Here is a 288,358-nt window from a genome sequence, read left to right as displayed (position 1 = left end):
TCTGAAACATCTATAATGACACTAAGAAAACTTAATCCATGTCTGAACTCTCTCACGACAAGCATTTGAACTATGTAATCAGTATAGAAGCAATTTCACCCCTGTGAAACCATGTTAAGTCTATGTGATGAGGTCTGATTTACCTCAGAGAATGTGATCTCTAAGGTCCAAACTATCCAAGGCATATAAAACTCTCTCTATGGTAATATTGTTCAATACATCTGAAATTTACGAGTAGACAGGTTTGAGTAGACATGCTTATGATCTGGAGATCAAAAATAGGCTAAAAAATGAAAGTGTTTGAAATTGCCCAAAACTAATTCCAAATCTTAGTGTTTGTTGTCCTAATTCCAACATTACTTGAATCGCCTCAATCTGACGTCGTTTTCTCAAGTTATCGAGTTTTGAAGTTTTGGCCAAACAACTAAAAAGTCAAACAATAAGGTTGACTGGGTTGCTGACTGGGAAAACCATATAGTTGATGTCAGTGTGTTGATTGGGCATATGAAAGACAAGAGGACTAATATTTGCTCAACATGTGGCAACTTTGTACTGAGGTAGGTCCCGCGATTTTATTGGTTGGTTTGCTTTGATGTGGGCCAATGATGAAGCACCACATGGCCCAATGGGAGGGCACCATGTGGCCCTCGAATTTCATGCAAAAATAAATTAAGTGTTGAATGACCCTTCATGGGGTTCGACCCCATAACCTCCATGCTACAAATCACCCACTCCACCGTTGAGTTGGTCTTGTTAACTATGGTCAATGGCTTGCATTTAAAGTTTAGCCATCAGCGCTATAGGGGGAAGGGGTTGGTTATTTATCCTTAGCCTCTGGTTATATTAAATGCCACACGACCAATTCGTAGTCAGAGGGAGTGGGTGCATAGCCCCAAACCTCAGTTCTTCGTTGGCAACGTGACCACAAGGTATGGTAGAGGGGGCGGGCAGATAGGCCCTAGCCCCTAATCCTCTTAGCAATGGATATGACCAACATGACGGGAGTGAGAGCTTAGCTAGCGGGGGCGGGTGGTTAACCCCAGCCCCCGGCCATCTCAAATTCCAAGTGAACATGACTGAGTGGAGTGAGATCTTAGCCAGTGGGGGTGGGTGGTTAGCCTGGCCCCCTACCATATTTGTCAATACGACCTTCCTTGGGGCTATAAATTTGATGTTAAGGCCTTATGGCACATTTTAAAGAGGAAAAAAATTGCATCAGTTCCAGTGGAATCAATGCTGCTCCAAGGCGAAATTGTTGCCTGGCAATCTGTCAAAAGGGTGAATTCATCGAAAATTAGCAGGTTTCGTAGATTTGTAGGACAAATATTAGAGTTTGGTTCCAAGAAGTATATCTCACTCATTTTTTAGCCTTTTTGAGCTCAAGAAGAGCCTAGATATGGGTTTTTCAGTGTCCTTAATTCAATGGAAATATTAGATTTCTAATGTGAGCATTGTATGATGGACTTTTTTTTGAGTAAAATCCTTTAGTGCTAGAGACATAGAGAGTTTTGAGGTCAGATGGAGGCATATTTGGGCATGGAAAAAGCCTATATAGAGGCTTTCCATCCTTCTAGTTACATCTGTAGCAGTTGTTACTTCAGTAGAGCATCTATTTTCAGTATTTTCTCAATGTGCTTATGGGAAAAGCTCTTTTCAACACTTCATTTTGAAGTCGTTGTATTTGTATGCTTTTTATCTCAGTTGAGTACAAGGACGTATTGTGAGAGAGTTATTTTCTTTGGCATCATCATGACTTGTTATAGGGAATCATCTTTTTGAGTGAGAGTTCTTTGTAGGAGAACATTTTTTTTTAGGGAAATAGTGCCACTCTAGAGTCAAATATGTGTATTGTATTCTTTTTCTACTGAGATCAATAAAGCGGCCTAGCATTGGAGGAGGGCCAAAAGACATATCCTACGAGGGGTGAACTCTAGTATCACTTAATTGTTTCATCTCTGCATGGTTATCATCTTGAATTTCATATGAATTTGTTTCATTTTTAAGTTCATGTGAAAACTTAACCACTCATCTTTGAATGGGTTACAAAACTAGTTTTATATTTAAAGACTCAAGTTTATCAGACTTGCAAAGTGTCAAAGAATGATTAAAGTCTCATTTTTAGAGCACATCGTATCATAACAGGTTCTGACCAAATTGCAAGTATGGGCAAGAAATTGAAGCGTGAAAGACTCCAAGAGTTGGAGAAGATTAATCTATCTCTTTGAATGGACAATGTAGAGCTAAGAAGATTTCTCGAAGCTGTAGAGGAGGAGAAAAGGTAAATGCACTTACAGTTGCAACATATAATTTTGGAGGAACAAACTGGTGAGTGTCTAATCTGGAAGCAGAAAATAGTCCCTCAAATATGAAACCAGTTTGTGGGCATGATCAGTACATAGGATATGGATCCTATAATAAGAATGATGCTTGTGATTTTTGCCATCATATAAAAGATTATGCCCATGTGATAGTTGGTAAAAATGGCTAGCTAGAGATATCATTGACTTCTTCATCAACATCTGAAATAAAAAAGATGGGTTGCTTGCCAAAGGAGGTAATTAGTATTTCCAATTCTACTCCTTCAGTTAATGTTGATAACACATCTTTTGCAGCTTTTGAAAATCATACCAAGGGTATTGGTATGAATCTTTTAACTCAAATGGGTTATGATGGAAGGTGCTTCGATGTAAATGGCAAAGGCATCATTAATCCTATCGAAGTGAGGGAACGGCCATGGTATGAAGGATTGGGTTATGGACATGAAGAAATTGGAGGGTGCTCCAAAATTGCTAAGGCAAAGAAATCGTCAGGTATGGATTTGATGCCAAAGGGACTCCTACGAAATGATGGCACAACACACCATGATGGTAGTGATAGTGACAAATTGTCTCCATAGAGAAATTAACGTTCCAAAGGACATGCCAAGCCTAGTTCTCCTTGTCAAAGTCACAGCCCAAAAGACGAGTATAAGCATCATGGGGATTCCATAAATGTTTTTGCTTATGATCATTTATGGGAAATGTTTCCTTGTACATTTTGTGATGCATCTAACCATTGTGTGGTTGAGTGTGAGAAACTTAAGACAATGATCAAAAAAATGGATCAAATCATTGGGACAAGAGATGAGGAACCTCTCCCACATATGAAGACCTCATTTTTGGTGGGCAAGAGCAAGAATTTTTGTACCCATTGTAGCATGAATGGGTACCGAATTGAGAAGTGTTGGAAACTCCATCCGAAACTTCATCCCAAGAAGAACAAAGAGGCCATGTGATCCCTTATAAGGGAAGAAAAAGGTGACAAAGTGGAAACTTATGTAGTTCCCAAAGTAGCATTTGAAGTAGAGTGGGTGCAGAAATAGAACCCATAAGCATGGTTAGGCAAAGAATGGGTAGACTATTTTGTACAGCTAGCTTTCTTTGTAAAATTATAATTACTTGTTGTATATTCCGTTTGGGTAATTTGTAAAGTGATTTCATATATAAATCACTTATCTGAAACAATGTATTTATTTGGCATGTTATGTTATTTTGGCTTGATGATGAGTCAATTTGTATGGGACTTTTGGGATGATCATTTGCATTTCATCCAGCATGTCTACAATTGTGTCATGCACTCATTTATACAAATATTTCTATGTGAAGCTTTTTTGGGTTATTTTCCAAAGGTTTTTTGGATTTTATATTTGGTAAATATTTTTCAGAAAATGGACATAGTGATGTGCATCAAAGAGTACAAGTGCATGTTGAGAAAATCAAGGCCATCTACAAAGCAAGGCATGTCAAGCATCAGTTTGATCATGATTTCCAAGTGGAAGATCAAGTTTTCTTGTGTATCAACAAGGAGAAACTTCAAGATGAAGATCGTATGAGCTGCCAAGGAAATATTGTCATGAAGAGAATTTTCATATTCCATCCATTGCATACTTTGTTCCTGAATGTTTAGAAGAATTACAGCAAGCAACAATTCTTGACACGAGGATAAGGATTTCACACAAAGGTAATGTGGAGTACTTTGAATGAGGCTCAAAGGCACTAATTCAAATAGAACAAGCAAGATTGAGATTGGGAAAGTAAAGGAGTTGTTTCCTCGGTTATTTTCTGAGTGAAGACAAACTTTTGGAGGACCAAAAGTTTCTAGTGGGAAGGTATGATCTAGAGATCCAAAATAGGCTTAAAAATGAAAGTGCTTGGAATCTTCCGAAATTAGCTCCATATCATATTGTTCGTCATCTTGATTCCAACTTTGCTAGAATCGCCTCAATCTAACATCATATGCTCAAGTTATCATGTTCTAAAGTTTTTACCAAGCAGCTAAAAAGTCAAACAGCAGGATTGATTGGGCTACTAACTGGGAAAGCTATACAATTGGCATCATGTTGACATCAACATGCTGATTATGCATAGAGAAAATAGGAGGAACAATACCGGCTCAACACGTGGAAACTTTGTACTGAGGTAGGTGACGCAATTTTATTGGTTGGTTTGGTTTGATGTGGGCCAATGATGAGGCGCCACATGGCCCTCGAATTTCATGAAAAAAAATGTTTATGTGCCAAATGAGCCTTCGCGGGGTTCCACCCCATAACTTCCATGCTACTAATTGTCCACTCCACTGTTGAGCCACGAGCTGGTCTTGTTAACTATAATCAATGACTTGCATTTAAATTTTAACCACCGACGCTATTTGTTATGAAACCGAGCCTAACACTATTAGGGGAAGGGGTCGGGTGGTTAGCCCTAGCCACTAGTTATACTAAATTCCACACAACCGGCATATAGTTAGATGGGGTTGGCACATAGCCCTGCCCCCCAGTTCCTCGTTGGCCATGTGACCATAGCGTATGGCGAAGGGGGCAGGCGGATAGACCCCAACCCTCAATCCTCTTGAAAATGGATATGACCAATAAAACAGGAGCGAAAGCTTAGTTGATGGGGGCAGGCGGTTAGCCCCAACCCCCAGCCATATTAAATTCCAAGTGACCATGACCGAGTGGAGTGAGAGCTTATCTAGCAGGGGTGTGCGGTTAGCCTGGCCCCTGTCCATATGTGTCCATATGACTACCCATTGGGGCTAGCAATTTGGTGTTAATGCCTTCTGGCGCATTTTAAAGAGGCCAAAAATTGCACCGGTTACAGCAGAATAAGCGTCAATTCTAGGTGAAATTGTCGCCTGGCAGTCTGCCAAAAGGGAGAATTCGTCACACAGTTACCAGGTTTTGTATATTTGCAAGACATATAGCAGAGATTGGTTCCAAGAAGTACATATTTCTCAATTTTTAACTTTTTTTATCTCAAGAAGAGCCTAAATAGGGGTTTTTGAGTGTCCTGAACTAAACGGAAGCATCATATTTCTGATTTGAGCAATGAATGATGGACATTTTACAGAGTAATTCATTTACTTCTAGAGACAAAGATTCTTTTGAGGCTAGATGGAGGCATATTTGAGCATGGAAAAAGCCTAGATATAGGTTTTCCAGCCTTCCAAATACATATGCAGCAGTTGTTACTTTAGTAGAGTAGTTATTTATAGTCTTCTCTCAATGTGCTTATGGGAAAATCGCTTTTCAACACTTCATTGTGAAGTGGTTGTATTTTTATGATTTTTTTATCTTATTTGATTACAAGGACCTATTGTGAGAGAGCCTTTTTCTTTGACATCATCATGACTTATTATAGGGAATCATATTTTTGAGTGAGATTTCTTTATAGGAGAACATTTCTTTATAGGTTAGTTCCACTCTAGAGTCAAAGATGTTTATTGTATTATTTTTCTATTGAGATCAATAAAGCAGCCTAGCATTGGAGCAGGTCCAGGAGACATAGCCTAGGAGGGGTGAACTTTGTTATCACTTGCTTGTTTATTCTCTGCATGATTTTCATCTTCAGTTGCATATGAATTTGTTTCACTTTTTAGTTCATGTGAAAACTTAACCACCCATTTTTGCAGAGGTTGAAAAACTAATTTTATATTTAAAGACCCAAGTTTATCATACTTGCAAAGTGTTAGAGAATGATTGAAGTTTTATTTTCAAATCACCTGGTATCAAAGCAAGTTCTAAACAGATTGCAAGTATGGGAAAGAAACTAAAGAATGAAATACTCCAAGAGTTGGAGGATATTAATATATCTCTTTTAATGGAGAATGTTGAGCTAAGAAGATTGCACGAAGCTGGAGAGGAGGAGAAAAGGAAAATGTGCTTGTAGTTGTAGCATATTGTGAAGGAACAAACTGGTGAGTGTTCCGTCCTGGAAGCAACAAAGAGTCCCTAGAAAATGAAACCAGTTTGTGGGCATCATCAATACACAGGATATGGATCCTATAATAAGAATGATGCTTGCATTTTTTTCCAGCATCTGAAAGATTATCCCATGTGTCAGTTGGTAAAACTGGCTAGCTAGAGATATCATCCATTTCTTCATCAACATCTGAAACGAAAAACATGGGTTGTTAGCCAAAGGAGGTAATTAGTATTTCTAGTTCTACTCCTTCAGTTAATGTTGATAACACATCTTTTGCAACTTTTGAAAAGCATACCAAGGGTATTGGTATGAAGCTTTTAACTCAGATGGGTTATGATGGAAGGGGCCTCAGAGTCAATGACCACGACATCAATAATCCTATTGAAGTGAGGGAACGAAAACGGTATGAAGTATTAGTTTATGCCCATGAAGAAATTGGAAGGTTATCCAAAATTGTTGAGCTAGAGAAATCGTCAGGTTTGGAATTCATGCCAAAGGGGTTGTTGGGATAGGGTCCCCAGGGTCAATTTTGGGTTAGTTTAACCAATTTTTTAGAAGAATTTTGTAAAGAATGTAAAGTCTCCGTGAAATGTGGAAGTGGAGCGCGTAGCTAAGTTGAAGTCAAAGGGGATTTAACCCCTTGTTTGGGTAATTGATAGGTCAGGTTTTAATACTCAACCATAGGTCGTAGGCCATGGTATTATAATGGAAATGTTATATATATCTGAGTCATAGCGAGTCTAGAAAGTATCTAAGAGAGAGAAATATTGTTTTGGGCAAGCGCTAAGGTAGGAAATTTTTGTTTCCTATCCTTAGGCGAGAGGGGAAGGCTCCCGCATCTAAGTTCACAGAGACCTTGGCAAGTCCGTAGCTGAGTGCGCAGGCCCCTGTAGCTGGGTGGGCAATGTGGAAGAGTTTGTAAATTGAACGTTGAATCTAATAAATATTGATTTTGGAACAAATATCTTGCTCTGTGTCTTATTCTTATTTATGTTCAAATTATGAATTATGTCTTAATGATCTATTTTCTATGGAATGAAGTATACGTTTTGTGTGAATCTATCGAATCTTTAATATCTATGCATGAACTAAGTAATGATCTGTTTTCGCGAAGGTGATGGTTAAATCTATTATGATTTCTATTGAATTTGGTAGATATGCGTGAAGGCAAATATAGGGTTACTATTTAGTGCGCAAAAGTGGACAGTATGCTTCCTTTAGGTCTATAAAGTCTGATCGCAAACCCTCGCGAAGGTCTAAGATTCGTTTTCATAGAGTTGCAGTAGAGGACCCTAGAAAGACATAGATCTATGCAAAGGAAGATCTGAGTGACAAGGGCTTCAAGTTACTTATCACACAGTCTCTAGATGTAGAAACTTGGTTCTAGCATCCCCCAATATTGCTTTGGGTGAGACTGCAACCTATGCTATGCAGGTTGTTGCCGATAGGGCCAACAGTTAGGATTTTGTTGGTTGGCGTGAAAAACTCTAAACCTGGGTCAGGCCCCCTTAAGCCAACAAATGGTTCTATTGCCGGGATCAGGATCTATCTAAGAGATGTTTGATAAATGTTTTCCTATGAAGAAAGAGATTGAAAAGTGGATTGACCAAAACATGCACACATTCATGGCTCAAGAGAATAAGAGCCCTAAATTATCCAAGGAGTAGTGGTTGCAGATATTTTTGTACAAAGACAAAACTGAAGCATTCTTTTGTTTCTTCCCTGTCGAACTACATGAGTGGTTGTCTAAATTGGCGATAGTCAAGGAACATGGAGGCTTGACAGCCCTATAGTGTGGAATCCTAAACTGGTCTGATATCTGGAGGCATCAGGAAGTAATATCACTTAGGTTGTGGATCATTGGATTGATCACACACTCGGACGTGTTGTGACTTATTTCACAATTGATAGATATATCAGCTATAGGGAAGCAAAGCAAAGGCTCTTTAAGGCACCACGAGGTAAGTATTTGAAGTCATTAAAAACCTAGATTAAAATCTTGTTATGTGAAAATAGGGTTATGAAGTTACCTTGATGTTTGGGGCTACATGAGTGGGAGATTCTTTATAAGAAACGAAGGATCTAGCTCAGAGTACAGTCCACTCATTGAACCCCCTTCAAGTGACGACGAAGGGACAGTGTTGACTACGTCGTGAAGTGCAGTTTAGTTAATTACATAGGGTATCTCGAGGATACCTCATCCATCCACTCTGCCTCCACCTCCACCTCTACCTCATACACCTACACCTTCACCCCTTCCACCTCCACTTCCACCATTCAACATGGCAAACGCGATGAAGATGTCAATATTTAGAGGAGTAGGGAGAAAATATCTCGAACCATTATGATTTGTCACAGGATATGTATGGAAAGTCCAGCAAATTACGAATGATAACATCAAGAAAGTGCAGTTGTTCATAGCCTTAAAGGATAAAGCATTGACATGGTACATTAAGTATTACACTGATAACCCCACAGCGATGTTGGTAGAGACCCAGCAAGCTCTGAACAAGGAGTTCAGAAAGCCTAAGTCATAGGTGCATTCAGTGAATGAGTTTAAAGAAATTCAACAAAATTTAGATGAGACACCTTGGGATTTTTATTAGAGGTTGAAATACCTAATTAGGCAAGCCAATATGGTAATTACAGATTCCCAGCATCACGACTGGTATATAGCATCACTCTTTCCGCACTTGAGAGTGCCTCTGTCACAACAAAATATAGCAACGCAAGTTGAAGCCTTAGATATTGTGATGAGGCTAGATGCCTTGCCCATATAGGATACGAACCTTGGAGTGCAAAAGTTCACTCACAGCTAGAAAGCCTGCACTTGGAGTTGCAGAGCCTAAATAAAGGAAAGGAAGCCTAGCTAGAGGTGTTCATTTAAGTCTGGTTTTTGAAGTGCAAAATCCATGGACATGATAAGGACCATTTCCCAGTTTATAAGAACTATATTATGAGGGGAGGGTGTGATCCCCTGAAAATAGAGAATAATGTTGGGTCAAGAGCGGGAGATGCAGTGTGGTGTGCTATTTGTCAGGTTACAGGATAGCACGCAACTAATAATTTCCATTTACTATAGAAGTTTGTACAGACCCCTCAGCAGTTGTTTTGTAATTTTTGTAAATTTGTGGGTCATGATGAACGCCATTGTAGGAGTTATGATCTGATGATGAATAGAACCCCTACCTACCAAATGCAAGAAGTGAACCAGCCTCAAGATCAAGGTGCAGGAGCAACGTGCGAAGGATTCCAAGGCCGAGGCCGAGGAAGAGGGGGTGGACCTGGTCGAGGACATAGGCAGGTAATCTGCTATAACTGTGGCGAAGCAGGGTACTTCACGCAAGATTGTAAAAACCTCATGCATCTATCATGTTAGTATTGTGGACAATTTGACCATGTGATAGAGGAATGTTCGGTCCTTATGGAAATGATGCAAGAAAATAAGGCGCAGCCTAGGCAGAACATTCAAATGAAGAGGGAAGATCCCAGCGAATAAGATTAGAGCATAAATATAGTCACAAGAAGTGGTATGGCGACTGGTACACATAAAGGAAAGTAGCTTGAGGATGATGGGTGGGTGTGCAAGGCTACTAAGAAGGAAATAGGATTTGATCCTAATCGTGTTAAAGAAACCTTCATGGAGGCAAAGAAGAACTTCGCTGAGGCTTCCACCTTAGGAAGCTAGGAGAAAATGCCAGAAACTAGAACGATACAAGAGATGGATCCTTTAGTACTAGCTAATTTTTTGAAGACCTATATGAAGTTATTGCACGATAATAAAGTAGTGGAAGGGTTGCAGAGTTAATCTACAAGTGCGCAAATAAAGAACAAACTGTTGTTGAACAGTGCACTGTGAGGAAAATTGGTAAGCATAAGAAGTACACAGGGCATGAGATGAGGTTGACTGCACAGATAGGTGAATATGAAGTGGACCAGGTAATCTTGGATCTAGGGTCTGATGCAAATGTCCTACCTAAGCAGACATGGGAAAGGATGGGGAGACCTGTGCTGCAGTGGTCTCCAATTTAGCTATGCATGGAAAATCAATGGAAGATTATTCCAATGGGGCGCTTATATGGTGTAATGGTCGATATTAAGGGTGTGAACATGTTGGCTGACTTTGAGGTCATTGAAATAGTGGATGGTAGTAACCCATACCCTGTGCTACTAGGAATTGACTAGGATTTTGATATGGATGCGGTAATCAACTTGAAGAAGTAGAATATGACATTTGAAAGGAATCTGCTCAGGGTTGTATTTCCAAAAAACCCTACAAAAGGAGTGTGTTATACTGAACCTATTCACGACTTTGTGGAAAGTGATGATGATCTGGATCAGATATAAAAGATTATACTGTGGAATGAAGATTGGATCAATCCTATGGCTGATGGATGAATTGCGTTGGATAAGGATAGTTCTTTCACCTCAAATTTGGATGAAGAGCTTGAACACTGGTAGAATCAGTTGCATGAAGTATCTATGCTCTGTTGCAATATGATGACCAAATCATTGTGGTGTGTCTCAACTAAGGTAAGAAATCTTTTGCATTATGATGGTTTGACTGATGTGGATTTTTTTCTAGCTGAATTTGAAAATGAAGTATCGGAATAACATCTCTTCCAGGCACTGGTTGGTGTTGAGCGCTACGCCTTCCCATTGGTGGGGTACACACAAGGAGAGCTTTTCTGGATTGAAGGAATACAGAAGGATAATGAAATTAAAATTTGGATATGCTAATACCCGGATGACATAAAAATACAGTGGGAAGGATGAACCACATGATCATTTGGCACGATGGACTAAGGCTTGGGGAACAGAATGACAACCAGAATGGGTGCACATTTTCTGTCATACCTTAGATATAATTCCAATGAACTGGTATTTTGAGATGGAGCTTCTACATGGGACAGTTGAATGGGACATATTAAGGTAGAGTTTTCTATAAACTTTCATCTTTGAGGATGGTTTTGAGTGAATTGATGAAGTGCTCCAAGAGATAAAAGCATCCATATTCAGAACACCTAAGGAACCTGTAGAATGGGCTCAGCTAGTACATAGCTACAACATGTGCTGGAATGTTATAATGTGACTGTTGAAGAGGAAGAATAAGATCCATGGAATATTAACATTCCAGAGACAGACGGATAGCGTGAAGTCGAAGGACCAAAAGATGAAAACCTGGATATATTAAAACCTTTGAAAACTAGACAAATAAACATTGGATCTGGAGCAGAGCCTAAGTTCATGAAGATAGGAGACTATTGGGACGAAGATACAGTTGGTAAGGTGGCTGAAATGTTGCACGAGTACCAGGATCTATTCCCGACAAAGTTTTCAGATTTGAAGGGGATCATCGAAGATTTAGGTGCTATGAATATTACGTTGAAGTCAGATGCGAAGCTTGTTAAGAAGAGACCATATCAGCTAAATCCAAAGTATAAATAAAAGGTGCACCAAGAAATAGATAAGATGTTGGATGTCAGTATTATTGAACCAGTAGAGGAATCCGATTGGGTAAGCCCAATGGTGGTCCAAGAGAAGAAACAGAAAGGCGAAATCTGAATATGCGTAGATCTAAGAAAGTTGAATGATGCATGCGTGCATGATCCATTTCCAACACCATTTACAGATGAATTATTAGAGAATGTTGGCATACAGGTGGCTTATTCATTTACCAATGGATTTTCAGGATATCATTAAATAAATATCGCGCCAGAAGATCGAAAAAAGACAACCTTCGCTACAGAGTGGAGTTGCTTTCAATATACAGTAATACCATTCGGATTGAAGAACGTGCCTGCAATTTTTTCCTGAGTAGTAATCGTGACATTCAAGGAATTTATTCATAAAATTTAGCGGTGTATTTTGACAACTGGACTGTGTTTGGGTTAGTGAAGCACCATGTTGTGAGTCTGCGCTTTATGCTGGACACATGTCAAAGGTTTCAAATCATGTTGAATTTGAAGAAGTGCATATTTTGTGTGCCCTTTGGAACTTTGATGAGCTGTGTTGCATGTAAGAAGGGATTGATGGTGGACCCTACAAAGATTGTTGTGCTTGTAAATTTGGAAGCTCCTAGAAGTGTAAATTAGTTGCATGTGACATTGGGGCACACTAGCTATTATAGAAAGTTTATCAAGGCATATGCTCAAATAACCACGCCGATGGAAAAATTATTGAAGAAAGATGTGATGCTTTTCTGGGATGAAGACTGTCAGTGAAATTTGGACGTCTTAAAGGAAAAGATGGTAATTGTGCCTATTTTGGTGTTTCCAGACTTGAAGAAGTAGTTCCATGTGCATGTAGATGCTTCTTTTATTGTGCTTGGTGCAGTATTAACACAAGCTGAAGAAGGAGAAATTGATCATCCGATAGCCTTCGCGAGCAAAAATTTATCCAAGGCTGAGAAGAATTATTCCACTATAGAATGTGAAGGACTGGTGATTGTCTATGCACTACAAAAGTTTCGGCATTATTTGTTGGGTGGAAACTTTAAAATGTACACAAATCACTCAGCGCTGAAGTAACTAGTCAATAAGCCTGTGTTGGGGGGGGAGATCTGTCGATGGTTACTATTGTTCCAAGAATATGACTTTGAAGTGATTTTGAAGCCTGGAAGGCTGAATGCAGGACCAGACCATCTGTTAAGGATTGAAACAGATGAAGAACCAAATAGTTTGGAGGAAGGACTGTCGGACGCATAGCTCTTTGCAGTGCGCATTGTGGATGACCATTTTGCGAATATCATTTAGTTTTTAACCACGGGTAAAACTCTAGAAGGATATTCTACTTAGCAAAAGAAGGAATTAGTAGTTTGCTTTGCAGATTGTTCAGTGATTGTGGGTCACTTGTATAAGATGGGAACAAATGAAATACTTCGAAGGTACTTTTATGAGTTTGAACATGCTATTATCCTCGTTGAAGCACATGGAAGAGTGGTAGGAGGACACTATGCAAGAAAAGCAACTGCACAAAAGATTTTGCGTGCTAGATTATGGTGGCCAACATTACATAAGGATTATAAGGCATACTTCAAGGTGTGCGATGTTTTCCAAAGGATGGGAAAGCCTTCGCAAAGAGATGAATTTCCTTCAAATCCTCAAGTTTCATTAAAGGTATTTGATAAGCAGGCCATTGATTTCATAGGACCAATACAACCAGCAGGAAAGAAGATGGGTGCGCAGTATATCATTACTGCAATAGAGTATTTAACCAGATGGGTGAAAGCGCAACTAGTGAAGGATTGTACATCTGCCACCATTGCGAAGTTTTTGTTTGAAAATGTCTTAAAACAATTTGGATGCCCTAAGATATTGATAAGTGATAGGGGTACACATTTCTTAAATGAAACAATCAGCGTGATGCTTGAGGAATTCCAGGAGTATCATCAAAAGAGCACGTCCTGTCACCCACAAGTGAATGGAATGGTGGAAGCATTTAACAAAATCTTGGAGAATGTGTTGACAAAGGTCTGCAACGGGTAAAGGAATGAATGGGATATGTGTGTACCAGCAATGTTATGGGGATATAGGACAACCTATAAGAAGTTGACAGGCCAAACACCATTTAGGTTGGTCTATGGGATTGAAGCAATGATGCCTATGGAGTATATTGTGCCAATTTTATGTATTTCATCTTTGACAAATATGGTGGATCGCGAGAACTTGGAGGAATGACTCGCACAGCTAATGGAGTTAGAAGAGGATCGCTTTCTTGCAGGCTTTCACCAGCAAGTGCAAAAGGAATGCGAGAAAGCATGGCATGATAGGCATATTAAGTTATGCACTTTTAAGATAGATGATTTAGTGTTGCTATATGACAGTAAGTTCACAAAATTTCCAGGAAAATTTCAAATGCACTGGTTGGGGCCATATGTTTTTAAGGAGATCACAGATGGTGGCACAGTTCAGCTCACGAAGCTGAATGGGGAACCATTCCCTAGGAAAGTGAATGGAAGTAGGTTGAAGTTGTATACAGGGGATCCTGCCCTTGCGCAATGACTACATGGTAGTAGGACAGTCTTAGTAAGCCAGGAAGCTGCAAGAGATTTCGGGACTATAAACTACGCTTCCCAAAAAGGAGAAACACATAGTAGAGAGGTTATGCGATGGAAACAAGGAGTGCGACAAGTGAAGCTACACTGGATGAGTTGCGCTATGGAGGATGGTACCACGTAGACGGGTCCAAAATTCGTCGTTGGAGTTAATGTTCATGATTTGACGAAAAAATTTCCATTAAGAGGAGAAATTAGGAAACATTTATGGTGAAAATCTTTGGAGATCTTTCGCCAAAGATGCATTTATGATCAGAAATTGGAGGGAATGGTCAGATTTGAATTCAAAACCTCCTATAAATTGGACATGTTGGTCCATCGAAGAACACTTTTCATTCTGAGAATTTCCTATGAGCCTTTTTTTGTAAGTTTATGAAGCGCAGATATTGGGAAGAACTCTTGCCACGACCATCATTTGCAAACTTATCTGTAGAAGTTTGTGAATTTTTCTTTGAACGAATGTATGCACCAGTCAGTTCTAAAGTCGTTGTTTCTTAAACGGAAGGCCCTAAAGTTGTATCTATGGAAGTTGTGGCTATTGTGCCTATGACACCAAGGTCGCCTAGGCTAAAGAAATTAGTTGCGAAGGAGAAGCAGAAGAGACATGTACTAGTGAGACAATCACTGAGGAAGAACCCGGAGGTTTGACAAAAGGAAGAGAAGGATAAGAAGCCAGAGAAAATCGTGGACCTAGAAGAAGAAGAATTATGTTATGGAGTGGAGGAATTAGACGGTGAGGAGGGCAAGCCTATCACACGACTCTTGAAGTATATCCCTCCATGGAAATGGAAGACAAAAGTAACCAAAGACCCTGATTCCCAAAAATTTATGGTCTCGATGCCAATATTACCAGAACAGGTCGAATTTGAAGGCACGATCTTAGCACAAATTCTGATGCTGAGATGGAGGATTAGTATCTCATTGACTATGAGAGGTTCCCTCATTTGGCTACTCACAAATACATGAAGAAGATCTATTACGAAGAAACTAGGGTTACCTTGTTGGAACCCATGAAATAGGTCAGAGGTGTTGAGCAGGCCAGGTTGTTGCACATGCTTTGAGTACCACAATTTCATAGGTCTCTTATCAACATCGTGTGTGTGCACCAGCTGCTCACATTGGTGCATGATGGGTGCTTATGGCTCAGTGAACCCATCCCTATCATGGATATGCTTACCTAGGATTACGAAGGTGCCATATAAAGGGGCAGACACTGCCAAGGAGTTTGGAGGGAAAAATGGAGAAAAGGAGTTGGTAGAAAAGATGAAGGATGAATTTGGTTAGTTAGGAAGTCGCGTGGATATTCTATTCACTCCATTTAAGACCAAGCGATGCAGTTTGCCACCAAAATCTTAGCAGGGAAGATTATGAGGAAATGTCACGCGAACGAAATTCCAGCATCAGTCGTGTCATTCGCTGCCCAGTGCTCGAAGGGAGTACAATACAATTGGGCGCAGTATTTGTGTAAGGAGTTCCTCATGAATTGTCGTGAAGCACAGGAGGATAGTAAGCCCTTCCATTATGCGTGGCTTTTGTTGCTAATTGTCTTAGTAGCATGGAAATCGTTGGAGGATAGTTAGTTTCCTCTACAGGCATAAGATTTACTAGAGGCAGCAAAGTTCGCTTCGCTATGGGCAATAAGGATCTGGAGAGGATCAAGAAATCGAAGATTTTCTGGATATTAGTGGAAATGGATCTTTGCATAGTAATCAGTCAGCAGCCAAGGTTGTCTCCAACCTTGTTCGAGTAGTTGAGGGCCTTCGCAGAGTTCAAGGCCAATTTACACAATGTATCAATCAAGGCAAGGAGGGACCCTAAACATATATGGCACAAGATGCCATACTTAGTCTCATAGACATATGTGCAAGAGATTGTGGGGTGTTGGCCTATAGAGTGGCCCCAACCCACAGATGTTGGTGCAGGTACCAGTAAGGGTGCAGAAATCTCTGTTGTGCAGAAGCGAAAATAAGTAGCACAGAAAGAAGCGCGAGCATTGGTTGAGAAAAGAAAGAAAGAAGTTTCTGCTAAGGTAGCTACTAAGAAAGAGCGCGCCGCAAAAGAGAGTGTTGAGGCAGAGCACGCTGACACAAGGGAAGTTGAAGCATCAGCTTCCCAGCATACCGAAGAGGAGGAACTGTTGGAACATGGCGAAGATGGTGGAGAGGAGTAAAGCACTCCCTTCACATTGTGGAAGTGCGGTAAGGAGAAAATTTTCGAGCCAAGGAAGAAACACAAATCCGATAAACAAGCGCATATAGACTTGATGATCCTCACTGAAGGGGATCTAGAAGAGATTGGAGACAAAGTCAGAGACACCATAATAGAGTTGTGGCAACAATTTGAACAACAGTACATGCAGACGCTAAGGAGCATCCAGAAGGATCTGTACAAGCTATAGATCTAAATCAACATGATTCAAGTGAGAATTGAGCAAGGAGAGGGGTGCAAGCAAGCCTGTCACAAGGGAGCGAGAGAGTTTTGGAGCTGGAATAGACTCTGGACCTCAGAGTCATATCCTTACTAGAAGGATCAGTCTGTGTGTAATTAGAGGAATACTGCACTCTATTGAGCACCATCAAAGGCATTTGGGTGAACTTAGCCGCGTTGTCACTTCAGACTCTCCATGTGCTGCATCAGGGGGTGTCAGATGAGCTTAGGATCAGAGAGCAGCGTGTGCTTTCAGTGATAAGCGAATTCAAACTAAACAATGAGAGGAAGCCTATCAACTTACTCTGTCAATTCAAGATAAGTTAAAGACACTTCTGCAGACACGGAGAATGATACGCCTAGCATTTGAAGGCCTGATGACGGAAAAAATGGGTAGAGGAAGTGCAGCAAGCCGCGGTACAGAGTTCTTCTGATGTAGAAGCATTGCAGGTCAAGTTCAATTGCCTTCATAACAAGATCGAGGCACCAGCAGAGTGACGCGAGGGCAAGTCACCATATTTGCATTGGGGACCTATTGGGATCGGGTCCCCAGGGTTAATTTTGGGTTAGTTTAACCAATTTTTGAGAAGAATTTTGTCAAGAATGTAAAGTCTCAGCGAAATGTGGAAGTAGAGTGTGCATCTAAGTAGGAGTCAAAGGGTATTTAGACCCTTGTTTGGGTAACTGATAGGTCGGGTTTTGAGACTCAACCATTGGCCACATGCCATGGTATTGTAATGGAAATTCTATATATATTTGAGTCATAGAGAGTCTAGAAATTATCTAAGATAGAGAATTATTGTTTTGGGCAAGTGCTAAGGTAGGAAAGCTCTATTTCCTGTACTTAAGCAAAAGGGGAAGGCTGCTACAGCTGAGTGCGTGGAGACCTTGGCAAGTTTGCAGTTGAGTGCACGGGCCCCTACAGCTGGGTGTGCAAGGTGGAGGAGTCTATAAATTGAACGTTGAATCTAATAAAGACTGATTTTGGAACAAATATCTTGCCTTTGTGTCTTATTCTTATTTCCGTTCAAATTATGCATTATGGATTAATGATTTGTTTTCTGTGGAATGAAGTATAACTACTACGTGAATCTATTGAATCTTAAATATATATGCATGAACTAAGTAATAATCTATTTTCGTGAAGGTAATGGTTAAATCTGTTATTATTTATGTTGAATTGGGTAGATTTTCGTGAAGGAAAATCTAGGGTTACTATTTAGTGCATGAAAGTGGACAGTCTGGTTCCTTTAGGTCTATAAAGTCTAATCACAGACCCTCATGAAGGTCTAAGAGCCGTTTTCATAGAGTTGCAGTAGAGGACCCTAGAAAGACATAGATTTGTGTGAAGGCAGATCTGAGTGACAAGCGCTTCAGGTTACTTATCACACGATCTCTAGATGCAGAAACCTGGTTCTATCATCCCCCAATACTACTTCAATTGAGACTGCAGCCTGCACTATGTAGGTTGTTGCCAAAAGGGCCAGCAGTAATGGTTTTGTTGGTTGGCGTGAACAACTCTGAACCTGGGTCACACCCCCTTAAGCCAACAAGGGCTCCTACAAAGTGATGGTACAACACATCATGATGGTAGTCATAGTTACAAATTGTCTCCACAGAGAGATGAACGTTCCAGAGGACATGTCAAGTTAAGTTCTTCTCATCAAAGTCACATCCCAAAAGACAGGTATAAGTGTCATGGGGATTTCAGAAATGTTTGTGCTTATGATCATTTATGGGAAATGTTTCCTTGTATATGTTTTGATGCATCTGACCATTATGTGCTTGAGTGTGAGAAATGTAAGGCAATGGTCGAAAAAAGGGATCAAATCATTAGCACAAGACATGAGGAACATCTCCCAAGTATGAAGACTCCATTGTCGATGGGCAAGCGCAAGCATTTTTGTACCCGTTGTAGCATGAATAGGAATTGGATTGAAAAGTGTTGGAATATCCATCTGGAACTTCATCCCAAGAGGGACAAAGAGGTCATGTGATCCCCTGTAAGCGAAGAAATAGGTGGAAAATTTGAAACTGATGCAGTTCCCAAATCAACATTTGAAACGGAACTGGTGCAGAAAGAGAATCCCTAAGCCTAGTTAGGAAAATAATGGGTGGACTATTTCTTACAGTTAACTTTCTTTGTAAAATTGTAATTACTTGTTGTATATCCTCATTTAGGTAATTTCTAAAGTGTTGTCATGTAAAAATCACTTATATGAAACAGTATATTTCTTTGGCATGTTATGTTATTTTGGCTTGATGATAAGTCAATTTGTATGGGAATTTTGGGATGAGCATTTTCATTTCATCTAGCATGTCTACAATTGTGTCAAGCACTCATCTATAAAAGTATTTATATGTGAATCTTGTTTGGGTTATTTTCCAAAGACTTTTTGGATTTTATCTTTGGTAAATATTTTGCAAAAGATGGACATAGTGATGTGCATCAAAGAGTATAAGTGCAGCTTGAGAAAAGAAAGGCCATGTACAAAGCAAGGCATGTCAAGTATCAGTTTGATCATGATTTCCAAGTGGAAGATCAAGTTTTCTTATGTATTAGCAAGGATAAACATCAAGATGAAGATCGTATGAGCCGCTAAGGAAAGATGGTCATGAAGAGAATGTTCATATTCCATCCGTTACCGAATTTGTTCCTGAATGATTAGAAGAAATGTAGCAAGCCAAAATTCTTGACGGGAGGATAAGGACTTCACGCTGAGGTAATGTGGAATACCATGAATGAGGCTCAAACGCACCAATTCAAATAGGACAAGAAGGATTGAGATCGGGAAACTAAGGAGTTGTTTCCTCACTTATTTGTTGAGTGAAGATAGACTTTGGAGGTCGAAAATTTCCTAGTGGGGAGGTATGATTTGGAGATCAAAAATAAGCTCAAAAATGAAAGTGCTTGGAATCTCTTGAAACAGGCGCCATATCATATTATTCATCTCCCTGATTGCAATGTCGCTTAAATCACCTCAATCTGATGTTGTATGCTCTACTTATTGCATGCTAAAGTTTTGCCCAAACAACTAAAAATTCAAACAACAAGGTTGACTAGGCTACTAACTGGGCAAACTGTACAGCTGACGTCATGTTTACGACAACATGTTGATTGGTCATATGGAAAACAGGAGGACCAATACCAACTCGATACATGGCAACTCCGTACTGAGGAACGTGGCACGATTTTATTGGTTGGCTTGGTTTGATGTGGGCCAATGTCAAGGTGCCACGTGGCCCAATGGAAAGGCACCACGTGGCCCTCAAATTTCATGAAAAAAATTGTTAAGCACCGAATGAGCCTCCATGGGGTTCGACCCCATAACCTCCATGCTAAAAATCGTCTCCTCCACCGTTAAGCCACAAGTCACTCTTATTAACTATGGTCGACGGCTTGCATTTAAAGTTTAACCACTGGTGCTATTGGGGGAAGGGATCAAGTGGTTATCCCTAAACCCTGGTTATATTAAATTCCACATGAACTAAAAGTAGTTGGAGGGGGCGGGCGTGTAGCCCCAGTACCCAGTGCCTCGTTGGCAACATGACCACAGGGTATGGCGGAGGGGGCAGGAAGATATGCATCAGTTCCTGGTCCTATCGACAACGGATATGACCAACGCATCAGGAGAAGGAGCTTAGACGACGAGGGTGGGAAGTTAGCCCTGGCCCCTAGCCATATTAAATTCCAAGTGACCTTGACCAAGCGGAATGAGAGCTTATCCAATGAGGGCGGGCGTTTTACCTTGGCTCCCGCTATATGTGTCCATACAACTGCCCTTTGGGGCTAGAAATTCAAGATTAAGGCCTAAAGAGGCGACAAATTGCACTAGTTATGATGGAATCAACATCGATCCCATACAAAATTATAACCTGGCAGTCTATCAAAAAGGAGACTTCATCACACAGTTAGCAGGTTTTACATATTTGTAGGAAAGATAGCAAAGCTTGGTTTCAAGGAGCATATCTTGCTCAGTTTTTAACCTTTTGAGCTCAAGAAGAGCCTAGATAGGGGTTTTTTAGTGTCCTAAACTCAATGGAAGCATCATTTTTCTTATTTGAGCACTATATGATAGAATTTTTGCAGAGTCAATTCATTTAGTGCTAGAGATAGAGAGATTTTTTATGCCAAATGGAGGCATATTTGAGCATGGAAAAAGCCAAGATAGAGGTTTTCCAGCCTTCCAGTTATATCTGCAGTAGTTGTTACTTTAGTAGAGAAGTTATTTTCAGTCTTTTCTCAATGTGCTTATGGGAAATGCCCTTTTCAACACTTCATTGTGAAGTAGTTGTATTTTTATGCTTTTTTATCTCAACTGAGTACAAGGACCTATTCTGAGAGAGTCCCTTTCTTTGGCATCATCATGACTTGTTGTATGGAGCCATCTTTTTGAGTGAGAGTTCTTTGTAGGAGAAATAATTCCGCTCTAGAGTCAAATATGTGTATTTTATTATTTTACTATTGAGATCAATAAAGCAACCTAACATTAGAGCAAGGCCCAGAGACATAGCCCATGAGGGGTGAACTTCGTTATCACATCCTTGTTTCCTCTCTACATGATTGTCATCTTGAGTTGCATATGAATTTGTTTCACTTTAAATTTTATGTGAAAATTTAACCACTCATCTTTGAAGAGGTTGTAAAACTATTTTTATATTTAAAGACATGTTGTAGCGGTTACAACCACCCTCCAAAATTTTTCCTATGCTTTGATTTTGGAGCCTTCCTTACTATCCACAACAACTAATATCACATTGATCCAGGCATTCGTGCCTGGACTGAGAATTATCTTTTCATTTTGGCTTGTGTTTTCTTACTTAGTTGATTTTCCAACTAACAAGTTGATCTCCTAACTTGGTCCTGCAACAGTTCTGGGCTTGCCCCTAGAAACTATGAAATCCTTGAGGGAAACCAGCCTTGATGATGGGAATTGCGTAGTCCTGATTGCCAATGAGTCTTAAGCTCAGGAAATGTGCATTCATGATGAGGAATCCCAGCACTGAGCCCAAAAATTGTGCAACCCTCACTGAGCTCAGAAACTGCGCAGTGCACACTAAGCCAGAAAATTGCACAGTTCCCCAGGACTATGCATTATTTCCCAGCAACGTTCATGGCATGTTTTCCCTCAGAAAAGAAAGAAAAATAAAAGGAAAAAATCATCCCTAAGAAATAAGGATATATTTTTAGTATCCTTATGGAGGCAGTTTCACTATTTTTAGAAACCTCCTCCAAGTGTCGCCTTTTCCTTGACTTTAGGTATGCGCATCATAAATTATAGTTTGTTCAATTTTATGTAATGGATGCCTCTAGAGCTCATTTGTACATTCAATCATCAAGCTTTATGATTCCTGAGGAGATCAAGGAAAATTTGAAGCATTGCCGTCGCTTTTCTGGGTGAGTTTCGCTTTTATTTCTTTTTTGCAACTTTTTTGTCTCTTTTTGTCGTTTGGCTTGTGTGAGTGTTGTTCCACTTGTTTCTCTTCTTAGTTACTCACATTTTAACTTTCTTTAGCTTGTAGAAGTGTTTTTTTAGTGTATTCGCAGGTATCGCCGCATTGGACCCCAGTTTGTACGTTGTCGCCCGTAAAATATTCACTGCAGGGGGGGTCCGGGGGGGGAGGGGGTGCGAAGCTAAGAATAGATGTAAAATTGCCTTGTAAAATGTTGTAATTTCGTAGTCAATCTGGGTCGTTCATTAGGCGGAGAATTGATGGTAGAAGTTATGTTTAATTTAGGGTTTTTTTTCCCTAGAAGGCAACCCCTCGCTATATATGAGGGAATTGTATTGTGTCTATGCATATCTGTATTCTGAGTCAGGAAGAGAGAGGAGATTGAGAGTGAAGAGGGAGTTACAACAGATATACTGTAGGTTGTATCTCTTTAGTTTGCTAGATAATATAGAAAGAAGGACTAGTTGTTTCTCCATGGATGTAGCCCAAACTAGGTGAACCATGTATATCTGTGTCTCTCTTGTTTTATGTGTTTTCTGTGTTTATATTTCTGCAATATTTTATGTGTTCCATTGCTTTATAATATACAATTTTCTAACATTTGCACCAACAGTCCTTGTCTCAGCGACTCTCCTCACATACTTGAGTTTCTTTTTTCTTGTTGATTTTTTTCACTTTTTTTCATTGATTTACCCTCACTTAGTCATATATACACTCAAGCTCACATTATCATTAAGTTTTTCTCATTTTTCACCCCTCCATCGGACATATCTGCACTTCCCTTAGCTGGTTTTTTCCTTGCCCAGTTTGGCACTGCACAATCCTAAGGCTCAACCTCCAAGCTTGGCCTCTAGAACTACGCAGTGCACAGTACAGGCTGACACCAAATGCACATTGCACAATTCCAAGGCTACACTTGTCAACCTTGGCCACTGCAACTGTGCAATGTGTAGTGTCTCCTAGACTCTGCCCAGGCTGAATTGCGCATTGCATAGTCTGAAGCCTTAAACTGCACCCTTGGCTACTTGGATTGCACAATGTGTAGTTCCCACAACCTATCAATCCCTCTTGTGGGTGAAAATTGTGCAATCCCTCTCATCAGATGCCCGAATTGCTGCTTAATCATGCTGTGAAGTTAGATTTGCAAGAGCTAATGTTTTCTTTCCATGAGTTTCCTTTCTGTCCCACAAGTACCACACTCGTGAAGCACTTCTCCAGCAGTCATTGTTTCCATGGCACCAAAGAGAGTTGCTTCAATATGTAGGTTTTAATCCCATACAGAAATTACCTGCATACGAATTCTAAAATCAGAAAATAAAAAATTTGAGAGCATAAAACATAAAATAGATATACACAGATATTTCCCCTGGATCCCAAAACCAAGACTACCAGATTGATTTTTCATTATATTCCTTTCAATGTTACAATACATATATATACATGTTGAATCATCCATAAACCCCAATCCATTAACCCTGGATTAGAACATAATCGTAGTTCCCTTGACCGGATCTACAAAATACCACGGGCAGAAAACCATCATGCCCAAAACCATGTGAGAAAACCACGCACAAAACCATAGGTAGGTCCACCGACCTAATATAGGGTCCAAAAAAAAAATCCCTCCACCGTTGTGCCACCCCCCCCTAACCCCCTGGCTTCACTACTAGCGCTAGTCATGGAAAAAATATAACACACACCCAACATTCTCCCACTTGTTGTTTTCTTTCCATGGGGGGCCACAGGAGAGCTTAGTCATTGGTCGAGCCCTGCAGTTCCCATTGTTTCTCTACACCAAGAGAACTTCTCAGTGTTCACATACTTTGTCAATGCATCTGTAGTATTATTCAAAGTGTCCACCTTTACCAGCAACACCTTTTTGTCCTCAATCATATCCCTTACAAAGTGATACTGAAGATAAATGTGCTTTATCTTTGAATGATAAGCAAGGTTATTTTCCAAGAAAGTTGCACTTTGGCTATAGTAACCCCATACTTGAACAAAATCTCTGCAACCAAACTGCTTCCTTGATTGCATGAGTGGTTGCCATCTATTCTCCCTCTGTAGTTGACAGTGCCACTATAGACTATCTCTTACTAATCCAACTGATTTCACCTCCAAATAAGTTAAACACATACCCACTTGTAGATCTTCTCTTATCCATGTCTCTAGCCCAGTCTACATCAACAAAGCCATGGATGTCCAAAACTCTATACAATCTTGGTCTTCCTTCATACCACAAACCATAATCACTAGTGCCATGCAAATGCCTGAAAACCTGCTTCATTGTTTTCCAATGCTCCTTCCCTGGCTTTGACATAAACCTACTCAATATTCCCACTGCATGTGCAATTTCTGGTCTAGTATAGACCATTACATATATCAGGTTGTCGACGGCCTTCTTCTTCCTCTTCTTGTTTATTGGGACACTGCACAGCAGATAACTTTACACCTACAGGAATAGGAACCTTCATTGGTTTACTATCTTGCATATTAAACCTCTGTAGTATTGTCTCGACATACTTCCTCTGGTTTAACCATAGCTTCCTCTTTAGCTGATCTCGATTAATTTCCATGCCCAAAATATAGTTTGCAGCACAAAGATCTTTCATGTCGAATTTGGAGGAAAAATAGGTCTTCAATTCCTGGATAATTTCTTCTTTATTTCCAATGAGGAACACATCATCCACATACAAGACCAAATCAATAACTATAGTCACCAATTAATTTAAAATACACACAATGATCTTATTTTCTTCTAGTGAAGCCAAGTCCCCATATATATGTATCCAATTTCAGATACCACGTCCTTGGTGACTGTTTTAACCCATACAGATAATTTTTAACCTACATACTAGTTCTTTCTTACCCTTCACCGTAAAGCCTTCAGGTTGCTTCATGTAGATCTCTTCTTATAGATCCCCGTGAAGATATTTTGTATTCACATCCATCTATTCTACCTCAAAATCAAAAGCAGCAGAAAAAAGATAAAATTAATCTAATAGAATCTACCTTGGCAACAGGAGAAAAAATATCACCAAAATCAATTCCTGGCACATGGGAACAACCTTTTGCTACCAACCAAGATTTGTATGTCTCCACCTTGCCTCCTACATTCATCTTCTTCTTAAATGCCCATTTTCTTCCAATGGGTTTCCTTTCAACCAGTAACTCCACCAGATGCCAAGCATCATTTTTGTGTAAAGATGCCATTTCATCAACCATGGCCTCTTTCCAGAGTTTTCCAACCTCTGAATCTAGTGCTTCCCTGACAGTTATGGGATCATCATCAGTAATAGATAAAGAAAATTTTGAACAAAAAATAGTTGGACTATACCTTTTTGGCTTCCTTCTTTCTCAAACTAATCTTCTCACAGCTGGAGTTTGTGGCTCTTCATCTTCTGATTCATCTTCTATTGTAGAGTCAAATTCCTCCTCCTTCAGCTCAAACTCTATCTTCTTAGGTTCCTTTGGTATGAATTCATGTTTAATAACATATTTCACCTATATAAACACCACATCGCAGCTATACACAACCTTCCTTGTTTTTGAGTTCCAAAGTTCATAACCTTTTAAACCATCCTTATACCGAATAAAGATGCACCTTTTAGATTTACTATCCAACTTGGTTCTTTTATCCTTTGGAACATGTACATATGCATAACATCCAAATATGCTCAAATGTGAAAGAGAGGGTTTCTTACCATTCCATACATCTTGTGGAGTCTTATCCTCCAACGTTGATGAACGTAATCTATTAACCAATTAACATGCAGTCTCCACCACCTCTGCCCATAATTATTGTCCTAACCTGGCACCACTGAGCATGTTTCTTGCCTTTTCCATCAACGTCATGTTCATTCTTTTTGCAACTCCATTTTGATGAGATGTGTATGGAGTAGTATTCTACCATTTCTCTCGTGTTATACCACACTTCTTACAAAACTCTTTAAATTCCTTCTTGCAGAACTCTCCATTGTTATCTGTCCTCAACTCCTTTATCTTCTTCTCCGTTTGGTTTTCCACCACAGCCTTAAATTCTTTAAACTTGTCAAAGACTTCATATTTATTCCTAAGGAAATATATCCATGTACTCCTTGAGAAGCCATCTATAAATTATACATAATACATATACTTACCCAGGGATGGAACCGACATAGGTCCAAACACATCACTGTGCACAAACTCTAACATATGTTTCTATTGACATTATGACACAGATGTGGTGCTATGGCATAAGTGTTGTCCTTGATGGCAACTTACTCAAGTGGCAAATCACTATTTAGGCTCTCAAAATGATAGAAAATGAGATACCCGCAGGTGCGCCTAACAAAAGTTGCGGACCCGTAGGAGCTCCGAACAAAAAGTGCGGACATACCCGCTGGTTCTCCGAACAAAAGGTGCAGACGTCAAATTCACTCACTTTCATGCAGAGAAGCACGCGCTCGTGGGAAATTTTATGATTGATCCATGGTATTTAGTCCGATGTTTTTGATCCTATGTTTTTGGTCCGGGGTATTGCATCTAAAATATTGAACCCCGGTTTTGGGTCCCTTGTATTGGCTTTCTATGGTTTTGATCCATGGGTTGTGTAAGGGCTTGCCTATAAAAAGGAAAGGAGATCAATTGGCTAGGCACTCATGTGTTGAATATCTTAAGTCGAACAAGATCTGAAATACTTCCAATCGGTTGGTGAGTTATAGTTGAACATGAGCATGAGAAGACAGATCAATTGAGGGGTCATGATATCTTTGGCGCATGATCAGATCTGTGGATCTGACAGTCTGTGGCATATTGGAGGACTGATAATTTGGCTTTATTCGTAGGTCCACAGGCGATCCACAGCGCAGGTGCAGAGATACGCAGTTCAGATACAGGTGTAGGTGCGGTGAACCGCAGTTCAGACTCGAGTGCAGTTGCGGAGGTGCGCAGTTTAGCGACAACTGCAGGTGCAGAGGTACGCAATTTAGAAACAACTACAGGTGCAGAGGTACACATTTTAGCAACAACTGCAGGTGCAAAGGTGCGCAGTTCAGCGATAGGTGCAGGTGCGGAGGTCCGTAGGATCGACACAGACAAAGTGTGGATATCCGCAGGTTTCTATTGGTGAAGTTGCGACTTTTCTCTTGATATATGTTTTAGCTGCTTTTGTCTATCACTGCTGTGTTCAAGGTTCTGAATTTGTGTCTGATTACTGGTACTGTGTTCTGAGAAGTTCTTAATTCAATATTTTCACAAGGAAGTTGGTTGATTGCAGATCTAATTGATGTTTGATTGAGATTCTTGGATCCAGTTTGAAAATTTATGAAACGTGGTCCCTGGAAGAAAAGAGAAGGTTGAAGCCTTCAGTAGGTGAGCACCTACATACTAGTAGCTCAGCTAGTACAAGAGATAAGGGGGTTGTAGCTCCCTTCCAGGAGAGTTTGGAAAACGAGAGAGGGTTGTAGCTCTCTGCAGGTTGCAGCCTGCGTACTGGTAAAGGACTGCACCAGTACAGAATCATTGTAAAAATAAGTTTCTAATTGAAAGAAGATAGAGACACATTGCAGCAGGTGGTTTTCACCCACATTGGGTTTCCACCTTATATCTGGTGTTCTTTGGTGTGACTGTTTGTTTTCTTATTCATGTTCATAATTATATGGTACTCACATTCAAATTAATGGTCAACATCTGAAGAATAAATTAAATTATAAATCTAGAGGGTATATTGAAAAGAGTTTGATAATACTGATTCACCCCCCCCCCTCTCAGTATTATTTCCAACAATTGGTATCAGAGCAGGTCCTTCAGAAGAAGCTTGATCGCTTGAAGAAAGATCTATCATCATGAGCAACTACGAGAGAGAAGCATCGATCAGGCCACCAATTTTTGATGGGACAAACTTCGTATATTGGAAGGTAAGAGTCACTACCTATCTTCAATCTCTTGGTACAGAAGTCTAGGATATCATAGATACAGGGTACACTTTTCCGTCAGCAACACCTATAGATCTGGCTGGTAAGAAGAAATATGAAACAAATGCAAAGGCTGTCAATACTTTATTAGGATGTCTATCTCAATCAGAGTTTGTCAAGGTTATGCAGTACAAATCCGTAAAAGAAATATGGGATAAGATCGTTCTGAGCTATGAAGGATATGAACAGGTAAAACGATCAAAACTTCAAACCCTCAGAATTCAGTATGAAAATCTCAAAATGTACAATGATGAAAGTGTGGCTAACTATTTTCTACGTATAGATGAGATTGTTAATTGTATGAAAAACTTGGGTGAAGAAATAAAAGAGGCTGTTGTGGTTGAAAAGGTGCTAAGATCTTTGTCCTCTAAGTTTGAATCAAAAGTTTCTGCAATAGAAGAAAAACAGAATCTACAACAACTTACCATGTCATAGTTGCACGGGATTCTAATTGCTTACGAAATGAGGAAAGGAGGACCATCAGACAGGAGAGAAGCTGCATTCAAGGCTGCAGGCAAAGGAGATTACTATGAGTCAGGACATATGTCAGAGGAAGAAGAAGAATCAAATTTTGTCAAGAACCTTCAACGGGGTGCTGGAAGATTTAGAGGCAAGTTACCTTTCAAATTCTTTTCTTGTGGAAGAGTTGGTCACTATGCTGCCAAGTGTCCTCATAAGGATAAGCTTGACAAAGGTAAGGAACCTGTTAAATGGAAAAATAAACAGAATGTAAATAAGAAAAGCTATTACACTCATGAAGACAATGATGGACTTTCAAATAGTGATGAAGATGAACAAGGTAACAATTATAAACTTTTAATGGCTTTTGAAGATGATGATTTCATGGATGCTATAGATGAAGAAGGTTTGTATGAAGAGATTTCTAAACTCAAAATTTGTTTAGAAGAGAAAAATATGATTATTGATACTCTGCAATTCCAACTGGCTAAAAAGGAAAAACTTCATGAAAAGTTAGAATGTGAAATTGTTGGTCTTAGAAAAGAGCTTGAGAAAACAAAAGCTCTTAATCTTAGATTTGTTAAAGGATCTGAAACTCTAGATGAGATTATCAATGTGCAGCGTTCTCCACTAATCAAGATAGGTCTGGGATATAATGAAGAAGCATCTCAAGTGAAGAAACCATCCATCTCCAAAAGTTATCTTGATGCAGCAAGAAGGAGTGAGTAAAGGTCAAATAGAAATCACCAGGTAAAGTTTACCTCAAGAATGAACAATGACTACCAGGTAAATCAGGGGAAATCCACCTTAAGGATGAACAAAAGCTACAACCAGCCACAGGTAAAATCTTCCCAATTTTCCTCAAGAATGGATGTCAGTAGAAACTACAATCGGTTGGTTGGTAGATTTGATAATCGCAAGAGTTTATTCAATGGCCAATGTTTCTCTTGTCATAACTTTGGTCACAAAGCAGCTCAATGTGTTGCCTATAAGACAATCATGACTAGAGAAGCTCAAAAACAGAGGAGTATGACTGGGATCATGAAACGAACCTACAATAACTTTTCTGCTCTTGAAAATGAAATAGAATGTTCTATTTGTAACAATTTCGGTCACGAAGATTCTGAATGCAAGAGCAGGTTTCGACAGACAACTCAGAAGGAGCAAGCCTCAAGTGCCAAAACATGGAGAATGAAGGAACCACAACCAGAGAGATGTGGTATAGCTTTATTTGCGGAAGGGTAAGAAAATCAATGGTACATCGACAGTGGATGTTCGAAACATGTGACGGGTGATAAAGGAAAACTTCAGTCATATAGTGCCTTAGAGAAGGAGAAGAAGGTCTCATTTGGAAATGACACCCCTGCGCTCATAAAAGGTAAAGGCTCTGTTCAGTTGAAAGAAAAGGTCAAAGCTGGAAATGTTATGTATGTTGATGGCTTAAAGCATAATCTATTGAGTGTCAGTCAGATGTGCGATCAAGGAACGGAGGTAATATTTCGTTCAAATGGATGTAGTGTCTGTGATCTTGATACAGGAAAAACAGTGATCAAAGGCATAAGGACTCCAAATAATTTATACATATTCAAAGAAGGACAACATCAATGCTATCTAAGCAAGAACGATGAACATTGGTTATGGCACAGAAGATTGGGGCATCTAAGTTTCTCACAAATTAGGAAAGCATGCAAATACCAGGCAGTTCGTGGTCTTCCGGACATCAAAATTCCAGACAATACAATATGCAAGTCATGTCAGTTTTGTAAGCAAACCAGAACTAACTTCCCTGAGAAGGAAGGATCATCTAGCAGGCCACTTGAACTTGTCCATACTGATGTATGTGGTCCATCTAGGAAAAGGTCACCTCGAGGAGAAGAATATTTTATATTATTCATTGACGAATTTTCCAGGATGTGTTGGATAGGACTTATGAAGCACAAAGACGAAGCCTTTGAAAAGTTCAAATCATTTAAAGCCTTGGTGGAGAACGAATCAGATAACAAAATCAAATGCCTCAGGTCTGATAGAGGTGGGGAGTTTACCTCGAATGAATTTTTCGATTTTTGTGAAAAACATGGAATAAGAAGGGAATTCTCTACAGCTAGGACTCCTCAGCAAAATGGAGTAGTGGAAAGGATGAACAGAACGGTTCAACAAATGGCTCGTGCTATGCTTGATGAGTCTGGAACTCCCGCAACCTTCTGGGGTGAAGCCGCATTTGCTGCAGTTGTTATTCTCAACAAGACAAATATCCGAGTGAACAACACTCAAACTCCTCATGAGCTCTGGTATGGTGAGACTCCTTCGGTAAAACATTTCAAAATTTTTGGAATCAAATGCTAAATTAAAAATAATGATGAAAATCTTGGCAAGTTTGAACCTAGAGTAGATGAAGTCATTCTCCTTGGTTATTCTCCTCACAGCAAAGCATACAAATGTTACAATAAAAGGCTTGGAAGAATTGTCGGCAACATTGATGTAGTGGTGGATGAAGAAGAAATCACTCCCAAACAGGTAAGATCTGAAGACTTCGAAAATGATGAGGACTATCCATCAACATCAAATCAGATTCATGATGAAGAAGAAACCCATGAGGCATCATAGGAACAGATAAGGATAGAAGAAAAGACTCCATCCAGGTATGTTCAAAAGAATCATCCAGAATCTCAAATTTTGGGGCAAAAGGAGGTAGGTATACAAACAAGAAGAACAATTGCAGAAGCTTCAAGCTATTTGGCATTACTCTCCTCCGCTGAACCACAAAATGTAAAAGAGGCATGCCAAGATGAATGCTAGGTCAAGGCAATGGATGAAGAACTTGAGCAGATAGAAAAGAATAACACTTGGGAGTTGGTTCCTAGACCAAAATATAAGAATGTCATAGGGACAAAATGGATCTTCAAAAACAAGTTGAATGAGAATGGGGAAGTAATTAGAAACAAGGCCAGACTTGTTTGTAAAGGGTATGCTCAACAAGAAGGAATAGACTTTGAAGAAACTTTTGCTCCCGTTGCTAGACTTGAGGCCATCAGAATGTTCCTTGCTCTCTCTAGCTTTCAGAAGTTCAAAGTATTTCAAATGAATGTGAAATCAGCCTTTCTGAATGGAGACTTAGAAGAAGAAGTGTACATTGAGAAAACAAATGGTTTCATCCTTGGGAATGATCCAAATCTTGTATGCAGACTAAAAAAGGCTCTCTATGGTCTTAAACAGGCTCTAAGGGCTTGGTACTATCGTTTGGACAAATACCTGCATCAACAAGGTTTTTCAAAAGGATCAGCAGATAGCAATATTTATACAAAAATTGAAAATGACAAATTGATAATACTTGTTGTGTATGTAGATGATATTATCTTTGGCAGCAATGAAGAAGCTATGAGTCAAAACTTTGCCTTGGTAATGCAGAAAGAATTTGAAATGTCATTGCTTGGAGAGCTGACATATTTTCTTGGTCTACAAATCCAACAAAATGAAGGCAGTATCTTTTTATCTCAAACCAAGTACCTCAAGCAGATCTTGAAGAAATATGGCATGGAAGATTTGAAACCAGTATGTACCCCTATGGTTACAGGATGCAGCCTCAGTGCAAATGATGAATCAGCAGCAGTGCATCAACCAACCTATAGATCCATGATTGGAAGTCTGCTTTATTTGACGGGTACCCGACCAGACATCATGCATGCAGTGGGAATAGTTGGAAGATTTCAGTCAAATCCAAAGGAAACTCATCTTCACGCAATTAAGAGAATCTTCAAGTATCTTCAAGGAACTCAAAACTATGGCTTATCGTATCCTATAGATACAGATCTCACACTTCATGCTTACACAGATGCAGATTGGGCCGGAAGCGTGGATAACAGAAAAAGCACTAGTGGTGGTGCATTCTTTATGGGTTCCAGATTAGTATCTTGGTTCAGCAAGAAACAGAGTTCAATAGAATATCTACAGCTGAAGCAGAGTATGTGGCTGCTGCATCTTGTTGCACACAACTTCTTTGGATGATGCAAACTTTGCAGGATTTTCAAATCACTTGTACTCCACCTATCTCCATCCTATGTGATAATACAAGTGCAATCAGCATTTCAAAGAACCCATTCATGCAATCAAATACCAAGCATATACCCATAAAATATCATTTTCTTCGGGAACAAGTGCTTGAACAAAAGGTCAAGTTGGAGTATGTTCCCTCTAAGGAACAAGTTGTTGATATACTCACCAAACCACTGCCCAGGGAAACATTTGAATACCTCAAACAAAAGCTGGGAGTAGTTGATGCATCATCTTGCTGTTGAATCTTGTCTGTGGTACGCGAATTTCATATGGAGTATACGCGTACATGGATTTGTCAAAGATCAGTTGGCACAGGTTTAGGGGGAGCATATATTCTTCTAAATGTGCATTGTTTGCATTATGGTAGAAGATCTTGGAGGAGCAAGTACAAAAGAAGAACATGGATGCTGATCTAAATAATGTTGCTAATGTTTTGTCTCTATGTCTTATATTTCTTTTGTCAAGGTCATGTAACAACCTATTTTGGTTTCCCCTCTATGCCTAGGATGAATGATATAATGTACTTGGTTGTCATATGTAAATTTCTGATGTAACCCCACTTGGTTGGGTGGATGATCCCCACTTGGTTGGGTGATGTATGTATGTATAGAGTCTTTTGGTGATAGGAAAGGTCATTTATGGTGTATGGTGGATTATGGTTCTTCTTGAAGAAAATTTCTTTTGCAGATCTGGCCTACAGTCAGGGGGAGCACGATCAACACAGCATATCAGAGTTTTCAGCATGTTTTTAGGGGGAGCATAACCCTTTGCCCTTGATGACAAAGGGGGAGAATGACTTTGAGGATCTTGGGGTTGCCATCAAGTCCAAAGGGGGAGATTGTTGGCATTATGACACAGATGTGGCACTATGGCATAAGTGTTGTCCTTGATGGCAACTCACTCAAGTGGCAAATCACTGTTCAGGCTCTCAAAATGATAGAAAATGAGATACCCTCAGGTGCGCCTAACAAAAGTTGCGGACCCGCAGGAGCTCCGAACAAAAAGTGCAAACATACCCACAGGTTCTCTGAACAAAAGGTGCGGACGTCAAATTCACTCACTTTCATGCAAAGAAGCGCACGCTCATGGGAAATTTTATGATTGATCCATGGTATTTAGTCCGACGTTTTTGATCCTATGGTTTTGGTCCGTGGTATTGCATCTAAAATATTGAACCTTGGTTTTGGGTCCCTTGTATTGGCTTTCTATGGTTTTGATCCATGGTTTGAGTAAGGGCTTGCCTATAACAAGGAAAGGAAATCAATTAGCTAGGCACTCATTTGTTGAATATCTTAAGTCGAACAAGATCTGAAATACTTCCAATCAGTTGGTGAGTTATAGTTGAACATGAGCATGAGAAGACAGATCAATTGAGGGGTCGTGATCTCTTTGGCACATGATCAGATCTGTGGATCTGACAGTCTGTGGCATATTGGAGGATTCATAATTTGGCTCTATTCGGAGGTCCGCAAGCGATCCACAGTGCAGGTGCGGAGGTACGCAGTTCAGATACAGGTGCAGGTGTAGAGAACCGCAGTTCAGACTCGGGTGCAGTTGCAGAGGTGCGCAGTTTAGCGACAACTGCAGGTGCGGAGGTACGTAGTTTAGAAACAACTACAGGTGCGGAGGTACGCAGTTTAGCAACAACTGCAGGTGCGGAGGTGTGCAGTTCAGCGACAGGTGCAGGTGCGGAGGTCTGTAAGATCGACACAGACAAAGTGCAGATATCTGCAGGTTTCTATTAGTGAAGTTGCGGACTTTTCTCTTGATATATGTTTTAGCTGCTTTTGTCTATCACTGTTGTGTTCAGGGTTTTGAATTGGTGTCTGATTACTAGTACTGTGTTTTGAGAAGTTCTTAATTCAATATTTGCACAAGGAAGTTGGTTGATTGCAGATCTAATTGATGTTTGATTGAGATTCTTGGATCTAGTTTGAAATTTTATGAAACGTGGTCGCTGGAAGAAAAGAGAAGGTTGAAGCCTTCAGTAGGTGAGCACCTACATACTAGTAGCTCAGCTAGTACAAGAGCTAAGGGGGTTGTAGCTCCCTTCCAGGAGAGTCTGGAAAACGAGAGAGGGTTGTAGCTCTCTGCAGGTTGTAGCCTGCATACTGGTAAAGGACTGCACCAGTACAAAATCATTGTAAAAAGAAGTTTCTAATTGAAAGAAGATAGAGACACATTGCAGCAGGTGGTTTTCACCCACATTAGGTTTCCACCTTATATCTGGTGTTCTTTGGTGTGACTATCTATTTTCTTGTTCCTATTCATTATTATATGGTACTGACATTCAAATTAATGGTCAACATCTGAAGAATAAATTAAATTATAAATCTAGAGGGTATATTGAAAAGAGTTTGATAATATTGATTCACCCCCCCCAGTATTATTTCCAACAGTTTCGCCCTCTTAGCACCAGAGGGGAAACCCACACGATTCTGCTTCCCATATACACAATATTCACATAAATCAAAATCTAGAGGGAAATTACACATACATTCTACCATACCATTACCATGAAGTATTCCAAGGCCCTTCTCTCCAATATGTCCAAGCCTTTGATGCCATAACATGGTATTTTCTCCATATACCATGAGATTTTCAACTCCACTTTCAGGAACCACAGAAATGTAGCACCCATCAATAACAGTGCTACCCTAAAGCTTGTACAAAGTTCCAATCTAAACTCCCCACATCAATACCAGTGCTTCCTGAACCATCTTGTAGGTATCTTTCTTGAACACTGCTTTTTACACTTGCATCATCCATCTTGTTTATAGAAATCAAATTTTTGGCCAATGCAAGAACATGAAGAACACCCAGAAATGTTATAATCCTTCCACCTTGAAACTTCAACTTCACTTTTCTGCGACCAAAGATTTTAGCCTTCCTATCATCCCCTAAGAAGAATCACCACCATCATATTTATCATACTTTCATAACCACTCCTTGTGGAGAGTGAAGTGAAAGGATGCACCTAAATCAATCAACCATGCCTCATGATCTACATGTGTACTTGAAGAAGAATCCAAGTACACATCCCCACCTTCATTTTAGGTGGTTTTCACCTCTACATAAGTATCATCATCAGATACCTTTCATTTCTTAGGAGCTTTAGATCTACAGTCCTTTTTGAAGTGCCCTTCCTTTTTCCATTTCCATCAAACCTTTATAGGTTTTCCTCAAGATTTAGATCTCCCTCTATATTTAGATCTCCCAATCGAGGATTTGCTTTTTATGTTTTGTGACCATCCTTGTACAGACAAGGCATCACCATTATAGTCCTTTGTATTTTTCCATCTCATCTCCTCCAACAATAATGATAAGGCTATTTTATCAAACTACAAGGCAGTCGCATTGCTACCTATTGCAACAACCAAACTATCTCACGAATCGGGTAGAGAAAGCAACAAATTGATGCACTTATCTTCATCTGAAATTTTTATATCAACAGATAACAACTAGTTTACCACAGTATTAAAGGCGTTCAGATGCTATGCCACCGAGTCTACATCCTTCATCCTCAGGTTATACAGCTTTTTATGTTAGAATAGCTTATTCACCAAAAACTTAGGTTGGTACAAATTCCCTAACTTGTCCCACAAAGACTTCGCCGAATCTTCCCTTAATACATTCAAAAATATTGAATTTGAGATACATAATAGTATTGTGCTCTTTACCTTCTGATCCAACTTCGCCTAGTGTTCAACTAACATTGATGTTGGTTTAGTACCTGGATCTATCGTGATCCACTGATCTTTATCCACCAGCAGATCCTTCATCTTCAATTTCCATAACTCAAAACTATAACCATTAAATTTCTCGATCTCTATCTTTCCACTGCTCGCCATCTTCTTTCACCACAAGAATCAATCCCACAGATCTCCCACTGAATAGGGTCTACCACAGGCCTGAGAAAAATCCCTCAGCAGCAAAGGCGTCCCTTTGAAGCCAAAACAACTCTGATACCAAGTGTAGGTTTTATCCCCATATAGAAATTACCTGCATTCGAATTCTAAAAATAGAAAATAAACAACGGTGAGAGCATAAAATATAAAAAAGATATACATAGAGAATTTCCCCTGGATCCAAAAATTGGGACTACCAGATTGATTTTTCATTATATCCCTTTCAATGTTACAATACATATATATACATGTTGAAGCATCCATAAACCCAAATCAATTAACCCTAGATTAGAACATAATGCTATGGGGTAAAATGCATGGTGTATGGAGAATGAAAATACCCTCAAAGCTCTTCCTGGGACCTTCGACAGACTGTAATATTATTAGCAACTATCACAAAGTTACATGCATGTTCATAAACAATTACCAACTATCAAAGTATGAGAAGGAGATTACCTCAAGCCTCTGTGTATATTTGTTGGAGAGCACCAATGCAGCTAGGTGAATATCCCCTGAGCTGGCTCCAGATCAAGTTCTGCACAAAGAAGAGACAAGCATAATCACAGCATACAACTCTGATAACTAATACCTAAATACATAAAGAACATATAATTGCATACAATGAAGCTACTCATGCAAACAGGTATTGGACAAGCAACTTAATGAATGATAGTACCAACACCATAGAGTAGATAGCACAACTGCAGTTCTGTATTAATATTGGAAGAGTGATTACAACCATCTATTGCATCATCCTTCATTTGCCCCTTCATCTTCTCTCTCTCTCCCTTCTTGCTCACTTCTTATGACTTAAGACAATGCTCAATAGTCAAGTATGTTATCCTTTCAAATGCTCTAACCCCTTTCACAATAGCCCTAGCTTTGCTTATGTAGCATTTTAGTTAGGGTTGCCAAGTTCCTCCTTGAGTTTACTAGGGAAAAAGCAATGAACTTGCCATGATTTTCAGCTCTTTCCCATTTTCCTCCTTCTTTCGGATTAGAAATCCTCCAAATAGGTCTATTTTGGATGTTTCCTTACTTTTCTTGAGTAATTTTAGGAACAAATATCTAGATATTTATGAGTCAATTCATTCCTTTGACCCTTGGAACTTCACCAAGTTTCACTAACGATGTCCCTTGACTAGAAACTTGAGTTAGTAGGGTCATTAACGCACCCTTAGGCCTGGTAACAAGCTTTATAGAGCAGGTTGTTAGTGTACAACTAGCATTAGTGTGGAATCAAGGCCTGTAATTGTGGTCTTTTATTCAGCTATCATGTCTTTCCCCTCTGAGTTGATGAGGAGGTAAATTTGTTGTATAATAGATTCCCCCTAAAGTATGAGATCAAAGGTTGTGATGATGACCGAAATAATTTACTTTAACTGTAATTTTCCTTCGAAAAGAGAGAGAGGATCAAAGCTTTGGGCGGTACAGGAAACCTGATGCATATATATATATATATATATATATATATATATATATATGATATATATATATATATAACTGATGTCCTGAGTTGGGCATTCCCATGCTCAGTAGCTATGTCAGAGTGATTTTCTCCAAAGAGATATGACGATACTGGCCACCGATAAGCACAATGTGGATCTGGTGTCATAATAGAATCACCCTAATAAGCTATCTCCAAAAAAAATATTCGCAACTTGGGAAAGGAAACAAGGCTGAATGATGCAAGCCTCTACCCAAGGTCTTGATTTCTGCTTCACCGAACAGCATAGATCGATACATGTGAATATATTCATTGACATCGAACATGCACGAAATCATTTGATTACCAGTCAATAATGGAGACTGTTAATAGACGCGAGGAAGGCCACCAATAATGGTGATGGTCTCCAAGATGCACAGTACAATCTAACGAGTGTGAAAGATGTCTTTGTCGTCGAACACCCGTTAGAATCACTTAACCAAGAGCCAATAATGAGAACCCTTGATCAAACACAAGGATACCTACCACTAATGTCTGCAAGTACCAAGGCACTGAATGTGTTTCTGGGTTATATTCCTAGATAGAGTGTTTAATTCAATAGGAAGAAACTTGTCGAAAGGTAGGCAATAATGTGTCCTACATCAATCAACACGAAACAAGACAAGAATGATTTTGTTTTTTGATGAATCTTTTGAGCTTTTGGGTCTAATCAACAGAGGGCATGATGGAAGGATATGCTTGATAGGTTGATGGAGGAAACAAAAGGTTAACCCTTGAACAATAGAAGGCACGACAACGATTTTAACCAGACAGCACTAGAACCAGAACACCAAAGAGTGTTAGGATACAGAGATGCAATCATCAGGGTATATAGGCTAAACTCATAGGATGGTAGGGTTCATATTGAGAGGTTGTCACAAGGAAGGTTTATCTGAGGGAGTGCTATGTTCAAGGGAACAACTGCTGCCAAACCACGCTTTCTAATACGGAATACATTTATATTGTCTACTTTCCCCGTCTGATTAATTTAGTGAGTCCAGATGGGTAAACTCATCGATCTTTTCATATTTAAAGAGTCTGAAAAGGACTGCCAAAAGAGCGACTCTTTGCCCTATCTGATTAGTTTAGTGAGTCCAGACAGGCAATCTCATCGATCTTTTCATATTTAAAGAGTCTGAAAAGGACTGCAAAAAGAGCGACTCGCTGCCCTATCTGATTAGTTTAGTGAGTCCAGACAGGCAAACTCGTCAATCTTTTAATTTTTTAAGAGTTTGAAAAGGACCATGAAAAGAACAACTCAATGCCCTATCTGATTATTTTAGTGAGTCCAGACAGGGAAACTCATCGATCTTTTCATATGTAAAGAGTTTGAAAAGGACCGCAAAAAGAGCGACTCTATATCTTGTCTATGTAATTTAAAGAGTCCAGACTAGACAACTCGGTGGTCTTTTCATATTTAGATAGTCTGAAAAGATCGTAAAGAGAAACTCCATGATGGTCCCTTTGTCATAGTTGTTAACCAGGTGCAACAAAAGGTTAATAGTATACCCGGATCAGTTACTTTTCCATGAGTTAATCTATTGAATCCGGATAAAGAGAAACCTATGTTCAATAGATGTCGACCTCATTTTGTTACGAGTACAAGGAGACACACTAAACTCATTTTTCGTCGTGAATTTTTAATGAGTCACGTGACAACAAACTCAATACCTTCATCAAATTTTAACGAATAAAATGAAGAAAACTCAGGGTATCTTTTTCAGTTTAGTGAGTGAGGAAAAAGAGGTAAAAGAACTACTCATTCCTTCTTCATAGATTTAACGAGCCTGAAGGAGGGGAAAAACTCGAGGATTTTTCGGTTTAACAGCGAGAAATGGTCCCAAAAAAGAAAGTGCTCTTGTTGTTGTCGTATATTTTTAACGTGCCTATTTACATAAACTCGAGATTTTTCAGTTTAACGAGTGAGAAAAGTACCTAAAAGAATGCTCGAGTCATCTTTATAAATTTTTAACGAGCCTAAAGACAAAACTCGGGATTTTTCAGTTTAATGAGCGAGAAAAAAGTGCCTAAAAATAATGCTCTAATGGTCTTTTTCAATTTAATGAGCTAGAAAAATAGCAAAAAAGAGTTGCTCAGACCATCATTGTATATGTTTAACGAGCCCAACGATGACGAACTCGGAGATGTTTTTATTTTTTGAAGAGAAATAAAATATCCCAAAAAGTGCTCTATCTTCTTTGTAGTACTTTAACGAGCCCAAAGAAGACTCAAGATTTTTCAAAATTAACGAGCAAGAAAAATACCATAAAAAGAATGCTCGCTCTTCTTCGTGGTAGTTTAACGAGCCCGAAGAAGGAGACTCAAGGATTTTTCGGATTAACAAGCAAGAAAAATACCAGAAAAAGAATGCTCAATCTTTCTTGATCTCATGCTTGACATTAGAAGGGTCTATGCCATGCATTTCTCATAAGACCAAGGAAAAACATCGCAGAAGTCCCTAAATGGGTAGGTGAAGCTTACAATTTCCTCAAGATTGTGATTGGCTCCCATCTGTATGTTTTCCACGATGTCTGTCATGATAGAAATATCGGTGAGCAATGTTTTTGAAATATTGCCCCTATTTCCTTCCGAGTCCAAAGTGTGGATAGTTGTATATGGTGAGGAAACTATTTCTGGTGCATCAGGTGATAGGTTTTGAAGAGGCATCATGTCCCAATCAGATATCGAAACATGATGATGTGAGTCCTCCCAAGGTCGCTCTTCTAAACTCGTGATCTCTCGAATAGCTTCATCCATAGGTAGGACTTGATTGAATGGATCGAAAGAAGGAGCAGTTATGGGAGGGGAAGTGGTACCGTTGGCTGAAACCAAAGTGACTGGAGTTGTGGATGTAGATTGAATGGCTTGGTAGGCCAATTCAGCTAGTGATAGCAGCATTTTTTCTCCGTATGTGTCAATGTCTAAAGGAGCTGGTAGGATCCATGGATCGGTATTTTCATGAGGAATAGATGAAATCATATTGACCATCTGTGAAACCTTCAGTGGCTGAAGAGGGAAACAACCCATGAGGGAAGAAGCCTTTAAAAGACCGGTACCGATACTGACATAAGAGTCAGGTACACCACACACTAAGGGTACAGAGCTGCTAGGTAACGGAGAGTTCTCTGGGGTGCAAAAGGACAGTTGGTCCACTGTGACTATCTTTCCATCCAAGGGAAAGAGTATGATACGGAAGACCGAAAACACAACGGCCTTCATGGCATAAGTCTAAGTGTGGTCCAAAAGCAGATTATAGTCGAGTTTATGATCCACAACTTCAATATCTACCGTTATCGTTTTCCCACTCAAAGTGATGGGATAGCTAGCTAAGTAACATTTTGGGATGAAACTGTGGCCATCAAAATCTTGAAGGGAATTCGACAACGGGAATAGTGTTGGAGAACCCAAGGCAAGCCAACATGAAGCCGACATGACATAGGGAGAATCACCTTCGTTGATGACAGTTCTATGTATACCTTTACCTTTCGAAAAAATTTTCACTTGAAATGCAAGCTGGTGAGAAAGGGGAGGTTTACACTTTTCCATGTCAAAAACTACAAGCATGAAATCCTGTGGGTCGATACCACCAATAGCTAAAAGCAAAGCTTTCCTTTGTGTTGGACATGTTTGTAATACTTCAAGCACCGACATATCCGATGGCGCTTGCACCAAGTCTTCTACAATGTTGTAGTTTTTGGCAGCACGTGCAGATGTATTGTGCATTGTGTGCCGAAGTGCCCATTTGGGGGGTCAAATTACAAGGTCAGCAACCAGTCTTTTGATATGCAAATCGTTGGGCGACGGTGGGTTTTGACTTGAGGAAGGTTCTGCGGCATGACCGACAAGAGCTCCATAAGATTTGGCTCTTGTTTATAGATCTACTATTTCAAAGGTGAAAATGGTAGAAGATCCTTCACCAGCTGAAAGATGTTGCGAACCACCGTTGCCCCCTTGTGGGGGTTGGGGTTGGTTTGCAATAAGGTTTTGCTACTGCTGAGTGGGGAAAGGATTATTCAGGACAGCGGTGGTCCTACCAGTATCCTTTTGAGAAATGTATTCCATGCATTCCTGAAGACGCGAACAGCAATAGGTCATGTGGTCTTCAGCACATATTTGGAAATGAAATATGGCGGGTTTATCCTTTCCATCATCAAGAGGCACAGCAGCCTTCTGTTTTGTTGACTGCTCTTCAGAAGGAGCGGTCGTTTTCTTATTACCACTAGGATTTTGTGTAGACTTCATAGAGTTTATCGCAGTGGTAGGAAGAGCAATCAATTTGCCAGTAGTGGAAGCATTGGAGTTGCGAGGGGCATTGGGATTACGTCGTAAAGAGTGCCAGACTGCGAATATATCAGATCTAAGTGTTGGGCACGACGTATGGATTGGTCTTCTGTGAGCGCACGAACTAAAGCGACATCTATAGCGATTTGTGGGAGTAAGGACTTACAAAACCAATTCATTAAGAGATAGTCTTGGAGGGGAGCTTTAACTAACCTCCGCCTACCTCTCCATTCATGTATATGATCGGAGATGTGGGTGGCTGTATCCTGACATAATTAAGTGAGGATCTCTGTCCTAGTCTCATAGCGGATGGGTAGCTGGAAGTGCTTTAGGAATTCCATCGCTAAAGCGTCGAAGGAGTTTACTGACGCACTTGGTAACTCAATGTACCATTTAGCTACGCTGCCAGTGAGGGTGTGGGGAAAAAGACATAACCGGACACTATCATCCACCATAGAGTTTGAAACACAGCAAATATGGTAGGTGGTGATATGGGTGCTCGAATCCTCCCCTTGCTTGCCATCGAACTTAGGGATTTCCATTGGTATCTTATGCAGGATCGGCAGCCATTGTAAGTTATGATAGATGGGGTCATTTGTCAGTTTGTATAAGTCAGGTATATCCAATGTTGCCAAAAAAGGCAGATTGTGTTGTGTCCTCGACTCGGACTAAGGTGATGACATCTGACTTGAGGAGCCTTGAGCTCCACCCCATCGTTTGACTCCCAATATTATACATGGGCTGTGTGGTGTAGCAGTTGCTTTGAGGTATGGTGTTGTAGAGTGGATTTCCATGAGGATTTTGATACTGGGGTATAGAATTTCCCCCAGGATAAGCGGTGCCCCCTTGACTCATTTGAATTTGTGAGTAGGGTGCCCCCGTGGATTGGTTTGGACCTCCTAGAGGATTATCGCCCATCACAGAACTGACCATTTGGCCTTGATTGACATAAGGAATGCTCATGTCAATTAGCGACTGACCATGCATGTCGGAGAATGGAGGGGGAACAATTACGTGCCCTATCGGCATGTGCATATTGGGAATGCCCCCAGATATTTGAATCTGGGGCATCAAAATATACAATGGCGGCCAACCATATTGTTGGTGGATGGAAACCGCACCTATATTGCTATATTGAGTGTTATAGGGAGCGCTATATGTGGCGCTTGTCGAAGGTACGCAGTTTGACACTATAGGGGTGGAACATGGCATTGGCTAGATTCCACTCGTAGAGGGTTTCATGTGAGTGATTGTACCTGGGACAAATGGGACAGTGGGGTTCGCCATTACCGGTGTTGTGGTGACTGTCGACTGGGGAAGTGGGGAAGGACCAAAAGTGTCCCTAAAGTCTGACGACCCATTAGTCGTCGACGGGATAGATGGAAATGTTCCAACTACCGAAGAAGGAAGTATAGGTACCGCGGGATCCAATATTGGGTCTGACGGATTCGTAAGTGGAGGGTTTAAGGGAGGAAGGAATCCTTCAGTAAAGAAATTCTCCAGCAAACTTGAATCGTCGGTTGTCCAAACAGATCTTGAGTGAGATCTGGGAGACTGATTCCCCGAAGATGGGGAATCCGGTTCACTGGAGCTCGACAGATCTTCCATAATGAGTGGAGGAAGTCCTAGCAATCGTCTAGATTGATGACGAGGGCTGGATGTAGCCACGGTGACCGTTAATTTTTATCAATAAATTTTATCATGATATTTGTTAAAGTCTAAAAATGATAACACTCGGGTGCCTAAAAAATATAAAAATACACTAAATTGATCAATTAGAAAACAGAGGGAAATTACCCTGTCTGATAAGCACCGATCACTGGAGATGAAACCCAGTATCTCAATGAATAACAGAGAAGGATGGCTAGATGTACGGTTACGGTTACTCTAGAGCTTCACCCAAACCTCAAATTGAGGGGCCAAGTACTCTCGTGAAGACGAGCACCCTCCCAAAAACTGAAGATGGAGTAAAGATGTCTGTGTTAGGTACCAGGACAGTGCATCCCAGTCACCTTGTGTAAGTTCCTAAAATTTTGGCCACTAAAGATACCTCAAATCACAGACACCACCAGGGGGGACATAGTCGTAGACAACATGCTGTGTGGGCAGGATACCTGAGTCCCTGACTCAGCTCCAAAATCCTCGAAGGGATCCCCAATACACAGAATACCCAAAGGAGTTGTAAGAGAAGGTGGGCTACCTTCAATTACAGTCTGATGTTGTCTTGTATTTCGCTCCACTTTTACTAGAGTGGTCCTGGTAATATGAGTGCAGAAGAAATTTTTCTCTCTTTTAATGACACTAGTTTGGTTTTTGACCTTGGGCAGTTTACTCACACGCCTATCCCAAGATCCTAGCGTGCACTAATGTTTTTTTGCTCAATAAAGAGTTACTGATTGATTTTAGGTAAATTTTATGTGTACTTGATTATTGTCTTCGGTAGTGGAGTTGATGTATGAAATGTGATGAGACTCTTGACTCAATAAATCATGCACAAGACAATGATTTAAAAAAATTTCAATTCGATGAAAACAAGATGTATTATACATATTCATATTTTTCACATATTCATATTCTTTCCCTGCATCTTAGTCATTTAACACATGCATAACCAAAAGACTTATTTCCAATGTTTCTTAACAACTACTTGAAACCAAAATAGAGCAGCTTTTAACCAGCTAAACAGAAGGACGAATAAATAATGTGGGTCTTTCTTTTGTAAAAAAATCTTTTAAGAAAGAAAAACAAAATTTATTTCCTAAAAAAAAAAATTTCGGACACCAATTTTTCTAGCGAAACGCAGTTACAGATCTTATTTCAGTCCATGAGAAGGCTTCCTATCCCTTTTGGCTTACAGACACAGCTGAAAATCAAGTTATTGGGAGACTAACGCTCTGTAACAGTGGCTACAAAGAGTTAATAGGTCCACTAACGCTCCCTGTAAGCAGACACAATGCTTTATAAAGCTCTGTGTAGTCTGCTAACCTGCGTTAGTGTGGGAAATCAGTCAAATAGAGGGATTTCTAGATCAGATTCAGAGATGAATACTTGTAAGCAAGATGCAGCAAGATATTTGGTGGGTCAAAACAGGATTGCAGAAGTATAGGGAGTTAATAGTTGGAGGAGAAAACGGAGAACTGTTTGGGAAAACCGGGAACTAGATGTATGATCCCCAGTGGAGTCGCCAATTCTGCTATGCGGTAAAATGCACGGTGTATGGAGAATGAAAATACCCTCAAACGTCTTCCAGGGACCTTCGACAAACTGTAATATTATCCGTAACTGACAGAGAGTTACATGCATGTTCATAAACAATTACCAACTATCAAAGTATGAGAAGGATATTACCTCAAGCCTCCGTGTAGATTTGTTGGAGAGCACCAATGCAACTAGGTGAATATCCCCTGAGCCAGCTCCAAATCAAGTTGTGCACAAAGAAGAGACAAGCGTAATAATAGCATACAACTTTGATAACTACTACATGAATACATAAAGAACATATAATTGCATACAACTAAGCTACTCATGCAAACAGGTATTGGACAAACAACTTAATGAATGATAGTACCAACACCATAGAGTAGACAACTCAACTACAGTTCTATATTAATATTGGAGGAGTGATTACAACCATCTGTTGCATCAACCTTCCTTTTCCCCTTCATCTTCTCTCTCTCTCTCCCTTCTTGCTCAGTTCTTATGACTTGAGACAATGCTCAACAGTCAAGTATGCTATCCTTTCAAATGCTCTAACCCCTTTCACAATAGCCCTAGCTTTTCTTATGTAGAATTTGAGTTAGGGTTTCCAAGTTCCTCCTTGAGTTCACTAGGGCAAAAGCAATGAACTTGTCATGCTTTTCAACTCTTTCCCATTTGCCTCCTTCTTTCGGATTAGAAATCCTCCAAATAGGTCGATTTTGGATGTTTCCTTGCTTTTTTGGGGAATTTTAGGAACAAATAAGGAGGATTTCTAGTGACCCTACGCACCCTTAGGCTTGGTAACAAGCTTTATAAAGCAGGTTGTTAGTGTACAACTAGCATTAGTGTGGAATCAAGGCCTGTAATTGTGGTCCTTGCTTCAGCTATCATGTCTTTCCCCTCTGAGTTGATGAGGAGGTCAATTTGTTGTATAACACATAATTGTAGTTCCCTTGATAGGATCTATAAAATACCATGGGTAGAAAACCATCATGCCCAAAACCATGTGCGAAAACCAAGCATAAAACCATAGGTAGGTTCACCCACCTAATATAGAGTCCAAAAAAAAAATTCCCCGGGGCGCTATGTCGCCCCCTTGTAACCACTCAGCTTCACTACTGGGGCTAGTCATGGAAAGAATATAACACACACCCAACACAAGACAAGCCACTGAAAGTAGTATTTGGGAATCAGTTGAGCAAGTGCCAATTAACTTGCCAATATATGTGGACACTCAACTATTCATACAAAATGAGTCAACACTAACATGGCAACAAGTCCAGCAGCAATAGCAGAAGGAATAAATCTAGCACAAGATCAAGGAAAGAGATAGTTTCTAACATAATAGAGGGAGAATGAAGTTGCATAGTGAAATTGGATTCAATGTTCCTGCGGATAACTTTGGCAGCAGAAGAAAAAGGAAGCAAAGGATACAGAGAGCAGGGCGGAGGAAGAGAGAAAAGCAGAGCTTGTAGGTAGAAAAATTGAGATCGAAGCAAGCAGAACAAGAACCAAAGGAAGAATGGGGGTCGAGGAGGAAAGAACAGGAAGAGAAGCAGAAGCAAGAAGAAGAAGAAAAGAAAGGTGCAATGATAGAAGAAACAGCATCGATTTAAGAAAAAAGTTGTCCTGTAGCAGAGAGAAAGAGTAAACATATGCAAGATGGATATCTTGCTCAGTCGATCGATGATGGAAGATTTGATTGAATTTGCAAACATAGAGTTGGTACCAGACCGTAGAATATATTTATCTAATGTTGAATTCCCCATAGGTCATCCTTCATCCTCTACCACCTCCAGGCATAAATTTATCCCCAAGAAATGATCATGCATCACATGCATTCATTAGAGAAAGGGTGATAGTAGTGAACACCAGTAGGAATCCAAATGCCATTGTCGAATCCAAATTTTCCTTCACGAGTGTGACAATATCAAACGCTCAGTATTTGATGGTCGAGAGTAAGAAAGTGATACAAATTCTATGCCCGGTAAGAGATAGAACAACTCCACACAGTAGCGCAAAACATAGTCTACACACAGGTCTACTCAGGGGAAATGAGAGTAACGATACTGGGTGAGGTATCAACACTTAAAGAGACCATGTGGGACCTTTATGAGGAGCTCATGACCATACATAAGGTAGTTTTCCACTTGCATAGCCTATAGAAACAGAGCAAGGAATTTGTCAAGACTCTTAGGAATGTGCAAACTGCCATCACCGCCATGCAAGAATGGACAAGGCGATACAAAGGAGCACCACTTACTTTTCTAAAGTAGATGAATCCAGAGGAAAAGTTGGAGAAAGAAAGTTTTTGAATGTTGATTCAAAACAACAAGCAGCTCACCATGTTCAATGGAAACATTCAGGCCCCATATGTATGATTGTACAACAGTATTGGACTTCATGGTGAGAACCCACAAGGTCCCATCAGTCATCTCACTGACTGAAGCTAAATTCAAACACCAAGTTAGGTAGGAGATTGAAGAGTAATTTGAGCAGTTAAGATAGGTTGTAGCCAAGGAGGACCTAGATTCGAATAGAAAAAACATGCAAAACTACATCGATGGTTCACTCTAGATCAGAACCGTGTTTCTCCTACTCGAGAGAGAAGTTAAGACTAGTTCCAAATCATTGTACCCTGATTCTATGGAGGCTATAGTCTACTTCGATCCTGACACCATCATGTAGTTAGGGGATGTCATCACATGGTACAAAGCTTGGCATCGGTACATGACCAAGAAGCATCAAATGGAGGTTATCAAGCTAGAGTGTTTTTACACCTACATCATCTAGCTTGCTTACAAAAATCAGATTTCTGACCAATGCAGGAATATGAAGAACACCTGAAAGTGTTCTAAACTTTCCACCTTGAAACTTCAACTTCACTTTTCTACGACTAAAGATTCTAGCCTTCCTCTCATCCCCTATGAATACATCACCACCATCATATTTATCATACTCACAAAACCACTCCCTGTGGGGGGTGAAGTGATAGTATGCACCTGAGTCAATCAACCATGCCTCATGATCTACATGTGTACTTGAAGAAGAAGCCAAGTAAACATCCCCACCTTCATTTGAGGTGATGTTCACCTGTGCAGAAGTAGCATCATCAGATCCCTTTCCTTTCTCAAGAGCTTTAGATCTACAGTCCTTTTTGAAGTTCCCTTCCTTTCCGCATTTCCAGCACACCTTTACAGGTTTTCCTCGAGATTTAGATCTCCCTCTATATTTAGATCTCCCACTCGAGGATTTATTTTTGTTTCTATTATGGGACCATCATCATACATACAAGGCATCACCATTCTAGCCCTCCGTATTTTTCCATCTCATCTCCTTTGATGGCAAGGATGAGACTATTTCATCAAACTGCAAGGTAGTCGCATTGCTACCTGTTGAAAAAACAGACTGTCCCACAAATCAGGTAGAGAACACAATAAACCGATGCACTTATCTTCATTTGAAATTTTTTTATCAACAGATAACAACTATCTTACCATGGTATTAAAGGCGTTCAGATGCTCTGCCACCGAATCTCCATCCTTCATCCTCGGGTTATACATATTTTTCCATCGGAATGGTTTATTCACCAAAGACTTAGTTTGGTATAAAGTCCCTAACTTGTCCCACAAATACTTCACTGAAGCTTCCCCTGATACATTCAACAATATTGAATTTGAGATACACAACTATATTGTGCTATTTTCCTTCCGATCCAACTTCACCCAGTCTTCAGCTGACATTACCGTTGGTTTAGTACCCTGGTCTACATCGATCCACTGATCTTTATCCACCAGTAGATCCTCCATCTTGAGTTTCCACAAATCAAAACGCTAACCATTAAATTTCTCGATCTCTATCTTTCCAATGCTTGCCATCTTCTTTCACCACAAGAATTGATCCCACAAATCTCCCACTAAACATGGTTTACCACAAACTCGAGAAAAACCCCTCAGCGTCAAAGGCAATCCCTTGAAGCCAAAACAGCTTTGAAACCAAATGTAGGTTTTAACCCCGTACATAAATTACCTGCATATGAATTCTAAAAACAGAAAATAAATAATGGCGATAGCATAAAACGTAAAACATATATACACAAAGATTTCCCCTGGATCCCAAAATCGGGACTACCAGATTGTTTTTCATTATATTCCTTTCAATGTTACAATACATATATATACATGTCGAAGCATCCCTAAAACCCAATCCATTAACCCTGGATTAGAACATCACTATAGTTCCCTTAACAGGATCTACAAAATACCATGGGCATAAAACCATCATTCCCAAAACCATATGTGAAAACCATGCACAAAACCATGGGTAGGTCTGCCCAACTAATATAGGGTCCAAAAAAAAAAATCCCCGGGGCGCTACGCCGCCCCCCCTATAACCCCTTGGCTTTACTATAGGGGCTAGTCATGGAAATAATATAACACACACCCAACACAAGAGAGACCACTGAGAGAAGTACTCGGGAAGCAGTTGAGAAAGTGCTAGTTAACTTGCCAATATATGCGGACACTCAACTATTCATATAAAATGAGTCAACGCTAACATGGTAGCAACCTGCAGCATTTGCAGAAGGAAGCAATCTAGTACAAGATCTGAGAAAGATATATTTTCTGATAGAATAGAGGGAGAATGAAGTTCCAGAGTGAAATCGGATTCAATGTTTATGCAGACAAATTTGGTACCAGAAGAAAAAGGAAGCAGAGGATACAAAGAGCAGAGCGGAGGAAGAGAGAAAAGCAGATCTTGGAGGTAGTAGAACTGAAATCGAAGCAAGCAAAACAAGAATCGAAGGAAGAATGGGGGTCAAGGAGGAAATAATAGGAAGATAAGAAGAAGCAAGAAGATGAAGAAAAGAAAGGTGCAATGACAGAAGAAACAGCGCCGATTGAAGAACAAAATCGGCTTGCAATAGAGAGAAAGAGCGAACATATGTAGAACTGGGATCTTGCTCAGCTGATCGAAGATTTGATTGAAGTTGCGGACATGGAGTTGTGATCGTAACAATAGGATAAATATTATTGATCTGGTGTTGAATTCCCCGTAGGTCATCATTTATCCTTTACCACCTCCAGGCGCAGAGTTATCCCCAAGAAATGATCATGCATCACCTGCATTCATTAGGGAAAGGGTGATAGTGGTGGACACGAGTAGGAATCCAAATTCCATTTTCGAATCCAACATGGCCTTCACAAGTGAGACAAGATCAGGCACTTGGTATTTGACAGTCGAGAGTAAGAAAGTGATGCAAAGTCTACACATGGCAAGAGATAGAATAGCCCCACGGAGCAGCACAAAACACAGTCTCTGCACAGGCCTACTCGGGAGAAATGAGAGCAGCGATACTGGGTTAGGTATCAACACTTAAAGAGACCATGTGAGACCTTTATGAGGAGCTCATGACCATACATAAGGTAGTTTTCCACTTGCATATCCCGCAGCACCAGTGCAAGGAATTTTTCAAGACTCTTAGGAATGTGTGAACTTCCATCACCGCCATGCAAGAATGGACAAGGTGATACAAAGGGGCACAGATTACTTTGCTAAAGAAGATGAATCCATAGGCAGAGTTGGAGAAAGAAAGAGTTTGAATGTTGATTCAAAACAACAAGCAGCTCGCCTCGTTCGTTGGAAACATTCAAGCCCCATATGTATGGTTGTACAATAGTATTGGACTTCATAGTTGTAGTGTTGTTTCAATCAATCCTAATTGACCGAGACTGCAACATTTAATTGTCAACCCAAGGTAGGTCTTGTTGTTTCAATGGAGTTCGCACTGTTTGTGCCAATACACTACAGCCAAGAATGAAAAATAGAAAGAACAGTAAAATATGTCATTGAATCAATTGCAAAAATCAAATCATTCATGTAGAAATTAAAACACTCCACAGAATTGAAATCACGCTTCACAATTACCAGAGTAAGGGCGCGCCACACGGTAGACTAATGACTACACCAGCTGGTCACTATCATTATGTTTAATCAACCTACTGTAAGAGCATAATATAATCTGGAACAAAAGCGGATGTATTTCAGAATTTGTATAGCAATAACAGAAAACCATATGACAATAAAAGAAACATTAATGTACAATAATTCTATTGTTGCAGTCCCTGCTAAAGAGGAGGGCCCTTCCTCCCTAGCAGGGGCGCACGAATAACTTAAGATTAGTTAACAAATCAGAGGAAGAGTAGTAATAGCATCATCGTAGTGATTTTAATATTAAAAATAATTCAAAGTTACAAGAGCAGAGTAATAGTGCTTTTCTATATCCCGTCCTTGTACATAGGAAAGCGAGTTTCTTTTATAATTATTACATGCCCAAAATTAGGAATAGATCAGCCATGAGAATCTCATGATTCTCATGCTGATAAAAAATAAAAGTAGTTACAACCTATTTCTAAATACAAATACTTCTCAAATACATTGGTTAAGATTTCAACCACATGGGTTTGTTACTTCTAAAATAAACAATTCCTAACACTTGACAGTTGTTATGTGGAATAGTACCTGCAACTTGCCAAATCCGGTGCAATAGAATCCTACGATTGAATAGTGGTTCAGGATGTAACAGAAATCACTGGCGATAGCACCCTTAGTGTAACAGCAGTCCTCTGTATCAGCATGTAGTGTAACGGCAACCTATAACAGCATTTAGTGTGTAACAGCAACCTATAACAGCATACAAGGTGTAACAACGAACTACTCTACCCTGATCTGAAATCGATCAATGCTACCTTTTTACTCCATAACCTTTTTCCCACAAGAAACACCTGAAAAAGAGAAGAGCTTCCAAAATACTCCTCCAATGCTCACCCCAGTTAGCCACAAAAAGGAATATAATATCATATTATTCAGCAAAACATGGAAAAATAACATGAGAGTGCAGCAAGTTGTATAGATGAGAAAAAGGGTGATTAATCATGTAAATTTTCATGGGCATGGAGGATAAGAGGATAAAAATTGCAGAAAGAAGGTGCAGAAAACAGGTAAAAATTCACACCCAACAATGGTGAGAATCCACAAGGTCCCATCAGTCATATCACTCACTGAAGCTAAATGCAAACACCAAGTTAGGCAAGAGATTGAAGAGTACTTGGAGAAGTTGAGACAGGTTGCAACCAAGGAGGACTTAGAGTCGAATAGACAAAACATACAAAACTACATCGGTGGTTTCGTCTAGATCATAACCATGTTGCTTCTACTTGAGAGAGAGAAGTTAAGACTAGTTCCCAATCATTGTACCCTGATCCTATGGAGGCTATACTCTGTTTCCAGACTGACACCATCATGAAGCTAGTGGATGTCATCGCACAGTACCAAGATTGGCATCGATACATGTCCGAGAAGCATCAAGTGGAGGTTGTCGAGCTAGAGTGTTTTTACACCTGCATCATCTAGCTTTCTTATAGAAATGAGATTTCTGGCCAATAAAGGAATATGGAGAACACCCGGAAGTGTTATAATCCATCCACCTTGAAAATTCAACCTTCCTCTCATCCCCTAAGAAGACATCACCACCATCATATTTATCATACTCTCAGAACCACTCCCTATGGGGAGTGAATTGAAAGGATGCACCTAAGTCAATCAACCATGCCTCATGATCTACCTATGTACTTGAAGAAGAAGCCAAGTACACATCCCCACCTTCATTTGAGGTGGTTTTCGTCTCTACAGAAGTAGCGTCATCAGATCCCTTTCCTTCCTCAAGAGCTTTAGATCTACAGTCCTTTTTTAAGTGCCCTTCATTTCCACATTTCCAGCACACCTTTACAGGTTTTCCTCAAGATTTAGATCTCCCTCTATATTTAGATCTCCCACTCAACGATTTATTTGTGTTTATGTTCTAGGATTTTCCTCGTACAGACAAGGCATCACCATTATAGCCCTCCGTATTTTTTTCATCTCATTTCCTTTGATGGCAAGGATGAGACTATTTCATCAAACTGCAAGGCAGTCGCATTGCTACCTGTTGAAAAAACTAGACTATCCCACAAATCAGGTAGAGAACACAATAAACCGATGCACTTATCTTCATCTAAAATTTTTGCATCAATAGATAACAACTATCTTACCACAGTATTAAAGGCGTTCAGATGCTCTGCCACCAAGTCTCCATCCTTCATCCTCAGGTTATACATCTTTTTCCTTCGGAACAGTTTATTCACCAGAGACTTAGATTGGTATAAAGTCCCTAACTTGTCCCACAAATACTTCACTGAAGCTTCCCCTGAAACATTCAACAATATTGAATCTGAGATACACAACCATATTGTACTCTTTTCCTTTTGATCCAACTTCACCTAGTCTTCAGCTGATATTACCGTTGGTTTAGTACCTGGATCTACATCGATCCACTGATCTTTATCCACGAGTAGATTCTCCATCTTGAGTTTCCACAAATCAAAACTCTAACCATTAAATTTCTCGATCTTTATCTTTCCCCTACTCACCATATTCTTTCACCACAAGAATCGGTCCTGCAAATCTCCCACTAAACAAGGTCTACCAAAGGCCCGAGCAAACCCCCTCAGGAGCAAAGGCATCCCCTTGAAGACAAAACAGTTATGATACCAAATGTAGGTTTTAACCGTGTATAGAAATTACCTGCATACAAATTCTAAAAATAGAAAATAAACAATGGCAAGAGCATAAAACATAAAATAGATATACATAGATATTTCCCCTAGATCCCAAAATTGGGACTACCATATTGATTTTTCATTATATTCCTTTCAATGTTACAATACATATATATATACATGCCAAAGCATCCATAAACCCCAATCCATTAACCCTAGATTAGAACATAACTATAGTTCCCTTGACACGGTCTACAAAATACCATGGAAAGAAATCCATCATACCAAAAACCATGTACGAAAACCACGCACAAAACCATAGGTATGTCCGCCCACCTAATATAGGGTCCAAAAAAAAATTCCTCGGGGTGCTACGCCGCCCCCCCTCTAACCCCCCTGCTTCACTACTGTAGCTACTCATGGAAAGAATATAACACACACCCAACACAAGAGAGACCACTAAAATCAGTATTGGGGAAGCAGTTGAGCAAGTTCCAGTTAACTTTCCAATATATGCGGACAATCAACTATTCATATAAGATGAGTTGACATTAACATGGCAGCAAGTCAAGCAGCAGTAGCAGAAGGAAGAAATCCAGTACAAGATCAGGGAAAGAGATAGTTGTTGACAAAATGGAGGGAGAATGAAGTTGCAGAGTGAAATCAAATTCAATTTTCATGTAGACAACTTCGGCAACAAAAGAAAAAGGAAGCAGAGTATACAGAGAGCAGAGCGGAGGAATAGAGAAAAGCAGAGCTTGTAGGTAGAAGAACTAAGATCGAAGCAATCAGAACAAGAACCGAAGGAAGAATGAGGGTCGAGGAGGAAATAACAAGAAGAGAAGAAAAATCAGGAAGAATAAGAAAATAAAGGTGCAATGACAAAAAGAAACAGCACCGATTCAAGAACAAAATCGGCTTATAACAGAGGGAAAGAGAGAACATATGCAGGACCGAGATCTTTCTCAGTAGATCGAAGATTTGATTGAATATTTGGACATGGAGTTGGACCAGAACTGCAAGATGAAGATATTGATCTGGTGTTGAATGCCCCGCAGGTCATCGATCATCCTCTACCACCTCTAGGCGCAGAGTTATCCCCGAGAAATGATCATGCATCACCTGCATTCATTAGAGAAAGGGTGAGAGTGGTGGACACCAGTAGGAATCCAAATGACATTATCGAAGCCAAATTGGCCTTCGGGAGTGTGAAAAGATCAAACACTCAGTATTTGATGGTCTAGAGTAACAAATTGATACAAATTCTACACCCAGTAAGAGATAGAACAGCTCGGCGGAGCAGCGCAAAACACAGTCTCCGCACAGGTCTACTCAGGGGAAATGAGAGCAGCGATACTGGGTCAGGTATCAACACTTAAAGTGACCATGTAGGACCTTTATAAGGATCTCATGACCATACATAAGGAATTTTTCCACTTGCATAGCCCACAGCAGCAGAGCAAGGAATTTGTCAAGACTCTTAGGAATGTGTGAACTGCCATCACCGCCATGCAATAATGGACAAGGCGATACGATGGGGCACCACCTAATTTGCTAAAGAAGATGAATCCATAGACATATTTGGAGAAAGAAAGAGTTCAAATCTTGATTCAAAACAACAAGCAGCTCACCTTGTTTGTTGGAAACATTCAGGCCCCATATGTATGGTTGTACAATAGTATTGGACTTCATGGTGAGAACCCACAAGATCCCATTAGTCATCTCACTCACCAAATCTAAATGAAAACACCAAGTCAGGAAAGATATTGAAGATTACATGGAGCAGTTGAGATAGGTTGCAACCAAGGAAGACTTAGATTCGATTAGACAAAACATGCAGAACTACATCGGTGGTTTTGTCTAGATCAGAACCATGTTGCTCCTACTCGAGAGAGAAGTTAATATTGGTTCCAAATCATTGTACCCAGATTCTATGGAGATTATAGTCTGCTTCCATCCTGTCACCATCATGCAGTTAGGGTATGTCATCACACAATAGCAAGATTGGCATTGATACATGACCGAGAAGCATCAAATGGAGGTTGTCGAGCTAGAGTGTTCCCAAACTCAAGCATCATTATAGTGTGTTGTCTTGTTATCCTGCCAAGTTGTCTCTAGCTTATGTTTTCCTATATGGGTATGAGTATAAAATGCAATTTTATTTGTAATTATATTGTAAGTGAAATTCCAAGTGTCAATATTGGAAAAGGAAAATTCATCATGTAATGTAATGTGTTATTTTGTGAAGAAGTTGAAAAGTCATGAGGGTAGTCCAAAGGTCACAAAGGAGAGTCGAAGTTACCCCCTCTTGTTATAAATATAACCTCATAACTCATGTAACGGGATTTTGGAGCCAAGATTTGGCTCGGCTTAGGCTTAGAAAGATCTTGGGAGTATTGTGAAGAGCCTTGGCTTCTCCAAAGCGTAGAGCGAGTATACTTCTTTGGAGGAGCCTGTGTTCTTCACTGTAATGTTCCATTATTGGGGCTAGTGGTCATCAATGGTGTATGTATGGATGTAACTTTCATTTAGAATTAAAAAAATCATAGCAAAAACACTTTCATACATATTTTGTAAATATAGTAGGACTATTCTTGTTTTATTAGCAATGCATGTTATTTAACTTATGCATATGCTTATGAACTATTTTGTTTTCAGTTGTACGAATCTTGTAGAATTCATGTTGTTGGATTAATTCATCACTTTAACTTGTGAACTATTCTGAATCTTAGCTTGTGATTTCATTTTGCTCGTGTGTTCCTTTCAAGTTGCATACTGTTATAGGCTTCCAAGGGGCGTAGTTCCTTTTCCGTTCATGTGTTGGAATCTTCATACATCGCACTTGAATCTCTGCAGGGTCACACACTTGCTCTTACCCAAAGTTATCATACTTTCCTCTGCATGTTTTCATGGTCAAGGCATAACATTACCACCCACTCTTGGGACTCCTACTCCAAACATTGTGAGGTCCAGTTGGGACTTCATATCTAGGAGATCCCCTGAATGTTGGTGGGTCCAACACATTCAACATTTTTGGCACTAGAAGGAGGGACAGATGACATGTTGAGCCCTTGAAGTCTATTTTGAATTTTTGCACTCATTTATGAATTCTTCCTTCATCATATTCCTGGCATGTTTTTCTATAGACATAAAATTACAAATGTCGGCGAATATCATTGATGACTTGTCACATCTTAAATTTGATGGCGAGGGTGGAACAACCTTGCTTGAGCATACTGATTGTTTTCTTCAATTTTTCATAAAGCACAACATCCCCCTTGAGGATGTTGGCTCTCGGTTGTTTATTCTCACGTTCAAAGGGCGCATAAGGCAATGGTGTAACACATTAATTGATGCCTCCATACACTCTTTCGAGCATCTTGTCACAGAATTGTCTCATGCTTTTGACATGTTAGATCGTAAACGTCTAGGGAAGGAAATTTTAGAATTGCAAAAATCACCCAATGAATCATTGCATCATTTTCACATTTATGCAAATCCACATGAGTTAGAATCTTTCGAACCTCTCCCAGCATACCTCGGTGTTAGAGATTCTAAATATGAGATGAACAAGGTTGTTTTTCCAAGTGACCCTTTGCCCCCTTCTCATCAAACAGCTCTAGCTCCGCAAGTCGAGGTGGGAGATGTTGATAATTCACCTATTGATCTACCACCATCTTTTCCCACCTCACATACTTAGAATTTCGACGGAGGTTTGGATTTTCAATCTGATGATTTTGATGAAGTGTTATCTCCTCGTCCTCCATCCTTTGGTTCTTCTAATCCTCTGGATTGTGATGTGTTGTGTTCACCTATTTCAAATCTCTCTTGTGATGTTCATAAGGATCAAGTGTTGGATGGAGTTGGTGTTGAGCAACCAACTTGTGATATCATTCATGATGATTATGTGGGGGAGCCCATAGTTGAACAAGAATTTACGACGAAGGATGATTCTCTTCCTTCCACACCTCTCCTTCATCATTCTGACATTTCCCATGATTTTGTCATTTCTGTTGAATCTTGTGAAAATTTAGTTCCTGATGATGTTACTACTTCTGATCATTCACAGAACACATGGGATGTCAGTTCTTCATCCATATGTGGAGAGGATGAATCTTCTACTCTTGATCTTCCTAATCCCTCATCTCATCTTTCTGAAAAATTAGAGGGTGAAATTTATCATTTTTAATCTTCCAACATAGTTACCGATCAAACGAGAAAATTACCTAGTACCCTTTTTTTAAGGTAGAAAAAAATCACCCGATTTTGAAAAGTGGTGATTCAGAATACACCTTTTTTTTTAGCATAATTTTGGCACTTTAAATTTTCTTATGTATCAAGTATGAACATTTTTTTTAGATGTTAGTGATTTTCATGTTGATTTTGAATAGTGTTGATGCAGCATCAACCCCCTTTTTTTAGAGTTGATTTTTAACACTTTAAATTTTCTAATGTATTCTTCTTCCCATAATATTTTTTTTAAGTGTATTTATGTATTTGTGTGTTTTCATTTTTTTTTCAATTTTTTTTGTAATGAAATCTTAATTTTTCGCGTAGTTGGAGAAAAAAATGGTCAATATTTTAAAGTTAGTATTTTCTATATGTTTATGTAATGTTAATTAATATTTCAATGGACATCAAATAATTGTCACTAAAAAATTAATAATTTTAAACATTTGACAAAAAATCCACATTTTCAGACTTTTTGTCAAAAATGACATGTCAAATAAACGATTTTTATGGGACAATCCTAAAAAAAAAACTTTAAAAAGTGGCATTTTTTACGAATTTTATGTTAAAAAAATAATAGTAATCACAGGGTTTTTACAAAAAAAAATTGTTCACATAAAAATTAAAGTGAAAATAAGATAATACAAATATTGAACATATAACAACAATAATCAAAAGCTCATTCTTCTCATAAAATCTCAAAGTCAAAACATTACAAGTAAAACTACTGAACATCTCTCAAAAATTAGTTTGATTTGCAATCATAACTTAAATATCATCAACAATACCATATAATCCATGTTCATGGTCTTCTTTAGCTTCATTATTTTCTTCTTCCACAATATTTTCTGCTTGAGTTTCCTCATTTTCCTCTTCTAATGGATCTTTCATGTCTGCAAATATCCCAAAGTATCATTTTCCAATCATTCCTGTAGGAATTTACAGGGTAAGTTCCTCAGACAAAACACCAAAGGACACCGCTCACAACCAGATCGCAGATCAATACACCAGTATTTTTGACGTGGTTAAAACCCTCAAAGAGGGAAACAGTCCACGGCCTGAGCCAACGCGGCCACTTCAGGCAATTTATTAATAAAAGAATGAAAATTTACATATGCTTCTCTCATGCACGGATTACCCTACAAATGACCCTCCATGTGCTTTAAATAGAAATCATGGACCAATCGGGTGTCAAGCCACGGATCAAGTGTCGGTAATACCGAGGAGAGAATGAACCGTTGGATCACTACATATCGTGATCGTCGGATTGTAAGTTACAAAATGTACAAGGTAAAGAAACACACTTTACCTAACTCTATACCTAACTCTATACTAGACCAAGTTGTACTTAACTATTTCCTATGTGTCGGAATATCCTAACATCCCCCCTTAAGAACAACTTGGGATAGGATTGAAGGATTTACAAATATGACACAATAGGAGAAGGAAGGAGTTACTAGAGCCTATCCCCCCTTAGTGACAACTTCTTGAACTCCAACCATAAATCGAAGTTTAGTGAACTTCGCCTCTGTGAGAGCCTTTGTGAAGATGTCTGCAACTTGATCATCTATTGAACAATATTGCACTTCAAGAACATGGTCATGAATGAGCTTTCTGATGAAGTGCATGTGCAGTTCAATGTGTTTGTTGCGCTGATGTTGGACTGGATCTTTGCATAGCTGAATGGCACTTTGATTATCACACCAAAGTGTAGTCGGATGCTGCTGCTGAAAGCCAAAATCTGACAGGATCTGACGAAGCCACAAGGCTTCCTTACTAGCTTCTACGGCACCACGATACTCTGCTTCTGCTGATGAAAGAGAAATGGCACCTTGTTTCTTGCAAGCCCATGTAATAGGTCCTGAACCAAGAGTGAACACATAATCGGCAGTAGACTTCCGATCATCAGGGTCACCAGCCCAATTGGAATCAGTGAAACCAACCAATAGAGGAGATGCTTCGGCACTGTAATGAATCCCAAACTGAACTGTACCTCGAACATAATGAAGTATTCTTTTAGCTGCTTTCCAATGACTTTCACGTGGGTTTTTCATAAACCGAGCAACAAGGCCAACAGCAAAGGAAAGGTCAGGACGAGTATGGGTTAGATACAAAAGTTTTCCTACAAGTTGACGGTATAAGGTAGCATCAACTTCAGGAGAAGTATAAGTGATTGAAAGTTTGACTCCAGACTGAAAGGGAGAAGGGGCTAGCTTACAATCTTCCATGTGAAAATGGCGTAGAATATCACAGGAATACTTGGACTGAGAAAGGGAAATACCTTCCTTGGATTGCAAGACTTGAAGACCGAGAAAATAATGTAAGTGTCCTAAGTCTGTCATTTTAAACTTCCTTTTAAGGCTAGACTTCACATGGTTTATAAGGTTGGGATCACTACCGGTAAGGATAAGATCATCAACATAAAGAACAAGAATGATAAGAGACTTGGCCACTTGCTTGGTGTAGACAGTATTGTCAGAATGACACCTAGAAAAGCCAGATTCTAAAAGAAAGCTATCCATTTTGGCATACCAAGCTCGAGGAGCTTGCTTGAGACCATAAAGGGATTTCTTAAGCCGACATACAAGGCTGGAGTCTGTTTTTATGAAGCCAATGGGTTGTTCCATGTAGATTTCTTCATGCAAGTCCCCATGCAAGAAGGCAGATTTAACATCCATCTGATGGACTTCCCATTTGAACGAGGCAGCAAGGGAAAGAACAAGACGGATAGAGTTCATTTTAGCAACAGGGGAGAAGGTTTTAGTGTAGTCAATGCCTTCAACCTATGAAAAACCTTTAGCAACAAGACGAGCTTTATGTTTATCAACTTTCCCATCTGGTCCATACTTGGTTCTGTAAACCCATTTGCATCTAACAAGTTTTCGTCCCTTTGGTAGAGGAACAAGATCCCATGTATCATTTGCCAATAATGAATGATATTCTTCATTCATAGCTGCTTCCCAATCTGGATGGCCTGAAGCTTCTGCAAAGGTGTCAGGATCATAATTTACTGGAGCTTGAGCCAGTAAAGAAGAGGCTCTGTCAAACTGAGAACGTGTGCGTCGCTGATCTGTAGGATCACCGGCAAGATCACCTGCTGCATCTCGAGTAGCATGAACCCATTTTGGAAGTTAAGGAGCTGAAGGAGGATCCTGAGATGGTGGGGGAGGATTGTCATCCTCACTTTCATCATCTGAAGAAGAAATGTTTTAAAAAGTAGAAGAGATAGGAAGAGGTGGCACATCCGCCGGACTAGGCTCGCAGGCATAGCCTTTGACATCTTCAGAATATCCAACAAAAGTACATTTTTCACTCTTAGGTTCTAAAGTTGTATGCTTTTCATCTGGAATATGGGCCCACGCTTCACTTCCAAAAACACGAAAGTGACTTACATCTGGTTTGATTGAGTTCCATGCTTCTTCTGGAGTGATATTCTTTAAAGCCTTAGTAGGAGTGCGATTTATTATGTAATTTGCACAGTTAATTGCTTCTGCCCAAAAACTAAGACCAAGTCCTTTAGATTGTAGCATACAATTAGCCATTTCCTTTAAGGTGCGATTCTTCCTTTTAGCTACACCATTTTGTTGTGGAGTATATGGAACAGTATGTTGCATTTGAATTCCATTCTAAGTGCAAAAGTTGATGAATGTGTTTTTAACATATTCTCCGCCATTATCAGATCTTAGCTTAAGAATTTGATGTCCAGATTGTTTTTCAACAAAGGCCTTAAAGGCCAAAAATGTGTTAAATACTTCACTCTTGAGTTTTAAGAAGTATACCCAAGTGCGTCCGGAGAAATCATCAATGAAAGTTAAGAAATACTTGCAGCCAGAGAACGAAACAACTGGAAGTGGACCACATAAATCACTATGCACAAGCTGTAAAGGGGTTGTGGCGTGCCAAGAGACACGTTTTTCAAAACTGTCCCGATGATGTTTTCCGAGTACACATCCGGAACAAACACCATCTCTACAAGATACCATAGGAAGACCTGTCACCATATTTTCTTTACATAGATGCTGAAGGGAGCGATAGTTTAAGTGACCAAATCGCTCATGCCAAAGTTTGCTCACTTCATCGTTATGAGCAACAAATACTGAGGGAAGATTTGATGACCCAAAGTTGTGAAACTTATACAACCTTGTAGAATCATCAGCAATGCCAGTAGCTAAAATCTTTTTAGGATCTCTTAGGTCCTTGATTACAACATCATGAGGTGAAAATTCAACGATTTTACTTCACCTGAATGAGTTATCTGATATACAGATAGAAGGTTGCAGGATAAGGTTGGAACACATAATACATCATTAAACTAACCATTGTCTAGATGAACAGTTCCAGTCCCTACAACACTAAGAGATCTATCATCACCAACATATATATTTTTGGTGTTACAATCATTTAAAGAAGAAAACATGGCTTTGTTTTTGGCCATGTGATAAGAAGCTCCAGAATCGATGAGCCACTCATGAGAATGAGAAGAAGAAGATACATTTAGTGCATAGCCAGACCGAGATGCTTGACAACCACATGCAGAAAGTGCCATTCCTGGAGATGAAGTTGAAGTTAAAGATTGCTCCAAATGGATGTTATGTTTCTTCATCGCTGCTTCCAAGGCTTCCATCTTCTTAAAGCATTTGGATTCTAAGTGGCCATCTCGATTACAAAAGTTGCAATGTCTATCAGTCTTCTTCCATTTGTTTTTATTTGTCTTATCATTTTGTTGAAATGATTTTTCATTTTGAGGTTGAGATTGCTTAGGACCCTTGTTTGGTTTAGGACCATTCTTTTTAGGATATGACTTCTTAGGATTCTTTGAATTTGGTTGCTGCTGGGCGGCTAACACTTTCTTGGAAGAGTTTCCAAGATTAAGAAGACCAAGGTGTAAGAGTTTTTCTTGTTCTCTTATTAAAGAATCACAAAAAGAGTCAAAGGAAGGGGACTTGTAGTCTGTTCCTTGAGAAATGAAGGCTTCTCTTATAGAATGGAAGGTGGAAACAAACACAGAGTAGGCTGGTCCCAACTTAGTAAGAATGGAATAGATAAGGTTACTATCTTCTTTCTTAACTTTAACACCTTCCAAGAGATATCTAAGGGTCTTGAACTTGGACAAGAAATCTTCAATGCAAGAAAAATTATTAGGGTCCAATGTAAGCAACTCATTTTCAAGTTGATGGGCTCTAAGTTCATTTTTAATCCCAAAAACTTTATTGATTTGTTTCATTGCTTCATCAGGAGTATCAAGTTCTGCAATATGGAATCTAAGATCTGGAGAAATAGACATCCCTATCAATCTATGTGCTTGATCTTGCCTATTTTCCCATGTAGCAGCCTTATCTTCATCCTTCAGTTTCTTTTCTTGGCCTGAGGCTATTCTGTAGAGACCTTTACTTCTAAGTAAATCCTCAATGTAGGACAACCATTGGAAGTAGTTGGTGCTGTCAAGGGTAACTTGGTATTGACTTTCCATTTCAACGGAAACTGAAGCTAAAGATGCTAAAACTAAGTGTTCCAATGGATAGATCTCGAAAAATTAGGTTGGTTTAAAAAAACGGCTCTGAAAACGACTTCCGGATGAAGAAGTTATGGCTTTTGGAAAAAACGTTGTTGAAGATGCCGGCGAAGTGCGGGAATGTGCGGAAATGAAAAATCCGCTCTCACAAAAAGGAGATTTGAACCCAAGACCTCTACTCTCTTAAAATAGCTTTGAACCAATTGAGCTATACAAAAAATTTGAGAGAGAGAGAGAGGGGGGGGATGCTTTGGGTTGCGTGCTTGCTTTGAGAAGGCTCTTTTTCCCTACAAAAAAAAAAAACACAAAACCCAACACGGACATACAAAAAAAACGAACCTTGCGGCTCGAAGTTAGCTTTAGCCGAAAAACTAAATATTTTCAAAAATGAACCTTGCGGCTCAAAGTTAGCTTTAGCCGGAAACTAAATATTTTTTTCAATGTTTCTGATTTTCCGAGATCACACTAAGGCGCAGGGAAAAGAGCATACGCATGAGAAAAATCCTTCCTTTCTGTTTCTGATTTGCCCAGATCGCACAGATTCGCAGGGCAAAGAGCATATGCAGAAATGAAAGGTATAGATCCAGTAATAAAAAAAGGCTAAATAAACCGAAACCGAAATAAACAGAGAGAAAATAACTGTAAACTGCAAATAAACATTGTATACCTCCAGATCTTAAAAATGACGCAGCTAGGGCTACCAGAAACCTTTTCGAGTAAAACGAAATGGGTTCCTCACTGGAACATATGCTCCCAACACAACAGAGCAATCCTCTCGGCCCGAAAGCAGTCAGAAACAGTAGATCTAGGAAACGGCAGTCGGATGCAGTTCTACCGGCTTCAGATTTGGATCACCAACGGACGCGACCCTCAAATGGCTCTGATACCATGTAGGAATTTACAGGGTAAGTTCCTCAGACAGAACACCAAAGGACACTGCTCACAATCAGATCACAGATCAATACACCAGTATTTTTGACGTGGTTAAAACCCTCAAAGAGGGAAACAGTCCACGGCCTGAGCCAACGCGGCCACTTCAGGCAATTTATTAATAAAAGAATGAAAATTTACATATGCTTCTCTCATGCACGGATTACCCTACAAATGACCCTCCATGCGCTTTAAATAGAAATCATGGACCAATCGGGTGTCAAGCCACGGATCAAGTGTCAGTAATACCGAGGAGAGAATGAACCGTCGGATCACTACATATCGTGATCGTCGGATTGTAAGTTACAAAATGTAAAAGGTAAAGAAACACACTTTACCTAACTCTATACTAGACCAAGTTGTACTTAACTATTTCCTATGTGTCGGAATATCCTAATAATTCCATATAATGGTGGTTGAGGTTCCTTTTCCTTTCTTGCCACACGTGATTCATTAAAATCTCCTTTCCTCAAACCAACTTCTTGTATTGCATCTGGAAGAAATTGAAGAGCATTAATTCTTTTTTGAATAAAATTGCATTGTAGTGGGTCTCTTTCAATCGCAATGCAATTTCTTTCTTTTTGTAGGCAACATGCTAATGTCATACATAATCATCAAGCACAAAACAATAAGTAAATTAGTATAAACACATAAAAATAAAATAAAATAAAATACTAAAATTCAATTTTATATAATAAAACTTACATGAACCTAAAAATAAATCCAAAACCCAATCTCCTTCATTTGAACATAAATTTATAAGATAGTTAATAAATTTTGTGTTTTTTTATAAATGTTAACTATCTCTCCTTTTGCATCTTTATCCTCATATGTTAAATTTTTTAGGACGACATCATGAACCAGTACTTGGTTATGACTCTTTCCATCTACTTGGTTCAGAATAATAGACTTATAGCTATCATCTTTTGTCCAACATTCAACATGGATGAACTCACAATCACTTGTAATTTGTTGATCTCTGGAAGAAATGAGATTTGAATTTTTCCTGTAACACGACATAGTAAAAGTTCAACTAACTTGTACATAAAATAAAAAAATAACATTAATCAAACATACAATTTCAATGTCTTACCATGTAAGTCGCAACCTTGAGCTTGATTTTCCCTTTAAGCTTGTTAATAACATTGCAAATTGTGTGTCTGAATGAAATGTCATAAATTTCCAAAGTGGTAATGTTGTGACTTCTTGAAAGCCTGTAACCACTTTATTAAAATCTTGATAAGTGTAAGGCTCACTATCATATCCAATGTCTAGGAAATTGAAACCATGAGGAATGTCTGCAATAACCAGGGCATATTCCCTTTTAGGTATGAGTTTTGCAATGTCTTCACAGTCACCTTGTATTATTTGATATTGGATAGTGTCCAGCACATTCCAAATGAAATGAGTAAGAGTAGGATCAAGTTCAACATCTGTAAGACGTTGCTTTCTCAGTGTTTCCAACTTAATTTTTTCAATGAAGATTTTGAAAGTATTTGGTACTCCATTCGCATCCGTCTTCGGCATCTTTAATGAAATAAACAAATATAAGTATAAGTAATAAAATAAAATAAAAAAATGTATGAATAAAATGAATGTAAAAATAAACATACCTTTTTGAATGCAAGATAAAAATATTTAAGTGGTGTTGCAGAACTAGATTCTGGGTAGTTGAGAACAATATCATTCCAACTCTCTTTATTCAACAATTTAACCATATGTTCTTGTATTTTCATATAAATCTTATGACTAAATAAACAAAGTAAAAATTGTTAATATAGTGATATGTATAACAAATAATACCAACAACAATATGTTATTTTTAAAAGAAAATTATAATCCAAGAAAAAATAAAAATAACTCAACAAACTTTTGAAATTCCGAGCACATTTCCTCCAATGACAACTCACCTTACTTCACATGACATAATATTGATTTGACTAGTTTGTCATCCTTCACTCCTTGCAATGTTCTCCAAGGTGTGATAGTCATATCATTTGGTTGTTTCATTTCAGGACCTGTCTTACTGTTGGTACATATTATGGGTTTGGACTTTTTAACCTTCTGATTTTTTATGGAAATATTCTCCCACATGTTGAAAATGTCATCAATCAATTCCCATATCTCCCATGTTCTAAATGCCAACTGGAAAATGTTAGTTATGCTTCTTAATAGTTCTGAATTTACTTTGCCACCTTTTGATTTGATTATGTCCTCAATTTGATAACATGTTTCCATACAACATTCCTTCCGAAAGCTTAAACCAAACTTTGTCTTATCCCCACCACATTTTTTTACGAATTCATTATGAATAAATCTGACCCTTTGGATGAAATTCATAGACATTCTATACTCATTATCTGCATTATGATCTCATGCCAATAACTTTGCCTCTATTTGTTAAACCAGCGTAAATGATGCATTTCACTATTTCAAAAAGATAGTTTCCAGGATATTCCTTGATCAATTGTCTTTTAGCCTCTGTTGAATGGTTCCCTCCAATTACATAATATCTATAATCAAAACATTGTGTCCTATCAAATGCCTCCTTGTTGGGAACTTGATTTATATCAACAAGAACCACATAATCCACCACATATGCATATGGATTGCACCTAAACAACGTTTTCAAATGATGGACATGTAGGTGATGTGCCTTTCTAATTTGATATTGAGATTGTCTTTCATCTGACCTATAGAATTGGGTGACATTAAGCTCATATGTTTTGTCACCATTAATTAATTTATTCTTCCTCAAGTGATTCTAAATGGCATTTTGTTTTGTTTTCATAATGCCATCCTCTAAATCAGCACTTGACATTATGATTTATTTGTTGCCTTTAAAACTTTCACTTTGTTTTTCACTTTTGCTTATGATTTTAACAGATTCACCAATTTTTTATTTCTTCTTCTTCCTAGTTAACATATCTTCTTCCACATAAATAATCTCCCCGTCATCAAGTGGAAGAGAGACATCCATGAACATTTTTCTTTTCGGTGTTTTATTTCTTTTCTCCTTTTCAGCAACAGTTCTAACCTCCTCCTCACTAATGGAAACATATTTTTGAGCTTCAGCTTCAGCTACAACTATTGTATCTTCAAAAGAAACATGTTTACCTTTGTTAGATTGACCCACCGTATGGATTCTTTGTTGATCCCCTATATGTACCATTGCAGTGTCATGGATTGTTGATCTTTGCTTCATTCTCTTTTCTTGTTTTGACTCTATATAGAAACTGTTGATAACATTCATAATATTTGGCTCTACATAATAAATACCCTCCAGCATCATTGAAAGACTCTCAGCAAAATCCTATCAAAGAAAATACAATATGTCAATGATCAATCATTTATAAAAAAAAAAAATGATCCTTACAATAATACATAACACATAAATATAAATAAGTATACTTACAATGTTATTTGGAATGTTGGATGAGATTTCTTCATACAATGGTGTAGATTCTTCATCTGTGTCATACTTGACTTTTGAGAGACGATATCTAACATTTTCATGTGACTTGAGCAATTTTGCAAGAACATAAACATTGTTTGAATTCGGCACCAAACATATGTCTCGTACTCTGCCTATCACCTCATACGGTTCACCCATGTAAATCATACCACAGTATAGATAGAGATGTGTACTATCATCAGATTCAACATCTTTAACATGCCATGTAAAATTTGTTTTATTTATTTCTCGTGAATTCATCCATTCAGAAATAATCTTTGGTGTACTTGATGGGCCAGTTGGTCGACTTTTACGATGTTTCTCAGTTCGGGTATGTTCAACAGTCTTCATAGCGTGTCCACCTGCAACTTTAGATGATGGAATTGTTGTCCTTGTTCCAGACATATTCACAGAGACCTTCCTTGATGCTATCTTCCTGAAAAAAAAAATAAATAAATAAATAAAATAAAAATAAAAATAAAAATAAAAAATAAATAAATAGTAAATAAATAAATAAATAAAATAAAATAAAATAAAAATAATAAAATAATAAAATAATAAAAAATAAAAAAATTATATATATATATATATATATATTAGTTAATCAAAAAAACATATATATTACTTTAAATAATAATAATAATAAAATTGACACTATAATTGTTATTTAAATATAAAAATAAGTTAAATTATATGTAATTTTTAAAAAATGTTATAAAATTTATATATACAAATTTATAAAAAATTTATTATATACAAATATATATATAATTTTGAAATTATTAAAAAAAGTTATTAGATATAAATTAAAAAAAAAAACAACAACACTTTTTTTTAAATGAAAATGGTCATACTTTGAATGACTTACTTAACGCAGTTGAATCCCAAAAATGACTAATATAATGCACTGCGTAAATCCCCCATACTTAAATTCAAAAAGAGTCAAGGGATCTCTACCTGAATGGTTCATGAGGCACAATACTTGCTAAGGTTTTGCAAATGGGGTAGCAAGCTAAGTGGGCTTGATTGTGGGGAAAAACTCCACAGTTAAGCGCGCTTGAGCCAGAGGAGTTCTGGGATGGGTGACCTCCTGGGAAGTCCTGGTTACCGGGTGCAAGCCCCGGAAGTGATGATTGATGCTATGTGATTCATTCTCCACATTTCACTAGTTTCAATCCCACTTCTTCACCCCTGTGAGCATCACCCGATGCAATGAGTGCTAAGTGAACTATTCAAAAATCATGAGATATTAGTCACTTTACGACTACCTCTCATGGAAATGGTCATACTTTGAATGACTTACTTAACGCAGTTGAATCCCAAAAATGACTAATATAATGCACTGCGTAAATCCCCCATACTTAAATTCAAAAAGAGTCAAGGGATCTCTACCTGAATGGTTCATGAGGCACAATACTTGCTAAGGTTTTGCAAATGGGGTAGCAAGCTAAGTGGGCTTGATTGTGGGGAAAAACTCCACAGTTAAGCGCGCTTGAGCCAGAGGAGTTCTGGGATGGGTGACCTCCTGGGAAGTCCTGGTTACCGGGTGCAAGCCCCGGAAGTGATGATTGATGCTATGTGATTCGTTCTCCACATTTCACTAGTTTCAATCCCACTTCTTCACCCGTGTGAGCATCACCCGATGCAATGAGTGCTAAGTGAACTATTCAAAAATCATGAGATATTAGTCACTTTACGACTACCTCTCATGGAAATGGTCATACTTTGAATGACTTACTTAACGAAGTTGAATCCCAAAAATGACTAAAATAAAAATATTATTATATATTAAATTTTAAATTATTAAAATCAATAACTTATATAAAAAAATAATAATAATAAATATATTATATATTAAACGGATTTATATATAAATTTTAATGTTAAATTATATATATATATATAAAAGTTAAAAAATTAAAAATATTATATAAAAAATATATATTTAAAATTTAATATATAAAAATTGTTTAAATATTTTTAAATTGTATTAAATTTTTATAATTTAAATTAAATTAATTTATTTTCATTTTTATTTGTTTATGTTTTAATTTAATATTTTAATTTTATAAACATACAAATAAAAATAAAAAAATCGCCCTTTGGTCATTGGCCGGGGACCTGGGCGCATGGGGGGTTGTGTGCAATCGGTTTGCATCCCTTTGGCTGCTGGCTAGGGGCCAGGGCCAAAGGGTGCAACAATTTTTTTTATATATAATATTTAATAAAAAAAAAAAAAAAATTTAAATAAATAAAAACTAATATTTTTATTTTTAAAAAATATTTTTTAATAATTAAAAAAAATAAAGACAAAAAAAAAAAACAAAACTCTAAATACTTTTTTTTAATTAAATTTAAATTAAAAAATTGAATATTTTCAAAAGATATATTTTAATTTAAAAACAAAAAAACAAAAAATAAATAAATAATTAAAACTTTATTAATAAAGTGTAATAAATAAAATTTCAATTTAAAAAATAAAAAAATAAATTTAAAAATAACAAATATATAACAAAAACAATAAATGGATTTTTTTTTTCTAATTGAACACTTTTTAATTTTTTTTCCATGCAAGAATTTTAATGCTCCCAAAAAATAATAATAATACTCATTTTTCATTTCAAAAACCTAAAAAATTTGAAATATATATATATATATATATATATATATATATATATTTAATTTTTCTCTTAAAAATCTTACAAATTTGAATTTTTTCCCCTTTTCGTCCAAAAAAAAATTTGCATTTTCCTATAAGAACACAAAATTTCCCCAAATTCATTTATAAATAGGCGAAATAGAAAGAAAACTAACCTTTAAAATGCATAAAACTCTTGTTGAATGTGCTATCTATGACAATGCAGTGCCTCTGCAAAATTGCTCCAAACGTTTTAACAAGACCTAGAAGACTTGATGTGATGTGATGAATAAAAACAATGAATTTTATTTCATAGTGATGATTGTGGGATTGATTTAGTGTTTCTTAAATGTGGGATTAAACTTTTAAAAAAAATAATAATAATAATAGTTAATATTATAGCTTTAAGTTAGTTTTCAATCATTGTGGGATAAAAATAAAATATTAATTATAAAAATTAATTTAGTTACATAGTCAATGTTAAATAATTTAAATAGAAAAATTATTTTGGGCTTCTGTCAATATTTTGAATAGAAACTAGGGTGAAATTTTTCAAAACCAAAATTTTAGTAATATGTTTTCAAGTAAATTATAGATGAAAATTTTGGAGGGAAATATTTCAAAACGAAATTTTTGGAGGCAAAATTTTTAGCGAAAATGTTTTAGGGGGAACTTTGGAGGGAAAATTTTCGGCGAAAAATTTTGGGGGGGTGGGGGGGGGGGTGGACTTTAGAGGGAAATTTTCAATCTCTAAGCTATAAATTTTCATTGGGAGAGAGTGCATTTGTATCATTCGACATCTTTTGGTTGAAGGTCATGGATTCTTCTAATAGTGAAGTTTTTCTTTCTTTAGCATCGACATCTTCGTCATGCAACAACTCTATTCATTTTGATGAATGTAACAGGAATTCTTTCACTATGAATAGAGAGACAAATTTTCCACTTGGTCTTAATCCTAAGGATAATGAGAGCAGTATTGATGAAGGGCAGCAAAAAGAATTCCCTGTCAATAGAGAGTCAATTTTCCCAATTCCTCCTAATCCTAAGGATTATGAGAGCACCACTGATGAAGGGGAGGATGAAGAATTTCCAGAGTCAAAGTTTCCACATAGTCCTAATCCTAAGGACTATGAAAGCACCACTGATGAAGGGGGGGGATGAAGAATTTCCAGAGTCAAAGTTTCCACTTCCTACTAATCATAAGGATTATGAGAGCACCACTGATGAAGGGGGGAATGAAGAATTTTCAAAGTCAAAGCTTCCACATAGTCCTAATCCTAAGGATTATGAGAGCACCATTGATGAAGGGGGGGATGAAGAATTTGCGGAGTCAAAGTTTCAACTTCCTCCTAATCCTAAAGATTATGAGAGCATCATTGATGAAGGGGGATGAAGAATTTGCAAAGTCAAAGTTTCCACATAGTCCTAATCCTAAGGATTATGAGAGCACCATTGATGAAGGGGGGACGAAGAATTTGCAGAGTCAAAGTTTCCACCTTGTCCTCATCCTAAGGATTATGATAGCACCACTCATGAAGGGGGGGATGAAGAATTTTCAGAGTCAAAGTTTCCACATATTCCTAATCCTAAGGATTATGAGAGCACCATTGATGAAGGGGGGATGAAGAATTTGCAGGGTCAAATTTTCCACATATTCCTAATCTTAAGGATTATGAAAGCGCCACTGATGAAGCGGAGGACGAGGATGAACAATTTCCAGTAAATAGAGATTCATATTTTCCACTTAGTCCTAATCCTAAGGATTATGAGAGCACCATTGACGCAAGGGAGGATGAAGAATTTCTATTAAATAGAAATTCAAAGTTTCCACTTATTCCTATCCTAAGGATTATGAGACCACCCCTGATGAAGAGGAGGATGAAGAATTCCGTGCAAATGATAATTTGACTATGAATAGATAGTCATATTTTCCACTTAGTCATAATCCTAAGGATTATGCGAGCACCAGTGATGAAGGGGAGGATGAAGAGTTTCTTGCAAATGATAATTTTAGAGGCACGAATGTGAATAATGCATTTTCTCTAAGTGAGTGTTTCAAAGGTATTCATGGTGATGACGAATTGAATCCTCCAGGGGAGGTTTTCAAAAGCAGGGATGAATATGGTGAAGAATTTCATCTGAGTCGGGATTCCAAAAGCGCAGATATTGGTAGTGAAGAATTTCCTTCAAGTGAAGATGGTAATGAATATTTTCCAAGCAATGATGGTGATGACTTTTCTAACTATGTTCACAGTATAATATTCCTCCTAATGGTGATGAAAATGCTTCTACATATAAAAATGAAATGAGGGAGACATTGCAAGCAAATATTGTATCTAGGACTAGGAGTAGGCCTCTTCATATCAATCCAAAATATTCCAATTATAAAAGGGTTAGGACAGAATATCTCAGAAGTAGAAGTTCTATCGGTGATCTGATTTCAAGTGAATGGTGACGAAAGGATTTCTTGAAACATTTGGATTTCAAGTTTGCTTTGGAGCAAAGGAAGAAATATTTGTCAATGAATAGACTTAGCATGCAAAATTCATTTTTAGTGGGTTGCATGCAATCTACACTAGTAGGTTATTATTATCATATTGGGAATTTATTGATATGTAGAAAAGCTTTCATAATGTTGCATTCAGTTGGTAACTTTTGTTTGTCAAGAATCCAAGAAAGACTGGAAAAAGACCCTACATATTATTCAAAAGTATGTTATACAGAGACGTAGGACCATCCACAATTACTGCAATGTCATGAATGAAAGGCTTATTTTCAAAGCATGGAGTGTATGTCAAATAAAGACACAAAACATATTCCAGATAATTTATCAGGATGAGAAATCTACAACTTATATAGAGAGTATGTAGAAGGTGTTGAAAGAGATGGTAATTTTATTACATATTCATATTTTACAAGGATATAGAGGAATGAATTCAACAATGTTTGTATTCCTAAGAAGACAAGGATGGGGGTTTGCAGTACATGTGCTTCTGTTAAATCAAAAAGGGATAAATTTCAAGGGGCAGAAAGAGGTATGCATTCATAAGAATTATTTTTAAAAATTAGATAGTTATCAACTATGAAAATATATTTATTAATATATTTCTTTTATTTTATGTGCAAATTCCCACTTCAAGCGCATCGCGGTCAAAAAACAAGTGAAAGACAAAAATTGTACAAGCATGGAAAAAAGTGTTATGATAGTCCAAATAAATATTTGGGTTTGATAATCGATGGTATGGACCAAAAGAAAACACTTTTGCTACATTTTGTCTGCACACCAGAAAAATTAGAGGAAGAAAATTTAATTTAGTTTCACTTGGTTGGTTGTATGGTCTTTAATGGGAAGATGTTTCCAAGGGTTTACTTCACAGCTCCAAATATTCATAATGATGCAAATATTACCATAAATATAATCATGATGTGCTTTCTCATTGGTCTGGTATTCTTCCTAAATTTTTGTATTTGTAATCGGACAACATAAGCTATGAAAATAAAAAACAAGTTCTTGTTGGATATCTAAACATTCTTGTTCAATTGGGAACTTTTAAAAAGGTAAAGGTTGGTTTCCTTCTTGTTGGGAACACTCATGACCATATTGATCAGATGTTTAGTCATTTTTCAGTAACACTGAGGAGGAATAATGTTGGGAGTCTCCCATCATTAATTGAATGTATTAAGAAATCATACATTCCAGAGCTTGTTTTTCATGTGCTGGAAGAAACTATTGACATGCGAAGGTTTTTTCTAGGATCGCATGGTGAGGAGAAATGCATTGAACAACTTAATGACATTAGCTTCCAACATCAATTTAGTATCAATAAAATTGATGGAAAAACACTTATATGGGGCAAGAAGTATTCAACTGTTGCAGAATGGGGGGTGTCATCAGGTTTAGCATTTTTGAAGTTCATTCCAGATCATCCAATATTTTCATCAAAGATAATATTATTACAATCAGTTGTTGAACTCCATAATGCACGAAGGCATAAGAGAGATAAATTATTATGAATTCTTGGAAGAAATAAAAATATGTATTAGAGATACATATGAGTACTTTGATGTTGCTGATTCAGTTTGGTGGGAGTCTTTTTTCAATTATCAAAGTATCATCTCAATATTAGAAATGAATATACACTTTTGAAACTCCATTTATTTGGCCTCAAAATATGCCAAATGAATAGGAGGAAAAACACATTGTTGAACAACAACAATCTCAAGGCATTATTAATTCTCAACAGGAAGAGGAAAGAGAAATCTATATTGGTTCTAGAGATCGTGTGCACAACATGAAGCCATGGAAGACTTTTATAGGGGTTATGTGCAGGATGTTAAGGAGGGTTGCATGATATCAGTATTAGCAGATGGAGATTCACTTGGCTATACATTTTGGGTTACGAAGGTTATAAAATTCATTAAAGAAAATGAAGATATTATAGCTGTTGAGATACATTGGTATGCCACAAATACCCACCCATTCAATGGTGTGTACAAGCTAGAGATGGTAGCTCATAAAAAAATTCACAAAAAGAGAAAAATAAAGGGTACAAATATAAATCATTGCCGCACAGACCTCTTCAAATTGGAGGACGTTGACATACTTGTCTAGGACTTCAATTTAACAAAGAGAGGAACTATTCTATTCAAGACCATATATATTTTGAAGAAGTTGCTACCAGAAGGAACAATGTTGAGATGGGAGTGTGCTGAACCTAGTCGTAGATCTACAAGGCTTTTGAAACCTGAAATGGTGGCCATGCATATTGACTAAGATGGGGCTCTAGTAGATGAAAGAGAAGAATATGGGTCATCTTCAGCTACATTCAGTCATTCATCTGAAGATGTAGATTATGATGGTGTGCTAGATCCTGTGGATGATTTTGAATAAATGTCTAAGACATTTTATGTAAATGATGTTTGCATGGTAACTTGAAATAAATATTTTGACTTCCATATGATCTTACATGAAGTTATGAATCATTTCTATGTTTGCTGGATTTAATGTTTTAATTAAAAGAAATTCATGTCTTTAGAGATGTTTGCATGGTAACTTGAAATAAATATTTTCACTTCCATATTATCTTACATGAAGTTATAGGTCATTTCTATGTTTTTTGGATTATATGCTTTAATGTATGTGATATTCAATCTACGAAAGTTAATATTTTGATTAAAAGTAAATAAATATTAAAATTAATGTTGATTTTTTAAATTATACACTAATATTGCAATGATATTATTTATTGTTATCATTTGGAATAAGATAGTTTTAAAATTGTTGAAATTTTGATGCCTCATTAAAAGGAGCACTTCGTTTTGATGGTTGATTTTTAGGTTTTTGTTGCAATATGATAAGTTGTCTTAGGCTAAAATTTGAAAAGAGCCATAGTTTTAGCCTTTGAAATAAAAAATACTCTTGGAATAATGAATCTTTCATTTACTTGTTCATTTTTAAAAATTGTTTTATTCATATAATTTCTCCATAATTTCATGGTTGAAATGTGTTAAAAATTGAAGGTTTTCAATTACAAGGTTGAAAATTTGTAAAAAACTTAAGGTTTTTCTGAATTATGATATTTTATCTTTAATGTTATGGTAGAAAACAAATACAATTTCAAGGTTTTTTAGAGTCAAGATATTTTATCATTAACAACATGGATGGAAATTGTTGGAATTACCAGGATTTGAGACATGATATTTTATCTTTAACATCATGTCAGAGAATTGTTGGAATTTTACAGTTTTTAAAAGTCTGGATATTTTATCTTTAACTCCATTGCTAAAAAATGTCAAAATTGTAACCCGATTTTTTTTTCTTATTCCATAATCAACACTTGTTTTTTTAAGGGTGTTTTTTCGTCCATTTTGCAAAACAAAAATGGTTTTTACTTCCATTTAAAAAAATGTTGAAAATTTACCCTAAAATAAACATCATTCTCGCATACACAATTTACTCTTTGGGTTGTTTTTTCATGTATTTTTGGGGTTTTTGGGATAGAGTACTCGTTTTGAGGTAATAGTTCATGTTTGATCAATAACTATGTTTTCTCCTCTTTGTGATTCATCAAATCATGAGGATGCCTCTATTTGTGATCTTGAATTTTATGATTGTGGATGTCGCGACCTCTTCATTTATTCATTCGGTCACAATTATGATTTTCTCATTGCTAATATTTCCCAACCACTGATCTATGACGATCTACCTACTAATGAGTTGGAACTTCCCCAAGTCGTCGAGGCACTTTAGCCCAAGTTCATGGTTGTGTCAAGTTCTCGTAGTCTTGAGGTTAGCTCCGCTTCCGATCATAATAGTGTTGAATCTTCTGAGGCTTCTCATCATTCTATTGCACATATTGAAAATAAATTTCTCTTACAACTGTTGGATGCTCCATCTGTATTACAAGTTCCTATCTCTCAGTCATTGGAGGAGTCGTACATGGCGAGCACTGTTGCAAAATGAAAATTTTCTTCTTTCTTCATGTTCGCTCACCTTCGCAATTCAAAAGTGTGTGCCTACTTGTCTTCAGCTTGCAAGGTGTTTGGACACCTTGGTACATCCATAGAGTTCCTTTCATGTGCTTTTTGTTTTTACTTTTCTGTGGGTGCATTCAAAGTTCAAACAGTTTGGTTTGTATTGACATATCTTTCTTGCTTGTTGGTATGCTTGTATATATTTCTTAACATTCATGCTCTCGCCTACATGGGCCAACCAATACGTCGATGGTTGCATTGGAAGTATCACTTTATGTAAGTTGGCCTATCTTGTTTTTAGGTTAGGAGTAGTAGTTGTTTATTGTTCTTGTTTTTTTCCTTGATTTTCTTTTGCAACTGTAGGTTAGTTTTCGCATTAAATTGTGGTTGGATTCTTAGGCAAGTAGGGTGAAGTTCAAGAGTGACTTGCACTGCGATCAATACTTGGTTATCTACTTATTCCCTCTCTTTATGTGATTCTTGCATTTCTTTTAGTTGATTATACCCTGATGGAAAATATGTTCCTTTCGGAGAGATTCATGGTGAAATCACTATGCTTGCATTTTTAACTAGTACCGCCTACACTATTCAGTATTATATTTTCGGTTAACCCTTGTCAACTAAGTCGAGTAAAGTAAGGAGAGGGGGAAAACTTCAACAAGTATGTCAGAGGTATATATAAATATCTTTCTCTGAAGGAACAACCTCTTCTGCTCTCAATAAGTTGGGATCACTCTTCCACCCCATGAGATAAATAAGTGTCTATGCACAATTCTTTGAACAAATGAAAATGAAAAAAATGAAAAATGAAATAAAGGGCGAAAGAAGAGAAAGACTTCCTACGCAGAGAGATGAAGCAAGTAACTCCATCAGGGTAATGTCCAAGATCACTGGCAGTGGAGCAATGCTTGTGTTCTTGAAGTGACCTTGTTAGGGTACTGTCCAGGCCTGCTGGTAGTGGAGCAACACCAAAGATGAAACTAAAACTATGACATCATATTTTACTGTGCATCCATATACCCTTCATCCCCAATCAAAACAACTCAGTTTGACTTGGCTTGATATGTGTGCTTCCGATGAAGAGAATGGTAGGGACTATATCATTAACTCGAGCCGGGTGAAGAAGCTATGATAATCAAATAACTGAAAAATACTTCCGGAAGAGTTAGACTCGCTTTGAATGAGATAAGGTCCATATAGATAGCTAGAGTTATACCAGTGGGATTCCAATGTTGTAGCGGCTACAACCACCCTCCAAAATTTTTCCTATGCTTCGATTTTGGAGCCTTCCTTATTATCCATAGCAACTCATCTCATACTGATCCAGTATATGTGCTTCTATTGAGACTTATATTTTCATGACGGCTTGTGTTTTCTCACTTAGTTGATTTTCCAACTCACAAGTTGATCTCCTAACTTGGTCCCACAGCAGTTCTGGGCTTGCCCCCAGAAACTGCAAAATCCTTGAGGGCAACCAACCTTGATGATGGGAATTTCATAGTCCTATCTTCCAGTGAGCCTTGAGCTCAAGAAATGCATAGTCATTAGGAGGCAACCCATCACTGAGCCCAAAAATTGTGCAACCCTCACTAAGCTCAAAAACTACGTAGTGCACACTAAGTCGGAAAGTTGCCCAATTCCCTAGAACTGTGCAGTCTTTCCCAATAGTGTGCATGGAAATTTTTCCCCCGAAAAATAAAGGGAAAAAATCATCCCTAGGTAATAGGGATCTATTTTTAGTATCTTGAAGGAGGCACTTTCACTATTTTTAGAAACTTTCGCCAAGTGTCACCTTTTCCTTGACTTTAGGCATGTGCGTCATCAATTCCAATTTGTTCAATTCTATTTAATGGACACCTCTATACCCCATTTGTACATTCGATCATCAATATCTATCATTCCCAAGGAGATCAAGGAACCTTCGGAGCATTGTCATCACTTTTTTGGGTGATTTTTTCTTTTATCGTTTTTTGCCACTTTTTTGTCTTTTTTTGTCGTTTGGCTTGTGTGAGTGTTGTTTCACTTGTTTCTCTTCTTAGTTACTGGCGTTTTAACTTGATTTATCTTGTAGAAGTGTTGTTTCAGTCTGTTTTTTTCCTTTCACAGTGTCGCATTGATTTGATTGTTTTTGCACCAATGATTGCCATCTTGGTGACTCCCCTCACATACTTGAGTTTCTTTTGGTTTGTCAAGTTTCTGCACTTGTTTTCATTGATTTATCCTCACTTAGTCATATATGCACTCAATCTAGCATTATCACAAAGTTCTGCTCATTTTTCATGCCACCACTAAACAGATCTACACTTCCCTTAGTCGTATTTTTCCTTGTGCAGCTGAGCACTGCACAATCCTAAGGCTCAACCTCCAATCTTGGCCTCTGGAACTGTGTAGTGCACAATACAAGCTGGCCCCAACTACACATTGCGCATTTCCAGGGCTCATCCTTTCAACCTTAGCAACTTAGATTGCGCAATGTGCAGTCTCTCCCAGGCTCTAACGAGGCTAAACTATGCATTGCGCAAGCTCAAGCCTTAGGGTGCACCCTTGGCTCGTGAGACTATGCAATGCGTAGTTCCCATAGCCTGGCAGTCCCTCTTATAGGTGAATATTGTGAAATCCGTCTCATCAAATGCCCGGATCACTTCTTGATCATGCTATGAAGTTATATTTTCAAGAGCTAATGTTTTCATGTCATGAATGTCCTTTGTGTCCCACAGGTACCACACTTGTGAAGCACTTCTCTCCAGTAGCCATTGTTACCATGGCACCAAAGAGAGATGCTTCAAGAGAGACCATTGAAAGCAGTACTAGGGAAGCAGTTGAGCAAGTGCCAATTAACTTTCCAATATATGCAGAAACTTAATTGTTCATAGAAAATGAGTCATCGTTAACATGGAAGCAAGTCCAGCAGTAGTAGCAGAAGGCAGAAATCCAATACACGATCAGGGCAAAAGATAGTTGCTAACAAGAATAGAGGGAGAATGAAGCTGCTGAGTGAAATTAGATTCAATCTTCATGTAGGCATCTTTGGTAGCAGAAGCAAAAGGATGCAGAGGATACAGAGAGCGGAGTAGAGGAAGAGATAAAAGCAGAGCTTGCAGGTAGCAGAATTGAGATCAAAACAAGCAAAAAACAATCCAAAGGAAGAACGAGAGTTGAGGAGGAATGAACAGGAAGAGAAGCAGAAGCAGGAAGAAGAACAAAGGAAATGTGCAATGACAAAATAAAAAATGTTGATTCAAGAACAAAATCGGCCAGAAACAAAGGGAAAGAATGAACAAATGCAGGACTGGAATCTTTCTTGGTCAATCGAAGATTGGATTGAAGTTGTAGACATGGAGTTGGGACTAGAATCGTAGGATGAATATATTGATCTGACGTTGAATTGGCCACAAGTAATCATTCATCCTCTACCACCTCCAGGCGCAGAGTTATCCCCGAGCAATGATCATGCATCACCTGCATTCATTAGAGAAAGGGTGATATTGGTGGTTACCAATAGGAATCCAAATGCTATTAGTGAAGCCAACTTGGCCTTCGCAAATGCAACAAGGTCAAACACTTAGTATTTTATGGTCGAGAGTAAGTAATTGATACAAAATCTACAGGTTTCTCGGCAAGAGATAGAACATCTCCATGGAGCAGTGCGAAACATAGTCTCCACATAGGTCTACTTGAGGGAAATGGGAGCAGCGATACTGGGTGAGGTATCAACACTTAAAGAAACCATGTGGGACCTCTATGAGGAGCTCATGACCATACATAAGGCAGTTTTTGACTTGCATATCCCGCAGCAGTAGAGCAAGGAATTTGTCAAGACTCTTAGTAATGTGTGAATTTCCATCACCGCCATGCAAGAATGGACAAGGCGATACAAAGGGGCACCGCTTACTTTGGTAAAGAAGATGAAGTCGTAGGCAGAGTTGTCGAAATCAAGAGTTTGAATGTTGATTCAAAACAGCAGCAGCTCGCCTCATTCGTTGGAAACATTCAGGCCCCATATGTATGGTTGTACAACAGTATTGGGCTTCATGGTGAGAATCCACAAGATTCCATTAGTCAACTCACTTACTGAAGCTAAACGCAAACACCAAGCGAGGAAGGATATTGAAGAGTACTTGGAGTAGATGAGACAGGTTGCAACCAAGGAGGACTTAGAGTCGAACAAACAAAACATGCAGAACTACATCGGTGGTTTTGTCCATATCAGAACCATGTTGCTCCTGCTCAATAGAGAAGTTAAGACTAGTTCCAAATAATTGTACTCAGATTTTATGGAGGCTATAATCCACTTCCATCCTGACACCATCATGCAGTTAGGGGATTTAATCGCACAGTACCAAACTTAGCATTGATACATGACCGAGAAGCATCAAGTGGAGGTTGTCGAGCTATAGTGTTCCCAAACTCAAGCATCATTATAGTGTCTTGTCTTGTCAGCCTGCCAAGTTGTCTCTACCCTATGTTGTCCTATATGGGTATGAGTGTAAAATCCAATATTATTTGTAATTATATTGTAAGTGAAATTCCAAGTGTCAATATTGGAATATGAAAATTCATCATGTAATGTAATGTGTTATTTTTGGAAGAAGTTGAAGAATCGTGAGGGTAGTCCAAAGGTCACAAAGGGGAGTTGAAGTCACCCCTTCTTGTTATAAATAGAAACTCATAACTCATGTCACAGGATTTTGGGAGCCAAGATTTTGGTTAGGCTTAGGCTTAGAAAGAGTATGGGAATAATTGTGAAGAGCCTTGGCTTCTCCATAGCATAGAGTGAGTATACTTCTTTGGAGGAGCAGGTGTTCTTCATTATAATGTTCCACTATTGGGGCTAGTGGTCATCAATGGTGTATGTATGGATGGAACTTTCAATTATAATAATAAAATCAAAGCCAACACACTTTCATGCATATGTTTTTAATATAGTAGGACTATTCTTGTTGTATTGGAAATGTATGTTATTTAACTTATGCATATGCTTATGAACCATTTTGTTTGCATTTGTATGAATCTTGTTGAATGAGTGTGGTTGGATTAACTCATCGCTTTAACTTGTGGACTATTCTGCATCTTATCTTGTGATGTTATTTCGCTCGTGTGTTCCTTTCAAGTTGTGGACTATCACAGGCTTCCAAGGGGTGCACTTCCTTTTCCCTTCGTGTGTTGGAAACTTAATGCATCGCACTTGACTCTCTACATGGTCACACACTTGCTCTTACCCAAAGTTATCACACTTTCCTTTTCTTGTTTCTGCGGTCAAGGCATAACATTACCACCGATTTTTGGGACTCCTACTCCAAACAGTGTGAGGTCTAGTTGGGACTTCATATCAAGGAGATCCCTTGAATGTTGGAAGGTCTAGCACCATCAACAAGACCCAAGGTTATCAGACTTGCAAAGTGTCAGAGAACGATCGAAGTTTCATTTTCAAATCAATTTAATACAAGTCTAGAATGATGAGTTTGATGCTTATGAAGAAAACCATGCCTCAAAGTCTATACCACTCATCTAAGATTTTTTATAGACGTCTAAATTCAAAGCACTAGTCTGATCTATGAAGAAAAGATATAAACGTTATTTTCTAAAGATATAACCAAAGTCTGAATACATGTATGACATCCAAATTATCTAGTTCTCTATGTGGCAAGCCTCAAAGTTTGGTTCAAAATCATAAGGCACTATGTTTCTATGGATTAAGTAACTTGCAACACTTTATCACTGTGAATGATGTGAAGCCTGAAGAACTATGAAACAGTGTTATATTTACGTGAAAATACTATGATCCAAGTTATCCAAAGGTATAAGAATCATATACCAAGCTCATCTTTGTGGCACAAATCTGTGAAATAACCATGATATCAAGACTCCCTTTCTATACATAAAATAAGTATGAATTACACCAAAGAAGTTGACCTGTCTGATATTATCCTATTACAATGAATTCCAAAAGGTATGAATATAATTAAAAGGTTTTGAAGATTATGCAGAAAATGAGCCTCCTCTCTAGAAAATGTAGCTACAAATTCTATGATTCAATCTAAATCTAAGAACCAAGACAATGGACATTGCAAGCATCCCAAAGAAATTGTGGCTTGGCATCATACACAAAGGTAGAAATGAAGATCAAGGGCTAAAATTTGAGGTACATATAATAAATTTTATATCTCATATGCTAGGTTAGCATAAATCATATATAGGTTTAAAGTTATAAGTTTTAGAATTTTTCAAATTTATGATGATCTCAAAGATTTGTACCTTTAGAAGGTTGCATCAATTCATTGCATAAAATATTAGATCTACTATGTTATGAAGAAATCACTTCAGATGAGAATCAACATGAAGTGTGAACTACTAATCTTATGATCTAGTAAAAGAAAATGTTAACACCTATGAAACGGTCTTTGCACAAGAGGTCATGTCTCTTTTCTTGAGTACAAAGACACAATCAATATGATAAGTGCTTGGACCATTTCCTTGCTTATGAAGACTAAATTTATGTGAATCATTGATCAGAATATCAATAAACTCCACCTCATGTATAAAAGGCTTGTAAATAACATTTCTAGGGTTTGCAACTAACACATTTATATACTTGTAGATTTTGCAAATTTGAAGGATGACAGGCCTTGAAGACTTTGGATACTGAAGTATCTAGGGTTTGTAAACCCTAGCAAAGATATGAATTAGAAAACCCTAGGACTATTCATTTCTACTATAATATGAAGCCCTAGCTCTTGAGAATGGCAGAAATGACATCATGTTGATGTGAGGACAAGGATGGTGAAAATTACAAAAGTTCCAAGATTAAGAGGGATTTGAATTTCCTCAAAAAGATAACTACTCTACATCTCCTTTCTTTGATTACTATTGTTTCTATTGATAGTATTTTCTCTATGCACTTTACTTAATTATATTTGATCTACCAGAGCCTCCTAATTGAAAGAAAGAATCATAGAAGACGTTGACAATTGATGAAAGAATCAGAATAACGTAGCAAAGCATAGAAAACGTAAATGCAGAATGAGAAAGCATTTTTGAAGTATGCATTAGAGAAGATAAGTATGCATTAAAAATTTCAACACATAGCATTAGATGGCATCATGGAAGAAAGTCTTGAAAAGGTTCTCCCAGTAAAAGGAAAAAGTCCCTAATAAGACACTTTCCTTAGCTAGAAAGATTACTCTGAATTCTTGAAAGACACAAAAAAGGAGCCTTATGATTAAATAATACCTCATACTTTGGAATTGAATTGAATAACTCAAGAAGAACTAATGAGTTAGAGATATTACCTTCAAAGGGAGTTGAAATTAGAATCTGACATATCTTCAATGGATACACTACTACTTAAGGTTTGGAAAAACAACTAAGAGAAGCTTGTGACCAAGATAATCCAGAAGGACAAGTCAATTGGGTTGGCAATGTTGATTGTTGAGAAATATTGGGCATCATATGGATTAGTTTCTTTAGGTAGATTTATCTTATACTTTGACATTTTCTTTTGATTTCTCTTTTCTTCTTATTAATTCTTATTTCAATTTATTATATTCCTTTCATCAAGACAAATGTCAAATAATGAATATCACCACACGGGACACAAGATGTAGTCACTCAACCAAGGCAAAAACCCTATCTATGGGAAAACCAAGTCCAACTCTTCCAATAGTAAATCAAGATGAGACATTCCAAGACCCTTTAGACCTAGACACAAACCTCATACAATCACCAAGTCATTCCTTCCTTCTAGTAGATGATCTTTGACAAATTTTCCAAGTGTCGACTCTTAAAATGCAGCTTCAATCCAAAATTTTGATCTCCAGCTTCAGAATTTTGGACCCGCAGCTAACTCAAAAAATTTGGCCCCCAACTTCAATCAAGAAACCCTAGAAAACTTTGCACGTGTGAGAGCGATGCCCATAAATTTTGACTTTTCTTCTTTCTTGGATTAGGTCTCATTATCCTACACTTTTCTCTCCTTTTTGTCCTCTTTATTTTTGTAGATCGAACTTGTGTGGGAGTGTCTCCAAATGAATCAAGCTCCCTTTATTTATACTACTTCCATGAGGTTGAATTGCCTCCAATAGGACCAACTTTATGAGGAGGGACAAAATGAATTCCTCAAAAATAAATTTATTTCCATGATACAAAAGCCCAAGAAGGGTCTATGAAATGTGATAATGACTCTTTTGACTCTTGAAAAAACCTAGAAGTCTTCAATGGAGGCTATAACCTAGAAAATAAACGAAAGGGCATGAAACCCATGCTTCAATAATATTTTTCTTTTACAATAAATTTTCTTTTGACGAATACAATTATGAAGACTGAAAGTAGTTACATTCTTCAACACTGATGATGAGTAGAGATATTATTGATGGTTGTTTCTACTTTGGATTTGGTATGATTTCTTGTTAGGACATGAAGTGGGATTATATTGCACTGCAAAGGAAGAAGATATGAAAGTTTGTTTAATAAGTTATGAAGCAGTTTGGCTCCATAAAATGTTTGATGGAATATTTGATGACATGTTGCATTCGACCATTATACCTTGAGCAAAGTTGTATGGATATTTTCAGAGAACTCGAAAGGTCTAAGCACATTATGATTTTTGACATGATGCAAGATGGAGTTGTGAAGCTACAATATATCTCCACTAACAAACAGGTAATCAATGACTAGAAAAATTACATTCTTTAGAGAAAGCATGAAAATTTCGATTACTTCACAAAGCACCTTCCTAAGGGAAAGCATGAGCATTTTTGAGAGAAGCTTGTGTTGAAGAATGTAACTAGCTTTGGTTTCCATAAATTGTTTTTGAGTCATAATGAAATGTATTTATCAAAAGAAAGAAAAAGGAAATAATATTTTTCTTACCTTAGTAACTAATTTTGTAACGACTAACTATGGGCAATGATGCATCCATGCTATTTATTGCTACAGACCAATTGATTTCTCACCTTGTCCTGAGGATGAACCACATTAGTTGGTTTGAAATGTCGACCAAATCCTAATAATTTGATTAATCTGGAGGTTATTTCTAAATATTATAATTATTAGTATTACTTATTAAAGCATGGGTTTCATGCTTGGGTCATCATGTTTTAGGTAAAAGTCCCCATTAAGGAATTCTAGGTTTTATACTAAGTCATTAGAGCCAATTTCCATTTAATGAGACCCTTATTGGGCTTTTGAATCATGTAAAAAGAATTATTATTGAGTAAAATAAGTCATTTTTTACCTCCACACCAAGTCGGCCCTTACCTGATCAATTCAGCCTACATGAGGGTAATTTTAACTCTAGATAAGGGTATATATACAGTGCAGTTCGATTCATTTGGAGGATACACTCACACAAGTTTGATATAGAAGGAGGAGCAGAAAAAGTGTGAAATTTCAAGAGAAAAAGAAGAATTACTAGAGAAGGATAAAAGTCTAAGTTTTTGGGTTGTCTCTCTCTTGTGAATTTGTTGGGCTATCATTGGAAGCTTGAAGTATTGAATCAGGATCGAAGTTATTCTACTCTTGGGTCGAAGTTATGTTGCTGGTAAGGTCGAAATTTTGTTGCTACTTCTAGCTCAAAGTTCTAGGTTGAAGTTGTCACTGAAAGGTTATCATCTGCATAAGAAGGGAAGGGTTAACTTGGAGATTGGAGGAAGTTTGTGTCTAGGTCAGGAGTCTTGGATCATCTTGTGAAACTATTAAAGGAAGAGTTTTTGACTGGGTTTTCCCCTGTACAGGAGTTTTTCCTTGGTTGTCTGCCTACATATGGTGTCTTTGATTTTCCTGTTATGGTTTTGGTAATTTCTTGATGAATTAAGATAAAAGAAGAACACAAGAAAGTTAATAAGAACATAATAATATCACAAGTAATTATCAACTTAAATAAATTATTTCTTCATTTCTGGTTTTCCAACATGGTATCAGAGGTAAGGTGAAGAATAAGGAAAAAAGAAGCCTGAAGATCTATTGATAAGTAATTTTAAAAATTTTGAATAAGGGTCATCAAGGAAAAGGATCATATAAGAAGTCAAGCCTACTATCTTCAAGAACAATGTCTAACTCAATGAAGGGAGAAAAAAAATTAGGAGCATTCAGTTACAGGGCATGGAAAAAGAGGATAGATCTCATCCTTGAGAAAAATAAAGTCTTGGATCTAGTCAAAGGAAATGTAAGAAGCTCACAAATGAATCAAGTGATGCAAAAAAGGCAAAGTTCATAGAAATAGAGATATTGGCCATGACCATAATGGTGGATGGAATAAAGGATAACCTCATCCCATATATATCCAACATAGATTATGCTTAAGAGATGATTATCAACATCTTGGAGTTCCTTTTCATCAGGTCTCAACGGTTGGAAGGAAACTCCTACATTCGAACAATTATGGAAGATTTCAAATTCCTATTCTGCTCATCACAATAACAAATGAACCTTCAAGAACTCTAAAGGGTCTAGAAGGAAGGTAAACCTATCCAAGACTGAATGCTCCAATTGTCACAAGATGGGTCACTATAGAAGCGATTGTCTTGAGAATCCAATAAATAAGAAGAGAGAAAGGGAACATGCAAATGTTGTTGATGAAGGACCACCAAAGAAGAACAAGATGGAAGAATCCAAAGTCAAAGACTTATTTGCTAGGGACTCTTAGGGACTCTATCCCTTATATATCCTTCTACTCTAAAGTTTTGAATTATTTTCCTTTATGCTTTGATTTCTAGTACTTGTAGGTTTAACATGCTTTGGAAAAATATTTTTGAATTGTTTTGATAAAGTTATAGGTATCCCTCGAGATTGGATTGAGAGGGAGCCCTCACCATTTTTCAAAGATAAGTATCTTATTCCTTGTATTATCCTTTTTATATTTGGTTTTCTTCTCTCAATGAGGTTGTACTAGATGCTAATAACATTTCTTTTCATATTTTCCTTGTCTATGAAAAGCTTGTTGATATGCTCAAGGGCTATGGAGAAGACCTCACAAGACAAAGCATGATAGAAATTGATATCCTATAAGGTTTATATAACAATTCAAAGGTATGTTTTAGACCGTAAGCTTTGTTTTCTTCATGATAAAGGTATATTCATTCATTCTAATAAATTTCCTTTACATTACTAACAAGTGTTATTTCTAGGACTTTTGAATCTTAAACATTCTTATTTGGGTGATTAATCATTACATTAAATATACCCTCATTAAAATCATCATGTTTGTGGAACCCTAAAATGTTCTTTGTGAAACGCTAACCTAAGGGTATGTCAATGCTAATGTGAAAAGCCTAGTCTACCTAGGGTCACTGATGAAATCTAAAAAATATTATTCTTTTGATGTTTGGGGTTTATATGGTAATATCATGTTTGGAGTCTTAGTATTGTTATGGAAACCCTAGTCCTTTAGGGTTGTGTATTCTTATACCTTTAGGTTTTGGTAAATTATATTTTATGAACAAAACCCTTATATATCGAGAGTAAGCTCCTAGGAATGAAACAATAGGTGTATGTTTGTTTGTCTAATCAAAACCCTAGCCTAATCAAGATCATTATATGTCTGACTTTAAATGTATTGATATGTATGGCTTGGGTTTGTCTAATATATGTTATAATATGCTTGTTCATGATTATCCTAGATATTTATATGCACTAACTTATTTGTTGGTAAGTTCTATGGTTTGCAACTAAGCCTTAGTAGAAGTTTGATATTCTAGGATATGGCGATATTGTTTCCATTATGATGATAAAATCTACGGTTTATAAAAAACCCTAGTAGAAGTTGGTTATTTAGTTGAAACCTTATATTGTGTTGTGATTGGTTTTGATTTTTGACATCTAAGGCTTAGTGTCTCAAAGATGGAATCTAGGGTTTGCATTAAATCCTAGTAGAAGTCTAACATATGAATTCTAAAGTTGTTAGATGCATTGTAAATGTACTTGTTTGAATTGTTTCTAGGGTTTGAAATATATTATAGTAGAGTATGTCATATCTCTGGAAGAAATATTGAGGCCCTAGATATAATAATACTGATATCTTGATTGAGTTACTGATGTGATCTAGGGGTTATAACCTAACCCGAGAAAAAAGTTGAAGTTTAAAAGTATGTGTCTCTTGCTGACTATGAACCTAACTAAGTTTAGGTATTTGATATCTAAAGTCTAATACTTCCATGATTATGATACAGTTAATTTCATGGATCTATATATGTATTTGGTTGTACTTCTTGTCTAAATTGTGCAGGTACATAATCTTCAAGATGTTGAATATATTCGTAAGTAAAGTTGATTTGATTGATAAGCATGATGAAGGAAGTTATATGAATGATGATGATCAAGATGACTCTGATAAGAAGGATGGAAGCCATGAAATATTCTCTAATTTCATACAAAGAAGTTGATCTCTCTAATTTAAGAGGGAGCATGGATAAAAGAAAGGGTATACCTCCCAAGTTGAGAGGGAGGGAATATTATAGTCATGATGGATACCTTGAAGAAGAAATTGGAGAATGTATATTGAGATACTACTGAAAGAAATAAAGAAGAATTTGGTTGTAGAATATGTTGTTGCATGTGAAGTAGAAAAGGAAGTTGTATGATTGTGGAAACTTCTGGCAAGATTTGTTTGGAAGCATCTAAGTCCTACTGTGATAAACTATGAAGCAGCATCAAGATGAAAAACCCCGAAGGTTTGTGTTTACTTATGGATATTTGAAAGTCTGTTACTGATTGGGTTCAATGTGATTGTTTAGGAAAATCTCTCGAAGTTTTGGAAGCATGCTTGAGGTTACCAATCTATTTGATTGGGAGAGATTTGATGTGTTGAGACATTGTGTATGCATGGGAGAACATCTGGTCGGCCTATGTGTTAATGTCTAGTTCCCCAAGTAGGGAGGGTGGAATTGGTCATAGAGATCTGATCTTGAATTACGCACCTAGTTCCCTAGGTTGATGGTTAGCAAGTAAGCATAATGGTACCTAGAGAGGCTAAAATATTTTAGTCCATCTTAGTCCCACTCAGATAGATTTCCCTAGTCAAGAATCTAGTTTGTGGCACCATGTGTGCCTCAACTCTTCAGTTTTCATGTGTTTTGAGATCTTCCATGTACTTATATGTATGAATACCTCCTTAGTTAAGAGGGAGTGTTGAAGAATGTAACTAGGTGCGGTCTTCATAAATTGTATTTGAGTCATAATGGAGTGTATTTATCAAAAGAAAGAAAAAGGAATTATTATTGTTATTATTAAGACTTATTCAAGCATGGGTTTCATGCGTGGCTCATCATATTTTACGTCAGAGTCCCCATTGAGAACTTCTAGGTTTTATACTAAGTCACTGGAGCCAATGTCCATTTAATGAGACCCTTCTTGGGCTTTTGAATAATGTAAAAAGAATTAATATTGAGTAAAATAAGTCATTTGTCACCTCCACACCAAGTCACCCCTTACATGATCAAGTCAGCCTACATGAGGGTAATTCGAACTCCCAAAAAGGGTATATATATAGTGCAATTTGATTCATTTGAAGCACACACACACAATTTCGATATAGAAGGAGCAGAAAAACTGTGAAATTTCAAGAGAAGAAGAAGAATTTTTGGAGAAGGATAAAAGTCGAAGTTTTTGGGATGTCTCTCTCTCACACATGTGAATTTGTTGGGTTATTGCTAGAAGTTAGAAGTACTAGATCAGGATTGAAGTTATTTTTTTGTTGGTTTGAATTTATGTTGGGTCAAAATTCTGTTGTTGGGAAGGTGAAAATTTTGTTGTTGCTTCTAGGTCGTGTTGAGAAATCTAGGCCATCATGAATAGGTGATTTCTCTTCTATTAGTAATTGCGTGTGAGTGATTTTTACAAATTTAGATTAGGGTCTTCTTCTACTTAAATTATTAGTGTTCTTCTTCATCAAACAGCTACCAATGCATGAGCATAAATAGACAAGAGACATTGAATGTAAGATATGAGCCAGGGCCAAAACCTCTCACTCTTTGAGAGGAAAACCCGCACAACTTCTTCTTATAGAGATTCCAATTGACAAATACCAAGACCCTAGACCTATTAGCCACTCCAAGATCAAGACACTAGTTCTCTGGTTGTCAACCTTTTTCTCCTCTCTTCCTCTTGATTCCTCTTCCATCATTGAGACATTCACAAGATCTTATCACACGGATACCTCATGGACTAAGATATCGTTGGCGCTGTCACTGAGATTCCATTGAGACTGTGGTGAGACTTCATCACTTGCAAACTTTTGTTGTAGTAGCAATGAAGATAAGAAACCTTTGTCACTGCAATACTGAAATACTTGTCACTGCAATATGAACTTATATCTTTTCTTGTCACTATATTGTCACCTGAATTTTAGAGGTAGACCAAACTCCTTGACTATGAGATAACACCAACTTGATCTCTGCAATCATGTACCCTATCCAATCTTCTTCATTGAACTGATATCTGAACTTGCCTTTGCATTAGGCCACCCGAAATCTAAGAGAGGTCTAAAATTATCTCTACAACTATCCACCTAAAAAACTGATAGAAATGTTTGAAAATTCTGTCTTTTTGGAATACGCTGAGGTCCCTATATATAGCGGTTTTTCCTCCATAAATAGCTCGACATGTATTATCTGAATATGTTTGCCTCCATCAGGTGAGCTAACATGAGATTTCTTCACTTCATCTTAAAGTCGACATGAAGAAGGGTACCTTGTGCTTGTGTTGGAGGGCTACTAGACCATCTTATTGACTCATATACATTAGTAACATGCCTAAGAAGGGTTCTTCATACATGACATTGACTCTATATGAATTTTCTGACAAATCCAAAAAGGCTCTCAATGGTAGCCATCTAAAAATAAAATCTCTTGCTCATGAAATCCATGAAGCAAGCATACAATCATTTTATTTTTCTTCTTTACATCGATTAAATAAAAATCATAATTACATGTCATTATGAAGACTGAACCTAGTTACATTTTTCAACACTCCCTCTTAACTAGGGAGGTATTCATAATGGTACTCATTCTCAATCTGAAGAATTTCTTAAAAGAAGAATCAGATTGGCAACCCATTCGTTTAGCATCATATCAACCAACATTGTCATATAGCAAGGCCTTGACTAATAGTTCTATCTCTCCATAAGATATGAGCTCAATGTTGGTGAGACCAAGTATTTCTAGACACTCTCATCATTGTCTCTCTTGGAACATACCCCACCCGAGTTCTCAGGGTGGGTTCCATCGGGACTATTCTTATCTTGGACTCCCCAGTGCTCAAACAATATTGGTCCTCTACAACTACTCTTGTCTTGGATGCCCTATCTCATACTCAAAGAGCATTGAATGCCAAATGATTACCAAATCCTCCATTATGTCTTCCCAGGTGAAGACCAAAATGATGTTCCTATCTCTCCCTCTCAGTTAAGGAGGACATATCTATTCCAATAAATGAATGTACTCATTCCTACAGAAGGAATGTACCGAAGCTCCCTCTTGGCTTAGGAATTTCCAAGTTTCTTCCAAGTAAGAAACTTGTTTCTAGGCTTAAACTTAATTAGGGACCTACAACAACTCCTTAAGTGGAGAATATGGGACAACCAACTACTTGAAGAAATCCTCCTCATGGTGTCATGAACTTCTTTTCGTTATCTAGGATTCTTCATGTTTGGGACTTTTACATAGGGCATTGACCATCCATCACTTTAAACCATGAGTCAGTCATGTCATCATCGAAAAGTGATCCATTAGTCTATATTTGGCCTTCCTTCATGCCATGCTACTTTCTTCACGCCATGTTTACTTACAGATATTTCATCCTGCTACATGTGCATCAGTGGTCGAAGACATCCACAAATCTTCCCTTGGAAGCCCTGCATACACCCAACCAGATATTTGTTCAAAAATAAAGGAATGAACATTATAGTTAACATTACCTATGTGATGGTCTTTCATCATGTCATCTACAAGTTTGCATCGTCATCCTGCATACATATCAACACATCTCCCAAATATATATATATATATATGGTCTCTTTCTTTTCCAGGCTCCATCAGATTCTTCATATCTTTCATGGAGATATCCTAGTCAAATCTTCTTGGTCTTCCAAATGTTGATTTCATTTATCCTGGTTGCATATTTCACGATCTCTTCCTTCCTTTCTTCACACATTTCATTCCCATGAGCTTCCAATTAGAGTTCCTCAAATGTAGTCAACCACCTCATACTTCATATGAGGTCATATTATGTTGATTTCGTCGTGTGACCTGTGCCTTCCGACATCCTTTCATGGAAGGAGATTCATTTTCATTAATCATGCTTCACAAGATAGAGCAATGATCCATGTTACCTGCAACCATACAACATGACTTTATAATATTGAATACATAGATACCTCATTTACCTTTAGGTCATCTAGGCTTCTTTCAGTAGCTTCCTTGATTTAAAAGAGCTTCAACCTCTTGATCTGCTTCATCTCTTATGTCATCATAACATCATCCCATGAATCCCACAAGTTGGAGTTCCTGATGAAATAATTGCTTCCTCTCTAGATCAAGGAACCTTCCGATGAGGATTCCATCAAGGAATCTTGAGGATCTTGCATATCCCTATCTAGCAGATGTTTCATGATGTATGATGAGACTTGTCCCGGATGACTTCTTCTTTTTCCCATAAGTGTCACTTGAGCTTTCAATGAGGTTCCCAAGAGATATATCCTTCATAATTGATTGTCATAAACATCCTTCATGTTTCCTATGGTGATGTCATGAACTCTTGCCTCTAATTCTTTTCCTCTTCCTTGGACTTCCTTCTTTCAGCTTCCTCCACTTCTTTAGTGAAATTGATTTCTTCTCTATCTTCCTTGTTATTGTCCTTCTTGAGCTTAGGAAAATCTTTCCTGAAATGCTCATAACATTGAATCTTAGCTATGTTCTTTACTTTCGACAAGTGTCTGAACACTTTTTTCCCTCAACATTTATTCTTCTATCTTGGATAGAAACCACAAGTTGTTGAATGGGGTAGCTTTCTTATCCTCACAGACGTTTGTTACCTTGTTCATCAGTTAGTGTATTTAGAGCAACGGGGATTATTTCCTTATCTGAAATCATCTCTCCTAGATATTTTTGTTGAGATCTTATGAAGATATCCCTTCATCCTTTGATACCTTCAATTTTTGTAGATCTAAGTGATATGACCTTTATTATCGCAACTTCAAAGAATCGTTCTACCAACTTATCATATATCTCTTTGATGTCTCCAATCCTGCTATATAGGGAATGAGGGGACCTTTGACTAATTTCATAGGAATCCCTTGAGACTTTTGATACATTTCCATGTATTCAAATAATGCTTGACCTTCGGATGCTTTGGAGACTCTTCCATAGATATTATCAATGACTTCACTTTCTTCAAGGACTATGTCTATCCTCCTTTTCCATGCAAGGAAGTCCGATGACCCAACCAACTTAAAGATTCCTTGCAAAATGAAGTCATTTTACTAGACTATATTATAGAATAAAAGATACTTACTTGACAAGCGAAGATGAAATCTTCAACTTGATCCTTTTGATCATGGTTGACGAAGATGTATTAGTTCCATTTTGGATGATCTTCTTCAATAAAAGGAGATTGCCCCATTTATGATGACAATGCCTTTTGATCTAGCTCCCTGTGTTGATGGTGATTGATGAGAATGTCTTAATGCTTCCTTGGATTATCTTCATCAAGGATAAGGGAGGGTCCTTACTTCAAAGAGAGGGAACTTACCTTATAGCCTTTTAAAGGTGATGTCAATGCCTTTAGCCTTCTTTGTCTTCAAGATACTTCTATTTCTTCGGTGGTGAATGAGTGCATATCATAAATGCTTCTATGGTTTTGACTTTGTGGTCTTTTGATGATGACTAGAGGATCCCAAAACTTTCGTTGGTGTAGACTTTCTTCTTTGATCTAGGGTTTGATTCTTCAATGTATATCTTGAACTTTCACTTTGATATCCTCCTACTTTCTTTGATGCCTTTCTTGAAACTCGATCCTAGAGTGTCCCTTGATAAGATGCCCTTTTCTTGACTTTGTTACCTTAGCTCTGATTCCATGTTGAGAAATCTAGGCCATCATGAATAGGTGATTTCTCTTCTATTAGTAACTGTTTGTGAATGCTTTTTACAACTTTAGATTAGGATCTTCTTCTACTTAGATTATTAGTGTTCTTCTTCATCAAACAGCTACCAATGCATCAACATAACTAGACAAGAGACATCGAATGTAGGCCATGAGCCAGGGCCAAAACCTCTCACTCTTTGAGAGGAAAACCCACACAAATTCTTCTTATAGAGATTCCAATTGACAAATACCAATACCAAGACCAAGATCCTAGACTTATTAGCCACTCCAAGATCAAGACACTAGTTCGCTTGATTGTCAACCTTTTGCTCCTCTCTTCCTCTTGATTCCTCTTCCATCACTAAGACATTCACGAGATCTTATCACACAGAGACCTCATGGACTGTGATTGAGATTCCACTGAGATTATGGTGAGACTTCAACACTTGCAAACTCTTGGTGCAGTAGCATTGAAGATAAGAAACCCTTGTCACTACACTATTGAAATACTTGTCACTGCAATCCAAACTTGTTTCTTTCCTTGTCACTGTAATTGTCACCTGAATTTCAAAGGTAGACCGAACTCCTTGATTGTGAGATAACACTGACTTGATCTCTGCAATCATGTACACTATTCGAGCTTCTTCATCTAATTGATATCTGAACTTGCCTTTGTTGAAGAAAGTGTAACTAGGTTCGATCTTCATAAATGTACTTTTGATATTTGTATTTATTCAAGAATTGTTATATTTATCTATGATTTTCTTGCTCATTGAAGTAGGTCTAGCACATGTTAAAGTGTTATAGGAGAATCAAAGAGTCAAAAGAAAATGTTGAAGACCGTTAAGGGCATGTTACACGATGTACATACTTGTATAAAGAGTTGAAGGAAATCCTCCAAGCAAAGTCAAGTCCTCTCCATGAAACAACATCATCCAAGAAGAAAAACGATGAAGAATCTTCAAGTCGGCCTAAAGGAGGGATAGTCCTCTATATATAGAGGTTTTCCACTCCCTCAAACGACAAGTATTCATCTTTGAAATCAGCAAAGAAGGACAACCGAGAAAAGGTGAATAAAAGACAAGTGTAAGGAGCCTCTAGTGCAGCGAAGAAGAAGTTTAGATCGAAGTCAAAAGGATTGTTTATAGGGTGGAAAACAGTCACACATGCGAGAAACAGAGGCATTTCTATAGTCATATCAACAACGACATAACAGTCATATATTTATCTTTGTTTGGGCTAGAAATTTGGGCCTACAAGGCCTCCTACTCAAGCAAAGAAGACTCTCTCTCAAGCGAAGTGAAAGGACCATAATTCACAAGGATACCTTCCACACGTGCAAAGAAATAGGGTTGTTGTACAGTAACACCAAGTCTACATCTACATCTCAAGAAGGATCTCATTTGGTCAAAAGAAGGAAGGTGTCAACATGAGTAAAGGATTTCACTAAGCATAGAAGAGAATAATCTCATCTAGAGCTCACATAAGCTAAGTCTATCTCCAGTCAAAAAATGGAGGAGGAGGAAGTGTCGGGGAACAAAGTGTAGAATGTAGAAAGGACTTGAATTGTGCTTGGAGTACATTCTCGTCAAGGGTCTCGGGTCTGGCATTGATCAATAAAAAGCTTCAATAAGAGAAACTTACGAAAGGATTTTCCTTTCTAAGAGAGAGAGAGGTTTTGGCCCTGGCAGAGAGCCAACATCTTGTATTCTTGTTTCTTATGTTTTGGTAGCAGTTTGATGAAGAAAACACACACATTAATAATAAGAAGAATATCAAGCTAAGATAAATTTTAACATCAAAGACTCTCTCATTCCTTATGTCTCCAAATTTGAAACATCAAAAGAAATCTATAACAAACTAATAGAGCTATTCTCGGTAAGCACAGTTGGAGAAGTGATATATCTTCGAAATGATTTGTATAAGATCAAGATATCAAAGGAAGGAATAGCTTCATACTTCATGAAGATCTCTAAGATGAGGGATCAACTTCAAGAGCTGGGAGAAGTCATGTCTGACAGAGAAATGACAACCGTAGTACTCAATGGTCTACCTGAGGATTGGGGCAACTTCACATCAAGCACATATGCTAAGAAGGAAACTACCCCACTAAGTGAATTATGGTCTCTATGAAAAATAGAGGAAACTAAACTCAAAGGAAAAGAGGATGTGGGATCAAAGGAGCAGGAATTTGCAACCATGCCCAAGAAAAAGGGAAAATTTGACAAATTTGGTCCACGAAGAACAAACAATAGAGATATGTCCAAAATCCAATGCTTTGGATGTCAAGAATATGGACACTACAAAAGGAATTGTCCAAAACTTAAGAACAACAACAACAACAAAAGAAAAAGGGAAGAAGCTCGCATGACTCAAGAGGTGAAATAAGAAGATAAGAAGCAAAAGAAGGAAGATCCTTTGGATCTGTACTATGACTAAGTCTACTTCTTTACTTAAAGTCTTCTTTCAAAGTTTTGAGTAATATAGGAGCATGTAGGAATAGAATAAAAATACATGGCTAGAAACATCTTCTAGAATTTAGAAGCATGATGTACATAGAGTTCAAAATACTTATGTAGAAGGAGCATTTAGAAATAGAACAAAATGCATGCTTAGAAAAATCTTCTAGAATATAGGAGCATAGTGTACATATAGCTCAAGATATTCATATAGAAGGAGCATACCTATTATAAGACCTCATCCATGATAAAAGAATAAGTGATCATGATTGTACAAATCCTAGAAGGCCACCATCATCAAAAGAAAGAGACATTTGCAGGATGAGGATCTACAAGATCCTATGACAAGAATCTTCACAAGAAAGTTCATAAATAAGAGCAAATGTGTCAACAAGAATTCCAGTCATGGAATACAAGGAAGAATGATGTGCAGGCAAGAATGGATGAAGCAAAGAAGGGCTACATCAATCAAGAAGTACCATCAAATGAAGTCAAGATGATCAAAGCAGAATCAAGATGAGGTATGCAAGCACTAAAAGGTAAATTCAAGTCGTCTTATATATTATTAAGTCATGGGAATATATCTAAGATGTGATCTAGTACAAAAATATCTCTTTCACCGAAGGCATACTCAAGAACATGTACAAGTCAGCAAGAGAAGTGCTCACATAATGAGCATAAGGTTGTTGACTACTCCATGAAGCAAGTGAAGAAGAAAATACTCTCCTAAGGAGTACAAGATTGCTAACTAAAAGACATGTAAAGAAGAAATGATGACTAGCTCAAGTAAGCAGGAAAAGAAGAAAGTGCTCTCATGGGGAAGTATAAGGTTGTTATTTAAACAAATCAAGAAGAAGAAAATGAAGAGAGAGATCAAGCATGTGAATAACACCACGGTGATAAGGAATCATTATCTAACAAGACATCTCCCAAAAGAAGGCATGACAACTCTGACAAAGGAAGAAAAAGATCAAAGGACCTTTAACACCTATGAAGGCCTTGGAGATAGTAAGGTACATATAGATGATTCAACGCTACGAAGATGTCATGATGAAGAGGCCATCCAACAAAAAAACTATCTAATGTTGAAGCAAGTCAGGATGAAGTCATGAAGGCTACCAAATCGAAGCATGGAAGCAAGTACAACTAAGCATATATGTGATAACTATTCTAAAAGCATAGACATATATGACAAAGGAGTAGCCAGATGATGAAAGAACCTGACACACATCAAGGGACACTTTCCATGAAGAAGCAATGACATGACCAAGCCAAGAAGGAAAGTGATCGATGGTCGGTGCCCTACCAAGAAGTTAGAACAAAGAATTCAGGACATCAAAGAAGGAGATCAAGCAGCTGAAGGACCCACAAAGAAGAAGTTGTTGATGAATGGACAAGTCCCTAGCTAAGAGGGAGTTATAACAAGTTCCCAATTACAAAGGAACTTGGAGAAGTACCTTGTCAGAGGATACTTGGGCATATCTTCCTCAATTGAGAGGAAGAGATAAACACAACATTCTTGTCTTCACTTGGGAAGAAAGAATGGGAGGATTGGGTAATCATCTGGCATTTGATACTCTTTGAGGTTGTGTAGGGCATCCAAGACAAGAGTAGGCAAGAGGACTGATATTCTTTAAGCGTTGGGAACCCAAGACAAGAATAGTCCTAGAATGTCATCCTCAATGAACACCCGAGTGGGTCAGTGCCTTGAGATATAATGACTAAGGTGTCTACAAGTCATTGGTCTCACCAACATTGTGCTCTAATCTAATGAGAGATAGAGTTGTTAGTCAAGGCCTTGTTATGGACAATGTTGGTTACTATGATGTTATAACAGATGGATTGTCAATCTGGTTTCTCTTATGTGAATTCTTCAAGATTGAAAAATAGCCAAATACATTGTAATGATTTATGAATACCTCCCTAGTTAAGAGGGAGTGTTGAAGAAAGTGTATCTAGGTTCGGCCTTCATAAATGTACTTTTGATATTTGTATTTATTCAAGAAAAGAAATATTATTTTTGTTATATTTATCAATGAGTTTCTTGCTCACTGAAGTAGGTCTAGCACATGTTAAAGTGTTATAGGAGAATCGAAGAGTCAAAAGAAAATGTTGAAGACCCTTAAGGGCATGCTACACCATGTATATACTAGTATAAAGAGTCAAAGGAAATCCCTCCAAGCAAAGTCAAGTCCTCTCCATGCAACGACATCATCCAAGGAGAAAAAACGATGAAGAATCTTCAAGTCGGCCTAAAGGAGGGACAGTCCTCTATATATAGAGGTTATCCACTTCCTCAAACAACAAGTACTCATCTCTAAAATCAACAAAGAAGGACAATCAAGAAAAGGTGAAGAAAAGACAAGTGTAAGGAGCCTCTAGTGTAGTGAAGAAGGAGAAGTCTAGATCGAAGTCAAAAGGATTGTTTCTAGGGTGGAAAACAGTCACACGTGCAAAAAACAGAGGCATCTCTACAACCATAACAGTAGAAACATAACAGTCCTATATTTATCTCTGTTTGGGCTAGAAAGTTAGGCCTACAAGGCCTCCTACTCAAACGAAGAAGACTCTCTCTCAAGCGAAGGTGAAAGGACCCTAATTCACAAAGATACCTTCCACACGTGCGAAGAACTAGGGTTGTTGTATAGTCACACCAAGTCTACGTCTACATCTCAAGAAGGATCTCGTTTGGTCAAAAGAAGGAAGGTGTCTACATGAGTAGAGGATTTCACTAAGCATAGAAGAGAAGCATCTCATCTAGAACTCACATAAGCTAGGTCCATCTCCAGTGAAAGTATGAAGGAGGATGAAGTGTCGAGGAAGAAAGTGATGGAAGAAGGAAGACTAAGTGTCGGGGAACAAAGTGCAAAATGGAGGAAGGACTTGACTTGTGCTTAGAGGACATTCTAGTCAAGGGCCTAGGGTTTGGCATTGAACAATAAGAAGCTTCAATAAGAGAAACTTATGAAAGGGTTTTGCTCTCTAAGAGAGAGGTTTTGGCCCTGACATAGAGCCAACATCTTGTGTTCTTGTCTCTTATGTTTTGGTAGCAGTTTGATGAAGAAAACACACACATTAATAATAAGAAGAAGATCAAGCTAAGATAAATTGCAAAAATTCTTCAAAACTTGTTATCAAGTCTAGAAGAATACTAGTATACATAATTTCCCTTGATTCTTCAACAGCGTCTGCATTAGGCCACCTGAAATCTCAAAGAGATGTGTAAAAAATTTCTCTGTAGAATAAGCTGAGGTCCCTATATATAGAGGTTTGTCCTCCATAAATAAGTCAACATGTGCTATCCGAATAGGTGTGTCTCCATTAGGTGAGCCAACATGAGAGTTCTTCACTTCATCTTGAAGTCGACATGAAGGGTACCTTATGCTTGTGTTGGAGGGCTACTAAACCATCTTATTGACTCATACATTAGTAACATGCCCAAGAAGGGTTCTTCATACATGACATTGACTCTATATGACTTTTAAGAGAAATCCTAAAAGGTTCTCAATAGGAGTCACCTAAAAATAAAATCTCTTGCTCATGAAACCCATGAAGCAAGCATACAATCATTTTACTTTTCTTATTTACATCAATTACATAAAATCATAATTACATGTCATTATGAAGACCAAACCTAGTTACACTTTTCAACAGGTCGAAGTGTTGCTTCAAGATCGAAGTGTTGCATCTAGGTCGAAGTTCAGTTGTTGTTGTCAGTTGTTGTCAGTTGTTGCTACAAGGTCGAAGTTCTAGGTCGAATTTGTTACTGAAAGGTTATCATCTACAGATGAAGGGAAGGGGTGACTTGGTGATGGGAGGAAGTCTGTGTCTTGGTCAAGAGTCTTGGATCATCTCGTGAAACTATTGAAGGAAGAGTTTTTGATTGGGTTTTCCCCTAGATAGGGGTTTTTCCCTGGCTATCTGCCTACATCTGGTGTCTTTGATCTTCATGTTATGGGTTTGGTAATTGCTTGATGAATTAAGATAAAAGAACACAAGAAACTTAATAAGAACATAAGAATATCACAAATAATTATCAACTTAACGAAAAAAATTCTGCCTTTCTGATTTTTCAACAGCTTGGCTTGTGGATATCTCCTCCTATATTGAGAGGGAGTGAGGATGGACACCTTGTTCTCCATGTATCATGTATTATGGCCAGGACAACGAATCGTAAGTCAAGTACATGAACACAAATAGGGAGAATGGTAGATTAGATAATAATCATGGACCGACATTCTTGAGACATGTATTGTGACCAAGACTAACAACCATAAGTCAAGTACATTGCTCTGGTATATGAATGGTCTAGAGGACTAACATTTCCTTGTGTCAGGTATTATGACAACGGATTAGGAAATGCTCTTGTGGAGGACATACTTTGGTGAACCTAGGTGGAGTATGTACCTCGAAGAGGTGGTTGTGTGGTGTCCTATTGAATGCCTCCTAGCATTGTGCTCTGATCTAGTGGAGAAATAGAGCTTACTTGTCAAGGCCTTGGGAAATTGACAATGTTGGTCATGATGATGTTTATAATAATGCTTGTCAATCTGGATCCTTTCTTATATTATTCAACTTGAGATTATCTCGTTGAGTCATTATGAATACCTCCTTAGTTAAGAGGGGGTGTTGAAATTGTAATTAGGTTTGGTCTTTATAATGTAAATTTATCATTGATGTGTTTATTATACTTATTATATTTTTAACAAAGCATGTTCTTCAAGCTTAAAGTCAAAAAGAATTTATTATGAGCCAAAAGAAAAATTACGAGTCATTTCCCATTTGGACATTCGTAAGAAAAAAGAATTTGAATTTTATGATGAGCAAGTCGACCTGGGCCTCCAGAGTGACACTTATTCGACCCTCTTGGACAGCTATATATGAGAGACAATTCGACCTACTTGGAGCACATTCACAACACATCACAAGAAGAATTTTTTAACCAAGCAAAGTCAAAGGAGAGAGAAAGCAAGTCAAAAACTAGAAGAATATTCCCTTTGTTGACCAAATACTTGACTAATGCAATTTGCACATTTGGAGGTCTGAATTTTTTGTGAAAGAGGCCAAAAATTCCAGCCCCTTGTTCCAGGTCCGAATTTCAAAACTTTAACCAATTTTGGAGCAGTTTGATCAGCGTTGTCTTTGGAGGTAACTTTGAGGAGGGTTGGACTTGGTATCTTGGTAGCAGTTTGGTCTTTGTTTTGGTCTTGGATATCTCTCATTTTAATCTGATTCTATAAGAAAAGGATCGTTGGATTTTACCCTTATGGGTTTTGCCCTCGCTACAAGCATAATTTTAGTGACTCTTGTCTCATTGCGATCTCTATATTTTTCTAAAAGATGGAACATTTGTATGATTGTTTGAGGAAGAAGACATAAGAAGTTATAAGACATCTAATATTCACAAGTAATTATCATTAAGAGAATTTAGGTCTTCGACTTCATTACAATTGGTTTCTTAACATCAAGAGTACCCACTAGGATTGTGGACTAGTGGTACCAACCAGTTGTGGTTGTTGATTTGCCTTATGTCAAAGTTGTTGACTAGGTTGACGATGATGTTAATCATGATGATAATTTGTTATAACCTTTTCATAGAGAAATTTGTCAACTTGAGAACATCGAAGAAGCTCTATGAATACCTCCTTAGTTAAGGAGTGTTGAATTTTGTAACTTGGGTTGGTCTTCATAATATATATTTTGGCCCTTGATGTATTTATATTGATTATATTAAAGTATGTTCTTCATGCTAGAGTCAAAAGAGAAAATTATTTTGAGTCATGTCCTTAGGGACTTTTAAAAGAGAAAATTTTGAATTTTCAAAAATTGATTTTTTGGCTCCAAAGTTAGTCAAATCGGCCTCCCTCCAATTCAAGTTGGCATTCGCAAAAGACACCCATTCGACCTTGCAAATCACTATATAAAGACAGTTCGGCCTCCTCCACAAGGTAGCAATTCTCTCTCAAGCAAGAATCTTTTGGGCATCCAAGTGAAGGACAAGAAGGGAAAGGAGGATGAAAAAGGACAAATTCATCTCTCTGTGTTTATATATATATATAATTGTTTGATGAAGAAAACATAAGTAATAACAAGCCATATAATATTCACAAGTAATTATCAAGAAAAGAAATTAGGTGTTCGGCTACATTACACTTGGTTTCTCAACATCAAGCATACCGACAGGGATTATGGATCAGTGGTACCAACCAGTTGAGGTTGGTTTGCCTTATGTCAAAGTTGTTGACTAGGTTGATGATGATGCTAATGATGATGATAATTTGTTATAACCTGTTCATAGATAAATTCATCAACTTGAGAACATTGAAGACAGTGATTATGAATACCTCCCTAGTTAAGAGGGAGTGTTGAATTTTGTAACTATGGTCGGTCTTCATATATTTTGGCCCTTGAAGTATTTATATTGATTATTGTAAAGCACGTTTTGCATGCTAAAGTCAAAAGAAAAAATTATTTGGAGTCATGTCCTTGTGGACTTCTAAAAAAGAAAATTTTGAATTTTTGAAATTGAATTCTTGGCTCCAAAGTTAGTCAAGTCGGCCTCTGCAGAATACACACCCATTCAACCTAGCAGATCACTATATAAATACAATTCGACGTCCTCCACAAGGCAGCAATTCGATCTCTCTCAAGCAAGAATATTTTGGGCATCCAAGTGAAGGACAACGAGGATGAAAAAGGACAAATTCATCTCTCTCTCTCTATCTAGCTCACGTGTGGAGGATCTCTCTCTCCAATTCACATCTTTTTCTGGGCAGTTGCAGTTGCAGGGCCGAAATTTTCTGGGCAGATTGCAAGGCCGGAATTCTAGGATTCTGGGCAGTTTCTGGGAGGCCAAAATTCAGCCTAGGGCAGACCAAGAAGGCTGAGTTGCTAAATCAGATTGGAAGCTTGACTTGGAGGGTGTTGACCAGGTTTGACAATAGATTTGTTGAAGGTCAATTTGACTAGAAGTCTAGGTGTGTCCCTTGTTGAAAAGGAGAATCTCTATTGAAAAGGTTGTTGGGTCTTCCCACTAGTGGGTTTTCGCAAGGTAAATCTTGGGTTCTCTTTGTGCATTGTGATCTATAGTGTCCTAGTGCTTTATTGTTGAATTTCTGAAATATAATTGTTTAATGATACGCTGGAAAAATTAAAAGAAGATCAACATAATTAGAAGTAATTATCAGTTTTCACAAATATTGTGCTTATATTTATTGCACCAGAAAAATCAACAGACTCGAGGATACCCAACACGAACAAAGTAACGATATAACCACGCATACAAGGAAAACATACCATGAACAAGAATAGCTAAATAAAATTGAAATGTCACATTTGAACTGATTCAAAAAAAGGCTTATTAAATGCTCAAGAAAAGGTTTCATCAAAAACTTTAAATGATTTAACTTGAGGATAAAATCTGCATTTTCGTCAAGGAAAGCATGACCAAAAGTGACAGTCATATAATATTACATTCTATAGGTCAAACACATCAACAAACAATCATCCCGGAGCACAGCAGTTGATACGATATAATAGATGGAGTAGGTCATTCACCATTAAAGATGAGAATGTTTCCAGTATTACAAGATGTAGCCTTTAAGCTTTCGCCATGTGTTCATTGATGTCCAAAAATGTTTATTCAACTCTTACTTCAAAAATGTTTATTTCAGGCCCTACCTTTACTGCCTGCAATCAGTAAGCAATAGGTGAGAGCACACTAAAGCTAATTTAAATGAGTGCCCAAGAAGATTTTCTCATTTTGAGAATCCGTATAACTGCTTGCAAACACTTCAAGTCATTCAATCAAGTGATGTTCCAATCTCGTAGAAAATTCATTTCTTGAATACACCCCCCTGTAAATGGAAAAAAGCCTACAGAGGTAGCTGAATTCCTATAACGAGATGTATCACATGGGAGTTCAAATCATGCATGCCTGTTAATAGCCAGAAATTTCTGGGGCTCCAGAACACTTTGAAGATCAGATGAAATCTATATTAAACTAATTTGCAGACATACAATCTACTTGACATTGATTTTCCACTGAAGATTAGTCAAGATCGTCCACCTATATTAAGTGATGGCTCCTCCTAATGATCTCTTTACAGATCCTCTGATGCTTGCTTCTGCAATATTATTTTGCTGTTCTCACTGTTCTGTATCAGCATTTTCCAGCTCATCCTTCACTCTGGTTTCTCTAGATTCATTGTCATGAACATTCTTAAGCTCTTCCTGCAAACATCAAGGGAAACAATTTAGGCAATGGAATATTTTCCTTCAAGTACACAGACATTTAGCAAAGTTCCATTCTTACTGTGAGAGAATTATTTTTGGCAGTTAGCTTTTCGCATTCTTCCTGCAACCGAGTCAACTCTGTCCTTAGTGCCGAATTTTCACTTTTAAGCTCTTCAACCCGGCGTGCTAGTTCTTCACACTCAGCCTGAGGAAAATTCATGGTAATATTTAACTCAATGAAGTTATTCTTACAAAACGGAAATGCCATGTATACAGTTATCTCTCATACAAGAAAAAATTCAATCTACCTGTTTACGCATCCTTGATCTCCGTGCAGATTCTCTATTTGATTGTTTTCTTCTTTGCCTTTTAAGCTCTCTCTCATCCTGTAAGTTAATAGATGCAGGTTTGAGTGTTCAGATTTGATTTACAGCTACTATATACACAAGAAGTTCGTCAAACAAGAACATATTAATGAGTTTGTTTAGAATCCTATATAAGGGCTAAAAAAATGTTGAGGATGCAGCAAGGAATTGAACCTGTAGGGATAGCTCTGTTCCCATAGCTGGCATGTTCTGAGCAGAAGGAATGATTGTTGATGTTGTTGATGATAAAGGAAGTTGTGCACGCATAGTGGAAAGAGGTGTAGGAGCTGTCACACACCAGTAGTCCATCCCAATGTTTAAGTTGGTCATAGGACCTGTAGCAGTGCCAGATGTACCCGGCAGAGACATTGGCACTGCTGCCATTGCTGGGCTTGAATTAATAGTTGTTACTTGTCCTCCAGATGCCCTGTCTGTGTTTGCAATTTGTCCATTGCGAGATGTTGCATTACCATTTTGAGCCTCGTCAGCTGCATGCCGAGTTGCCAAGCATAACAAAATCTTAATAAGCTGGTGGAAAATACCAAAGTGCTACACTATGAATGTTATCTTTAACGATAAACTGACTACACGTCGTAAGCAAAACCAACATGAGAGAACCCATCAATGCACCAAGTTAGCATCAGGTTGTCAGCAACATACCTTCCATAGATCCTTGTTCAAAGTGTGTTTTCTGTCCTGATTGTGAACCCTGTCAAAAGCAACTGATACAGATTAGCATGCCAATGAAATGTTCACACATAAGATAATAAAGTCACTTGAGAAGGTACAAAGAGTAAATATTATTATATGATTCAGGACGCATTGTGCAAATAAAACAATGATCATCAACAAACACCATTCTTCCTCGAGCATTGTCACAGGAAGAACTGCAAATATTTTCCAGTCTTCAAGTCATAGTTACAATCATTGCCTCATTCAATCAAGCACAAGGTTAGCTTGTCTGATTGACACAAACACAGAAGGGGGCTGAGCTTGCAGCAAGTTTCATAATAGATATAACGCTAAAACCTGACTATCGAACAATTTAAATGCTCCAAAATTATTATAACAATTTGTTTAAATTAAGTACAAAGCCCAAATTGTTTATATTTCATTCCTTCTTGGAGCCATCTTCTTGATCTATTATTGGATATATCTCTTGTTATCTTGTGACTTTTAGTTGAAAGATTTTCATGAAATAATGTCTAATGTGTGGAAATTTCTCTCAAGCCCTCCCCACACTCGACCCCCACAAATGACTGCACAGTCCCGGGCATGATGATGCAAGCTCAATCATCAAAAAATCGTACTACTGGATGTGGATCTCTCTGCTCCTGCAATTTCCCTTCTTTCCCCCTACAATTTGGACAATGAAAGCCCAACAATGGATGTGGCCTCAATTCCCGACTCCCACTCTCCAAAGGAACTACGTACTCCCTAGTTTTGTGTCCCAACGAGCCAAGGAAATTCACAACGCTGCATGGTATCCCCCCGGCTACCAAAGATGAGTAGAATCTACCTCCCTAGGGCGGCACTCACGGTCCACCGAAGAAGAGGGTAAAATTTTCCCTTGGAAACCTCTGGTGCTAAACAGCACCTGTGACTCAGTTGAACAGCTTGAGCAACAATGTGTAAATTGTCAAATGATCAAAAGTGCTCAATGATGTTGCCTTCCTTTTATTTATAATTGTTTCCTTCTTCCTTCATGTGGGCCCCTTCACCAAGCAATTCAAGCCCCCTCCTTAACCATTCGAATTTCTCCATCAAGGGGTGCGTATTTCATTATGGGGTGGCCTCCACATCCCACTATGTGATCAATCTTCACTTTGTCTAATGTTTGGGGCCTCCACTACCTCACAACATTAATTTAATTAATCTCCACCCGCTTTTCCTAAGTTTGTATCCAAAATTCTCCCCATCCATAATTTACAAAAATTGAGAAAGGCACTTAGCAGATTTTTATGGGAAGGGATATTACAAAACATGAACTAAATGGGTTACAAGCCAACCCAATAACTCAATAAAACAAAATATGCCACTAATTGCCCACACATGTGAGCAGAAAATCCTCTCCAAGCATGATGGCATGCACTTTTACGAATAACAAGGCTACAAAAGTGCAAGACAAGGGCTAAATGCATCTCCAACCATGAAAATCATCCATGAATTGAGGATGAATCCTCCAATCAAGCATGGGTTAGTGTGGAGGAAGTGTAGTACAGAATGGGCATCATGTGGAGTAGGCATCTGTTGGACACCTGATCCGTAAGGGTTAGTCTAGAGGAATTTCAACAGTCACGGAAGTCCAAGAGACCTCTTGGAATATGAAACCAAGGGTCAGAATCACATGTATTGATATGTGCATCTTGTGAATACAAATGTATCACACAAGTTATCATATCTTTCCTGCCATTTTCATGTGTGTTTAACATGGTATCAAAGTGGGCGAGTTCCTACCCTACTCAAATTTGAGCCACAATTGACCTTTCTCAACATTCTCTATTGTAGATCATGTGTTTTTTCCAAGCTTTGTGCTTTCGCCACTGCTACTGATCTCATGTATTAGCTTTAAAATCTACAGAGGAGTTCAAGTGTTGAACACCCTCCTCAATTGTTGAATTTGAAGTTGTGGAAAAGACTATTGGTTGCATGTGTTGCTCAGATTTTTCCAAACCAAACATAATGCCTCTACGATTCTTTGCATGCCATCTCTACTAATTTTTTACATCCCTACAATGTACAATTCTAAAAATATGTCTCTCTACCATTTCTCTGCATGTTTGTGCTAGTCATTCCTACTCATCTAAGCTTATTTAAACAAATACATGTTGGTTTCCTATCTTGTGCTAGTTGTTGCAACCGCATTCTGGTCATAATGGACCAAATTAGGGGAGGTTCCCTCCTTCTGTCGTATCACCCCTAAGGCTACAGTTGTGGAGCAAACTCAAGGAATGAGTACATCATCACATTGACATGCACATAAACATTGTCTAGCTTTCAAGTTGTGGCATACTCAAGGAATGAGTACATCATCACATTGACATGCACATAAACATTGTCTAGTTTTCAAGTTGTGGCATACGTTGTTTGCCTGGCTAAATATTAAGAGTCCTTCATATTGGGTTGGATTCTCATGTTATTAATATTCTTCAAAGCAAAACACCCACGGAAAAATGTTATACATGAGGTGAAGCACACCAATTTCCAGGCGCACAAAACCCTTAGTCTGCCATTAAAATCATTTCAAATTCTTCTTTCGAGTATAAAATTCTAAACCCTTTTTTCCCCTTCCTTATTAGAGGTATTCAACTTTTTGAAATCATTTCTGGGTTTTCCATATTTTCAATAAAAGCCTCAATTCTGCACCATTTGAGACTCTATTAGAGTGGGTGATTTTGTGTGGCAAACGAGGGTTTCTAGGGTTTTACAATGGCGAACAAGCAAATATCACCGCACAACATTTACAAGGCCTTTGAACAACCTCGCAGGGATGCATATACTTTTCTCGAATTTAATACTCGAACAGCGTGCACCAACACCAATACTAATGAATAATGTGATTTTTGTAGGCTGTGAATTGGATTGGATTCATCGCCATTGATAAGATTTTGTAGTGCAAGGCATTACTGCTATGGTTGGGAACCTCAGTGGGTTTAAACTCTATAGTGTCTGAACCTTAGTATATATATTGTGGAGAAAAGCTAGCAAGCATTTCTAGCATAGATTAAAGGATTTTCTACTCTCAATTAATAAAAGGAACGTTTGGCATTCCTTTTTGTTTATTTGTATGAGTTATTGGGATACAAAGCCACTACCAAGAACCACTTTTGCACAACTAGTTTACTGGCTCCTTACAAATTTTGCGTTGGAAAAAATTAAAGTGATGAAGGTATAATCAAACAACTTCGTGGTCTAGTTCAATGTGTTGATTTTTCAAGTGCAATAGATACCAACACAATATATCTGAAAACTCATAATTACTTCTAATGATGTTGATCTTCTTTTAATTTTTCTAGTATATCATTAAGCAATTATACTTCAGAAATTCAACCATATAAAAGCAATAGAACAGTACAGATCACAATGCACAAGGAGAGCACAAGCTTTACCCTCGAAAAACCCACTAAGGGGAAAAACTCAGCAACCTTTACAATAGAGAAATTATTTTGTTCAACAAGAGACACACCTAGACTTTTGACCAACAACTAGATCAAACTGACCTTCAATAAATCTATGGTCAAACCCTCCAACTCAAGCCATTCGAACTGATCCAGTAACTCAGTCCTCGTTCTTCCCTAGGCTGAATTTCGGCCTCTCGGAAACTACTAGAATCCCAGAATTTTGGCCCCCTGCAACTACCCAGAAATGTTGGCCCCTATAACTGTAGCTATCCTAAAAATAGTGTGAATTGGAGAGAGGGAATCCTTCCACACGTGCGAGCTAGATGAATTTCATCCTTCTTTCATCCTCCTTGTCCTTCTTGTCCTTCGCTTGCATGCCCAAAAGATTCTTGATGAGAGAGATCAAATTGTTGCCTTGTGGAGGAGGTCAAATATCTATATATAATGTTTTGATGGGTCGAATGGGTGTATCCTTTGCCTGGGCCGACTTGACTTGGAGGGAGGTCGACTTGACTAACTTTGGAGCCAAAATTTCAAATTCAAATTTTCTTCTTTTAAAAGTCCAAATGGATATGACTCAAATATTTTTCTTTTGACTCTAGCATGAAGAACATGCTTTATAATAATCAATATAAATACATCAAGGGCCAAAATATACATTATGAAGACCAACCATAGTTACAAAAATCAACACTCCCTCTTAATTAGGAAGGTATTCATAATGGTTGTCATGGGTGTTCTCAAGTTGACAAATTTCTCTATGAAAAGCTTATAACAAAATCATCAGCATCTCTGACATCAACATCTCTCACATCATCATCATCTCATCCGCATCACTAACATTAGCATCATCATCAACTAGTTGCCACAACTGGTTAGTACCACTGACACATAATCATGGTCAGTACTCTTGACATGTGGCATAACATTTAGCATCAACTAGACATCATACCTCTAGTCGGTATCACTAACACAACTAGTCAATACTCCTGACCTACACTAGCATTGGTTCACCATCCTGGTCAAACTCTTTGACTCATGGTGAAACTCCAAAGGCCACACTCTACCTAAGAAACTAGCCCAATGTTAAATGGGCTCCTCATCCAATCTGGAGAGATTGAGCCTGATGTTGAAAGCCACGCACTCAATTGAGTGATCCTAAGCTTCTAGGACTATTCTTCCCAACTAGTCAACATTTTTGACACAAGAAGAATAATTGTCCTCTATTGGACCATTCTCCCCAACTGGTCAACATCTTTCACATAGGGAGATGATTGTCCATGAGGCTATCATATTAGCATTCCCTCTCAAATAGAGGGGCAATCTCCATAAGCCCAAGCTTGTCCCTGAAGTACATGAACTTCTCTCTGAAAAAGGGTTTCATCGAGATATCAAATGTCTGCTCACCAGTGGAGATGTACTCGAGCTTGAATGCTCTCTTCTACACCATGTCACAGACGTAGTGGTACATGATTTCGATGTGCTTCAACCCATCATGGAACATGGAACTCTGAAAGCTTCACGTAGCTTTGATTGTCACAATATATTACTATCAATTACAAATCTCGGTTGAACAATCCTGCAAACAACTTCTTAAGCCGCATTGCTTCAGTACAAAATTCATTCGTTGCGATATACTCTGCTTCTACAGTGTTGAGTTCGACAAATCTTTGCTTCCTGCTCATCCAAGAAATCATGGCATAGCCCAAACTAAAGTACTCTCCTTGTCATCTGTACTCCCTTCCCAGTCAAAATCTATATATCCCTGCAGTCATACATCATTGTTTGAGACATATCTCAAACCATAATTCACAGTACCACGTAGATATCTCAAAATGTGCTTTGTTGCAATCCAATGCTCATGTCTCGGTTCCACCTAGAACTGGCTCAACGTGTTCACTGCAAAGCAAATGTTTGTCCTAGTATTAACCAAATACATCAATGAGACAATCAATTGTCGATACATGGATGGATCTACCAAGTTGGACTCAGAGTCTCTCAATTTCTTCAAATTAGTCACCATGCGAGTTGTCGTGGATTTACAGTCCATCATACCAAACTTTTGAATGATATTAATAAGATATTTTTCTTGACCAAGGAAGATTTCGCCAGGTTTCTGCCATACTTCCAGTCCCAAATAATAATGCATCAAGCCAAGATCCTTCATGTCAAACTCAAAGGCCAACTGCCTCTTACACTAAATGATGAGAGGCTCAACACCTATCAAAAATAAATCATCAACATATAGCAATAAAATCACAGGTGCATTCTTCACAACCTTGAAATAGAGATTTGGATCAGCATCACTCTTGGTAAATCCAAGTCTCATCAGGTAGCTATCAATTCGAGCATACCAAGCTCTTGGAGCTTGCTTGAGTCCATACAAGGCCTTCTTCAACCTGCAAATGTGAGACTCCTTCCCATGCACCTCAAAACCTTGAGGTTGCTCTATGTACACCTCTTCCTCAATTACACCATTGAGGAAAGCAGTATTTACATCCATCTAATGTAAACTCCAACCCAATGAAGCAGCAAGAAAATTGATTAATCTAATAGAGGTGTACCTGGAAACTGGAGCAAAGGTCTCATCGGAGTTTTCTCCCTCTTTTTGGGAGAACCCTCTAGCCACAAATCGCGCATTGTATTTGTCAATACTTCCATCTGTTGCATGCTTGATCTTGTATATCCATTTGAAAGTCACCACTAACTTCCCTTCAAGTCTCGGCACAATTGCCCATACATCCTTCTTCATGATGGATTGGTATTCCTCCATCACAGCAACCTCCCACACTTGTTGGCTAGTTGCTTCTTCATAAGTGGAAGGTTATCCATCAATGAGATTAGTCATAACAGTTGCATAACAAAAGAAGCTCTTAGGTTTCTTACTTTCACTAGATGTGCCATGTGCAGTTGCATGTCCCTCTGCTTGTTCCAAGGGAGATCTAAGCCATGTTGGTCTCTCCCTAGTCTCAGGAACAATAATTGGTTCAACAAGTTCACTAGGCCCTTCTGGCTCTTTGAAATGTTCTATAGAACTTGAAATTTCTTCCTTAGAAGCCTCATGCTTTTCTTCTTCTTTGGATTCCATGGAAACTTCCCTAGACTTGCAATATGCAACCTTCTCATCAAAGCTAACATCTCGATTGACCTCAACTCGTCATTGCTCCGGAATGTAGATTCTATAATAAGCCTTTGATGATTCCTTGTAACCAACAAATATCCCTTTCTTTCTTGAAGGTTCTAGAATCTTCCACTTATCCTTAGGAACATGGATGTAAATTGGGCATCCAAAGATTCCCAAATGCACAACCTTTGGCTCCTGTCCAATGAATGCATCCACAAGAGTCATATCTTCTAGAATTCAATGAGGACTTCTATTTTGAAGATATACAGCTATTAAGGATGCTTCTAGCCATAAGAACATTGACAATTCTTGACCATGCATCATAGCGTTGACAAATTCTTCAATGGACCTATTCTTTCTTTTTGCCACTACATTTTGTTGAGGATTATAGGGGACAATCAACTCCCTCATAATCCCAAATTCTTTACAAAATGAAACAAGTTCTTTTGAAGTCTATTCTCCTCCATTTTCAGATCTCAAAATCTTGATCTTCTTATCTTTCAAGTTCTCTACTTCAGCGTTGAATTCTTGAAACTTGGTGAAGACCTCATCCTTGGTCTTCATGAGATATATCCATGTCTTGCGAGAGAAGTCATCAATAAACATTAAATAGTATAATGAGCCTCCAAGTGACCTCACTGACAAAGGAGAACATACATCAAAATGAATCAGATCCAAAATTTCTTTGGATCTACTATCACTGCTTGGAAATGACTTCTTGATATTCTTTCCAAGTGCACAACCTTTACATACACCACCATGTTCTATCTCTAATTCAAGAACACCTGAAACCATTTGACTCAAAGCAGCCAATACTCTATAATGAAGGTGATCGTATCTCATATTCCATAGTTCGCATGGATAGATTTCATCATGTACTAAAGCTTGAGCTGGTTGACCCAAGAATCTATACAATCTTCCTTCATGAATTCCAATAACTCTAGCATCATCTATACTAGAGCCCTTGGGACATACAAGTACTTTTCCATCAACAAAAGCTACTCTTATCTACTTTATCTTCTAAACATGAAATAGAGACTAAATTCTTTATCAAAACTGGCACATATAGCACATTGCTGAGATGGACATTGTTACTAGATTCCAGCTCAATAGATGTCTTTCCAATTCCTTTGACTGCATAGCTATGGTTGTCTCCAAGCTCCACCCTTTGTGCCAATCTTCTTTCCATCATGCTAGTGAGATTTTCACAATCTCCTGTCATATGTCTTGAAGCACCACTATCTGCCAACCACATATCATCGTCATTTGCAATAGAACCTGTTAGAGCAGAGAAGTAAAAGAAATCTTTGTCACCTTCAGATTTCTCTGGATGTTCATCAACATCTGTTGTGGAAGAATGTTGTTTTCCTTTTCTCTTTCTATCATTCTCTCCTTTAGGATGACTATCTGCAATAACGATAGCACTGAATCTTTGACATATCTTTCTTTCTTTGAGGAGCATGCCTTCCTTTTGGTTTCTTATTTTGGAAACCAAACTCTTTCTTTCCTCCATTCTTCCTTTTTAAGTGTGTTGTGAATGCTTGAGAGCTTTATTCCTTTCTATCTCTTGATATAAGCCTTGATTCTTCTTGAGCACAAAAAGTCCATAGTTCTTCAAAAGAGGGAACATCCTTCCTGCTAATTATACCAATTGTAAATGCATCCCATGATCTAGGTAGTCCATTTAGTGATGGAGTCACAAGTTCCTTCTCAAGGATGACTTCATCAATTGATTGAAGTTGGTCTCTCAATTGAGTGATTCTTACGACATATAAAGCCACAATGTCATCATTTGTCATTCTCACATCGCAAAGCTCATTCTTCAAACTCGTGACTTAACCAATGTTGTTGACTGTAAATAGATTAGTTAGGGCATCATACATCGCCTTTGAAGATTCAAGATTTGCAATAGAGAGGATTAGATGATCTCTAATAGAATCCACAATAAGACTCAATAGGAGTGATGTCATCTTCCTTGAACTTCTCTTGGTTCTACAATCGTGCCCTTCACAATATTTAAAACTTTGTTCTTTGCAAGAATAAGATCAATCATAGTTTTCCAAGCTCTAAAATTTGAGGACCCATCTAGCTTGTTCTTTGATTTCAAAGAAGAAGCTATGGAAGTAAATCAACAAGGAGAACTCAACAATAGTGATCTCAATGTAGGGTTTCTTCAAGAGTGATCTTAGTGTTCCTTCCTTCACCAAAGCTCTGATACCATGTTGATTTTTCAAGTGCAATAGATACAAGCACAATATTTCTGAAAACTGATAATTATTTCTAATGATGTTGATCTTCTTTTAATTTTTCCAGTATATCATTAAGCAATTATACTTCAGAAATTCAACCATATAAAAGCAGTAGAACAATAGAGATCACAATGCACAAAGAGAGCACAAGATTTACCCTGGGAAAACCCTTTAAGGGGAAAAACCAAACAACCTTTTCAATAGAGAAATTCTTCTATTCACCAAGAGACACACCTAGAGCTATAGTCAACAACTAAGTCAAATTGACCTTCAACAAATCTATGGTCAAACCTAGTCAAACCCTCCAAGTCAAGCCTTCCAATTTGATCTAGCAACTCGGTCCCTTTGTTTTTCCCTAGGCCAAATTTCAGCCTCCCAGAAACTGCTAGAAACCCAGAATTTCGGCCCCCTGCAACTGCAGCCATCTAAAAAATAGTGTGAATTGGAGAGGAAATCCTTCCAAATATGCGCGCTAGATGAATTTTGTCCTTCTTTTCATCCCCCTTGTCCTTCTTGTCCTTCACCTGGATGCCCAGGAGATTCTTGATGAGAGAGTTTGAATTATTGCCTTTTGGAGGAGGTCGAATGTCTATAAATAGTGTTTTGCTCGGTCAAATGGGTGTGTCCTTTGCCTGGGCTACCTTGACTTGCAGGGAGGCTGATTTGACTATCTAGGATCTGAATCATGAAAAGCGGAAGGCGGGATAAGAACATGGATTAGGAATTGGATTTGTAAATTTCCCAACTTTATTATCATCGCAAGGAGGCACCCTCATCGGCACTGGAAAAGGAGGAGGACAAGGAAAAAACGGAATAGTAGGTTCCTCCTCTGAAATTAGGGGTGGCTCATGATTTACAAGAGTTGGGGAAGCATGTTGATTTTTCAAGTGCAATAGATACAAGCACAATATTTCTGAAAACTGATAATTACTTCTAATGATGTTGATCTTCTTTTAATTTTTCCAGTATATCATTAAGCAATTATACTTCAGAAATTCAACCATATAAAAGCAGTAGAACAACAGAGATCACAATGCGCAAAGTGAGCACAAGATTTACCCTGGGAAAACCCCTTATGGGGAAAAACCCAACAACCTTTTCAATAGATAAATTATTTTGTTCAACAAGAGACACACCTAGACCTATAGTCAACAACTAAGTCAAACTGACCTTCAACAAATCTATGGTCAAACCTAGTCAAACCCTCCAAGTCAAGCTTTCCAATCTGATCCAGCAACTCGGTCCCTTGTTTTTCCCTAGGCCGAATTTCAACCTCCCAGAAACTGCTAGAATACCAGAATTTTGGCCCCCTACAACTACAGTCGTCTAAAAAATAGTGTGAACTGGAGTGAGAATCCTTCCACACATGTGAGCTAAATGAATTTTGTCCTCCTTTTCATCCCCCTTGTCCTTCTCCTAGATGCCTTCTCCTAGATGCCCAGGAGGTTCTTGATGAGAGAGTTCGAATTGTTGCCTTGTGGACGTAGAATGTCTATATATAGTGTTTTGTTGGGTCAAATGGGTGTGTCCTTTGCCTGGGCTACCTTGACTTGGAGGGAGGCCGACTTGACTATCTGGGATCATAATCATGAAAAGCGAGAGGATGAGAAGATGGATTAGCAATTGGATTTGTAGATTTCCCAACTTTGTTATCATTGCAAGAAGCACCCTCATCAAAACTGGAAAAGGAGGAGAACAAGAAACGAAAGGAATAGTAGCTCCTCCTCTGAAATTAGGGGTGTCTTGTGATTTACAAGAGTCGAGGAAGCAGAGACATTCGGTGGTTTGGGTTCACCATGCAAAGAAATATGAACCAAACGCTCAAACTTTTGTTTAAATAAATCCCAATCCGTATCTTCTTTAGGAAATTCATAACAGAGATGAAGGAATCGATTGGAGAAATCCTCAATTGATTCATTAGGCTTCATTCTAAGTTGATTGATTCTTTTATAAACATCTCGGTAATCATACCCACCGAACGCTAAATGAAGCTCCTTGATGAGGTGTTCAAGAGAATGAATAGATGCAGGTGGTAGAGTGTGACACCATCAGCTAACTCAACCTTCGATGGTGAGGCAGAAGATAATACAAGTCATGAAGAGACTCATCAGGGATTGAAGTTCACCAGGGGACAGGTTAGAAAAACACCCTGGGAGTATGATTTGAGGATGAGCCATTTTAGGTAAGAGATTCAGAACAGACTCAATGGGCACAGCGTGTTATCTAGCCCTCCTTCTAGTGCCAAAATGTTGACGATGATAGATACTGCCAACATAAAGGGGGCCTCCACGATGTGAAGTCCCAATTAGACCTCACATTGTTTGGAGCGGGAGCCCCATCCAGAATACGGCCCGGCTATCGTTTACTTAAAGATATGCTTTGGCTTTAACTGTCAGCATGAGGGAGAAGTGTAAATGTCCTTCCAAATGAGTAAGCGAGTGTGTCTTGTGAATGTTCGATGAACATTCACACTTATGATGAACAATGTTTGTTATTATACAATGTGATTACTTTTCTTTGCATTTATTGGAAAGGAAAAGATTGAATGTAATTTTTTGGTTTTCAACGTTGCTATTTTATCAAATTCTTTAATGTTGTCCACACATTTGAGATTTGTTATATGATTGGGATAAACATTTTTCATAGTCTATTAGCCTCTCAAGATAGAAGTAATAGTACTACCCTAATAGAGGAGCACGAGAAAGGTTCGTCTAACATCAAGTGAAATAGCTCACAAGGATGTGATGACCATTACAAGTATAACAACACATTTCCAACAAGAAGCACTAAAGTAACCGAAATAGTTCAATTAATCCAGTACTTAATGAAAACAAAAATGAACCATAAACATTCAAAGAATAGTCTTAGAAACATTCACAATTCATGCGTGAAAACGTGCTGGCTTGAAAAGGCTTCAATATTAAGCAAAAGTCCCAAGATACATAAATGCAATGAACACCACTAGCTCCAATAGTGGAGCGTTAGAGCCACTACTTGCTCCCCAAAAGTACCAACTCTGTCTCTCTAATGCCTCATGGGAGAAGCCAAGGTTAAAATCCATCTACATGAGAAATGAGGATTTATTTATAACTTGAGGAGTGACCTTTCATATCCTCATGACTCTTGACTTTCTAACTTCTAGTGACCTTTGGACTTTTACAACCTTTGAAGTTCCAAATGACTTTTGGAATTACATATGACTTTTGGTGTTACATTTCTTTTGGACTTCCATGACTCTTGAGTTCACACATGTCTCATAGACTTGTACTTATTTGTCCTTTACAATGATTACAATATTACATTTTGACTTCCACGTCATCATACGATGAAACTAGACACGTCACTATCTTGGATGATTGGGACTGACAGTGACTGATTACAAGGATCTGCTTCAGTGGTGACATGGCTACCACTGTGTCTATTCTTTGTTCATCTTCTGTTCATAGCGCTTCTACCCTCCAAAGGGTCTTCAATCTCAAAGTCTCTAGGGTGCTTCAATCATCAAGTTTCGAGTGTGTTCTTGGTTCTTTTATGCTTCCTTTGCTTATCATCTTTGCCCGATCTTCCTTGTGTGTGCTTGCCATGAGGTCCCTAGAATACCTGTTTCTGCAATCATTCATGACGAGCAGCTATCAATTTAAAAATCCCCTACTCTACCATGTTGTATGCATATTTTATTGTTTGTTCCTTTTCGATGCGCTTAAAATGGTCGAAGGAGCTTCAAGGTGCAAGGGCGCACTCTCAAAGGGTTGAAGGATTGAGGAGGAGAATCTTTGATGATTCGGCATGAACTCATGCGCCCTAAGGAAGAAAGCAATCAAGGCAGCGACACATGTCATAAGTTTGAAGGACGAAGGGGAGAGCTTCAGGCTTCCCAAGTGCACTATGCGCCCAAGGAAGAGAGGGAGGGCACAGGGCACACTCCCGAAGGCTAAAGGGTAAGGCTTTGTGCCTTCGGGGTACGCTCATGCGCTTAAGAGGTCTCAGGAAGGGCGCAAGGCGCACTCTTGAAGGCTGAAGGTTGAGGCTACGTGCCTTCAGGGTGTGATAGTGCGCTCAAGTCAGTTCAGGAGGGCACATGGCGCATCGGGGAAAGCTGAAGGATTGAGCTCCTAGTCTTCAAGATGCGCCAGTGCGTTCAAGGAGGCCGCACTTCTTTAGGTTGAAGGAGCGCGCTCAAGGAAGACTTACTCACTTTTTGAGAGCTCAATTCGGAATAGGGAAGGAGCTTCATGCTTTTTTAGTGCGCCCAGCTCTCAAGGACAGCGTAGGGCGCACTTCTAAATAGCAAAGGTTCCCCCATCAAGGCTTCAAAGTGCACTCATGCGCTCTTGGCCTTAATGAGCTCATTTTGCAACCAAAATTTTTCTTAATCTGGATGATAGATCAAGGGGTGAGCAAGATGAGTTCTAGACATAAAACCATGTGCGACATGTACTAACTCATCAAAAAAACTTAGACAAGCTTGCTCAACAATGAATATACATCAAAACGCCACTTTATGCACATTCCCCAAGTATAACGATGAAGTGTGTGCGACTGTGTCCCAAAAGTCTCCTCCTCTATATACCCTTTTCATGTGGTCGAATAGGCCTCTCTAGGCCAACTTCTTCTGAAAGGGCCGAATTGGTCTTGGGGGTCACAATGACTCTTCTAAACTCAAAAATAATACTTTCTTTTGATTACAAATTGCCCGAAAGGGACTTTGACTCATGACAAAATTTCTTATTGACTCAAGAAACCCTAGAAGCATGAAGAACATGCTTATTTAGAAAAATAATAATAATATTAAACTTTTATTTTTCTTCTTTTGCTCTTAACAAGAAATATACATTGACATAAGTACAATGATAATAATGAACACTGAATCTACTTACAATTTTCAAAACTCCCTCTGAACTAGGGAAGTATTAATAATTCTACAACGTACCAGGATACTCAAATTGAAATATTCTTATAAGAATAGTCGGATTGATAAGCCATCCTTAACTATCAACATTATAACCAGCATTGTTAATCTCAAGAATATAGCAAGGCCTTGACTAACAAGCTCTAATTGTCCATTGGATTAGAGCACAACGTTGGGAGGCATACACATGGACACCACCACCACCTCTTAAGGCACATACCCCATTCGGATGTTCACAAGTATGTCCTTTTAGGACTATTCTTATCTTGGATTTCCAATCCTCTTCGACTACTCTCGTCTTGGATGCCCTGCCACATCCTCAAATAGCATCGATTTCAAATGCTTATCCAATCCTCCATTCTCCCTACTAGTGCCTTCACTAATACTTATGGTTGTTAGTCCTGGTCTAGTGCATGACAGATGGAGAATATGGTGCCCTTCATCACTCCCTCTCAATTAGGGAGGAGATGTCTACAAGTCCAAGTTTGTTTCTTAAGTACTCCAACTTCTTATTCGAAAGAGACTTCGTCAATATATATACTACTTGTTTGTCTGTGGAGATGTATTGTAGCTTCACGACCCCATCCTGAACCAAACTTCGAATAAAGTGATACTTATTGTTGATATGTTTCATCCTGGCATGAAACATTGGGTCCTCTATCAATCTTATACAACTTTGATTGTCACATTGTATGATGGTAGGGTCCAACGGTCCCTCAAACAAATATGATATCAGCTTCCTAAGCCAAACAACTTCTCTATTACCTTAACTAGCTGCAATATACTCTGCTTCAGCACTACTTAATGCAACTGAATCTTTCTTCCTACTCATCCAAGATACCATAGAAGATCCCAAGCTAAAACAACCACCGGTAGTGCTCCTTCCATCTATTTCACTACCTCCCCAATCTGAATTTGTATAGCCCAATAATTGTATCTCATTACCTGCATATTTCAAGCAATGATGTATGGTCCCACGAACATATCTCAAAATATGTTTTGTTGCTATCTAATGATTGTGCCTTAGCTCTATTTGAAATTGACTAAGAACATTTACTGCATAGCATATATTAGGTTGGGTATTCATGAGATACATTAAAGGGCCAATCATCAGTCGGTAGCATGTAGAATCAGCAGGGCTTGATTCTGAACTTCTTAACTTCTTCAAATTGGTAATCATCAGGGTTGTCATCAATTTGTTGTCCATCATGCCAAATTTCTGCAATATCTTGATCACATATTTTCCTTGACCAAGATAGATCTCACCTAGTTTTTTTCATACCTCCAATCCCAAGTAGTAGTGCATAAGCCCAAGATCCTTCATGTCAAATTCGGCTGCCAACTGCTTCTTTCATTCTTGAATATGATGCTCTACACCTATAATACGTAAGTCATCCACATATAACGGGATTACAAGTTCATTTTTAACCACCTTGATATAGAGATTAGGGTCTACAGAACTTTTGACGAAACCAAGTCTTAGAAGATATGCATCCATCCTTGCATAACATGCTCTAAAAGCTAGCTTTAAGCCATATAGATCCTTCTTTAATCTACAAACATGTATCTCCATATTATGGATTTTGAATCTCTCACACTGCTCAATGTAAACTTCTTCATCAATTGTCCCATTTAGAAAAGTTGTTTTAACATCCATATGATGAATGTTCCATCTCATAATAGCAGCCAAAGAGATAAGTGATCTAATGGTACTATACATGGTTGTTGGAGCAAACATTTATTCATAATCGATTCCTTCCTTTTGAGAAAAGCCTCTTTCTACAAATCTTGTTTTATACTTGTCAAAGCTTCCATCAACTACATGCTTGATTTTGTATATATCCATCTGGAAGTGACAACCAATTTGTCCTTAGGTCTAGGAATTTCCCAGACATAATTTTTCATTATAGACCAGTACTTCCCCATAAGCTCTTGGTCATGTAGCATGGCTCTCACACATTCTTATTTGATTTTGTATATATACGATTGTTACAACTACTTTTCCCCATAAGAATTTAGGTAGGTCTTGGTCATGTAGCATGGCTCTAACATATTCTTCAAATGATAGGTTCTTTCTTTCTGCCACACCATTCTGTTGAGGATTGTAGGGAACTAATAGCTCCCTCTTAATTCCTGCTTCCTTGCAAAAAACCGCAAGTTCCTTGGAAGTGTATTCTTCACCATTGTCAGATCTTAAGGTTTTTATCCTCTTTTTTTTGTCAAATTTTCCACTTCTACCTTGAACTCTTGAAATTTCTCAAACACTTCATCCTTGGACTTGAGAAGATAATCCATGTCTTCCTAGAGCGATCGTCAATGAATGTTACATAGTATTGATGACTTCCAAGGGACGTTTTTGCCATGGGTCCACAAACATCGAAATGTATGAGATCCAAAATATACTTGGATCTAGTGTCACTGCTTGCAAAAGGTTTCTTTACATTATTGCGTAGAGCACATCCCTTACAGACTCCTTCATGTTCTTCTTTCAATTTGAGGATACCAGTAACCATAGGATTCAAAGATGGTAATATCTTATCATGAAGGTGACCATACCTTCTATGCCATAACTCACAGGGGTTAATTTCTAGATGTACTAAAGCTTGAGGAAGAGGTGTTAGAAGCCTATACAATCTCCCTTCATGAATCCCAATAGTCTTAGCATGTTCAATACTAGAACCCTTACCCCATACAATAACTTTCCCATCAACAAAAGTAACTCTATCACCTTTATCTTCTAGAAAGCATTTTTTTCTTCAAACCTGGAATAGAGTATATTGTTGAGATGAATGCTTCCACCGGTTTCCAGCTACAAAGAAATAGATAAAATTCCTTCAACTGGGTAGCTTTTTTTGTTTCCAAGTTCAACTAAATGAGAATTTTTAATAAGGTTTGGAGTTGACTACATTTCCTTGCCATGTCTTGAAGCTCCACTGTCGATTACCCATATATTTTCATCTTCAAAAGTACCTGTGAGAGCGAAAAAGAGACCTCCATCCATGACTTATTTTGATATCTTGGAGATGAACTTGATGATGCAATTCTTGATAGTTACAAGAAGACCCCTAAGAGTCTTGAGACCTTTCTTTATGTAGCTTGCCATTAAAGAGGGAGAGATAACTTTTTCAAGAGAGACTTCCAACAAGAGTGCCAACAAAGATGTGATCTTCAAACTTCCTTCCTTCACTTTAGCTCTGATACCATGTTGATAAATCAATGTAGATGTAAATTAGAGTTGATTCCTCTTACTTGATAATTACTTGTGAATATTTGTTGGCTTTTTATTACTATACTATGTCTTCTTCATCAAGCAATTATCGAAACATAAAATGCATAAAGATCACAAGAAAACAAAGAACACAAGATACAGGCTCCAAGCCAGGGCAAAACCCCTCCTAGGGGAAAACCGAGAAAATTCTTCTCATCATATAGAATCGTATCTAAGTGAGACATCCAAAGCCCAAAGATGAAGACCAAGACCTCCTCAAGCACCAAGTCAACCCTCCTTTAAAACCTTTCTTCAGTAAGTCAAAGTTCTCAAAGTCAATGATAGTCAAATTTGCTTCTGCTAAAGATTCTAGCCCTGCAACTTGGATTTTTGACCCCTGCAACCCAGATCTGAAATTCGACCCTACAATTTCCGGTCCTGTAATTCATACAATTGCCCCAGAAACTTGCATGTGTGGACTAGGTCAAGTCAAAAATCAGATTTTCCTTTTCTTCTTTGGTTTGCTCCTTCCTTGGCCTTTGCACTTCTTTTCTATTTCTTGTTCTTGGAGATCAAACCTGTTGAGTGAGCTAACGAGGACAAAGTCTCCTCCTATACATACCCTTTTCATGTGGTCGAATAGGCCTCTCTATGCCCACTTCTTCTAGGAGGGCCGACCTGGTCTTGGGGATCACAATGACTCTTCTAGACTCAAAAATAATATTTTCTCTTGATTACAAATTGCCCGAAAGGGGCTTTGACTCGAGACAAAGTTTCTTATTGAATCAAGAAGCCCTAGAAGCATGAAGAACATGTTTATCTAGAAAAATAATAATAATAATAAATTTTTCTTTTTCTTCTTTTGCTTTTTACAAGAAATATGCATTGATATAGGTACAAAGATAATTATGAAGATCGAACCTAGTTACAATTTTCAACAGTTTGGAGCCTAATTTCTTGTGTCCTTTGCCTCTTTGTGATTTTCAAGTTTTGTACATTATTTATAATTGCTTGATGAAGAGAATACAAATTTAATAAGAAATCAACAAACATTCACAAGTAATTATCAAGTTAAGAGAAATCAATCCTAATCTACTAGCATCCTGGTTTCTCAACAGGTTTTGTCTATTCTTGAAAATTCAAGTCACCTTCCTAATTATAGGCCGAATTTCTTTGCATCTTCTCAGACCGAAATAGAGGGAGACCACCGAACTGAAAGAGCACTAAATCTATAACTAGATCTGTTATCAAATTGTATGAGAAAATTTGTGATCCACAGAGTGAGTTCAGTTCTATAAAAGGAAGGGTAGAGGCCTATTAAACCTCTGTTTCATTCCCCTGTGTTCATTTAAGCTATGTGGCACAATGATGGTAATGAAAATATTCAAGAGACCAGCTATGTTACATGAAGCCTTCCTGATGTCAGTTGAGCCAGCTATGTCATACATTCTACTATAAGACATTGAAGCAGATTGGGAAGAAGGTCCCATACCTTTTGTTTTAGCCATACCATAATCAAATCCCTGTGCAATCTGTTAAAGAAGTCATCCAATCGATTGACATATTAGTCAGTCCAGTGAAGCCAATGCTCAAAGAGGTATGTATCGTTTGAAATTTTTTATCTCAATAATCTCTTGTTAAGGACCTCTGTCAATGCAGTCTTATATAGACACCTGCAAAGCTATAAATCCAAGGTCTGTCACCTGAAATATAAAGATATGTTTTATCACTTTTTATCTTGCTGGGGTGTTTTTTCAATCTTGATTGGGACCAAAGGTTTTCTTGTACATCATTTCTAAGCCTGTCATCTTTAAGGCCGAGTAATTATGTAGTAAGAATCATATCAGAATTTCTCCCCTTTGGAATTACGACTCTCTGGTTCAATAAGAGTAAGGTTGAATCTTACTTAGTCATGAGACTGCAAGGAATCTTTAAGGACATCTGTGAATTATGAAGGTGTCCCTCCCTTTACTAAATAGTCTCTGAAATTGTTGATGTACGACATAACATTATGGTAAGGAGACATGACATTGGCTCATAACCACATGTGAACATCTGTGACCTTACTCATAGGATGCTGATGTAATATGTTTAAAAGCCAGATAGATCTCTGCATTGCGTATTTAGAAGTCTTAGTATCTATTTCATAAACTATGGATATCTTTTTTTAAGAAGAAAGAAAGGTATCCCTGATCATACCTTTGAAGAAATCCTATTTACAATAGAAAAGAGGCCGAGTCCCTCTTCAAGATCATAATCATCTGTAAATCTGATATTCTAGCAGTCTAAAGGCATTGAACCTGTTTCATGTCATACATGGAAGAATCCAATATACTATAAGTCTGAAGGCTTGTTGCAAATTCTGAAACATGTTGAAATATGTTGCAATAAGATTATAAAAGGCACTGACATGTATAATCTCACCGAGTCCCTCTTCAAGATCAAAATCATCTGTAAATCTGATATTCTAGCAGTCTAAAGATATTGAACTTGTTTGATGTTAAATATAGAAGAATCCAATATACTATAAGTCTGAAGCTTTGTTGCAAATTATGAAATATGTTGAAATATTTTGCAATAAGATTATGGAAGGCACTGACATGTATAATCTCTCTCTCTCTTTAAGTTTCTACAGTGATGGGTGGCTCAGTATTTCAAAGAGACTAAGAGTCTCCAAATGGAGAGAGTTAAGTGGCCTTATACATATGATCAAGTTGTGTGCAAGTCCTGGAACCATGTTCCTTGCTTTTTTCTAAAACTGTATATCAATTAAGTGTCTTATCAAGTCCTAAGTTGCATCCTTCAAGACTTTATAGTAGTAGACATACAACTAAAGAAAACTGAGTGTATTATGCTATACTAAACATAAAAGGCTGGGTTCAAGATTTGAATATCAAAGACAGAGTCATAAATGACTAGAGACATTCTGATTTGAAGGACTTGCATATATAGATAAGACCAGAATGATAAAGCTTATTGCACTGTGAAGAGGAAAAATGCTGCTTCTATGAATGAAGGGTTTCTTGATTTAAAGTGCTCAAGGATCACTGCAAATCTAGGATTTGGAAGACTGAATGTCTTGGCCAGATTCTAGGAATGTTTTGGGTTTGTGAACCCTAGCAAGGGTTTGAAGTTTGAACAAGAAAGTCCTAGGGTTTGTGGATAAAACCCTAGGACTGATCATTCATAATGCTAATATTGAAATGAAAATGATGAAATTGGGAAGAAAGCAAAGGATTACCTCAGTAAGAGAGTCTATGAATTCAGAAGAAGTGATGTTGATTCGTTGTTGAAGATAAGCCTGTGAATTTTGATAATAATAAAAAAATTCTTTGGGCTGAGGACCTCTTTGTCCAAGTGTAAGAGGGAGCTGTTGAAGGATTGTGGTCTAATGTATCTAAAAGATTGAAAGAGTGGCATAAGCTTGATGAAATCTCTAATTTTGATATGATGGACTGTCAGTCCATGGACACCTTCACGGTGGCAAATTTGAAGAAACTGTGAAACTCTGATTTTGATCCTTCAATGTCTCATCAACTGATTGGCTCTTGAACTATCTGAAACTTGATATTTGCTATGCTCTAGCATGAGCATTGGATTGCAGCGAAACATATATATTGGGATATTTACTTGGAAACATTGATTATGGATTCAATGGTGAATTACAGCTGCAAGGACTCTGATTGGGCTGGATGTTCCGAAGACAAGAAGGGCACTTTTGGATATTGTTTTAGCCTGGATATCATCGATAAATAAGATACAGACCTCTGTTGCACTTACTGAGTATATATAGCTGATGGTTCAGCCTATTGCAAAGCAGTTTGGTTTTGAAAGTTATTTGTTGGTCTGTTTGATCTGGTGCTGGAATCGACTGTAATGTATTGTGGCAATCAAAGCTGTGTGAAGCTTTCTGAGAATCTGTTTCTTTATGACAGGTCAAAGCACTATATCCAGGATGTTGTCCAAAGAAGAATTGTGAGGCTCGAATACACTCCTACTGGTGAGCATGTTGCTGATGTTTTGACAAAGCCACTATCATGGATGATGTTCCCTTGCTTCTGTGAGAAGCTTAAAGTGACTGAGAATTCTTCTTGAAGAGAGAGAGCATTGATTGTATAGCATTATGAATCTTCCTTGGGCTGTAGCTAGGAGACCATAGATTATGGTTGGGAAGACTGTCACTCCCTTAGGTCAATTCACTAAGAGGCCAATAAGTCTGGTCAGGGAGCTTGGTTCTGGGGCATGAAGTGATCCCTTAGGTCATGATGACCGAGACACCAATGAGTTTGGTCAATCACAATAATTTTTGTGATCTCTCCCTTAGGTAGTTACCGAGAGACCAATGGATTGATCGGGGAGATTGATCTTGAGTTCCCTTCCTTGGGTCATTGACTGAGAGGCCAATGAGTTTGGTCGGGAAGGATGAGTTCTCTCCCTTGGGGAGAGGATTAAGAGACTATATAGTTGGAGAGAATGATGTCAAGATAGAGATTCCTCCCTTGGGTTGTGCACAGAGAGACTTTTGTTTAAGGTTGAGGAGATGGACCTATTATGTATACTATCTTGGGGCATTGAGCTTGACTGAGAAACCATTGCATATGGTTGGAGAGTTTGGCCTCATGAACGATATTGGTTGATCCCATTGGTCAGTTGGGCATTGACCTTGATGCCATTGCGTTTAGGCTTATGGGATGAGTTTGATGTTATGTATATTTCCTTATGATGAGACTTGTAAATCTGTGCTCTCCCTTGGGTCATGGATTGAGACACCAATGGACTCTTTGGGGAGATTGGTCCTGAGCTATGTCACAAGGTTCGTCAAACTTCAACGTTGAGGTTCGAATTTTGGCGAACCTTAAAAACGTTTTGAGGTTTAACGAACCTCATAGCCATTGACCAAGTCCATAGATCAAAACTCATAACCTCATGTCACAACTCAAGCTTGTAATCTATCCTTGCAACTTCCATGTTCGCGCTAGCATTTTTTATGTTTATTGATGTTGATATCTTACTATTTTATCCTATATTTCATTTTAAACTTAATATATGTATATATTTAGAAAATGTATATAGACGGACCTAATGGCGAACCTCATCAAAAAATTTGAACTCAAACCAAACCTAATCATTGTCGAACCCGAACTCAAACATGAACCATGCGACTTCGATCTTGAGAGAGAGAATGAAAAATAACTCACTAGCTAAGAGGAAGTGTTGAAAAATTGGTAGCTTTGGTCGGTATTTTCATTGTATAAATCAAAGGAAAAATTATGTATTTGTTCAAGTCAGCCTCATTAGTCCAAGTCAACCCTCCTAGATCATGTCACCCTGCCCAAAAGATGTTGAAGAACGTAACTAGGTTTGGTCTTCATAAATTACAATGTAATATATTTGTTAAAAGAAAATTTATTATTAATAAAATGACTTATTAAAGAATGGGTTTCATGCTTGGGTCATCTTTTTAGGTCAAATCCTACATTGTAGGCTTCTAGGTTTTATGTTGAGTCAATAGAGTCATTGTCATTTTTATTACACCCTTTTTTGGCTTTTGTATCATGTAAAAAGAATTATTTTTTAAGTCAAATAGGTCATTTGACACCTCCAATCCAAGTCGGCCCTATCCCTATGAAGTAGGCCTACATTAGGGAAATTTGACCCACAGAAAGGCTATATATAGAGAGGCAATTCGATCCATTTGGCACATTCACTCAACAAGTTCAATATACAAGCAAGAGAGGCAAAAAAAGTGCGAAATAGTTGGAGAACGACGAAGTTTGCTGGGAAGGATCTAAATATAAGTTTTGGGTTATCTATCTCTCACACTTGCGAAGTTATTGGGCATTTACTGGGGCCGAAATTCTAAAATCTACTGCAAGTCAAAGTTCTGCTGGGGGGCGAAATTTTATTGCTAGAAGGTCGAAGTTGTTGTTGGGAAGTTGTCACTTGGACAAGAAGGAAGGGTTCACTTGGTGATTGGAGGAAGATTGTGTCTAGGTCAAAACACTCTTGGATTGTCTCATTTTGTTCTTGAAACTACTGAAGGAAGAGTTTCGACTAGGTTTTCCCCTTATAGGGGTTGGGGTTCTGCCTTCGTTGTGCGCCAACATCTTGTGTCTCTTGGTCTTGTGATCTCCATACACATAATTTGGTAATTGTTTGATGAAACATAATCAAATAAAGAAGTAAACAAAGCCAACATAATTCACAAGTAATTATCAAGAAGAGGAATCAAAACACTAATTCCTACCAGTATTGATTTCTCAACAAATGACACATATTTTCGCATGGAAGAATACCTATATATTGAGCCTATTCGCTCTCATTTTAGACATATTCGGATAATCTCTCATATCTTCGTTTTGTGTGGATCTCAAACTATATATCATGCATATCTGATGCTTTGTACCTTGTGGACCTGTGGCATCTCCTATCTAAGTTTTGTGGCATCTCATGTGAGTTCTGTAGCATCTCCTATCCAATTTTTGTGGCATCTCATGCGAGTTCTGTGGCACCTCCTATCCAAGTTTTGTGGCATCTCATGCGAGTTTTGTGGCATCTCCTATCCGAATTTTGTGGCATTTTATATCCAAGTTCTGTGGCACCTCATACGAGTTCTGTCACATCTCATATCTGAGTTATGTGGCATCACATATGCAAGTTCTATGGCAAATTGTCTCTATGGAAAAATGACAATGGAACTTGTGGAAAATGAAGGACAATGAAACTTAGGGACTGGTTGTTCTATGGCTGCTCATACAAGTTCTCAAACTGAGGAAGTGACCGAAATTTAGCCACTCTATTGAAAACTTTGATTATGAACCAGCGTTGACTATTTCTCTCTTGTTTGTCAAGTTTCGACTTGGCAAATATTGAGGTCAGCGATTGATGTTTTGATTGGAATATTTTGATATACATTTGGATGAATTGAACTCTCTCTTATAGGGAAAGATTTGTTTGGTTTTCCCCTTATGGGCTTTACCCTAGCCATTGGCCTAAATTTTTTGTGTCCCTTGTCTTATTATTTACTGTTATCTCTATTGTTGCTCTATTGTTAATGGTTGAAATTTTTCATGTATAACTACGTAATGATTGGAGTTATAAAGAAGTCAAATTGTCATTGGAAGTATATTGCACTAGAAAATTTACATATGGATCAGACAAATCAGACCCAAAGTCTCTCACCTTTCTCAAATTTGTCACCATGGGAGTCGGCATCGACTTATAGTCCATCATTCATAACTTCTGCAATATCTTGATAATAGATTTCCTTTGACCAAGAAAGACTTACTAGGCTTCTACCATAAAATAGCTCCAAATAGTAGTGCATAAACCCAAGATCCTCCATATCAAATTCGGAAGCAAGCTCCCTCTTACATTGAATAATGATATGCTCCACACTAATCAAAAATAAGTCATCAATCGAAGCAAAAGTCTCATGAAAGTCTTCTCCCTCTTTCTAGGAGAAAGCTCTAGCCACAAACCTTACCATGTATTTGTCAATACTGCCATCCACTATAATATCTCGAATAAAAATTTCACAGAATATTGCTTCAGAAATTTATGTCGTCAACTCGATAAACAATTTGCACAGATTGAACCTTAAAATTAACAGCAAAAACTAGAAATATAATCTGCAACTAAAGAATAAACAAGATAAACATGTAGAAGAACTCAGCCTTATTTTATTAATATAAAATAGCACATACAATACTAGAAATGGCTGAGAGGATGGCCTCCCTAAAATATATACTACAAACTATAGCAGGCCTCCAAAAAAACTGGACTAGTGAGTAAAACCTGTGAATTCTAAATGAATTCACTAAGGGAAGAGATGGGTTATCGCCCACTCTCACTAAATCACCTAAGTGTTTCTGTCTTGGGGCTACAGAAGCAAAGATCTAGGTTCTCCAAACCACACCAAGACAATTACTCCAAATCCAAGATGGTCCCAAATGATCTCCTCCCACCTTTTTAAAGGCCCGATAGATAGATATCCAATCTGCTAGAAGTATGTAATGTCTCAAACTAGGAAAAATAGTGCTATGCAAAGCGAACAATAAAAACAACACCATAAAATTAAATCAGACCATCAGACCACAAAATTGGCAACCGAACTACGTTGTCTACTCATTTTATTAAATGGGAAGAGGTGTACAACAAGGTGCCCGAAAAGCTAGCAAAAGCCCAAAATGAATAATGGAACACCCTCCTCAAATCTGTTGGAAATCCGGCCCAAGAGCTACGTTGTTACTACCCATAAATGTGTTGTTGCCTGAAATGATCTATTGTTAGAGCCTTCCCTATTGCTCAAAAAATTCTGCGAAATTAATCCCAACCTCTACGCAAGAAACCTAGAATAACCCACGAAGGAATTGGCCAAATGTTGACCTCAGAATTTTGGCCCAAATTCCCCCTAACTCCTCTAGCTACTGACTGAGTTTGAACCCCTGTTTTACCCCTCAGATCTGCCCAGAAAACTCTATAAAATTGGGAGCGTACTCCTTGCCAAAAACCCAAAAAAACAGAAAGGCTTTCCCTTGGTTCCACACTTCAAAAATTGACTCTTCACAGCGTGGCCCTCTCCTCGAAATACGAATTTTGTTGTTGTCACTGATCCTGTCAATCTATGCACTCCTAGCTCCAGAAATCCTCCTCAAATGGCCTTCCAAATGATCTCCCAGCTCCCCAGTTCCAAATCCCCTAGATAATGTTGCCCAACAAATCTCACTCCAATGGTTGCGTAGTCCCTGCGCTACTGTTACTATCCTTGTTCAGCGTTATTGTTACTCTCCCTGCTCTACGCTACTGCTACTCTCCCTGTTGTTAGAACTCAGCCTCCTTGCTGCTACTACGAACTGAGATGAAGAAGAACTCCCTCCTAGGGTTGGCACTCAAAGTCCACTAAAGCAAGGGTTGAGATCTTCGCTCAAAGACACTCGTGTGCTAAACAGTGCAGTAACTCGGCTAAGCAACTCGAGCAACTAAGATTTAGTTCAATATGTCAAAAGATAATGAAAGGGGAAGAGCTATCTTCCTTATATAGATTTCGTCGAGCACTTTTCCCTCCATTTTCCCTCCACCATTGGTCCCCTCACTCAACCATTGATTTCCCCACCATGCAAATAGAGCTAGGGAATGTGTATTCTCCTAGTGTGGGTGGCCCCCACGTATAACTTAACCACGCTGAAATAACCTCTACTAAGTCTAGCTTCCTAATAAAATCGAATGGGCCCCATTACCTCCAAAATTGGTCTCAAAATGTAGAGATTAATCCTATTCCAAAATAATATAGGAACGGACTTTACAAAGTATTTTATTATTATTCTAGAAGCTCCTCTTTGACTTCGTCTTAAGTGACTTTTTAATTTATTTAAGTCACTTTTGGCCTTTTCCCCTTAGTTAATATTTTCCCTTTTTAATTAAGTGACTAATTAAAGTCACTTTTTAATCTAGGAAAATTGTAAATCGCCCACCACATTTTCTCTAGCCACTAGAAGTCACTTCTCAACATCTCATCAAGTAGATCTTCTCGTTTTGGTTCCAACGAGCTATCACACTAAGGTGTTCCATCAAATATTCCTCCCAAAATGCCACCTTAAACGTAATTAATTAAGTTATGCTCAATAATAACCTTGTTTTACGGGAATTACCAGAAAGCAATGGAACCAAAAACAAGTAGTGCGGAATTGCCCCTCATGATGAATATGCCAAACAAATGTCGTCTGATCCCATAAAAATCCCTCAAAGCCTGTCTGGGCCTAGCCATCACATACCTTGGAAATGCATCCTACTTGTACGATAGAGGAAATTAAAAATGGGGATATTATAAGTCCTCTCACCCCAAGATTTCTTTCCCTCAAGCAATTTGTATCTGACTATTGCAAAGGCAATTGTATACCAATACTAGGATCCCATACAAACCGTTGTGTAACATGCCTTTGCATCAACCAATCATGCATGGATCCCTTAATACCTGAATCCCAAACAAATCTCTAGCTCACCCTGCTACCAATAGATTTGGTTGGATCCCAATGCCACCATGGCCAATCATCTTCGCCCATACCACACAGCTCTAGTTGTGCTCTGTCTCTGGCCATAGATGTTGCTCCACCAATAGAATACCAACACATCACTTCTCTCCAATCAATTCCCTAGCATAGACCAAAGTCAACTCCACTATGTTGATGTTGGGCTAGTGTAACTGAAATGTTGATGAACTCTCAACCTACATCCCACTACCATCTGGAACATGTAGTATCCCTCATATCTAAGGGCCCCTATTGTACTATCCCCCTGACTAAAATATCGCCCCATCAATAAGATACCAACTCATATCTCTCGTCAATCCATCCAGTGGGAAGGATCGGATGCATGGGTACCTATATATGCAACAAGTTCACTATGTTCAACCATACTCAACTCATGCATCTCCACCCAGTCAATCAATAAGATCCCTCCAAAAAACCATGCCTCTCTCTCTATAATGGACACAAGTGGGCAAAGTGTACTACGAGCCCTGTCTATGTACTCCTAAAGAGGGTTGTTGTCTGCAAAAACTACAACTTTGTGGGTTGTGTGTGCAACTGTTTGCTCCTCATCAATCGCTGGTCCAAAAGATGGTTGCGCATCCTCCTCCACTATGGGCTCAACATGAGCCACTAACTGGCTCTCCAAAATTGGCTCATCATGCATACTATGTATGTCATCCTCCTTAATTGACTCCCACTCCTCTATGTGCTCTCCATGTTGAATCATCAATCGCTCATCTCGCAAGTCTCCTTCCCTCATGAGGACAATCTATTGCTCACCATACTCTTCCATCAAACATGGATGCATATCTGGGTTAGTGTCAACAACTCCATATGACTGCTATATCCTCATGAAAACCAATGGACTCAACTATAAAAGAAGAATCCTCATCCAAAAAGTCAAAAGGAATATCCATTATCCTCTTGATCTACCTCTATCATCTCTACATCACTCAAGCATGAGTGGTACGCTCCCAAGGTCCCTTGCAGATGAAGCAAAGACCTTTCCTCCTTAACTCATTCTTGCTACATGGTTGGATTCTTGCTTCCTTGTCATCACAACAAAATCATCAGTAGCTCCTCCTTGGACAACTGTCTCCTGAACAATTTTATGTTTTGCTCAACCAACCTTTCGGCTAGTTCATAAGCAACAAGTGAGACCAACTATTCTTTCCTCCAAATGGCTATTAAAATTTGGTACCAGAGCACAGGTGGTTCCCTAAGGCTTTGATCTTTGGCCTAGGGAAAAGTGTCCAAAAAGAATTTAATTTTTCTCCTAAAATGACTTTATAATTTTTATAAAGTCAAACCTAATTTAAAAGTGACTTTAAGTGGTAAAGTTGCTAAAGTCTAATTTTAAAGTGAATTTATTAAAGTCAATGAAAAATTAGAAAGGAAAAGTGACTTTGGAAATAAATGACTAAGTGGGTCTTTATTAAAGTGGGGTGAATTAAAAAAATAAAAAGTGAGATTTAAATGATCATTTAATCTCAGCCCTAGATCTCAATCTATTTCAACCATTGGATTTAGGGATCACCCAAAAGTCACTTAGGGTTAGATTAAAGGAGGAAAAGGTCATTCACTCTTTCATGAGCAGATTGAGAGAAAGAGAGCAAGAGAGCAAGGGAGATTTCTGGACAGGGAGGAGAAGGAGATAGCAGCTTGGCACATATTCCAAAGCAGCAGTTTAGCAAATCCGTACCGCTGAGTTAGCACACAGTGAAAGGCAAATTTTGGCACGATTTTCTAGAAATCTGTATAGTTGTTTGCACAGAAATCGATGTCCGCACAGCGCATTTATTGCAGGTCGTATAGCAGCATTTAAGGCTGAAAGTGGGCACGAAAATCGAGGAGGCCGTACAACATTTATTGCTGTCCTGTTTTGCTATTTGCTAGTGTTTTCAGTTGGCTTTGAGGCACGGTAAACGAGATAAGTTGTAAATTTTGCTTGCTGAATTTTTTGTTGAATATTTCTCATAGTAAAAAGCATTTTTCCAGAAATAAGAAAAAGCTCTCGAACTGGTTTTCTCCAAGAGTTGTAGGGGGTTTTTCCAGGGGCCCATTGACCAAAAATCACTGTGTTCAAATGTGTTAAATGGTTGTTTGTACCTGCTGATTTTTATTTCTGCATTTTCCAGCATTCTGTAAAATTTCCAGAATTTGTGTTTTCAACAAAAAATTATTTTTTCAGTTGTTGAATGTATGGATATGGGAAAGAGCATTTAACTATATGGGAGAAATAAGGTGAAACTGAAAACCGGGGTGGGAAATGAAAAATTTTTACATGGTATCAGAGCTTGAGTGCTGAAGTGCAGTTTGGGACAGCAAGGAGAAAAATTACAGCTGCTGATTTTTCACTCAGAAAATTCCAACAAGCTGATTTTTCACAAATAGCAGTTTTATCTTTACTACAGCAGTGCTATTTTTCAGTTTTAGGACAGCAAGATGTCATTTGGACTGAGGGTGGAGTATAGGCTGGATGGGCATACAAATTACAGCGTTTGGAAGAAAGAATGTAGAGTATCTTTGAGGAGGCAAAAGTCTAGGACATCATGGTGCATACCACACAGAACCCTGTTGTTGTGCCTACTGATGCTACTCAGTTGGTTGAGTATAATAAAAAGAACAACAAGGGTAAGAGACTGATTCTAGACGGATTCAAAGACCATTGCATTCCTCATGTGAGAGGAAAGAGAAATGCCCATGAGATGTGGACAGCATTGTCCAATCTCTACCAGAGTACCAATGAGAACCCGAAAATGGTCCTGAAGGAGAAGCTGAGGACTATTAAGATGGGTAATGATAGTGCAGATGGATATCTCACAAAGATTACTAATGTGAGAGATGAGTTGGCAGCAGTTGGAGAGGACATTCCACCCACTGAGTTGGTGCGGATTGCAGTGAATGGCCTCCCCTGTTCATGGATGAACTTTGCTAATGGGGTTTGTGCATGTGAGACCCTTCCCACATGGGAGAGGTTTTGGGATGATTGCATTCAGACAGAGATCAGGAAAGGTCAGCTTGGGGCAGCCAAGCCAGTTGAGTAGGATGAGGATGTAGCATTGTCGGCAGGAGGCAAGAAAGGCAAAGGGTAGAAGCAGGCTTCCACAAGCAATGGTGGGGGCAAAGGCAAAGGTAAAGGTAAACAAGGTGACACACAGAATGACTATTCCAAGGTGAAGTGTTGGAATTGTCAAAAGATGGGACACTATGCAGTTGTGTGTCCGGAGAATAAGAAGAAGAAGGGGAAGAACCAGAACGTGGCAGCTTCAGCAGAGGTTGAGGACTTTGCAATTCATTTTGACCGGGAGTTTGGGTTCACTGCGTATGAGTCCTCTAGTGCAAGATCCCCTGCCACACAGGTTCAGAGGGAGCATGCTTTTCCCTCGATTAGCGGAGCATCTTTAGGTATCTAGTATGTGGACAGTGGGGCTTCACGTCACATGACAGGAGTCCGTGAGTACTTCTCGGAGCTTTCAGAGAGTGGCACTGATATAGAGGTAGTACTCGGTGATGACAGAGTTGTTAGAGCAGTCGGGGTGGGGACACTGACATTTCAGAGGGAGTCCAAACCTCCCTTGAAGGTGACAGATGTTCTTTATGTGCCAGGGATGAGGAAGAACCTCATATCCGTATCAACTTTGGAGGACAGAGGATATGAGGTACTATTCAGGGGAGGACAGGTGTTGATGTATCCCAGGGGCACTCCAACTGATTCAGCTAGAGTGATAGGTGTACGCCATGCAAAGGTGTACAAGTTTGCATTCCAGTCCCTAGTGGCATTGAGCAGTAGTACCGATAGCAGAGCTAGCAGTTCTGAGCTGTGTGAAATTTGGCACCGCAAGATGGGGCATATGTATCATGGAGCCTTGAGGACATTGCGGGAGATCACTACAGGTGTCTCAGATTTCAGTACTGATCACTTTGATACTTGCAAAGGATGTGCGATGGGCAAGTTTGTCAAATCCCCTTTTCCCAGCAGTGACAGCAGAGCCACTGGGATACTTGATTTGATTCATTCCGATGTGAGCGGTCGGATGTCTCATGTTTCCTTGAGTGGATATAAGTACTATGTTTTATTCATTGATGATCACTCCAGGAGGACCTGGACTTATTTCTTGAAGACCAAGAGTGAGGTCTTCGAGCGGTTTCAGGAGTTTAGAGCTCTTATGGAGACACAGACAGGTCGGAAGATCAAGTCCCTAAGGTCTGACAATGGGGGAGAGTACACCCTTGAAGAGTTTGTTGACTATTGTGCGGAGGCAGGCATTAGGAGGGAGTTCACTGTTCCTTACAACCCCCAGCAGAATGGGGTTGCAGAGAGCAAGAACAGGTCCATCGTAGAGGCTGCCAAAGCCATGTTACATGATCAGGGGTTGCCATTGTTCTTGTGGGCAGAGGCCTGCAACACAGCTGTTTATTTGCAGAACAGGAGTCCGCATCGTGCCTTGGGGCACATGACTCCGGAGGTCTTTTCTGGGAAGAAGCCTGATATTGGTCATCTTCGTATCTTTGGATGCATTACATACTCCTACATACCCAAGGAGAAGAGGACCAAACTAGAGCCCACCGCAGAGAAGGTTATCATTGTGGGCTACAGTGAGACCTCAAAGGCCTTTCGAATTTACATTCCTACACAGAGGGATGTGAAGTTCGAGGAGGACAGGGCCTTTAGAAGGTCAGGGGAGTTAGAGTATCTGGATCAGCCAGACCCTCAGCAGCAATTGAGTCAATCGCAGGGATCCAATGGGCAGGGATCAAGAGGATCCGGAGGTACATCTATGAGGATGTCAGGTCCATCAGTGAGCAGTGGCTCGTCGAGCCAAAGGGGTGGTGCTCCGGGCAGCATGCAGAGCAGTTCACTAGGGAGTCCATTGATGGACAGTTCACACGGTACCTCAGCTTCTACAGGTTCAGGTGCAGGCAGGAGGACAGCAGACAGACAGTCAGGAGTTCAGGCTCCTGATGATGATGAGGAGGAGGAGTTTCATTCTCCAGTGGGAGAAGTGCACTCAGGGAAGAGGAAGCCCAAGTGGCTTCAGGACACCTTGAGAGATGCCACATCTGTTGCTGAGCCTAAGAGGCCAGTCAGAGAGAGTAGACCACCTGAGAGGTTTTGTAGCTATATGTCAATGGTTACCAGCATCCTTAACTCTGAGCCTTCTAGCTATGAGGAGGCAGCTAGCCAGCAGGTCTGGAGAGAGGCCAAGCAGGAGGAGTATTCTTCTATCATGAAGAATGATGTTTGGGAGGTGGTGTCGAGGCCTGAGGGCAAATCCGTGGTTACTTCCAGATGGCTTTACAAGGTAAAGCATGCTGCAGATGGCAGCATTGAGAAATTCAAAGTGAGGTTTGTGGCCAGAGGGTTCTCCCAGGTAGACGGAGTTGATTATGAGGAGACCTTCGCTCTCGTGGCTCGATATACTTCGATCCGCTCCATTATATCGATAGCAGCAGAGATGGGTTGGAAGATCCACTAGATGGATGTGAAGACTGCATTTCTCAATGGCTTCATACAGGAGGAGGTGTACATTAAGCAGCCACAGGGCTTTGAGGTGCATGGGAAGGAGTCCCATGTGTGCAGATTGAAGAAGGCCCTTTATGGCCTGAAGCAAGCTCCCAGAGCTTGGTACTCCAGGATAGATACATACTTGCAGGGGTTGGGTTTCACAAAGAGTGAGGCAGATCCGAACCTTTACTTTATTGTGATAGGTGAGGAGCCTCTCATTCTGGTGTTGTATGTAGATGACTTGGTCATTACAGGTGCAGAGAGACTCATAGAGCACTGCAAGAGAGATCTTGCGGCGGAGTTTGAGATGAAGGACATCGGCTTGATGCATTACTTTTTGGGGTTGGAGGTGTGGCAGGAGGAGGGGCATTTCTTCCTGGGGTAGGGGAAGTATATTGTGGACATCCTTGGCAGATTCCACATGGAGGATTGTAGACCCATGTCGACACCGATGATCACCAACTGGAAGAAGCTTCATGCTTCGGATTCTGAGTTGGTGGATCCCACATTGTACAGGCAGCTGATTGGTTCCTTGATGTATTTGGTCAACACTAGACCAGATATTTGTTTTGCAGTCAACACGATGAGTCAGTTTATGTGTGAGCCTAGGAAGGTTCACTAGGTGGCTGCAAAACACATTTTGCGGTACTTGCAGGGGACAGTGGATTATGGTCTGGACTACAGGCAGGGGGATGGAGTGAGACTGACAGGTTATACTGATTCTGATTGGGCAGGTTGTGCTTCTGATAGGAGGATCACTTCAGGGTGTTGTTTTGGGTTGGGTTCAGCAGTAGTGTCATGGTTCAGCCGGAAGCAGCAATCAGTAGCATTGAGTTCAGTGGAAGCAGAGTATATGGCAGCCAGTCTAGCTAGTTGTGAGGCCATCTGGCTTCGCAAGATGTTGTTTGGCTTATTTGGTCAGTCGTTGAGACCTTCAGTGATTTATTGTGATAATCAGAGTTGCATTAAACTCACAGAGAATCCAGTATTTCATGACAGGTCAAAGCATATCGGGATCAAATATCATTTCATCAGAGACTGTGTTCAGAAGGGAGCTGTGAAGCTTGAGTATATTCTCACTGATGAGCAGGTTGCAGATATTCTTACCAAAGCCTTACCACGGGGCAAGCATGACTACTTCAGAGACAAGATGGGTGTGGTGAGGAACACCTTCCTCGGTAAGAGGGAGTGTTAAAATTTGTTACCGGCGGACAGGTGGTTCCCTAAGGCTTTGATCTTTGGCCTAAGGAAAAGTGTCCAAAAAGAATTTAATTTTTCTCCTAAAGTGACTTTATAATTTTTATAAAGTCAAATCTAATTTAAAAGTGACTTTAAGTGATAAAGTTGCTAAAGTTTAATTTTAAAGTGACTTTATTAAAGTCAATGAAAAATTAGAAAGGAAAAGTGACTTTGGAAATAAATGACTAAGTGGGTCTTTATTAAAGTGGGGTGAATTAAAAAATAGAAAGTGAGATTTAAATGATCATTTAATCTCAGCCCTAGATCTCAATCTATTTCAGTCATTGGATTTAGGGATCACCCAAAAGTCACTTAGGGTTAGATTAAAGGAGGAAAAGGTCATTCATTCTTTCATGAGCAGATTGAGAGAAGGAAAGCAAGAGAGCAAGGGAGATTTCTGGACAGGGAGGAGAAGGAGACAGCAGCTTGGCACACATTCCAAGGCATCAGTTTAGCAAATCCGTACCACTGAGTTAGCACACAGTGAAAGGCATATTTTGGCACGATTTTCTATAAATCCGTACAGCTGTTTGCACAGAAATTGAGGAGCTGTTTGCACAGAAATTGAGGAGCTGTTTGCTGGCACATTTTCCAAGGAAATCCGTACAGCATATTGTTGTTTTACTGCACGCAAATCGAGGTCCATACAGCGCATTTATTGCAGGTCGTATAGCAGCATTTAAGGCTGAAAGTGGGCACGAAATCGAGAAGACCGTACAGCATTTATTGCTGTCCTGTTTCGTTGTTTGCTAGTGTTTTCAGTTGGCTGTGAGGCACGGAAAACGAGATAAGTTGTAAAGTTTGCATGCTGAATTTTTTGCTGAATATTTCTCACTATAAAAAGCATTTTTTCATAAATAAGAAAGAGCTCTCGAACTGGTTTTCCCCAAGAGTTGTAGGGGGTTTTTCCAGGGTCACATTGATCAAAAATCACTATGTTCAAATGTGTTAAATGGCTGTTTGTACCTGCTGATTTTTATTTCTGCATTTTTCAGCATTCTGTAAAATTTCCAGAATTTGTGTTTTCAGCAAAAATTTATTTTTTCAGTTGTTGAATGTATGGATATGGGAAAGGGCATTTAACTATATGGGAGAAATAAGGTGAAACTGAAAACCGGGGTGGAAAATGAGAAATTTTTATAATGGCCAACAACTTAGACTACAGCATCATGCAAATGGCATCACGGTCTCCCATAACTAAAGACAAAATGGATTGCATGTTTGTTTTGATCGTGTCAAGATGATGTTCCTTAACACTAAAGAAGCATTGGAACAATTGAAGAATCAAATCATCACACTCTAGATCAAGCATGATGTCATATGATTTTACCTTGGCCATGATTTCTAAAAGCTTGAACTTTATCCCAAAGGTGGGACCCTTGGTGTTATCCAAGCCCTAAAAGGTTTCTACAATTAGCCGAAAGTCTTCCCTCATAATATCATCATTATAAGCGGGTATAGGTCAGGCTAGCCTTATGATCTTACTGAGACAGGAGGCAACTGGAAGTTTGACCCCTTCACAAGGGTGCTCCAAGAACTTGTGTTGTATTAGGGCAAGCATGGTTGGTTTTAGGGCCCAATTTAAGTTATTCCAATCCAAATGGTTAACTTCAGAAAGAAGTGAGTCTAGCTCCTCCAATTTGAATAGGGTTTTCAATGTAACCTTCATGAAATTCAAATTTGTCACAAGTGCAAAGAGTTTGTGCCTGAGTTTTTTTCTCTTTCTGTAGATCCCTTGGCCACTATTGTTGAAGAATGGCATGGACCCCTCTTGAGAAAGGTTTGTTGTTCTGCCTTGCTGTCCTATTTATATTGCATTCCATTGAGGTATTATTGTGGTGGTGCATGAGGTGTTTTAAATACTCCATTCTTCACTTGATTATCAAAACAATTTAGCATGCTATGTTGATATCAAATATACTAACAACACTTATAATATCAAGTTTCATACAAGGATGTATTTTAAGACACAACACTTAAATACAAACCCTCACTGTCCAATATGAAGGTCTAGCTTAGACAATTAGTAACACAACATATGATTTGACACCAATACTAGCATACATCAAACACATGGACCAACAGCAAATCAAACTTCCTTGCTTACAACCTCAAGAACATACAAATAGTAGCAATGTATTTTGTTCAAGCAACATCCCACCCAAAACAAATCCTAGTACAAATAGTCAAAAGACTCCACCCATTAACCTAGCAAGAACACTTCGGCAACATGCCACTCAAAACTTGCCATTGGCACCATCAGCCACATACTATACTATGCATCAACACTCTAATACTGTCAATACATAGCATCACAAGGTTGCTACAGTAGTTCAAATACCCCTATACAAAATTCTTATGCAAGAAATGTTGCCAACAATTATATCAAATATACCACGATGTGCAGATGCACCAAATTGCAATTAATGTTGTAATAATGCATAGGCCACTCACCAAAGTGAACACACCATCACTGATATGTCGGATCGCACTAGCATAAACCCCTACAATAAACCCCTAATTTACTGAATTTCAGATTGAACAATAATGATTAATTTGGAGATCAGACCAACAGAGTAACCAATCGTTCCATGATCACTTGCATTTATACGATGTTGGAGATTGTTGCATTCCATCAGGCGTGACCAAGTCGACGTACAAATGCATTAAAACACCTCTTGACCCAGACAGCCAACTGTATCTTTGCAAAACCAACTGTAATGTTGACACTTTAACCACCATGATCGCCCAGGTCATGGCCTTCAGCTAGCTCAAACATTTACTCAAGTGTGCTATCATTCAAATATGATATCAACTCCTCTCGTCCGGCGCATGCAATTGTTCACAAACTCTCCGTAATTCAATCCTTTGCAACCTATAACGCATTGGCTCTGCAATTTACACACGATAATTGCTCAATTTATGACACCTGCACACTTGCCAGTTCCAGAGTTCACACATTCAACCGTCTACAGCAATTCAGCATAGTAAATTTGGTATATTAAATAAATTTGATTTCTACGATCTCAATTCATGTCGCAAAGGTTCTGATCCTACGCTCCTATTCAAACTCTTTTAATTCGACCTTCATTACAACGATTCACAAGGCTCAAATTGATCCATGATATAACTCGTGACCAAATTTGGTCTGCGCCATACAAGCTCGATCCACATTTAGGCGGCTTCAAATTCTTTCGTTGACTTGCAGCCCTCTTCATTTCTTTAGCAGCGACGATCTAATAACTCTTCCTTGTCACACAACGACCACGATCAGCCCCTGTGCTCCTGATCTGGTCGTCCTTTGCAAAACTTTGACCAGAGTTCCCTTAGCTTGGTCCCTGTAACAATTGTAGCGATGACGATTCAGCTTTAGTAATTAAAATTGATTTCCTTGTGTAATGATTGTGGCTTTACAACTGACTCTCTCGACCAATTGATTGGTCAATGTGATTCCCTTTACTTGTAATGTACGTGAACGCAATCCTAATAACGCCACAATTTGTCCATGATTCCATCAAGTTTGGTTTGATATATAATATATTGGGGTTCACCGTGATATTGAACTCCCCTTTTCCTTTGATGTTCCCAGAACGACCAATCGCGAGCTCAGAGAAGACGTTCTCTAGTTGATAATTACTTATGATATCATTTGAATTCTTATTATTTACTTATGTTCCTTTTTATCTTAGTTCATCAAGCAATTGCATAAACCAAAAACATAAAGATCAGGGACACCAGATATAGGCACTCATTCAAGGCTAAAACCCCTATATAGGGGAAAAACTAGTCAAGAACTCTTCCTTCAGTGATTCAATTTGAGATGGACCAAGACCCTAGACCAACAGACCTTCCTCCTCCACTGAGTTAGCCTTCCAAGATGATATAGTAGTCTCTTCTTATCCAACAGCTTCAATCCACTAATTCGACTTCCTAGTTGCAAAATTTGGACCTCCTAGTTATTGCAGAATTCGGCCCCCTTCCAACAAATGCACAACTTCACACGTGGTAAAGAGAGAGAAAATTTTGACCTTTTATGCTTGAGAGAGACCTTCTTCTTTGTTATCCTTCTTCTCCTTCTTCCTTGAAATTCGCATCTTTCTCAGCCCAGAAACTGCAAATCGAACTTGTTGTGAGTGAGTGACAAATGAGGTCGAGTTGTTGTCATTATATAGTGATTTTGTTGCTGAGTTTAAGCCGACTTGTCTAGTTTTGAGGCCAGCTTGGTGGAGGAGGCCTAGAAGACTAATTTTAATATAAAATAAATTTCTTTCTTGACAAATAATTCCCAAGAAGGGTTCTTTACATTACGACATGGCCAAGGAAATTTTACACAGGCCCTAGAAGCCTACAATGAGGCTTTGACCTAAAAATCGTTGACCCAAGCATGAAACCCATGCTTTAATAAGTCAATTTTAATAATAATAAAATTTCATTTTCTTTTCTTTTGACAAATACATTATATTGTGACTTAAATATGTTTATGAAGACCGAACCTAGTTACATTCTTCAAGACTCCCTCTCGACTAGGGAGGTACTCATAATTATAACTATATAGAGGTACACTGGAAGATCTCCAATATGAACTACGAAGAGTTCAAGTACACTCAATGCCATAGACTAGATACCTGACCAGGGTTATCTATCTGGGTGGGACTAAGATGGACTAAAGCTTTCAGCCAGTCTAGCTACCATCAGGATTACTAACTAACCATCAACCCAAAGATCTAGGTGCATATCCAAGGTCAGAGCTCCAAGACCAACGCCACCCTCCCTCTTCGGAATCTAGACATCAACACGCAAGTCAGCCAGATGTCCTCCCAAGAATCCGCCATTAGATGCTTCAACTCTCCCTGATAAACTAGATATATCCATTTATCCAAGCATGCTTCCAAAGTGTTTCAACCTTCTTGTGGAGAGATTTACCTGTACAATCACAACCCCAATCAGTAATAAACTTTCAAATATATAAACAAGTAAACACAAACCTTCGAGGTTTGGATGTTGCTTATATCATCAACAAGTTATCCAAATACATCTTGTCGGAAGCTTTCTTCTACCACTTCTTTAGCAGCACCAAATATAGCTTTAGTACTTCTCAAGTCTTTTGTTTGCAACTTCATGAATCACGAACATTTATTGATAGTACTCTTCAAAGTATTCATTGTCATAATATGCCTTCCCTCTCAACTACGGAGATATACCCTTTCTTCTATCCAAGTTCCCTCTTAACTTAGGGAGATCAGCTAATTTTATAACATTGGAGAAACTTCAGTCTTTCATGACTTCATCAAGGTCATCTTCATCATCATCCTCATAGTTTTTCTCCATCATGCTTATATGGACATTTCCATTTGAAGATTGTGTACTTGCAAAACTTTAATAGCAAGTACAACCAAATACATATATAGAAGCATGAAGTTAACTATATTAGAATCATATTACTATAATGGAAGCATTTAGACTTTAGACATCTAAACCTAGTTAGGTTCATAATCAGCAAAAGTTACATACTCTCCCTTTTGCTAGGGTTTTTTTGTTGAAATTTGGTACCGGAGGACAGGTGGTTCCCTTAGGCTTTGATCTTTGGCCTAGGGAAAAGTGTCCAAAATAATTTAATTTTTCTCCTAAAGTGACTTTATAATTTTATAAAGTTAAATCTAATTTAAAAGTGACTTTAAGTGATAAAGTTACTAAGTCTAATTTTAAAGTAAATGAAAAATTAGAAAGGAAAAGTGACTTTGGAAATAAATGACTAAGTGGGTCTTTATTAAAGTGGGGTGAATTAAAAAATAGAAAGTGAGATTTAAATGAGCATTTAATCTCAGCCATTGATCTAAATCTATTTCAGCCATTGGATTTAGAGATCACCCAAAAGTCACTTGGATCACCCAAAAGTCACTTGGAGTTATATTAAAAGAGGAAAAGGTCATTCATTCTTTCATGAGCAGATTGGGAGAACAGATTGGGAGAAGGAGAGCAAGAGAGCAAGAGAGATTTCTGAGCAGGGAGGAGAAGGAGACAGCAGCTTGGCACACATTCCAAGGCAGCAGTTGAGCAGATTTGTACAGCAGATTCAGCACATAGTGAAAGGCAGATTTTTGCACAAAAATCGAGGAGCAGTTTGCTGATTTTTCTGCACACAAAACGGAGGCCATACAGCGTTTATTGCTGTCCTGTTTGCTGTAATTTTCAGATTGTTGTGAGGCACGGGAAAGGAGATAAGTTGTAAATTTGCTTGTTGATTTTTTGCTGAATAATTCTCACTGTAAAAAGGCAATTTTCAGAAATAAAGAATAGCTCTCAAACTGGTTTTCCCCAAGAGTTGTAGGGGGTTTTTCCAGGGTCAAGTTGACCAAAAATATCAGTGTTTTAATGTGTTTTAATGGTTGTTTTGATTGCTGATTTTTAATTCTGCAATTTCCAGCATTCTGAAAAATTTCCAGAATTTGTGTTTTCAGCAATATTTATTTTTTTCAGTCTGTTAAATGTATGGTTATGGGAATGGGCATTTAACTACATGGGAGAAATAAGGAGAAACTGAAAACCGGGGTGGGAAAACAGAGATTTTTACATTTTTCATAAACCCTAGACTACATTAGCAACTCAACAAAGATATCAATTTCATTGTATCTAGGGCTTCAATATTACTTTCAAAGATATGTGACAGTCTCTACTATAGTTTATTGCAAACCCTAGATTTTATTTTCGATACACAAGCCTTAGATATCAGTGATTCAATCAAATAACAATCCTATTATGCATCTAATGTTTCAACAATGTTAGAGTTTACTAAGGTTTGATGCAAACCCTAAACTAAATCATATCGAAAACAATATCATCATATCCTAGAATATCAATCTTTACTAGGGCCTTGTTACAAACCCTAGAATTTACATGAGCAACAACAATTAGGTTAGCATACTCGTATATCTAGGATGCATTTTTCATCAAATAATTACTAGGTAAATGATCTGAATTTAAACAGGAACGCAACAAATTACAGATATAACGATAAATACAAGGATGCAATAGAAATAGCACTTCATTTCATTAATATCAAACACTGAAATATGCTTACAAACAGAATGGAAATAAGACTAGCTCGGGCAATGGTAGCTTATCTCTAAGAAGAAATGTGGCGGCTACATGCCTCTGAACTGCATTACAATGAAGCTCAAGAGCCTTTTTATTATTGAACAATAAGAGCAAACCCTAAACAACCAAAACCCTAACCTGAGGAGATGTAACACCAAGAGTTTATGGGAACCGTTGGAGTGAGTTGGACAGCCAACTTCCCGGGGTCGCGACTTGATCATATTATCTTTGTTTGACGCGCATGATAACCCGTTGGAAATATCTCTCCGAGGACTACGATGGAAAAGATGATTTTAGACAAAAAATCGCTCGCAGTAGATTGCCAAAAAAACGTCGTTTAGGGCCTCAAAACGGCTCTGGAAGTTTAGGACCCAAAAACTGCTAAAAATAGTAAACTATGCTACAATTAAGGAAACTAAAAAACTAAAAGAAACAATGGTGGGGGTCCATGTGGAATTGGCGGGTGGCCACCAATATCCACCTGGATTAGTAAACCTAGGACACAAACATTAATACATTAAAGTTAGATATACAACAATTTATCAGACTAGGATTTAGGTCATACAAACGAATATACACCTAGGGTTTTATCCCTAGAGTCTTATTATATACATTACAAGCATTTTGCTCATAAACCCTAATTTACCAAACCTTAAATGTCTAGGGTTTCATTTAAACATTAACAACAAACCCTAAAAGACTAGGGATTTTATTATAACAACACCAAAGACTCTAAACATCAAGAGAATAGGACTTCTAGACTTCATCATTAACCCTAAGTAGACTAGGGTATCATAAATATCTATTATAGACATACCCTTGGGTTAGGGTTTTACAGAAAACCTTTTAGGGTTCCATACGAATGATAAACATATAATGAGGGTAGATTCAATCTAATGATTAATCACCCAAACAAGAATCTCTTACGATTCAAAACCCTAGACATAACAATGTTAGTAATGTAGAACAAAAATTAAAAGAATGATCGTACCTTTATATGAAGAGAACTTTGTAACATAGCTTATAGGCTAAGACATACCTTGGGTTGTTTCTTAACAAACCTTATAGGACATCAATACTTGAAGGGCTTCGTTCATGCTTCAAGTCTATCGTTTGAAGTATCCTCCATAACCCTTGAGCAAACAACAAGCTTTCCTAACCAAGAAAAATATATAAAGAGAAAGGTTATTAGCATACAATGCAAACATACTTTGATATGAGAGAGAAACCAAACACAAAAGAGGAGACAAGGAATAAAGTACTTATCTTTTGGTAAATGATGGAGGCTCCCTCTTAATCCAATCTTTGAGGGATACCTACAACTTACAAAAATAATTCAAAAATGTAATAACACAACATGTTAGACCTATAAATTTAGAAAAAATAAAGGAAATTCAGAACTTAGAATATATGATCAAGGGAGGATATGTGAAAGGGGGTACTTAGGAGTATAAGTCCTTGACTTCTGATTCTTCTTAAGTCTTGTTCTTCTTAGATAGAGCTTCATCAGCAACATTTGCTTGATCCCTATTTCTTTTCTTATTTTTTGGATTCTCGGGATAGTGACTCTAGTAATGTCCGATCTTGGGCAAATGTAACATTCAACCTTGGATAGCTACATTTTCTTCTTTGGTCCTTTGAACTTCTTGAAGGTCCCTTCTTTTTTTGATGAGCAAAATAAGCATTCGAGGTGTTTTCTTCTTCATTCTCTTTCTTGTTGTCTACCATCGACATTTTGGCTTCTTCTTGACTACATGCATTCCACATTTGTTCAAATGTTGGATGTTGAAATTTCTAAGTTTGATACGTCAGAAATCCCTACTACATTATCTGGTTTATTTTCTCCTACTTGTTATTTTCATTAACAAGTTATTTATAAATATAAATACTAAAAATAAACACAAATGCAACCTTAACTCATATGCAGCTCAGCAATTGAAATAACTGAGACAAACGCACAAGGGACATTGTTATTTTTGGACAATCGTCCTCGGAAAAACCCAATGCGGGAAAAACGGTGTAGCAGATATGAGGGTTTTATTACTATGTAGTTTCCGAATACAACTAAGGTGCCAAAAATGGCTCACCCAACAGAGAATGCCCTTGGCAGTAATACCTCTCCTCGAAGACAGATATTCCAGCTAATCAGTCACCAGATGAACGATCCCACAACAACTACAGCAACTGCTTAGCTGGACAGCGAAAGATGCTCCAAGCTTCTCTACTGCTCAACGCCACTCTGCAGGGACTGCGTCACCATTCCCAGCTCACCAGCACTCAGTCTGCCCCACGAAAATCACCCAGCACTGCCTCTTGGCCTTGCTTCAGCTCTGCTAGCCTCCGCGCAGCCACTGATGCCTCTGTGTCAGCCTCTTGGCTCTCTGCGTTATCCCTCTGGCCCTCTGCGTCACCCACGCTGGCCTCCTCAACCTCTGGCATTGAATGTACACGGCTGCCATTGCTGCTTCTCCCCATAAGAATTTTGGTAGGTCTTGATCAAGAAGCATAGTTTGAATGCCTTCTTCAATTGACCTATTCTTCCTTTCGACCAATTCATTTTGTTCGGGATAATAGGGAACAATGAGCTCCCTCTTAATACTTGCTTCCTTACAATATGCAATCAATTCCTTGGACGTATTCCCCACAATTGTGAGACCTTAGAGTTTTTATCTTTCTTTCGGTTAGGGTTTCCACTTCGGACCTGAACTCCTTGAACTTATCAAATACTTAATCTTTTGTTTTGAGGAGGTAGAGCCATGTCTTTCTAGAATGGTCATCAATGAATGTCACATAGTAGAGATGACCTCCAAGTGATTTGTCAGACATGGGCCCACACACATCAGAATGGATGAGGTCTAATATTTCTTTAGACCTAGTTTCACTATTCTGAAATGGATTTCTTGTATGTTTTCCCAAAGAGCATCCCTTGCACACACCTTCATGATCTAACTTCATATTGGGAATACCATGAACCAATTGACTAAGAGTAGGAATGACCTTATAATGTAGATGACCATACCTCTTATGCCATAGCTCAATGGGACTTATTTCCATATTAACCAAAGCTTGAGGAGGTGGTGTAATGACTCTATAAAGGCTTCCTTCATGAACTCCAATAACCCTAGCTTTATCAATGCTAGAATCTTTTCCCCAAACCAATACTTTTCCATCAATAAAAGCAACTCTTTCCCCTTTATCTTCTAAACAAGAAATAGAAAGCAAATTCTTTTTCAAACCTGGAACATATAGAATGTTTTTGAGGTACAACTTCGATCCATTTTCTAGCTTCAACGATGTTGATCCCAGGACTCTAACAACATAGCTTTTGTTGTCACACCATTCCACTACATTAGAAGATGGCTCCTTTGATAGTGTGTGAAGTTGTTTACTTTCTCCTGTCATGTCTCTTGATGCTCCACTATCAATGATCCATGCATTGTCATCAATAAGAGAACCTGTAAGAGCAGCCAAGAATCCTCGACTTTTGACCTTGTTGAATAAGTAGTAGATGACCTTCTTTATCCAGCTTCCAGCAGTGTTGATACCCATTCTTATGTAGATCCATGCCAACAAAGTGATCTTTGACTTTTCCTAACCTTAGCTCTAATACCATGTTGGAAAATCAATGCAAATAGATTAGGGTTTGATTCTCCTTTCTTGATAATTACTTGTGAGTTATGTTGGCTTCTTTTACTTCTTTATTATCTTATCTTTCATCAAGCAATTACCATATTATGTGTGTATGAAGATCACAAAACAAAAGACACAAGATGTAGGCACTATGCCAGGGCAAAACCCCCCTCGAGGGGAAAACCCAGTCAAAAATTCTCTTCCTTTCAATAGTATTCTTTGAGACTCTTCACCCTAGACAAAGGCCAAACTTTCCCTCCACACCAAGTTAGCGTCCTAGATCTTCAACCTCTTTCCAGCAGCACTTCCTTCCCAGCGACTTCGACTATGAAGCACCTTCCAGCATCAGGTAGCAACAGAACTTGGAAGACTTTGATCTCCCAAACTAGGGCACGAAAACAGAGAGTGAGAGGCACCAAAACTTCAATTTTCTTCTTCTCCTTAGATTCCACCCAACTCGTACTTCCTTTTGCTTCCTTAGACCCACTTCGCACTTTTCCAGATTCTCTTGAGATATCGAACTAGCTTGAAATGAGATCCTCCAAATAAATTCAACTTGCTTCTATTTATAGTCTTCAACTGAGGCTGAATTAATGTCCTTAGGGCGACTTTATCTCTTCTAGGCCAACATGGTGTGGAGGATACATAAATTATATTTGACTCAATAGTAAACCTTTTTACATGATTCAAAAGCCCAAGAGGGGTCTCTTTGAATGTACAATGACTATAAACTCAATATTAATCCTAGTAGTCCACAATGGGGACTTTGACTAATATAAGGATGACCCAAGTGTGAAACCCATGCTTTAAAAAGTCATTGATACAAAAATAAAAATTATTTTCTTTATTCTTTTGACAAGTACATTTTATGATGACTCAAATACATTAATGAAGACCGAACCTAGTTACATTTTCCAAAAGATTTCTCTTCAATCGGTAGCTAGCAGCCCTTGACAGCCACCATTGTAGCCGATATTGTGCTAGTTGATCTCCGCTCCCAAAGCGAGCTTATGTCCACTCGCCCATCTGTTGAGAGCGTAAGTTTGAAGGTGAGCCATCCAATCCTAAAGGAATGTCTTTCATTGTGCAATCGAGTGCTTATGCTCGTTTTTCTTTGGGCACACTTGGTATGGATTATTGGGTGACGTGGATGGCAAAAGAGTTTTGACTGTAGTTTTGTTCCCTTACCTTAAATGGGGATTTAATCCTTAACCCTAGTCCCGTGGGATCTCCCCTATTGGCTTACAACTTCAGGATGGGCACTACTTGGGAAACCTTGATTTTGGTAGCACAATCTCGTTTTCCCGTTTCATATTTTTTACTCCCCTCTGCACATTACATGCCCTATTTCATCATCTTCCCTCTCTGGGTCCACATGACCACTGGATCCACAAGGCTCTAGTACTCCCCCTCCCCTTGTCCACATGTCTAGGTCGGGTCTGAAATGTTGCCTAGGAAGTTGATGCAGATAAAAAAAGGATAAAAGCATATCATGGCCACATACAACGGAAATAATACCACAAAACGCAAAACTTGCTCGAGACAATAAAAATAGCATTTGGGCAAAAGTCAAACATGAGCTCTACCCCTTATCATTATGGCCATCACCCAGGTTCCTAAGGCCCCTATGAGTGCCCCCCTACATCATCTGTTGAAAATGTAACTAGTATCGGTCTTCATAATTGTTGTCTAGCTCATGACATGATGTAATTCATTTGTATGTATAAAAAGAAGAAAAGTAAAATTATTGTAAAGATCAAAGAAAAATATTTTTATAAGCATGGGTTTCATGCTCATTCTATTATGTTTATGAGTCAAAGCACCCATTGTGTGCTTCTAGGGTTGAGTCATTGTCATTGTCATCATGTCCTAGACCCTTAATGGGCATTTTATATCAAAGAAGGAAAATTAATTTCATGTAATTTGGTCATGTAAACCTCCTCCACCACTGTCAAGTCGGCCTCATTAGGGAGCTTCAACCACTATATATAATAGTGCATTCGACCTATTGTGACACATTCATGCAAGAAGTTCGATCTGAAATCCAAGGAAGTGCGAAGGCAAGAAATGGAGAAGATAAAGGCTTGAAGAAGGAAGATAAACCCTAGCGAAGGAAAGAGGAACCCTAGCGAAGGGAGGGATCTCATTTTCTCTTGTTTCTAGTCGACACGTGCGAAGATTTTGAAGTTGTAGAAGGGCTGAAAATTGCACGTCTATGAAAGAAGTCGAAAATTTGATGCAGGAAACCAAAATTTGTGATTGATGCAGGATTATAGAGGGTTGACTTTTGTTGACTAGAAGCTGATTTTTTTTGTCATCTTGGAAGGACTTTCTTGGAAGATTGACTTGGTGAATTGGAGGAGGTCTTTGCCTTGGTCAAAGCATCTTGGTTGTTTGTTTTGATTTGGTTCTTGAAGAAGAGAAGAGAATTTTTGGGTTATCCCCTAGGAGAGGGGTTTTGCCCTGGCTAAGAGCCTACACCTTGTATCCTTGTTATTTTGATCTTCATGCATTTATGTTTTGGTAGTTGATTGATGTTAAGAAGATAAAAGAAGACATAAAGAAGATAATAAGAATCTAAAGAAATCACAAGTAATTATCAAGATAAGAAAATCTACCTTTCTGATTTTCTGATTTTCTAACATGGTTTCAAAGTTAAGGTAAAGAACAAGGAAAAAGGCAGCTTGAAGATCAATGGCTCTCATCATTTTAAGGAAGGATTCAAGAGAAGTTTTCAAAGTAGATCACAAGGAGAAGTGAAGTCTTATCTATTAAACCTTTTGAAGATCCATTGGAGGATTCCATTTGCTAGGACGAAGAAAGTATTGAGAGATCTTATAGAAGTATTGAAACTTAATAAGCTAAGTTGAAGAAGAAACCTACAAGGATATCTAGACTCCTTCATAAGAATAACATTAGCAAGTTTACCTATGGCCTCATCAATGAAATCTGAGAACAAACTTCAAGGAGCTTCTAACTTTAGAGCATGGAAGACAAGGATGAACCTCATCCTTGCAAGAAATAAAGTACTGGACTTAATACAAGGAAAATTGTGGACGGAGTTAAAGACAACTTGATTCTCTACATATCCACAATAGATACTCCAAAGAAAATGTATGATGCTCTCTCCAAACTATTTACAATCAAGAATATTGGACAAGTGGCAAGTCTAAAGAATGAACTTCGAACTATCAAATGACCAAAAATGATATAGTGTCTTCCTACTTTGTAAGGATTGCCCGTATAAGAGATGAATTACAAGCAGTTGATGAAGTAATCCCTGATAAGGAACTTGTGATTGTTGCACTTCTAGGACTACAAAAGTCTTGGAATGCCTTTGCAACTGGAATTAGTAGTTGGAAAAATTCTCCCTCCTTTGAGGAAATGTGGTCTGCCTGTACTCAAGAAGAAGCTTGTCTTGCCTTGATAGGAGGAAAGCAAGAAGATGAAGAGAATACCACCTCAAATGCCTATTCTGCCCATTTCAAGAAGAAAGGAGGAAATAAGAAATTTAAAGGGTCAAAGAAAAATCATGGGAAGATTGACCTTTCTAAAATAGAATGCTATCATTGTCACAAGATGGGACACTATAAGAACCAATGTCCTGATAATCCTAAGAACAAGAAGAGAGAAAGAGACCAAGTTGTTGAGAAATCTATGGCATAGTAAATATGTGATTTCTCTTCTATTAGTAACTGCTTATGAGTGCTTTTTACTTCTTTAGATTAGGATCTTCTTTTACTTAGGTTAATAGTGTTCTTCTTCATCAAACAGCTACCAACGCATAAACCATAAAGAGACAAGAGACACAAAATATAGGCTATATCCAGGGCCAAAACCTCTCACTCTTTGAGAGGAAAACCCGAACAGATTCTTTTTCTTATAGAGATTCCAATTAACGAATACCAAGACCAAGACCCTTGACCTATCTGCCACTCCAAGACCAAGACACAAGATCCTTACTCAACAATAATCAACCTTTTGCTCCTTCCTCCTTCTTCTTCAACCTTGGTTTGATTTAGACTTTCGGCCTTCTTCCACTTCAGCTCCCTACTGCTACAACAAACTTCGTTCTTACTACTATAACAGGGTTTTAGTAACATACTTATTTTCGTCCTTACTTTTGTAACAAACTTCTAGTACGGATATGTGTTTTCTGTCCCTGAAACAGACCCATAAAATACCCTAAGAACCTCGCTCTTCCTGTCCTTTACTTCGTTGGTTATGAGAGGCTTCTATCTCCCTTTCTCGCACTTTTGTCCACCGCAGACCATCACAGAAAACTTCACCGAAATCTGCCTTCTGAAATGAGGTCAAGCTTCCTATAAATAGTTGTTTGCCTCTGTATATGAGCTGACATGAGTGTATGTGAGCCGACATGTCCTTTGGGGAATTTACATTATTCTTTTTGAAGCCGACATGAGGAGGATACTTTGCTTGGTCTTGGAGGGCTATTTATACTTATCTAATGACTCATATAAAATGTAGTATGCCCAAGAAGGGTCCTTCATACATGACATAGACTCAAATTGACTTTTATGACAAATCCTAAAGGCTCTCAATGGGAGCCATCACTAAAAATAAAATTCCTTGCTCATGAAACCCATGAGACAAGCATAATAATAATTTTATTTTTCCTTTTCATCAATGACATAAAAACACAATTACACATGTCATTATGAAGACCGAACCTAGTTACATTTTTCAACACTCCCTCTCAACTAGGGAGGTATTCATAATGGTACTTGGTCATTCTCAATCTAAAGAATTTCTCATAAGAAGAGTCGGATTGGTAACCCATTTGTATAGCATCATATCAACCAGCATTGTCACATAGCAAGGCCTTGACTAACAGCTCTATCTCTCGATGAGATCTGAGCACAATGCTAGCAAGACCAATGATGTATAGACACCCTCACCATTGTCTCTCTCGGAACATACCCCACCCGAGTTCTCAAGGTGTGTTCCACCAAGACTCTTGTTACCTGGGATTCTCAATCCTCAAAGAATATCGGTCCTCAACGACTACTCTTATCTTGGATGCCCTAATACATCCTCAAACAACATCGGATGCCAAATGTTTACCCAATCCTCCATATTGTCTTCCCAAGTGAAGACAAGAATGATGTGTTTGTCTCTCCCTCTTTACTAGGGAGGACATATCTATTCCAATAAATAAATGTACTCAATCCTACGGAAGGAATGCACCTAAGCTTCCTCTTGGCTTAGGAATTTCCAAGTTTCTTCCAAGTAGGCAACTTGTTTCCAAGCTCCCTCTTAATTAGGGACCTACAGCATCTCCTCAAATGGAGAGCATGGCACAACCAGCTACTTGAAGAACTCCTCTTTACGATGCCATGAACTTCTTTTCGTTATCTAGGAGTCTTCATGTTTGGGACTTCTACATATGGCACCAACCATCCATCACTTTCATTCATGAGTCAGCCATTTCATCATCGAAAAGTGATCCATCAGTCCATATCTGGCCTTCCTTCATGCCATGTTGCTTTCTTCATGCCATGTTTAATTAAGGATCTTTCATCCTACTAAATGCGCATCGGTGGTGAAAGACATCCATAGATCTTCCCTCAACAGCCTTGCTTAAATCGATCCAGATATTTGTTCAAATATAAAGGAATGAACATTAACATTACCTTTGTGATGGTCTTTCGTCATAACATCTTCTAGTTTGCATCAGCATCCTGCATACATATCGACACATCTCCCAAAGATATATATTGTCAAGTGTCTCTTTCTTTTTCAGACTCCATCAGAGTATTCATATCTTCCATGGAGATATCCTAGTCAAATCTTCTTGGTCTCTCAGATGTTGATTGCCTTTACCACGGTTGCATATTCTATGATCTCTTCCTTCCTTTCTTCACACATTTCATTCCCAGGAGCTTTCAATCAGAGTTCCTCAATTATAGTCAACCACCTCATACTTCATATGAGGGCATATTATCTAGTGAATGTGTGACCCATGCATTTTTGCATCCCCTTAAGGGAGGAGATCCTTTCTTTTAATCATGCTCTTAAGATAGAGCATTGGTTCATGATACATGTAACCATATGACATGACTTCCACAATATCAAATGTAAGCATACATACCTCATTTTTCCTTTGGGTCATCCAAACTTCCTGCAGCAGCTTCCTTGATTGAAAGAGCTTCAATCCCTTGATCTGCTTCATTTTTATGTCATCATACCATCATCCCATGAATTCCACAAGATTGGAATTCTTGATGAAACACTTGCTTCTTCTCATGATCGATGAACCTTTCAATGAAGATTCCATCAAAGAATCTTGAGGATCTAAAGTATCCCCATCAGCAGATGTTTCCTTTTGACAGATGTATGATGAACCTTGTACTAGATGACCTTGCCACTTATGTTCCCAATGAGATTCCCAAGAGCTATATCCTTGACTTCCAAATCCTCTTTCGTGCTTCTCTATGATGATGTCCCGAGCTCTTGCTTTCAATGCTTCTATGATGCCTTGATGCATCCCATTTAGTGAATCGTGATAGCCATATCTTACAACAGAAGACTTAGGAATTTGAGAATTGAACTTCTTCTTTTCAGCTTCCTCTACTTCTTTAGCGATATGGGCTTCTTCTCTTCCTCTTTTGTTGTCCTTCTTGACCTTAGGACAATCTCTTTTGTAGTGCCCATATTCCTGACACCCATAGCATTGAATCTTAGACATGTCCCTTTTCTTTTTCCAAGAACCAGACTTCCCAAAACTTTCGTTTCTTCTTGTCATTGTAGCAAAATTTTGACTTTGCTCACCTACTCCCACATCAAATTTGGCCTTTAGTAGAGATTCTTCAATCTTGCATAGTGACCATAGATCCTAGAATGGAGTAGCTACTTTCTTCCCATAAATACTTGAAGTAAAGTTACCCCACTCCTTCGGTAGTGCATTTAATACAACTGTCGTCATTCCACTATCAGATATGACTTCTACCAGATCTTGTAGTTGATCTCGGATCTGAGGTATCCTCATAAAGTATGAGGCTATTCCATCTTCCCTAGACATCTTCAGCTTTTAGATTTCTTGCCTTAAAGGGATGACTTCTCCAGCAATGCTTACAGAATACAACTCTACTAGTTTGTCATAGATTTCTTTTGAAGTTTTGAGTTTAGATACATATGTAATGAGGGGATCCTTAATGGATTCTATGAGAAACCTTTGAGCCCTAACTTCCCCTTTCATATACTTGGCAAGAGCTTGGGCATCTTCCTCTCATGGTTTTGTGATACATCTTTTGACATGTTCCATCACCTCATTTTCAATGAGATTCAGATTTGTCCTTTTCTTCCATGCAAGATAGTTTGAAGCCCCAACCAATTTGTTGCTTTCCTTGCAAAAAGACATTTTTAAAGATTCAGATGTGGACATAAATATACTTTCTTGACAGGTTGCTCCTTCTTGTTTCTTTCTTGATGTTGATGATGATATAGAGGATAGAAAACTTCTCCTTGATGAAGGTAGTTTTCTTCAAGAATGATCATTGATCCCACAGAGAGTGAGATGACATTGTCTTTTGATCTAGCTTCCTTTGGATGAATAGTCTTCAAAACACGTTAACTTGAGTAGATGTAGGGTTTTGGCCTTCTCCCTTTTGATGGCGATTCCAATACTTCTTTGTAGACTTCTTTGATCTAGGGTTTTGACTTCAGGATGATCTTCGCTTTGATGCCTTCCTGAGATTTGATCCTTGAGTGTCCCTTGATAAGATGCCCTTCCTTGACTTAGTCACTTTAGCCCTGATACCATGTTGAGAAATCTAGGGCATAGTAATTATGTGATTTCTCTTCTATCAGTAACTGCTTGTGAGTGATTTTACTTCTTTATATTAGGATCTTCTTTTACTTAGGTTATTAGTGTTCTTCTTCATCAAACAGCTACCAATGCATAAACCATAAAGAGACAAGACACAAAATATAGGCTATCAACTAGGGCCAAAACCTCTCACTCTTTGAGAGGAAAACCCGAACAAATTCTTCTTCTTATAGAGATTCCAATTGACGAATACCAAGACCAAGACCCTTGACCTATCTGCCACTCCAAGACCAAGACACAAGATCCTTAGTCAACGATAGTCAACCTTCTGCTCCTTCCTCCTTCTCGACTTCTTCTTCAACCTTGGCTTGCTTTAGACTTTCAGCCTTCTTCCACTTCAACTCCCTAGGAGGATTGCACCACTGCTGCAACAGACTTCTCCTCTCCTCGGCCTTCACTGCTACAATATATTAACTTTTGGCCTTCTTCCACTTCAGTGCCCTACTACTGCAACAAACTTCGTCCTTACTGTTGTAACAGACTTCTTTTCGTCCTTACTGTTGTAACAAACTTCTAGTATGGATAGGTGTTTTCTACCCTTGAAACAATCCCATAAAATACCCTAAGAACCTCACTCTTCCTGTCCTTTACTTCGCTAGTTATGAGAGGCTTCTATCTCCCTTTCTCGCACTTCTGTCCATCACAAACCATCACAGAAAACTTCACTGAAATTTGCCTTCTGAAATGAGGTCGAGCTGCCTATAAATAGTTGTTTGCCTTTGTATATGATCCGACATGAGTGTATGTTATCCGACATGTCCTTTCGGGAATTTACATTATTCTTTTTGAAGCCGACATGAGGAGGATACTTTGCTTGGTCTTGGAGGGCTATTTATACTTATCTAATGACTCATATAAAATGTAGTATGCCTAAGAAAGGGTCCTTCTTACACAACATAGACTCAAATTGATGTATATGACTAGATGACAAATCCTGAAGGCTCATGGGAGCCATCACTAAAAATAAAATTCCTTGCTCATGAAACCCATGAGGCAAGCATAATAATAATTTTATTTTTCTTCTTTTCATCAATTACATAAAACACAATTACACTTGTCATTATGAAGACCAAACCTAGTTACATTTTCAACACAATCTACAGTTGCCACTAATGATAATCCTCCAATGAAGATGAAAACTGAGGATTCTGAAGTCAGAGACTTACTCTATTAAGTCTTTAGGCATGTTATCCCTTATATATCCTTTGTTTATAGTTTAGATTATTATTTTAGCTCTTGTAGAATTTCTATTATGTTTGACTCTAGGATTAATCTTTGTTTTGATTCCTAGGGTTTATAGATTTAATATGCTTTGATAGAAAGTTCTTGAGTTGTTTAGATAAGTTGAAAAAATCCCTGACAATAACTAGATTGATGCAAGATCAAGAGGGATTTTCCACCTTTTCACAAGAGATAAGTATCATGTTCTTTATTTCCTTTTCATTGTTGATTTCCTCTATATATCTAGCTTTATTTTTGCTTGATTATAATCCTTTCCCTTGTATTTTCCTTGGAAGGAAAGTTTGCACGTATATTCTAAAGAATGCTTGTAAAAAGGATTATGGCTAGATTCAGAGGAAGCCTCCAAAGGAAGACTTGAACCCTAAAAGAAGCATTGTTGCAGAGGGATGTTGAGAAATCTGGGGCAGCTAGATTAAGTGATTTCTCTTACTTTGATAACTACTCGTGATGTTCTTTTACTTAACTTGATGTACTTGTTATTAGCTTCTTCTTTCACTTCATTATAATTATGTTCTTATCTTCAAACAGTGACCAATCTATGAAGATAAAAGAGAAAAGAGGACACAAAATGTAGGCTGCTAGCTAGGGCCAAAACCTCTCCTCTTGAGAGGAAAACCCACAAGAATACTTCTCTTCTTATAGAATGTTTAGATGACGAATTCCAAGACTTGAGACTCTTGTCAAAGATCCATCCAAGACCAAGTCAAATTGCTCCTTGATAACCTTCCTTTTCATAAAGTCAACTCAAGTCAAACTTGCCTTATAGCAGCTGCAACTTCTTATTCAACCAAGATTTTCGAACCTACAATTATGACTGCAACTTCGGACCTAATTGCAGAAACCCTAGTTTCGCACGTGTGAGAGGGGATGGTGAAATCTGACTTCTTTCTCCTCCACTTGGGGTGATTGTTCTTCCTTGATAATTCAGCCCGGAAACTAGATATTTTAAATCCAATTCTCAGCTCCTTAAGGTGACTGTAACTTTTGTTATGTTGCAGCAAGATGTGCCCTAGTTTTCCTTGCACGTGTGAAGAAGAATGCCCAAAAACAGTCCTTAAACTCTTTGCTTTCTTCTCCTTTTATTCTGCTTCTCTTCGCTAGGTATTAGGCTCCTTCTTCTTCCTTGATCAAATTGCTTCTTGCTTGAATGTATGTATCTCCAAATGAGGTCAATCATCCTCTTATATATTGGTCGAACAACCCTTTCATGAGGTTGACTTGTCACTTTGTAGGCCAACTTGTCTTGGAGGGACTTTGACATATTTATGACTCAAATAAATTTATTTCACATAATACAAGATGCCAAAAGGGTCTTTGCATATGACAATGACTTCTTTGACTCCTAGTCTTTATGACAAAGCTTTAGAATCACTCAATGGGTGCTTGACCCATAAATAAGATGATCTTGAGCATGAAACACATGCTACAAAATAATAATAATAAAACTTATTTTTTCTCTTTACATCAAATACATAAAAGCATGATTACATTAGACATTATGAAGACCGAACCTAGTTACACTTTCAACAAGGAAGCCCTTCAATAGGAAGCCCTACAAGGTTTGTGAAGGAAGCAACTCACGGTATGTATAAGATTACAAGATTTGTAGCAGGTCTTCATCATATAAGAAAGTACTGTCATTTTGTCTTTAAAAGTTGCTTTATATTAATGACTCTCTCATGTCTAGGATTTTGCTATAGAATCATGAAAATTCTTGGTGTTTGTTCTTTAGATTAAATCAACCCCTGTAATAACTATCTTTTGTTATTTGTTCACCTTGGCAAAACTCTGGCCTTTTGATTTTTAGGGTTTGTTGATGGTATCTAGGGCATATGATAAAACCCTAGCTCTTTAGGGTTTGATGAGAATATTTAGGGTTTATGGAAAAACCCTTGTAGAAGTTTATATAAGATTCTAAGGCATGAAAGTATAACCCTAGGTGCAAATGCTTATGCTATGGTTGAAACCCTTACTTGGTTTAGTTGTTGGATATTTAAGGTTTAATATTAACTTTTTGATAACCCCAGATGCTCTCATTGTAAAGATATGATAACCCTAGATTGATAAAGTTAACTTCATACTCTTGTACATATGTATTTGCGCCTGGTTGTACTTGTTAATGAGATTCGCAGGTAATAGTTTCCAAGAGGTTGTAAAGTTGTATTCCTACCTCATACTTGATGATGACTTTATGATGATGTTGAGCACAATAGAAGGAGGGATTTGTAAGAACCCTGATGACATTGAAATGATTGAAAGATAACCTTGTTTCCATTTGAAGATTAAAGGAATGAAGTATTGGAAGGTCGAAGTTCTCCGATGATATGATGATGCAAAAGTAAGAGCTTGTGTAGCTGGAAGAATAAAAGTTGTTGATAATGGACTTATCCCCCTAATTGAGAAGGAGCTTGGATAAGGGAAAGTATATCCTCCATAGTTGAGAGGAAGGACATGAAGAAATGATGAGATCGAAGAATTGTTAAAGAACTACTGATGATTATTTTTGTTTGATGAGTGATGAACAAAGACTCGATGTTTTGAGAAATGTTGAGGCTTTGTTTGGTGTTGCTTGAGAAGTGGAAAAGGAAGCTTCCGACAAGATTTGTTTGGGTGTTATGATGGCCTAAGTAGCATCAAAATGGTTGAAGACCTCGAATTTTATGCTAACATATTGATAGTAAGAACCAATACATTGGAAGTTTTATACTAATTGGGGTTGTAAGACTATAGTATGTTCTAATGGATGAACAAGTAGATGGTGTATTGATCTCTCCCTGATAAGTTTAAATATTTGATAAGCATGCTTGGATTGGTGACTTGGTTAAGAGGGAGAGATAAGTACTTGTTGACGGTGTTGGACCTGCCAACATTCAGGGGATCTCCCCGATATGAAGTCCCAACTAGACCTCACACCATTTGGAGTAGGAGTCTCGACCGTGGGTGGTAATGGTATGCCTTGACTACGAAAACGCGCAGTATGGTAACTTTGGGTGAGAGCAAGTGTGTGACCCTACGGAAGGCCAAGTGCGATGAATGAAGGTTCCAACACACGAAGGGAAAAGGAAGTGTGCCCCTTGGAAGCCTGTAATAGTACACAGCTTGAAAGCAACACAGGAGCGTAGTGACATCACAAGCTAAGATGCGGAATAATCCACAAGTTAAGGTGATGAATTAATACAACAACACACTTTCAACAAAATTCATACAAATGCAAACGAAGTAGTTCATAAGCATAAGTTAAATAACATACATTGCAAATACAACAAGAACAGTCCTACTATATTCACAACATATGCATGAAAGCATGTCAGCTCTAATTTTATTATAAGTGGAAGTTCTGTTCATACATACACCATTTGATGGACCACTAGCCCCAATAGTGGAACATTGAAGTCAAGAACACTTGCTCCTCCAAAGAAGTATACTATCTCTACGCTACAGAGAAGCCAAGGCTCTTCACAATACTCCCAATCTCCTTCTAAGCCTAAGCCTAACCAAAGCTTGGCTCCCAAAAGCCCTTTACATGAGTTATGAGGTTCTATTTATAACAAGAGGGGTTGACTCTTCAACTCCCCTTTGTGACCTTTGGACTACCCTCATGACTCTTCAACTTCTTTACAAAAATGACTCATTACATTACATCATGACTCTTCATATTCCAATATGGATGCTTGGAATTTCACTTACAACATAGTTACAAATAATATTACATTTTATACTTACACCCATATAAGACAAAATATGGTAGAGATAACTTGACAGCCTAACAAGACACAACACTATGATGCTTGAGTTTGGGAGAACTCTAGCTCAGCAACCTCCACTTGTTGCTTCTCGATCACATATTGGTGCCAAGCTCAGTACTGTGTGATGATGTCCCCAAACTGCATGATGGTGTCTGGCTGGAAGCAGACTCTAGCCTCCATGGCATCCAGGTACAATGTCTTGGAACCAGTTTCAAGTTCGTTCTAAAGCATGAGCAACATTGTTCTGATTTGGACAGGACCACCGATGTAATTCTGCATGTTCTATTTGTTCAACTCTAAATCCTCCTTGGTGGCAATTTGTCTCAGCTGGTCCAAGTACTCATCGATCTCCTATCGGACTTGGTTCCTGGGTTTGGCTTTGGTGAGTGAACCGACAGATGGGATCTGGTGTGTTTTCACCAAGACATCCAAACTACTAAACAACTATACATATGAGGCCTGAATGCTACCAATAAATGAGGCGAGTTGCTTGTTGTTCTAAATCAACATCCGAACTTTCACTTTCTCCAGCTCTGCCTGTGGCTTCATTTTCTTCACTAAGTCAAGCAGTGCCCCTTTGTATCGTATTGTCCACTCTTGCACATAGGTAATGGCAGCTTGTATGCTCCTAAGAGTTTTAACAAACTCTTTGCTCTGCAACTGTAAGCCATGCAAACAGAGAACTAATTTATGTACGGTGACAAACCCCTCATAGAGCTTCTGCATGGTTTCTCTAAGTGTTGATACTTCAGCAAATATCGCTGCTCTCATCTCCTCCAAGTAAACTTGTGCGAAAAGTGCACTCTGTGTTGTTGCGCGGATTTTTTCTACCTCTTGCCTAGCAGCCTACAAGTTCTATGCCAATTTCTCATTCTTGGTTGTCAAATACTAAATGTTTGATCTTGTTGCTCCCGCATAAGCCAAGTTAGCTTCAGCAATGTCATTTGGATGCTTCATGATGTCTAACACTATCACCCTTTCTCTAATGAATGCAGGTGATGCATGATCATCTGGAAAATGCTTTCTCTGTGCTTGTACAATCCTCTTTTGGAAGTCATTAAATAACAGATTGTACACATCCATTACCGGATCATCATCCAGGGGAACAACACCCCCTTCTTCGCTCAGGGTTGGCTCTACTGCTAGAGGTGGTGGAGACTAAGTGATGACCTGTGGTGCGCTCAACATTAGATCATCATCTTCATTTTGCGGCTCCTATTCCATCTCCACGTTTGTCGCTTCAAAGTTCAATCAAGTGCTCAATCTATTGAGCAAACTCCTGATCCTGCAGCTGTTCACTTTCCTCCTCAGCCACTGGTTGGTTTTGTTCCGCTCTTCAACCTATATCGACATTGTTTCTTCTGTCATTGCGTCTTGCCTTTGTTCTTCTTCCTGCTTTCGCTTCTCTTCTTGTTCTCTCCTCCTCAACTCCTATTCTTCCTTCGATTTCTGCTCTGTCTCCTGCAACTTTAGTTATGCTTCCTGCAACCTCTACTTTTCTCTCTTCCTCGGCTTTGCTCTTTGTATCCTCTGCTTCCTCTTTGCTTCTACTGCCAAAGCTTCTTACATGATAATAAGATCTACTTTCATCTTGCAGCTTTGTTCTCCCTCTAAACTGTCGGCAATCTTCCTTTTTCCCTTGTCCTGCATGGGATTGTTGCCTCCTACTGTCGCTTCTTTTAGAATTGTTGTCATCTGTGGAGCAGCCTGTGAAGTCCCTGCTAAACTGACCGGCCCACGGAGTCTGGGGTCATTGTAGCAATTCCTCCATGGACTCTGGCCAAAGGAATGCCCGCCAATCCAAGGAAAGTAAACTCTCGCACAATGGTCTTTACAAATACCACAGGGATCATAAGGATTAAAGTATCGAATACAGAATTCAAACTTCATTATTTCCTTTCCCTCGACATCCAGGACTTTCAAGTTCTTTATCTCATATAATCCAATTTGCAAAAGGAAGAGTGGACCACGATGCTTTCTTATTCCTGCGCAAAGTTGCTAACAACCCTATGACGAGAAGGTATGATACTTCTTGCATGACAAGCTTGTCGGTGGCATACCTGGGTAAAACATGCAAAGGTTTCTCTCTGTCAAACACTCTAAGGAAGGTGTAACATAGTGAGGCATACCAATCTACGATGTTTGTTATCGCCTCCATTGCTCCTTGTGACATGCAAGGTGTATCTTCTTCAAAGATGAGCTTGTACCGGGATGATGAAGTGATCAGTTAGTTATGCCATTACTCCTCAATAATTACAATCTGAAAGCAACTTGCAATAGATATGTACCGCAGGTTATCGTGGTGTCCATGTCCAATTCATGCCAAGGAATTGTTGTTGTGCACAGACTACATCCAGTAAATATGCAGACATATGGAACCTTGCTTGCTCACCATAAGGAGGACTCCGGGCCTGTGCTATATGGGCCCTCAACTGTCAAGCCAACAAATCTGACCAGTTGAACGGCTTCCCCTCGTTCACAACCTGGTCCAATAAGACTGCCCACCCTTTAGGAAAGGTTTTCGTGCTCTGCTGACCATGGATCCTGCAAGCTAAGATAACCAAGAGTTGTTAGGCCTTCTTGAGGGACTTTGTCTTGTATACATGGGTGGGTTTCTGTCAAAACTTCGATGGCCCTTTCACCAAGCGTTTGACAATGTCTCTTGTGTTCACATAGATGTGGGTGGCATAAAACAATGAGTCCATGAGCTTCACTGGCTCAGGCAAGTGATACATGTGCTGATAATCTTCTGCCCGAAAGGTGGCAAGCTTTTGTCCGCTGGCACTACTCAATGTCATAGTCTTCTCATCAATGTGCGAGACAATCCAGCTGATGACATCTGCACACAGGAAGGTTGGATATCTGCATGCAACCTTGTATAGTCCTGACTGTCGAATACTGAGATAAACTTGTCAATCCTCTAAGTCTGCCTCAAAGTCCTTTGCAAAAGCATATTTAACCTGCTACCATGTTAGTGATGATCCCTTTTCTATAAATAGCTGAGTATCTGCATACACTGGAAAGTCTACTAGTGTTTGCTCAACTACCTCCTCAGTACTGCTTTCAGTGGTCTCTTTTGAAGCAGCTCCCTTTGGTGCCATGGTAACAGTGACTGATGGAGAGGTGTTCAACAACTATTGTACCTATGGGACAGAAAAGACACTCATGGCAAGCAAACATCAATCTTTATCAAATCTACTTTCAACGCATGTTCAAGCAACAAATCGGGCATCTGATGGGGAGGATTGTGCAATTCTCATTGACAAGAGGGATTGGATGCCTGTGGGAACTGCCCACTGTGCAGTCCCAGCAGCCAAAGTTGAATCTTGTGGCTTGAAACTGCGCAATGCATAGTTCAGCCTGGGCAGTGGTTTGGGAGTGGCCAAGGTGACAGTTGGCTCATGGAACTGCGCATTGCGCAATTCTAGAGGCCAAGCTTGTGGCTTGAGCCTTAGGATTGCGCAATGCATGGCTGGGCAAAGTGAAAACCAGCCAAGGAAAGTGCAGATTTGCCCAAGGGAAGTGTGGAAAACGAGCAGATCTGAGAGATAGTATAAGCTTAAGTGCAGATCTGACTAAGTATGAGTAAATCCATGTAGATCAAGTGCAACAATTAATCAACAAAAGGAAAATCAAGTATGTGAGGAGAGTCACTGCAATAGCGACCATTGGTGCAAAAACAAAGAAACCAATGCAATACTTGTAAAAGGCAAACTAAAACTTAAAACAACACTTCTACAAGTTGAAACACTAGCAACTATGAAGAGAAATAAGTAAAACAACACTCACACAAGCGAAACGACAAAAAGCGACAGAAAAAGCAGCAAAAGACGACAAAAGCGAAACTCACCCGGAAAAGCGACAACGATTGCACCGAAGGTTCCTTGATCTCCTCGGGAATGCTAGAGCTCCAAGATCGAATGTGCAAATGAGCTCTAGAAGCGTCGATTAAATAGATTTAAGCGAATTAGGGTTTATGAAGCACATGCCTAAAAATCAAGGAAAAAGCGACACTTGGCGAAAGTTTCTATAAATAGTGAAAATGTCTCCTTCGGAATACTAAAAATAGGTCCCTATTTTTTAGGGATGCTTTTGCCTTCTTCTTTTTTATCTTTTCTGGGGAAACTTGCCATGCAAACTTCCAGGAAAGACTACGTAGTTCTGGGGAACTGGGCAAGTTTCCAGCTCAGTGCACTCCCCAATTTCCGAGCTCAGTAATGGATTGCACAATTTCTGGGCTCAGTGTCAAGCTTCCTTCCATGACTGCGCAGTTTCTGAGCTCAAGGCTGGCTTTTAGTCAAAACTGTGCAATTCCCATCATCAAGGTTGCTTGCCCTCAAGGATTGCGCAGTTTCTGGAAGCAAACCCAGAACTAGGAGATCAGCTTGTGACTTAGAAGGATCAACTAAGTGTGAAAACAAGCAATCACAAGCACAAATGAAAAGACAAGCCTCAGTCGAAGCATGAATACCTAGACTAGTTCAAGATGAGCTCCTGTGGATAATAAGGGAGGCTCCAAAATCGAAGCATTGGCAAAATTTTGGAGGGTGGTTGTAGTTGCTACAACAATACCTTACGTTGTGTGCCTATATGATGGTACTTGGGAGGACATCTTGGCCTAGTTGGTATTGAGATCTCAGTTATAGTTTGGCCTTGATGATGTCTAGATCCCTATGTGGGAGGGTACCTTGGTCTTGAGGATATGGAGCTCCGTTTTTGTGATATCTTGACCTTGATGATACCTAAATCCCTATGAGGGTTGGTGTCTTGACATGGAGGCCTAGATGGTATCTATATCCAGTTGGATTGATACCAGGGCTATAGCCTGATGGTACCTATAGTGGACAGTTGGCTTGATGACACCTTAGTCCCTGTTGAGTTAGTGTCTTAGCAGGTAGCCTTGATCACACTTTATTGATACCTTGGCAGTTTTTGGCCTTGATGGTATGTAGCATTGTATATATTGTTGTACTCTTCTTGGAACACTTCAAATTGAGGTCATCCTTGTACTAGTTGAACAATTATGAATACCTCCCTAGTTAAGAGGGAGTGTTCAAAATGTAACTAGTATAGGTCTTCATAATTGTTGTCTAGCTCATGACATGATGTAATTCATTGGTATTTGTAAAAAAAGGGAAAAAAAATTGTAAAGATCAAAGAAAAATGTTTTTAGAAAGCATGGGTTTCATGCTCATTCTATTATGTTTATAGGTCAAAGCACCCATTTTGTGCTTCTAGGGTTGAGTCATGAGTCATTGTCATCATGTCCTAGACCCTTATTGGGAATTTTGTATCACAGAAGGAAAATTATTTTCATGTAATTTGGTCATGTAAACCTCCTCCACCAAGTCGGCCTCAAGAACTGTCAACTCAACCTCATTAGGGAGCTTCAACCACTATATATAGCAATGCATTCGACCTATTGTGACACATTCAAGCAAGAAGTTCGATCTGCAATCCAAGCAAATGCGAAGGAAAGAAAAGGAGAAGATAAAGGCTTCAAGAAGGAAGATAAACCCTAGCGAAGGAAGGAGGAACCCTAGTGAAGGAAAGAAGATCATTTTCTCTTATTTCTAGTCCACATGTTCGAAGATTCTAGAGTTGCAGAAGGCCCAAAAATTGCAAGTCTACAGTAGAGGCCGAAATTTTGACGTAGGAGGCCGAAATCTGCGATTGATGCAGGATTGAAGAGGGTTGACTTTTGTGTTGAAGGAAATGTAACTAGGTTCGGTCTTCATAAATGTACTTTTGATATTTGTACTTATTCAAGAAAAGAAATATTATTTTTGTAATATATGTAAATGAGTTTCTTGCTCATTGTAGTAGGTCTAGCACATGTCAAAGTGCTATAGGTGAGTCAAAGAGTCAAAAGAATTATGTTGAAGACCTTAAGGGCATGTTACACCATGTATAAATATATATTAAAGTCAAAGGGAAAACCTCCAAGCAAAGTCAAGTCTACTCCTATGCAATGGCACCATCAAGAAGCTCCTTCAAGCATGCTACACCACCATGGAAACTATACGAAGTCTGCTCAACAAATCAGCCTCCAAATAACCATCAAAGTCGACCTACAAACAAGGTGACTAGTCAACCTTCTAGTTGGCCTAAATGGAGGGACAAACCTCTATATATAGAGGTTGTCCACTCCTCCATAACGCACTCAATGAGCTCTGAAATCTGTGAAGGGTAAAGGGAAGAAAGAACGAAGGAAGAGGGTTTCCAAGGGCAGTGAAGAGGAAGGGTATACCACTAAAGTCAAGAGGTCTATTCTAGCGCTGCTGCAGTCACACGTGTGAGGAAAACAGAGGGTTGTCCCTGCAGCTAGGACAGCAGCAATCCATAGACACTCATCTACCTTCGTTTGGGACTAAAACTAGGCTTACAAGGCCTCCTACTCCAGCGTAGAAGAAAGACACTCAAGTGAAGGAGAGAAGGGCATATAACACCTAGTAATCCTCCCACACGTGCGAGAAACTAGGGCAGCAAAACAATCATGTACTCAAGAAGGATCTCGGTTGGTCAAAGTTGAAGTACACTTGAGCAAGGGATAGAAGAGGAACACCTCATCTAGAAGACTCATTCAAAGGAGGTCTATCTGTTAATTCTAGGTATGTTCTATGCTTAGAGCAACTTATTTCAATTTCACAGTTAGCCCCATATCTTTTCCAGATTAGCAATCACAACAGCATTAAAGTAAATTGCAGATAGAACATAAACATAAATCGCAGAAGACAAGCCAAGACAAGGGGACACAAGATGTGGCGCTAGCCAAGGACAAACCCCAATGTGGGGAAACCCTTGATCAATTCTTCTTTTATGTTCTTCAATAGTTCAGCAGAGAAAGAGAGAGAGAGTACATTTACAACAGAAGTCAACACTTTGACTTTTTATATCTACATGAGATCAGTTGAAGACATATTGCTTCAACTGATTCTCCAAGGTGACTCCTTCACCTATCATGCATCTCGTCCATTTGCTGCACCTCACCATGTTGCACCATGCTGTACCATCACAGTGCTGAACCTTGATGACCATGATATGCAATTCATGTTGCTGCTCTTGTTACTGTGCTGCTTCAATCATTGAGCTACTCTTATCACGGATCTGTACCCAATGTTGTACTCATCGCTGATCTGCACTCAATGACTGCAATGCTGCATTTCATCATCAGTTGCACCTGTCACTGTGATACATCCATTCATACATTGAAGGTATACTACAATATATCGTTATCATCATGCTGCAATACCTTGTGGCTATACTACTTCATGTCATGCTGCTGCAATACTTATGATACTCTTAACACATCATCCACTTCGTTGCATATCAACCTTAGCTACTTGCTATGGCTTGCAGCCTAGCAAAGCAGCTAGGCTATAGTTCCAGATTCCTTCAAGCAGACCCAAGGTAGCAGCTTAGCCCTCTGACTTCTAATATGATGACAGCTGCTCCTAAATGTATCTCATCCATGCTTTTGACCAGCAGTGAGATAGTTGTAGCTATGGCTAGATGTGACAGCGTATGTGGTCATCTTCTTGTCTGAGATAAGGGCCTCTTTGGGCCTCCTTGCTAGGGCTTGATATCTCTATAGACAACGCATTAGGTGACTTTTATTAGACAACAGAATAGGGCTCTTAGGGTTGTGGATAGGAGCCTTTCAAGACAGCGGAATAATGTCTCCTTTAACAGCGTTTAGAGGATCTTCTTTCACTGTGCATTAGGGCTGCGAGCTCCCTTGGACAGTGAATAGGTCCTCCTCATAAGTCAACTGCAAGGGCTTCCTTCAACTATATCTAGGCTTCATGACTGCGGCTAAGCTATGGCTAAGTCTCCTTGCTAGAACAGCAGCTAAATCATCTCCTCTAGGATTGTGTATAGATCCTCTTTCTGACTGCGGATAAACTGTCTCTTTCTTGTTGCGTATAGGGTCAATAGACAGTGGATTCCGGCCTTCATTTAGGGCCTATATTAGCCCTCCTCTCATCTGCGAATTGAGCCGCTTGAGACAACATATTGGGGCTTATTTATGCTGCATATAAGTCTCCTCTTTTCTGCGTGTAGATCTCCTCATAAGCCTGCGGCTTACTACGGCTAGGGCATCATCTTCACTGTGGCTAGGGCATCATCTTCACTACGGCTAGGGCATCATCCTTCACTGCAGCTAGGGCATCATCTTCATTGCGGCTTGGGCATCATCCTTCACTGCGGCTAGGGCATCATCTTCACTAAGGCCAGCATATACTCTTAGTGTCTCTCCTTCACCAAAAAACCCCAAAGACATGGAGAGGATGAGATCACATGAAGAGTATGTGTGTGTCTATCAAATGACTTCAAGTCCTTTTCTATTTATACTAAAACATAGAGGTTGAATAGACGTGACTGTTGGGCTTCTGAGCCTACATAAGTTGTTGGCCGACTTGACAATTTGTCCATAATCTAAATAAATTCATATCTTCATAAATACTTATCGAAATCGGATGATCTTTAGATCAATCCTACACCTCTCGATGAGAGGGATCCAAGAAAAATATCAGCTACCATAAATAATATGGCCCACATGGAGTTTGGCCCTAGTTTCCAAATTTAATACTCCCTCTCAACTAGGGAGAACTCCATCTGTTGATCCATATGTTTGACTGTACTATCTCTGCCATCAGTGCCCTGCACTGCTCTGCTCTGCTTAGCTTTGCTCTGCTCTGCTCAGCTCCACTGAACCATGAAGAAGAAGAATTGATCGAGAATGTCTTATATCATTCTCTACTGACCCGAAGTCAGTCTCATCTAAAGAGAGTGTCACATCACTCTTACTGACCCGAAGTCAGTTTTATTGATCCCAAATCAATATCACAAGAGTGTCTCAAACCACTCATACTGATCCCAGATCAATTTCATTGATCCCAGATCAATTTCATTGATCCCAGATCAATGGAGGTCATCCTAGCATAGGGAGTACGGTAGATACAACGATGTGTCCATCGATAGAACTACTATGGTCCCTATCCTCATTTCCCTGCTCATTGATCAGATGAGAGGTACTTCCCATGAGTCCCAGACTGCACGGGTAGGATGCCTCAATAGGAGAACTAATCATCCTGTCCACAAGAGAACGAATCATCCTATCCAGATGATTCCACGGAGAACTAATCATCCTAGCCCACATGAGAACGAATCATCCTGTTCCACAGTCGCCACAGAGAACGAATCATCCTGGCTCACAGGAGAATGAATCATCCTATTCCACAATCGCCACAGAGAACGAATCATCCTGGCCCACAGGAGAACTAATCATCCTGTTCATAGTGCACCACCAGGAGAGGGTGAGTCACCCTGTGGTCGTATGTTGCTCTATAAGTACCCCAAGCCCCCCCAGAGCTCCCAGAGCTCAATGCATGCCACATGTAAGAAGGTCTCTCAATGACTCCATTTTGTTCGGGAAAATCACAGATTTGATCTTTCCCCGGGGCTTTGTCACAATGTCTACAACCTGTACATCAGTCTCAATGCGATGGGTCCTCCTCGCTCATCGACTTACCATATCACAGATAAGGCAGTATCTGATGTCTATCTGTTGGAGCAATCATTGAATACGGGATTCTTCAATAATCGAATCCCCCCTCTGGTTGTCATAGAGAATCACAGTGGTATTCATCATGTGTACAAATATCTCACTTAAGAGCTTCTGCAACCATGCAGCTTCACACGAGATCATACTCGTAGCTATGTATTTGGTCTCGATGGTGCTTATAGCAACCAACTTCTGCTTCCTGCTCATCCATGATATCGAAGCAAAATCCAAAGAGACCCGGCACTGAGAAGTGCTCTAGTGATCCTCCACACAGCCTGCCCAGTCAGTATTCGAATAATTATGCAATTTCATATTTCCGACAGTGTATCTCAATCCATGAGAAATTGTGCCCCGAAGATATCTCAAAAGATTCTTGGCACCAATCTAGTGAGGCTCAACCAAATTTGAGCTCACCATGCTAACAGCAAAACATATGTTCGAACGGAAGTTCACCAAGAACATCAACGCAAATGAGTTTATGAAACTTAGAGGCATTTCCCAAACCTGGTCCAACATCACTACCATATAACTTCTGAAAGTTAAGATCCTCGAGGTAGTCACAGGCTTGCAGTTTATCATTCCACATTCGGAATCCAACTCCCTCTTACTTCTGCAAATGAGAGGGTTTGCACCTGTCAGAAATAGGTTTTCCTCATAAGGTGCCGATATGAGAGGTCTATCATCCACAACCTTCGGGTAATGGTTTGGACCGGTTTCACTCCTAGTGAATCTCAGCTTCATCAGACAAGTATCAATCCTCTCATACTACGCCCAAGGTGTTTTGCTTCAAGCCATAGAGGGCTTTCTTCCACCTGTATACATGAGATTCCCGATCATGAATCTCAAACTCCTCGGGTTGTTCCAAACCTGTGGACCTGCTACATGAGGGGAATGGTCCCCTTATAAGATTTTCCTTTGGTACATCTTAGACATGTACCTTCATGCTCTACTTGAATTCAAACATCCCTATCACCATTTGACTCACATCAGGTAGGGCCCCATAGGTAGACCTCCAGTGTTATAGATGCGATATGTCAATTGACATGATCCCCAATGGACAATCCTGCAACTTGATACAAATTGCCAACCCTAAACCCATGAGAAAAAACATCTTTGAAAATTATATTTTTTAACACGTACCTTTCCATCGATGAATGCCAACCTGAAACCTTTGACTTCCATTTTCGAGATGGACACCAGGTTCTTCTTGTGATCAAGTTCATAAAAGAGACTCTGTAAATGAATTGAGTTACCCTTATCCAATTGAGAGTTAACATTCCCTACACCCTTTCCGGGATAGGTGGCATCGGCTCTAAGTATAATCCCATGATGTTTCCATCTCTACCAAATTAGGGAGTGCACCCATCCGACGAAGTGCCTTGAAGCACTACAATCTATAAGCCAAATTCCCAAAGAATCTGAAGGAGAGGGCCAATACAAGATAACACTTCTTTATCTTATTAGAAACAACATTTGGTTCTTCATACCTAGGGTTCCTTGCTTTCTATGAAGAGTCGGCCATTTCCTTGATGACCTACATTACCTGTCATTCCTTTGATCATTGAAGATGTCCCAAGAATGATTGTTATCATCATCAAGTGATGTGTCCCTACGATTCGGACAATCCTTCGCATAATGGCCGAACTAGTTATCTGCCTTTCCTTCCACCCTCAGATCCGGTCTTCCAATGAAATGATCTTTAGGTAGGCCATATTCCGTTGTGCCATTTTGATAATATTCTCTACTTCGACTTCACCCTTGGTGAATTTGAAGAGGGATGAGGAATCCACTGATCCTTTTGTCCTTTCCCAACTGTCTTCGGTGATTGCTCTCTCACTCTTGCTTGGGCATTGTCTTCACCTCAGCTCCGATACCATGTTAATTTTAGGTATGTTCTATGCTTAGAGCAATTTATTTCAATTTTCATAGTTAGCTCCATATCTTTTCCAGACTAGCAATCACATCAACATAAAAGTAAATTGCAGATAGAACATAAACATAAATCGCAGAAGACAAGCCAAGACAAGAGGACACAAGATGTGGCGCTAGCCAGGGACAAACCCCAATGTGGGGAAACCCTTGATCAATTCTTTTTTTTTGTTCTTCAATAGTTCAACAAAGAAAGAGAGAGTGAGATAGTACATTTACAACAGAAGTCAACACTTTGACTTTTTATATCTACATGAGATCATTCGAAGACATATTGCTTCAACTGATTCTCCAAGGTGACTCCTTCACCTAGCATGCATCTCGTCCATTTGTTGCACCTCACCGTGCTGCACCACGCTGTACCATCACAGCGCTGGACCTTGATGACCATGATATGCACTTCATGTTGCTGCTCTTGTTAGTGTGTTGCTTCAATAATTGAGCTACTCTTATCACGGATCTGTACCCAATGTTGTACTCATCGCTGATCTGCACTCAATGACTGTTATGCTGCATTTCATCATCAATTGCACCTATCACTGTGATACATCCATTCATACATTGAAGGCATACTGCAATATATCATTATCATCATGCTGCAATACCTTGTGGCTATACTACTTCATGTCATGCTGCTGCAATACTTATGATGCTCTTAATACATCATCCACTTTGCTGCATATCAGCCTTAGCTGCTTGCTATGGCTTGCAGCCTAGCAAAGCAGCTAGGCTATAGTTCCAGATTCCTTCAAGCAGACCCAAACTAGACCCAAGGTAGCAGCTTAGCCCTCTGACTTCTAATCTGATGACAGTTGCTCCTAAACGTATCTCATCCATGCTTTTGACCAGCAGTGAGATAGTTGCAGCTATGGCTAGATGTGACAGCGTATTAGGTCATCTTCATGTCTGAGATAAGGGCCTCTTTGGGCCTCCTTGTTGCAGCTTGATATCTCTATAGACAACGAATTAGGTGACTCCTCTTAGACAGCAGAATAGGGCTCTTAGGGTTGTGGATAGGAGCGTTTCAAGACAGCGGAATAAGGTCTCCTTTAACAGCGTTTAGAGGATCTTCTTTGACTGCAGATTAGGGCTGTGAGCTCCCTTGGTCAGTGAATAGGTCCTCCTCTTAAGTCAGCTGTAAGGGCTTCCTTCAACTACGTCTAGGCTTCATGACTGCAGCTAAGCTATGGCTAAGTTTCCTTGCTAGAACAGTAGCTAAATCATCTCCTCTAGGACTGTGTATAGATCCTCTTTCTGACTGTGGATAAAGAGTCTCTTTCTTGCTGCGTATAGGGTCAATAAACAGCGGATTCAGGCCTTCATTTAGGGCCTATATTAGCCCTCCTCTCATCTGCAAATTGAGCCTCTTGAGACAACGTATAGGGGCTTATTTATGCTGCATATAAGTCTCCTCTTTTCTGCGTGTAGATCTCCTCATAAGCCTGCAGCTTACTGCGGCTAGGGCATCATCTTCACTGCGGCCAGCGTATACTCTTAGTGTCTCTCCTTCACTAAAAATCCCAAAGACGTGGAGAGGAGGAGATCACATGAAGAGTATTTGTGTGTCTATCAAATGACTTCAAGTCCTCTCCTATTTATACTAAAACGTAGAGGTTGAATATACGTGACTATTGGGCTTCTGACCCTACATAAGTAGCTGGTTGACTTGACAATTTGTCCATAATCAATAAATTCATATCTTCATAAATAATTATCAGAATCGGATGATCTTTAGATCAATCATACGCCTCTTGATGAGAGGGATCCAAGAAAAATATCAGTTGCCATAAATAAAATGGCCCACATGGAGTTTGGCCCTAGTTGCCAAATTTAACACTATCTCTAGAAAAGCATCATAGTAAGAGAACGAAGTGTCGAAAGAAGGAGGACGAAGTGTCAGAAGAACAAAGTACCGGAAGAAGTGTTGGGGAATAAGGTGCAGAAAGAAGGAAGGACTTGACTTATGCTTGGAGGATACTCTTGTCAGTGGTCTAGGGTTTGGCATTGATCAATAGAAGCTTCAATAAGAGATTCACTAAAGGGTTTTCCTCTCAAGAGAAGATAGGTTTTGGCACTAGCAGAGAGCCAACATCTGATGTTCTTGTGCTTATATTTTGGTAGCAGTTTGATGAAGTACACACACATGCATTAATAAGAAGAAGAAGAAAATTAAGTTAACAAGAAAAGTAAAAATACTCCACAAATTGTTATCAAGTAACGAAGCATCACACTACACACACTTGCCCTAGATTCTTCAACATTTTGTTGACTAGAAGCAGATTTTTTTGTCATCTTTGAAGGACTTTCTTGGGAGGCTGACTTGGTGAATTGGAGGAGGACTTTCTCTTTTGATTTGGTTCTTGAAGAAGAGAAGAGAATTTTTGGGTTTTCCCGTGGGAGAGGGGTTTTGCCCTGGATAAGAGCATACATCCTGTTTCCTTATTGTTTTCATCTTCATGCATTTATGTTTTGGCAGTTATTTGATAATAAGAAGATAAAAGAAGATTATAATATTACAAAGAAATCACGAGTAATTATCAAGATAAGAAAATATTTTTGCCTTTCTAATTTTCTAACATCATCATGGAACCCATGCATGTCCCAACCACTGGTGGGTGATGAATTGGCCCATCTTAAGGGTGTAACCACTCTTATATCATACACAGCATGCTCTCATCTCCTAGAGCCTCGAGTAACATAATAAAAGAAAAATCAAGAAAAGGCAAAAGGCAAATGAAGAAGGGTGGAAACTTGATGATCAAAGTGTAAAGAAAGAATTGATTGAATCATTAAAAGTAGTTATCAAGTGTGAAAAACTATTCTAGTCCTCGCTTCACTAGAATTTCAGCATGGTATCAGAGATTTAGTGAAGGAAAAAGCGCAGAGAGAACATCTTGAAGAGCACTTGAAGGACATTTGAAAGGTACTTAGAGAATTTTGGATTTTGTCCTCTATTGTGACTAGCAATCTTCATCATGAATTCGTTCATGAAGACTGCAAGCAAGCTTGAAGGGGCTACTAACTACAGGGCATGGCAAGCAAGGGTTGAAATAATTCTTGAAAGAAACAAAGCTTTGGGAATTGTCACGAGTAAAGTTACTAAACCATCTGATTAAGTAGGAAAAGAGAAGTTTCATGAATATGATATTCTAGCAAGGAGAATCATATCAGATTCTGTTAGGGATCATTTAATTCCCTATATTGCTGAACATAAAGCGGCCAAGGCTATGTATGATGCTATTATTGGATTGTATACCATTAACAATGTCAATCAATCCATCAATCTAAGAGGACAGCTTCGTAATATCAAGATGACAAAGAATGACATAGTGGCATCATATTTTGTCAATATATCTCAAATAAGAGACCAACTGAAAGCCATTGAAGAAGTATCTGATAAGGAATCGGTAGTTGTAGCCAGTGTTTTTAAACCCGGCCGGCTCGGAACCGACTCGGCCGAGTTGGTCTGAGTCGGTCAAAAAAAAATTGACCCAGCCATTGAACCGGTTCGGTCGGCCGGGTTAATATGAGTCAGCCGAGTTGTTACACAACTTGGCCGGCTCGTCCGAGTCCGTATCAACTCGGTCGGGTTACGGACAGCGGCCAGTGAACCCCAAAAAACCGCTTTTCTTTTAATTTTATTTTTAATTTTTCTGAGTTTGGGGGCTCCTTGGGCTTCCCTGTCTGACTCATGGGTTTCCCTATCTGATTCTGATCCCTAGTATTGATATGTTATTCATGGCAATGTTAAATTCTTAAAGCAAAATGATGAAAATGAAGATGAAGATTAAGGAGAATGTCGAAAATGAAAATGAAGATCAAGGAGAATGTCACTTTTACTTAAATTTTTAACATTACAATGAAATGACTCGGGATGTTTGAGAGTGGTTCCGGCCTCATTGGATTTCATATGGAGAAAGTAGAATTTTAGATTTCATTCAAAATCCAGCAGACTTATCAGTTTTTCAGGATTTCCGGATTGGGGGATTGCAATGTTTCCATTGAATTTTGTCATGTATTAGGGTATGGAACTCGTATTTAATCAAGAGCACCAATCCCTCTACGTACCTTGATGTTAGTGACATTGGTTGTTGAACTCCTCCCGGATTCGCTCCCAAACTAGGAGATTCTGAAAATGTCCCTGCCGCTCTTGTTTTCCCTCCTGCTCCCAAGTAACACTGAGCCAGATGATGTTGGCAACTCTAGCAGTAGCCAGTAGTACTGGTCACAGACTTTTGTTGTAGAGGCCATTTCTAGCCTCCTTGGTTATGTGTTTTTGCTTTGATCTCTATATCATCATCGTGTATGTATTGGACAGTGCATTGGGTGCCATTTTGATATAATGGATATATTCATGAGCCTACTTTGCTCATATGTTGTCTTCTATCTATATTCTAATGCTCTGTGTTTGGAAAAATGAATGAAAATCTTTAAAATTATGTGTTTTTATAAAAACTAAATATTTAATGTATCTTTTACAACAACCGAGTCATTGAAATCGAGCCGGCTGAGTGGATATCGAGTCGAAGTCGGAGTCAAAGTCTACCCTCGACTGAGTCGGAGTCGGAGTCGAAGTTTTAAAACATTGGTTGTAGCCTTGGGTGGTCATCCTAGATCTTGGAATTCATTTGCATCAAGTATTAGTGCAAGAGAAAATGCTCCAACCTTTGACAAGCTATAGGCAGCATGTACTCAAGAAGAATCAAGACTCCTTTCTCGAAGAGACACTGAAGATCCGAGTATAGAAGCATTTGCAACCCATGCTAAGGGAAATAAGAAGAAACCAAATTTTGGCAAGTTTCAAAGAAGTGTTGGTAAAAGACAAGGTCCTAGATCTGCTCCAAAGAAGGAATCTACTTCACAAAGAAGACCTCCTCCTCCCTCTCAAGATAGAAGAGACAGAAGAGATAGAAGAGATAGAAATGATCTATCAAATGTTCAATGTTTTCATTGTCAAGCCTATGGCCACTATCAAGCTCATTGTCCTCAAAAGAATCGAAGAGATGACTATGAAAGGAATGATGATCGTAAAAGAAGAGGAAGACATCATGCTTCTGTTGTTGATCTAAATGAGCCATCTTCAAAGAGGAGACACAAGAGACATGATTCTGAATCTGAATACTCATTGTATTCTGCTCTTACAGGTTCCATTGAAAGTCATGATGAAATTTGGCTAGTGGATAGTGTTGCTTCTAGGCACATGACAGGCAGTCATGAACATCTCTATCTAAATTCACTAAAAAGAAGATTACCCAAGAGGTTGAACTTGGAGATAACGGCAAATATGAAGTCCAGGGCATTGGTACGCCATCTTTCCAGTTGGAATCCAAAGGTAATGTGTCTATTAACAATATTTTATATGTTCCTAGTTTAAAGAAAATTTTGTTGTCCCTGTCATCTCTTGAAGAAAAAGGATATAGAGTTGCTTTTGCTGATGGACAAGTCTTAGTATGGAAGAAAAATGCATCCTTTGAAACTACTAAAGTCATTGGGGTACGAATTGGAGGACTACATCGTCTCCTTTGTCGCTCAATCCAAGCTCTTCTACAGAACACTACTAAGCTAGTATTTGCCGGAGTCAATTTGTGGAGCTAGTATTTGTCGAGATAGATAAGGGGAAGTTCAGGGAGGATTATCTCAGCCATTTTTGTGTGTTTGGAAGGGCTTTGTTATATACCTAGGGGGGATAATATGGGGTACCAAGGGAGGTACCCAAGGTAATAATGTAATAATGGGAGGGGCCATAGTAATAAATAAGGTGGTTAACCCATATCATGTAAGGGACCACAAGTAGTTAGTAATAATGTAATGGGCCCATGGTATTAGTTTGATGGTATGAGGGAACCATGGTAATGATCCATGATATTGTATGTATGAGACCTATATAGAGACTAGAGACTTCCCATGAAGAGTTGTCAAGGATTATTGTATGAACAGGCATATGGCTTGTGGAGTGTTCTCCTTCCTTGAGGAGTGAATGTATGGTGTTGCCATACCTTAAGGGTTTGATCAATAAAGAGAATCATTTCTATATATTTCTATCTTGTTATTCTTGGGTATATTTATATTTTTGGTAACAGAGCTATAACAAGTGGTATCAGAGCTATAACAAGTGGTATCGGAGCTATAACAAGTGGTATCAGAGCACTTTCTTGGGCCAAAAAGTGGAGATTTTTTTTTTTTTGCAAGATTTCAGGGGCGGCGAGTTTGCAGATCAGATCTGTATATTTTGGTGCAAGATCTGCTAAATCTAATTGCAGATCTGGATTATTTGTGAAAAAATAGCCGATCTCAAAAAAAAATTCGGTTGAATCGGAGTTCGGATGAAGGAGATATCGCTGATTTAAAAATCAGTGGGGTTGCAGACAATTTTTCGGAGCAGCGAATTTGTGGCACAGATTTGAACGTCTTGGTGCAAGATCTGCAAAATCTAATTGTAGATCTCGATTCTGTGTGAAAAAACACTCAATTTCAAAAAAAAATCAGTTGAATCGGAGTCCGGATGAGGGAGATATCGCTGATTTAAAATCAGCCCTTTTTTGCAGAAATTTTGGTGACGGCGGGAGAGTTGCAACACAAATCTGAAATTCCAAGTGCCTGAATCAAAATTTCTATCTCATGGGCAAATGCAGAATGATTGTTCCATTTCCGAAAACAGGTCATAATACGAATTCTGAGCAATATTGACGGAATTGTGACCATTTCAAATTTTCGCCAATTTTTTATGTGATGGCGGCCCTAGGTCAGAATTTCCAGGACTTGTATAAATTTGATGGCTCTCATCCAGCCAAATGGCTAGCAGAAATGAAGAAATATTTTAGATTGAATTACATCATTGATAATGAAACTCAGTTGAGGGTGGGAATACTGTACTTGGACAATGAAAGACGGCAATGGTGGCAATGGCATCAACGTTGCTATCAAAGGCCCTTGACTTGGGACACATTCACAAAAGATCTTATGGACCACTTTGACCGTAAAACTAATCTTGTGGATAAACTCACACAGGCAGACACACAGCCTAGCAAAGATTTTATTTTAAAGAAGGGAACCAATGAACCTAAAGGGTTATTTTCTGCTAGTATCTCCTTATTGCAGGTTCATGGATTGATTCAGAAGGATAAAGTCATTGTGTCTATAAATCCGAGTTGCAAGCAAAATCTCATAAATGTCAACTTGGCAAAAAAATTGCAAATTCCAGCAAAACACATTGAAAACACACAAGTGGATGATGAGGATGTTCAAGTGTACATGGATTTGAAGATTTCTATGAATAAATATGTGTTGCATGGCGATTTTTATGCTTCAAATATGGATAACATGGATGTTATTCTGGGATACCCTTGGATGGAATCAGTGGATACTATCAATATTAATGTATAGAAGAAATTCCTGAAGCTCTGGTATAAAAAGAAGAAAATTACATTACAGGATATTTCCATTAATAAACAATTAGAGTCCAAGGAGGCTGAAGCAGAAGATGTTCCAAGGTCTGACATATTAGATGATGAGCCAGTGATGATAGACAATCAAACACAAACAGAGGCTGAAGCAGAAAAGGTTACAGGTGCTGATACATCAGAGGAGGGCTCAGTGGTTGAAGTAATATTGAAAGATAAGACACCACAGAAAGCACCACAACATGCACCAGATAACAGTCAGGCTCCCGTAAGGGGTGAATTAAAGAAAAAGCCATCATGGGTTAAAACTTCAACATATCATCACCCACATCACCCCGCAAGACAACCATCAAGATGGCAACCAATTAGCCACAAGGAAAACAACTCCCGCAGGACAGATAGAGAGGAGCGAAGATCCACCTACTACACATCAACACAGAAGAGCTACCACAGTCAACTTCCATCTCAAGCAAGCGAGGCACCAGCGAGACCGAGGGTTCACTTTTCTCTTGGATGGATAGATGCACGTGCATGGTACCAGTGGACTACTCTTTTGAGTAGATCTTATTATCTGTGTTCTTCCCATGTTTCGGGGACAAAACATGCTAAGGGGGGTGGAATGTTATATACCTAGGGGGGATAATATGGGGTCCCAAGGGAGGTACCCAAGGTAATAATGTAATAATAGGAGGGGCCATAGTAATAAATAAGGTGGTTAACCCATATCGTGTAAGGGACCACAAGTAGTTAGTAATAATGTAATGGGCCCACGGTATTAGTTTGATGGTATGAAGGAACCATGGTAATGATCCATGGTATTGTATGTATGAGGCCTATATAGAGGCTAGAGACTCCACATGAAGAGTTGTCAAGGATTATTATATGAACAGGCATATGGCTTGTGGAGTGCTCTCCTTCCTTAAGGAGTGAATGTATGGTGTTGCCCTACCTTAAGGGTTTGATCAATAAAGAGAATCATTTCTATATATTTCTATTTTGTTATTCTTGGGTATATTTATATTTTTGGTAGCAGAGCTATAACAAGTGGTATCAGAGCTATAACAAGTGGTATCGGAGCTATAACAAGCTTATTCAAGAGTTACAGGCAGTTGGAGGAGGACATAGATCTTGGGACGCCAAATTTTCGGGGCCAAAACCAAGCCAAACCCTTTTTGGGTTTTGCTTGAGTGTGGGGCTAATTTGGTAGAATTTTCTTAGCACCAGAGATGAGGTTTCCAACAAAATCTTTACAGCAGACAACACAGTTTCACAAGGGCAACGCAGGACATCATTGCAACAGCTATTTCTGCCATTTGGGCTTGATCACCCTTGCCTTTGAGGCAAGCCCAGGTGCACCTCTTCCACATTATTGTACTCTGCTCCCAAATTATAATAAAATGGCTCAATTGTTCGATATTTCTGGACTTTCTATGGATGTGCAATGAATGTTTCAAATTCTTGGTGTTGTTTCTATTGTTTGCTTTGCATATCACTTGTTTTCCTAGTTTGGAAAATTGCAGTGGTATCAGAGCCAAGATCTTAGCTCAGTCGTGGGATATTTTCCTATGAATGAGGACAGATAGAACATCACTTACTGAAAGCAAAGGTACAAGAGTAGGGAAAGGGAGTCGGAGAGTACTCCTGATTTGAAGGCACGTGAGAAGATAGTCGTTGTAGCAGAGATGGGGGAATCAAGGAGTAAGGAAGAAGCAGCATTTGATAGCCTCTTGAAGGCTTTGAATGACTTGGCTAAGGGATTGAAAGAGATGTTGGAGGAGATCAAGCAACAAAACAGGGACAAGGGCCTCCACCGTGAGTTCTTTTTTAGGGATACATCAGGAGCCTCACAGCAATACGACCATCCTTTACCGGCCACTCACCCACTAGCCTATAGTGGGCCATCCAGAACCACGTTGCCTGCTTTCTTACCATTAGCACCAAGTAAGCATGGGGGACAAGATGATCAAATGCCCATGCGGGATTTCTTCAAGCAATGGCAAGCCATGGGGGAATATTTCAAAGCATCCCTGTCATTCAGAGATTATTGTCAGCTCAAATAGAATGAGAAGGGCAGGTACAATGGGGGGGAAGAATTCACAGAACTCAAAGCTACAGCACACTATTGGGAGGATGTATTTCCCCACATATGATGGTTCTTCCAAGTGCACAGCTCGAGCTTGGGTGGAGAAGTTGGATACTTATTTCCAGCTTAATCGGATGACAGAGTTGGAGGCCATCAAAATGGCTACCCTACACTTGGAAGGGGAGGTGCATGAGTGGTGGTTTCACGGCCTATCCACATTGGGGCATGCCAGTGTGACTTCATATGAGGACTTCACACGGAGAGTGGTGGAGCGTTTTGATAGGAGGGATCCGGAGGCTCACTTCAGAGAGTTGACCCAACTTAGACAGACTGGCCAGCTGGAGCACTACATATCAGAGTTTTTGAGGGTTTCAGTTATGGTGCTAGACCTATCTGAGGCTAGGAGGGTGTACAATTTCATAGAGGGGTTGTTGGAGCCATTGCGTGGACTGGTGAAGTCATGCAGACCCTCGACTTTATAGGAGGCAGTGACTTGTGCTAGGGACTTGCAAGGGGCCATCCCCAAGACCAAGGCACTTTTTCCCTCCTACACACCCTACCCACAGAAGGGAGGTGACACCAAACCCACACCACAGAGAGCAGCCCAGGGGCGTGGGCAATTGGATGAGGAGACCAAGAGAGACTTCCAGAGGAGGAAACTATGCTTCACACGTCTGGAACCATAGGCACCAAGCCACCAGTGCACAACCGGCAAGGCTCACTATATAGAGGTCTTCTCGGATAGTGATCAGGAGGACGATGGGGAGTTGGAGTTTAATGGAGGAGATAGCGAGGGCCGAACAGATAGGGGACCACCACCACTACCCGAGGGAGCATCTTTCGCACCTACTGGGGGAGTCCTTGCTTCTTTGCATGGGGTTCCCAAGTTTTTGACTATGAGGATACGAGGCACAGTGCAGGGACAATGTGTCTTAGTCTTAGTAGACAGTGGGGCCACCCACAATTTCATTGATGCCCAGATGGTCCAGAGGAGGGGCATCACTACAGAGGAGTTCGAGGGATTCTCAGTCCTGGTGTCGGGGGACAGGACTATGCAGTGCAACCAATATGTTCCCACATTGACAGTGACCATGGGGAACTATTTGGTGATAAATCATTTTTTTGTTGTGGATGTACCAGACACCAACGTGGTGATGGGTGTCCAGTGGCTTTACTCCCTTGGTCGGGTCACCATTGACTGGAGGAAACTGGAGATGGAGTTCACAGGGTCGGATGGCAAGTTGGTGGTTCTGCGGGGCATGCACTCATATCCTCCACAGACAGTTTCAGCACATAGGATGGAGGCTGACTTGAGGCATGGGGACATAGCATGGGCAGTGGAGCTGAGGATTTCAGAGATTGGGGGACAGCCCAAGCCACCCCACCTAGACATTCAGACTATTTTGGACAGGTACCTGGTAGTGTTTGGGGACATACCACCAAGGTAGCCACCTGACAGGGGTTTTGAGCACACCATTGAGTTAGAACTTGGGGTCCAGGCGGTCATCACCACTCCTTATAGGCATCCTAAGGCCTACAAGGGCATATTAGGCCGAGTTCTAGCCCCTTCGCTTCATCGGTAGTACTGGTGAAGAAGAAGGACGAGACCCTGCGTATGTGCATCGATTACAGGGCACTCAACAAGAAGACACTAAAGAACAAATACCCAATTTTGCACATTGATGATTTGATGGACAGCCTTAGAGGAGCCAAGTACTTCTCTAAGATTGATTTGCGCTCGAGGTACAGCTAGATTAGGGTGAGGGATTACGACATCCCCAAGACAGCTTTCAGGTGCCACTATGGGCACTTTGAGTTCTTGGTCATGCCCTTCGAGCTAACCAACGCACCTGCCACTTTCTAGTCTTGCATGAACCATGTATTTCGTGGGCAGTTGCAGAAGTTTGTATTGGTATTTTTCAACGATATCTTGATTTACAGCCGCACATGGGAGGAGCATTTGCAGCACTTGGAGGTGGTGTTGTATATTCTAGAGGAGCAACAGTTCTACGCCAAGTTGTCCAAGTGTGAGTTTGGTCTGACGGAGATGCTCTACTTGGGACACATCATTGGCGCAGATGGAGTGAGGGTACATGAGGAGAAGATCCGGGCCATCCAGGAATGGCCTGAGCCCAGGAATGTAACCGAGCTGAGGGGGTTCATAGGCATATGCACTTATTACAGGAAGTTTGTGAAGGGCTTCTCACAACTAGCAACTCCCCTCACAGATTTGACAAAGAAAGGGGGCTTTCACATGGACAGACAGAGCACACTGAGCGTTTAATCGCCTCGAGGAGGTGATGAGCAGTTGTCTAGTCTTGGCACTTCCAGATTTCACACAGCCATTCACACTAGAGTGCGATGCATCAGGCGAGGGGGTTGGCGCAGTATTGTCTCAAGATGGGCACCCCATTGCCTTTGAGAGTCGAAACTCCTCCCACATGAGAGGTCATACTCTATTTACGACAAGGAGATGTTGGCCATCATGCATGCATTGGCCAAGTTTCGGCAGTACCTAGTGGGGAACAAATTTCGGGTGAAGACGAACCACAACAGTCTTCGCCATTTCATGGGGCAGCATGGCCTCAATGACAAGCAGCAGAGGTGGGTCAGCAAGGTGCAAGCCTACGATTTCAACATTGAGTATGTGAAGGGCAAGCACAACATAGTGGCGGATGCATTATCTAGGAGGCCCGCGACACTTTCACTCATGAGCATTTTCCATGACTGGAAGGCGCAGTTACTGGTGGAGTACTTGAAGGACAGGAAGGCATGCGAGATTCTAGAGGGCATTCATGTTGATGAGCGCTACATGGTGATGGTTGAGGTCATTTACTACAAGGGGTGTATCTTCTTGGTGTCGGGCTCGCACTTGAAGGAGAGGGTTCTCCACGCAGCCCATGACTCCCCACTTTCGAGACACCAATGGTTCCAAAAGACATATATGATAGTTAGAGAGCGATTCACTTGAAAATGCCTCAAGGGAGACGTGTTGAGATATGTGCAGGAGTGTGAGGCTTTCCAGAGGAACAACGAATAGTTGACTCACCCAGCAGGGTTGTTAAATCCACTTCCCATTCCAAAGGCGAAATGGGAAGGTATTTCCATGGATTTCATCACAGGGCTGCCAGCAGTGCGGGAGAAGGATTATACCTATGTGGTAGTAGACCAGTTGACCAAATATGCGCACTTCTTTTCCATCCCAACCTAGTATACAGCATCACAGGTGGCCGAGTTATTCTTTAGGGAGGTCTTTTGTTTGCATGGACTCGCTAAGACCATAGTTAGCAACAGGGATAGCCAATTCATGGGAGCGTTTTGATAGGAGCTCTTCAAACTAGTGGGTAATGAACTCACACCTAGAAGGAGCTATCATCCGCAGACCAACGGTCATACTGAGAGGGTGAACAAATGGTTGGAGGGCTATCTTCGGAACTATGTGATCGGGCAACAGAGAGCGTGGATTCAATGGCTACACTTAGGGGAGTATTGCTACAACATCACCCACCACATGTCCATTTGTATGTCACCCTTTCGTGCCTTATATGGATATGATGCTTTATCTTTTGCTGACATTGTTTTTGGAGACAGCAAGGCCTTGAAGGCCAAAGATTGGATCCAAGAGAGCCAAGACATCCCAAGGATAACTTATTGACAGCCCAAAAACCAGCAGAAGATGTATGCAAATAGGCACCAGATTAAGAGGCATTTTGAGGAGGGGGACTTAGTCTATCTGAGATTACAGCCATATCGCCAGTCCACCTTGAAACAGAAAGGGGCCGAAAAGCTACAACCATGTTTTTATGGGTCGTACAGGGTGATTCGAAGAGTTGGAGATGTGGCTTATGAGTTGGAGCTTCCCCTAGGAAGAAAAATCCACATCTTCCATGTTTCATGCCTCAAAAATGTGTTGGGTCAGCTAGTAACAGCAATTGTGGATTTGCCACCATTGGATGATGAGGGGCATCTAGTTTTGGAACCAGAAGCCATTCTGGAGACTAGAGAGAGGAAGCTGAGGAGCAGGATTATTAGAGAATATTTGGTGCATTGGAGAAATTGTCGAATGAGGATGCCACCTAGGAGAGTGAACACATACGTGAGCATCCAATGCTGAAGTTGCTTGGGGACAAGCAACATTTGGGAGGGGAGGACTGTAATGTCCCTTCCTAAATAAAATTGTTACAGGTTCATCAATCCTACAATTCCCCAAGCAACATTTGGGAGGGGAGGACTGTAATGTCCCTTCCTAAATAAAATTGTTACAGGTTCATCAATTCTACAATTTTGACAATTTTGGAAGCATGGGACCCATGTGAATTTTGGAGAGAGACTCATGAAGGAAAATGGAGGCTGAAATGTCTTGTTGGCCAAGCGTGGGGGCCACCCACATGAGGAAATACGCACCACTTTAGAGGGAAGTTCGAATGGCTAGAGAGAGAGGGTCGAATTGCTAGTTGGAAGGGGCCCACATGGGAAAAGAGGCTCACAAGTTATAAATAGAGGAGGCCTAGCCTCATTTGGTATCTTTTGACATATTGAACTCTATCTTAGTTGCTTGAGCCATTTAGTCGGGTCACTCGTTGTTTAGCACGAGCTCTCCAAGCGAAGAACACACCCTCTCTTCGGTGGACCACAAGTGCCACCCTAGTGAGGCTTCTTTCTATGGGAGCTTGCAGCGGATATTCAAAGCCCCCAACTCAGCCATCATTCAGCTAGTGTAAACTCCACGAGGACGCAGTAGTGGAACTCGCAGTAGATAATTCAATGGCCTTCCAGAAAGCAATTGCAGGAGGAGTTTTGGTGAAGGAAGTACAAAGGAAAACTAGCCTTTGGGAGGAATTTAGGAGCTGGAGATTTTTGTTTGGGAGCAGCATGAGTGCCAGCACTCAGAGCCAGCGCAAGAATTCCTCACTTGACACGCGTGGGAATTCATGGGTCAATTTGTGGAGCTAGTATTTGTCGTGAGAGATAAGGAGAAGTTTAGGGAGGATTATCTCAACCATTTTTGTGTGTTTGGGAGGGCTTATTCAGGAGTTATAGGCAGGTCATACCTTACAACAGTTGGAGGAGGACGCAGCTCTTCGAAGGCTCGATTTTCGAGGTCAAAACCAAGCCAAACCCTTTCTAGGTTTTGATGGGTTTTGCTTGAGGAGTGTGGAGCTAGTTTGGTAGAATTTTTTGAGCACGGGAGACGAGGTTTCCAGCAACATCTTTGCAGCAAACAGCACAGTTTCACAAAGGCAGCGCAGGGCATCATTGCAACAACTATTTTTGCCATTTGGGCTTGACATATTATCACCTGGGCTTGATCACGCTTGCCTTTGAGGCAAGCCCAGGTGCACCTCTTCCACATTACTGTACTCTGCTCCCAGAATATAATAAAATGGCTCAGTTATTGGTCTTTCTGGACTTTCTATGGGTGTAGACTGAATATTTCAATTTCTTGGTGTTGTTTCTATTGTTTGCATTGCATATCACTTTTTTTCCTAGTTTGGAACATTACATATGGAAAGGCACAATGACTGAAGAATATCAATCCATATTGAAGAACGATGTTTGGGAAATCGTGCCTAGACCTGAGGGGAAGTCCATTGTGTCTTCAAAATGGATCTACAAGATAAAACATGTTGTTGATGGAAGTGTTGAAAAATACAAGGCTAGATTCGTGGCCCGTGGATTCTCACAAAAAGAGGGAGCGAATTATGAAGACACCTTTGCTCTTGTTGCCAGGTATGCATCTATTAGATTTGTTATTGCTCTTGCATCTATTGCAGGTTGGAAGTTGCATCAAATGGATGTCAAAACTACTTTTCTGAATGGGGTCATTGAAGAAGAAGTCTATATTGAACAACCTCAAGGTTTTGAGGTCCATGATAAAGAGACACATGTTTGTAAATTGAAGAAGGCCCTATATGGCCTAAAGCAGGCCCCTCATGCATGGTACTCATGCATTGATGATGATCAGTTAAGTATTGGCTTCAAGAAGAGTGATGTTGATCCGAATCTAAATTTCAAAGTTGTTGAAGGTGAACCCCTGATATTGCTATTGTATGTAAATGATTTGTTTCTGACAGGAACCAAAGTATCGATTGTCTAGTGTAAGAGGGAGTTAGTTTCCAAATTCAAGATGAAGGATCTTGACCTCATGCATTACTATTTGGGATTGGAAATTTGGCAAAAACCTGATGAAATCTTTGTAGGCCAAGGCAGGTACATCATTTCCATTCTTCAAAGATTTGGCAAGATGGATTGCAAGTCCATGGATTGCAAGTCAAAAATACTTTTCTGAATGGGGTCATTGAAGAAGAAGTCTATATTGGAAAACCTCAAGGTTTTGAGGTCTATGATAAAGAGACACATGTTTGTAAATTGAAGAAGGCCCTATATGACCTGAAGCGGGCCCCTCGTGCATGGTACTCATGCATTGATGATGATCTGTTAAGTCTCGACTTCAAGAAGAGCGATGTTGATCCGAATCTAAATTTCAAAGTTATTGAAGGTGAACCCCTTATATTGCTATTGTATGTAGATGATTTGTTTTTGATAGGAGCCGAAGTATTGATTGTCTAGTGTAAGAGGGAGTTGGTTTCCAAATTCAAGATGAAGGATCTTGGCCTCATGCATTACTATTTGGGATTGGAAATTTGGCAAAACCTAATCAAATCTTTGTAGGCCAAGGCAAGTACATTGTTTCCATTCTTCAGAGATTTGGCATGATGGATTGCAAGTCCATGGACACTCTTATGGTGACAAATTTGAAGAAAATTTGGGATAGTGATTCTGCTTTGATTGATCCAACTATGTATTGCAAATTGATTGGCTCGTTGAATTATCTTGTGAACACCAAACCTGATATTTGTTATGCAATAAATACGTTGATCCAATTCTTTGTTGAGCCTCGTCGTGTACATTGGGTTGCAGCTAAACACATAATGCAATACTTGCGACATACCATTGAGTATGGTCTGATATATGCTTCTAATGGGGAATGGCAATTGTATGGTTCTCTAATGTTGAATAGGCTGGTAGCTATAATGATAGAAAGAGCACTTTTGGATATTGTTTTAGCCTAGGTTCGCTATGGTTTCTTGGCCTAGCAGAAAACAAACCTCTATTGCTCTTACTACGACAGAAGTTGAATACATCGTTGCTAGTGCACCTTGTTGTGAGGCTATATGGTTTCGAAAATTGTTCTCTGATTTGTTTGATCAAATGTTGGAGTTGACTATTATATATTGTGATAATCAAAGCTATGTAAATCTATCTGAGAACCCAGTGTTCCATGACAGATCAAAGCACATCGAAATCAAATATCACTACATCCAGAATATTGTCCAAAGAGGATTTGTGAGGCTCGAATATGTTCCTATTGATGAGCAGGTTGCTGATGTATTGACAAAGCCATTGTCCCGGATGAAGTTTGGTTATTTCAGAGAACAACTTGGCGTTGTTGAGAACCCATCTTTGAGAGAGACGGAGCACTGATTACATAGCATCATTAATGTGTGCTATGGGACCTTGTGGTCCGGGAGATGTATTGTTGATTCCTCATGTAGGCTGTGTTGTGAGACCTTTTGGTCTGGGAGATGTATTGTTGATTTCTTGTTAAAATTGGCAACTAGGGCCAAACTCCACATGGGTCATCTTATTTATGGCCGCTGATATTTTTCTTGGATTCCTCTCTCTGAGAGGTGTAGGATTGATCTAAAGATCATCCGATTCCGACATGTACAAATGAAGTTATGAATTTATTTTGATTATGGACAAATTGTCAAGGTCGACCAGCAAACTTATGTAGGCTCAACATTCACGTCTATCCATCCTCAACGTTTGCTATAAATACATGATGCCTTAGCCTCATTTGGACACACTCATCTTCACACTTCTATCTCTCTCTGTTGAACTAAAGAAGATTTGATTAAGGGTTTCCCCACATTGGGGTTTGTCCCTGGCTGGTGCCACATCTTGTGTCCTCTTGTCTTGGCTTGTCTTCTACTATTTATGTTTATGTTCTATCTGCATTTTACTATCATGTTGATGTGATTTCTAATCTGAATATTGATATTGGGCTAATAAAGAAATTGAAGTAAAATTGCTCTAAAGCATAGAACATACCATTGTTGCCTAAAATTAACATGGTATCAGAGCTGAGGTGAAGACAAAGCCCAAGCAAGAGTGAAAGAGCAATCACCAAAGACAGTTGGACAAGGGCAAAAAGTTCAATGGGTTCCTCATCCTACTTCCCGGCTGAAGACAAGCTCCATGATAAATCTGACTATCATGGATTGAAGATGTCTCTTGATTTGACCTTGAAAGAAAAAGAAGTGATGGACTATGTGCAGGGTAAAATCCATGAACCTCCTTCAAATGCACCGATTGCTGCAAAGACCAAGTACAATAGGGCTGAAGTCAAAGCAAAGAAGATTATCAGGGATTCCATTGACAAGCATCTGGTGGCCTACATCTCTGAATTGAAGACCTCCAACAAGATCTACAACAAGTTGGTCGGCATGTTCAAGGTTAGTAATGCTAATCAAATTCTATTTCTCAAGAATAGGTTGAAGGATATTAAGAAGGGCAAGGACGAGGATATTCAATCCTATTTCTTGAGGATCACTGAGATAAAGAATGATCTAATCTCGATTGAAGAAGTCATTCCTGACAAGGAACTTACTCTCACCACCCTTGGAGGACACCCACCTGAGTGGTATGTATTTAGAACCACCGTCCTCAACAATGATCGAATTCCAGGGTTTGAAGAATTGATGTCAAGATGCATTCAAGAAGAAACAAGAATGGTGGAGCAAGAAATGCCTCTAATAGAAGCGCCCCCAATGCATTCTCCGCCCATGCCAAAATGAGAAATAATGCGGGGTCTAAAGGTCATTTCCATGGAAAGCCTGGATCTAAGGAAGGGCAGGTGCTTTGTTTGCAATACGTTTGGCCACTATGCAAGGGAGTGTCCAAATAGAAGGGACACATCACATAATGATGATCACAATCATTCCAGGGGCAACTTCAACAACAACGATTAAAGAAATGGAAGGTCCAATAGCAAGGGAAAAAGGAATGCGGAACATCAAGGAATTGGTCGACCCTCCAAGAAATCAAGGAACTCAAGGTACAAAGAATCAAATGTTGTTAACAATAAGCAAAAAAAGTACTATCTTATATCGGCCCTCTCCACTGCCTCTCCTCCGGACACTTTGGGAAATTGGTTGATTGATAGTGGTGCCTCAAGGCACTTTAGCGAATACAAGGAAGCCCTCTCTAATCTGATACAAAAGGAGACAAACTTGGAGATCATCCTTGGAGACGATGCCAACTATCCCGTGAAGGGAGTAGGGAATGTTACCCTTCAATTAAATCAAGGTAACACTATTCATTTGCAAGAAGTACTATATGTACCTGATCTCAAGAAGAATCTGGTGTCCATTTCAGCCATGGAGGACAAAGGATTCAAGGTGGCATTCATCGATGGAAAGGTATGTGTTTGGAAAAGAAATTTTAAAAATGCTTTTACTCTTGGGTTCAGGGTTGAAACTTTGTATCAAGTTGGAGGAAGTCCATTGGGAGCCATGTCTTGCAACACATCTCTACAATCTGAACTATGGCACCGGAGGTTTGCCCATCTTCATTGTAAGGCCCTACCGATGTGAAACAGATGGTGACAGGTATGCACGAGTTCAAAGTAGAGTATGAAGGCGTATGTCCGGCATGTGCCGAAGGAAAACTTACAAGGGGACCATCCCCTCAAGTAATAGCAAGACCACAGATATATTGCAATTGACCCACTCCGACATATCTGGTATGATGCCCATAAACTCTTTGGGAGGATACTTATATTATCTCACCTTTATCGATGATTATTCTCACAAGACCTGGATCTACTTCTTGAAGAAGAAGTGTTCACCTAGTTCTGACACTTAAAAGCCTTGATAAAAAACCAATCCGAGAAGAAAATTAAGATATTGAGGACTAATAATGGGACCGAGTACGAATCCAATGAATTCCAAGGCTATTGCAAAGAAGTTGGCATTAAGAGGGAGACTACAACGCCATACACTGCTAAGCAGAATGGTGTGGTTGAAAGGAAGAATCGCTCTATTGTAGAAGAGTTCATGCCATGCTTCATAATCAAGACCTTCTGAAGTTCCTATGGGCTGACGCTGCAAATACTGTCGTGAATGTTCAAAACCAATGCCCTCATCAAGCATTGGACTCCAAGTCTCCCGAAGAAATGTTCACTAGTAAGAAACCTGATGTCTCTCATTTTAGAATTTTTGGAAGTCCCATATATTTTCATGTGACGAAAGAGAAAAGAAGCAATTTGGGTGCATCTGGGAAGAAAGGAATCTTTGTGGGCTATAGTGAAAATTCTAAGGGATATAGAATTTATGTGGCTGGTCAAAAGGAAGTTGAGATAATTCATTATGTCACCTTCGACGAAGATATGGCCCTAAGGAAGTTCAACAACCTTCCTTTCCTAAGGAAGGACAAAGAAGCTAACACTAGAAATCAAGGTGAAAAAAGAGGACGAAACGATGCTTGATGTTGATGAACCTTTGGATCCTATTGATCCTCCTCCTCATGAGCCCTCCTCTTCCAAAAAGAGACCCTCATGGCTTAGGGAGACTCTTGAAGATGCCAAGAGACACATTGCACCAAGGGAGACTCTCAAAGATGTGTTGCTCCTCAGGAAGATCAACAACCTTCCTATCCTAAGGAAGGACAAAGAAGCTAACACTGGAAATCAGGGTGAAAAAAGATGACGAAATGATGCTTGATGTTGATGAACCTTTGGATCCTATTGATCCTCCTCCTCATGAGCCCTCCTCTTCCAAAAAGAGACCCTCATGGCTTAGGGAGACTCTCGAAGATGTCGAGAGGCACATTGCACCAAGGGGGACTTTCCATGAAAGCAATAAGCTGAACAGGTATCAAGGATACTTGACCGTCATGAGGACTATCATTCAAAATGAGCCTTCATCATTCGAAGAAGTCATGAAGCAACAAGTATGGAAGGATGCTATGAATGAAGAATACAAGTCAATTATGAATAATGATGTCTGGGATGTGGTCCCTAGACCCCAGGACAAATCGGTTGTCACCTCTAAGTGGCTCTACAAAAATAAGCATGGAGTTGATGGAAGTGCAGACCCTCTCATTCACCAATGTAAGAGGGAGTTGGCTTCTGAATTTGAGATGAAGGACCTAGGACAGATGCAATATTTCCTAGGGTTGGATATCTGGCAAAAGCCAGGTTAAATTTTCCTCTCTCAAGGAAAATATGTCGTGAGGATATTGGAAAGATTTGGGATGGTGGACTGCAAGCCTATGACTACTCCGATGGAACTTAACTGTAAGAAGTTATGTGGTAGTGATGCTGGACCTGAATTGGGAAATGCTTCTGAGTATTGTCAACTCATAGGAGCACTGATGTTCTTGGTGAACTCTAGTCCGGACATATGTTTTGCAGTTAACACATTGAGCCAATATATGGTCGAGCATCATCATATACATTGGATTGGTGCCAAGAATCTTCTGAGATATCTTCGGGGCACAATCACTCATGGACTGAGATACACTGTCGGAGATGTGAGGCTACATGGTTATTCTGATGTTGATTGGGCTGGCAGTGTGGTGGATCGCAAGAGCACTTCTGGATGCTACTTTTCTTTGGGTTTTGCTTCAATATCCAGGATGAACAAGAAGCAAAAATCGGTTGCCTTGAGCACCGCCGAGGCCGAATACATAGCTGCTAGTATGGCCTCCTATGAAGTTGTCTAGTTGAGGAAGCTCTTCATGAGCTGTTTGGACATGTGTTGGATACCACCATGATCATCTACGACAACCAAAGTGGGATCTGATTATCAGAGAATCTTGTGTTTCATGATCGTTCCAAGCATATAGATATCAGGTACCACTTTAAGCGAGATATGGTACAACGAGGAAAAATAAGGCTCCATCACATTGGGACTGATGAGCAAGTCATCGATATTCTGACAAAGCCCCTGGGAAAGGTCAAGTTCTTGGCCTTCCGAGAACAACTTGGAATCATGGAGAGACCCTCTTATGAGGGTCCTGTATGAGATGGACATTGAGCTTTGGGAGCTCCAAGGGCTTAGGGTACTTTTTGGAGCAATGAGAAACCATAGGGTGTGTGGTTCAGCCTTCCCCTAGTGGTTTGCTATGTACAGGGTGAGTGGTTCAGCCTTCCCCTATGATACCCCTTGGCGACATGTAGGCAAGGTTAGTGGTTCATCCTTCTCCTGCTGAGACATCCTACCCATGCAGTCTAGGACTCATGGGAAGTACCTCTCATCTGGCCAATGAGTAGGGAAATGAGGATAGGGGCCATTGTACTACTGATGAATGCATCGTGTACTACCATACTCCCTATGCTAGGATGACTAATATTGATCTGGGAACAATGGGAACTGACTTCGGGTCAGTGGGAGTGGTATGAGACACTCTCTTTTGATTGGAACTAACTTCAGGTTAGTAAGAGTGGTATGAGACACTCTCTTTTGATTGGAACTGACTATCGGTCAGTAAGAGTGGTATGAGACACTCTTTTATTTGGGACTGACTTCAGGTCAGTAGAGAATGGTATGATACATTCTCGATCACTTTTTCTTCATAGTTCAACAGAGTAGTACAGAGCAGTGCATTGATTGCAGAGATAATACAAATTGGCAGATCGCTTAGCAGATGGAGTTCTCCCTAGCTGAGAGGGAGTGTTAAAATTGGCAACTAGGGAGATGGACATTGAGCTCTGGGAGCTCCGGGACCTTGTGGTCTGGGAGATGTATTGTTAATTCCTCCTGTAGGTTGTGTGCTATGAGACCTTGTGGTTCGAGAGATGTTTTGATTTGATGATTCCTCCCTTAGGTTATGTGTTGTGAGACCTTGTGATCGGGGAGGTGCTTTGAGATGAAATGGATGCTATGTATCTTTCCTTATGATGAGATTGAGAGAGAGAGAAACTTGGATTGTGATCTCTTCCTTAGGCTATGGGCTGTGAGACCTATGAACTAGTCGGGAAGATTGATCCTGAGAGAATGAAAAACTACCTCCCTAGCTAAGAAGGAGTGTTGAAAATTTGGATAGCAACAGTGAATATTTTTCATTAAAAACCATGAAGGAAATTTATTTTGTCAACCCTACAAGTCGGCCTCACAAAGTCTTCAAGTCGGCCCCACTTAGGACTAATTAGCCCACATCATACTCATATAAATTGTGCAATCGATGGCATACATTTGACACATCTCACAATTGTGAAAAACTATTCTAGTCTTAGCTTCACTAGAATTTCAACAAGATGGAACATGTTATGTATGGATTGGGGTATGGACATCTTACCCATATTGAATCCCCTAATAATACAACTTTAGCCCAGAGTAACAACACTTGATTAGGAGATGATGATGACCACCAAGGTGAAATAAGGCAAAAGGCGTATCTTTAAAGCATTGTGATTCATTATCTAACTCAACCCATGATCACTACTTTCATGCCCAAATACATTTGGCATTAACACTTACTATGAAGCAATGAACAAATGTACCTCAGGTGTACCTAACACCATAAACATCAAATGTGTGAGTTGAGCATGATGTGGGAGGCATCTATGGGCAGCTCTTTTTGGGGAATCCTAAATGTCACCATCAGAACCACTATTTGTGATGTGGATAATCGAAGAAATATCTCCTCAAGGTACCCATAGAAGTGAGGAGGTAAAACTACGAAAGGAGGGCACCAGTGACAAAAAAACTAAAACCCTATAAATATGTTTGCTGTCCCAAGAAAAGCGCTGAAGACCTTAGTTTCAGATCTGAAACAGCCATAAAACAGCACTAGATAGAGAAGGAAGAATCCAAACTGGATCTGACTCCATCTTGAGATTATAAGTAGATAATGGGTCTACGGTGAACTCTCCAACAAACCATAATCCAGTCAAGATAAACACATCAGAAATGTAATGCCACTAATGATGAACACAAGAAATGTGGGTGCCTGCAAGCTAAAGGAATCAATCATTGATGAATGACTCATGAGTGCAGATTTATACACAATTTTTGAGGTGGGGCACCTTCCAAAGTTCCACCATAAGGGAGGCCCACATAATTGCATGGATTGCCCTCAACCACCTAAAATAATATAAAATGAAGCTGGCTAGATTGGACATTAAACGATAACCTACTAATACAATAATGAGGTTGCTGAGCCAAAATAGCAAATAACCACAAGTGAATATTACCATCATTTTAACAAGTAGACCTCGCAAAAGTGGATCGTAACAGGATTTCCTCAAATGTTTTGCTGTCAAATGTGTGAGTTGAGCATGATGTGGGAGGCATCTATGGGCAGCTCTTTTTGGGGAATCCTAAATGTCACCATCAGAACCACTATTTGTGATGTGGATAATCGAAAAAATATCTCCTCAAGGTACCCATAGAAGTGAGGAGGTAAAACTACGAAAGGAGGGCACCGGTGACAAAAAAACTAAAACCCTATAAATATGTTTGCTGTCCCAAGAAAAGCGCTGAAGACCTTAGTTTCAGATCTGAAACAGCCATAAAACAGCACTAGATAGAGAAGGAAGAATCCAAACTGGATCTGACTCCATCTTGAGATTATAAGTAGATAATGGGTCTACGGTGAACTCTCCAACAAACCATAATCCAGTCAAGATAAACACATCAGAAATGTAATGCCACTAATGATGAACACAAGAAATGTGGGTGCCTGCAAGCTAAAGGAATCAATCATTGATGAATGACTCATGAGTGCAGATTTACACACAATTTTTGAGGTGGGGCACCTTCCAAAGTTCCACCATAAGGGAGGCCCACATAATTGCATGGATTGCCCTCAACCACCTAAAATAATATAAAATGAAGCTGGCTAGGTTGGACATTAAACGATAACCTACTAATACAATAATGAGGTTGCTGAGCCAAAATAGCAAATAACCACAAGTGAATATTACCATCATTTTAACAAGTAGACCTCGCAAAAGTGGATCGTAACAGGATTTCCTCAAATGTTTTGCTGTCTATATGTATGTTTTCCAGTGTAATGATGACTTGAAAGAAAAAACAAAAATTTATAACATACATTTGGAGAATTCCCATCGCTTCCTTCACTTGATCCTTCGCTCCCACTCTCACCACTGATCATTATCAATAATTTTTCCAAGTGATTAATCCAAGACATCAGCAGCTCAATGCATCCCACACTCATCGTGTTCAAAATAAGTACAGGAATCCACAGACAAAGGATTTTTAAGACCCACCACACATAATTCAAACAGTTACCTTTGTGAGAAAACACCATTTGCAGTTGTTTCTTTTCCAGTTTCATTAGTCTTGCCAGTAAGCATACTAAGGCTGCCTAAGCTTCCTTTGGTACTTTTCAGAGGACTTCGATCCTTGGCCTGAGAAGACTTTGTTTCTCCTTCTACACTTGCAGTTACTGCACCCTGAAGCAAATAATGCAATCAACTTAATGGGGGCTCAACCACAACATTGCACACAATAGCCCACAACTAAGGATGATAGCTTATTGAGTACTTACAGCCGTAACTTCATTAGAAACTCCTGAAGATGACATCCCATAAGAGCCATACATATGTGCACCCTGTACGGAGATTAATCATTACATTGCATATCAGCCCCAGTTTTATTCCTATTGTTTCAATCAAAACATAGAATCCATGAAAGCAACTGTTAAAGACATCATAAATATCTAAGACAGAGATAGAACACACCGCAGGCATGGATGGATGAGTATACATTGCTCCATGAGAATACATAGCAACATATGGAGGAGGTGGTGTCCCATATGGTGGCATCATATGCTGTAGAAGATAACACAATTTTGAGTCAACAATAATATAAAGAAGAATATGAAATAGAAAATACATATAAATGAAATGGGATAAGAGTTCATAAAATAATTGCTTAGGAAAATTGAAATACCTGGAGTCCCCACATATATGGGTGAGCCTGTGGACTAGATGCTACAGCAGAATGAAAGTAACCAGGAGGGACTGGTGTCTTTCCAGAATTATATAGAGCCTAAGATCCAAGGATAATGCAACCATAACTACCTTTACTAAATGACTACAAGACACAGCAGTGATGCAAACTTGTTACAGATAAATATTGCCAGTGAGATTGACATAAAATTGACATTTATTATCACCTGTATTGGTGCAGCCCACTCAGTATAAGCCACGGGAGTGCTTGTGGAAGTTTGTTCCTGCAGGTTGTCATGTAGTATTTGACCAATTGAATTTGAGCCTGTTCATCAACGGCACAATACTATGGCCTTTCACAATAAATGCTGTAAAGGTGACAGCCCTGATAAAGAAAAATGTAAAATAGAGGGTAACCTGTGATGTAGGCGTCTTTGTTGTTTTTGTCGGTGTGTCCATCTCTTCTGTGTCCATAATTTAAGAGCACACTGAGGTTATTCTTTCATCTTTCAAATTGCTTTGTGCAGAACCCTAAAATGTTGGACTAGATGTTGAGAATCCAGATACTCTAGAATCTAGATAACAAACCTGCCATTCATGTCAGCTATATGAAAATCAAAGAGAAGAAAGAAGCCTTATAATAAAAGTCACTTGTAGCCCATAAATGCCCGGTTCATGAAATAGTCTCGAATGCAAATCAAATGAACATTATTTGGTTGAGTTAATTTTATACCCCCTCAAGATATTTGACCAGATGAGCATATGATGAGGAAACCTTGTCTTGTGAGGAACTAAATCATAAACCTCAAAGCACTTAAAATCATTTCATTCTGTTATTTATTCTCATTGAAAGCTCATAAACTGCCCACATCCAAATTACATGAAATACAGGCACAGCAAGGAAAGTGAAGATGGAAAAGCAGGAAACTGGATAATCTATAATTTTCAATGAACAATGGAGCAATAGAAGCAATACAGAAAATAACTAAAGCAATGATATCTGTTTTCATTCTTTTAATTTATTCCTATTTATTTATTTGACTTGCAAGCACAGATGTAAAACAACCATAGAAAAATTTCTAAAACATTTATATATGTATGGATGTTAGTTTAATGACTTTGATAATTGTAGGTTAGGTCAACTGAATCATTAATGTTTTCGAATCGCAATCTATTTGGATAAAGGTTATACACTAACGGCAAAGTACCCTCCGTTGTGTTGTAGTGCTATATATATATATATATCTCACATGCCACCATTCTCAATTAAGAAAACTTGAAAATTCTATTCTCACTGACTTGACAGGCAACTACATCTGCAACACTAATTTCAACTTCCTAACTTAGAAGTCAACTATGACATCAACACTGATTTCAACTTCCAATTTTTAGTGCCACTTTTTACCAATATAAGATTATTCTTCACATAAAGAAATGACTGATCTACATGTAACATCAATATAGGCGATCGACATCACTTGTATAAAGGTCTCAAGAAAGTTATATTCCTTGCTATTCATCTGGAAACACCTACGTAGATCAAAAGCTGGTTCAGCAATAAATGTAATTTGCCCGGTCCACTCTGGATCTTTATGATGTAAGAGTTCAATAGTGAAATTCAATCAACAATGTTTTTCCCTTCTATTTCATCACATACAACGAGAATAACACTTCGATTAGGCATATAATCATTAAAAAACCGGATATTCTTCTTTGCTTTTTTTCCAAAGAGATACTCTTCTTTGTTATGGCACAAGCCCCCCACAACTGTTCCAAGTTTGGAATACCCTTACTCAACTTATGATAGCGATGTCCTCAATGGACTTTACGACAATTGCTTCACAAGGTTCAACATCCATGAAATCTCACTGGAGATACTTGTTTTAGATCAATTTCAAAATCCAACCTGACACCTAGTACATTTTTTGGCATGAATGCTGAGCTAGCCCATTGTTTATTACAGAATCCGGTATATTGAAAATACAGCTGATATTTTACAATTACCAAACAAACAAACAAACAAAAAAACCAGTGATCTAAAATTGAGCTTTGTATTATTTTATGCTTTTTTGAAAAATGCTTATTACAAATGCTGTGCTAGGTGACAGGTTTATCATGCAGTCTAGCATATTTAAAATACAGCTGATATTTTATATAAATTTTCCTTTTCCAGTGATCTAAAATTGAGTTTTGTATCCAGAGAAACCATATTAAATGGTTTCATGACACAGGCACACATTAGTGGATCAAAACCCACCCCCACACCCTCCTTTTCAAAGGAGGGGTGGGGGTAGGGGCCATGATCTATCAACCCGGGATCAATGGAAACACTCCTCCTGGGGTCTAGGAATCGCCACAAACAACCAAGCACAAGCCTACCCGCTTCTGCAAGGTCTCTCACTGGCTACAAAGAGAAACATTTGAGATCTCATTATCATTGGTGACTCTGCCATTCTTTTGCGCCATCTCATCAATGGCTTTCTTCCATCTGAAATCAAACTCCAAGCTATTGTAAAAAGGATCTATCATATGCTAGGAAGCTTTCACTCCAAATCATTTATTCATGTCCTTAGGCACAACAACAAGAAGGCAGACCTCCTCGCAAATGAGGCCGTCCATCTAGCAAAAAGAAACCTTAAAGTAGATGGGGTTCTAAGCAGTGTTGCGAACATCGCAATAATATCGTGATATTATCAAGACATCATGATTTCTTCCACGTGGCAATATTTTTGGCGATTTTTTGCACCCCAAAAACATTGCGACAGTATTGTAAAAATTGCAATAATATCATGACACGATCAAAATCTCAGTTGTCCACACCCAGTTTCATTTATAAAGTTTTCCTTTTTCGTTTGCCTCATTTTTCAAACAGAGGCCAGGGGTTAGAGAGCAAAGGAGCAGGAGAATGAATTTCCTAAGCTTAAGAAGGAAACAATGACGATATTAGAATTTAGAAGCCATATCTAAAAAATTTGCACTGTGGACCGACTTTCCTCAACAGGCCGCACACTTGCAGGTATGGACATCAAATTTGGCCCTGATTTTTTTTTGTTTCTCTTGGTTTTTCCTTGGCTTTTCAGTCACCCATTTATTTTCCATGATTTTTCTAGGGGCAAGGAGTGTATTTTTTTGCCATTATTTTTTCATGGAGTGGATTGGGTTTCTTGATTATAAAATGCTGATTTTTACTTTTTAAAATTCTTATTGCGCCCTAGGTTCAATCGTACATTGAAGAATAAACATGCCAAGACATTTGGACCCTTTATGGGGGAATATGGTGAACCCAATGGGGAGTTCGATAAACAAAATTTGAGTTGCAAGTTGTGTGGGAAGCAAATGACAAGGGGAATATCCTGATTGAAATACGACCTCGGAAAAATTTCGAGACATGATGTAGGACTTTGCCCAAATACAACTCTAGAAATCATTTGTATTGCCATCAAATCATTAGAAGATAAAGATTCTACCAAAAGTAACAAGGAAGCTATGAAAATTCAAATTGCAAGAGGAGTGGGCGCAAGTGAGAGTGGTTTTTCAGCACATCACCTTCTACAATTGATCTGGACTTATGCAAGAATGCAACATTGTATAGATATAAACATAAACACAAAGATGCAGCAGAAATAAAAATTCAATTCATTAATATCAAAGAACTGAAATATGCTTACATACAAAATGGAAATAAACTAACTCAGGCGATGGTAGCTTATCTCTGAGAAGAGATGTGGCAGCTACATGCCTCTTAACTGTGTTACAAATTACAATGAGGCTCGAAGGCCTATTTATTATTGAGAAACAATGGAAAATCCTAAACATCCAAAAACCTAACCCTAGGAGATAAAGCGCCAAAACTGTGGGCCCCGTTGGGGTAAATTGGTACATCAACTTCCCAAGGTCGTAACTTTGGCATACGATCTTCGTTTGACGCGCACAATACCTCGTTAGAAAGACCTATCTGAGGACTATAACTTTCCACTGCAAACATTAATTAAAGACTCATGTTTGCCCGTTCTCCAAAAAAATTTCATTTAGGGCCTCAAAACGGCTCCAGAAGTTCGAGACCCAAAAAACTGCCAAAAATAGTAAATTGTGCTACAATTAAGAAAACTAGAAAACTGAAAGAAACAATGGTGGGTGTCCAAGTGGAATAGGCGTGTGGCCACAAATATCCACCTGGATCAGCCCCCCCCCCCCTTCGGAAGCAATGGTCCCCATTGCGTTGAGTGCCTCCATGAGATGGGGAAACTTCTATTGAACTTGGTCCTTGGTGAGCCACTTGCCTTGACGTACGAGTTGGCCAGCTTTGACAACCCGATACAGTTGGATCTTCTGTTGGCAAGTGTTCTTGATCTATGATCTGATCAATTGTGACATGTTCCATGTTGTCTAGGCTTAACTCTGTTGGTGTGAGTTGTTATGCAATGTCTGATGTGTCCAGTATGGTGGAATGTATGGTCGAAGGCGGTCCACATTGAATATTGAGTGCAGGCAAAGGAACGGGCAAATGTTGAGCTCAAAAGCATTGTCTCGCACAGCCTTGGTAATCGTGTAAGGCCCATATCGAAGTGGTTTGAGCTTCCGATGGGCTCTGGTAAGGCGTTATTTCTGCAAATGCAACCAAACTTTGTCGCCCACCTGCTTGTACTTCGCATTGGATTTCTCCAAGATGTCGTGAACCTGTTGGCGGATGTGCTGGATGCATTCAATAAATCTAGATGTTTTATCAGCCTCAGACAGTACATGTGTGGATTTTGTCTGTGTGGTTGCATGAGGCATGGAAACATCAATCGGACACAATGGTTGAAATCTTAGACCCACTTGAAAGGGACTGTGACCAGTCGAACTATGGAGAGCTCTGTTATAATTGTGTTGCACATAGGGAAGGCTCTCATCCCAGGTTCGTGGATGCTTGTAGTTGTACATGCTGAGTATGTGCACTATCATCCTATTGACGACCTCTATCTAGCCAACACTTGGTGAGCTTTGTGTCCAATAGTGTCCAAAGGCTTGACCAGAACATGCTCAGAAACTTGATATCCCAATATGATATAATGGCCTGCAGGATCCCAAAATGTAACCACACTCGTTCAAAGAAGAGATTGGCAGTGTCCTTTGATGTGATACTCTTCTTGCAGGCCGCCAATGTAAACATCTTAGAAAATTTGTCCATGACCACAAATACACAGTCATTACCATGCTTGGTAGAAGGAAGGCCAGACAAATAGTCCATAGAGATGGATTCCCAAGGCTGGCTGGGAGTAGGCAGAGAAGTGTACAGGCCTTGCTTCTTGATGGTTGGCTTGGCAATGGCGCAAGCAGTGTAGGATCTAATATATTTCCCAACATCCTGTCAGAGTTTTGGCCATAGTTTTCTCCACACCAAAGTGTCTTGCGACCCGACTGTAGTGCGCCTCCCAAATTAGCTTGGCACACTCGCTTGAAGCAACACAAAGGTGGCCCAGGTAGCATAATAATGCATCCTGGAGGTGGAAATCAAGAATTTTCTTTCCATCCACTAGCATCTGGTATGTGGAGGCGAACTCTAAATCATTTTTGTATAGTTGCAGCCATCCAGAGGTCTCGTGGCCACAAGAGTTGAGAACAGTAGTCAGTGTTGTAACTGGGGGTTGGCTGAGGCAATCTGCAACATGATTGGTGCTACCCTTTTTGTATTTAATGTTCAAGTGGAATTGTTGCAGATATGTAGACCACTTATGATGGCGATTGTTCTGCAACTTCCCTTGTGTTTGTATAAACTGAAGAGGTCGGTGATCGGTGTGGATGACCATCTCCTTCCCCATAATGTAATGCTTCCATTGCCAGCAAGCCTGCACGATGGAATACATCTCTTTGTCATAGGTGGGGTACTTCTAAATTGTGTCGAAAAGTGTCTCACTATGATAGGCCACTGGATGCCCGTGTTGGGTGAGGACTGCACCAATAACATAGTCAGAGGCATCTGTCTCAATTTTAAATGGCTGATGCAGGTCTGGCAATGTGAGTATCGCTACAGAGCAAAGGCGACGCTTCAACTCAACGAACGCCTTTTGTTGGGACTCGGACCAAGAAAACTTTGCTTTCGCTCTGCCCTTGGTAATCTGACTCAAAGGCCAAGTGATATGGGAGAATCCCAACACGAACCTCCGATAAAAATTTACAAGGCCCAAAAAGCTGCGAAGCTCTGTTAGAGTGGTCGGGGCTGGCCAATCCTGAATGACTTGGATCTTAGTCGGATCCACATGCACGCCTCGCTCATCTATGATGTAACCTAGATATTGGACCTAGCTCATGCCAAAGGTGCATTTCTCCAAGTTGGCACATAGTTTGTGTTGCCGCAGGGTTTGAAGGACCTGTCGAATGTGTTGCAAGTGTTCTTCCCAACTCTTGTTGAAGATGAGGATGTCATCCAGATAAACAACCATGAATAAGTTGGTGAAGGGCCGCAAGATGTCATCCATTAGCCTCATAAAATTAGCAGGGGCATTTGTCAACCCGAAGAGCATAAAGAACCAATCAAAAAGACCTTCCTTGGATTTGAAGGCAGTCTTCTATACATCTGTGGGCTCTATTGGAACCTAGTGATAGCCAGACTTCAGATCGATGTTGCTGAAATACTTGGCCCCCTTGAGTTGGTCTAGAAGGTCATCAATCTGTGGGATTAAATACATGTTCCGGATAGTGATTTTGTTTAGTGACCAATACTCAATGCAGAGCCTCCAAGTCCCATCCTTCTTTTATACAAGTACAATCTGGCTCCCACAAGGCAAGGAACTTGGTCAGATGTGCCCTTTTTGCAACAACTCTTGGATTTGTCGCTTGATCTCTTTATTTTCCAAAATGGAGCGGCGATATATCGGCCTGTTGGGCAGAGGTGCTTCGGGAGTCAAATCGATCGAATGCTTGACCTCACAGTGCAAGGGTACCCATGTGGGTGAGGAGAAGATGTCCATGTATTATTCCACGACCTTACCCACCTACTTCTACTGCATGGAGGAACCCTTTCCAGCGGCCATGGATGTGGCCATGATCTTCCCCTTACTTTGAAAGCGAATCAGAAAGAAAACAAATTTCCCAGTCTAGGAGATCATCTTACTGCATTGCTTAGCAGAGATCAAAGAGATGACAGTAGGCGGGCCTACCTCCGGTATCCTGTATAACTTATTACCCAATGAAATAATAACAGTGCGAGGCCTCGACCCATATATAACATGACGCTTCCACAAGTAAGGTTGGCCTAATAATACATCACAAACATCAAGAGGAGCAACATCACACAATACCTCTTCCGTGAAGGGCTTGATGTTGTAGGGAACGCAGCACTGTTGGCTAACGCGAAGATCTCGTCCTTGGTGAAGCCACACGATGGTGTATGGCTGCGTGTGGTGTGGTCGGTAGGCCCAACCGCTTCACGACCTCTGCTAAAATGAGGTTCTTTTGGCTCCCACTATTGACAATGAATTGCAGCAGCAAACCCTTCACCCACATCTGTGAGTGGAAGAGATGCTCCCCCTCCTTTGGATCTTGGTGGTGGCAATATTGGCGTTGGTCTCTGCATCAATAATCTGCTTCCCTTTGCCATTCCCCTTGTCGAGTTCTGAATCGGAGTCGAAACATGCATCTGATTCTGAAGCCTTCAGCTCGGCCACTAGTGACTGCTTTGCCCGACACTCACTTGTGTTGTGAGTGGGGCCCTTATGGAACTCACACCACTTTCCTATGTCCTTCTTTGTCTTCGTGGTGTTGTTCTTTGATTGCAACTTCAATGGGTTGTCCTGGGTCACCCCGCCTTAGCTTTGTCCTTTGTTCTGCAGTTTGGGGGTGCCTTTCCCTTGCTTCGTATTCGCAGATCCAATATCTTGCTTCTTCTGTTTAAACTTCTACTCAATCTTGATAGTGTATCGGTAGGCGACACCAAGCAAGGAGATGTCTAGGAACTCCATCTCATTCTGGTTGTATTTGTGCAGACAATCGCAGTACTTTAGTACGAGCTATCGTCCAAAATCCTTAATACCCAACTTCATACGAAGGTATGAAAAATATTTGTGAACTCTGGCACATCTTGGTCCCTTTCCTGTCGTATTGTGGTCCACTTTATGTGCTTTTCTTCATAGCTCCCGACAGGGTAATACTGCTCCTTGATGGTGTCTCGAAAAGAGTTCCAAGTGGGTGCGGCTAAAAACAATGAGGGTTCCCTCTCGTCCTTCTGCTCATAGTAGGTTTCCCACCAGTCCTTGACGTGGGGGGCGGCTTTGAGGAGTGAAAAGTAATCTTTTCCCTATTGGAAAAATCATGAACCGAAAAATACCCTTCCAACAGATTTAACCATCTATCTATGGCGTTTGCATCTATCTGGCCTTCAAATATGGGAATATCAAAGTTGACTTGTACCTTGAAGGGAATGGTGCCTCCAGAGTGGCTACCAGATGAAGATGTGTCGCCTATGGGCATCTACAGAAGGATCTGGGCAAAGTTGTATATCATTGTGTTCCTTTGTCGCTCGAGAGCTTCTTCGAGCAATATTTTGAAGGCATCCCCTGCTCCATCGTCTTTCTTTTCTTCAGCCATGGGGGGTTGTCGGGGTTTGCGAGGTTGGTCTTGCAAGGGTTCAACCAGTTCGAGCCCTAACTCCTTATACCTTGACCTCGATGGGGACATGCAAAGAAAAACAAAGAAAGAGCAAACCGCTTTGATACCATTGATCCGGACTTATGCAGGAATGCAACAGAATACAGATATAAACATAAACACCGAGATGCAGTAGAAATAAAACTTCATTTCATTAATATCAAATAATTGAAATATGCTTACATACAAAATGGAAATAAACTGGCTCAGGCGATGGTAACTTATCTATGAGAAGAGATGTGGCGGATACATGCCTCTAAACAGTTTTACAATGAGGCTCGAAAGCCTATTTATTATTGAGAAACAATGGAAAACCTAAACATCCAAAAACCTAACCCTAAGAGATGAAGTGTCAAAACTATGGGCCACGTTGTGGTAAATTGGTACATCAACTTCTTAGGGTCGTAACTTTGGCATATGATCTTTGTTTGACGCGCACAATACCTCGTTAGAAAGACCTATCCAAGGACTATAACTTTTGACTACAAACAATAGTTAAAGACTCATGTTTGCCCGTTTTCCAAAAAAACGTCGTTTAGGGCCTCAAAACGGCTCCGGAAGTTCAAGACCCAAAAAACTACCAAAAATAGTAAATTATGCTACAATTAATGAAACAGAAACACTAAAAGAAACAATGGTGGGGGTCCAAGTGCAATAGGCGGGTGGCCACCAATATCCACCTAGATTACTCCTCCACCCTTAAGAAGCAATGGTCCCCATTGCGTTGAGTGCCTCCATGAGATGGGGAAACTTCTACTAAACTTGGTCCCTGGTGAACCACTTGCCATGGTGCAGGAGTTGGCCAGATTTGACAACCTAATACAGTTGGATTTTCTGCTGGCGAGTGTTCTTGATCTATGTGTCCACGATCCACTCAATTGTGGCTTATTCCATGCAGTTAAGGTTTAACTCTGTTGGTGTGAGTTGTTCTGCAATGTCTGATGTGTCCAGTAATGGTGGAAAGTATGGTCGAAGGCAGAACACATTGAATATTGGGTGCATGACAAAGAATGGGCGAATGTTGAGCTCAAAAGCATTATCTTCCACAACCTTGGTAATCATGTAAGGCCTATATCGAAGTGGTCTGGGCTTCCGATGGGCTCTAGTAAGGTGTTTTTTTCTGCAAATGCAACCAAAATTTGTCGCCCACCTAAAACTTGTGTGACACCCGATGTTGATCATGTCGTTGCTTGTACTTGGCATTGGACTTCTCCAAGATGTCGTGAACCTACTTGTGGATGTGCAGGATGCGTTCAATAAATCTGGTTGCTTTATCAGCCTCAGACAGTACATGTGTGGATTCTATCTGTGTAGTCACATGAAGCATGGCAACATCAATCAGACACAATGGTTGAAATCCTAGACCCACTTGAAAGGGACTGTGACCAATCGAGCTATGGGGAGCTTTGTTATAACTGTGTTGCAAATAGGGAATGCTCTCATCCCAGGTTCGTGGATGCTTGGAGATGTACATGCAGAGTATGTGCACTATCATCCTATTGACGAACTTTGTCCAGCCATCAGTCTGGGGATGGAATGCAGTCGACTTGGTGTCCAATAGTGTCCAAAGGCTTACCAGAATGTGCTCGGGAACCTGTTATCCCGATCTGATATAATGGTCTGCGAGATCCCAAAATGTACCCACACTCGTTCAAAGAAGAGTTTGGCAGTGTCCTCTGCTGTGATACTCTTCTTGTAGGCCGCCAATATAGCCATCATAGAAAATTTGTCCACGACCACGAATATACAGTCACTACCATGCTTGGCAGAAGGGAGGCCAAACAAATAGTCCATGGAGATGGATTCCCAAGGCTGGTTGGGAGTACGTAGAGGAGAGTATAGGCCTTGCTTTTTAGTGGTTAGCTTGGCAATGGTGCGACAGTGTAGGATCTGATATATTTCCCAACATCCTGTCGGAGTTTTGGCCAATAAAAACACTTTTGTAGTATGGCCACAGTTTTCTCCACACCAAAGTGTCTTGCCACTCGACTGTAGTGTGCCTCCCAAATTAGCTTGGCACAATGGAAAACCCTAAACATCCAAAAACCTAACCCTAGGAGATGAAGTGCCAAAACTATGGGCCTCGTTGGGGTACGTTGGTACATCAACTTCCCGGGGCCGTAACTTTGGCATACGATCTCCATTTGACACACAGATACCTGTTTGGAAAGATTTATTCGAGGACTATAACTTTCGACTGCAAACATTAATTAATGACTCACATTTACCTGTTTTCCAAAAAACCATCATTTAGGGCCTCAAAATAGCTCCAGAAGTTTAGGACCCAAAAAACTGCCAAAAATAGTAAATTGTGCTACAATTAAGAAAACTGAAAAATTGAAAGAAAAATTGTGGGGGTCCAAGTGGAATAGGCGAGTGGCCACCAATATCCCCCTGGATCAACAATGGCCAACCACACATCTACCTCATTATTTTTTGTTCCTAGAACTACTCCTGGTGCACAACCATCTATCAGGTCAACGCTTAAAAAAAAAGAAGGAAGAAGTTGACAAGTTTGTGGGTAGGTTTTTTCTATGGAGTGACATTCCTTTCAACATTGCCAAGAACAATCCATTTTCCAGGTTATTTTTGATGCCATTGCTATTGTTGGCCCAGGGTACAAAGCCCCTTCCTATGATGACTTGAGAGAGCATATTCGTCAAAATGTAAAGGTCGATTACACTTCTAGATTGGAGGAATTCAGGGCATCATGGTAACACAAAGTATACACTATAATGTCAGATGGTTGGACTAATCAAATGGATAGAACCTTTATTAACTTCTTGGTTAATTGTCCCAAAGGGACAATGTTCATGAAATCTATTGATGCATTTGCACATATCAAAACGATTATTACGTGAATTGTTGGACGTGTTCATTCAGGATGTAGGTCCCATAAAATGTTGTTCAAATCATAACAAACAATGCTACAAATTATGTTGTTTTTGGTGAGTTGCTTATGGAGAGGTATCATAACTTATTTTGGACAAACACCTTGTGTTGCACACTGTATTGACTTTATGTTAGAGGATATAGGAAAAATTCCTTATGTCAGGGATATTGTTGAATCGTCAAAAAGCATAACAAAATTTATATATAATCATGCATAGGTGCTTCATTTGATGAGTAAATACAACAATAACAAGGAGTTTGTGCGTTCTTCTATTGCACGATTTGCCACCAATTTCATATCTCTTCAATCTCTCTTGAATTCCATGTGGGATGTGAAGAGAATGTTTCTTTTGGAGGAGTGGCGCGATTTATCTTTTATAGCCACAAACCAGAGGGAGAGGCCATATTGAAGCTAGTTTCATAAAAGAGAGCTTCTGGGCAGGAGTGCAGGTATGTGCCATTACTGACCCTTTACTAAAGGTTCTTCGACTAGTTAATGAAGACAAGCCCACAATGAGCTACTTGCATAAGAAGAATTTTTATGCGGGTTTTCCTCTCCAAGAGGGAGAGGTTTTGGACCTGGCAGAATGCCAACTTCCTGTGATCCTGTCTCTTTGTTTTGGTAGCTATTTGATGAACTAAAGAAGACACACTCTAATAATAATAAGTGAAGATTGCAATAAGAAGAAAATTGAAAAAAACCTCACAAATAGTTATCATGCTGAGAAGAATCTCATTAACTACATGTGCCCTAGATTCTTCAACATGGTATCAAATCTAAGGTGTTGAAGTCAAAGGAAGGGCAACAAAAAGAGACATACAAGGATCAATTTTCAAGAAGGGCATCAAAGTAAGTTGTAGGGCTCTAACAAAATTGTAGGATCAGTGTACATCGACAAGGGTTTTTGTCTATGCAATCAAGGTGACAGTCTACAACAGCAAGAACTTGTGTCTCCACAATCATCATCAAAAGGCCACCACGACCATCATCAAGATGTCTACAAAGCAAGGTAGCTCAAAGGATCTCAAATTCAAAGATCACATCATCTTGAAACAGGTTGAAACCCTAGTAGCAATCTTGATCTACACTGCAAAAGAACGCAAAGCATATTGAAGGAGAAAAAGCATTGTCATCATCTTCAAGGTTATAAAAGCAAGGATCATTTCCTTGCCCTAGAAGAAAATCATCGAAGGAAAGCAGCAGATCATCCTCATCAAAAGGAGAAACCTTTTTCCATTGAAGAAAGGCTTTCCATCAAAGAGAAGATCATCCAAGAGGAAAACTCCAATACATCTTCTCCAACAAGAATCAAAGTGATCAAGTAGAAGAGTTCATCTTCACTTGTCAAGTAAGCATCTTTCATTTTTATAATCAAGTTTGATCAGTGACTTCATGACTGCAAGGAGATCTATGGATTGAATGGGTCATTAAAGGTCCTTGCATGAAATGAGGAGGATTGTCATAATCCTCATAGATAAAAGAAGTCAGTGAACATATCAAGGGAAAAGGTCTTCTTTGAATTCATGGGAAGGAACTCTTAAGGTTCTCTCAACCCCATGTACCAAGAAAGAAGACATCAAAGAGATATTTGAAATGCTAGAGGATATATTCTCTGAAAAATGTAGTATAGAAGGTCACATCACTTATACCTGATCTACACAAAATGAAGGTTTCAAAGAAAGAAAGAATATCTTCATGAGATCTCAATTGAGATATCTAAGAAAGATGATAAGAAGATAATCATCAAGGTAACAAATATCCATGAACAAGAAGGTTACCTCATTCAACAATTTGTGGTCTCTATGCTAGAAAGAGAAAGGCAAGTTGATGGCAAAAATATTGAAGGTTAAAATAACTCAAACATGTGCAGAAACAAAAGACAAGTTTGACCTCAAGTAAGCTGAACAAGTATAACTAAGATTCAATGCTATAGAAAGTTTATAGAAAGAAGCTCATATCACTAGAAAGATGGAGGAAGCTGAAGAAAGGGACCAAGGAAAGAGGGAGTAACAAATCTCTCCTATGAGTAAGATGTTATCCCTCACAAAAGGGTCCTATCATAAGCTCCTAAATCTTTTGTTATAGATATGACCAAGATAATAAGATGAATCATGGCATCATGAAAGCATTAGAAACAAGAGCTGTGACATCACCATGGGAATCATGAAGGACAAAACCCATGGCAAACAAACATGAAGAATATAGCTCTTGGGAACCTCAGTGGACATTGAAGAAAAGGAAGGAGTCATCTGGGACAAGGCTCATCATACATCAAGTCAAAAAGGAAACATCTGCCAGTTGGGGATATACAAGATCCTCAAAATTCTCTGATGGAATCCTCATCGAAGGGTTCACTAATCTAGAGAGGAAGCAAGTGTTTCAACAAGAATTCCAACTTATGGAATCCATGAGATAATGATGTGATGACATGAAGCAGATCAAGGGATTGAAGATCTCTTCAATCAAGGAAGTTGTTGGAAGAAGCCTCGATGACCTGAAGGTAAAATAAGGTATGTATGCTTGTGTTTAATATTATAATGACATGTCATATGGTTGCAGGTAACATGGATCATTACTTCTATCTTGAGAAGCATGATCAAGAGAAAAAGGATCTCCTCCTCTGAAAGGATGCAGGAACGCATAAGTCACACCAGATGAGATCAACATAATATGCCCTCATATGAAGTATGAGGTGGTTGAATACAATAAAGAAACTCTGATTGAAAGCTACTAGGAATGGAATGTGTGAAGAAGGAAGAGATCGTGAGACATGCAACCATGATGAAGGCAATCAACATCCAAAAGACCAGGAAGATTTGACTAGGAAATCTCCAAGAAAGATATGAAGACTCTGATGAAAGTTTGAAAAAAAAGATAACAACCCTTGACAATGGATATCTTTGGGAGATATGTCAATATGTGTGCAGGACGTTGATACCTACAAGAAGATGTCATGATGAAGAGCCATCTCGTAAGATATGATTTAATTTAATATGATTTTTTGATTTCTTGAATAATATTTGGATAATGCAGGGCTACTAAAACAAAAGTTGTAAATAGAAGTACAACTAGCATTCATGTGGTGGATGGAAGAAGCAAGATGAGAAAGAAGTAAGTCATATAACAAAGGTTCCAGATATGAAGAAGGCCACTTTCCATGAAGAAAGCAATAACATGATGAACTACGGAGGAAAGTGATCGATGGTTGTTTCCCTACAAGGAAGAAGCTCAACTGATTTTCATGACATCAAGGAGAGAAGTTGATCAAGCAGCTAAAGGACCCACGAAGAAAGAAGTTGTTGATGTATAGAAGAGTACCTAGCTAAGAGGGAGATCTGACAAGTCCATGATCAAGAGGGAGCTTGGATTGGATCAACCCTAATTAAAAAGGAGTAACAGTTGTGCTTTTTCTATTTCATGTGTCATGCACTAGACCAGGACTAACAGCCATAAGTCTAGGTGAAGGCCATGAAGAGAAATGAAGACATGTGAAATCCTCCCTAGTTGAGAGGGAGAGATGGACACAATATTCTTGTCTTCACTTTGGAAGAAAGAATGGAAGATTGGGTAATCATCTGGCATCTGATGCTCTTTGAGGATGTGTAGGGCATCCAAGACAAGAGTAGGCAAGAGGACCAATATTATTTGAGGGCTGGGAACACAAGATAAGAATAGTCCTAGAAGGTCATACTCAGTGAACACCCGGGTGGGTATGTACCTTGAGAGACAATGATTAAGGTATCTATAATCATTGGTCTCGCCAATATTGTGCTCTGATCTAATGAGAGATAGAGTTGTCAGTCAAGGCCTTGCTATGGAAACAATGTTGGTCACTATGATGCTATACAGATGGGTTACTAATCTGATTCTTCTTATGAGAAATTCTTCAGATTGAGAATGACCAAGTACCATCATGAATACCTCCCTAGTTAAGAGGGAGTGTTGAAGAAAGTGTAACTTTTTTCAGTGTTCATGACATTGTAATTATGAGTTTTGTAAAATGAATTTATTATTCCTTGTTGCATGGGTTTCATGAGCAAGAAGTTTATTTTATAGATGGCTCCCATTGAGAGCCTTAGGAGTCAATGTCATATATGTAATGAATATAAGTCTACCTAGTAACTAGAGTAGCCCTCCAAGAACAAGCACAGTCCTCTTGAAAAGTGCAACAAACAAAACGATGTCAAATGCAGTCAAGTCGGCCAGCAAAATTATATGAAAGAACATTCAGATCGGCTCAATTAAGGTGACATATCTATTCAAGTCGGCTTACATACAGGACAGACCACTATATACACCCAACAGGGTCTGCACAAAAGTGAGAGAAGAGAACTCGGATTTTCTCTGTGATTCTTCGTGGGTACAGTTACAGGGTCTCGGACTATTCAATGATAATCACAGTGAGTAAGACCTTGCAATCTCAAGAAGGTATCAGTGCTTTGAATAGATAACATAAAGAGGATCTCAACTCAGTCTCGGTATAATTGTGAAGCATATATCTAATAGTCATACGTTCTAACACTGCAAACAACCTCGGCATTCTTTCTGAGCAAACGCACAATCACTATCTCAATATAATCTCAGTCTTGGCAAAAAAGGATCACGATGTCTCAGGTATGTGTTATGATGAAGTTACTCAATCGTAATACTCTGTCTCGGCATACTAAACAGTCCCAGCATACGTATGATCATAAAGATCTCATTGCATGAAGAAAAACACAGTCATAGACCTGGCATACATATAATGAAGTTGTTCAACAGTGACACTCTATATCAGCAAGTGTTCTAGATGATGGTGATCATGATCTCACATATGATCCTAAAGATCATAATCTTAATAAAGATCTCGACAATGAAGTAGTATTGGCCTTGATGTTGCAGCAGTAATGATGATCTCAGCAATGCAGTAAAGATGACTTCAGTGTTGCAGCAATAATGACGATCTCAACAATAAGAAGAGGATTGGTGTCTTGTTCTTGGAGTGGTCTAGAAAGTAAAGGGCCATGGTCTTGGTATTCGTCAATTGGAATCTCTATTAGGAAGAATTTTTATGCGGGTTTTCCTCTCCAAGAGGGAGAGGCTTTGGCCCTGGCAGAATGCCAACTTCTTGTGTTCCTGTCTCTTTGTTTTGGTAGCCATTTGATGAACTAAAGAAGACACACTTTAATAATAATAAGTGAAGATTGGAACAATAGGAAAATTGAAAAACACCTCACAAATAGTTATCATGCTAAGAAGAATCTCATTAACTACATGTGCCCTAGATTCTTCAACATTAGGCAACTTTAAAAGACACCTGACATGGAGGCCATTTCATTGGATGGGATTGATACGGCTGCTGCATGGAGGGCTGAAAATGAGAGGCCTGTCATGGAATCAACGCCTAATTGGTTAGAGGAGGCACTAAAAGAATAGCTACTACAGGGAAGAGAGAGGTAGAGGAGAAGCAACAGGAGGAGGAGGTGACACCACTTACCATGGTCACCAGTAGAGGACGTAGTCTACCTCCTCCTAATTCTAGAGGACATTAGAGTCCAATGTCAGCACAAGGGCCTTCTTCATTTAGAGGAAAAGCCATTACTTTTTCTCGCAAAAGGGGCAGCGGAAATCATTAGTTAGAACATAGTGGTTTACATATCAAATTTCATTATATATGACTCACGATATGAGAAACATTTATTATATGTTTATGATATGAAAGTTTTAAGGTCTTCTTCACAATGTCTTCCAGCTAGATCTGAAACAAGAGGTTGATCCTTTCACCATACCACAGAGATAGATCTCAGATCTTCTTCCCTTTTGAGGCTCAAACTTGAGATAGAATATAGATTTGTGAAGGCATAAGCTCGAACCAGATCACAATTCTAAAATGGCATCCTGAGGTGGCTCAGATCTAGATCTGTGTGAGGCAGATCTGAAATGTATCAGATCTAGATCTGTGGAGGCAGATCTGAAGTAAATCTCGACCTAGTTACAGGCCTGAAGCAGTTATAATCTTTGACCAATCAATGAGCTCATATCACAGAATAATGAACAACCAAATCACAGTCTTCAATAAAATATAGAAGAGAAATTTCTTCACTTGATCTGACCCTTAAACATCTCTTTGAATACCTTCGCGTAGGAGAGCAAATGAGCAATGTGTGCATGATCGAATTACATATCAAGGAAAGTGGATTAACCTCTTTATATAGCCATCATGTGATCTGAATGAGAGTGTTTCAAGGCAAGCCAACTAGCCATCATGTAAGTTTCTAGGCAAGTCGAATTGACCATCTAGAAGAGCCAACCTAGCACTTGTGGAGCCACTTGAAAATAATTCGCTTCATAAAGTGTTTTTTATTTATTTTCTAAGGAAATTTCTCCCTTAGTTGCACAAAATTCAACAAGTTGTGGTTAGATTGATTAAGGTTTGAATGCTTTTTTGAAAGTATAATTTCTATAATTAATTTTTCTTTGTAATTTCTAATAGGAGATTTAAGCTCAAAGGATGCATGCAACCAGTTCCTTTGATGGATTATTGGAAGACATTTTGCATAACATGTAGAAACAAGATTTCGTGAAAGATTTTGCACTTTTTAATATGGCACAATAGAAAAACCTAATTTCATTAAATAGCATGGAAAATGGAAAAGAATGACAATAAACTCACACCATTCAATCAAGAATCACTTCATCAATCCAAAGACAGTCTCTCCATGCAAAAATATCCCTCCCAAGACAATTCTCTCCACCAATTATCCATTGCGTCATAGAAAAAAAGACAATGCTAGCGCACACTCACTCAAGAGAGAAGAGATGGGTGTGTGTGATGATGAATGAGTAAAAATGAGTTCTCTTTATTTATATGAGGGCAACCAAGTCATTTTTCACTAATTTGCAACAAAAGGCCCTAAAATTTTTCTTGAAGCATTCAACTAAGCCTAAAGGTCACAAGTTGACCTCAAGATAGCTTTACAAATGATAAATCATAATAAAAATTGTTGATCAGTGGTTGTCATTGATGTCAACCAAAGCAACACCAGGGGCTACCCCGATCTTGCAAGGTCATTTTGACTTGAAAACTTATATTATTTTGCGTCAAAGATCTTCTCGATGGATTCTACTCGTCAAGATGTTTTCGTTGATATATGGTACGCCTCCCAATTCTTCACAGTTTGAGAGTTATTTGCGTTTGAAGTTAGTAACCCCAGTTAGTGGGCTAAAACCCTATGGGGTTGTGGCATGGCACTCATAATTGGTTGTGGTCATTGAATAGTCAATAATTAATAATATTTTTTTGCTCCTAAAATCCCTCCAACATTCACTTGTTGAGGACCCTCTCAACTCAAGACATTCATATAAATAATGACCCTCATATCCTCCTCTAGTAGGGATTTTGTAGCTTCAAACAGGTCATCGTGGCATTTTCGCTATAACTTTTTTTCTGCGAAGCTTCAGAAGCTGAAATTAAAACCCATTTGAGCCGAAATCTTCATGAACCTCGTGACCGAATTTCAGATCTTGGTTCGCTATATTTTCGGAGATATGATCTGAGGAAGTTAGGGTTTTTGCAGGCTCCTGAATTCCATGTCAAATAGGTGACGTTGGGAAAATCGTCATAACTTTCTCTCTGAGCATTGGATTCAAATTTCGTAAATAGTCACAGAAAGAGGACGGACTATAGTTTGTTGAGTAGCATTTTCAGGGCCGAAGGTCACAACAGTGACATGTGGCACTTCGTACAAGTTCGCTCTACTAAACCAGGCTATAATCAGGTCATCATGGGAGATTGGGCATAACCCTTTCTTGAAGAATCCAATCTTGATCAAACCTGTGGGTTTGCAAAGAGGACTTAGAGGGCTACCACAGGACGAAATTTCAGACCCTGGAGATCCGAAATGACATAGATACAACATATTCAATATCAAGCTCCTAGAAGGCAAGAAAAAGCATGCATTCAAGGATCACTGCAGTAAGGACCACACATCAACAGTCAAGGGTAAGTCTCCTACAGCAAGGTATGTATGATTAAGTGTTTACGTTTTAATTTTGAGTATCATCTTGGACATATGTTTTTGCAGGACAACGTAAGTATACATAGGGTCTCGATTATATCTCTATGTCTCTATATGTCACAGTTAGTTTTGATACCACATTTCGGATGTCCAATTCTTGATACTACACATTTGATGCTACACCAAATCTACTAAATCTATATGATGTTGTAAGTTCATGTTACTTGTCTTGTCATAGTTGATAGAGTGATCTCTGTTGTTGTACGTAGAACTTGGTTCATCACAAGTCTAGGGTTTGTCATCAGTTTCTATTGTATATATCTTTAGGTCAATTTTGGATATAGTCTTGCATAGAGTCCAGGCCTATATCAAGAGTGGGAGTCTTTGTCTATTGCTGCAACAAGTGAACAACAAAAGTGACAAGAACATTTCAGGTACGCATTGTAATTTTAATTTTATTTATTCTTTATTATGCACTTACATGTGTTTTGCAGGCAGAGGTAAGTTGAAGGGTATTTTGTTTTTCCTTTTGAGGTTGGGTTTCGCCGGGCAAATTTGCATGTCGGTAGAAGAAGATTCAAGGACAGCATCAAGTGAGCATTCAAGAGGTGAAGTATCAAATCAAAGGAAGCATTGCAATGGAGCATCCTTTAAAGACATGACAACTATCCGTATATTGTGAAGTGGTGTCAAGGCCAAGAGTCATCATTGTAAAGTTGTAAAAGAGTCATTTGTAAAAGTGTCATCATTGGAAGAGTCATTATTGTAAAAGAATCAACTGCCTAGAGTCGAAAAGGCATCGTTGGGAGGTATAGGAGTCTTCGTTGGGATGATGTCATGGTTGGGTTGCAGGTCATAGTGCGATTGAGTGTCGGTCAAAATCATTGTTAATCATATTGTATCGTGGATCATTGTCCCTGGTACAGGAATCCACACTCTTGTCTCATTTCAGTGATTATAGGGTGGCAGGGAGGTGCTAGGCAGGTGCATGAAGTCGCCTACAGGTTGGAGCCTGTGAACACTTCAAGGTGGTAGGTTGGTCTAGGGTGTTGGGGCATCCATTCAGTTGATTACTGAAGAAACAAGGGCGTTGGGGTGTCTTTCCAGTGGGAGCTGGAGAAGAATGTTTTTCTAGAATTCTAGGAAGTTGTTGCTTTCATTTTAGTTAGGGTTGAAGACTAAAGAATTTATTAGAAAAGTGTTTGGTGGTTTTTGACCTAGAGGGGTTTTCCACCTAAAATTCTTGTGCCTACTGTGTTCTTTTATTTACTGTTATTACTGCATAACATTAATCATAATTGAAGATTAACTAATGCTCTGAAAAGATTTAAAAGTGATAATTGCTAAGAAATATTGGTTCACCCCCCCTCTCAGTGTTTCCAACAATTGGTATCAGAGCTTGGTTCCTTCAGTAACAGCTTAACCACTGGAAGTCAGTTTTCAGACCATAGAGATGGGAAAGTCAAAGAAGCAAGTTACAAGAATTTCAAAGGAAGGTACAAGTACAACAAAATCTGAAGAAAGTGAGTATTGTGTACCAACCCCTGATTTTGATGCAAATAACTACTGTATATGGGAATCCAGGATGGAAGTAGATTTGCAAGCACATGGAGTATGGGAATGAATTGTTTCTGGAGACACATCTACCGACGAAGCTAAAAGGTACAATTCAAAGGCCATGAATGTAATTTTGAATGTTTTGCCAAACTCTGTGAAAACAAAAGTTGGTCAATGTTCAACAGCTAAAGCTCTTCGGGAAAAGCTTCATAATCTCTATTCAACAAACCAATCAGGTCAAGATCTTATTGAAAATTCGGATCCTTCTGATTATGATGAAGAAATGGGAGAAATGAGTAAAATAGAGTTTCAAAATCAAGTGATCAAGGTGATAAAGGAACTCAAAAGTCAAAAGGAAAAGACAAGACTTTTGGAAGCATAATTGAATACAGCAAAAGAACTCATCAAAAAAATGAAGAGTCTAAGAAGATGATTAGCAGTCTTAGAACTCAATTGGAAAAAATTAAGAATACAACGACATGAGACCTCAAGAGAGAAGTCCAACAGAAGCAACAAGAACTCGACACAACGTTTGCAGAGATTAGCAGGATCACACAACAGATGCAGGAAGCAGAAATTGAAAGGAAGGAATCTGATCAAAGATACATATCCGTTGTTGACCAAAAGAAAAAAGAATTAGAAACATGTTCAGTAGAAATAAAGGCTCAGGATTGAAAATGAGAAGCAGAAGGAACAGATACAGGTTCTCAACAGAGAAGTAGAGAAGACCACTCTTCTGACTTAGTTACCGGAGAATCCACAGTAAGAACCATTTTCTGCCAACGTTTCAAATCCCAACCGGGATCCATCATCAGGACCATTTGAATGCTTGATAGAAGAAGAGCTTAACTTGAGAGATTAAATATTAATGAGGAGAGTAAATTAAGATGAATGTCGGCTCTCTTTTTTTTAATGTCGGCTATTTATTTATTTATTTATTTCATTTTATATATATATATATATAGCTAATTAATTGATTAATATAAATTATTATTATGTTGATCAGTATTAAAATTAATATTAATTTTAATTAATCAATTATAATATTTATAATAATTAGTTACTTTTTTATTTTAATATAATAATTATTATTAATATTAATTGTAAATATTATTATTAATAATAATTATTATTAATATAATAAATAATAATAATAATTAGTATTAATAATGTTAATAATGATCATAATTAATATTACTAATAATAATAATCCTAGTATATTGTATTAATATTTAATATTTATTATATAATGTATGTTAGTACAATTTTTATTATGATTATTATAAATTAGAATTATTATTAATATATTTTAATAATTAGTTACCTTTAATTTAATATAATATAATAAATTGTAAATATTATTATTATTATTATTATTATTAATTATTATTTATATAATAATAATAATAATTAGTATTAATAATATTAATCCTCGAATATTGTATTAATATTTAATATTTATTATATATAATATATGTTAGTACAATTTTTATTATGATTATTATAAATTAGAATTATTATTAATATATTTTAATAATTAGTTACCTTTAATTTAATATAATATAATAAATGGTAAATATTATTATTATTAATGATAATAATTATTATTAATATAATAAATAATAATAATAATGATAATTAGTATTAATAATATTAATAATATTAATCCTCGAATATTGTATTAATATTTAATATTTATTATATATAATATATGTTAGTACAATTTTTATTATGATGTTATAAAATAGAATTATTATTAATATTTTTTTTTTTTGGCTATTTCATGAATAGTATTATTAGTGTATTATTCTTGTAATGTATTAATATTAAAATTAATTAAATTGTATTGATATTAATAATTATTATTATTATATTAAAAATGATATTATAATATTAAAAATCGTAGTTAAAAATTAATAATAAATAAATAATTAGTGTTAATGATTGATAATTAATATCAAGACATAATAATTAATATTGATAATTAAAATAGAATTATTATCTTGATGCTTGCACAAGTTTTTGGGTTAAAAATTGAATGGCGAACCCTAGCTCCGCCGTCTCATTGCCCTCGGCCGCCGTCGGCTCCTGGATCGCTCTGAGCGTGAATAAGTTCGAAGGATCGGGGCAAAGACCAAAGGGCTGTCTCTTAGCAGCAGATCCGCATCATGATCTTGCCGTGATCACTGGCTCGAACCCCAGCACTGTTATCTCCAGGCCCCACGGCGCAGCTGGGTCACGGATTGTTCAGGCAGCGAAAGGTTTGGAGCGACATGGGCAAAGATCTAAGGTTTATCATGTAGAGGCAGGCACACATGATACCCTCGCCATGATTACTGGGGACGCAGATCAAAAAAGGCCTGCAAACCTCTTTGCAGAGATCTCAAGAAAAGCCTGGACCCGTCCCTCTGCATCCACGGCATGCATTTTCCGCCCCATTCTGATTGAGGGAGCAACGGATAAGAAAGATCTTGTAGATCCCTCAGCTTTTCCTCTGACCACGGCCTTCAGAAAGGAAGGGACGACACCAAATAGAAGCACGCCGCCCCTGCTCCTGAGACAAATACAGGATTCGAAAACATATCAGGACATCGGCCCACCCTCTCCACAAATCGGATGGGGAAAAAGGCATACAGAATCTTCCCCATTATTCCAGATTCAAATCAGACTCCTTAGCGGCAAAACCATGCTACAATGGGTAAGAGCGACGGATCTAGTGCTAGACCTCAAGCAGGCTCTGGAGATCAAGTTGGGGACTCCCTCTGCAGCATATCGACTTCTCCACGCAGGTAAACAGCTTGAGGATCTCAACCCCCTGTCTTTTTACAGCATCCAGAGAAATTCCTCCATAGAACTCATCCTGCGTTTAAGAGGAGGCGCTGCAGGACAGTCATCCTCAGCTAAGGCTTTTTCTTACAAGGATGCTGTCCATGCTAAGATTCCAAAGAAAACAGATCCACCTGCTCAAGCTCCTAAGCCTTTCCTGGTGGACAAACTGGAGGAAACCCCCTCCATAGAAATAAAGCATCCATCGCTGGATGAGCAAACCCAACATTTTGCGGATCATGGCCTTATATGCAGGTTTAATGGGCTATGGCCCCACACAGCAGACCTCTACCAATGGATCCACTCTAACTGGACCAATAACTGCAAGGTTCTGCTATGCTCAAAAGGAATTTTTATCGTAGTGTTTGCCTTTGAGACGGATTATCAAAAAGCCTTAACTGGTGGCCCATGGTTTTGGGGTACTGCTGGCTTATTCCTCACTCCTTGGTTCCAAGAGTTCGATCCATCCACAGCAGTCATCACCAAACTTCCCATCTGGGTCAGACTTCCAAACCTCCCAGCAAATCTTTGGCATTTTGCGGTACTTCAAGGTATCGGCAACACTCTAGGCAGCCTTTTAGACACAGACGTCTATAGAGGGGAAAAGGGCTTATACACTTATGCCAGGATATGTGTAGAAATAGACATCAGCAAAGGTCTCCCAGACCAGATCAATCTCAAAATAGGAGATTTCCACTGGACTCAGACTTTGGACTACGAGAACACAGCCTTCCGATGCCGCAACTGCCATCTTACAGGCCACCTTCAGAGTTCTTGTCCCACGATGCCAGCCCAAAAGAAGAAAAACACTAAGCAGAAATCCAAAAGCTGGAAGCCTCATGATCCTCCTCCCATGGATGATTTTGATTTCAGCTCAGATGAAGAGGAAGAGAACAAGGAAGGTGAGGCAGCAGCGCCGGAACCGGATCCGTCCTTGGCAGATCCAACAGTTGCGTCCGTCACACCAGCCTCTCAGAAAAGGAACCATGAAACCTCATCCTCGGACTCGGACAAGGAGACATCTCCGTCGGCGCATCTCAGCTTGCAAATCACGCCAGCTCAGCAAAACCCCCTGAGTGGGTCAAAGTTGGCAAAAAGAAAGGGAAAAAATGCAGAATAGTGGATTCCGCACATGATGGGTAGATTCCTCTGCTCTGTTCCTGCTCCTCTGTTCCTTCTGTTTCTTCTTGTTCAGCATTGTTCTCTACTCTTTCTCTCTTAGGAGCCGAGGTGGACAACCAATCCTTTCCGGCTGCCTTTGTTCTTGTTTCTCCTGGTTGTAATCCCGCATTGTACCATACATTTTCTTAATAGAATTAGTTTTTTACCGAGAAAAAAAAAATATTGATAATTAAAATAATGAATTTTATTTATTTTTTTATTTTTTTATTTTTTTATTTTTTTAATTTATTTTTTTATTTTTATTTTTTTTATAATTTAATTAATATTTAATAATCACTATTTATAATTACTATTGTGTGACCTTAATTTCTCTGATTAGGGGAAGCCAACTTCCACTAATCTCCATACCATTGTCTCTGTTGAGATTATGTAGGTGCTTGATAATTTCAAGAGTTTCTCTGGTCTTTCACCTATGATGTTGTTCTTCCTTGGTGATAATTGAGGCGCTTTCCAAGGAGACATGGTGCTCAATTTTTGAGGAGTGTTCTGCCAGGGTCGAAGTACGAGAGCTTTCATTCTTAATATCAGCTCCATGTTCTTTGAGTCTAGTCTGCAAGGAGCGACCTGTTTCACCAATGTAGCTTTTCCCACATGAGCAATCTATTTTATAGACTCCTTTAAGTTGATGTTTATCAATACTATCCTTGACAGATCTCATACCTTGCCTAATAGTTCTAGGTGCTGAGAATTGTGTGCTTATGTTTTTCTTCCTTAGGATTTTAGAAATCTTACCTGTAACTCCATGAATATAAGGTAGAAAAACCCTACCACACTGAGGCTGATCACGGGCCTTAGGTTCATGAGATAACATCCTTTTCTCGGCTTTCTTTATTGCTCTTTTAATCTCATTTTCTTTGTAGCCTAAACTCTTAAAGGTTGAGACTAAATGCTTCTTTTCTTCATTCAGATGTTTAGCGTCACAAATTCGAAGGGCCCTGATAGCAAGAGTGTTTAGAACACCAAATTTCTGGGCTGGGTGATGGTGGGAATCAACGTGGAGGTAGTTTTCTGTATGGGTTGACTTCCTGAAAACCTTATGCCCTAGGGAGCCATCATCTTTCCTGATGATGAGAACGTCTAAAAATGGGATGCTCATGTTTTCTTCAAGCTCCATAGTAAATTTTATTTCTGAAGAGATGGAATTTAGGTGAATAAAAAACTTGTCAAGCTCTGTTTTACCATGTGTCCATTTTATATTGGTATCATCGACGAATCGTTTCCACCATGCTAGCTTTAAAGGGTAAGACTCCAAGGCCTTATTTTCAAAGTATTCCATGTATAAGTTGGCCACGATTGGTGAAAGGGGGGATCCCATTGCCACTCCAGATGTCTGCTCATAATATATTCCTTGGAAGGTGAAAACAGTTGATTGCAAGCATATTTCGGCCAATCTTGCAGTTCCTGGATCAGTAACATCTTTTATAACCTGAATGGCTTCATCAAGAGGAATCTTGGTGAATAAGGACACTATGTCAAAGCTAACAAGGTCATCACTTTCCATCTTCTCATTCTTAATAAGATTCACAAAGTCATGGGAGTCTTTGATGAAAGAATCAATATTTCCGACAAGGGGCTTAAGGATTTTTGCAACATACTTGGCGAGCTCATAGGTTGGGGATCCAATGGTATTGACTATTGGTCTAAGAGGAACTCCTTCTTTATGGATCTTGGGTAACCCATAAATTCTTGGGATGGTTTCACAAGAGGGGATTAATTTCTTTTTTAATTTATCATCAAGGTTGGACTCCGAAATTGTCTTTTTCACTTCTTTCATAATCTTGGGGATGGGATTATTGCTTAGTTTCTTATAGCTACCACACTGGAGGTGTTCATTCATTTTGCATACGTAGTCTTCTTTATCCAAGATTACCGCTGCTCCTCCCTTATCTGCCTTAAGAACCACAATTTTATCATTGTTCCGCAGATATTTGAAGGCTCTTTGTTTTTCTTTATTTAAATTACTTTTGGGAGTTTTGGCCTTTCTCATAATGAGGGAGAACTCCTGTCTTAATGTTTCCTTATCTTCCAAAGGAAGGTTGTTAATCCCATCCTCTATTCTACATATTATTTTCTCAATGGGAAGGTTTTTCGGAGCAACTGCAAATCCCAGGCCTTTGCTGAGGATGTTAATGACTGCAGGATCTAATTCTTGTGAAGACAGATTTACCACTTTTCTTTTTAATTTTGATTCGGAAGTGTTAACTGAAGACCTTCCAACGTTCTCTAAACCCTTGTTAATTATGTTCATATCTGTGTTATGCGCATTATATTTGTCCATATGCGTATGATCTTCATCTAAATATTGATTGTTGTAGCCAATATTGCTGCTACCAATTTTATTGTTGTTTGAATTACCCATCACCGTATACCTATTCACACTGCCCACCGAGTTACCTATATTACAGTCGATTAAGTTATGCTTCTACGCAGCTTCAGCGTTCTGCGTATTCTGATTAATGTTTTGGTTATGCGTATTCTGATTAATGTTTTGGTTATGCAAAAGTTTATTGTTGTAATTCCTGTCAACAACACCATTCTGCGTGTTACTTCTTCCTTGATTCTGCGTCGGTTCATTGATGCAATCAACTGCGTTCTGCGTATTGATGTTGCCCACCGAATCTGGTATATTACTTTTGCCCTCATTCTGCGTGAGCTCGTTGATGCAGTCACTATCTATCCTGTTGCCAAGGCCACCTGCGTTCTGCGCATGTTTATTCTAATTAATGCTATCGACCGCGTCTAAACTGTTGTTATTGCCACCTGTGTCATGCGTGCTTCTGTCCGAGCCTAATGAACCTCGACTTAGAATGTTTTCTCCTTCTGAGTCTGTTGAACTTTCAGTGGCGATGTCCAATTTTTCAACTTTATAATGCGATTTGTATAATAAATTGGACAATTTCTTGCGTTGTCGTTTTTCAGTAATGTGTTGTTCATTAATGGCTTTTAGAGCGGCTCTGGCATCAATAATGAACCAGAGGTTCTTGCTAATGATGCTGGCTAGCTTTAGGTGCGCTGAGAGTGCTAAGCATCCAAGATTATCCAAAGAAGCCCTAACCCTTTTAATTTCTGCCCTTATTAGAGACATGCTCAGTTGAAGAAACACCTTGCTATTATATATGTTCTGTAATCTATGATTAATTTGTGCAAATGGGGGAATGAGATTATTGTCACGACAATTCTTAAGAAAATGTAGGTCTGCAGCTCTTCTTGCTATCTTCGCTCTAGTTTTTTCGAGTAAATTGATTTCACTCCAGGTATCCCCTCCGTATAGGGAAATGATTCTGGATTTAAGACCTCTGTGGTTTATTTCTTCTGACTTAGTTACCGGAGAATCCACAGTAAGAACCATTTTCTGCCAACGTTTCAAATCCCAGCCGGGATCCATCATCAGGGCCATTTGAATGCTTGATAGAAGAAGACCTTAATTTGAGAGATTAAATATTAATGAGGAGAGTGAATTAAGATGAATGTCGGCAGAAAAAAGAAGGAAGATCTTGAAAACATGGTTTCAAGAAGATCGAGGAGGCAAAAAAAAAGAAGGAAGATCTTGAAAACATGGTTTCAAGAAGATCTTGCTCAAAAGCAAGAACTAGATGCAACCCGTGATGAGATCAACAAACTCAAGGGATCGCAAAAAGAACACTTACAAGATAAGACAGATGAAGAAGCAAAAAAGAAGGCAATTAAAGATGGTAAAGCTCCAGTTGATGAAGGTATAAGCTCCACATGTTCGCAGGATAGGCAATTAAAGATCGTAAAGCTCCAGTTGATGAAGGTATAAGCTCCACATCTTCGCAGGATGATTCTAAGAAGGAAGTTGATCAAAGTGAAAAGGCAAAGAAGAATGTTGCAACTCCAAAGAACAAGACCAAAGCAATCAAGAACAAAGGACCACAAACCGAGGGGGGAGGGGAATCAGTGTTTCTTAGCAATTAACACTTTTAAACACCGAGAGGGGGGGTGAATCAGTGTTTCAATTATCCACCAAGTATCCATTGCGTCATAGAAAAAAAGACAATGCTAGTGCACACTCACTCAAGAGAGAAGAGATGGGTGTGTGTGATGATGAATGAGTGAAAATTACTTCTCTCTATTTATATGAGGGCAACCACGTCATTTTTCATTAATTTGCAACAAAAGGCCCTAAAAGTTTGCTTGAAGCATTCAACTAAGCCTAAAAGTCACAAGTCAACCTCAAGATAGCTTTACAAATGATAAATCATAATAAAAATGACATGAATCCTCCACACAAGTGGGAGGAAAGGCTCTCCAACATGACATCATCCTCCAAAAAACGACATCTCAATTAAGCAAGTGACAAAGTGGGTCCAAGAGTGCTCCTCACGGCAAGGGACATCATCAAAATGCATGAGTACATCTCCAAGTAATATCTCCACAATGACATCATCATCAAGAAGGCTCACATCACCCTCCTAAGGTATGCACGAGTGACGTGGCAGCCTTAGGATCAAGCATTGCCATCGAAACATGGTGTGTTATCCATGCCAAGCCATCTCAAGTAGTCTCCATCATCACCTAAGTTGTGGAACAGGGCAACGTCCATTAAACAAGTTCAATGCCAACCTAGAGGCATCCTGGTCCATCTGGGCACATCATCAATCAACCCAATGCATTGGCTTATTGGCTCAACGTTTCAACATCTGATGGTGTAGTAAGGGAAATGCAACCACGTGGAGACTCCTCAAATTCCAATGCTCATCTCGGGAGGGGCAATGTTGGGGCTGCAATGTCATATGTGCTATCAAAGTTGGGATTGACATCTTCTTCGCTGTGTTGGAAACGTGTCAAGCCATCCCTAAAGGGACCTCTACTACATGTGAGATGAACCACCTAAAACATACTCTCAAGATCAAGTGACATCAACATCAACAGGGACAAAAACCATTAAAGTATCATATTGGACCATATTGAATGTTAGGAGCACAAAAATATGTCACGTGGACCTTGCCTTCAAATGTCTTTCTAGCTCATGATTTGTAAGCAAGTTATCACGCTTGCATTAGGGATGATTATGCATTTAGACCTATTAGGTGCTTCTAGCCCCTGAGGGTGTTGAAAATTGTAACTAGGTTCAGTTTTCATAATTGTCATTATACTTATGTAATTATATATTTTATATAAAAGCAAAAAGAAAGAAAAAGAAATTTATTTTTCAAGCATGGATTTCATACTCAAGTCAATTTGTTAATTAGGTCAAGCATGTTCTTCATGCTTCTAGGGTCTATTGAGTCAAAATAATATTTGTCATAAGCCAAATTATTGTATTAGAGAAAAATCCCATTTGGACTTTGAAAAGAAAGTGGAAAAAGGTTTTTATTTGAGTCAAAAATGTCAATTTTGTCCCTACAAGAACAAGTCGGCCCTCCCTAGACAAGTCGGCCCTGAAAGAGACCTATTCGACCTCCTGGATGTGTATAAACAGAAGATAATTCGACCAACGAAAAAGTCAAGAAGAAAAAGTCAAAGGAGAGAGAATGAAGGTCATAGGAGGAATAAATATGCCCTAATTCTCTCACACATGCGAAATTTTGAAGCAATTGCAGGGGCGGAAAATCTGTTGTTTGACAGAGTTTTGAAGGCATTGACTATTTTTTACTAGAGTTGACTTTGCCTTACTGGAGAAGCTTGAAAGGAGGGTTGGTTTGGGTCTTGTGGGAAGTCTTGGTCTTGGTGTTTGGGTCTTGGAATTCTCACTTTGATCTGATTCTATAAGAAGAGAAGAATTTACTGGGTTTTCCCCTTGGAGGGGTTTTGCCCTAGCTTGGAGCCTATATCTTGTGTTCATTGTCTTTTTGTGATCTTAAAGGTTTATGCTTTTGGAAATTGTTTGATGAACAAAATACAACAAAAGTAATAAGAAGCCAACATGTAATCATAAGAAATTATCAAAGTAAAGAGAAATCAACCCTAATTGTTGCCCTAGTGATTTCTCAATAGAGAGAAAGGGCATTTCACCGTAGACCCATCAATCCATAGATGCATATGATAAATGTGGTCATGGAATGGGAAAGACTTCAAGAAAAATGGCCATAGCCATAGTACTAATAAAGGAGGCCCAACATCTAGAGTATAATGTAGAAAGAGTGAGCAATCGTGGAGGCATAAGTTACCCCTTTCCTCGACCTACTTTTTCCACCCCTTTGGTGCGCCATTTACTTTAATGATTTGCCTTTCTTTCTTGCATAGCTTAGGTCACCCAGCTTGCTTTATGCTTTTCCAATAACCCTTAAAGACGTCGCAGTTTATCGTTTATTCAGAATGGGACACTTATAAGTTCCTTTATTTAGATGGAGCATGAAATACTTAGGAACTGGGTGATGGCTAATGAGCGGGGTAAAGCTCATGCTAGTATTTTGCCGTGCCTTTATATGTCCAAAACATCTTTTGCATTTTTCATTTTCTTTCATTTGCGGTTTCACATGCTTTTATCTTTCTTTTAGTTGCGTCAACCTCTTAGGGCAAAGCTTCTGAACCCTAACTCAAAAATGAGGATATAGGCATTTATATGTCCAAAACATCTTTTGCATTTTTCATTTTTTTTCATTTGTGGTTTCACATGCTTTTATCTTTCTTTTAGTTGCGTCAACCTCTTAGGGCAAAGCTTCTGAACCCTAACTCAAAAATGAGGATATAGCATTTATATGTCCAAAACATCTTTTGCATTTTTCATTTTCTTTCATTTGTAGTTTCACATGCTTTTATCTTTCTTTTAATTGCGTCAACCTCTTAGGGCAAAGCTTCTGAACCCTAACTCAAAAATGAGGATACAGGATGTTGGTCCTAATGACAAAGTGACAATCAACCCAAAGAATGGAAGCAAATATAAGGCAGAAATGGAAAGCGGTAAGTATGGATTACCTTGGGCAGTCTATACAATCAATGCCTCCTATTAGTGCCCCTCCTAATAGTGGAAAAAAAGGGCTTAATGGGAGGTCACACTAGACTAGAGGCAAGGGATAATTTCCCAAGTGAAGTTGGTGAACAAGGGTACAATCAAGAGCAGTCAATCATCCAGCTTGGCTTGTGATCCATATAAGTATTCCCCAAATATTAAAAGAAAGTAAATGATTATAGAAATGGTTAGTGTACCTTCTGATAGATGACCAAACTCCATTCAAGAAGTATGTTATATGGGAGAGAGCGCTAACTAGAGCATAGGTGGAGAGCCCTAAAGTTAAACTATCTATGGATCACCATAAGGTTGTTGGCTGGCTGGCTAACTAATGGGGAAAAAACATTCTCCATGGGGTTATTCAGTCTTGGTGGGTAACAGTACCCAAGGGAATAATGAATGTAATGTGGTCATAATCATGGAATAGGCCCACTTGGTAGTTGATGGGTAATGAGTACGCCGCTAGGCAGTTTAATGGAAATAATGTAATAATAAGGAGTAGTTGGCATAAATCCTTAGGAATACTCGTGAAAAAATATAAATACATGAGTATCATTGCATTTCTCATATTTCATTGTGTTCCTTCAATAAGGAATAATTGATGGTGTTACCCTACTTTATGGTTATTCTTTATATTCTTGTGTTGCTTATGGTGTGAATACATTCAATATATTTGAAGTTTATGGGTTTGTTTATGAAGTATAACGGTTTATTTCTGAAGTATTATGGTTTATTTCTGAAGTAAGGGCTATATTCCCTCTTATATCTACAAAGGTTTACCACAGACAATTGTAATTTCTAGGAAGACAACTACTTCCAACTTCTATTTAATGAATCTACTCCACCTTATGTGGAGAACATTGTTCAGGACGTCAAGGGCGAGTCATGGCTACTAGTTTTCAACTTGCCTATTCTCAAATAGTAGTGTGCCTTCTAGATCCATATCCAACCTTTGCTACATCAATATATTTGGATCCGCATCACTGTGTTAGGCATTTCGAGCACCATTTTCAGCCAGGTATTGAGCTCAAGTATATTAAATGGGGAGTTAGTATGACCACCTAGACATAGGGCCTACATTTAAGGATGAGCTCCTTAGATTACTTTAATATTGCAGTTGGTATTTGCACATGGGACACTAGCTACTTCAACATGGCAATTGACACTCATACATGAGACCCAAGTTCATGGTGGAGTTTGAATGCTCATTTGGGACCCTAATTTATGGTTTTACTTCTTAAAACCAAGTGTTGAGAAAATAACGGTGGGGGCCATTCAATGTAAGCTGCACGACATCCACTATGTTTATTATTATTAAAAATGGCCCACTATGTTTATTAATATTGAATATAGGTAATGTGGCCTCATTAAACAAGGTCCACTAGGTAAAGTTATAAGGTTGTTGTGATTAGGATTCTCTTGTTAAGCTAAAATAAGGATGGATTCCTCCTTATGAAAGGTCTGAAGTTTATTATATTTAGATCTTAACTCATTGAGAGGTCGCCCAACCTTAAGAGCAAAGTGAACAAGAGTGGATACCTTCTATAAAAGAACCAATTGTAAAGTGTTTCCCTACCTTAAGTGTATTTTTATATGATCAAGTTAAGGAGATTTTCCGCATGTTTCTTGGATATCTTTTATGCAATAGCATTTTTTTGGGTTAAGGATCTTAGTAGTTGTATCAATTATGGATGGCTAATATGAATGAAAACTCTCTTTTTCGACTATTACTTATAGTTTTAATGTTGTTATTCATGAATGCTTTTTGTTTTTAAGTTTGAATTGTTTTGCGAATTCTAATATAAATTTACATTTTTAATACTTGTATTTTCCCAACTATAGCCCATATTTGAATCCTAGCTTTTCGAAAATTTGTTGGATCTATATCCTATAAAAGTTACAAAATTCGAAATCAAGAAAAACTCTAACGTCCCAAAAGTTTGCCTCAAATTAAGAAAAAAAATTGTAGTACAAAATATAAAGAAATACAAATACAATAATATAAATAAATATAAAAGAACAAAAATTCGAATCAAGAAAAAACCGAAAAATAAAGTTTAACACGCAATTAATGGAGAGTCAAATTCAATCAACCACGAGTTTGACTCTGGTCAAGCCGAAAAAGTTATTTTTAGATCAAACGATGCTATACTATGACATTAGAGGTCATTATCATTGCCTTAATAAGGACTCAAGAGGCTTCCTCTCTACTTTCTTTCGGTATCAAGACCAGAGATGCTTAACCGTCTCCCTCTTCATTAGGGAAATCTTCCACCACAAATCTCAACTCCTACATGCCATGCCTTGCCCTGAGATGACTAGAACAATCACATCATACTTCTCTAATGATCTATCGAATCAAAGCAACAAATGGCAAGTAAAGTTCCAAACTGCACTAGACACTAGAATGGTGAGACTCAGGTTTCTCCTCAACCTCCCCCTCAAGGATGCCAACCAATCTTATTAAGAGCCGCTCATTGGTACCGATCCGTACATCAAACCAGACATTCTTAGAGTGCTAGAGAGGTCAACTCCAAATGGTCTTAGAGTGGGGTACCTTCCTTGATGTAGGAGCATTCAGCGCAATAATATCATTGTATTTTAGTAGACATAGGGGGTCTTGTGTTTTCAAGGAAGTTGGTTTCTTATGTTTTGAATTAATGTAATTATTAAGGTTTTGAGTGATTTTAATGAGAGAAGCTAGAATAGGGATTTAATTAAGTATAGTGAGGCATATCGGTAAATATTCTCGAATGTAGGAGAACATGAGAGAATCAGGATAGTTGAGAGATTGAGAGATTTGAGAATTAATTGTAAAAAGGAATTAGTTCATGATTTTGTGGATTAGAGAGGATCCTTAGAGATAAGGAAGAGACTTTAAGATTTTGTTGAGAAGATTATGGATCTAAACCAGGAATTGGTTGTAGAATCCTTTTGTATAAATGTAAGCCTAAAAGGCATAGTCAGGGGTTAGCTAGTTAGTTAGGAGTTAGAGTGTGAAGAGTTTGATTGTAAGCCTACGGGCAGATTGTTAAACAGAGGCCACTGATATTGGAAATCAGGCTTGAGAGCAGAAACTGTGTAAATACCTGTGTATTAATACAAACAACTTGATTCTGAGTTTATGTGTGTGTGCGGAGTAATTCAGTTATAATCTGCGTGTGAACTAGAGTAAGTTCTATATAATAAAAGTTGCATGTGTAGAATCAGAGGCAAAATATAGAGAAGAGTAACATAGAGGTGTTACGGCTTTGTACACACTGACAGTACAGGAGGAAGCCTTTAGTGTTACAATGAAGGTGGAGAAGCATAAAGGCGCGAGCGGAGTTAAGTTCAGGAGGAAGTTATGTGGCAAAACAGCGAAGGACCAGAACCCTGAAGAAAGCTGAAACCACAAAAGAACATTGAAGGAACGACATAAAAACAAAGTCAAGAGAAAGACGAAGGAGTGAGGTACCGATGCACAGTGGTCGTTGGATCTATAGATCAACAAACGAGGCTGAAGGCGATGGGCAACCAAGATTAAGTCGTGCCACATAAGTAAAAGAAATGAACGGCGGAGATTAAATCCAAGTACTTACGGAAGGTGAAAGGCGGGAATCGATCTGGACCGTCAAATCGACAGATCTCGTAGATCGACGGTGATCAACAACCGCAGCGGGGTTAGATAGTACGGGATACCTTGATTGCGGTTGAAGGCCCGCAATTGATCTTAGCCATCAATCGCAAAAGTCAATGCTTACGTCATAGTCAACTACAGGGGTTGAGAGCTTAATAACCCGCATGCTAGTTGAAGGGCCGCAGACCGTAGGATTTGATGGCCTCTGATATCCAATGGATATCGAATTGTAAATTGATCGGATTTTAAGTCTAAACCCGGACCCGAAGTTTTATAGACCAAGGTTTATGAACCATATCAGCTCCGTGAGGCAGGTAAGTGTCGCACCAGTTCCCGATGCGATATCATTGTGGACCGTCGGATCAAATGGGTTTTGATCTACGGCACAGGATCACCAAGCAATTCTATTGATCGGGGAAGACATCAACCATCAAATTAAAGGTAAGATCGACAGTGGAGATTGAAGCCAGACCCGAGAAGGTTATAGGCGCAGTTTTATTTTATTTGAAGTCCGATTGTGTTATCGCATATCGCATGCGAGAGGCGATGAAGTCACATGTTGAGGTGATGCGATATTGCTACAGTCGTTGATCTGGTGGACGAAATCAACGGTGGAAAGAGCAATCACATATCGCAAATCGGGAGTTCTAAATGCATATTCTATTAAGTCCTTTGAAACTCCGCGATTGCGATAAAGGATGAGCTGGCACGTAGAGTGGGGTTTGGTTAATGTGCGGGTATAGAATTAACTAGAGTTGTAGACAAGGTTGAAGGGTTGAGTTATAAGGTTCCGCATCAATAAGATTAACTAAGGATCATACTGGGGTTAGTTGTTGAATCGTTCCGCGTGAGATTTAACTAAGGGGCCTTAAACCTTAAGTAATGAAGGTTTGACTAGGCAGGTCATTGAAAGGCCTGGGACAGACAAGATTATGCATTTTATATGCATACTGTGGGTTATGCAGGTTTTTCCCGCGTCATTCCTCCCATCACACTATCTCCTAGCCCTAGAAAAGCAACTAGATATCCATTCGGACTTTCCTTCTTCTGACCTCAAATGTTAGGTGTTGAAAATGTGGCGATGGAAAGTCTTTTGGCTTGTGCCTTAGCCAATGAAGATCTCGACTTAGTCTTTCTCTAGCATGAGTGTCAATTCAAGAGATAGACTTCAGTTATGATGAGTTGATTTCCAGTTTACTAGAATGATCATCAAGTTTGCATGTGTAGTGTGGAGTTTCAATTAGTTACAGGATGAGGTCGCAGTGGCAAGTTGAGTTGGAACGAGTTAAGACTTCATTGTTGATTGGAGAGAGAACGAGTTGAGTTCTCAGTTAACTTGCAATCACAACTAGAGTAATCAAGGAGGAACTCAAGCTAGTTGACTAAGAGCTAGTCCAAGTGTAACTAGGACTTGCTCCAGTTAACTAGCAAAGGAAACTCATGACACTAGTGTGAACTAGTATTCGACTAGGCCTCCTTGCATGCATCAAATTCTATCTATAAAGAAGACAAAAGCACAAGATTGAAGATCACTCTTTATTCCAAAATGCGCATCAATTGAGGAGAAATTGTGTGCATAGATTGAGGAGCAAGCGCACAAGGATTTAGGAGCCTAAGTGCACAATGATTTAGGAGACTAGAGTGCGCAAGGATTGTGGAGCAAGGGACCAGGATTCATATAGCAAGTCGAGACTATCTTCAGCAGAGATCAATTGTGTAGAACCAAGTTCAAGCCCAGGGCAGAGAACAATTGTAGAGTTGAGTTTAGCAAGGAGAAGCCAAGAACTTTCTCAGAGAGAAAAATTGTAATAGATCCATTTTCTCAAAGAATCAATAAAATACCACAATAAAGAATGTAGGTTTTCCCTTTTGGGTTTCCTTGGTAAAAGAAGCGTGTCAATTTTGTGTGGATATGTTTTTATCTTGATTATTTTCCACCGCATGTTGAAAGTTAAGAAACTCTGTATCTTGGTGAAAGTAAATTTGGTTTCAATTTTCAATTGCCTTGTTTTCAATAATTCATCTCAGTAGTTGTAGAGTTTTAAGAAATTTAACATTATGAATATCCCTTGATAGTACATTCCTAGCAAAACATACAACTAGACATCCGTGATGGTTCCAAAGGACTCCAACAACAAGTCAGTGCCATGTTTGCCCCTTCACGCACGACCATTAGACTCAGGGGACCTTGAAATCATCGACCTCATTGTCTAATCTCTCTCTCTCGACAATTTCTTGAGTTGCCCAAACTCACTTGGTATTTTGTAACATCATACCTTTATCATGGTTTTATACATTCATACATATGTTCTAATATTATTCCTATGTAGTTTTCTTTCCTTGTATTATTTTCAACATTTCTAGGAGTTGCACTTGCACTCCCACATTGTATTCATTCTGATTGTACTCTTCAATCCCATTGACCTACTTTTGTGATCATTCATCGGACATTAATATAATTATCTTACCTTTTCTAGCCCAATCCCAAGTCAAAACTTGTGATTCAATGAGTTTAATTCAATATTCTTGTGACATTGATCCATATCCAAGTCTTGGTAACTTAAATCCACATACTCAAGAACTTTTCGTGATAAGGAAGTAGTTTGGGTAAATCTTATGTTTAGGCCAGAACTTCATTTCTAATTGATGGCAAGTGATTGAAATCATTTGTGGATCTACTTTCTCTAAAACAAAAACAAAAAATAAACACCATTTTCAACTTTGTAAAGAGTGGAATTTATTTAGAACACAAGTGAATCTTGTAATTATGGGATAGAGCAGTAATTGTGTATCTGGATTGATACAACAAAGTTCCTAATTTGAAAATAACCTAGGTTTTGTGTGATAGCTAGTTTGGGTTATTTATCTAAGTTATATCTTGATAACTTCCTAAACTCCATTAACTATTGATTGTGCCCCAATTATGTTCATCGGTATTTCAGATAAGACAAAATAAGATGACACAATTTTATTAATCTCCAAAAAATAATCAATGGGATTGTTAAGTACAATAGTGTGGAATACCAAGAGTGAGTACAAAGGCCTCTCTCATAAAAGCATGATAAAAGTAGATCTTTGTTTTGCCCAGAAACTATCTTCTTGAGATAGTGCGAAAATTGGTGTGAGAGAATGAGGTCGAGTTGCCTTTATATAATGAACTGCTAGGTCAAAGGGGTGTATCCTTTGCCTGGGCCAACTTGACAAACTTAGAGCCACAAATTTCAATTTCAAAACTCAATTTTTCTTCTTTTAAAAGTCACAATGCGACTTTGACTCTAAATATATTTTTCTTTTGACTCTAGCATTTAAAATATGCTTTACAATAATCAATACATATACATCAAGTGGCCAAATATACATTATGAAGACCGACCATAGTTACAAATTCAAAAACTCCCTCTTAACTAGGGAGGTATTCATAATGATTGTCATAGATGTTATAAAGTTGACAAAATTCTCTAAGAAAAGGTTATATCAAATCATCATCTACCATCAAGCATCCACTAGGGGCCATATCCAAGGTGGTACAAAACCATGGCATATCATCAGCATATCAAGACTCACTCCTCCAAAGTGATTGGTCCTCAAATCCAGGACTCATCTTCCAGAATGATCAGTCCTCAAATCCCAAAGTCTCTCACTAGGCCAAAATGGTGAGATATTAACACAACTAGCAAGCACTCACTCACCCTTCCTAGTGAATATTATGGGCCAAGACCTCACTCAACCCCTCCCTGGTTGGTTATCGGGTCTAGATGTTGCAAGACCTCACTCCACCCTTCCCTGGTGTGTGATAGGGTCCAAATGTTGAAAGACATCACTACACCCTTCCCTGGTGTGTGTTCGGGTCCAAATACTAAAAGACCTCACTACACCCTTCCTTAGTTTGTGATGGGGTCCAAACCTTACTCAACCCTTCATGGTGACTAATCACGTCCCCTCACTAAGAAGCACTCACTCAACCCTATCTGGTGAGCACTCTAGGCCTCTCAGACCATCCATGTTGGTATCAAATCAACAATCCCTCTCAACGAGAGGGGCAATCTCCACAAGCCCCATCTTGTCTCTGAAGTACACGAGCTTCTTTCTGGGCAACGTTTCGTCAAAACATCAGTTGTTCTCTCATCGGTGGAAGATGTATTCGAGCCTTATCGCTCTCCTCTGTACCATGTCACGGATGTAGTGGGACTTGATCTCAATATGCTTCGACCTATCATGGAACACTTGATTCTCTAAAAGCTTCACACAACTTTCATTATCAAAGTCAGTTCCAACTCTTGGTAAAATAGTCCTCCAAAAAACTTTTGAAGCCACACTGCTTCAGTACATAATTCATTAGCTGTAATATATTATACTTTTGCAGTGTTGAGTGAGACAAATCTCTACTTCCTGCTCATCCAAGATATCATAGCGAAGCCCAAACTGAAGCACACCCCTGAAGTGCTCTTCCTCTCATCAACACTTCTTGCCCAGTTAGCATCTTTGTATATCCCTGAAGTTGTACATCCTTGTTTGCAACATATTTCAAACCATAGTTCACAGCCCCACATAATTATCTCAGAATGTGCTTTGCTGAAATCCAATGCTCATGCCTTGGTTCCATCTAGAACTGGCTCAATGTGCTTAAAACAAAGCAAATGTCTAGACTGGTGTTAACCAAATATATCGATGAACCAATCAACTGTCGATACATAGATGGATCTACCAAATTGGATTTAGAGCCTCTTAACTTCTTCAGGTTAGTCATCGTAGGAGTAGCCATGGATTTACAGTCCATCATGACAATTTTTTGAAGGATCTCAATAACATATTTCCCTTGACCAAGGAATACTTCGCCAGGTTTCTACCATACTTCTAGTCCCAAGTAATAATGCATCAAACCAAGATCCTTCACATCAAATTCAAAAGCCAATTGCTTTTTACAACGAATAATGAGAGGCTCAACACCTATCACAAACAAATCATCAACATATAGCAATAGGATCATAGGTGCATCCTTCACAACCTTAAAATAAAGATTTGGATGAGCATCGCTCTTGGTAAATCCCAGTCTCATCAAATAGCCTCAATTCGAGCATGCCAAGCTCTTGGACCTTTGATTGACTCCATACAAGGCCTTCTTTAAATTGAAACATGAGATTCTTTTCCATGCACCTCAAAACCTTGAGGCTGCTCTGTGTACACCTCCTCCTCAATTACATCATTGAGGAAGGCAGTCTTCACATCCATCTGATTTAAATTCCATCCAAACGAAGCAGCAAGTGAAATAATGGATCTAATGGAGGTGTACCTGGCAACTAGAGCAAAGGTCTCATCGTAATTTTCTCCGTTTCTAGGAGAAAGCTCTAGCCACGAATCATGCCTTGTATTTGTCAACACTTCCATCTGCAACATGCTTGATCTTGTACATCCACTTGGGAGTCACCAATGACTTCCCTTCCGGCCTTGGCACAATCTCCCAAACATCACTCTTCAAGATGGATTGGTATTCTTCATTCATGGCCTCCTTCCATGCTTGCTAACTAATTGCTTCTTCATAAGTGGAAGGTTTTGCATCAATAAGGTTAGTCATAAGGGATGCATAGCTAGAAAACCTCTTAGGTTTCTTAATTCCTCTGGATGTGCCATCAAGAGTTGCATGTCCTTATGCTTCTTCCAATGTAGATCTAAGCCATGCTGGTCTCTTTCTGATCTCTTGGACGACAACCTGTTCCACTGGTTTACAAGGCTCGTCTAGCTCTTCAGGATATTATGTAGAACTCGAATGTTCTTCTTCTTGCTTTACTTCATCATAGGAATCCATGGAGACTTCCTTAGACTTCTGATATGCATCTTTCTCATTGAAAGTGACATCCCGACTAACCTCAATCTGTCATTGCTCTGGAATGTAGATTTTATAGGCCTTTGATGATTCATTGTAACCAGCAAATAAGCCTTTCTTTCTTGAAGGTTCAAGCTTGTTCCTTTTATCCTTGGGAACATGGATGTAGACAGGGTAACCAAAGATTCTCATATGTCCAACCTCAGGCTTTCATCTAGAGAACGCTTCTTCAGGAGTCATATCTTCCAAAATTCAATGAGGACTTTTGTTTTGAATATATGTAGTTGTCAATGATGCTTCTCCCCATAAGAAGGAAGTCCTGATCATGCATCATAGCCTTGACATATTCTTCAATGGACATGTTCTTTCGTTCTGCCATAACATTCTATTGTCGTTTATAGGGAACAATCAACTCCCTCTTAATCCCAGCATTCTTACAGAAAGAAACAAGTTCTTTTGATGTGTATTCTCCTCCATTGTCAAATCTCAGAATTTTGATCTTCTTACCTATCAAGTTTTCCACTTCAACTTTGAATTCTTGAAACTTAGTGAAGACTTCATCCTTGGTATTCATGAGATAGATCCATGTCTTACAAGAGAAGTCATCAATAAATGTCACATAGTATAATGAACCTCCAAGCAATCTCACAAGCATAGAACCACATACATCCTATGAATCAAATCCAAAACTTCTTTAGATCTATTGTCACTACTTGGAAATGGTTACTTGATGTTCTTTCCAAGTGCACAACCTTTACAAACACCTTCATGATCTATCTATAATTCAAGGACACCTAAAACTATTTGATTTAATTCAAGTAATGCTCTATAATGAAGATGACCATATCTTTTATGCCATAGCTCACTTGGATTGATTTCGTCATGCACTAGGACTTGAGTTGGTTGACTCATAATCCTATACAATCTTCCTTCATGAATCCCAATAAACCTAGCATCATCTATACTATACTGGAGCATTTGGGCCATACAAGAACTTTGCCATCCACAAAAGCTATCCTATCTCCTTTATCTTCCAAACATGAAATAGAGACTAGATTCTTTTTCAAACCTAGTACATATAGGACATTGTTGAGATTAACATTGTTACCAAATTCCAGCTCAATGGATGTCTTTCCAACTCCTTTGACTGCATAGTTGTGGTTGTCTCCAAGCTCTACTCTTTGGGATAGCCTCTTTTCCATCACGCTACTAAGATTTCCACGGTCTCTGGTCATATATCTTGAAGCACCACAATCTACGAGCCACATATCATCATCATCTGCAAAAGAACCTGTTAAAGCAAAAAAGTAAAAGAAATCTTTGTCACCTTTAGGCTTCTTTGGATGTTCATCTTCAACGTCGATTACGGAAGCATGTTGTTTTCCCTTTCTCTTTTTGTTATTAGCCATCTCAGGACAATCTCTTTTATAATGTCCAAATTTTTGACAACCATAACATTGAATTTTTGACATATCCTTCTTCTTTTGGGGAGGAGGTGATCTTCTTCCTAACTTCTTGTGTTGAAAGCCAAACTTCTTCTTTCCTTTGTCTTGAAACAAGCTACAAATGCTTGAGAATCTTCTTCCTTTTTGTCTCTTGATATAAGCCTTGATTCTTCTTGAGCACAAGAGGTCCATAGTTGTTCAAATGAAGGAGCTTCCTTCCAGCTACTTATACCTGCTGCAAATGCATCCCATGATCTAGGTAGACCATTGAGTGTTGTAGTCACAAGTTTGTTCTCAGAAATAATTTCTCCAATTGCTTGAATTCGGTCCTTTATTTGTGAAATCCTTACGAAATATGAAACCATAGTGTCATCATTTGTCATCCTTACATCACAAAGCTCATTCTTCAAGCTCATGGCTTGACCAACATTCTTGATGGTAAATAGATTAGTTAGGGCATCATACATCTTTTTGGAAGAATCCAATTTTGCAATAGGAAATTAGATGATCTCTAATTGAGTCCACAATAAGACTCATGGCAGCGATGTCAACCTCCTTAAACTTCTCCTTTCCTATAGTATTTGTTGGAGCTACAACCTTTCCTATCACAATATACAAAACCTTGTTCTTTGAAAGAATAAGATCAATTCTAAGATTCCAAGCTCTGAAGTTTGAGGTTCCTTCCAACTTTTTTTCATATTTCATAAAAGAAGCCACGGATGCAAATTAACAAGAAGGACTTCAACAATAGTGATCTCAAAGTATGGTTTCTTCAAAGGTGATCTTAATGTTCCTTCCTTCACCAAAGCTCTTATACAATGTTGATTTTCTAAGTACAATAAAGACTAGAATAATATTTTTTAAAAACTGATAATTATTTTTGATGTTAAACTTCTTTTAAATTATTCCAATATGTCAATCAACAAGAATACTTCAGAAATTCAACCATACAAGAACAGGAGAGATCACAATGCACAAAGAGAAGACAAGATTTACCTAGGGAAAACCTACTAAGGGGAAAAACCAAGCAACCTTTTCAATAGAGAAATTCTTTTGTTCAACAAGAGACACACCTAGACCTATGGTCAACCCCTCCAAGTCAAGTCTCCTAACCTGATCCAGCGCTTCACTCTATCTAATCTAACCCATAATTTTGGCCGTCCTCTAGCTGCCAAAATCCCAAAATTTCATCCCCCAGTAATTGCCTAGAAATTTTGTCCCCTACAACAAAAACTATCCAGAAATATGTGAACTGCAAAGAGAGAGAGAGTCTATTCACACGTGCAAGCTTGAGAGAGAGAAAAAGAGATCAAATTCATCCTTCTTTTCGTCCTCCTTGTCGTTCTTGATCTTCACTAGGATGCCCAAAAATTATCTTCTTGAGAAAGTGCGAAAAATGGTGTGAGAGAATGGGGTCAAGTTGCCTTTATATAGTGATCTATGTTGAAGAAAGTGTAACTAGGTTCAGTATTTACAAATGTAATTTTGATCTTTGTACTTGTCAAGAAAAAGACATATTATTTTTGTAAATTATAAGAATGAGTTTCTTGCTCATTCCATAGGTCTAGGAAAGTCAAAGACATGTGTAAAGAACTCTTCTTGAGCATATATGTAATGTATATGAGTCAACCTAGTGTCTAGAACAACCCTCCAAGACAAGCACAATCCTCTTGAAGAAGGCAACAAGCAAAACAGTCATGTCGGCCTGCAAAAATGAATTAAATAGCTAAAAGAAGTCATGTCGGCTCACATATAAAGACACACCTCTTCGTTGGTTCATGTCAGCTTAATATGGAGGGAAAACCACTATATATACCCTGCTGGGGTCACCACAGAAAAGACAATTCGGATACCTCTAAAACTTCGAATGGTGCAAGAATCTCAGTCAACCACAAGAGTACAGGAACTCGAATTTCTCTGAGTTTTCAGATGGGTAAAAAGGTCTGAAATCTGCAGTACAAGGAGACACAATTTCGGATGCCACAGTAAGGAAGATTCCAAGTATGCCTCTAGTACAAATCTCGGATTTATCTTGTATTTCGGAGGGCGATTTCAGGGAACATTTCGGATATCACTTCGGTGGACTATCCTACATTAGCATACACAATCTCGGCATATATATATGATGAATAAGATCCATGTATAGCACACACAGTCTCGGTTATCCAACAGTGACACTCTGTCTTGGCATGCATTTTGGATGATGGTCCTCGTAATCTCAGTCATGATCTCAGCATAAAGATAGTCATAATCCTAAGAGAGACATAGATACAATGATGAAGATCTAAGTGAAGGAGCAGCTATGGTGTAGCAACAATGATCTCTTTGTTATGGTGAAGTCCTCAATGAAGGTGCAGCAATGGTGTTGCAGCAGTAATGAAGATCTCGGTGGTGCAGTAGTGATGGCCTCAGTGGTGCAACAATGATGATGATCTCAACAGTGACAAAGAAGAGGATTGGGGTCTTGGTCTTGGAGTGGCATAGTAAGTCAAGGGTCATGGTCTTGGTGTTTGTCAATTGGAATCTCTATAAGAATAATTATGTGCGGGTTTTCCTTTCCAAGAGGGAGAGAATTTGGCCCTAGCAAAATGCCAACACCTTGTATTCTTGTCTCTTTGTTCTTTGGTAGCTATTTGATGAAATAAGAAACACACACTCTAATAATATCAAAGAGAAGATTGTGCTAATAAGAAAATTAAAATGCCTCACAAATAATTATCAAGTCAAGAAGAATCTCATTAACTATATGTGCCCTAGATTCTTCAACAATCTAATGGGTCAAACAAGTTTGTCCTTTGCCTAGGCCGACTTGACAACCTGGAGCCAAAAATTTCAATTTCAAAATTCAAATTTTCTTCGTTTAAAATTCGCAATGGGACTTTGACACAATATATTTTTCTTTTGACTCCATTTAAATCAAAACAAATACATCAAGTGGCCAAACATACATTATGAAGACCAACCATAGTTACAAAATTCAACATACGATGTACCTGCAATCCTCACTAGGAGGCCATGGAACGATTACAACCCAACAAAAGAGACAAAGACAAGAGGCTAACTAATAGTAAAACAACAACAATATTTACGAAAGAGAGATATGAGTTACTTATCTTTTAAAGATTATAGGGAAATGTCAGCTCCCTCTTGATCTTAACCTTCTTGCATCCATCTTTCAAATTTATCAACCCCAACCTCATCATCAGCATGATATCATTCCTTCCTTACATGAGCTAGGTTTTCTTCTTTCAACAGAGACATTAATCTAGGTCTAATTCTAGGGTTTCATCCACAAGCCCTAGAGCTTTCTTAATCATATCTTTCAAGATTTACCTAGGGTTTACAAACCCTAGGGGACTATCAGAACTTCCAAGAAGGTCTCATAGCACAAGTGTTATGACTTTTCTTCTCAGCTCCCTCTATTTCTTGGAGCAACTTTCTTGAATCAAATCAAGCTGATCATTTCTCAAAGACTTTGCCACATACTAATTTATTCTAGCAATAGCTAGACTCAAGCAATGGCATCCTAATACCAGCGATATATCTCAGCCAATATAATCATAATCTCAATAGTACAATTCAAGGTGTTATCTGCTAGGTTGTACCAAGCAAAATCTGAAGACATTCATGGCCCAATGTACAGGGCACCCATCAAAATTTTCAAAGGTCCAGAAGTCAACAGGTCACTTGTTGACCCTTTCTCTCTCCTCCCTCTATTTTTCTCTCTCTCAAATTTATAACCCTACAAGGAATTGCATTAAATGTTGCTAGTATAATGAACTGTTGTAACAGGCTTAGGCGACTTGGGACCCGATTATCAAGTGAGTCCACTCTAGAGTGTTTTTTTCACTTAACTAATTATTCTCGCTTTTCAGAGATGAATAACTAGCTGAATTTTTTTCACTCACATACCTCCAAGGCTAGATTGTGGCTTGATGATTGGGCCTTGCAGTTGTCCTAATGCCTACAAAGGATGTGTATTACCATACTAGGATATGTCTAAAGCATCACAGAATTTGATTAGGTTTTTATAGGATTTTTTAAAATTATTAAAAATTCCGCAAGATGGGATTTTTAATTATTCTTATGTAAATAGTAAATAAGTAGTCCTAGGAAATGTTTGGGTCATGTGAGTACGCGAAATTCGTCCTCAAAGCTCTAGCATTATCCTAAGACCCACTTTTGGGGTCAAAAAACAAATATTAACCCCTCAAAACCCACTTTTCCTAATGTAAGCAGCAAAAGTGGAAAAAATTTACAAAAATTAATAATTGAAACATATTAAATATGCTCTCAAAGTCAAAAGGACAAGGAAAATAATGTGGAAATAATAAGTGAAGATGAAGCATAGGCCATGGATGATGTGGCAGCCACCTTGGAGGTCAAAGTTTGAGTTTGACTACCTCTTAGAGGGCCCAAGTCTCCACCACAGCAGGCCAAGTTCTCATCTCAGAATGATCATGAATTTGGTATAAGTTTGGTGGGGGGACAACACTGCCACATGGGGCAGTTCATGTCCCCCACTTTATTAGGTCTGTTGAAGTCATACTCCACTTCCAACCAAAGAAGAGAACGCTCAGCCAGTTTGGACAGTCAACGCAGCATATTTTGGGCACAGTTTTTATGGACCAGATGTCAGTTGATTGCTGCAGCTTCGAGTGGAGTTTGTCTCCCACTAAACTCTACACATAGCCAATCAAAAGTAATACGTAAGCAATTAGAAGAGCGGTACGTAGGCACATCTTGGAGACATATGCAGCTGATATTTGACACACTGGTTTACACTTCAGTTTAATGTTGATTTGGTTGGGAGATCAGTGGGATATCATTCCCACTCAAACCACACTTCACAGATTTGCAAACTTGCACCAGCCAACTAATGGATACGTTGATCCTTACTCATGAAATGGTGACTGCCACCTACAGCTAGTGCAGATCAGTTTGGCCACTCTTTTCTACACTTGGAAACTTGACTTCACATTGGGATTGACAATCATTTGCCACTTGTTCTTCTCGTGTCATTGGGATTAGCTCCCTAAAATTGTATTAATCAAGCTCTTGGGGCTCTCTTTGTTGCTCATGGTTGGATGCTTGATGCTTCGTGAAACGTTGTTCATATGTACACTCTTTCCTTGATAAATATAATCAAGACTTTGGAGATCTAATCTCTTGCCTTGTGGGCTCTTGCTTAGTTGTGTGAGGTAACACTTGTGTTGTTTCAATGATTCATATGTTTTTGTGTTCATAATCTATTTGTTTACTTTCAAAATTAATTGTTTTGGTAGCCTATCCAACAGGGGCACTATTGTTTAGGGAAGAGGAATCCAACTATTTGGATATCCTCTTGGTTTGGCTAAGGTTTATACGTTCTTGGTTGAACAATAAGCTAATCCTTGTCATTATACAAGAAACTTCTCTAAGGCTCACTAATCTTTTGTATTGCAAGTCTTTTGTGTTGAAGTGTTATAGGTGACCTCGCACACTTGAAGGTGGTGAAATTCTCGGTTGAACCATCCACCTCCAAGAAGGCTAAGGGACCCCAATCCAACGTTGACAAAGGCTTTCTATGTTCTCCAAAGGATCGACCAAAAGAGGGTGTTTGAGCCCCTCAAGATTTGCTTCTCTCCATCCCATAAATTCTAGATTTATCTCTTGGTCACTTCTTGAATTTATCATTGAATATCAAAGCAAATAGGCTTGAGATTAGGCCATTATCTCAACAGTGGTCAATTTTGATCTAAGGGGAACAAGCTTGCTTGTTCCCTTTGATCAAGATTCAAAAAAGTATCTAACTTCCCTAAGTCTGATTTCCTTTTTCGTTAGATGCTCTTAAGTCATTTAGATTATTTTTCTTTCATGTGCAAGTTCATTTAAATCCACTAACAAACAAATTTGTATTGTTCTCTTGGCAGAAAATTCAAGGTTGCCATTAACCTCTCAACAATCCAATTTTGTTGAGGCTACGAGATAGAACTTTAAGGCTGCCTTTTTGGCAGACTTTAAGCCTTCTTGAAGCAGTCATAAGGAGCAGCCAGGGACTTGTCAACAGTCTTCAGAAAGTATCTTTAGAGCAAACCCAAATTGTCCCTTAAAGTTGACTTGCGTTCCAGCCTTCCTGAGCAGATTTCACTCCATCTAAAAGATTGATTTTCCTCGCAGACTATGGGCAGACTTTGCCTCATTTAAAGACTGATATTTTTTGTACATTTTGGGCAGACTTAAGGTGTCCCTTTGGACAGACTTGAAGGGGAAAGATCCCAACTCCTTCAGGACAGATTTGTAATCCCTCTTGAAGAGGGTTCACTTACGTTTTCATTGGAAGAATTTACCTCTTGGAATTATCCAATATTGTCTTGTAATTTGTTCCTAGTTGTAATTGATTCTTCAACTCATTCGATTCCTCTTAAAAAAAGGTGGCTAGTTGTAACTTGCTCATTGGCACTAGGAGAAGGCATTTTATCCTTCCACAGGATTTCATTGTAAGCCTTTTTTCCAACTCTATTTTTCATCCCTCATTTTATGAGAGGGATCCTAACTCTAATAAAAGACTCACTTTTCTTTTCGGAGCTTGGGGATTTTCCCCTTGGCATCTCTTTCCCCAATTGGGGAAGGTGTCTTCTGAATCATTGCTTGAGTGGCTCTCTTGTTCCTCTGTTTTTTTATGCATCTTTAAATTTCTAAATCTCATTATACATGTCAGGCATATTGAATGGTTGAATGGTTCTGGCTTAATTTCACTTGATCAATCTATTTGCCTCATTCATCTTGCAATTGCTTTCTTTTTTCTTTCATCAAGTTGTAGGATTAACTTGTTTCCACGTCATCTTTGCAAATCTCATTATGTTCAATTGTTATAGCTTCAATAGTTAGTTTATTCTTCAATTTTGTCATCTATTTTGCAAAGTAATCCTCTCTTTCATAAGCAATCATTGCACTAACAAATCTACCTCCAACATAAGTTGGTTGAAGTAGACAGAAGGTGTTGTAAAATACGGTAACCATGGTCAGTATTTTCATCTTGAAAAAGAAATGGAAATTTGAATTTTTAAATTTGACTCCAAATTTATTAGGTCAGTTGGGCCCCTAAAAGGCACCCATTAAACCCCCACTTGAAGACTATATAAAGGAGATCATTTTGACACATCAATTTTGTCTCGTACATCTCTGATCCAGTGAAATTACAGGTGGGCCAAAATTTAAGGAGGAAGAAATTTGAGGGGGAGGCCGAAATTCTAGGGAGGGCCGAAATTTCAGGAAATTGATATTTGGCATTGCAATTGATCACAATCTTGGTTACTAGTTTGGCTATTATTTTCTACTATGGTTATTTCTGATGTAATAATGAATCTGGAGCTCTCTCTCTCACATAACGAAAGATTTATGGATTTTCCTCTTGTGGGTTTTGCCCTGGCTGTGTGCCTAATTTTCTGTGTCTCTTGTCTCTTTGTTTCATGGTTACTTTACTGCTCTTTTCATGTCTTTGATAGTAAAAATGTCTAAACTGCATAATGATATTGTTAAATGCTATATGAATGTTGATAATGATCTGTTGAAATTGTAAATGTGTTGTTTTGTTATTCCCTAAGCAAATATTCAACATGGTATCAGAGCTGGGGGGGCGTTAAAGAAACCAAAGGAATGCATTCACTAATACTGAAAAAGGTAGACTGCGACAAAACAAAAATGATTAGCTTCATAGCACACACAAGAAAGATGAGAAGTTAATCATTCACGGGGGAGTTCAACAGGAAGAAGTATTTCATATGATGATAATTGCTATCTCGACATTCAGAATGGCTGGTTTCAAAGCTAGGTACATTCAGGGAAGATATCCACTCCAAACCTAAATTTAATACACGAGGCTTGCATGGAGATGAATTAATCGAACAAGAATCTTCCACCCAGTCAGGAACCCAATTTTGAGAGCTAAGAAAACCAGTGAAGCACCACCCGGATCAAACCCGCGGGTAAGGATGGGCCTATGGCTAGGCCGGGTCACCCTCATAGAACCCGCGGTCTAGACCCGGACCCGGCGATTTTTCCACAAGACCCGGCTACCCATATCAAACACGCGAGTAGCTCATTAGACCCTTATCGGACCCATATAGGACCCGTCGGGCATGAAAAGGCACAAACTGTCCAAAATTTTAAATTTTATCTTTTTCTTTTTCTTTTTTGGAAATGAGGTGGAGGGTAAGGGAAATTGGAGGGAACAAAATGCTTTTTTAGCACCTCTCTCCCTTCCATTTCTCATTCACTTGTCATTTGAGTGTTTGGCTACTTTGTGAGAGTGTTGAGAGTGAAGCTAAAGGAGCCTAAAGGAGCTGTTGGAGGAGGCTAAATGAGGCTTCATCGGATCAGACTAGTCTTCAGGTAGGCTTCATGAACCTAGTTAGAATATTTTCCATGTATTCATTTTTGTTTTTGTTTTTTTTTTATTTTTTTTATGTTTGGGACTGCCTGCGATTGAGTTTCTCAGCCACACAGCGAAAAAAAATTGCAAATTTAAAAAAAAAATAATAATAATAATAATAATAATAATTTTTTTTTTCTTCCAGATTTTGTCACCATGCCACCAAAGGGTTTCAGACAATCTCGTGATCCGACATGGGCACATGGTCAACGAATCATTGCCGGTAATGACCACAATATCAAGTGCAATTATTGCAATGCCACAATGCATGCAGGCATAAATAGGCTGAAATACCACCTAGCCAGAATTCCTGGGAATGGTGTGGGATGCTGTCCAAGTTGCCCTGATGAAGTCACTATTGAAATGGTAGTTGCTTTGGAAACCATTAAAGAAGCAAGTTATAAGGGGCAAGAAGGAAGGATGAGATTGTTGGGATAGGTAGATCTTCATCTCGGAGTGAAACACAATTTCAAAGTCCGAGTATTGGTAACTCCTCTTCAAGTGTTGTGGCAAACAGGAGTATAACCTCTTCCTTCTTCAATCCTTGTACAACTCTAGGAGCTCAACCAACCTTGGACAGTTTCAATGAAAAGAAGAGGAAGGAGGCAGATATGGCAGTGAAGAGGTTTTGGTACCATGACAGTCTTTCATTCAACTATGCAAAGTCTTGTTTTTATCAGCCCATGGTGGATGCCATTACAAGTGTTGGCCCTGGATACACAAGCTTGAGTATGTCAAGGAACAATTGGAGAGCATTAAAAGCTCATGGAAATTTACAAGTTGTACAATTATGTCTAATGGGTGGATAGATCAAAGGGGTAGAGCAATAATAAATTTTGTTGTAGCTTGCCCTAAAGGAACCATGTTCCTAAAATCCATTGATGCATCTACAAATGTAAAAGATGCACATTTGATTTTTTCATTGTTGGTTGATGTGGTGGAAGAAGTTGGGATTGCAAATGTTGTCCAAGTAATCACAGACAATGCAGCAAATTATGTGGCAGTTGGAAGGTTGCTCTGTGTCAAATATCCCACCATTTTTTGGACTCGATGCACTGCCCATTGCATAGACTTGATGCTAGAGGACATTAAGAAGTTGGAGTGGGTGCAAGATGTTGTGCAAGAATGCAAGCAAATTACCAAGTATATTTATAATCATGCTTGGGTGTTGGACCTTAAGAAGGAATTCACACAGGGTGAGCTTAATCGCCCAACTGTTACACAGTTTGCTACAAACTTTCTTTCCCTCCAATGCCTTTTGTATGAGTACCAAGCTTTGAGAAGAATGTTTTGTAGCCAGCAATGGGTATTTTGGAAAGATAGCACAAAACCAGAAGCAATGTCTGTGAAAACAATTGTCTTTGCCAATAGTTTGTGGGACAAAGTCACTGAGATTGTCAGCTTCACTGAGCCCCTTGTGAAAGTCCTGAGATTGATGGATGGAGAGAAACCTGCAATGGGATATATTTATGAGGGCATGGACAGGGCCAAAGAGGCCATCAAGACTCTCTATAAGGGAAATGAATCTAAATATCTCTCTATATGGCAAATTATTGATTCCAGGTGGGACAAGCAACTACATTCACCATTGCATGCAGCAGGATCATATCCCAACCTGAGCTTATTCTATAATGAGGAGTCTAGCATTTAAAGAGATCCCAAGGTGATGAGAGGTGTCATGATATGCATTGAGAAGATGTTCCCGGATCAAGATATTCAGGACAAAATCAACATACAACGAGATATGTACAAGGAAGCATCTGGCATGTTTGGATTCAGCTCAAGCCAACGTCTCAAGGACAAGAAAATGCCTTGTAAGTGCAAATTGTTAGAACTTAACTTGTAATTTTGCTAGCTCTCTTTCATGTGTTTGGCATTGCAAACTAATAATCTTTGTTGTTATTTTTTTACAACTCATTGGTGGATAGATTGTGGCACTGAGGCACCATAATCACAAGAATTCGCCATCAGAGTTATGAATCAACCCTGCAGTGCTTCTTCTTGTGAGCGCAATTGGTCAATGTTTGAGCACATCCACAACAAAAAGAGAAACAGAGTGGAGCATGAGAGGTTGGAGAAGTTGGTTTTCATCTACTACAACCTTTGAATGCTCACAAGACAAGTGCGACCAAAGGATACAGATCCAATTTTATTAGATACTATTAATTTAGAGTCTGATTGGGTTGTGGAGGAGGAGGCCCCTGATTTGAGTTGGCTTGATGAAGAGACTGAGGATCTCTCTAGTTTTCCATCTCAAATGGAAACTCCAAATACACCCGCCTCATAGTTGCTTCAACCTTCCGATGTTACCACTAGCTCCAAAAGGGCTTATTTTAGGCGTGGTCGTCCATGAGTGATGAGACTCAAGATAGTTATGAGACAATCATTTATCATTTATGAGTCATGGCATATGTATTTGAATTTTGAACTTGCTGACATTTTTTATTTTAATTATGGAATCATAAGTCCTTTTCTTATTCAGTATCTAAATGTTTTGCTTACAAAAATCAAATATGTTATGTTGTACTTTTATAGATATGAGATGATGTTATGAATTATTGCATATATTGTGGTTTTTATAACTTATAAGGATTGGAATTGTCATTAGTTTCTTTTTTGTGCTTAAAATTTACCATATTTTAAGTTTTTTTTTGTATTTTGACGAGTCTTATACGAGTCGACGAGTCAATGCCGTGACGAGTCTTATACGAGTACAAGTCATGCAACATTGAAGAAAACTAACTTGAAAATGTTGAAAATCCTTCAAGAGTGAGCTCACGTCCAGTGCGACAACGCTGAGAAAGGAATTATGTGAGAAAATCAAGATCTGACCTAGTTTGAAGATCTCAACAGGCTCGTGAAAACCTGACATAACCATCAGCAAAAGTTGAAGTGCCTTGACTATCTAACAAGTCCCTGAACTTTCAAATGTAAAATAATTATATTTTGAAAGCTGAGTTAGATCATGAATTGTATGTAGACATGTTAAAATTGGCAAGTAGGGCCAAATTCCACTTTAGACAGCTCATTTGATGGAGATAATTATTTCATTGTATTCCTCCTTTCGAGAAGACCAAAATCGAAAGCCCTAAACCAAAAAGCCTAACCAGAAAGCCAACGTTGGTCAAACAAGGCAGATTTTGACCTCCAAAACAGTCCAGTCAAACTCGGTGAACTTGGCCTCCAACAGCAAATCAAATCAGCCCAAAAACAGTCTGAAAATACTCAGTCAAACTTGGTCAACGCAAGTCAACACTATAGTCAAACCCTTCTGCAATCAACGCTAGTCAAACAGTACGGACTGCCTCAATTTTTGTGCCCATAAATGCGGCCTTCCCAAACAAAAAGTCTCCCAAAAAAACGCAGTCAAACAGGCAACGTTGTTGGTCAACGCTTGGTCAAACTTTCCTGAAATTCTGTCAATGCAAAAAAGCAGTCCTCTTCTTCGCACATGTGGACACAGTTGTCCTAAAATCTGTACCCAATCATATGAGGAGAGAGAGATGTGTGAGAAGGTGAGTGATGTCCAAATGAGGCAAAGGCACCTTCTATTTATATGCAAACGTTGAGGATGAATAGACATGACTGTTGGGCTTCTGAGCCTACATTAGTTTGTGCCGACCTTGACAATTTGTCCATAAACAAAATAAATTCATAATACCATTTGTACATGTCAGAATGAGATGATCTTTAGATCAATCCTACGCCTCTCAAAGAGAGGAATCCAATAAAAATATCAGCTGCATATATGAGTTATCCAAGGTAGATTTTGGCCCTAGTTGCCAAATTTAACACTCCCTCTCAACTAGGAGGAACCATCTAACAATTTGTACCGTCCCTGATCTGCTCTGCTGAACCATGAAGAAATAATGAAGAAAAAAATGATCGAGAATGTATCATACCATTCTCCACTAACCTGAAGTCAATCTTCAATAATCGAGAGTATATTATACTACTCTCCACTGACCCAAAGTCAGTCTCCATTAATCTCATATCAATATCAAACATCCTAGCATAGGGAGTATGGTAGTACATGATGCGTCCATCGGTAGTACTATGGTCCCTATCCTCATTTCCCTGCTCATTGGCCAAATGAGAGGTACTTCCCATGAGTCCCAGATTGCATGGGTAGGATGCGCTGGTAGGAGAAGGTGAACCACTCATCCTATGCATATCTCAACATGGGGTATCACAGGGGAAGGTGAACCACTCACCCTGTACACAACGCACCACTAGGGGAAGGTGAACCACTCACCCTGTACACAACGCACCACTAGGGGAAGGTGAACCACTCACCCTATGGTCGCTCATCACTCCAAGAAATACCCCAAGCCCTCCGAAGCTCCCAAAGCTCAATATCCATCTCATACGGGACCCTCATAAGAGGGTCTCTCCACAACTCCAAGTCGTTCACGGAAGGTTAAAACTTTGACCTTCCCTAGGGGCTTCGTAAGAACATCTGTGACCTGATCATCAGTCCCAATATGCGAAGCTTTATTGCTCCCTGTTGTACCATATCCTGAATAAAGTGGTACTTGATATCAATATGCTTGGAGCAGTCATGAAACACGGGATTCTCAGAAAGATGAATCCCACTTTGGTTGTCGCAATAGATCACGATGGTATCCAATACATGTCCAAACAACTCACTAAATAGCTTCCTCAACCAAACAGCTTCATAAGAGGCTATACTAGCAACAATATATCCAGCCTCAACGGTGCTCAAAGCAACCGACTTTTGCTTCCTGCTCATCCAAGATATTGAAGCAGAACCTAGAGAGAAGCAACATCCATATGTGCTTTTACGATCCACCACACTGTCAGCCCAGTCAGCATCAGAATAACCATGGAGCCTCATTCCCGGCAGTGTATCTCAGTCCATAGGTGATTATGCCCTGGAGATATCTCAAGAGATTCTTGGCAGCAATCCAATGTATGTGATGAGGCTCGACCGTAAACTGACTCAATGTGTTCACTGCAAAACATATGTTCGGACAGGAGTTCACCAAGAACATCAGGGCCCCCACAAGTTGACAATACTCAAAAGGATTTCCCAAATCGAGCCCAGCAGCACTTCCGCATAACTTCTTGAAGTTCAGTTCCATCGGAGTAGTCACGGACTTGCAGTCCACCATCCCAAATCTTTCAAGTAGCTTTACAATGTATTTTCCTTGATAAAGGAAAATCTCACCTGGCTTTTGCCAGACCTCCAACCCTAAGAAGTAATGCATTAATCCTAGGTCCTTTATCTCGAATTCAGAAGCCAACTCCCTCTTACATTGATGAATAAGAGTGTCTCCACCTGTCAGAAAGAGATCATCCACATAAAGTACCAAGATGAGAGGTCTATCATTCTCAATCTTAAAGTAAAGGTTTGGATCAACTTCACTTCTCGTAAATCCCAACTTCATCAGATAGTTGTCGATCCTCTCATACCGAGCTCGAGGAGCTTGCTTCAACCCATAGAGGGCTTTCTTCAACCTGCATACATATGTCTGGCGACCTTTAACTTTGAACCCCTTGGGTTGTTCTACATAGACTTCCTCCTTAATTGAACCATGTAAGAAAGCGATCTTGACATCTATCTGGTGTAGATTCCATCCTTACAAGGCAACAAGGGCAATAATTAAACGAATGGTGGTGGTGTATCCGGCAACAAGTGCAAATATCTCATCGTAGTCCACACCTTCCTTTTGAGAGAAACCTCGAGCAACAAATCTAGCTTTGTACTTTTCAGTACTTCCATCAGCTCCATGCTTGATCTTATAGAGCCATTTCGAGGTGACAACAGATTTGTCCTTGGGTCTAGGAACCACATCCCACACATCATTTTTCATAATTGATTCATACTCTTTGTTCATAGCGTCCTTCCAAACTTGGTGCTTCACAGCTTCTTCGAATGTGCCAGGCTTAGATTGAACAATGGTGCTCATTGCAGTGAAGTACCCTTGGTACCTATTCGGCTTCTTACTTTCACGAAATGTCCCCCTTGGTGCAACATACTTCTCGGCATCTTCGAGAGTTTCCCTAAGCCATGAGGGTCTCCTCTTCAAGGAGGAGGGCTCATGAGGGAGTGGGTCAATGGGATCCATTGGTTCTTCAACATCGGGAATCGGTTCATCCTGCGGTTCTCCTTGTCTACCTGGATCTAATTCTTTGTCCTTCCTTGAAAGAGGAAGGTTACTAATCTTCCCAAGGGCAGCATCCTCATCAAAGGTGACATCATGACTTATCTCCGCTTCTCTTAAACCAGACACATAGATTCTATATGCCTTAGAAGTTTCATTGAAGCCCACAAATGTTCCTTTCTTCCCAGAAGCATCCAATTTGCTTCTCTTTTCTTTCGGCGCATGAAAATATACGGGACTACCAAAAATTCTAAAGTGAGAAACATCAGGTTTCTTACCGGTGAAAACTTCTTAGGGGATTTTGGAGTCCAGCACTTGATGAGGGCATCTATTTGAACATACACATAGTGTTCGCAACTCTGGCCCATAAGAACTTCGGAAGGCTTTGATCATGAGCATGGCACGAGTGGCTTCTACAATAGAACGGTTCTTCCTTTCAGCAACACCATTTTGCTTAGAAGTATATGCAGTAGTAGTCTCCCTCTTAATGCCAGCTTCTCTACAATAGTTATTGAACTCATTTGATTCATATTCGATTCCATTATCAGTCCTCAATATTTTGATCTTCTTCCCTGTTTGATTTTCGACCAAAGCTTTGAAAGAACAGAACCATGAGAATACTTCGTCCTTCTTTAAGAAATATATCCAAGTCTTGCGAGAGAAATCATCCATAAAGATAGCATAATATAAATATCCTCCCAAAGAGTTCACGGGCATCATACCAAATAGATCAGAATGAACCAATTGCAATATGTCGGTAGTCTTGCTATCACTTGAGGGGAATGGTCCCCTTGTATGCTTTCCTTCGACACACCCCTAACAAACACCTTCATGTTCTACTTTAAATTCAGGCATACCTGTCACCATCTTCCTCACATCAGGTAGAGCCTTATAATGTAGATGGGCAAACCTCTGATGCCATAATTCGAATTGAAGTGATGTGTCGCAAGACATAGCTCCCAATGGACTTCCTCCAACTTGATATAAGCTATCAACCCTGAATCCAAGTGTAAATGCATCTTTGAAACTTTTATTCCACACGTACCTTTCCATCAATGAAGGCCACCTTGAGAGCCTTATAATGTAGATGGGCAAACCTCAAGTGCCATAATTCGGACTGAAGTGATGTGTTGTAAGACATAGCTCCCAATGGACTTCCTCCAACTTGATATAAGCTATTAACCCTGAATCCAAGTGTAAATGCATCGTTGAAACTTTTATTCCACACATACCTTTCCATCAATGAATACCACCTTGAATCCTTTGTCCTCAATTGTCGAGATAGATACCAGGTTCTTCTTTAGATCTGGTACATATAGTACTTCTTGTAGATGAATGGTGTTACCTTGATTCAATTGAAGAGTAACATTCCCAACTCCCTTCACGAGATAGGTGGCATTGTCTCCAAGAATAATTTCCAAATTTGTATCCTTTTCAATCAAATTTGAAAGAGCTTCCTTATACCTAGTGAAGTGCCTTTAGGCACCACTATCAATCAACCAATTTCCTAAGGTATCCGAAGGAGAGGCGGTAGAGAGGGCAGATATAAGATAAAATTATTTTTCCTTGTTATCAACAACATTAGATTCATCATACCTGGTGTTTCTTGATCTCTTGGGAGGGCGACCATTTCCTTATTGAGGAGCGGGAGCATTCCTTTTTCCTCTGTTGTTGAATCTCCCATTCCTTTGATTGTTCTTGCCCCTGAAATTGTTGTTGTTGTGATTATCATCATCATGAGGTGTATCCCTTCTATTAGGACACTTCGTAGCATAATGGCCAAACTTGTTGCAAACGAAGCATCTTTCCTTCCTTCCATTCTTGAAACCCGATCTTCCTTGACATTGCTTCTTTGAACCTACATTGTTCTTCTTTTTAGCATGAGCAGAGAATGCAGTAGGATCATTCCTATTTGAAGGCATATCTAGTTCCATCATCCTTGCTTCTTCTTGAGAACATCCAGTCAGCAATTCTTCAAAACCTGGAATCCTATCGTTGTTAAGAATAGTAGTATTGAACACATGTCACTCACGAGGGACTCCTCCAAGGGCAATGAGAGTAAGCTCCCTATTAGCAATAGCTTCTCTAATCGAAAGAACATCATTTTTTATCTCAGTAATCCTCATGAAGTAGGATTGAATATCTTCACCTCTTCTCTTCTTTATGTCCTTCAATTTGTTCTTGAGAAAGAGAACTTGGTTTGCATTGCTAACTCTGAACATGCCAACCAACCTGTCATATATCTCCTTTGGTGTGTTCAAATCGAAGATGTATGCAACCAAATGCTTATGCATAGAATCCCTGATGATCTTCTTTGCTTTGACTTCACCCTTCTTGTACTTTGTCTTAGCGGTAGCTCGTGCATTTGGAGGCTCAGAAATCTTTCCCTGCACATAATCCCTGACATCCTGCTCTTCCAAAGTCAAATCAAGAGACATCTTCCATGCATGATAATCAGATTTATCATTGAGCATTTCATCAGATTTGAAGTAGGATGTGGAGGCCATTGACTCTTGTCCTTATCCAACAAATCTCAGTGATTGCTCTTCTTAGTGATTACTTTTTTCACTCTTGCTTGGGCTTTGTCTTCACCTCAACTCCGATACCATGTTAATTTTATTTAGATCAAAATTGTATGTTCTATGCTTAAGAGCAATTTACTTCAATTTTCTTATTAGCCCAATTTTATTTAGATAAAAATGGTATGTTCTATGGTTAAGAGCAATTTACTTCAATTTTCTTATTAGCCCAATATCAATTTCCAGATTAGCAATCACATTAACATGATAGTAAATGTAGATAGAACATAAATAAAATAGTATACGACAAGAGGACACAAGATATGGCGCCAGCCAGGAACAAACCCCAATGTGGGGAAACCCTTTGATCGATTCTTCTTATTATTCTTCAAAAGTTCAGCACAAAGAGAGAGTACAATATGCAATATTCACTTAACCAATCAAAGTGAATTCTATCCAGTCAAACAACAGTCACAGAAAGCCCTAACCAGAAGGTCAACATTGGTCAAACAGGGCAGATTTTGACCTTCAAAACAGCGTGATCAAACTCGTCAACTCGGCCTCCAACAACAAATCAAATCAGCCCAAAAACAGTCCAAAAATACTCAGTCAAACTTGGTCAACGCAAGTCAACGTTGCAGTCAAACCCTTCTGCAGTCAACATTGATCAAACAGTGCGAACTGTCTCGATTTTTGTGCCCATAAATGCGGCCTGCCCAAACAGAAAGTCTCCCACAAAAACACAGTCAAATAGGTCAACACTTGGTCAAACTTTCCTGAAATTCAATCAACGTAGAAAAATAGTCCTCTTCTTCTTCGCATGTGTGGAGAGAGGTTATCTTGAAATCCGTACCTAATCATACGAGGAGAGAGAGATGTGTGAGAAGGTGAGTGATGTCCAAATGAAGCAAAGGTACCTTCTATTTATATGCAAACGTTGAGGATGAATAAACGTGACTGTTGGGCTTCTAAGCCTACATTAGTTTGTTGGCCGACCTTGACAATTTGTCCATAAACAAAATAAATTCATAATTCCATTTGTACATGTCAGAATGAGATGATCTTTAGATCAATCCGACACCTCTCAAAGAGAGGAATCCAATAAAAATATCAGCTACATATTGGTCCAAAGAAAAGAAAGAGTAATATTGGTCCAAGATGACAGGGTCAAAGATCTAAGAAGGGATTCAAAGAAGAAAGACAAGGAAGATGTTACAATTGCAACAGGTTTGGCCACTATGCTAGAGAGTGTCCTCAATAAGAAGAATCCTCCAAGGGATGATGAAAACAACAATTTCAAAGGCAATGGCAATCAAAAAAAAATGGGTTCAACAACAAAGGAAAGAGGAATGCTCCCGTTGCTTGAAATGGAAATGTACGACCTCCCAAAAGGACAAGAAATGCCAGGTATGATGAAAGTAATGTTGTAGAAAAACAAGATGAGTTTTCTCTTATTTCCACTCTATCTACTTCCTATCCTTCAGATACTTTGGATCATTGGTTGATTGATAGTGAAGCCTCAAGGCACTTCACTGGATACAAAGAGGCCAACTCAAATTTGGTTGAGAAAAAGACTAATCTAGAGATTATTCTTGGAGGTAATGCCACCTACCCCGTGAAAGGGAAAGGTACTGTCACTCTTCACTTGAATCAAGGTCAAACCATTCATCTACAAGATGTGTTGTATGTGCCCAATTTGAAGAACCTGGTATCTATTTCTGCGATGGAAGACAAAGGCTTCAAGGTAGCATTCATTGATGGAAAGGTACGTATTTGACAAAGAAACCCTAAAGATGCATTTACTCTTATATTTAGGGTTGATGGTCTCTATCAAGTTGGTGGAAGTCCTCTGGGAGCTTTGGCAAGTGATACTTCTCTTTAATGTGAATTATGGCACCGGAGATTTGCCCACTTACATTACAAAGCCTTACCTGGGGTCTATGTCACAAGGTTTGTCGAACTTTAACCTTGAGGTTCGAATTTTGGAGAACCTTAAAAAAAAATTGAGGTTCGGCGAACCTCATAGCCATTGACCAAGTCCATAGATCAAAAATCATAACTTCCTGTCGCAACTCAAGCTTATAATTTATCCTTGCAGTTTCCATGTCTGTGATAGCATTTTTGATGTTTATTGATGTTGATTTCTTACTATTTTATAATATAATTCATTTTAAATTAATATATATATATATATATATATATATATATATATACGAACCTAATGACGAACCTCATCAAAACATTCGAACTCAAACCGAACCTAATCATTGTTGAACCCAAACTCAAACCCAAGCCATGTGACATTGCCTGGGGTAAGGAAGATGGTCACAGGTATGCCCAAGTTTAACATGAACCCTAAAGGTGTTTGTCAAGGTTGTGCAACTAGGAAACATACAAAGGGACCATTCCCTTCTAGTGAAAGCAATACAACCGATATTCTTCAATTGGTCCATTATGACCTATCTAGTGCCTTACCCATAACCTCATTAGGAGGATACATAAATTATGCAATCTTTGTGGATGACTTCTCACGCAAAACATAGATCTATTTTTTGAAAAGGAAGGATGAAGTGTTCAAATGGTTTTGTTCTTTCAAGGCATTGGTGGAAAATCAAACAGGGAAGAAGATCAAGATGTTGAGGACCGACAACGGAACCTAATATGAATCAAATGAATTCAATGACTTTTGCAGAGACGATGGCATTAAGAGGGAGACAACTATTCCATACACTCCTGAGCATAATGGTGTTGCTGAAAGAAAGAATCGAACAATTATGGAAGCCACTTGTGCCATGACCTATGATCAAGGTCTACCAAAGTTCTTATGGGGAGAAGCTGCCAATACTATCGTATATGTTCAAAATAGGAGCCTGCATCAAGCCTTGGATTCGAATACACCTGAGGAAGTCTTCACTGGTAAGAAACTTGATGTTTCTCATTTTAGAATATTTGGTTGTCCAGTATACTTTCATGTGCCTAAAGAGAAAAGGAATAAGCTGGAAGCTTCTAGGAAGAAAGGTATATTCGTCAGCTAGAGTGAAAATTCAAAAGCATATAGAATCTATGTACCATGTCAAAGAGATGTGGAAGTAAGTTGTGATGTCACTTATGATGAAGACACTGGCCTTGGGAAAGCCATAGATCTCCCCATCTCAAGGAAGGACGATGATGACGTTGTTGAAAATCAAGATGAACCTCCGACGGATGAGCCTATGCCCGATGTTGATGGCTCGCTGGATCCTATTGATCCACCACTTGGTGATCCCTCTACCTCAAGGAAATGACCACTATGGCTCGAAGATACTCTTGAATACGCTGAAAGGCATATTGCTCCAAGAAGGACATTTCGTGAAAGTAAGAAACCGAACAAGTATCAAAGGTACTTGGTTTCCATCTATTGTTCAAGCTGAACCATGCACGTTCGAAGAAGCTGTAAAGCACCGAGTATGGAAAGATGCAATGAATGAGGAATATGAATCGATCATGAAGAATGATGTCTAGGACATGGTGCTTAGACCTAAGGAAAAATCCATGGTCACCTCTAAATGGCTTTACAAAATTAAACATGGAGCTAATGGGAGTGCTAAAAAATATAAGGCCAGGTTCGTTGCTCGTGGCTTCTCTCAAAAGGAAGGAGTGGACTATGACAAAATATTTGCACCAATTGCCCGATATACCACTATCCGATCTATTATTGCTCTCGCTGCCAATCAAGGATGGAGCCTACATCAAATGGATGTCAAACTACTTTCTTGCATGGCTCGCTTAAGGAGGAAGTCTACTTGGAACAACCTCAAGGGTTTGAGGTACAAGATCGAAGGATACATGTATGCAGGTTGAAGAAAACCCTCTATGGGTTGAAGCAAGCCCCAAGGGCTTGGTAAAGGATTGACAGTTATCTTATGAAGTCGGGATTTACAAGGAGCTATGTTGATCCTAATCTATAATTCAAGGTTGAGAAGGACGTGCCTCTTATTTTGGTCCTTAATGTTGATGATCTCTTTCTAACAGGTGTAGACCCTCTCATTTATCAATGCAAGAGGGAGTTGACTTCTAAGTTTGAGATGAAGGACCTAGGACTGATGCATTACTTCCTAAGCTTGGAGGTCTGGCAAAAGCCAACCGAGATATTCCTTTCTCAAGGAAAATAGATTGTGAAGCTACTAGAGAGATTTGAGATGGTGGAATGCAAATTTGTGTCTACTCCGATGGAACTCAACTTCAAGAAGCTATGTGGAAGTGTTGTTGGGCCCGAATTGGCAAACCCCTCCAAGTATAGACAACTTGTGGGGCCCTTGATGTTCTTGGTAAACTCCCATCCAGACATATGCTTCGCTATAAATACTTTGAGTCAATTTATGGTTGAGCCTCATCACATACACTGGATTGCTGCCAAGAATCTCTTGAGATATCTTCGTGGCACAATCAACTATGGGTTGAAATACACTGTCGGGAATTTGAGGCTACATAGATATTTTGATGCTGACTGGGCTGGCTATGTGGTGGATAGAAAGAACAGGTCAAGATGTTGCTTCTCATTGGGATCTGTTTCAATTTCCTGGATGAGCAGGAAGCAGAAATCGATTGCCCTAAGCACCACCGAAGCTTAATACATTGCAGCTAGTATGGCCTGTTGTAAAGTGGTTTGGTTGAGGAAGCTCTTCAATGAGCTATTTGAGCATGTGCCGGATACCACCATAATCTATTGCGATAATCGGAGTGGGATTCGCCTTTCAAAGAATCTTATGTTCCACGACCGCTCCAAGAACATTAATATCAAGTACCACTTTATCCAGGATATGGTACAACGAGGAGCAGTAAGGCTCCAACACATCAGGACTAATGAGCAGGGTGCTGACATCTTCACGAAACCCTTGGGGAAGGTCAAATTCTTAGCCTTCTGAGAGAGACTTGGAATCATGGAAGGACCCTCCCATGAGGGTCCCGCTGAGTTGGACATTGAGCTTTGGGAGCTCCTAGGGGTTTGGGGTACTTCTTGGAGCTATGAGCGACCATAAGGTGAGTGGTTCATATTCCACTATAGGTACGTTGTGTACATGGGTGGGTGGTTCACCTTCCCCTATGATACCCCATGATGGTTGACATGTGTGTAGGGTGAGTGGTTCACCTTCCCATACAATTAACGACACGTGTGTAAGGTGAGTGGTTCACCTTCCCCTAAGATTAATGATATATGCATAGGATGAATGGTTCACCTTCTCCTATGGCATATGAGCAGGATGGGTGGTTCACCTTCTCCTGCAGATGCCCCAGCGTACATCCCACCCATGTAGTCCGGGACTCATGGGAAGTACCTCTCATTTGGGCAATGAGTTGGGAAAAGTGGATAGGGACTATAGCACTACATATGGACGCATCGTGTACTGTCGTACTCCGTATGTCTAGGATGCATGGTGTTCAACAACTTGATCTAGGATCAAGTCTGATTAGGGTTCTACCCCTGGTTATGTGGACTGACACTCATGGGAAGTACCTCTCATTTAGGCAATGAGTTGGGAAAAGTGGATGGGGACCATAGCACTACATATGGACGCGTCGTGTACTGTCGTACTCCCTATGTCTAGGATGCATGGTGTTCAACAACTTGATCTAGGATCAAGTCTGATTGGGGTTCTACCCCTAGTTATGTGCACTGACTTTTGTCAGTGGAGAGTGGCAAGGTCTTGTGACTCACTCTCAATCAATTCTTCTTCATTATCTATATCAGTGTTCAATAGAGTTGAGACGAGATGCAGAGATAGTATATGATGACATGATGGCATGATGATCGATGGTCATATATTGCCAGGTGGAATTCTCCCTAATTGAGAGGGAGTGTTAAAATTGGAAACTAGCGCCAAATTCCACTTTGGACAGCTCATTTGATGGAGATAATTATTGCAATGTATTCCTCTTTTTGAAAGGACCATAATCAACCTAAATATCACCCAAATCGGACAGGGAGAAATATATTTTTGAGGTCAAGCCTGCACATGTGCAAATTGTCAAGGCCGGCTACATCATAATGTAGGCTCATGAAGCCCAATGGACATGTCTCTTAACCCTCAACGACTTCTATAAATAAGAGAGACCTCCAACCTCCTTTGGCATCATCACAACTCATCATTTCTCTCTCCTCATCTGATTGGGTCATACAAATTGCAGGAGCAGCTCTTTTTTTCTCTCACATGTGTGGCTGAAAGAGGACGAATTTCAGGAGGCCGAATTTCAGAACTGATGCAGGGTTTGACCAGCGTTGACCAAGGGCTGTTTGATTGAGTTTGACTATGATTTTTGTGGAAAATTTTATGTTAGGGCAGGCCGCATTCATTGGCACAAATACCGAGATTTTCTGGGATGTTTGACCTGCATTGACTGTAGGCCTGTTTGACTGCAGGGTTGACTTCAGGTTGACCAAGTTTGACCTCTCTTTTGTTGACTGTTTTGGGCTGACTTTGATCAGAAAAGAAGGTCGAGTTTGACTAGGTTTGACTTAGCAACCTTGTGGATTGTTTGCTGCTGCATTGACTTTCTGATTAGCGTTGTTGACTGCTGCTATCTGGAAGCAGGAAAATCACAGATTGACTGGGTTGTTTTGGACAGGTTTTGATCATCTATTGGCAAGTCAATATTGACTTTATTGTACTCTCTCTCTCTGTTGAACATTTGATATTTATAATAAGAAGAACTGATCAAAGGGTTTTCCCCATCTTGGGGTTTTTCCCTGGCATTCGCCAAATTCTGGCGTCCTCTTGTCTTCTGCATTTATTGTTCATGTTCTATTTACAATTACTGCCAATGTGATGATTAATGTGATTGCTATTGGAAATTGTCATTGGGTTATCAAAAGGACATTGGAATAATTGTTGCAAGCATAGAACATATCATTGTTAACTAAAATTAACAGGACAGCTACTATAAGTTATTTCAACAAGATCACTATTAATCAGATGGCAGTTGTCTACATCACTGGTTTGATCAGATTTTTCAACCTCAACAAACAGATTAGTCAAGTCATAAGATTCTTCTAAATGTGTATCTGAGGATGTGTAGATCGGAAAGCTTTCGTGAATAACCTAAACTGAAGGATTAATTCCATCCAAGGTTGGAGATTGCAAGTCAATAATTACATTGCTTTCTTCCTCATCATGGATGACCTTACCACCTTGTGTCACTTTGAAATTCAACTCATCAGATTGTGAACTCTAAGTGCATGGCATATTTTCATCATCAGTTGTTTCATTACATGTGGTAGAACAGTTGATAGGTATGTGAAATTTACCGAGGCTCTATGTGAATCTCTATTTTGTGGAAGGCCTAAGACAGAAGTTGTGTGGGGCAGGTGCTGGTCAGGTATGTCTAGAAGTTCTGGGCACAAGGTCACAGGATCATTGGTTTTAAGGTAAGGGTCGAGACCCCTGGCCATAAGGTTTGGTTCTCTGAAGGAAGGAGGGCCGCTATGTTTGGTGAACCAGCAAGGTAAGAAGGGTCTATTTTGAGGAGAGTCGAAGTTTCCTCAGGTCTATAATACGTAAAGAAACCAAGCATTGATCTAAGTCTCTCTGTGGCCCAAACCTGTGATCTGATCCTCTGTATATGTGAGCTTCTCTGTGATGATTCATGTAAACCTAAGACCGCTTTCTATGTGAAACAAAAAGAAAAGAATTTTGAGGAGTAATGTGAGTCTTGAAGTGTGAGCTCTGTTTTTTCTGTGGCATGGTTTACAAGCTCTGAGGGTCCTTTATTTGTGCGTACTCAAAAATAGTGAGTATTATCATGCTAGTAAGAAAACCAGATCCTGAACTTCCAGTACATGTCTTTATGGCATTTGACATGTCTCCATAAGCGAAATTATATATGGCAAGGCCCTATGTATGTAAGCTCTATGAATTATTGTTTCCAGGCATGCGAACTTTAAGACATTGACCCTTGATAGATAATGTGAAGTTAAATATGCAAAGTTGCACTATAAATATTCTATGAAATAATGCATCCTTGTGTTAAGTCTTTTGATGTGCAAAGACTCCTGTGAATAAGGAAGGTTCTGAGATGCAAATTACTTTGTGATACATTGCAGTCCTAAGGAAATTTGAGCGAAATCAAACTCTATGATGCAAGTTTCTCTAAGGATACCTTCTCTGAAAATGTCTGAACTGTTTATTCTCTATGGTTCGTTTCAAAAATCCAATCCTGAGGACTTGTAATAGTTATTTCAAACCGGAGTCTTCTATATTCTGTAATCTCTATGCGAGTTTCCTATGGAAGCTAAGAACAGAAGCATCTATGGCCAGCATCTTTGTGACAATGTTCAAGCTTGTCAAGTTGAATTCTGAATTGCTGGTTATTAGGTTGACAAGCTCTTTTTTTCGTATACATATAAAGGGCCTCATGCACTGCAACAAAAAAGGGGAGTTGACCTAATAGCAGTGGAGCCGATTTTCCTGGATTATTGTAATGGTTAGTTCTTGCTCAGAACCCCCTTTAAAAGGCAATCAAACTATGAGGAATGGCTCTACCTCCAAATAGGAGAATCTTGTATTAAGGTTTGGTGTTCCAGCTAAAGGACTCATAAGTTTAAGTAGCATTCTCTGTAGCAAGCTTATACAGTCATAAAGAATTTTTGAATCAATTATTTTACACCTCTTGGTGACCATTCTAGAAGTCAACCTTGAAGCCTGCTATAGTAAGACAGCTACAAGTTTGAAATTCGTGAAAGACATTAAGAGATGATCAAGATGCAAGTCTGGTATATCTTAAAATAATCCTTCACATTGATGTTGCCATGGAATGTGATATTGTTTGAAGGGGCCATATTCACTTTGAATAAAGATCAAGGAGCATTGACGCCAATTACTGTTGTTTGAGATATTAAATGATCTTGTCGATAACAAAGGGTTTAAAAGGACTATACGCCTTGGAGTACTCTAAAAACCCTAGCAAGGGTTTGATAAATCCTAGGGTTTAAAGTCAAAACCCTAGGACTGATGATTGACATTGAGAACATACATAATGAAATTGGTCTAGAATTCAAGGATGAATGCTTCACATCTAGGGTTGAGCCTATAGATTAATTACTTCCGCTGAAGAAGAAACCCTAGCTTCTAGATTTGACATTTTGATGATAAGGATATTTTGCAAGTTGGAACAAATCTAAAATTGAGAGGGAGTGGCCATGATCTCTAGAGATAAGTATCTTGTATTTTCTTTTATTATCATTTATGATGTGTAACTCTTGATAATGATGTGGACAAGGTCGACTCTTTAATGATGATATGGAATCTTTGATGATGATATGGACTCCTCGATGATGTGGACTACTTGATGATGATATGGACTTCTTGATAATGTAGAATTCTTGATGGCGATATGGATGATATGGACTAATTAATGATATAGTTTCCTTGATAATATGGACTCGTTGATGATGATAATGATGTAGTCTTGTTGATAATGTAAACTCATTACATGGGCTCGTTGATGATATTGACAATAATGATGTTGACTTGATGACGATGTGAACTCCTTGAGGATATTGATGTGGATGAATCCTTGATGATGATGTGGATTGGACTCCTTGAAGGAATTTCTCAATGATGATATGGGCTCCTTGATAATACAAATGATATGTACTATTTATGTAGACTCTTTGGTAATATATGGTGATGATATGGTCAACTTCTTGATAATGACATGGACTCCGTGATGATATGATGATGATGATGATATGGATTCCTAAACAATGTAGACTACTTGATAATGATGAAGACAAGGACTCGATGATAATATAGACTTCTTGATGATGATGATGATTCGTTGATGATGTAGACTCCTTGATGATGAAGAGGACTCGATGATAATGTAGACTCCTTGATGTGATGATGATTCGTTGATGATATAGACTCCTTGATGAAGAGGAGGACTCGATGATAATGTAGACTCCTTGATGTGATGATGATTCATTGATGATATCGACTCCTTGATGATGATGATGATTCATTGATGATGTAGACTCCTTGATGATGATGATGATGATGATGATATGGACTCCTTGATGACTTGGACTCCGTGAACTCTTTGTCGATAATGAGAACTCCTTAATGATGATGATTCCTTGATAATGTCGACTCCTTGATGATGAAGACTCTTTATCAGTCAACTCTTTGATGATGGTATGGACTCCTTGATGATGTGATGAAAATGACTTGATCTAAGAAGGTTAAGATCAAGAGGGAGTTGACACACTCTCAAAAGATATGTATTATCTTGATTATTTCCATTGATTTTTTCATTATGAATCTCTTGGCTTGCTTGGTTATTCTTGTTCTTCCATAGCCTCCTCATGAGGATAGCAGGTACATAATGAAGACTACCAAGGTGTGGCAAATTGTTGGAAATGATGGAAGAACAATGTGACAAAAGGACTTGTGATGGGCTCTATACTCAAAGGGAAAAAACAATATAGCTTGATTGAAGCACGTTTCTATGAAGATGATTAGAAGTTTTGAAGAATGATGTTGATCTAGATATGCTAAAGATGAACCCACCATGTCCTTTCTACCATGTAAAGGACTTACGTGTATGAGGGAGTTGCTTTAGAGGCATAAGCCTAGTGATATCTTTGGCACAATGGACTACAGGTCCATCGACATCTCCCTGATGAATGATTTGAAGAAGCTAGAACACTCTAACGTTCACTTGGTTGATTCACTAAATAGTTCATTGATCTATCTGTTAAAGTCTATTGTTATCTATTGGAATCGATTGTTGTCTGTTGAATTCTACTATGGTTGTTGATGCCTGCTTCTGTGAGAAGCCACTTACTATCCGCTGGATTCGACTATGGATACTGACATTTGCCTCTGTGAGAAGCCATTTATTGTCTACTGGACTATACTATGGTTGTCGATGATTGCTTCTATGAGAAGCCACTGCTAAGGTCTACTATTGTTTGTTGAAAGTTGTTGGTGTTTGCTTCCAAGAGAAGCCCTAGATGAAGCTAAACGAACAACTGAATGTTGTTGTGTTTAAATAAGAACTGAGATCCACCATGGCTACATTTTTTATGTTGAACTGGTTGCTGATGTTTATATGAAGAAACTGGAATGACTGAGAATCCCCTTGAAAAGGGAACACTGATTACATAGCAATATATTATGGACCATCCCTTGTAGGTTGTGTGTCGTGAGACCTTATGGTCCAGAAGATGTATTATTGATTCCACCTGTAGGCTGTGTTTCGTGAGACGTTGTGGTCCGAGAGATGTATTATTGATTCCTCCCGTACATTGTGTGTCATGAGACATTGGGTTCGAGAGATGTATTATTGATTCCTCCTGTAGGTTGTGTGTCGTGAGACCTTGTGGTTCGGGAGATGTATTATTGATTCCTCCTGTAGGCTATGTCGTGAGACCTTTAGGTCTAGGAGATGTATTGTTGGATCCTCCCATAGGCTGTGTGTCGTGAGACGTTGTGGCCCAGGAGATGTATTGTTGGATCCTCCCGTAGGCTGTGTGTCGTGAGACGTTGTGGTCCAGGAGATGTATTGTTGATTCCTCCTGTAGGTTGTGTGTTGTGAGACCTTGTGCCCTGGAAGATGTATTGTTGATTCCTCCTGTAGGTTGTGTGGTGAGAACAGTGTTTTTAAAACCGTTTTCAAAAACCGGTTACCGGTCAAACCGGCCGGTTAGCAAGGTAGTCGGTCCGAACCGGCCAAAAAACTCGGTTCTATATGGCATTTTGCCTTTTTTGGGCCCTAACCGGTGAAAACCGACCGGTTTAGGACGGAACCGGCCGGTTTGTATCAAACCGGCCGATTCTATCCTAAACCGGCCAGCTTTTGGCATGCCCACCGAACCATGCAAAAAGGCGGATTTTGTTTGTGGTTTAGGGGGTTTGGGGGGGAGGTAAAGGTGTTTTCCCTCCAAAAACACCCTCTCCAAGCTATAAGAGACCCCTCTCACTCTCATTTGTCTCACACAACTGATTTGGAGTGTTTGTGAGTGTTTGTGAGTTTGTTTGTGAGCTTGGAGAGTGTGGAGTTTTTGCTGAAGTAGTCATCTTGGAGTTGGAGTTGGAGCTATTTTGGAGATAGTGTGTAGCTGTCAATGGAGTTGCCATCTTCAAGAGGAGGCTAAGGGAGCTAGTTTGCATTTCCAGGTAAGGATTTGCACTTGATAATTCCTCATTTGAGTCTGCTGTCCATGAATTTTTTTTATGTGTTATAAACTTCTCACTTCTATGATCTATCATGTATGCTATAAACTCTCTAGCTCTATGCTATCAAATTTTGTAGCTTGAGCCTTGCATGTGCATTTGTTTTCCTACATTTATCTTTGGTTTTCCATGTTGCTTAGCTGCAATTTTTTTTTTAAATGGCAGATTTCTTTGCAAATTGTTATTATTTCAAGCAAACATGGCTCCAAAAGGAAAGGACAGTGCATGGGCTCATTGTGATGTAATTGATGGAAAAATGATATGCAAATTATGCCATAAATCTATTGGAGGTGGGGGTATTCTTAGGTTGAAACAACACTTGGATGGGATAAGAGGCCAACTAAAGCCATGTGATGCACCAAATGCACTGTTAGGTCCTATTAGGGCAGAATACATTTCCAAGCTTGAAAAATTTTATGAGGATAAGGCTAGGGAGAAGGCCATCCAAGATGACATTGCAAGGAAGAGGGAATTATTAGAAGCCATGAAAGAGAGTGGGTATGATGATTATGAGATTCAAGACTCCACTTCTATCCCTTCCACCAATGACCCCTTTCACTATGTTCATCCTTCTGTTGGCCAACCATCAAAAGGAACAAAGAGAACAAACATCCAAAGTTATTTCTCATCTTCTGCCAACATTGCCTCTTCTAATTCCACTTCCTCCCAGCCAAGTTCTCAACCCACTTTGGATCAACATTGGAAAAGACAATGCAAAGAAACTTCTCACCAATACATTGCTAGATGGTGGTATGATTCAGATATCCCATTTAATGTTGCTCGCTCACCTTATTACCAAGCTATGTGGGACTCTGTTATAGCTGCAGGAAAGGGCTTCAAAGGCCCTAGTATGCATGACTTGAGGGGAGCTCTTTTGCAAAAAGAGATATCTTCCATTGATGAGTATTTAGTTGATTTTAAAGATTCATGGCTCAAAACAGGTTGTTCCATTATGTCAGATGGATGGTCCGATGGAAAGAACTGCACTATCATTAATTTCCTTGTTTCTTGCCCTCAAGGAACCATGTTTTTGAAATCAGTTGATGCATCTGATAAGGTAAAGGATGCAATCCTTCTATTTGAGCTTTTGGATAATGTTATTCAGGAAGTTGGGGAGCAGCATGTTGTGCAGGTCATCACTAATAATGCCTCAAACTATGTTCTTGCTGGAAAGACGGTTGAGGCCAAATATAAGACCATATTTTGGACTCCATGTGCTGCACATTGCATAGACCTCATGCTTGAGGATATAGGCAAAGTGGAGTGGGTAAAAAACATTGTAGAGCATGCCAAGTGCATTACAAAATACATTTACAACCACTCATGGGTATTGAACCTAATGAGGAAACACACTAGAGGCAAAGAGCTTGTTAGGCCTGCAATTACGAGATTTGCAACTCACTTCCTCACGTTGCAATGTCTCAATGGTCAACATAAAAACTTGCAAAAAATGTTTTCCTCTGAAGAATGGTCTGAATCTCGGTGGGCTCGTAGACCAGATGGAAAAGACACCAAAAAGAAAGTGTTAGACACTTATTTTTGGAAAAGGTTTGTAGAGCTTGTGAAAATTACCGATCCCCTCGTTAAGGTGCTAATGTTGGTGGATGGGGAAAGATTGGCCATGGGCTACATTTATGAAGCTGTGGATCAGGCAAAGGAGCAAATACGGGCAGCTTACAAGGACAGGTTAGCTAAATATGGCCGTATATGGGAGATCATTGATAACAGATGGAACAATCAACTCCATCGTCCTATACATGCAGCTGGGTATTTTTTGAACCCAAGGTATCACTATAAAAATCGGCTAGGAGATCAGCATGATGGGGAGGTCAGAGCTGGATTGATTGATTGCTTGGAGCGCATGGTCCCTAGCCATGTAGACCAGTTGGAAATACATAGACAGCTTACTATTTTCAATATGGCAAGTGGTACTCTTGGCAAAAACTTGGCAAAGATGGCAAGAGATGTGGACCAACCAGGTAAGCAATTCCAATTTCCATTTTGTTTTTCTTTTCAAGTTAAAATTGTTTACGTTCTTTACAATTCAAATTATAAACTAAGTTACTAATTAATGTCTTTTTCTTTGCAGCACATTGGTGGGAGTCATTTGGTGGCCAGTGTCCTCAATTGCAAAGGTTTGCAATTAGAGTCCTCAGTCAAACTTGCAGTGCTTCAGGTTGTGAGCGCAATTGTTCTGTTTTTGAGCACATACACACGAAGAAGAGAAACCGTTTGGAACAAAAACAGTTAAATGATCTTGTTTTTGTGCAATACAACCTTCGACTGAGGAGGAACCAAATGATGAGCAAATCACCTGATCTAGATCCCATTGTGTTGGACGATATTGATCCAACATCAGAATGGGTGGAGGAGACCAAAGATCCTGTGTTTGAGGCTGATTCTGATATCGACATGGCTTTAGCAGGAGATGAGGCAAATTATGTGGCGGCATCAGAACCAGGATCAGTAGCGGCATCAAGGAAAGGCAAGGAACCAATGGAAGGCACTAGTCGTGCAGGTCAAAAAACTCGTGCTTCCATTAGGTCCACTTCTATTGTCATTGGTGGCATTGATACTGAGGTTGCAGATCAGGCTGAGGCATCCTCAGACTCTGAACCAGATGATGTCTACGTAGCTCCTGATGATGATCCTGTGTCTAGTAGTGGTGATGGACTTGATGATTGATGATTGATCATGTGTACATTGTAGACTTGTAGTAGGCCAATGGCCTCATAGCTTGCAGCATTGTTTTTGGACTTTATAGGCCATTTAGAGCCTCATTTCTTATGTATTTTGCTATTTTGTCGATGATATGTATTGTACTCGATGCCATTTTGATATATTCACCTTTACATGGTATATAAATAAGCAAACTTTGCATATTTTGTCTCTATTAGCTTGGAATCATGGTTTTACATCTTAAAAATAGTTTCGTTTCATTAAAAATTAATTATTTAACGTATTTTTTTAAAACCGGTTCGTTTCGACCAAACCAGTCCCAGTTAGACCGGTTCCGGTCAGTAAACGGGTTCATTAGGTGGACCGGTCCGGTCACCGGTTCCAGTTTTAAAAACATTGGGTGAGACGTTGTGGTCCAAGAGATGTATTATTGATTCCTCTCGTAGGCTGTGTGCCGTGAGACATTGTGATCAGGGAGATGTATTATCGATTCCTCCTATAGGTTGTGTGTCATGAGACCTTGTGGTTCAGGAGATGTATTGTTGGTTCCTCCCTTAGGCTGAGTGTTGTGAGACCTCATGGTCAGGGAGATGATTTGAGATGGATTGTATGCATATTTCCTTATGATGAGACTGATGATCTCTCCCTTAGGTTGTGGGTCGTGATGATTTTGTTTCTATTGTTAAGATCTTTTGTGTAATTGCTTTATGATGAAAGTGAATACAAGAAAGATTAACATAAGAAATCATAAGAAGTAATTATCAGATTAGAATATCTTTGAAAACTCAACATGGTATCATATTAAGGTCGTTAAAGAGCAACCGTTGAAACCCCTAGAAGGAGAACCTAGGGAATTGACTCTTCCATAGTATAAACTAGGTTTTCCTTCTAAAGGTTTCAACAGTGGCTCTTTAACGACCTTAATATGATACCATGTTGAGTTTTAAAAGATCTTCTAATCTGATAATTACTTCTTATGATTTCTTATGTTAATCTTTCTTGTATTCACTTTCATCATAAAGCAATTACACAAAAGATCTCAACAGTAGAAACAAAATGCTAGTAGGATCATAAAGAGAGACAACCAAACACATGAGACACAAAATTTTACCCTAGGAAAACCCACTTGGGGGAAAAACCCAACAACCTTTTCCTTAGAGAAATTATTCAATTCAACAAGAGATACAATTTGATCTTCCAGTCAAAAACAAAGTCAAACTAACCACAAACATACCTAGGTCAAACCTAGTCAACCAGAGACAAATTCGACCTCCTGAAATTTCAAGCTACTTCCTTAGAATTGATCTGTTGCTGCCTCAAAGATTAGGCCTACCCAGATTCTCTACTTGCCCTTTAAACTCGATCTGCCCTTGTCTTTCTCTTCCTTCGCTTGAACAGAAGTGAACCTTCGCTTACACAGGAGTAATCTGAATTACCTCCCAATTGATGAGGTCTAATAGTTATATATAGTGATTGGATGAACCTAAAGTGATGTGTCCAAAAGGTCATGCCGACTTGATCTTCTAGAGGGTCGACTTGACATTCTTGGAGCCAAAAATTCAAATTTAGAAATTCAAAATTCCTTCTTTTTGAAGCCAACATGGAGAACATATCTTACATATATTTTAGAGGGCTAAAATATCAATTATGAAGACCGGCCATAGCTACAAAAATTCAACAATATCAACAACCCCCCTAATACCATATCTTCTAATATCTAAGGTCGTAGAGAAGAAACTCCTAATAAATGACTAATTAGAGGACTTGGAAGACCTAGAAGATCTAATCTAAGATATGTCTAATTGCCTAGATGATGTACCCACCTAGAAATATCTAAATGAAGTCCTATCATCTATGTATATTGGTGTGTGAACTATCATGGGGTCTAAGGCAACATCTCCATAAGGGTCTCAATAGTTAGGCACAAATGGCCTCCCAAGGTCTCACAAATCCAACCACTGACATGGTGTTGCTATTTGTAATTTTCTATGCCTCTTGGAGCCTCCGTTTAGGGGGAAGCACTAGAAAGATAGAGGTAATTGGCTTAGAAATGTCTGACCTTAGTGGGGGATGGCTGAACTGAGTGGTATCTAAGTCCAACAACCTTTCTTATGAATAATTCTACGCAACTTTAGTTGAAAAGTTGAAGACAATGGAGTGGCAATTCTAAGACAACATAATGATCGCCCAATTTGTAACAGTTGGGATAACCATACAAAAAAGTGCTACTGTCTCGATCTTCTAAAGATGACAACATTGATAGATCATGTCTTCTTGTGTGACCTAATATTTGGTTTCAATCTATAGCCAATGAGACCCAACCCAAAACAACCTGGGAGGGATCCTAAAAGAAGGCAATCTTAGGGTTTAACCCCCTTGGTGAGTCAAGCCAAGTAACCTAAATACACTCTATGAAGGTGTTCTCTCTCATAATCCTATTCAACTACTACTAGGTCAAAAAGAATTGGCCAAGGGCATCAAGGGAGTATCTAAAAGGAGTTTGACAATCCATGGAGATATGAACCGACTAAAGTCAAAAGCGGAATCACAAACCAATAGCAAGACCAACCAGAAGTACTAGCAATGATAATGGCCTCTAAGGAGCGACAAGGAAGATAAGGGTAGCAATCCCTGTCGACTAATGAGTCAACAAAGCATTGAAATCATTCCAAAAGGGAAACTAGTCAAAAGATGGTTTAATGTTGACAAGTAAAGTTGCAAACTCTACCTAATGGGAACTATCCTCTTGCCTCTAACGATGTAGCAAAGCATGAGGACCTAAACTCTCTCTATCATGACCCAATCCAACTCAAGTAAAATAGGTCCCTAAACCTCCAAGCCTTAACGACCTATGGGTTTGAAAAGACTGTCCATGAGGTCCATCTTGGATGGAACGTCCTAGAAGTGGTTCTAAAAGCACATAAGTTGAAGAAGAGGTAGAGACCCATAGCTCTTGTGGATCCAGGGTTGAAGGGCTTTCCATCAAACCAAATATGGACCCTAAGAATTAACACCCAAGTATTTGTAGGCAATGACAATCTCAATCTCTGCACCTTTTAGTGGAAATGATACTCTTAGAGGACATTCTTCAACTCGTTGAAAATCATAGCTTTGGTTTTACAAAGGATGACCACCAACTAACCAAGATTGTAAAAAGTAGATAATGCATCATGGTATCTCTATACACCCTCTGAGGTGGAGGTCATGAGGACCACATTGTCAACAAAAAAGACGATGGAGATCAAGCCCTGGTGGAGGAGGCACCATCCCTAGGTGGCATATACTCCTAGAGAAAAGACCCCAACTCATGTGTGTATATCCCAAATAGTGCAAGGGAAAGAGAGCATTCTTGTTTCACCCCAATGGTGCTCCAAATGAAGTCCAAAACTCCATGTGGTGTGCGGAGCCTATCAAGCATAGACTCATAGAGATGCATAATAGCCATAATGAGGATGTCCTAGACACCAATGTCTCTAAGTCTTTATAATAGAGCCTCCCTCGGAGCATTAAAATAAAATAACCCTTGCAATATGAAATAATCCTTCTAGAAGTGGTTAAAACTTTTAAAGCACCTAACTCAAACCACTCCCAAGATGAGTTGTGAATTTTCTCTACACAAAATCCCATCAAATTAGTCTCAAGTGTAATTTTAACTTAAGTATTTGACTAATTTGTATAATATTTAAGTTGCCATTCAAATCTCAAAGTTTAATTTATCCACAAAATGTGGTTTACACTAAATACAAATGCTGGTGCAAACTGGAACAAGATGCTTTAACAACGACAAAGCAAGAGATGACATAGCATATACGCTCAATTAGTCAAAATTAGCCTTGATAGAATCATATCTGCGGTTATGCACATCAAACACTAAGATAAAGGTTATCAGTCTTAACTTAGTTTGTTTGCTACCAGAAAGACGTTCTTAGCAAGTGCCTAAGAATTTAGATCCACTTGGCAGGCCTTGCAAAGCCAATGTCCATCCTCATACTACATAAAAATAGACATAATTAAGCTAGAACATTGTAGACAAACAGAACACTTTCCTTCACATAGAATAAATAGTCAAAGAGAAAACCCTTTTATGATGAAAGTCCGTACAGCTATTTTTTTTGCAACATGCAATTAAGTGCATTTGCAGTACATCACTTAACATAACAACACGAGATTAAAGTAACTGGATAAAGGCCACTTGCATATTGATATAATGCTTTAAGTAGCTTCTCACGGGATGCTCTCTGGAATTCTTAAGCCTCATTGAGAAGATCGGTACCTAATAAGCATGATCTTAAGTTTGAGCCCTTAGCTTCCCCGGCTTAAAATCAATTCCTAGGACTACTTTGTCCACGATAATATTCTCAGATAATTAAGAGCTTCCAAAAAATTCAAGTAGATCTGGCAATTTGCTTAAAAGTGGGGAGCAAGCTACTTCACATTTGAACAAAACTAGAGTTTGTTTAGTGAAATTCATTTTGCCTTAACCTTAAACTCATGGGTAAACAGATCGCAATGCAAAAACTCAAATTCATAACGTAATCCGCAGTTGAGTTACACACTGGTACACAACAGTGAGAAATGACCATTAAAGCACATTTAATCCCAATTTAACATATTCTGCGTAAAGACATTTTTCTTATTATTAATATGCAGTAACAGTCCGCACAACGCGGCCCTTGCTTATTTGACTTCTCCAGTCTTTGATATACCGGAGCAAAATGGAAACGGGTATCCTGAACAGCATTGCTGATAAAAAATTAGGGGGAAACTATAGCTCAACCTTATCATAAATTTACAAAGCAACCCTACATATGACAAACTGTGCGTACGGCCTCATACAAACGGAATTCGTAGAGTGAAAATAATGAGCTGGGCCTGCATGCTTAAAGGTATAATTTGCCATTTTGTGATCAAAGATTCGAATCCATTGCTTCATTTGACTCGGACAAACAACATAGGGCTATGCTTGCGTCCTTTTCCGATACTTTTCAAGTGCCTGAAATTCATTCTCGCTGTATTATGAAAATCTTCGAAACTCAGTAGTCGGTACTGAAATTCTTACCTGCTGGATTGCTGCGGGACGACCGAGGAAACCTGAAGCATGCAGGGGCCGAGAGAATCCGGTGATGAGGTGGACGAGGACAAAACCGACGTGGAGGTTTGTTGAAGGGGATTGGATGAAGGTAGCGCACTGATCTCAGAGACAAATGGTGTTCGCCATTGCCAGCGGGTCTGCACAGGTGGATTATACGATATGATTGGAATTGTTCCTTCACGATACACGCAAAATATTACAAACCCTCCTTCCCTCTCCTTTCTCCGCAAACGGTTAACCACATACGGATCCCTATACGAATGCGAGGGCTTTCTCTACCCTCCCTCTTTGGAGTTAATCGAAACCCATGGGATGGGTTTGTCTCACATTAGGGTTTTGTTTTTGCCTTTCTCCGCAAACGGTTAACCACATACGGATATGGATACGGATACGGATACGAATGCGAGTGCTTTCTCTACCTTCCCACTTTGGAGTTAGTCGAAACCCATGGGATGGGTTTGTCTCACATTAGGGTTCTGTTTTTGGCATAAGCACATCATTATCTCACCAACGCATCTTTGTAAGCAATGATAAAGATCCTCAAGTGCAAGTTGAACTTGATGTGTGACAAGGATAACGGCTTCTAAATGGTAGTGGCACCAGTGAGGAATGCCACCTAAATCTTACTTGAATTGTGCATGAAGTTAGAGTTTGTGTTATTACAAATTGCATTTTTAATGTTGCTAGCTACTCTTTGCAAGGGTGTTGTTCTCTTTGCAAAATAAGGTTGTTAGGATTAATGTTGGAGAACTTTTATTTAGGTATACTCTCTGAGTGTATTGAGACTTTTTGACTTATATGGTATTTTTTTTATCAGTAGTCGAGTAATCATTTTTTTAGCTTAATTATCAAAATTTAGAGTGGGAAATATTAGGTGGCAAAAATTATTTTTAGTAAGCGAATTGAGTTTTTGCAAGGAAATTTTATATGATATTCTCAATGGATCTTGGTTTGATGGCAAAGTGAGGGTATTCTGTACCCCAACCCAAGATCAAATTCTTATACTTCTTAGATATGTTTGGCATCTTATGGCTCATCTTTCTATGTAAGTAAGTTGTTTTACTTGTGGCTTTAATGTGAACTGGGTAGAAATAATTTCTAATTGAATTTGGCATAGTCGATTCCCCCATTTGTGTAGCCTTAACTAATAGATGTTTCTAAATGTTCTAAGTCTGCTAAATTTCATTATAATTAATGTTATTAAATAAGGGAGTGGCACACTTGTGCCAATTGGGGTCATCTCGAGTGGTTGGGTAGAATGGTTGTTATCTTCCCCACCGAATTCAAATCCCAGCTAGTGACATGATGAGCTATAACGTCTTTCAAAAAATTGTTGTAATGACTTCGTGCCTATGAATATTGTTTTATTGTCTTCGAGCCTTATGAACTCTTAAGTGAGTATACATGTGGGTTGGCATAGTACCAACAACCTCAATCTAGCCCTCGGGCTAAGTGGGAGGTTGATTTATTTTCCTAGGAAAAAGAAAATGCAGCACACTTGCCACCAATTTAGCCAAAAGCATTACTAAAAAAGTAACGATGTATAAAAGTTAGTACAATAATCATGTAATAATCAAACCCCACAAGTCAATTTTACATGTGAAATGATCAAAAGTAAGGTTCACCTTAGTGGATGTGAACATAATGTGAAGCATTATTAATTAACATGTTATTAACACAGAATGAGAACTTGAAGAAGCTTCCTTATTACATTCAAGTGTCGAGTATTAATCGTCTATTGAGAAATAGAGCATTATTTGACAATTATGAGGCATGTGACCATGTGTTGACAACTTTTTTAGGAATTGAACCCAGATGGGGGCTATAACCTCACCTCACTTTCACCAACCCTATTGACCTCTCATGGTTATTGTTAAGGAAAAGTGGATGACTACCTAACTTATTTTGCACACTAGGTAAAGTTGACCTTCATACAACCTATAACTTCTTGAAAACTACCTCTAAACCATAATGAAATGAGACTTTTGCTAGGTTGCACCATGTAGGTGATGCAAGAAGCATAAGGTTTCATCCACGACACAAAGTAACTCAACCATGTGGAAATATTATCTACACGAAGGGAAAATTGAATGACAGGTTTCTAGTAATGCCTCCAATTAGCAAGTGGATGTATTTGAATGGGTAGGATGAAGTTATGGGTCAAGGTTTATGGGATTCAAACCTACAATATGGATAGCTATGACAAATTTTCAAATTTCATAGAGGATTTCATGAAGGAAAATCATTTTTTTGTCTTGAAGGCCTAGACACATTACTCCTCTCTCCCACAAAGTTTACACTTTGGTATTAAAAAACAATTAGGGTCGGTTAACTACAGAGGTAATGATGCAACTAGATCAATGTCAAATCCAATTGATTAGGTCATCACTTGTTGTAAATACAAAGGTTTATAAATAATTCATCTATTAGCAAAAAAAAATTGATCTATAACTATCATGGATATTCCACTGTAATAGTTCGTCACAAGAAATCTTACAATATTTTAAAATCTTTTATGATGCAGTTTATTACATTAAATCTCAAATTTAATATTACTAGCATAGCTCTCAAAATTATGAAAATAAATAAAACTAAAACAAAATAAACTAGTAAATGAACGTACCATCAACACAAATGAACACAACACATGGCCAAGAAAACCCGATATGGGAAAAAACTCAGCTAGAAGGTGATGCCTATGCTCTACTCCTTTTTTTTTAGTTATAAAATGCAAGTAAAAAGAAAGGGGCACTAACTTTGGAGTTGTCATGGACATTATGGCTTGAATATTTGCTACAAAGTCCTCTACCTCCTATGTTGTTCTTCAATAATTTATGACTCCTAGATTCTCTATACAACTATGGAACAATAACAATACCAAAAGAATAGAACCCCTTCATTTCCTAGCAACCCAATATAGCTTGATAGCCATCCAAGATTAGGGTTAGGGTTTTTGCATGCCTTAACACTCTATTAGTATTATGATTTTGGACCCTCTGAAATCTTCTTAAAAATCCACACATGACTAGCTCTGCATGTGTGAGTAATGGGGGATGACATGGCATCCTCTTATTACCATGTTGATCAACAGGGCAAGCTAACTTGTAGAAGGCATAATTTCTACATATGAACTCTGAGATTGAGGTTATTTTCACACCATTGGAAAACTTTTAATGTGTAGAATAGTTTTGCAGGGTTGGGAGCTAAGTTTGATGCCTCAAATTGGATTTGGAAGTTTCCAAACCCCAAATGGCACCAAATTGGGACTTGCCTCTAAAATAGACCCCACATGCTTATTCCTCTAATTTATCCACCCATAAGATGCCAAGATAGATGAAAATTATATAATGATCTATTCTAGATCATACCTCTCCACTTAAGGAGCCTTCGGTTCCCAAACTTTGTACTAAATGAGGTGTGGAAATGTTTCTTTTAGCTTCTCCCTAGAGTACCATTTGGCCTTGCCTAGATTTTTTCCTTTCAACCCAACTTACTATAGTTCATCCTACCCTCATCCAATAGTTCTAGACTTCTTTTATAATAGTGTATCTTCTACCAACTCTGCCTAAGCTTATGGTTCTAAGTCACACATGGTATGTAATACTAGTCATTAGTTTCCAATTCCAAGATGGAAGATTCATAAAGTTTTAGATTTTCCACGTTCACTACTAAGTAAATGTGCATATGTCGGGTAGACTAAGTCTGTAGGAATTATTACCGACCTTCTCCAATACTTCAAAATATCTATACTACATAGCCTTGATCTTCTTAGAAGGACTCTATAGAGTTTCTTTATTTAGATGCAACGAAACTCTATCTACCACCTTGAATCTTTCCTCAATCATGTCTTGATCGTGTCAATATTTGTAGTTTTCTTTTGACTTCTTGAATGTCTCATGTACTTGTTAATACATTTGCCTAATCTTTTCAACAATTGTTTTCTTTTGCTTTCAATGCATCTCATGTGATGTATTTTTTTGCTCCTCCATGTTGCTCATATTATAATATCCAGGGGTGAAGGTGGTAGATACCCAAAGCAAGTTTCAAAATAAGACCTACTAGTAGAAGTGTGGATTGCTCTATTATAAGAGTGTTGAATGGAATCAAATAAAAGAGCATTGGATTCTTTTAATTGTAACCCCTCAAAACTTAAACTATTGTTCTATTAACGACCTATATCTACCCATCTCCCTATGAAAGGGAAGTTATAAATCTACTCTATTTGATATCCATATTCTCTTAAAGTGTAGTGGAAAAGTCACTGAGAAATATGGTATCCCTATCTAAGAAGGTGCTCCTTGATGTCCCAAAGCGCACCCAAACATTTTCAAAGAAAAGGTTTATTGCTTTTAGTCCTTTGATGGTCTTTTCCAAGGCATGATAATGCATATATTTTTGAACTGTCAACTACCACAAACAAATAGTTATGCCTCTTCCTATTTGTTGGCAAACAACCCACAAAATCCATGGAGATGATATCCTAGGGTCTGGTGGGTAAAGGCAAGGAATAATATAGATCTTGCTTTTGTAGAAATTTTGAGTAATATAACACTTATTCACAGAGATTATTCTGATTATACACTATTTGCGGAATGCATGCATAATACATAACCTCCTCTATGTTGATCATCAATTTGCAGAATTAAAACATTCGCATGCGCACATTGAAACATCAATCACACATATCAACACAGTATGTAATGGGGAAAGCATACAGCTGAAAACCCCCAACTATCTGTATATTATAATGATAGAGAACATGTAACAATACATAGTACAATACTCCTCACAAGTACTCAGTACTATCTCCACCTACTACACACAAACTAGCTCAGATCTTAATCAAGTCACAGGTTCAAATCTCCTCCACTGTTTGCCTGCCTCTACTGTGCAATCTAAGTTGAGAATAGGAATGATCCAAGCTCGTTTTTCCTTAGCTTGTACTGCGCAATCCTCATTGGCAATCTCAATCAATGATTGTGCAAATCTCATGCACAGCTATAGTCACAACTGATAGTGGACTCGCCCTTTCACCCACCTCTAACACTTGTCTCCACTGAACTGTCCATGCACTGAGTTAACTGATGTATTCTTTAGTTGATTTATGAGTTAATAATTAGTGAATTAATTAATAATTAATTCACATCACTCATCACTAGTGTATTTGGCAGTTAGACTAAATACAACTAGTTCAACTAAGTCAAACTGAACACAACTCCATCAACTCCTAAATCAACTCCACCAAACTCAATCACTTGAGTTCTAACTGAATTCCATCATGCAATAGCTCAACTAACCCATAAGAAAAGCTTATTTCCTTCTGGTAGTTGCATGTGCCACATCCGTAGCTCGAACTGAAGTGCTGCAAGAGGATAAGATAATGTTTATAGTCCAAATATTATTAAGAGCTAATAATATTCGACTGTTCTATTTTTAGACTGGCAGTCTAAAAATAGAATCCGCCCATATGTCTAAAAATAGAAGTCCATCTATTTTACCAACATGACCAATCATCCATAAATAGCATCCTGCAACTCATAGACCATGATCCATATGTCTAAAAATAGACATAGTCTAAAAATAGACTTTGCGCCAAAAATAGCCTGCGGGCACACTTAGTGAAGGCGACTTCTTTTCACTAAGCTCCATCATCTTGTTGCATTTTCAACAGCTTTCTGTTACCAAGCTTGTTGGTACAATAAAGCATGCATCCTCTAATAAATAAAGGTACATCTTCTTACATTCTGGGTTAATACACATATATCTATAAATTGGCAACTGTCTTCCAACACTAAAATGTCCCACAACTTTGAAGGTGTGAGCCTCTTTTTATAAACTATAGTCATTCACCTTAAGGAACACAATGCTTGTATATATTGTAGAGTAACCCATTATAGAGATGAAAAACATCCTTATTGTCGCCTTATTCTACACAAATTTGGCCAAGTAGCTTCTAAAACAACTCTTTAATGCCCTCATCTTCCATGCAGACCTCTTTGTATGCATTATGGGTAAAAGTCCCTTTTATAGAAAAATCTAGCAACCCAGTGCAAAGCCTCACTAGGCAACTCAGACAATGGTGTAACACACAGGAATATCACTATTGTCACCTTAGTAGCTACCTACTTTATTTAGTGAATGACATAATCCAAGATAAGGGAGGCTTCCTTGGTGGAGATTAGGGATCAAGTAACCCAAGGATCTTAAGTTAAGTGCCCTTAATTATCCTACAACATAGATCTAGTGGATAGAGGTGTGGAAAACTTGTAAGAGTATTTTATTACTCACAATGTTGTGTAAAAGTACATAGAAGACCTCCATTATATAGCAATGGAGGAGGCCCAGTGTCAATTAAGGATAACTATGACAATTGGACAGATGCAAGTTCTTATGTGAGCTTACAACTCACCATACTTAGCTCATAGGGAAATGAGGCATTGGAAAAGCCAACTCTAACACCCCCCCCTTAAGCGAAACATAGGGAGTAACTAAAGAAAAAAATAAAACAAAGAATGGGTCTCGACTTGATTAGGTACCCATGTGCTAACTCTCATAAGCGGAGAAAGGAAAAAGCAATAATAATAATAATAAATAAATCCCCCCCCCACCCCCCAATAGTACTCAAATTATCATGGACCTAAAATTGTAGATCTCATAACGATCCACTAAATGGAAAGAACATAGGCTTGCTCCAATCAAGAAGTACAGAACGCTAAAGTACCAAAATTCTGAAGATGAGAGCCATGAAACCTCAATGAGGTCAGCCGATCTCTGAAGTAGGATCTTTACAGAGGCACAAGGGTGGCAAACACTGTCAACTTCTCCCAAAAATACTTCAAAGAAATTAGGTTTCGGTAAAGAACCAGGACAAAGGCTTCAAACAGAAGCAACACCATCAACTAACAAAACAAACAATGAGGTCGTCAACTATGGTGAGGTGGATGAAGGAGTAAATTCCAAATTTGGGTTCAAGGGAGATACAACCCAATCTAAAGGCTAAGGTTGGCCTTAAGATTCTTGAATAGAATTCCTAAACACATCA

General features: G+C 39.0%; 1 protein-coding gene across 2 annotated transcripts; it reads right to left on the bottom strand.

The window, feature by feature from the left end:
• Positions 1-105,407: 105,407 nt before the first annotated feature.
• LOC149250657 (bZIP transcription factor 1-B-like) lies at positions 105,408-281,654 on the bottom strand. Of its 2 annotated transcripts, none has more exons than XM_089459169.1 (13): positions 281,284-281,654; positions 201,813-201,970; positions 201,623-201,679; positions 201,397-201,495; positions 201,186-201,275; positions 200,993-201,055; positions 200,734-200,897; positions 200,534-200,588; positions 107,142-107,190; positions 106,656-106,969; positions 106,425-106,502; positions 106,196-106,321; positions 105,408-106,113 (listed from the first exon to the last, which is right to left on the bottom strand). In XM_089459169.1, the coding sequence occupies exons 2-13, from the start codon at positions 201,867-201,869 to the stop codon at positions 106,030-106,032; spliced, it is 1,236 nt and encodes a 411-aa protein (XP_089315295.1). In that variant the 5' UTR covers positions 201,870-201,970; positions 281,284-281,654; the 3' UTR covers positions 105,408-106,029. The 2 variants fall into 2 exon arrangements, with proteins under 2 accessions (XP_089315295.1, XP_089315294.1); XM_089459168.1 differs by having other exon boundaries at positions 201,813-201,983; positions 281,284-281,653.
• Between the last annotated feature and the right edge of the window lie 6,704 nt (positions 281,655-288,358).

The sequence above is a fragment of the Pinus tabuliformis genome, chromosome 7, assembly GCF_031772625.1.
Source record: "Pinus tabuliformis cultivar Carrire ecotype Pingquan chromosome 7, CPIR1, whole genome shotgun sequence".
Classification (NCBI taxonomy): Eukaryota; Viridiplantae; Streptophyta; class Pinopsida; order Pinales; family Pinaceae; genus Pinus; species Pinus tabuliformis.
Note: the sequence above shows the minus strand (reverse complement) of the source record. Positions and strands in the feature narration are given on the sequence as shown.

Bases quoted from the DNA above. Each gene is read 5' to 3' on its own strand.
- LOC149250657 (XM_089459169.1), bottom strand. From the start codon at position 201,869: ATGGACACAGAAGAGATGGACACACCGACAAAAACAACAAAGACGCCT. The intron at 107,191-200,533 runs GTATGTTATAAA...TGCTTTTGACAG, and splicing joins GCGATGGGAATTCTCCAAAT to GGTTCACAATCAGGACAGAA. The intron at 106,503-106,655 runs GTTCAATTCCTT...ATTAACTTACAG, and splicing joins GAACAGAGCTATCCCTACAG to GATGAGAGAGAGCTTAAAAG.